The sequence below is a fragment of the Tachypleus tridentatus genome, chromosome 6 (genome assembly GCF_004210375.1).
Source record: "Tachypleus tridentatus isolate NWPU-2018 chromosome 6, ASM421037v1, whole genome shotgun sequence".
In the NCBI taxonomy this organism is placed as follows: Eukaryota; Metazoa; Arthropoda; class Merostomata; order Xiphosura; family Limulidae; genus Tachypleus; species Tachypleus tridentatus.
The window spans coordinates 16919488-17173814 of record NC_134830.1 but is presented as its reverse complement, the minus strand read 5'-3'; the positions used below and the strand labels follow the sequence as shown (position 1 = coordinate 17173814).

General features: G+C 31.8%; 4 protein-coding genes across 13 annotated transcripts; 1 reads left to right on the top strand and 3 right to left on the bottom strand.

Annotated features, from left to right (window-relative positions):
• The first annotated feature begins 4400 nt into the window (after window positions 1-4400).
• On the top strand, window positions 4401-58561 carry LOC143252004 (zinc finger FYVE domain-containing protein 1-like). The gene is made up of 13 exons (XM_076503504.1): window positions 4401-4680; window positions 17098-17938; window positions 22197-22478; window positions 32926-33148; window positions 39695-39906; window positions 42247-42344; window positions 42726-42834; window positions 46419-46516; window positions 48180-48297; window positions 48956-49126; window positions 51178-51349; window positions 52464-52583; window positions 56441-58561. Exons 2-13 carry the CDS (start codon window positions 17252-17254, stop codon window positions 56668-56670), a joined length of 2520 nt encoding a protein of 839 aa, XP_076359619.1. The 5' UTR covers window positions 4401-4680; window positions 17098-17251; the 3' UTR covers window positions 56671-58561.
• A 34683-nt stretch (window positions 58562-93244) lies between these two features.
• Window positions 93245-97326, bottom strand: LOC143252003 (methyltransferase-like 26). Of its 2 annotated transcripts, none has more exons than XM_076503502.1 (2): window positions 96893-97326; window positions 93245-95186 (listed from the first exon to the last, which is right to left on the bottom strand). In XM_076503502.1, exon 2 carries the CDS (start codon window positions 95143-95145, stop codon window positions 94438-94440), a length of 708 nt encoding a protein of 235 aa, XP_076359617.1. In that variant the 5' UTR covers window positions 95146-95186; window positions 96893-97326; the 3' UTR covers window positions 93245-94437. The 2 variants fall into 2 exon arrangements, with proteins under 2 accessions (XP_076359617.1, XP_076359618.1); XM_076503503.1 differs by having other exon boundaries at window positions 96676-97317.
• Window positions 97327-108587: 11261 nt separating this feature from the next.
• On the bottom strand, window positions 108588-217038 carry LOC143252002 (uncharacterized). 7 transcript variants are annotated; one of them, XM_076503494.1, is made up of 25 exons: window positions 216686-217038; window positions 212906-213000; window positions 199191-199262; window positions 198407-198595; window positions 195196-195267; window positions 191644-191715; window positions 188359-188458; window positions 179936-179993; window positions 179349-179450; window positions 178895-179008; window positions 175538-175608; window positions 170068-170207; window positions 166421-166520; window positions 163761-163873; window positions 155399-155554; window positions 153158-153274; window positions 147666-147788; window positions 143903-144031; window positions 133971-134139; window positions 133542-133718; window positions 126519-126557; window positions 116960-117046; window positions 113921-114072; window positions 109630-109726; window positions 108588-109379 (listed from the first exon to the last, which is right to left on the bottom strand). In XM_076503494.1, the coding sequence occupies exons 1-25, from the start codon at window positions 216837-216839 to the stop codon at window positions 109135-109137; spliced, it is 2943 nt and encodes a 980-aa protein (XP_076359609.1). In that variant the 5' UTR covers window positions 216840-217038; the 3' UTR covers window positions 108588-109134. The 7 variants fall into 7 exon arrangements, with proteins under 7 accessions (XP_076359609.1, XP_076359610.1, XP_076359614.1 ...); XM_076503495.1 differs by having other exon boundaries at window positions 179349-179444; window positions 216686-217008; XM_076503499.1 differs by lacking the exon at window positions 179349-179450 and having other exon boundaries at window positions 216686-217008.
• Window positions 217039-228328: 11290 nt separating this feature from the next.
• Window positions 228329-251855, bottom strand: LOC143252001 (dynein regulatory complex protein 8-like). Of its 3 annotated transcripts, none has more exons than XM_076503491.1 (6): window positions 249817-251855; window positions 248951-249041; window positions 246834-246906; window positions 235322-235401; window positions 229786-229895; window positions 228329-228670 (listed from the first exon to the last, which is right to left on the bottom strand). In XM_076503491.1, exons 1-6 carry the CDS (start codon window positions 249833-249835, stop codon window positions 228555-228557), a joined length of 489 nt encoding a protein of 162 aa, XP_076359606.1. In that variant the 5' UTR covers window positions 249836-251855; the 3' UTR covers window positions 228329-228554. The 3 variants fall into 3 exon arrangements, with proteins under 3 accessions (XP_076359606.1, XP_076359608.1, XP_076359607.1); XM_076503493.1 differs by having other exon boundaries at window positions 251615-251847; XM_076503492.1 differs by having other exon boundaries at window positions 251238-251520.
• Between the last annotated feature and the right edge of the window lie 2472 nt (window positions 251856-254327).

Below are 254327 nucleotides of genomic sequence, written 5' to 3'. Positions count from 1 at the left end.
GTTTAATATTATACAAAGAATCGACTCGATATTTACAACCAACAGTAATTTAGATAGCACATGCATGTACTCTGAGAAGAAAGGATTATTCTTCATGTAAGTAATTCTAAAACACATATAATTATTTAACTGAAATGATTAAAATACTTGGCTACATCGAGACTACCGAAAGTATTTTGTAAAATTTCGATGTTAAAATTGCTAAATAATTGTGTAAAAAATATAGTAATTTTAATTCATTTTACTCCCAAATACCCTAGCCAAATCTATTGTTATTAAGCTGATCTCTTTAATATTTAAGCAGACCAAGTACTTAAGTCAGTATATGCATATTTTATGTTATTCATATATTTATACTTCACCATATGCATTTTTTATTTCATTTAAGTATACATGTATTGTATTGTTAGTTGTTTATAATGATTGTTAATCACACTTTTTAGACACGATTCTCCAGGTCTCGTGCTGTACTATTTACAGGTGAAATGATTTCCATAGAGGAATCAAATTGTTACATCCACCAATAGCAACAGTTGAAAAACATTACTGGGGTTTCTTAAGTGTGAACTAATGAGGGTAGACAAGTTAATGAGAATGAATACATTATTTATTGCTGAAAAGCCAAAAGTAAATACAGTGTACATATTTTCCCAAAATGAAAACACAGTCACTATTGAATTATGATTAGATCTGCAGCTCTTTCCCTCAGGACAAAAACATGATAATCTTAAAGGATGGATTTTATCTAAGGACCTCCTAGTAGAACTAAAACAAGAAAGTACACTTCAAGTTAATTCGATTTTTTGTTCAGTGTTACATATTATGATTTATCCCCGATGATCCTCAAATTTATTATGTATTACAATTTTGAATAGCCTGAAACTGAGTTAAATGATAATTTAAATTTAAAAATTAATTAAATGTCGATATGTATCAAATTTATTATATTTGTCAGCAAGACTGTGGCACACAGTTTTCTTTCTTAAAACAAATAGATTTTAATATACAAATAACAATACAATTTATGATAATGGTTATTACAAATAATGATTTATATACAAAAAGTTTTACAAATAAAATAGCGAATCTTCTATCTTCTCCAAACTTTCTTGATATCCTATTAAAGGTTCACGACGAGCGAATTAATTTCGAGTCGATATAGATACAGTTCGCTTAACGTGGCGTTAGTTTTAGCACTTCGCTGATCAAACGTAAGTTTTTCGCAGCTGAAGTTATGTAATGTCTTTACAAACAATATTAATGTCCAATCTTAATCCACTGAAAATAAATTATTTGTAATGTTCGAAATCTATAAACGTTCCTGATAAAAAATCTGAAGTTCCCAATCAATAAGCGTTAATCACAGTTATAGCTTTCGAGCTTTATAGTGTATATATTAACTGTAGCAAACCAATGATTGGTTAATTTTATAAACGAGAAGCGAATTTATAGAAATTTCAGCTGGCACAACAATAGTGATAATACTCTAGAGCTTTCGTACACACGTACGTACACATGTATATTGTTGATCCTCACACTCGAGAATCTGCTTCCATTTCAGTGAACAACAGGAATTTTTGCAATATATGTATAAGCCACATGCATTTCTAAATATATATACTTGACACAAACAGCAATATTCAAACAGAAATATAACAGTAAATCCGTCATACCAATCAGTGGAATTACACTATGACCCTTATACTCTCAGATCTTTGGTCGACTGTAACATAACAACGTCGCTATTTCAGCAAGCAAAGAGTATTATAGCCACGGGTCTTTTCAACATGAATGCTATATTACTGCAATATTCACTCTGACAGAATAGACATTATATAGTATAGAGAACAAAAATAATGCGACCAGAACAAGGCAACTTCAGTGATTTTACGGACCATGTGCTTATGTTAAAACCGCATAGAAACTAAACAGATAAATATTTTAAAACATTCTTATATCATAAATAGATAGAAAAATATATAATATTCTTGCATATAAGACTATTATTTCAAAATTGCTTCCTTCTCGCCATTTGTGATCAATATTTCGTCCCGGCGTGACCAGGTGTTAGGGCGTTTGACTCGCAATCTGTGAGTTGCGGGTTCGAGTCCTCGTCACACCTAACATGCTCGCTCTTTTAGCCTTGGGGGCATTATACTGTTACCGTAAATTCCAAGAGTTGGCGGTGGGTGGTTATGACTAGCTGCCTTCCCTCTAGCGCAGATAGTCATCGTGTAGCTTTGCGCGAAATTCGAAAACAAACAAACAATGATTAATATTATGACATTCATTAGGTACATTTATTGACATTGCAATTTTATTCTAAAAACATTTTCTAAAAGAAAGTGATGTCATATTTTGACACAAACTCACTAATAAACATAATAATTAGGCTCCAAGGTTATATTTAAGTTAATTGAGTCAGCAAACAAAGCACAGTATTCTATTGCATTAACAGACTTTACAAGTATATGGTCGAATTAGATTGCTGTGGTTCCAGTTTTTTTTTTTCAGCCACATTTCTCAGGAAAATAAGTTTTAAGTACCGGTTAGAAGCTTTGACTTGAGTCTTTAATTATTTCAACATATTTATATTATCTTGTTAGTAGTACCAAGAATTATGACCAGTTACAACACCGAGAAAATTTTAAATTACTCACGTAAGAGTTTGTTTGTTTTGGAATTTCGCACAAAGCTACTCGAGGGCTATCTGTGCTAGCCGTCCCTAATTTAGTAGTGTAAGACTAGAGGGAAGGCAGCTAGTCATCACCACCCACCGCCAACTCTTGGGCTACTCTTTTACCAACGAATAGTGGGATTGACCGTCACTTTATAACGCCCCCACGGCTGGGAGGGCGAGCATGTTTGGCGCGACTAGGGCGCGAACCCGCGACCCTCAGATTACGAAGTGCACGCCTTAACGCGCTAGGCCATGCCGGGCCCTCACGTAAGAGAAAAATACTTTCTTCTCAGAGTACATACATCACTATCTACAGTACTGTTTGTTATTAATCGTTTGTTTATTTCGAATTTTGCACGAAGTTACATCAGGGTTATCTGCGATAATCATTCCTAATATAGCAGTGGAAGACTAGAGGGAAGGCAGCTATTCATCAACACCTACCGCCAACTTTTGGGCTACTCTTTTACCAATGAATAGTGGGATTGACCGTAAATCGTAACGCCACCAGGGATGAAAGAGTTAGCATGTTTGATGTGACAAGAATTCGAACCCGCGACCCTCACATTGCCAGTTAAGCGTTTTAACCACCTTGTCATGCTGGACCGAGTTATTGATATCACCAAATAATGAGGTTGTAACCTCAAGATTCCAGCTGTCTTGCCAGTGAAATTTTACGCTCTCATTTTTTGTAGTATGTTAAATTTTACAGAAATATTTTTTGGTTTGTTTGTTTTGGAATTTCGCACAAAGCTACTCGAGGGCTATCTGTGCTAGCCGTCCCTAATTTAGCAGTGTAAGACTAGAGGGAAGGCAGCTAGTCATCACCACCCACCGCCAACTCTTGGACTACTCTTTTACCAACGAATAGTGGGATTGACCGTCACATTATACGCCCCCACGGCTGGGAGGGCGAGCATGTTTAGCGCGACGCGGGCGCGAACCCGCGACCCTCGGATTACGAATCGCACGCCTTACGCGCTTGGCCATGCCAGGCCGATATATATATATATTTTTTTTTTTTGAGAAGGCGTACGTGATACCTTAGGGGAATGGCCCATAACAAAGAGTAAATTAGGGGAAATGGATCTTTGGTCAAATTTTCTTAATTAACCCTCTTCTTCAGTCTACAGTAGTTACAATTATGAGATTATCGAAAAAGTTGTAAGATTGTTTGTTTTGGTTTTTGAATTTCGCACAAAGCTACTCGAGAGCTATCTGTGCTAGCCGTCCCTAATTTAGCAGTGTAAGACTAGAGGGAAGACAGCTAGTCATCACCACTCACCGCCAATTCTTGGGCTACTCTTTTACCAACGAATAGTGGGATTGACCGTCACATTATAACGCCCACACGGCTGAAAGGGTGAGCATGTTTGGCGCGACGGGGATGTGAACCCGCGACCCTCAGATTACGAGTCGCACGCCTTAACACGCTTGGGAGTTGTAAGAACTCTTAGAGTAAAATATTAAATAATGATGTAAGAAAAGATCTAATATGTCTGCACATACACATACAACTGATCACATGCTGTTCAAAGTATATTATACTTTGTAACCTGTCAAGTTAATTTTGAACTATCTATTTATTACATGCTATTTTGTAATTTTCATGAATTTTTAATTAATCATTTTCGTTTTTGATTATATTAAAATAACCTGTCAAACAGAGAAAGTGGTCTAATTTTATATAAAAAGTGTCTTTAATAATTTGTTGTAGTTCAGCACTTTTATAATTATTAGCTGATTTTCCAGGATTATTATGGACAGCAGTAGGATTTAAAAACTCTTTAGTGGAAAAAATAAAAAAAAATCCATCCTCGTGACGAAAACCTCTATAATTAACCTGATTTGCCAAATAGCTTCTGTGTATATCACACTTATAAAACATAGCTTAAATTTAGAATGAAAATCTTTTCCTCTTAATTAGGGATGATAACAGCTTACGTGGAATTTGGTAGTAGTCAGTTATGTTAATTCATAACTGCATATTATAACAAAAGGTAATTACTCATTAATGTAATTGTTTAGATTTTCATTTAGACCTCTTTGGCACTGGATATGGCAGATATACACTTTTGTGTGATTCAAACGTTATTAATTTATTATAACACATTCTTCTTTTCTCTCTCATAACTACTCTTAGAATTATATAATGAATATAAGCTAGAGTTACATGTGAAATTAGTAATACAAATAATGTATATAAAATTTGTATTTTATAATATCTTTAATCAATTTAAAATTTATCTTGTAAGATGCACTAAGTTTTTACAAGTACAAGATGATGTAACTAGTTGTAACATATTTCTATTTAATATAATCAGTGTAGTAAAAGAGGAAAATGAAACATAATGTATATCACTTTTGAAAGTTGTTAAATGATCCACCAGCTAGTACTAATACTGTTATTAAACAGGAAAAATCTACATATTTTTTCCTTTTAATTTATCAAGTTCGTCATTAATAAAATTTAAAATTTCAGACAATTACCAACATAATTCTTATATTAGCTGTAAATGAGTATATTACCAGTGTAGCAGCAGTTTTGTTTTTTACCATGATAAAATGCACACTGTGGAACATGAAATGGTCATAATTTTTTATCTTTTTTAATAAATTTAAAAATTACACCAATTTGTTGACTCAAAATAATCATCTAAAGTTGAATTTTGTTTGAAAAGCTATCAAATTCTTTAAAAATTATGTAAAAGTAAACTATGAATCAACTTGCAAATTTCTATTCTAAATGCAATTTTTTTATTCATATGTACATTTTTATGAAGTAATCTACAGTGTGTTCCCACTTCTTTTCCCCCATAAATTTTAGTAGTGTCATCTCTGCTTCAAAAAACTGATGACATGATGAAAACTGTCATAATCATAGACGTTTAGACATTTTCTGATAACTGTTGGTCAGTTTGACAAAATATATACCATGAAATACTTGAAACTGCCACTTTATTTTAGAAAATTATAAAATCAGTGTGTATCAAATAAGTTGTGCATTCTTAAAAAAAATCTTTGTATTCATCTTTACTGACAGTTGACAGATAAATGTGCTAATGTTTGACAAAATGACATCAAATGGTAGTAAATCAAGGAATAATAAATTACCCCAGTATACAGCACTACTAATAGCAAAGCTACAAGTCTTGACTTAGCATTTTATTAATTTATGATTCAGATAAAAGTGAGCTACTTACAGTTTATATATGTTAGAAGTAAAAACCAGTCCAGTTATGAGTTTAGCTAATTCAATATATATATGTACTTGTCTTACTTCCAATGATTAACATGCATTGTTTGAATGCTCTTGCTGTTAGTGTTAGTGATATTTTTAGCTATAATTTTACATTATTTTTGGCATTACATCTGCTCCTTATTATATATGTAAAAATGGCTGGTGTGGGTAGAGAAAGCATTATGTAGAGGAACAAACAATGTTTCGACCTTCTTCAGTCATCGTCAGGTTCACAAAAACGATGACTGAAGAAGGTCGAAACGTTGTTTGCTCCTCTACATAATTCTTTCTCTACCCATACAAGCCGTTTTTACGAATATAATTTTCTCTACAAGTGGGTTTTCTCTTCATCACGGATTATCTGCTCCTTATGTGCTAACTGAGTCAAGGGGACATTCACTTGCCATGTTCATGGATTTTGACCGAAACTCAAGTGGAACATGGATGATTGGCTTCCACTTGCCCCTTCTTGGGGTACTCCTCTTAATCCTGCATTATTATATCTGGGTTGGCTTGTTAAGCTTTTCTAGACTTTTTTTTTCTTTTCACACTTACCCATTATAATGTACTTCTTATTGTGCCAATACCACAATGGGCACACTCCATTCCCCTCTCCAGATTAGATCTTCATCTCTTTTATACATGCTTCTCCACTGGGCTGGGAGGCATCTTTGTATGATGACGTGAGTTTGGGCACATGGACTTTAGAGGGGTGTCTTTTTGACCTCTTCTACTGGATCAGTTGGTTGTGGTCCACTCCAACAATAGCATGTTCATTTCTTACATTCTTTCCTGGGGGAGACCAATTCCAGAACATTTGGCTTCTGCACATTGGACAAGTAGTTCTGGGCTCTTTCTTATTGCATTTATATTGCTACTTTTTAGGTGCCTGAGGCTCTGAACTTGGTGGCAAATTGCCTCTCTTGTTCAGACAAGATTCTACCCATGGAGTGGTCTCTCAACCCTCAGGTTCTTCATTGGGTTTGCTGACAGTTTAGCATATCTGTAATGAATGCTTTCACCTCTCCTCTCAATACCAAACTCCACCCTCCTCTGGTATCCAGTACTTTATCCTGCATCCTTTGTGGTCAGTGCTCTTAGTCAGAATTATTCTCTTTTTGTGTATGCCTACCCTCCTCAGTAACACTGGCTGGTCTAATTCTGAAATTATCTGCTTCATCAATTGACAACCATCACCTTCTCTTACTTTGCCCTGTTCCTGCTCTCTCCTGATTCAACTATACACTTTCTTTTATTCAGAAGTGTTGTTCTTTCTTATTCATGTGTGAGATTTATTTGGTACATTGCTATCAGGGCTGCATTCTGTAACTGTGTAGCTTTTTTTCTTTTTACATTCCTCTTATCTTTTAACTCTGTCTATCTATTAGTGGAAGTGGCAGTATGGTTTGCAAAAGTACCATTGATACTCGGTTGTTGGTACTGGTTCTCAAGCATTTCCAATTATGTGACTTGAGCACTTAGAAATTATGTTATTCTTCCCAGTGTGTTCTCATGATATATTTTTTTCATATCAGATCAAACTGTAAATTACCTGTAAGTCCACATGGTATGATGTTGAAATTTAGATTTTCTATTGATAATCAGTTTAATGGAAATTTGCCTCAGAAAAATGTATTAGCAAATTGTAGATTAGAGCATGTCAGAGGTAGATGTAGAAAGTGGTTTCTGATTTTTTTATTGATTGCTCTTTAGACCCATTAGATTGAAGAACATAAAAATATAACTTTAAGATATCACTGACAAAATTATAGAGAATACTTTGTTACATTTTGTAGTTTTCTAAGGGGGCGAACATAAAATCCATGAGAGGAGATAACTTATGAAAATATATCCAAATTCTCACACAAAGGGAATTTAGGATTGTTTTTAAATACTTTCTTGTAAAATTAGGAACTTAGAACTTTTGTAATATTAAAATTTGAATGATTATCTCTGGTTGGATATGAAGACTGTATGATATAATAATTAAGTAGGGGCCCAGCATGGCCAGGTGATTAGGGCACTCAAATTGTAATCTGAGGGTTACAGGTTTAAATCCTTGTCATACTAAACATGCTTACCCTTTTAGCCAGGAGGGCATTATAATGTTATGATCAATCCCACTATTCACTGATTAAAAGAGTAGCCAAGAGTTAGCAGTGGGTGGTGATGAATAGCTGCCTTCCATCTAGTTGTAAACTGCTAAATTAGGATTAGCTAGTACTGTTAGAACTTGTGTAGCTTTGTGCAAAATTCAAAAACAAACAAACAATAATTAAGTAGTTTAATTTTTAATTCACTAAACTGTGACATGTGAAGTTTGACCTGCCTGAATGCTAAGGGTTAATTAAATATACACCTACCTAATGTGCAGTTAGTCACATAGGCATGTTCTTGTTCTTTCCCAGAGTGTTGGAGTCACCACTTTCTCATATTTTTTGCTGTTGTTGATTTTCTCAATGAGATTTAGTTATCAACTGATGTATGAACTCAAAACTACTGTATCACATTTATAACTCTGTGAAAAGCAAAGCTGAAATACCAGCAGAGTATTTGGTCAAAACTCCAAAGATGGGGTCTGTGAAAACATATTATTCTCAACATACAGAGTACTGTTAATGAGTACTGATACTGAAAGCCAGGTATTGCTGGTAATGGTACCAACTGCAAATCCTGAGTGGCAGGTTTCTTGATATTGGTTCATTTGCCACTTCTTTAGTGTGGAATGTTCTACTGTGTCCTACATTTTAGCCTGATTCATGTGGTTATTTGGCTGTGAATTGTCAGTTTCCACCATCTCTGTCTGTTATGTTGCTTTATCAACATTTTACTTTTTCAGTTACTGCCAGGTTTTTTCTTCCTATCTTTTTCTCATTGTTTAGATACTCCTTCACTGACCCTCTCATCCTATTCTCATGCCTGAATGAGACCTTAATGTGGTTTTATACATTCATGCACAAGCTCCATTCCAGCTATTGGCTTCGTGCTCCTTATACTGGTTGTTATAATTCAGATGTAGATGCCATTGATGATTCCCATACTATCTTTAGCTGCACTTATTTCTTTATCCCAAATAGACCTTTATTTTTGAGACTTTGGCTAATTGGTAAGGTGATTGTTCTTTTTCTCCTATCTTACTTAACTGTTTTACCTCTGTTCTCATTCAGACCTGGATCATCTCCTGTATTTAGTTCAAGCTGTTCAGTGCTACCTGACATGTATGTTTTTTTTTTTAAGAATCCTGTTATTGTTTGTCTCTGCCTTTGAATCCCTCTTCATACAGAACTCTCTTCCTCTACCCTTACACCTTGGATCTGACACTTCCTTCTGTTGATGTATTCTTCTCTGTAAATAGATTATTGCAGGCTTATTCAAATTTCTTTGCATTAATTTCATCACCTGTCTCACTTCCACCCACTATGGGTGGGCACGTGGATGGTTCTGCATGTTTCTCTCATTATTTTCTTCATCTGGATACTTCATCTTCTATGGGATTTTGACTCCATCTGGTCTATTGAGAAGAGTAAATACATTTAGTTTCCTTTATAGGATCCTGCCTGTGTTGTCCCTAGGTTAAGCTTATTTCCCAAAAGCAGCATTGGGTCATAAATAATGGAAAGAACTCATCCTATCTGCCCTGGCTATACCAATGCTCACTGCCAGGATTGGGTGTTCTGTAGGACCAGTAGAAGTATCCTTATGGTATTAAAATTAATCATCTGCCTGCTTCAAACTGTATTTTTCATGGATTATCATGGAAAAAGCCAGTATCAGGGAAGTAAGTGCCCATTATATCATAATATTAAACTAATTACTTGGTTGTTGCTTTTCAAAAAAGTAATAGGGATATACAGTATTTGATGAGTAAGCAGCTGTTACAGCTAGGCCCATTGACACTCTCAACACAGTCTCCATCAATTTGACCAACCATGTTACTTTTTTGTACTCATTTAAAGTCTTTATAAATTTAAAATTTCTAACTTTTAATATAAATGTGTACAAAATTTGGCAGTCTTTTAGTTAACATTACAACTCTTTCACTTACATAAAAAATATGTTTTAGTAAAGTATTTTAATAAAATAAAGATCTGTCCATGAATATATTGAGTACTTGTTTTGAATAGAATGTTCAAAGTAGTTTTCATATGATTAAAAATACCTTTCTTCATCTAAAAAGCTTGGATTTCCTTTGTGTAATCAACAAAACCTAAATATATTTCAAATGTCTTTTTTTTTCAGTTAAACTTTGTATTTTTTCTACCCTATCTCAAAATGGAATTGTTCATTTTTACCAATAAGTAACTGCCAAAAGAAAAAATTGAAGTAAATCTAAATTACCCTTTTTTCTTTCTAGAATGACTTCAAATTCTAATATAAAACCACATTCATTAAACCTAAGTATCTTCATGATCATAACAGTATAGATCTATTTATAATTGTATTTTATTGCCCATTGAAACTTTCCTAACTACTATTTCCACCATTATAAGTTGTAAATCACTTAGACACATCAGCTCATGTTATGCTGTCAAATTACATTATCCACATGCATGCCTCATGAAGCATTTTTATTATTTATTTTACCTAATCTAATCTCAACTAACCTAAAGAGATAATAATAAAAAGTAAACATGAAAAATGAAAAACAAGGAATAAGATACTTACTGAATCTTCCTTTTACTTGCCATTGATTGTTAAGGACATTTAAGCCTACTTTTTTATACTAATGATAGTAATGCACCAAAAAACATAGACTAATTACATGCAAAAACTAGTCAGTTATCCCTAACTCTCAACATTTTTCTGGCTTTCTAACTATGCAACATGAGCTGTTACAAATTTATCAAAGCTAGTCATTAAGTTTCTTACTGGAGTGTTGCCCATACTCTGAGTGAAATTGACTATTATCTGTAAAGAACACAATGTTTTACAACACTTCATTGGATAGATGAAAATGATATATAATTAAATGTAAGAGAGAACTCGGGAAGTAACTTGTGATGATGAGAAATCTACTTGAAGTAAAAATGTATTCTCAAGACGGCTAGTATGGCTATTAGCACTTTAATTAAAATAAAGTATAGAACAACATTTTGACCTTCTTAGGTCATCTTCAGGTTAACAGAGAGAGTTTGCAACTGACTATTGCCAGGCACATGTCTTAGGGATGAAAGTGCTATATATGTCTGTAATCTTCTGATATATATTGATATGTAGAAATATATTATTTGTAAGCTTCTTATGATATATCTTTATTTCTGGTAGGTTATTTAAAAATGTAAGTTTGTTAGTTTATATTCTTGTTTTTTCTTCAAATGTAACTATGTTGCATTTCTCAATCTGAAGACCACAAGAACCAATACACAGTTCAAAACAGAAATCCACAGAAAAATCACCCCTACTGGACTATACATTCCTTGAGACTCAGCACATGAAATAAAATGAAAACTCAACATATTAAGAAACCGAATAAACACAGCCACAAAAATATGTTCACTCGATAAAATTAATGATGAAATCAAAAAAATTATACTATACTTCATCAGCATCAACAAATTTTCTCCAAATAAACTTTAAAAACATTATATCCACATCCCTAGATCAACAACACAATCAACAACAATAAATCCTAAGATACAACAAACAACAAAACCTTACATTGTTGTATGCCATATATTCTCAACATCAGTGAAAAAATAACCAACATTTGGAAAAAACTTAAAACACAACATTCCAGTAAACACCAAATTTATTCAAAAAGCAGGTATAAAACTAAAGTCCATATTATGTAAAAATTACACTGACAAACATAACACCAACATTATTTATAAAATACAATGCAACAACTGCCACGACTTTTACATAGGAGAAACAAGCAGAAAAATGGAAACCAGATTCAAAGAATGCCTTTGCACGTTTTTGAACACTACAAATCAAACACAACAAAACCACTGAAAACACTTTGATACTAAGTAAGGAAACAAATATAAACAAGAGCAGAATCAAAGAAGCCCAACTTATACAGCAACTAAAACCAAAATTAAACCAATGTTAAGGAACATCTTTATACCCGTACTAATTAATAACTTAACATCTAACTGCAGTGCCCCCTACAATCCTATACCCATTTATACTCTTATCCCTAAGACATGCCTGACAACAGTCAGTCGTAAACTCTTTCTGTTAGCCTGAATGTGACCTACGAAGGTTGAAATGTTCTACACTTTATTTTTATTAAAGTGCTAATACCCATACCATTCGTCTTGAGAATACTTAAGAGAGAACTGCTAATATATCCTGAAAAAAGACGATGTGATAGGTGGGTATGGCAGAAGTGTGATTTTTTATTTGATAGTTCTGTAACCAAACAGAATTAAAGGTCATAAAAATTATGGTTTGTTTGAGTAATGATGACTGTATAGTGAGTAAGCTACATTTAATTTTTTTCTCTTTTAAGGGGTGGTGGAAGAAATAGAGAACACAATATATCTGGAGAAAATGTCACATATGTTACACTAGGGGAAATTCAGGATTTTTTTAATATTGCTTTTTAGAATTAGGAACTAAAAACTTGTATACTATTAAAATTAGCTAAGAATTTATGCTATACTTATTGGTATAATGTAAAGAAAAGTAGCTTAATAAAATTTTGAATGTAAGACACTAAAATTTTGTATCATACATAGTAAAGGATACCCTGGTTAAGAGGGTTAAGAGAACAGAACAAATTGCTTTACATTCCTGATTCCCTTTTAAAACTATGTCAGTTTTGCTTGTTTTCCCAGTATTGTGACTTCATGGCACACGGTGTGCATGATGTTTGTTTAAACTACATAATGGCCACTTGTGATTGCAAGGTCTCCCACTCTTTAATACTAGTCAAAATGCTACTATCATTATAAACTTCTTCTCAGAGCGAGCTAACCTCTAAAAATAAATACTAGTTATGGTCATTTCTGGACTTGTACCATCAGTATAAAAAATGAAGAGTTAACTTTCATCAGCAACCAACAATAAAAAAAACAAGAGATGAAACATAATTACTGTAGTTCTTGTACATTTTTATTTATTGTTATAAAAGTAATTAAAATGTAAAAATTATAAACTTACTAGGTTAGATTAGGTAATATAAGGAAAAAATCCTTCAAGATATTCTCACAAATAATTTTATATTTTACATGATTCAACATGGTAAAGTGAGCTACACTTTGGCTGAGAGATTTACAACTTGAGTGATGGTATTGTTTGTTAGACACAGTTCAAAGAGCAATAAAACAGTAGAATTAGTAGAAACAAATATAGAATGTTATGAGCTAGAAAGCATTTAGGTCAAAGATTTGTAGTTTTTATATACAAACTACATTCATTCTAGAAATAAAAAGGGGTAACTTGGATTTATTTTGTATTTTGTTATGATGGTTACATTAGCTGGGATCTTACAAAGTTAAGGTAGAGAAAATAACAGGTAAAATATAGTTTTACTGAAGAACATTTGATATTTATTTTAGAGGTTTCTAAAGATTGTTCAAATAAAGAAAATTATTCTTTATCTTAATTTGAAAATGACTTTGTACTCGTAGCATTCAACACTGACTCCACACATCTTTAATAAAAATAATTTAAACATTTTTTTTTTTGATGTTCAAAATATTTTTTTGCTGAAGGCTTGCCGAGTTTCATGAAGATTCACAAAACATATCAAAAGCTAGTCTAGGAACTGATGATTTTTTTTGGTGGTTACATTGATCAACTTCTTATGGAAATGGTTAAAATATGTAATTTGTAATTATATCTATTCTTATAAATGTTACAAGAAAAATTAGCACATACTCACAAGTGAAGTTGTATATAAATCAGAATTATCATTCTTTATACGTTTTGAATGGTGGTTTGCACACTCTGGCCAACAACTTCATCACATTTTGTGTATGTGTATATTACTGTACACATTTATTGTATCAGGACTAACAAGGAATGTTGAAACTTTCCATTTATATACATTTAGATGTTATGTTTTAGTCTGCAACATTCTAATAATAACTTTTTTTGTGTGTGTAATATATGTGAAATTGGGTGCAATACACAAAACAGCATTACTATTGAGGTACCAGTAAGTTGTTTCCTTTTTCTGACTTTCTGTAAAAAGCTTTCCATTGTTTGGTGAGATTATGTTTTGTTGTTGGTAGGATGATTTTAGTAAAGTGTCTCTGTAGGAACATAGAAGGTTTTGGGGATTATGAAAGCCAATCTATAGTAGTTACAAATCTTGTAGTATACTTTTTAATGGTACCCTCACCCAACTTTATAAGGAATATCAACTTAATTTTCTTTCCTTCAAGTTTTTGTGCAGATATTAGGAATTGAGGGCACAAATATCCATTAGATGGCAAACATATTTCACACATTATTTTTCAGTTGGTTCCTCACTATGTATAGTTATAAAGATAGTTGTCAACCAAATATACACCTTCCATCTCCTTGTTATAATCAAGGATACCTGCAAGCTTTTCAGCATTGCTTGTTCTTGTCTTGATTGTCTGCAGCTTGTCATTATGAATGCTACTAACTTCGGTAACATCCTTTTTCTTCCTTTTAATTGTAGATCATTTGCTTTCTTCTGAAATTGCTACTTTTTCCCCTTTCTTGAGCTTTGCAGCTATCACTTTCTTTGGCACACTTCTCTTATTGAGACACTATATCTTCACATGGTCAGTTGTATTCTGGCAAAGTTTGTTTACCAGTTATCCATATACAGTGTGTATCATTTGTCCAGAAGGTGGTTGTTTAGTTTCAGAACAGTTCTTGATGTAAAAATATGATCTCGGTATTTGTCTCCATATCCAATTGGTACTCCAGTATAAATAAGGAAGTACCACACATAGCCCAAAGCACTTCTGCACAGCTCAGTCATTTTTATTCCAAATTGTTTTCATTAGGAAGCAATGTAAAACTATCCTGTTAATAAGTGATTGATTCACAAAATTGTACTTATGTGGGATATAGAGAGAATTAACTTTATTTTTAAAATAGTCAAGAATAGGCTGGAGCTTGAAGAGCCTTCTTGGTAAGTTCTTATCAAAGGTCTTACTGTCAGTGAAATGTTGAAACTTCAACAGAAGATAATACTGCTTTCAGTTGTTATACTGTTATTGAAAATTGTGGCAATATTTTATGCCTTATAAGATTCATCTTATTTTAGACTTATGCACCTTAAACCTGAAGCACAAGAAGATTGAAAGGGGCCCTTATATAATTAATTTATTTATTTAATTTGCATCAGTGTCTTTCAGTTTGTGAACACATGAACTTCTATTCAGTATAGCTTTTTACCTCATGGTGAACTGCTGGGCATATCTGTTGGTTTCTTGTACAATTTGTTTAATGAGTTCTTGATCTACACACTCTTTGTAGAGTTGTGCTGGAGTGCCCTTTCACCTAAGTTCTTACATTCAAAGTTTAAGGAAAATGCAGGTGCTGTCCACCATGATCATTGCAAAGTACATCCAGTGTTGTGGTATCAGTCTTGCTATCTTAATTGGAAATGTTATCGGAATTACTGTTGCTGTCGGAAGTATTCACCCGCTCTTCAGCTGATAAAGAATTATCCACATCATGCACTGAATTATAACTGGTCGAAACTAATTCATTATTAATTTGCTTTCTGTATGACTACCTTTTTTTTTTTTTTCTTGATGCCACGTTGTTTAGTACCTAAATTACTTGTATAAAACTTCTGAAACTTAACTGACAGAAAATAATATTCACAAGATGGCTAGTACCATTTATGAGTACTTCAATGGACAAGTTCAATACTGAACATGTTACAGGCCTATTTGTTGTACCAATTTAAGTACAGGCAAATGGAAGGGTGTAGTAAAAGGTTTTATCATTTCCACTGTATGAGGTCGAGATGACAGTGTCATTATACACACTTGAAAGGTTAATATTTGAATATTATTTTATAATCTTTCAAATAATAAACACAGTAAAAATTCCAATCTGACTTAAACTGGATTATGTTGTAATATTGAGTTGAGTTTACATTTCACAATAAAAGTTTAATATAACTTAATATAACAGCATGTGTATATGAAAATTAATAATAAGATATGAAAATGATTTAGAAGAAATATGAAATCCTGTCATTGTTATAATGAGGCCATTAGTGATGTTTTCAATTAATTAATTAATTGATGATTCCATTAATTGATTGATACAGTGTTTTTCAAATCATGGTACATTTTAACAAAAAATGAGAAATTAAATGATAGCATTTCTTGCCATACAGTTGCCTTCCCTCTAGCCATCAAGTCAAAATTGTAATAGTGGCAGATGAGCATAGTATTTTTGGTATAACAAGCACAAGTTGAGCATATTTGGTGGTAGTAAAAATCAAGTTCACAGTCTCCAAATCATGAACTCTTCTTGCAAATCATCAAAGTTGAACAAACTTGAAGTTCACCATAGAATTATAGAAAATAACTATACACAATCAGTTCAAGCCTTATCCTTAACAATTGTTCTCGACATTTATTTTACTTCTCTCCAAGCCTGAGAATACTGGAAAGCTCCATTTTCTATTACTGATTCAGCTTATGGAACAACGTTTTTTGCAGCTACAGGATTTCGTGGTCTTCACGTAATCATTGGAACTTCCTTTTTACTCATCTGTCTAAAGAAACAACTTGTAAAGTTAATAATGAGTAGTGTACAGATAAGGCATTATCTAACTTTTCTCTTTACAACACATTTAATAGAAATATTCAGTTATTTAGATGGTTGTAATAATTTGAAGCCCTTATTTTGTTTTTTTGGTTATTTTCAAGGCACAGTTGATTTAATTAATTTCTTTGTTATTGAAATAATTAAAACTGGTAATGATTACAAATGCTGATTTCAGTTAGTTGATATAATCAGAATTTTGGTTAATCATTTCTTAGAGTAATCAGAAACCCTTATTTTGACTCATCAATTGTAATTTCACTTAATTGATTAGTTTTAATCACTGCTCAAATGTAATCAGTTGTAGTTGGTTAAATCACTCAGTTTTAGCAGTGATGTTATTTCTAAATGAAAATATTTATGAATAAGATATTTGGAGTTTGTTTTTAGGTTTACTATATGTTTATGAGAGAAAATTATTATTTTGAATCACAATTTTTTATTTAATTTTTAGAAAGACTGATGGATGAAAAATGCAAATCTTCAACTTAGTGTCAGCAGTTTTAAATACAATACATTTAAGCAACTTAAAGCATGCAATAGTTCTGTTTCTGCTGATATAAATATATGAAAGAGTAATTCTGATGTATTTTCACTGACAAGACCAAATGCGTTCACCATCAGCATGCTCTGGAATTGCATCTATCTCATCCCCTAGACCAGGTAGAATCATTACAAGAAAGTTACCCACTACTAGACCTTCGAGAAAAGTTTGTCAAGAACGTCTGGCATGCAAAGGAGCTAAACCTGAAGCATCTTATTTTTGTACAGAATGTGGGACTTATCAGTGTATTCCATGTGAAACGCTTTTACATGAAAATATAAAGTTTTTGCTGCATGAACGAGAGCAACTGAAACCTGTTGCTGCAGAATTACTGTGCCAGTTAAATTGTGAAGATCAAAATCTTGCTGATATTTGTTGTATTGACTGCAGCAAAAATTTGTGCTTTAAATGTGACAGGATTTGTCATTCTGATGGGTGTAAGAAGGTGCATCGAAGAAACCCATTTGAACCTGAAACAGAGGATTTTCTTTCTTGTACTGAGGGGCTGTTAGAAGAGGGTGAAAAATCAGAAATTGAAGAAGAAAATGTCTTAATCACTTTTACTGATACTTCTAACAATAAAATGATATCACTTGGTTCAGAGAATATGTATAGTATTCCTGATGTTGCTTGTGAAACACTTGCTGTGGAAAGAAAAGGACCTCCAACTCTTGAAAGCAATGCTGTAGATCTTGATGGTGATTCGAGTATTTCAAGTTTTCTTCTGGTTGATGAGAAAGAAAATATTAAGGTAAGTTTATTTGTAATTTTTTACACACATAATGAAATACATATGTCGTTGGGAATTATTTTTTCACATATACATGTGTGTCAATCATATGTATATATATAAATCTAATCTGGCATTTTTCATTATTGCAAAATAGCTGCATGTACATATACATATGAAGTGTATTGGAGTATTTGATAGACACTTGAGATGCTTAACAGTAAAACAAACAGGAACCTTCTCTTATCAGCCATCCCTCTATATTTCAATAAATCACTGGTATGGTAATTGAAATATTTAGAGCTAATTTTAACTTGTATGGCTTTATCTCAAACAGTATGTCTTGTTCCAGTTAAATGGCAATTTGCAGAAACATCAATGTTAAAATAATAAATAACACACAATGTTAAAAATAAAAAACATTTTAATTAATGTCAATATATGACCACTAAAAACTAATTCTAATGGTTTCAACATTGCAATGTCATCTTCAGGTGTGAGTTGCAAGACAAAGTTGTGATTTATTTATACTATTTTTTTGGTTAAATAGGTCATTGTAACATTAAAACATGTAGCCAACTTTTTTAGTGGTCATATATTGACCTTAATTAAAATGTTTTCATTTGTATACTTATTTTAACTCTGTTTGTTGTTTATTACTTTATCATTGTACAAAAGTTCCAAGAAATACTACTCATTGCATCAACGTATATTTTAAAAAAAAGCATCTTATGTGCTCTGTCTCCGATGTTGTCATTATGTTTGCTGAGATGGGTATGTTATTTTTATTAATCACTGTAGAGAATTCATGAAATGGAAGTGCATGTATATATTCAGCTAGGGACTCAAAAAACAACAAGCTTTTGCACAAATACTCCAGAAGATTTAGTGTTTGCATGCTAAATATTATAGACATTTGTTTACTGTAGTGTCAATAAACTCATTAAATATGGTTCTTGGCTATGAAATTGGAAATTTGCTATTAGCATATTTTTTGTATGAAGGCTAATCCCATACAAGTGCTATTGTAAGAACTTAAATTCTGTGCTGATTACCCAAGTTATTATCAGGAAACATTTACATGTCTATTAGAAAAATTTGTAATAAAGATTTAATGGAAAAATTTTATAACTGTCTTGAATAATTCTGTTGGATAGAAATTAAAATGTTACTTTGGTGTTTGAACTTGTAACATTAGACATTTGCAAATTTTAATATTTTTCTCTTTAAAATTTTGGGAGGAATTACCACTGAACTTAAAGAAAGCATTTACTATAGCCAACTTGCTTGTGCTAGAATACCTGTTTACAGAGTGTAAGTTTATAAAGAACAACAAAATTAATATTCTTATGATACTGAGTCAGGTCCTACAGTTTTTGTTTTAATTGGTATGCTGTGAATCAAACCATCAAAAGCTTATGATGTCCTTGACTGGTCTCTTAGCTTTTGTAAAGTGTTTATATGGAAAAATCTTCCTTCTTATTGTAGAATTGGAGATGTAAGAGATGATAGAGCTCAAAAACATTTTTTTATTTTTTACCCAAATACAACTTAGTTGCTGTGTTTGAGAAATTATAGTGGAATGCTGTATAATTAATATAGTATTTTATATATATGTAAAAATGGTTGGTATGGGTAGAGAAAGCACTATGCAGAAGAGTGAATGTTTCAACCTTTTTTGGTCATTGTCATTGCAACTTCTTTATTGCTAGTTAGACACAGCTGAAAGGCCACTAAGATAGAAACAGTAAGTATATATTGATGTACAATGTTGAGGTTTAAGCTATTTAAAATAAACATTTGTGGTTTCATGTTATAATTTGTAGTCATTCTAAAATGAAAAGCATAATTTATATATGTTACTTTCTGCTGTGGTAGCTGATCCTTTCTGCCAGGACTGGTCTCACCTTTTTCTGTATGCCTATCCATTTCTTCCTCTTTTTCCCTTGAATCCTGTTGACATAAACTTGATTTTGTATGCTTTTTCATAAGTGTCTGGGCTCCCTCTTTCTCTGCTCATTCTCACTTTTTCTTACTCCAGCCATGTCTCTTTCTCCCAGGATTGTTTTCCTTTCATCTTTATTAATGAGATTTGTTCAGTTCATTACCAACAGGGCTGGATTTTTTGCTGGATTTGTAGCATTTTCTTTTCCTTTTCCTGTTATCCTTGAACTCTTTCCATCTGTTAAAGAAGTAGCACATTTTTCAACATTGGTCTATGAGCTTCTCCCTTTGTTTTCACAATTCTATTGGGATCTAATTTTCAGCCTTTTTCATGTGGTTGTAGAATCATAAATTGTGAATTTTCATTTTTGCTGGTTCTCGAGCATATTTATCAACTAAATTTCACCTTTCTTGTTACTGTCAGGTTTTTCTTCTCCTATTCTCTCTAATTTCTTCCAATTTTTGTCACAGATTTCCTCGACCTACTCTTATGTTTGACTGGGACTTTGATGTGGACTTGCATGTGTTCCATGTAAACTGTTGGTTTCATGTTCATTACACTTTCTTTCTCTGAAAATGTTTTCTTCTTCTCATCTGTTGTCATCATCATTCAGATATATATGATATTGATGCTTCTTACATCCTTTTTCATTCTATTTACTTATTCTGCTATCTAGATTCATTAATTGTCTTGCTCTTGCATCTTATTTTCACTGACTCTTGGATGAGATCCTTCAGGCTGGCATGTGGATGAACACACATTTGTCTCCCACTATCTCCATCATCTGACTGTTTCATCACCTGTGGGATTTCAACTCCCTCCAGTTGCTGCTCTTCAATAAAGTCATTTTCCCTTATAGAATCTTACCAGGTAATTCATTGTGCCTTCTAAGGGTATGCTTATATCTCAAAACATGCACTGGGCCAGGGTTAATTTAAAATGTTTCACCCATCTATCCTGGTTCTGTCAATGCTCACTGTTGAGATGGGGTGTATTGCAAGTCCACTAGAGGTATCCTCATGGTATTAAAATTATTTAAATGTCTGATACAGGCCATATCATTCCATTGACTGTCATGGAAAGAGCTGGTGCTAGGGAAAGGACTGTCATGTTGTTTTTTTTTGGCTTGTGCTTGCTGGCTTTTAAAAATAGAGTTTTAATGGTCACCCATTGCATTGTCTCCAGTGAGACTTTTCTAGCAGGTGTTTGATGGGGATCCAAGCACTTGTATATGTTTCCCTATTGTAAATTTTTCTCCCCTCTTCAACTTGCTAGTTCCTAGTTACTGGGTTGGTAAGTCTTAGAGACTTCCTCACTGATTGTATGCAGCATAACAAAGTGAAAAGTAGGGTGGTTGTGGTACTGTCTGTGTGGTGGGGATTAATTCTCAAACTATTAGTGCATCTTTCTCTTGTAGCAGGTAAGGTTTGTCACCTGTTCTTGACTGTTCAGTTGAGTCTGGTAATTCACATGTTGTAGAGTCTGATCATGCCCTCACCATTCTACACTTTTCAGCTCACCAACCACTTGTTTGCAAGTGCTCAATTGATCATGATAAAATTGTGCATTTTTTTGTGACACTGGTATTTTGCCTTTCTTTCTATTTCCTTCTGGGTGAATAGTATACTCTGATCTTGATGAGATCCAGTCTTCCATGGGGCTATCCTAGGTTTTATGTTAGTGCCAACCTCTCCACCATTTCAGAGTGGGATTTTGGTAATTTTGTGTGGGAAGGCTAGGTACTGTCTCAGAAGCTAGCATTTTCCATATTTGAAAATGTATTTCCAACAACAACTCACCTCCACATCCTATCTGTCCTCCCCTCTTCTGTTGCAGTGTTTTTCATAAGAGTGAAAATATTTTAAACACAAGTGCTTAATGAGAGTTATTGCTCACAGTAGCTATGTTACTCTCCTATTGGTGGAAGACTTGTCACATGAGGATGTCATCTAGAGCAGTTTATGTTAAGCACATGAGTTTTAGGTTGTAGATGGCTCAAAGCTAGTGTAAATGTAAATGTACATGTAAATTTCATAGGCAGATACATGAGGGATCAAGATATTTTGTGTGAGAGGTATCTGTTGGAAATATATTTTCAGGTAAGGAAAAAATTTAACTTTTGGAATGTAACAATTTAGTGTTAATTTTCTCTCTTTTTTTTAGTAAATTAATTTGGTAATTCACAATGTGATTGTGTAAAATTTTGCTTATCAAACTCTTAGTTTTGTTTATGTACTAAAATTGTGTAAATATGTAAATTAGTTTTTATAAAATGTTGTTTAGCTAAAAGATCCCTGTTGTTTACATATATTTGTTTTATTTTCATAATTACAGGTCAATAGTGAAACTGATTTCATAGCAAAACTTGACTGCCCTTCTAATACTCCTGTGAAAGTTGTGTCCATTTTTGGAAACACAGGAGAAGGCAAATCTCATACATTGAACCATACTTTTTTTAGAGGAAAGGAGGTCTTTAAAACCTCTATTACCCAATCTTCATGCACTGTTGGTGTTTGGGCTGCATATGATCCACTGTCAAAAGTCATTATTCTTGACACAGAGGGACTCTTAGGTACAACAGCTAATCACAACCAGAGAACCAGATTGTTGCTGAAGGTAAAATATTTATCAAGTATCCTATCACTGTATGTAATATGCTAGTGGAAATGTTAAGTGATCAAAGCTACTTAGATATTGTTATGGACAAGACTCTTGATTCTCAAAAAAAAAAAAAAAAAACACCTAATGAATTACTGAAGATAAACTCTTGTGTGTAAGTCTCAAAATTTGACAGGAATTGAAGTGTAAAAGTTTCCCTTCTTTGAGCTGTTACAGTTTATAACCTACCTCAAAGTAATCACAGTTTCTACTTTGTCTAGCTTTTATCAATGGAACTTGTTTACATGAATTTATGTCATGAGTACTTGTAACTTGATTTCATGTGTGGATCATCAGCTTAACCTTTCTAAGCCTACTATATTTTAATTAATGCTAAATTAATTATTGTTGCATTATATGTGAAGTCTGTGTTCAGATCCTACTGTCACTTGTTTCTAAATTGCTTAATCACAAATATTTGTATATTATAACTTTTTAAATTCTCCTAGCATTTGTAAATCAACAAACATAATTTGCTTTTAAAACCTATTTCCCTAATTAAACACAAGTTCTTATTGTAACACAAAAGCACATAGAATGATCAGTTAATATTTACATCATAGAACAACAAGCATATATTTGAAGTAGCCACAAAGTCATAATAAAATACTACTAAATATATTTTAAAAACTTAAATTTCCTAATTAAAGTTGAAACTAACAATATTAGTGATATTGCTCTGTCTAAAGTAAAATATGATGTTTCTTATATTGATGTTTTATCTTTTGCTTATAGTATATTACTAGAGGGTGTTTAACTGTTTGTAGGAGGTATTATTTAAATGGTTAAGTAAGAAAATGAGTCATTGTTTTTAAAGATACGTAATTTTTGTAGTAAATTTTGTAAATATATTGTTCAATCACTTGGTTGTTAGGCATATAAATATTGTTTTTGGTGTTTATCAGTCATTTATCTTATTCTGTTAGATATTTGTTGATAGTGCACTTTTTCTCTATATACATTAGTTTGTACAAAATTCTGTTTAAGTTTGTAGAGTCTAGAGTACATTTAAGGGTACTTGTATGTGTATATTACATTATGTTTATAAATCCTTTGGCAGATTTTTATCAGTATACAGTGTTAACTGCTTGGTAAGTCCAATGCCTTAAAATGTTTATCATGTTGTTCTTTATAATTTCAACTTCTAGTCATGTGACTTCATTATATTATAAAAGTAAATTAACTTTTTTCTGGACAACTGAACACCGTTAGAGACAAGATTTTGAGTGCATTTCTTGTAAAATTTCAAATTTTAAGTAAAAATAACAATAACTAATTCAACAATATTTTTCCTTAAAAGTATATTCCATAACGTACCTCTGCTGACAATACAGCTATTTCTCAGTCTCTGGGGTTTTTACTGTGTGCACATCTAAATATTGGACACATTTGCTCCAGTCTTTTATACCTCACTATCTAGGTACTCTATATAAGCACCTTATTCAAAAAATATAGTCACTTTTGTTCCACAAAGCATTCAGCACAGGTTTCTGTCAACAGGAATGTTGTGATTATTCACTATTTATGTTGTAATTTTGAATGTGGATGACATTTCTATGATTATCTTTTCATTTGTATTTATAAATTATAAAGAAAAACAAAAACATACAATAAGTATGAATTCCCAAGTTAGTGTTTCTACTCCAGAAGTAAACCAGACCTCTTCTCTTCCATCTCTGCTATCTGGTATTTGTCAACAGTCAGGAGACGGATGTATCTCAGTTGAAGCTGTCTGTGATATGATCTGTTGTGAGGTGGATACATATTTGCAGAACAAGGATGTCTTTTCTTAAAGTTCTGAGGTAGCTGTTGTAAATGATCCAGGAATGACTGGCAAGAATTTAGGCTTTCTTTTTCCAGCTCCTTCTATTACTAGGTTAGCCTCAACAGAGGATCATTTAATTAACCACCTTCAGTTGGTCACTAGAGTTTGTGAAGTTTTAGTGATCTCTCCTATTGCATTTGACTCCTTTATTGGCAGAAAGATGGCAGGTGACTACTTGGTTTTCCTGCTTCTCCTGATATTACTGTTTATGCTGGGAGGTTTGCAACTCAGATATGCAATAGGATAGCTATGCCTTATCCACTATGTTTATCAGATCAGCACTTGCTGGCTTATCACCACCAGGAGGATGTCTATTTAGATTCTCAGTGGATGGTATCCCCCTTTTGGACCTGTAGGTATCTAGGTTGGAACCTGTGATCTCTTTAAACAAATCAGTTTTCTTGTATTCCTCTTACTCTTGAGACTGCCCTGTGGTATTTATTTTCAATCCAACTTTTATCTAAAGTCTCTCAACATTCCCTTCAGTAATTTGAGGACAAGTTGTGGATTTTGCTGACATCTACTTCAGTCATATTGTCTTATGCAATTCTTTTCATTGTTTCCTGGCTGATTTGTTGTTGAAACTAATTGGGTAGAGACACTTTGTTAGAAAGTGTTCATTTATCATTTTCTGCCCTCATGAAGTTATGGGAAGCTTCTTTTCTCTGTCTCATTTTATTTGCTGGAGATTCAGATATGTTAGAATCCTGAATTGATATAGCCCATTTACATTCTTCTTTTCAGTCATTGGCTTTTCACCTTTCTGGTGCTGATTTGGGAGTATCAGTTCATAGTTTTTCTCTACTCCCTCCTTTGTTTCTCAGATCTGTTAGTTCTCATAACAGGGTCCATCCATATATCTCAAGTATCTTCTGCTTGGGCATACTGTTGACAACAGCATTTGCACTATCCCTTGGGTAGGGTAGCAATTGAAGCATGACTACATCACTTCCTGGACAACTAAAGTTCTTTCACCAGGGTACTTCAGACTTGGGTACTTTATGTTCTTGGCTTCAAGGTTGGTCATTCAGTTTACATCACCTCCACCACTGTCTGCTTAACTTGTTGTCTGTTGACCTCCAACAGACCCACAGTGAGTGAAGCTTCATTCCCAGTCTATAAGAGAGTTGTTAGTCAAAAGGGCAGTAGAGAGTTGATCCTGTTCTTCCAGTTTATTTCCATTTAATTGTTGTACACAAGAAGACAGGAGATTGGTGTCCAATCATTGAGCTGTTTCAACTAACCAATTTTTAGAGTGGAATCTTTTCTCAACCCATGATAGCACCTTGCTCAAAGGCTCTGGATGACCAAATTCAGTGTTACTGGTACTCTACTTATCTCCATTTTCCAACAGCAAAATCTTCCCAGAGATTTCTCAGGATCATGCACAAGGGTCAGGTGCTTCAGTTCAGGGATCTGTCTTTTGATCTTGCATCAGCACCTTATGTCTTCTGCAGATTTGTTTGTCTTTTTTTGCCACCTAAGTTTGTTGGGCATGTTAAAACAGTATTATATGGATGATGAGATGGAACCAGAAGAGCCAGTCAATTAGTAAAACAAGTCTCAGATTTTCCTTTCGGAAGCCACAAAAGTAGGCTTCTTTATCAGACTAGAGAAATCTACATCGTCACCATCACAAAATTTTGTCCACCTGGGATTAAAGAGTCAGGATTAAAGCCATTGAAAGAGGTATCAGTCTTTTACTTGTGTCTCTTTCTCCTACTGCAGGGATGGGTACCTCTCTTTTGGGGATGTGTGAATTCTTCAAGCCACCTTTTCCTTTGGGACAAGCACATATGAGGCCTCTTCACTGGCCACTGCACTGTCAGTGGATCATGCATTCCAATCCTTTGAATCATCCTGTCTTGTTACTCAGGAGCAACATCATCAGTTGCAAATAGTGGTTGGATAGGAACAATACCACTATTGGGTACCCATCCCACCACCTTGTCCTGAGATCCATCTGTGAACAGATAGATTTCTTTGGAGCTTGGGAAGCTTATCTTAAAAGTCAGGAGTTCCAGAGTACTTGGACAGAAGATGAATCAGCCCTCCATATCAATGTTCTTGAGATTCTTTTAGTACACTGGGCAAGAGTTCAAGGTCTGTTGCTCTTGAATGAAAAAATTGCCATGATATATTCTGACCACTCCATGTTGGTATCTTGGACCTGCAAGGAGGCACACATTCTCAAGACCTTTCTTTTCACACCTTGGATCTTCCCTACTGGGCTCATTCCCATTGTATCAATGTTTTAGCTTGTCAGGTTCCAGGAGTGATGGATTTAATTACAGATCACTTGTCTCATCCCAGCCAGAGTCTTCTGAAGGAATGGATGCAACATCAGAGGTTTTTTAGTGGATTTGCTCTCAGTTTGTGTCTTCAGTTCTCAGCTGCAGTTATTTTTGTCTTCTATACCTCATCCTAAAGCATTAGAAGTAGATGTGTTCAGTCAGGACTAGACAGGTTTATATCTTATGCCTTTCCCTTGAAATAGCTGTTGCCATAAGTTCTGACTATGATTTGTCCTACTCCCTATTGGGTTCTCTTGGTTGTACTATATTGGCTAGTTCAAATGTTGTTATACACTTCTTCAATATCAGCAGGAATGTCCACTTCTACCTCTTGCATATTGGCAGTCTTTTTTGAGACAACCTCAATCAGACATTCTCTACCCAGATGTTTGGAAACTCAAGTCTTCCTGTTTAGAAGTTATGTGGTTGCTGACATAAGGGTTTCATTTATGTTTCTCTGTATTTAACTAAATCTCTTCATAGACCAACTATAACTGTTTATCAACAGAAATGGAATAGCTATCATCAGTGGTGAAAAATAAAAAAAGGAATTTAAACTCTCCTCATCCAAAAGTATATACCATGTCCCATTTTATGACTTAGGTATTTCAGAATGGTCTTGCTTCATCTATGATGTATTTATATGAAGCATCCTTATCCATTATTTTTAGGTATTCCAAATATCAGAAGGCTTTTGAATCCATAGTTCTATTAGGTCTACTAAAATCTTTTCATATTCTTTTTTCCAAAACTCTGGTAGCCAGTGAAGGCAAAATTTACAGTCCATTTGCCAGTGATTTCTTACCTTTTATAATGGCTCCAATCCTGATTGTTTGTTATGTCTTGTCAGTGCTCTCGAATGTTATGTGGCTTGTATCAACTCATTTTGAGGTAGTAGGAACTAATTGCTCATTCACTGGGATCCTTTGTTTTCTGGACTTAACTCCCATTGTTCTGATAAGATGACTTTGCAAAGTGATTCACATGGTCTATAATGGATTATTATTTCAGGAGAGGAATCTTTTGTGTGTCACATGTTATCAGATTTATCATATCTCTATGCCACTAGCCACCCTGTTGAATTGCCCTCTGGAAGATGCTGTGCAGACTGGTATGTGGACTACTACTAACATTTTTCAATCTCATTACTTACATGATCTGACAGCTTTTTTCTTCTGAGGGTTTTAACTACTCCTTGCAGCTATTTTGATTCTTTGCAGATTCTACTAGTGGAGCTTGGGAAGCCTTACCACTCCCAGTTTCAGATTGCTGAGGTGGTGGACAGAGGCTTTTCCTTCAGCATTTGAGTATGTTCCTGCACTCTTGAAGAAGAGGGTAAATTGGAGGCCCTCTTACTCAGATCCCTGGATGTTTTTCCTAGATGTCAGCAGAAGTGGCACCAGCCTTCACAGAGCCTGATTGCAATTCTGGTTCAGGTTTAATACAAAGCTTTCAGGCTAGAGAGTGCATGGCATGACCCTTCTTTTTGATCAATGTTGGTTTCATATATTGTTCATGGAAAGAGGCTCACTGTTACTTCATAATTTTAAAGTGGTCCCATCCTAGGTCCTTGGTTGAAAATAGATTCCACATCCTCTCCACAGTTCCAGGGACAAGCAAAATACTTCTTGTCCACTTGACTGGAGAGTGAAAATTTTGTTCATAATTCCAAACCAAATAAGTTCTGTTCATTTGGTTGAGTACATTATCCACAATCTTGTCATTTTGAGCCTGAAGCATTGCCTTTTGGACTTCTTCAGGTGGAGCAAAAAGTTTGTCTAAGATTCAGGTGAAGAAAATACCTGTTTTGGATGCTATATTGTTAGCAGAGGTTTGTTTTTTATAGTAACATTTTTCTAAACTGAAAATATATTTCTAATAATGCTTACCTCTGCTGACACTCTCCCATCCTACCTCTCTACTAAAATCCAGTTTGTGTCTCAAAAAGTAATTATATTATATTATATTAAATACAGTACCTAGATATAGGGTCTATTGAAGTTGTTGGAAAATTTTGCAAATGAGAATATACCTAGGGTGTTTGAGTGGGGTAAAAAAAAAACTGAAGCAAGCATTTTCAGTGCTTAGATGGGCAAAGAGTGGAAACCCTGGAGATCAAGAAATAGCTATATTTTCAGCAGAGGTGAGTATTATTGGTAAGCATTTTCAGTTTAGGCAAATGTAAACTTAGATTTTGTATTTTGTCATCTTGTAACACACATGTATTGCAACTTCCAAAGAAAAATTATAAAATGATTAGACTTGCATTTCTGCACAGCATTGAGGAATCTTGCCTAGAACAGTGCACTTACAGATCTTTCTTTTTTAAGAATTTTGTTGCACAAGCCAAAGCATAGACTTATATATGGTAAGAATGTTGTAATATTGATGTTATAATTCTCAAGGTTTTGTTAGTAAAGTGATTTTCTTTCTGTTTCTCTGATTTTATTAATATACACAATTGTTTACTTTTTTATGACTTCACAGTATGTCATCTAAAAAACTAATAATGAATCTCTGCTTTAAAAATATCTACATGCAAAGAGTAAATACTATTGAACAGAGGACACTATAATCTGTAGTGTGAACAAAGAAGTTTGAAAATAACATGAAATTTCATGGGAAAATTACTAGATATCTCCTACATGGAAGAACAATGAAATGTAGTGAAAAATTTAGAAGACTTATAAACAAATATCTGAGAAGTTTTTATAGTTTCTTTAAACATTCTTTTTATTTCTGAAAGTGTTTTCATGTTTAGTTATTTGTTTGAAAGCTACATAAAGTTTCTTCTATGACAAGACATCAGATAAGCACAGTTAGGTTTATCCAGGTCAGGTAAAAGGTCACTGGTAAAGCTTTGTTAGTTTTTGCCTTACTTTTTGTCACTTAGAACTGGAACTGGTAACTGCTGCAGTTGTCAAAGTGAAGTATCAAAAGAGATGTATTGTGGAGTATGAAACATGTTGAAAGTGTGTTATATGTAGATATCATTGTCAAAACTTTTTAACAGTATATATTGTAAGTTAAATATAGGTGTGTTGGGCTAACAGTTTTTCTAAAGTAGGTTTCTGTGACTTGTTGGTGATCAAGTTGATGACAAACAAACAGCACACTACTTGTTTTGAAATTGATATATTTATTTGAAAGAAGTTAAATGTATGTACACAAAATTATTTACCTTATCTATATCATAGTTGTATCTTAACTACATTTCTTTTCTTCTTGTCAAAAGTCCAAATTGTTAATCTCACTTTAACATATCAACTATTAGACTATTTACTTCTAAGATAGTTAACACTATATTTTCTTTTTTTCTGACTGAAATTATCTTTCACTTGTCTTTATGTTTAGCTCTGTTCCTGCTCTCTGGTCTTTTGTCTGGTAGCTGTTATTTATACATATTTCATTGAGGCATTCTAGAAAGTTCTATAGCTTCAACATGAATAACTTACAAATACAACTTCCTGTAATTGTCTGCTTTTAACTCTCTTATTATAAAAAGAACAATCATAAAACACCAACTCACAAAATAAAGTAAATAAATTAATAACTACCTACACTAAACAGTCTTTTATATTTGACAATCATGAAAATTTTTATTAACAAAAGAGAAAAATTTTAGGATGAATAGAAATATTGTGAATGATTTTTCAGAACAGAGTCTGAACAAAATTCCTCTAATTTAATAATGTAAAAAAATCACAAAAAAGTATATCAAATTAAGTGATTATTTTAAAGCTAGAAGTAGGTACTGTTTAATACATTTTTTCTGAGTTTTATGTAGTTTGGTGATATAATTGGTTTTAAAAACCTTGTGACACACATGCTTTAGGTGTGCACATTGTGGACTTTCAGGGTTCTCACTAGGGTTCCAGATTCTCAGTTTTTTTTTCTCTAGATTCCCGGTGAGATTTTCAAGGGTCTCATAGGTAGAGTTTAATAAATTCAATATAAAAAAAGAAAAAAGCTTCTTAGTGTAAACAACTTTATTTACAATATACACTTCATGTTATCTGTGTATACGAGTGCAGAGAAATTTTCAATATAAGATTAAAATACTTTTCTTCATTTGAAAATTTAGAAATATTATTTGCATAATCCCTAAAATCTTCTAAATAAATATCAAATGTTTTTTTTCTTTTGAAAACCTTAATATTTTATCTGTTAATATTTTATTCTAACTCTATATAAGGTCAATTAATTTGACCAACCTTTGTAACCACTATAAAAAGATCAGGAAAAAATTCTAAATTTCCCTTATTTTATTTCTGGAATGATTGCTTATTGTAACAGAAAACCACAGTTGTTTAGCCTAAGTTGCTTACAGCTTGTAACATTATACATCCATTTGTGCTTAAATTTTATTGTTTTATTGAGCTCTGAACCATTTCTAACTATTAATCATGCCATATAAATCTGAAATTAGATGGCAAACTTGCAGCTCACATCATGGTATCAAATAACGGTGCACAGATTGCTGACAAGCATACCTCATAGAAAATTATTAATATTATTACATATTTTACTATAACTAACCCAAAATGTTTTTAATTTTTACATTTAATTACTTTTGTAATAACAGATAAAAAATACATATGAAAAATGAGAAAAAAGTATTTTCCTGTTTTGTTTTTTCTCTAGACTGATGATGAAACATAACAGTACTTATACTAATTGAAATGGTTTCTATTTAATTAGATAAAGCATCAAATAATACTGAGTAATAACACACAAAAATAACCAATATCTCATAACTATCACAGTTTTTCTGGTATTCTGACTGCAACAAAAGCCATTAAAAATTCAACTAAGCTCATTGATATATTTTTCATGGGAATAAAGTTTGAACTAGAAGGAAAATGTACAATTAATTCTATGTACAGACAATGATGTAATAAAATACATTATTTGATAGAGAAAACTTTAGCTTTTAATTGGTGAAAAATAACACAGTTGTAAATGTCAGAGATAACTTTGCAAGTTCTGATATAGAGGATGTGATAGATGGGCATGGCAGTAAGGGTCTGATTTTCTGTTTTATTACTCTGTAGCTAAATAAGATTAAAGGCTATGTAAATTATGCTTTACCTGAGCAATGAAAACATCATAATGAGTAACTTACATTAAATTTCTTACTTCTTGGAAGAATGATAAAAAAAATTAGAGAAGAGGAAAGACAGATAAGAAATGTCACAATTCTCATACTAAGAAAAATTGAGAATTATTTTGAAATATTTTCTTATAAAATTAAGAACTTAAATAATACTAAACTTTGATGTATTATGTATACTCTGATGCCTAGTTTATTCACATACATTGATAATAAAATAGTTTAATTGAATTTTGAATGTAACTCTGTGAAAGGTTGTGATATGTGGATTTTGACCTACACAAGGTGAAAGGGTTAATTATATGATATTTTCACATGGTCTTGTTAAAAGTTTATTGTGGATAGCTGTGTGTGAACTGTATGCTCTTTAGTTTGTTATGGTACAGAGTTTGAAATAAAGTACTTGTGCTTGTCTTGCATATGAGGCATTTAGTTGTTCATATTTGGTACCTTAGTGGTCAAACCTTGTGTGTTCCAACAAATTCTCGTGGGTATGGGACCTGGGAGCTCAGGTGAACTAGATCCCTGGACTTTCTCAAATAAATTAAATATCTGTCAATAAACAAACATTCTAATAACATTTTATGCATTCCATGGTTCACATTAGCTTATGTCTCATATTTGCATATACTTTCCACTATTTAACCCCTTCATCAACTTACTGTACTGCCATTATAAATATCTGTATCCATTCTTCTACAAATGTTTCAAACCAGATACATTAACCAAAATGAATGTTTTCAAATTATTAAAAAAAAATGCATAATGACTTTAATGAAGGTTTATGTTGCAAAAGAAAACTACAAGACTTGGACAGAAAACAAAACAACTGATTGTACTTTATATATTTATGTGTTAAATTCCAGCATCAATAGCAAGTTTTTCTTCATAGTTGATTTCTTTAGGTAATATGTATCTGTTCATATGTAGTTTAATTTGGTACTATTACACTGTCAGTTTAACAGTGGTTTATGTAAAGATTTAGATTTTATTTTTTTTTAGTTTCTTGTTAGTTTTTCTGATTACTTGTTACTAGTTTGAATATCATTGTATAACTAAGATAATCATAAATCTGAATAATTTAGACACTTCTTACTATTGAAACCAAAATAAATATAGATTTTTATATTTCTTTGTTGTAGTTTCATAAGTGAATAATGATTTTTGTTTCAGGTGCTTGCAGTTTCTGACATTGTTATATATCGCACTAGAGCTGAGCGATTACATAATGATCTTTTCACTTTCCTGGGAGATGCTTCTAAAGCATACTGTCGACACTTTTCTAGGGAACTTAAAGCTGCCTCTGAGAGATGTAAATTTGAGGGCCCTCTGTCTTCACTTGGGCCTGCAGTGATAATATTTCATGAAACCTTACATACACAAATTCTTAAGGAAGGTGAGTTAGGTAGTTCTTAACAAAAATGTTTTGATTAGGGGATCTAAAATGTCTATATCTATATACATTTAAGAAGTAGCTTTGTTAGAGAAATACTACTTTGTCTTGACTTAGGTTTTAATATATTTTTAAAGTAAAGATTGTTTTTTTTATTACTTATAATATTTAATTTTTTGTAAAGTGCCATTGTAGATATTGTTCAGTATATTCATGTTAGAACTGTTGAATTTCAAAAGAACATGTATCATCATAGAAAAAAAAAACATTTCATGTAAAGTTCATGTATGTGTGCAGTTTCTGATTATTATGTTTTTGTTAAACTAGGCTTTTAATACTTTTGCTTTGGTCATTTCCACATACCACTGTCTTCGTGTGTGTGTGTATTTTTTATTTTGTTTTTTCAAATTGGAATATTACCCATTATAATTGAGCAAATGCATTTTTTTGCTACATCAAGATTAGCTGTATGACTACTGGGTCTTACAGTTTGTAGGTCATTTCTATCATATTTCATTCCAAAAATAAGACTAGTGGATGAAATAGAACAAGAATCTTCCTAAAAGTATATAGTTTCAGAAAATTAAAATATTTAAATCTGAGGGGGGCTTTGTTTCATTCTGAGTCATTGCCATCTTTTTTTCATGTTCCCTGTCTTGCATCTTTCCATTCTTTTCCTGTTATGCCTATGGGTTTGAGTGGACAGTTTCTGCAGGACTGAGAATGCTCATGGTACACTTTATTTTCATATCGTGGGACACTATCTTATGGTTTGTTTCTTTTTCAACATGTGATTTGGTACCATTTTCATGCCTTTTCTTTTGGACTAGGATAGTCATAGCATACTCATTTGCTTCTTACCCAAGCAGCTCAGGTGGTTGAATTTTCCAGTTGGATAAGTTTTACTTGTTCACACCCATTACATCAAGACCATCCATTCTTTTCTTCAAATGCTTTCAGTGAAGTTTTCTGTTCTCCACTCCATTACAATTAACTATCTTACTACTAGAAAATTTCTAACACTAGTGAATGAAGCTTCATTTTCAATCTTTTCAGAAGACACTGCATGACTCATGGTCTCCAGCTAAGGTTCCTTTGGATTTTCCTGTTGACTTTCCTTCTTTCTTTCTTCAACTATATATGCATTGGTGATTTAACATATTCCCCACATCATTGGGTTTACCACTTCCTTCATATTTGTTTCTCTTCCCTGATGCTCATCTCCAAAGTTGGAGAGTGTAGGTTGATATGCAGGATACTTGAAGATGATGGTCTGTGGATGAAAAGTCTTATCGTATTAACGCTCTGGCACTTTCAGCAGTCTAATGTGCTTCACTTCACTTTCTTCCTCTCATTTGGATTTGACTAATCAAGTTTCACATGAACTATTCAACAGTGATGGCTTATTTCATTCACCAAGGGGACACTCATTCTTGTTCCCTTTGTGGTATACAGTGGATCTTTTTTTTTAAAACTTACACATTTGAAATATGTCTCCTGGCATGCCATTTTTCAGGTACTTTCATCATCATTGCAGAATGCCTACTATGTAGCACTTCTCTGTGGGAAGCTTATAAATCCTTTCTCAATCCTGTGTTACCTCCTTATTTTTTTGTTCTCTGGTTCATCATCAACTCGCCATCAATGTCAATAAATCCAGACAGGATCAGATCCACTTTATAACTTTGGTTTTTCTTATTGTGTCAGTCTTCTCCCTAAGGTGATTTTGATCATCCATATAGCTTCAGGTCATGTTTTTCTAATTTATCTTTCCTGGCTGGTACATTATCTCATTTTCTCTGCTGTTTCAGCTCAGTAGGTTCTTTCTGTTCTTGATCGATTTTAATAACTTACACTTTGGGAGTTTATGTGGAATTTTCATAATTTTTATTTCTTGCCATTTCCCATCTTTATTCTTGGTCAGACCTAGATGTTTTTCTCTGTTCCATAGAAACTCCAGGCTGCTTTATTGCTTTCAGAGCTTTTTTCCATTGTCTCCATTTCCCACAGTTTCGTTTTTTTGTACCACACATCTGTTGTTGATTTGATTGACCTTGTCTCCTTCCCGTAGTCAATTCCTCGTGTCATCACTATTGTCAGGCACTTCCCTTTTACCTCCATCTCAATCGCATTGAGTAGCTGTTTCTTCCTCATTGGGATACCATCCTTCACTCTTCAGTGAGATTGTAAGTGGGTAAATTTTCTTTATTTCATTATATATACCTATGTATATTATTTTTTAGGAGCCTGTCCCATGTTTTGACCAAAATCCTGCTCTTTAGCAAGTGGTGCCTTTCCAGGTATACTTGAGTTACTTGAATTGTACTAAAACCTGCATTGTAAGGCCAGGTTGATTTCACTTTCATAATTTCCATGGCCACAAAATGCATATTGTTCAATCACATAAACTGGAGATGGGGTGTTCCATAAGATTGTTTATAGAATATTCCTTTTGTTATCTTTGCTTCATTAATATGTTCATTCTGGACTTCATGGGTAAAGCAGAAGGGGGAATTGCTGTCCATCACTGATATTCATTAGATTAAGTAAATCAGGTTTGGTCTTCCTTTCAAAATAATGTTTCATGATCACTCATTGCACTGTCTTCAGTGAGAAAGTTTGTCTATACTCTGTACCACATCCTCCCATTTTGTTTCTTCCAGTGGAGTAAGAAAGTCCTCATAATTTTCTGATTTCAAGATACTGGGGTGGTGAACCATGGAGGTATCCTCTTGAATGAAAGAGATACAATATAAACAAAATAGGCTCCATTCATTTGAGAGAAAATTGGTGGTGTTTTAGATGATGAGAGTTTCTCCAAATGGATACTCTATATCTGAACAGGTTTGTCTGAGGAGATTCTGTAGCTTTGGAGTGCATCATCATAGTGATTGGGATCCCTCATGCTACTCCCTCAAAGGTGTTGGTTACCAGCAGTTAAGTTTTTGATTTAGAGCTGAACCAAGAAAACAAGTTCTCACACGTGTGACCTTGGTCAACTCAATTTGCCTCGAATGCATTACTCTATGTTCACTTATACTAACTGTTGATGTTTTTATGCTGAGGATATTGATTCCAGCCTGTTTGATTTGATTAGGGTATATATGTACTTCATTCTTCTTGCACGTGTCCTATTCACTTACTCATTTATGGTGGGATTTTCTCTCTCTGGTTAGCTGAGCTTGAGGTAAAGATGGTATGATTCTTCATATCCTGCATGGATGTTGGTTCCTAACATTTGAGTTTTGGATTGTAGTAGACTTACTGACTGTATGATTCTCTTCCTCTAATCTCCCCTTCTGTGGTTTTCAGTTTGTGGCAGTTGATTTTTGAATGCTGCTGACTTCCTTTGAAAAGTCCATGATCCTTTAGTCATTCTACAACTTCTGGCACATCCCTCTTTTAGCTGCATTGTGATGGGTTTGCCCGAATCATTTTCACTTTTTCCAGATGTGGGTGAAGAGTATACCTGGTACAGAAATAGTGAAGTCCTCCACATTTTGTTCTCTTATCAGAGGGTTCCCTCTTGGGGGGTGTCCTTCAGACACTTGAATGATGCTTCTCTTCTCTCTTTTGCACCAGTCCCTCCACTAAACCACTGTGGGATTCTAGTTATGTATGTGAGCAGAAGTGAGATATCTTTCTAGAAGTTAAACTTTTCCTACACTGAAAATATATTTTAAACAGTTAAGTACTACCAGTCACACTTCCCACTCTTCCTCCCCACTGTCCACCACTTTTTATTTTTCTGCCTAAACTTGAAATGATAGCATAGAGTGAATCACAGGAATCATGTGTGGGGCACATCCACAGGTGGAGGTTTGTTGTATGATGATTTACTTGCGTGAATCAGTCAAACCATGTAGACTGAGGTGTTATGTAGGAGTAAAACAATTTTGTAACCAGAAAGCAACACCGAATGGGAATAGCTATGTATGTGAGCAGAAATAAGTGCCTGTCACTATATTTTTATTGTTAGAAAATTATAACTTTTGCCAGTGTGTGGGGGACTGACCCTGAGATTCTGATCTGTTTGTTTCAAGTCTAGTATATCTGACTTTGTCTTACCCTTACTTTTCTCCTATAGTACTTGTCTTGCATACACCTTTTAGAGTGACTCCACCAGTCTCCTGTGGGAATTCTGGAGGATACCCCTTCTTTTATTACCTCCATGTTGGCAAGATCGTCCTCCTCAGCCCTGCCCTTTTGCACATGGTTTCTTTGATGTTGGGACCTACTTAGGAAGGACTTGTTTCTTGACTCAAGTTTATCTTCCTTTTTCCTATCCTTGAGACTTGCAAATGGTTTCTCTTCTCCACTGGTCTGCCTTTGGAGATATTCCTGAATCATTAAAGTTGTGTGTGTTATCTGCAAAAACACACTAAACTCTTTTGTCTTTTGTTACTTGTTTGTCTCACTCTGCTACCATGTCCTCTCTCATACCTGTTTCTTGTCCTGCTCCCTTCTTTGAGTTACCAGTTCTTCAGTGTTTTATTGTATGTCTTGATGTCAGGTTAATCATTGCCATCAGTTATGGTGACTCCAAGGTGGTTTCTGGTCCTGTAGAGCACATTTGTTTAATTTTGTTCACCTGTGGCAAGAGTTCACTAATGATCTGTGGATGATCCAAGTTTTGTCAGATGAACTTTTTATCCATTTCTTTTCCTCTACTCCTCCTGGACCTATGTTTTTCCTGTTATTGTGGGATATTATTTACCAGTCAGCATGTATCTGATGCTGTACAGACACTTCTATCATAGAGAGCTATTGAGCTTGTCAACCAGCATTCCCTTGGCATTTACTTACATTTTTTGGTATCCCCCAGAAAACCAGGAACTGGGATCCTGTGATTGATCTGTTCAGTCTCAGCCAGTTTCTGGATCTTCCCTGCTTTACTATGGAATCCTTTCTTACATTTTGGGTGGGCTTTTACTCCAGTCCTGTGGATTGCCAAGATAGGTGTCATGAACACATATCTCCACATTCCTGTTTCTTATCCATTCCCACTATTTTCAGTTTCTCCAATATAATGATGTGTATTAGTTTTGTTTTTTACCTTTTGGGCTTACTTCAGCACTTTGTGTTTCATTGGATGGTCAAATCATTGACTGACTTATGCATACTCAAGGATTGAGCTCCAACCACTATGTGGGCAACTAACTCCTGTTAGTTCATTCCAAATATTCTTAACACACTCATTTGCTATTGACAGAAGCAGCTTGAGTTGGTTGAATTCTCAGTATCTTATCCATTTAAATATTTTTCAACATGTACCTCAGTCAGGCCCAACTGTTCTCTACTTCTTCTCCATTTGTTGGAGTTTTCAATTCTCCATGCTCTATGTGTAAGGTTCTAACAATTTTGTGGACTTGGTGTTCTATGGAAGCTCTTACCTTCTTGTGTTGTGTACATAATTGTTCTCTTCAGTGGACATTGTGCAACCTATGGAATCTTGCTCAAGACCCCTGAAACCCCTCATTACTCTTCCTCCTTCCCTTTCAGTCTTTATTGATGGTGGAACAAGCACAATATTACAACAAGGGTACTACTTCCTCTTCTCACCAGTACTCTTCTCCATGATTGGGGAGCATGGTCAATCAGCAGGTGGCTTCTGATGAATGGTTTGAGAACAGTGTTGTACTTTATCAATGTCTTGAAGCTTCTGTCAGTACAGTGTGCTATGGATCATTTTCTTCCAATTATACAGCACCAATGGATCATGATCCACTCAGACAAGTCCACAGCTGTCACCTATTTCAATAATCATGGGTGGCACATTAGAAGTACTTTATTGTATTCACACCATGGTACGGGAGTGGTGTGGTCTCTCATATGTTAGCTGTTTTAAAATGAAACTAAAGTTCAGACTTCTATCCTGTACTTTTAGAAACTCATATAGACTGTTGTAGAGGTACTAAGACAAAACTGGACAGAAACAGAAGTAATCAAATGTAAGATATTTCAACTGCATGTGTGTCATGTGATAAAAAACTTAAATTTTAACTTTGTTTTAGAGGTTTTTTTTCAAAATAAAGGAATAATACTGTGAATAATACAAAACATTTAATTATAATGTATTTGATAGTGCTGAGTTAATTAAAATACATTTACAGTAAATTAGTTTAAGTTTGGATGTAACTTGGTAACAGTTTGTAACATACAGAAAGTATTTAAATAGTGTAGCATTTATTCAAGTGGTTAGAACTGCTTCATAAATGCAATTAATTGTCTAAAAAAGGAAGTGTTTTGGGAGATTGCAGTTAGTTTTGAATACTAGGTTTATTCTTCATATGTTATTTTTAATGAAACTGTATGAGTTAATATATATGTATATGTTAATGTTTATGCAAATCAGAGAAAAAACAGTGAAAGTAATTTTCAACTGCTTTAGTGATAAAGATTATTATTGTAATTAGTTTGCATCAAAAATCTGAATTTTAATGTTAAAAATGTTTAGTGAGTTAGATTTTCTTTCTTTTTTTGTATTTGTATCTGGTGTTTTAGATTTTGGTTTATTTTTTATGACTTTTTTTTTACAATTTTTTTCAGAAAATGGACATAGTCCAGAAGAAATACTTAAACTGAGATTTCAAAAACTGTCTCAGTCTGTTGATGCATTCAGTGCCTTGGAGTATGTGGGAACACAAACATCCATGCTCCCAACCTCTTTTTTGGGGCTCCAGAGGGCTGTACAAAAGCAGCTTCAGAACTCCTCTGTGCGGTCAGCAAGGTCATCTAGTGTAGTTTATCAAGCACTTAAGGTCAGCAGATATAAATATGTCTATCATCTTATTTCATTTATTGTGTTGTATGGATAACATTTGATTGTGATTTACAAATTTTGATTGAAAGCTGTGATTATTAACAGATAGGAATTAATGTTGCTTTAGTTAGTTTTCAATATTTGAATATATATGTATATATAATGTGTTTTCATCCATTTTTATTTTAATACAAAGGTCTGTATTTTGTGTTTGTTTTCAGGACACTTATTATCCATCTACATAAACTGGAATAAATAAAATGGTTTCAAAAGCTAGGAAGACAGAAATCTTAACCATCTTGTACATATGGATATCAATATATTCTTAGATACAAGTGACATACATATATTATGGTTGTCCTGAGGAACTTAACATAGTATATATGGATATCTATATTTTTTAGGTACAAGAATCTCTTAACTTGGAGATGTTTGTACACTGATGATTAAACAAATAAGCAGAAAAAACATTTCCAGCAGTTCATATTAATTCTTTAAGGCTCATCAAAATAGTTTACTTTTGAAGTCAGAGTTGAAATAAGAAAATTTCTTGAAAAAGAGTAATTGTTTTATTTATAAGACTCAAATACACAAACTTAACTGAAAGTGTTTTGCTTTAGAAAATCAATTTCACACGTAGTTGAATGTACAATTAGGTGCTTGGTTCATTTTTGAAATGAAAAAGAAAGCAGAAATTTCAAATACTGATAGATTATAACAGCTCCTTCAGTTTTTGTTAACTTTTCTACTGAAACATTGTATTCCATACTGTTATGGCAATCTGCAATTTTTTTTTATGTTGAAGTACTGTATATATTTGCTTAATCTTTCCCCCACACACACTTTTTTGTTCATTTTATTAACAGTTATGAACTATTGTTTTGTGTGAATGCATTTTCAACTACAACTTTTATCCTTGTTAAGTTTACTCATATGTAGTGTATTATCTGTAATAGACTGAATAGGCATTTCACAACATGGCTTTGGTTAAATCAGCTGTTATAAACTTTTCGGTAGTGTTCTTGAATGGACCCTTTTATAATACTTTTTGGCCTTTGTCAGGTTGCAGACACTGAAAACTCATTCATCAACATTTACAGACAGTTAAAGTTTAATTCATGTATTAGTTTTATAGTCTTAGCTTTAAAACTGACAAATAAAAACTTTTCATAAAGATGTATATCCAATGTCACATTTCTTTGTTTGTGTGTTGAAGTTGAAGCATCCACAAATTTGTCACACCATTACCTATTACAAACTGTATGTTTGTGAAACGTGACACTTAAAATTTATACTATACATGAATTTTTTATGGTTTTATTTCTTTGACTCATTTCTTAACTAAAATTCCTCCTTTTTGACAAATAAATACATTCACTTAAATGCAGGATTCTAAAACATTTTCCATCCAAGAACAATTTTGAACAAACCAATAGTATAAATGGTGTAAATACAACTTAGTTCTTTTTAACATCAAAAGCCATAAATTGCAGGATAAAAAGGTGAGAACGGTTTCAGTTATTCAATTTGCAACACAAAAAAAAGATGTATCTAGCATCATTTTTGCTTCTTCATTGTCAGAGTATAATAGAGTAACATTGAAGCTTGTGCATTATCAAGTATTATAGATGTTTTTAGATTTTTTCTATATGGAAGCTTGAAGTTATTCTATTATTTTTCTATTTTTTTTATTTTAAATCATTTTCTGTATATTATATATTGTAACATTTTGTTAATTTACATTTTTCTAAATAAAAATTGCATTTTCTGTCCCTATCTCAGTTCCAGTGATTATTATTAGTAGAACTTGAATTTAGTTGACTTAAATTTAAATGAACTTGTAATGAGACAGTAACAACTATAGGAATTACAAAAAGGAGACACAAACTTTGTGTTTCTGAAATAGCCTTTGAGTGTAAACAAATTAATTTTTATGAAAGGTTTATAAGTGTGAATATATATACAGTTCCTGTTGCCAAGTTGTTGCTCAGTGGAATAGCAGCAAGTTTACAGATTTACAGTGCTGTAGTCTAGGGCTCAATTTCCTGTAGTGGATACAGCAGGTAGCCCAATGTGACTTTGCTTTATAAACAAACCTATGAACATGGCTGTATATACACAATGACTTGAGTTAAATTTCTCTCTGTTTAAGTTCTAAATATGATTGTATAAGTAAAAATAAAGAAATTATCCTCAATGCTAACATTCTAAAAGGGTCAGTATTTCTGAACTACATATAGACTGTGCATTTGAAAAACATTTGTATTTTTTTGTGTTCCTGTATACACATACAGCAAAACACACAACTGATGGTACTGTATTTTACTACATTCTTTAGGTCTTAAATGAAAAGTTTAATGGTGAGCTGGAAAAGACTGTACCTAGTTCCTTTCCCGACCAGTATTTTGCTTGTAATAACTACTGCCTGTCATGCAGGTACAAAAACTGTGTACTTTATATATCTTTTTTTTTCAGTGTGAATGTTGCTAATATTCAAATAATTTAACTATAAACTTCACAAAAATATTTTTAACTTGATTTTTGCTTGTTGACAAACACTTGTTTTACTTTATGTATATGTAAAACAAGTGTATCATTAAATCTATAAAATTATCCATAACACACAATATTTGGCACTGTTATTTTATAATGTATACTTTACAAAGAAATATTTCAGTAGATGCATATTTTATTGATTTGGTAACTGTACCTTGCATTAAAAAGATATATGTATTTATGTTCTGAATTTTTTTATTCATTATATTAGTCAAAATCCTTTTTTTTTCTTCTGTTTAACGCTTGCTGACTTTTCCACAGCGTACGTTGCAGCAACAGTATGAATCATATCAGAGATGGAACTCCTCATGTAGCCACAACTAAATGTAGATATCAACACCAATATGACAACAGAATTTTCATGTGCAAGGTATCTTTAACATCTGTAAGAGTTCTCTCTTAAAGGGTAAAATCTCAAAAAGAAAGGCTGACTGTGTATATATCCTTATTGTGTGTTACTACCTTTAAATATTTTAAATTTTTAATGTAACTACTGGTTTTTTTTTTAGTCTAATTGTGATTAATTTGTTATTTTGATTTTAAGTTAAAATATTTTTTATTGAATAACTCTTATAAATTTTATTATTTTTATTACGAACAAAATTAATGGTTATTTAAGTTCAGGCTTGGTTGGAATAGTTTAACATCAAAAAACTCCATCTACAGTGTTTCCTTGTTCACTTTATCTTCTGTTATCTTAACTCTTTTAAGGCAGCTCATGCTATTTGTAGAAATTGAGTCACAAATTTTTCTTGTACAACAATGCATGCAGTAACTCTGAGGTTTCTTAATGTATCCTTTCAAGAACTGGTAGGATTTTGCTAAAGATCATAAATATCTTGTACAGTAAGAATGACATTATTTTAAGTAAGTGTTTTTGCTAAAAATATACTATTTATTCATTGTAGTTACTTGTATTCAAATTCTTAATAAATTGACTGATGATTTTCATTTTAAGTGAAAAATACTATTTTTCATCTTAGAGTTTTCATATTTCATTTACATGATTTCCTAAAAAGGTATCAAAAGTTTTTAAAGTAAATTTACACACAGAGACACACACGCGTGTGTGTGTGTGTGTATTTTTCATTTTCTATACTATAACACTAGCTATTATCATCAATACATAATGCAACAAAATATATAAAAATTAGAAAATATAAAAAATATAGTTTATTTTATTTTTTATAGAATATCTTTAAAGAGTTTCCTTTTGTTAAATTCATAATTTAATCTCTTTTCATTTTAGCATGTAGTTAATTTCTAAATTTTTTTGTTTTTTCTTCTTTACAAATTATTCATTTCAACACAATCCAATGGTGCACTCAAGTCATATTTCGGTTTCTTTGGGAGACAACCTTTTGTCAAAAGTTTTGTTCAGAACATAATATTATAAGCTTTGAAAATGGATTTGAAGTATAATATATATTTATCAAATGTTTAAACCTTTGAATTATGCATTTTAAAACAAGTAATAATTAGTTAATAACAAGTATTTTTGAAAGGTTTATTTTGTAATAAATGACTTTAAAACATTATAACACAGAGATTGCATATAAAAATATTTAAAAGGACTCCCATTGTGAAGGTGTTTAATGTCTTGGTTTTCTACCAGCATCTTGCATATCTATGTATGTTGTTGGACAAAGAAAGGACTTGTCTCCTGTGTTGAGATGGTTACACTACTCTTTTCACATGGTTTTTCATACTGCTGCTTCATGAAATACTAATCTCCCTGCTAGACTTACAGCTATTAAAATTTCTGTTTCACAAAAAGGGAAGGTATGTCAGCAGGAGTTAGTTCAGGCTGCAACACATAATTGTCTATCTTTAAATCATACATCCTACTGATATCAGTATGGGTCTTATTGCTCTGTTACTCCATCAACCTTCTCTACTTCTTGGTCCTTTCATGGTAATCAAGTTGCCCAACATAGAAAGAAATTTAGTATCTCATTAATTTCTCAGGTTTTGCCATTTGGAGGTGGTTTACCAGTTTTAAGCCCTTCCCCTTTTGTCTAGCCTGAGTTTCATTCTTATTCTGTCAAGTGGTCAGAGCCTTTGCAGCTCTTCTACTCTCTTTCTATATCTGCATATATTTCCATTTTTTCATCTGTGGTGGGCTCATACAAGCTCTTTTGTCCTCATAGTGTCAGATAACACACAAATATGGCTGGCCACGTTATTTCAGAGATAAGTCCATCTTTTAAGCTCCTTCTAATTTTAAAATTATAAAAGTTACCAATTAAAATAAATTTCTGCTACAACAGATTGTACCGCATATGAAAAGTTTTCAGTGCTAGTACAATGTGTGATAAAATGCGTGCTACAAATTGATTGCATTTATAAGTTAAAACTATCTGATAAAGCAGTTAATGAAATTACTGTGTACTGATATTTCTTTAATAACAGTAGCTGTAAAAGTAACTCTTTAAAGTCCAAAGCTTAACTAGCATTAATGCATTTCCTAATCTAAGGCTACAAATGACAACTTGTCAGAAAATAATCCAGAAAATTATTTATAAAACCAACATCAGTGATAATGACTGTTAGAGTCTGCAGCTCAGCTGTAGATGATAGACCATATTTCTAAGTTTGATTAAAGATATCAAATGAAATTAATGTATTGCCAAAATCCACACTAAATGTTTAAATGTTCTTATTGCAAGGTTAATTTAAGCTCATCAACAGAATATGGTAATTGCCACACAATTTTGGAAGTGTAGAGAAATGAACAGGTTCAGTACCAGATAAAGTACAACAATGCATTCAAAGTTCAGAAACAGTTCAGTCAGTATATGTTATTAAACTAAGGATTAGCTTGTACAATATTCCACTCCCATTATTGACAGCTAAAAACAAGATTTTAAGAATACTAAAAATATGGTTTCTTCATTATGAAGTCTGATCTTGACTGTGGCAAGATTAAGATAATTTTTGTAGTTGAGGGACACACTTATACATGACCACAGTTTACTTTAATAATGATAAATAAATGAATAATCATAATGGGATTGTAAAGTGTAAAATTTAAAACATACCATATATTTAATTAGAGCTGGGACATAATGAAGTGTGTTTGTTATGTTGATGCAACTAATTGCAGGAAGTTAGTGATGGTTTTGAAAAAGATGTATAATGTAGTATGCTGTGTTTAAAAGACCTAGGGTGTCAAGTTAAGGCCATTTGTTATGACAGGTTGTGGAAATACAACAGTGGAAAACAGCGCATTGGTTTTAAATGGAAGTGCTAAATTAAAAAAAAAAATCTGTTTAATTCTGTATAAGGTTCCTCATTCTAGATCAAACTAAGAACCCTTTAGGACTTTTGTCTTGGGAGAAGAAACATAACAGTATTTCATGTTGCACAACAGACTTTCAGAGAAGGAATGCTCATGGTAATGTAATTAGTGTTGGTGGTGATCAGTTATAAAAGTTATCTGTTGTCAGTGACAAGTCCAATTCTTCATTATGAACAGCAACAGGGAATATCCTTTAAAGACATTTACCATTTATAGTGGAACATTCATATTTCAGTTGCATGTCATATATAAAATGGTTTACTACAACAAATTTCAAAATGTTTTATCCTGTAGTATTAAATAAGATTGTATATTATTGTTTGTTATATCTTAACCAATACACTTTTTTTTAGTGTTTTTTTAGCAATTTAAGTATTGTTAAGTCTCATGTATTTGTTATGAGAATATTTTAGTAACATTATCAAAACGAAGAGGGTTAGATTATACAAGTTAGCTTGGACTTTGATTATGATACAACTGGCTTTGTAAGGGGAGTTTCCAAGTTCTCTTTTAAATGTTACATGCACTTTTTTTTTTAACAGTTAGCCTTTTGTATGGCTTTTACCTTTCTCAGTGATGGTGAAAATATTTTAAACATCCAGTAATACAGTGTATACAACTCATCATAAAAACAATACATAATTGATTTTTAGGCCTGTTATGAAAGGGGTGAGGAAGTTCTGGTTTTTCCCAAAACATCAGCAGCTTCAGATTCAACTTGGATGGGCTTAGCAAAGTTTGCTTGGTCAGGGTAAGTGGAAATACTAACAAAGTACTTATTTAAGTATCCTTAAAACCTTATTTTTGGCTAGTTTATTTTATATGTTAGTTTTTACCTTTGTTATATCCTATTTAAAATGGGCAGCTACTCTATATTTTTAGGATTAAATCCAAATTTGAAAGGTTATTTATCAAAATTAGTTGTCAAAAAATTGTTCCATGATTAATATATATTCAAAACTGTATTAAATCTAACTTGATATTCTGTATGTTTTATGAAACTAAAATCCATAAAACCATTGTAATCTGTGACTTCCAGTTTTTTTTACTTCTGTTCAATCTGATTGTCAGTGGTCATGTAATTTTGAATTTGTTCTTCTTGGAAATAGTTACATGAACTATATGGTAAATATACTAATGATATAAAATATTATCACAGGAAATAAAAAAAAAAGTGAACAAATTGTGCAATGTACAGTTATTTCTGAGTGCTGTGCTTTACATAGAAAATTACACTTTTTTATGTAACCATACAGTTTAATATAAATTTGTTGTGGAATAAATATTTTATGCAGTTTCAAGGTAGCATAAAGAAAAGGTAGATTTTGACAGTTAGGGTAAAATGGAATATTAAAGTTCTTATTTTTACACAAATTATTTAAAATAGAATGAATGTTAAAACTTTATAGGTGAATGTAAAAATGCAACTAACTTTGTATTTTAAATAAAAATAAGTAACTCAGACTCTAACAATTTATTTCACTTTTCTCTTACTTTATCTGAAAGATTGAAATTTACAGACAATTCCAAATTTGATTGCCAGGATAGCAATACTATTTTCAAGTAGTGTTAGTGGTAATTTAGTTAATCTTTTCTGTTGCATGTGTGTCAAATTCATACTTCAATAATTTTGTGTAAGTATAAAACTGATATGTCAGTAAATTGTTGTTGGTTTGCAGTTGTTTCAAACAGATAAATGTACATAAAAGCATGAGAAATTAAAGTTTTCTTTAAAATATGTTACATGTGAGATAAAAAGGCTAATATTCTGTTGCACTATAAAAATACATACATATAGGTATGGTTAGAGCTGAGTGATTAGTGGTGTTTCTTAATAAATTAGTTGGCGGGACCATTAATTGATTACTACTCTATATGTAATGGAAGCAAAAATAAAGTAATTTTTTCTATTTTAATTCACATTATTTTATTGTTGGTTTTTTTTTTCCATATTTTCTGGATTACCCTTGACTTGTTATCAGAGACCTCTTCTGAAGGTCACATTTTGCTTAAAAAAATATTTCTTTATCTACAATTTACTTTCAGTGATAAGGGTAATAATGCTTTTGTTGACATAAAATAATGTAATGTATTGGAAAAACATAGAACTTGTTGGTCCATCTTGGCTTTTCCATCTGCTAAACTAAATGAATATACCTGTTAAGGTTTCTCTTAAACTTGCTTATATTTACTTTATTATTTTGTACTGGATGTATACACACACATCTAAATTAACAATTTTACTATTTACTGTAAAAGTATCAAGATATGTATATTGTGTGTATGAATTTGTTTCAGTGGGAAGTATTGAAGATTAGGGGATACAATGTTTTGTTATTGTATATTGCCAGTTGAAATCTTTGAAATTTTGTCTTATTTTTGAGGTGCTTAATTATTTTAATGTTATTTAACAGATATGTGATTGAATGTATCAATTGTGGTATTATCTATCGAAGTCGTGAGTACTGGTTTGGAAACAAGGACCCTTGGGAAACAGTTGTTCGTACTGATATAAAACATATTTGGCAAGGGGTAAGTTTCTTTATGAGACTACTTGAGGTAATTATAATGTTTAGAAGGCTAAGAAAAGATATATAAATTTGTTAGTATTTTGTTATTTCATGTTAATTTAATAATCAACAATATTGCACAGAAATGTTTCGTGTTACATGCATTTTAGTAACAGCATTTGTAGACTAAGTAAACATCTCTGTAGAGTTTCTTCAAATTTCTTTCATTTTGACCCTAATGACAGAGATTTAGTCTGGGCTCATGTGAGCAACAAAAAGAATCATTTACTCTTGAAACATTTTTAAGTTCCTATTCTTGGTTAAAAATGTCAACATTTGAGTGTCTTTTAATGATGGAACAATTTATGTGCAAGCAATCTTGAAAAACTACATTAATAGATATTGAGTATATTTTAGTGTTGGAATAGTGATGTTTGCTTTGTGTTCTAAGACTAAATCATTCTGCATGGTGTAAGTATAAACTTGATTGCTGAAAGTGAGATAATTAAAAAAACAAGGTAAAATTAAAATTCTATTTTAATATGAAAAACGTAAGGAATTGTTAATTTAATTAATAACCCTCCTTGTTTATTTAATTAATAACCCTCCTTTACTGAGGATGGATGCTTAAACCAATTGTTACAGACTACTGAAACTTTTTTTTATAATATTTTATTCAGGAACCAACTCATCTCCAGAGCACTCAAAATTATGCTCAGAGAGTTATAGACAGTGTTCAGTATCTTTCTGAAACTGTGAGTGCTATGAGTGTGAAGCCAACAAAAACTTTAAGTAGTTGGGTTGCTGATCAGTTGGCTCCAAGTTATTGGATTCCTAATTCTCAAGTAACAGTAAGTTGATGAAGGCACATCACTTGTGATTAGGTGTGTGTTAATTAGAAATAGAAAATAAAGATTTTAACATTTCAAGGTTTAATGTACTTCAAAGTGACTAGAGTTATAATAAAATATATGTATAATTTGCACATACTTTTTGTATAGGATGGATGCAGCAAAACCTAATTGTTAGTGTGCTAGACTATGAATTCAGGGTTTGTATCCTGTTACCACTGAATAAAAAAATGCATTTTGCCTTTAGGGCCATGGGTGTATTATACAAATGCGAATCAAATCCAAGTAATGAGTGATGTTGACTAGCTGCCTTCTTACTAGTTTTTCTCTTCAAAATTAGGGCCAAATAGCACAGGTTACCCTCAAATAAAATTTGTAAACTACAACACTGAATGAGATAGTACTTAGTTTCAGCTACAGTAGTTATATGTGAATTAGTGTATTAACCTTCTCACTCCATGGATAGATCAAAGCATATATATTTTTTATCTTTTTATATTCAAAATTTAATCAATTTATATGAATAAATTTGGCATAAAACCATATATAATAAATCAAGTTTCAATATTATATTACTCTTAAGCTCTTAATTTTACAAGAAATATTTTCAAAAGTTCTCAATGTCCCCTAATATTGGAATTGTGACATTTGTTCTTTAGGCCTTTTTTTTTCTTTAACTTACTCATTGTAATATAGGTATTAATAAGGAAAAATCCAATTTTTATAGCCTGCAATCTTATTTTTTTATGGAGACATAAATTAGAAAATCAAACCCACCTCTCACGTCCTGTCTTTCACAAATTGCCAATAATTCTCACTGATGTTTCATAATACCTTATTTGCAATCATTAGATAGGCAGAGTTTTAACTTATGAAGTGATGTATTGTATTACATTGTTTTCAGTACAGAGTATTGTCTGTTTTGTTTTCAGCTTCAGTGAAAGTTTTCATGGCACTGTTCATATTGAGAAGCTTTGAGAATTATTTTGGAGATGTTATGCCATAATTAGAAAGCCAGTTAAATTACAATAGTTATAAGTTATTGTATGATTTCTGTGTTGTTATTCTAAGTTCTTAGGTGCATCATTTAAGTAAGTAAAAGTTAGATAGTGTACTAGTACTCATTATAAAATGGTAGGCTTAAATTTCAAAGAATGAAAGATTCATTTTAGAAAACTAAACAGTTATCACTTTACTATATTGACACATTTAAAACCACTGTAATTTATCTGGCTTTCTGGCTGTATGTGGGTTAAAAAATTCTATTTTCTGTTCACAGCAGACTTCACCATTTCCAGTGAAATTAAAAATTTCTCATTTAAGTAAATTACAGACACTTATCCAGCATATATCATATGGAATATGTTCTTTCTGTTGGTTATTATGTACTTAAAAGAAGTAGGGAGAAGTAGGTAAGAGGTTTCAGAAGAAGGAAGTATGATGCAGGGCTATCCTGTTAGAGTTTTTCTAAATGTATTGATGTTTCTGGAAATCAAAAGGTAGGAGGTTTATAATTTTATATTCTAGCTTTTAAATATCTGAAATTTTAGTCTCTAGTTCATTAACCACTGTAAGCATTGTATGACAGGTGTGATAAAATATGAACTGAATAACAAGATGAAGATCTACAATATGACACACAGAAAAACATATTTAGTTGTTTTTTTTAATATTTCATTTTAAATTAAGAAATTGAAACATATATAATGTTGGTATTTGAATTGTAAACTTTGTCACTTTTTATGACATATAGTAATGACAACATTGTTAAATTAAATTTCCTGAATAACTCTCCAAAACATTGTGACATGCACTGTTTGACCTGTCCATAATAAGAAGGTTAAAGAGATATTAAGAATAAGTATTTTGAATGATTAACCTATTGTCTGTAGTTTTTTCTCACGGAATGGCTACTGATTTTTTGTGTGTGAACTTTCTCACATAATTATCTAGTTAATTTTCAAGTTCAATAATGATCAGTATTGTAACTATAAAATCAAGGGTTATTACCAATTCATAAATTATAATATAAGCCTTTTGTTATTTACTAGCATTGTGGTCAGTGTAAAAAAGAATTTGATGAATTGGACATGAAACACCACTGTCGAGCCTGTGGCTATGCCTTTTGTGAGGACTGCTCATCTAGAACAAGACCTGTACCAGAACGAGGCTGGGGTAATACTCCTGTTCGAGTTTGTGATGAGTGTTACAAATATAGTGAAGGTGAAGCAATATTTTTCTGTGATTTATGGAGATTTCTTACTTTGCAAAGTGTATTTACTTAATCACAAAACCATATGAGAAATAAAGTGGAGTTTTAACCAAAGACTTTTCAATTTATGTATGCCTGATACAGGTATGAAATATAGCTGAAAAAAAATAACAATATGAAATAATTTATTTTCCATATCAAAATAAATTTGTACTTGGATATGAAAAGAATGCAGGTTTTTCTTGTTCAAGGATTTTATCTTCCAGGAATTTCTCTGTATACACTTGTTTTCAGGTGGTTGGTTGGTTCACTGAGTATCAGTAATTAAGAAGTATGTACCTCATAATTTCTTTGAGTTTTTTGTGTTTGTCACTGTTTAGTATAATTTCCCTCTTTATTGTTTAACATTAATTGAACAGTTAAGTTTATGAAGAGAAATGGCCTGGAATGGACTGGTGGTTAAGGCACTTGGCTTGTAATCCGAAAGTCACAGGTTTGAATCCCCATCACACCAAACATGCTCACCCTTTCAGCCATGGGGACATTATAATGTGACAGTCAATCTCACTATTCGTTCATAAAAAAAGTAGCCCAAGAGTTGGCAGTAGGTGGTGATGACTAGTTGCCTTCCCTTTAGCCTTACACTGCTAAATTAGGGATGACTAGACAGATAGCTCTTGTGTAGCTTTGCACATAATTCAAAACAAACCAAACTAAATGAAGAGAAATAAGTAAAAGTAATGTCTGCTACCTTTAGAATTTTAACTACATGCCTCAGTTAGCAGTGTGCTAAACTGAAGCTGTGAAAATTAATTTACTCAAAATTAGTTTATATTTTTATTAATATATTATTATTTCTAAGCCACAAATGTAGTTGTATAAGAATTATACAAGAAATATTTGATCTAATACTCCACTAAATAAAAATGGTATTATTAATTTTATAACTCAAAGCTGACTCATGTTTTAAAAAAAACTCCTTCATTTATTGAATTATTTTGTGTTAAAATAATTTTTTTTCTCACAAAATGACTTTTTTTACTCCATTATTTACTGTGTCATATAGAAGCTAATACTAGCATGTTATTCAGTTTTGTTTATCGTAACATATACTTTTCTTTTCAGAACTTGAGCCTCCAACACCAAATCTTGACAAAGCCAACACAGAAGTTGCAGCTCGGAAAGTTGGAGAAGCTCTTCAGAATACTCTCGGAACAGTGATATCAGTGTTTGATTACCCAATTGGTGAGTAGTGTTTGTACTGTATCATCTTGTTAGAAAAATAAATTTGGAAAAGTTCTTAAGTGTTTCGTAGGTGTAATAGTTTTAACATTTGATTTCTATAGCTTGCACTTATGTAGATTAACCTGATATAAATTAAGATTGGAGAGTACTCAAAGACCAGTATGAGCTTTCAATCATGAAGTTGATTAGTTTTCATAGGATTATTCTATTATTAAGTAAAATTTTGTAGAGATCTGTTAGTTTCTTGAAATTGTAATGTCATGTATTAAAAATTGGTTTAAGTAAGTGAAGTTAGATTATTGAGAAAAATTATAATTAGGATGGTCTTTCATAGTTTCTTCATAAGAATGATAGTAGCACTCTCTACACAGTTTACTGGACTTTGTGGTAGTTTCAATATTTATTGAAGGCAGTCTTGTAGCAGTAATTAGCTTTTGGCATAATGTACTGGTATTAGATTCTTCTGTTATTAAATAGAATACCATAAAAACAGTGTTTAACTCCTGAATGTCCAGTTTTTAAATTAGAATTATTATTGATTTTCTTATTGGTAATAAAAATGAATGTGCTTCAGAAAACTTGGAGCACTGATATTTATCTTTTAAAATGTATTCTGTATTAAGTAAATTAGACACCATAATGTGTACTTTATTAATTTACTTGAAACATAAATAGTTTGGTAGAAGATTCATTTAGTAAGTTCTACAGAAAAAAAAGATTTCACTCTATATCATGATCAAGCTGGTATTTTTTTTGTATTTAATGTGATAAGTTGGAAGTGTCTTTTAGAGTGCTCTAGAAACATTAGTATGTAGTTTATACAAGTGCATAATTCAAGAAATGTACAATCTTGCACTTTTACATTTTTTAAAATTAGATTGCAGATGCACAGTTAAAAAAAATTATTATTATTTCTTCATCAACTGTCACTAGCTTCAGTGGCACATTTTTTATTTGAGTATAGAATTAGTATAACAGTTATAAAACCTAAGGCTATCAGTTGAATAAAAGAAGGCAGGATTAATATGAAAAGAAATATGTAGGATGAAATACACCATAAAAAATTATTAACCCACAAACTTACAGCTTTTTAAAACTCTTCATTAGATGGAATCAAGTACTAAATATATGTAAAAATGAAAAGTAAATCCTGAAAATGTCAAGGATGCATCAACATATTATATTGACCTAATTATTAATTATGTAAATTCTTCACTTTTGCATTTTGTATAATTTTGTTATAAAAAATATAAAATTGTCACTAAATATGATGTAGAAACATTTCTCAATACTTGATGAGTTAAAACTACTGAAATACATTAAATGAAGGACAGTAAAATATTTTGTAACCAATTCTACATATTTATCAATTATTAATCATTCAGATTTTAGAATTAAATATACTTAAGTATTCATAATACTATGTGGATAACTCTGGATACTAAAGTAATTTTACAAATGTCAGATAAAAAAAACACCTAATTAAATAATGAAAATAAATGTATCTTCAAAACCCTTTGATGCTTTTTAATTTTTACAAAGATTAAATATCTAGTTTCAGTTACAAACAAAATTAATATAATTTTATTCAGGATTTCCATCATTTTTTCATGCTATGAAATTTACAATACTCTGATGTAAGACTATTTTGAAAAAAACAACAATAAAACATTTCATTTTAGAATTGCAGATTTTTATGTTAATCATAGTTATATTATGTGTATACAGTTAAATTTAAACTTAACTCATTTTAATTAACTTCCCTACTTGGATATTTTATTTTGCTGATGGTAGTTGTCACCACTGAGAACAGTATGTATTAAAATCTCCTGACCTATCAAATTAATTTCAGGTCAAACTAAACAATTTGCAAAATCCATTTATATCAAATTAATGTACTTTCTTTTCAGTGAATAATAAACAAGTTATTTTATATTTGTGCACTGTTTGAATATGAAGAATAATATTTATGTCCAATCAGAACAATCCTTACTTAAAGTAAAACTAACAGAATCAACCTGGCAATCATTATAGCTAATTTAGTCCATCCTCTTCACATTTCTATTTATAAGGATTAAAATGCACTGTTTCATCAGTTGGGATGCTCTTGCTGTAAAGGAAATTTTGGACCATAATCCACATAACTTGTGGTTGTGTTCAGTCTAAATGTTTGATTTTATATGGTTTTAATAAATTTGTCAAGCCAAGATGATCTAAACCTGATTTTAAATTAGAAACTAGTGCAAAAATCATATGTCATGAGATTAGACCAGCTTAATAGACTTAGGTAGTCTTAACTAGATACACTAAATTAACAGTACAAAATAGTCTTTATAAGAAATGTGTATTAATAAAAAATAAATAAAATTTTTAAAATTCTGAAGTTTCATATATTAAATAGTATGGCCAGTATTGTTAATGAAAGTAACTAAATAAATAGTACAGTACACCATATTTAAGGAACATGAAACACTAGTTGTTGGTTTGAACTACTGTCATGGAAGCTTCTTTGAAAAAACATAACCTTAGTGTAATATTCTTGTTTAGTATTCAGTAAATGTTGGTTTGAGTCACATTTCATTCACCAGAAAATTCAGCCATTTTTCTACCATACTCTACATGCCTAATAAGGCCTGTTCAATGTCTTGTCATGAAAGAAAATTTCTTTAGATTTCAGACAAATGTATTTTAACCCAGAAACGTTTTCAGATATAAGAAGAACTTCTATAGCAACTATAATTTCCAGTTCTGTGATTTGTTCATAAGTCTTATCTTCCTACTCATTCCATTGCACAAAACCATACATTAGCTCTTACACCACTTAATTCATTTCACACAAATGTGTATTTTATATTGTGCTTTACCAAATGACTTGTAAGATTTGTGTACATCTATTTTCAAACCTGAGCTAGTAGTAGTAATAGTAGTACTCACCATATGCTGTAAGGTAACAAAAGGATGTAAATAAGAGACCATTCTAATAAAGTCAGAAAAAGAGAAAAGTCAAGTGAGAAACAAAACCTAAAAATTCCAATACTGTACTCTGCTTCATCTCCCAAAATTAGCTTTTCCTGTTTTATGCTGCCATCTTTTTGCAGACTTTTTTGAATGCATGCCATAAGCCTTGATATCACCTCTCTGTTGAAATTTCAAAATTTCTCTCATACCAATCATCATGCATCTCTTATCCACCAATAGGAGAGCACTACTATCACATGACAAGTGACTCCCTCGACATTCTACATGATAAAAAATATGAAATACCTACATTAGTACATAAAGCTACAATGAAAATGCATTTGTATTTGAGTTAGAAATAAAAGAAATAATAAACTTGGTGTAAAGTTTTTTGTATGCATATACACATACTCTTTCAAATAAAAAAATTGTGTGAAATTTGCTTTCTTTCTAGTTGAAATAATTGAAAATGTAAATAAAATTTTCACTAAGCTGTTTCACTCAGTTAAGATGCTTGAAATTCTTTTGCTAATGTTTTGTTATCATCAAATTAGCTCGACTGATGAGAACTTGAAATTGAAGTTCTCAGGTGGTTATGACATCAAACATTAGCAGATAATGTCAACTTTAAAGAATGTGTCTTAATTAGTGCACATTTAACATATTGAAAACTAAAATATTTTATTGTGTGCACTAGTAATTATTTGTCTATTCAGTTATTTCATTCAGTGGATTGATTGTTGACTTTTTCTCTTTTTTTTAATACAGACATTCAAACATGGAAAGACATTATATAACTTATGATGTATTTGTATTTATATTTAGTTACTTATAAAATTGCTAAACAATTAATAGTTCTTAACTCTAGAATTCATCTATTTATTCATTGCACACCATAGGTTTCATTAAAGACTCTGCTAGGCCAACATACTGGGTACCAGACCACTTAATTACTTGTTGCTGTGTTTGTAAAGAGCCTTTCACTTCTAAGACACCACTCCATCATTGTAGAGCCTGTGGACAGGGTGTTTGTGACCATTGTTCTCCAGGGCGACACCCTGTACCGACTCAAGGTTGGGATCACCCAGTCCGAGTTTGTACTACATGTGAGGGCATGAAAAATCTATGATTTGTCATGACAAATTTATTTGTTAAACAATAAGTACTTATTTCTTTTGAAACCTGAAAATGACTTTTGTTAAGAATTTTTACAGTATTTTTGTTAAAGTAGTTTTTAGTTTTGTACAATTTATATTCAGAAAAACCATTATGTACTAAAATTTGTGGTAATATACAGTGTACCAGTTTAGTGAAGTGTGTTGTTATAGCTTATAGTCGAATTTGATACCAGTTTAATAATATGTGAAATAATTATGTTGGGAATATTTTCTTTTAAAACTGTTAAGATTTAGTTTGGAAAATAAAATCACATTGGTTTAACATAGTAATGATAAGCTAATTCACAATATTTTATTTATTATGTGTATTTTTGGGGAATGAATTTTAGGTCAGCTTTCACTTTTCATGTAGTATAAGACAGAGAAGCTTTTTTCCAGTTGTCTGTGTAAAAATTAGTTTAGAGTTTCTGTTAAATTGCAATTATTTATATATGTACTTCTTTCTGTCTTCAGTTTTTATATAAAACAGAGAAACATCTTTCCTGTGTGTGTATATAATTTATATATATTAAAACTAAATTAGAATTTGTGTTAAAATCTTTTTTCAGCACAACCTGAAAGAATATAAATACTGTGCAATAGAGAAAAATCAGAGGTTGATTTGTGATTCTTTATTTTTAATTTTTGACAATCCAGTGTTGGTTTCATAGTTTGCTGTAGTCAAAAATGAAATAAAAGCATAGGTTAATGTGTTGATAAAAATTATCAAACATGATGACATCCAGTGCATTTAGATTAAATCTGTTTACTTGCTTTTCTACCCTTTATCTGAATGGAAATAAACCAAGTTACTCTTCATTCTGTATACAGAATTACTGAACCAGTAACAATATCACTTTGTAACAGGTTTAACTTGTAGCCATATGGTGATGTAAAATTTTAGTAGGAACTATGAATTACCAGTTCCTGTAGTTTTCCTTCCCCATAAGTGGACAGTGTTCTAGTATAACAAGGTCCTTATAACACCAACTAACCTCCATCCTTTTACTAATTCCATACATGAACTCACCATGTGCAACATAGAGACCAGAGCAGTGATCAGCACTAAAGTACTTGAGTCTAATTCTCCTTTCTCTTAGTAAAGTGTCATATATTTTTCCAGTTTTTGTTTGGTCAATCCATAGAAATTTGCAAGATGTTTGCAAAAATTAGTTTAGTAATACTAGCTTTGAATTTGCCAAGATCATTAGCTTTGTTTTTTTGTGGCCAAAGACAGTTAAGCAGAAGTATCACCTGATATCTTTCTTCTTGTTTTTATCTCAAAATGTTGAAACAAGTCCAGTCCATGTGCTTTTTATGAAGTATGTTATAATACAATAAGTTTGTCTTCTAAGTCTTTAGCCTTATTAAAGTTCTTTATGGTTAGGTCAAAGTACAGATGTCATGACGTTTAGAGAGTTACATTCAAAACTTAATTAATACTTTATCATCTGTGGAAGGCTATTTTTGTTTCTAAAACTATAATTGGGGTAAATATTTGAGTGGAATTGATGTCTACTCTTGGAGATGATAAAGAGTTAAACAACATTTTATCAATGTATATGAATAAACTTGGCATCAAAACATAGTTAATAAATCAACTTTAAATATGATATGTGTTTTAAGTTCTTAGTTTTGTAAGGAAATATTATAGCATATCTTGTAGTGTAGGAATAATAACATTTGTTTTTTTGGTCTTTTCTCTTCACATTTACCATCTTTGAGGTATGAAATTTAATGTAAATTATTCATTATAATATAGATATTATTAAAACAAATTTTGTAGCCTTCAATCTTATTTGTTTATAGAGTTATAAAAAATAAAATCAGACCCACTTCTCACATCCTTTTTTTTTCACAAGTCACCACTAGTTCATGCTGATTTTTTTATACAATATAATTTATAACCAATGGAAAGACAAAGGATGTAACTGTATGGTATTACAATTGATAACAATAAATTGTGACAGAATTATTACATAAAGGAAGGTTAGTAGGTAAGTTAGGAAGGAGAAGCAGGTGAATAAACTTTGCCAGATTTTGTTAATGTTCCAGGGACCATTGTCTCAGTTTAAAGATAAAAAAACTTGTTTTCCTAATTTCAATGGTTTCAAAAATATTTGTCTATTTCATGTTTTGATTGGCATAAGAAAGATTTTTTTTCCCCAAATAATCCTATGACCAGTTTCCAATTGATAATGTGTTAAGGCAGATTTTTCAAAATTCCTTTTATGCATATGGCTTTAGTGTTCTTTTCCTCTAACGTTGAGAGATCAGACAGTTTGTCCATTATAATTTTTACTGCATTCACATTCTGTATGTTATATACATCTTGTTCTTATTTGTTCATTAGTGCTTCTTTTTAAGGTGGGTAATAAAGCACTTACTTTATGTGAAAGGTTATATACAATTTTTAATTCTGGTTTTATCAACTTCTACACATGGACTTGATGGACTTAACTGACCATGTGATCTTTTTTTTTTACTCGTATAAAGTTTTGATACTACTAACTTTTAATATAGTATGTACATCTTAACAACATCTGGGAGTCTTTCAGCAAACATTACAAGTCATTCACATGCAAAAAATCATATTTTTCAGTGAAGTGTGTTAAATAAACTAAAAATGATTTCCCCATTAGTATATATTGAGTATTTGTTTTGAATAATCCATGTGCAAAGTAATTTAAAAAAAAATTGTTTTCATCCCAAAAATCACATGTTTGATTTGTATAATCTCTCAAACCTCATAAGTATATTTCAGATGTTAACCTGAAGATGGCTTAAGAAGGTTAAAACATTGTTCTGTACTTTATTTTAATTAAAGTTTTAATTCCCATACTAGCCATCTTGAAAATATAATTTTTACTTCAATTGGGTTTCTCATAATCACGAATTTCAGTTGTTTGTTTTCAGTAAAACTTTATATTTTACCTCATATTTCCTCTACTCTAACTTTATACAAGGTTGATCAATTTTACCAACCTCATAACCACACACACACACAATAAAATAAATTCAAATTACCATTTTTTTTCTTTCTATAATGACTTCACATAATAAAATTAAAATACTTTCATTTATCCTAAATAGCTTTTAAACTGGTAACAGTATACATCTATTTATAATTAAATTTTATTGTTTTATTACCCTTTAAACCATGTCTGACTACTGTTTGTGCCATTACAACCAGTAAATCACTTGAGGCATATGCATCTTGCATTACATTCTCAAATTACATTACCCACGAGCTACTATGAGCTGCTCGTATGTGTGCCTCGTGAAACATTTTTATTATTATTATTTGTTATACCTAATATATTTTGAACTAACTTAAAAATATTCCTTTGTTGCATTTTAGTTACTTTAATAATAATAAATAAAGAATAAACATGAAAAATAAGAAATACAACACTTATCTGGTTCAACACTTACCTGGCTCAACACTTGCCTGGTTCTTCTTACCTTTTTCTTTGCTGTTGACTGTAAATGCCACTTAACCCTACTTTATTTTTTATAATAATGTACTAAATTTTTATCTAATGAAATAATGCATCAAGAGTAATAGAATAATAACATGGAAAAAATAGACTATTTCCTCTAAGTATCACAATTTTTCTGGCTTCCTGACTATGCAACAAAAGCTGTTGCAAATTCATCCAAGCTAATAGTTATTGTTCCTGTGAAGAATGAAACTTGTACTAACAGAGAAATTGACAATTCTCCATTCGGAAAACAATGTAATATAATACATCATTCAATACATGAAAACCTTGGCTTTTTAATAATTATAGATAATATAGAATTAAACATAAAAGAGAACTGTTAAAACATTATGGAAGAGAGGACAGGTGAGTGTGGCAAGAATGTGCTGATTTTTTGTTTAGTGGTTCTCTAACCAAACAGAATTGAAAGTTATAAAAATTATGGTTTGTACGAGCAACGATGATTTTATGGTGAGTAATTTACATTGAATTTCATACTTATACATTAAATTTAACTACTTAAAAAAATGTTGCAGTATCTTGGGGTTTTACCCCTGATATCATATATTAAAAACTCTACACTAATTCCAGCATTTCCCTAATCATTAACAAAATCACAAGAAGTTTGCCTTATTCCCTTTTATTCCTGAAATAACCCACTTATTTAATAACTTAAAACCTGAATTAGAAATTATATGTAACCCCTCACATAAGATTACTGACCTTGAAACAAAAGTGAACAAAACAAGGCATACATAACATGAATGTGGTAAAACAAGTGTTTTATCTTTAAACTATAAGAATAGCTCTAATAGCATTAACAAAATCTGGCAAAGTTTATTTGCCTGATTTCTCTCCCTAATTGACCTGCTCTAACCTTCCTGTTATAATTTATTTTTGTCATATGATAACTGTTGTTATGTCATGTTTCTCACAGTCCATAGTCATTTTTGTTCTGCATATAAACCTGCTTGGATTTGTGTCGTACATGAAATGCATATAGTATGTACTAAAATATCTCATTATGCTTACAAATAATTGTGTGTTATATATACAAGTCATAAACAGATATAGCCTGGTATGTGCACAAAAGACTTGCAATGCTTACTGAAAGTGTGCCAGTTTTGTGAAAATACACAAAACATATTAAAAGTAATAGTGTATAAATAGTGTGATAGTCACTTTGTGGTAACAAGGTCAGTTGCATTGACTGATACAATATGGAAAGAGTTAATAGGAAACAAAGCAAGTTGGATAAGGTAAAAACATTTTGTAGACCCACTTACAAACCAAAGTAGCACTGCCTAGGAACAGGTCCTGAAATACATGATCAGTCTTTGCACACACAGAACAGAACCTAAATAATGTACAGTTTTGATGACTCATAGTATATCTGCTGTCATGAGTTGGTCATTATAGCTGATAATAATATCTTAATGATGATGTAACTTTTTGTGGGTGGATTAACTGTTGTCTACTTCATTGTGGCTGTGTTCATTGTAAAATATTTCAGAGATTGTGCAGTTGAACCAACTCCTGCAGCAGTTTTTCTTCCTTTCATAGTGGACTTTGTAAATTAGATTCCTTATCTTTCTCTATGGTTAAGTAAACATCGCAGCCCTTTTGTCACACAACCACCCAGAAGTTCAGAATAATTTTCTTTGTCCTTTTTACATAATGATTTTTTCTGAGGTATCTCAATGCACCTTTTACAGTTACACGCTGATGAAAATGGTGACCTTTTAAATTAGTAGATCTGCTATTGAGGGTAAATAGCCAATTTTGTTGTCACAAGTTGTTAGCTTATTCATCTCAACTCTATTGTGTCTTGCATGAGCTCATATTTGCAAGTGGAATGTCACTTTGCAGCTCTTCTAGACTTATCTTCTGGTATAAAAGCATGAGATGTGTTATATAATAGGAGTTCAGTTGTCAGAAATTATGATGAACTCTTGGTCACAAGAAAATAAAGTAAGCCTTCAAAGTCAGTATTGTCAGTCAGATATGACATTTCTTCCATTCTATTTAGACTATGTTGACTTGTTTTGTAGGAAACAAAGATGTTGTACATATAAAAATCACAGTAATCAGCCTTAGCACTAAACTTACCATATGTTGACATGATATGGATTTGACAAAACCTCAGAGCAATAATTTCACTTCAGTTGTTTGTAGAAGAATTCACTCATTCATTCCTCATAGAGTGACCAATTCATTTCAGTTGTCCAATTATCTTTAGGCTTAACTGAGGCCTCCCTACAACCTACAGGACAGCTCTTCTGCAAACCAATTCTTTTTATTGTAACCTGGAAGTCTTGGCCACTTCATAAGCATCCACTTGGTGGTATTACAACCACCAATATATCAAATTATAATCATTGGAATGACATGTACATGATATGCCAAATAACAGTTGTATATTGATCACATGTTATAAATTACACCACACACCTTGAAAAACAAACTTATTGTTTATTCTGTTTTCTTCAGTTCCTTTTTAACCTTTCTACTTTTTGGCTCTTAGAGCAATTGACTTTTTATGTGTTGCTTTTCAGCACCCAGAGAAGCTGATCAGCTTTACAAACCAGATTCTCTCAGCTTTCTCAGTGTCCTCTTTTTCTTTTTTTTACCATTCAGTTAAATATCTATATTTTTTTGATTGAGCAGCAGAGATTTCCTTTTCTATTTTTTTTATCATCAAAGTAAAATTATCTGTTTATTGCAATATGGCAGGACTGTAATTTCTCTTTGATGAATTCATTGTCTTTTACTTTGTCACCAAGGTCTTTTACACCATCATTTATCCTTGTGTAGGTGATAACCAATGTTTTCTCTTAATTTTTTCAATCAATATGTGGAATGAATATTTTCATGTGCAGCAGTATCAAGGCAATGTATTGATGTACCTTACCAGTTTTTTTAAGAGAGGAGGTATGCTAAGACTATCAACCTTATTGAAATAGTAGATCACTTTGCTGTGCTGCTGTTTGATTATTTTGGCTTTAGGACTTATCAACTGCCAGATTCATTAAGGCCTTTAATGTGTCGAGATTCACTGCCATTACTGAAAATGAGTGTGGCTGGAATAATGAAGTGTGTGGCACTTGATTGGTTGTGCTGCTTGTGCAGCCAAGCAGTTTAGAGGGAACACTGATGATAAGTGTCTTGTTGTTCATGTTAGATGTAATGGGTCCTTCATATGAAATAAACCTCACTCTATTGTGGCCTTATCATAGAGTAAAATAAGTAAAAATCTCATTATTTCTCAAACTTGTTTCACTTTGGTGTCACATCTGTTCATTTCTTGGATAAGTCATAACTAGTAAGAGTAACTCTATCATTCATCTTTATTGCATTTCACTAAACTTGGCAACAAAAGCTTGTATTATTTTGAGATCACATATTTCTGGGCTGAGTACAACTCACATGTGATTAGCTTCAGCAAAATGTTCTAAAAACTTATGTGTATTTTCCTTTAGAGAACCACATGCCAATAATCAAAGGCCACCATATTCTTTATAATGGGGTTCTGCTGAGGGCACCATTTAGTTCATTTTGAATTTCAAAACTGTAATAAGCTAGTCTTGGCCAAAGCTTGTCTAGCTACAGTTCACCTTCTTTACTGGAAACAGATTTTCTGTAATAAGCTAGTCTTGGCCAAAGCTTGTCTAGCTACAGTTCACCTTCTTTACTGGAAACAGATTTTCTGTAATAAGCTAGTCTTGGCCAAAGCTTGTCTAGCTACAGTTCACCTTCTTTACTGGAAACAGATTTTCTTTCTCATAAACATTACATTTAGCAAGATTTGATGAACATACTTTCAAGTTAAATTTGGCAAGGATGATTTGCAACAGGTTTTTTAAGATCCATCTGCTATAAAGTGCTTCATCTGTTTTCTGATATTTCTGCAAACTCCAAAAATGACAGAAGGGCTTAAACAACAGAAACAAAGATGCACAGCTTAGTATGTACAAAGAATTATAAATAAACTGAATGAACTACAGGTGGTTCCTTCAGACTTTTTGAATTTTTTTCACAAATTTCTACACATTTGACTACATTGTAAAGGCTTATTTATCAACAGGAACATTTTCTAGCTACCTAGTGGCACAGAATTGCATTTGTAATTTATGAGATCCAGTGATGGTTTTAAAGTTTCCTCTTAATAGTTTGAGGCTGGAGGATCACTGAGATAATATCACATGGAACATAAAAGACTATTTTCTAGCCAATACTTTGTGCCCCAGATTGAAATTCTCAATGAATGACATTCAGTCCACAACTATCAACTTTCAACAGTATTAGGAGATCAGGATCAAAATCTTATCTTTGGCACTGAAGTTTGTATTAGACCTTCAACTTTGTGTTGGTTCTGTCTATATCCTAGTGGAAATTAATATGAGACTTCCATTGCAATAGCTTCATGAATTCCTATAGATATAGGATTCTCTCACTTTCAGTTGGTTCTAATTTAACTGGAATTAGTTCTGTGGTAGGACTCAGTTGGTCTACGTATAGAAGTGGTGTTGTCAGCCATAATTTGTGCTGGAGGACAGGAAGTAAACATCGTGGGGAGTTGTAAGTAGCTTACTTGTATGTAGAACCTATGAAATTCAATGTTTAATTAGTATAATTATTCAGTTAAAAACTGAGGATAACAGTTGCAGTAGAAACAGTGTGAACATACTGATACCACTTTTTTTGCTGTGCCAGTAATGAGACTGAAACAACAAAATAATACTTCTTCCAACTATATAATGATTTACCATTTCAAAATAAGCCTTATAGAGACAGACCTTATTGATTGTGTTCAAAGGAAGACAACTGACAAAAATCAACAATGGTCTGCATAATATACTTCTGAATTACTGTTGGTGAAGTGGATGTGGAATGTGTACACTCAGTGAAGGATCTGGTGGTCTGAATGGATATAGGCTATAAATTGATATAACATGCTTTTGTTAAAGACTGTCAGAAATAAACAACCTTACTTAAACAATATTATCATGTCATTGGCAAAAGTATTCTGATTTTGTGGAAAATATAAAGTACTTACAACTTGTGAGGGTTGTATTAATATTTGTGTTCTTGTCTCTGAATTTCTGTCAGTTTGAAAAAAAAATAAGAGTATTGATAATAACATGAATTAATTTCAGCACTCTTATATGCCACCACTGACCTTGATGTCTGTCTGGTGTCATAAAAATGTGCCAATTCATGCAGTTGTTTTTTTGAAAATCCATGAACTTTTCATGCCTTTTTGTTTCCAGTAAATAAACCAACTATTCAATCAAGTATATCAAAAAGGTCTCTAAATTCATAGTCAGACTGGCAAGCTGAACTTATGGTCAGATTTAGGAGATGGCTATGACAATAAGTGGCATTTGGAAAGTTCTGTCTTAGAATGGCTTGCACTCCATTCTTAACACCAGAAATAACAGTGCCACCAGTGAATGAGAAACCAATGCACTTCTTTTTATCTAGTTAACAAATGACAGCACTTCCATTATATTTTTAAAATATAAAAAGCAATGAGATCATTTCTTTCAATGAAACCAACAACCAGTTACGTAACTATTCCCTAGTACTAATATTCCAAAGATACACTTATAATTTCTCACTTGGATTCACATTTACATTCATCTGCCATTACAGTGAAATAATTAGCAGCAGAGACCTCTTTGTGAATTTGCTTTAAAAGAATATTGACAGCAGGTTCTAGGAGGTCATTCTGGACACTTAGCTTATCATCTTAACATTGTTTAGCAGACTAAGATATTTTTCTTAAATGTCAGGTGAACATTTGGAAACAAGTCCCATTAGTTCCAGAAGGTTTTGTTTGTTTAAATATTCAAAGTTTTCTTCATGACTTCTAAAAGAAATGGCTTGTTTTGAGTTAAAAAGCACAAGATATAGTGAACCTTTTCAGTACTTTTCTGTTTTTCTAAACAAAATGAGAGTAGGAATTTGCTGGGTCAACTTGATTTAAAATGCTGCCTCATCCAGACTTAATATATGATTTTCTGCCCTTGAGCTGTGTTGCAGTAGTGTTATGTGTAGCAGAATCCTTGTTTTTCACATTGTTGCTGATTTTCTTCTAGTTTTAGAAACTATTTATCACAAAAGTAGGCTCACAACTTGAATGACTGAATATTTAGTAAAAATTGATAGAAAACATATTTCTCTTGTCTATATTCCAGCCAAATTATATTTATACTTAATGGAACTGAAACTCATTAATCTGTCAAATTGAAAACTTTGGAAACTTTGTAATTATGATTAGCATGGTGGCTCATCAACTGATTTTGAAATATCCAGAGGTTTGGGTTCTGTCTTGACTGATAAGTTTCTTAGACACATTACATGAATTACACTTATCTTCATTTCCTTTATTTAGCATTTACATTTTTATTATGAGATAATGAAGTAGGTAATTATTCATTTTTTTCCTGTGCATATCTATTGGTTAGTTCTCCAGAATTTTCAAATAATTTTGCAACAAAAAGTGGTTATGTTTGAATTAATTTCACTTCCTTTGATGGTAGACAGCTTCATTCCTTATAAAATAAATGTTGTAGTAAAGTTATTAATACTATAAACCAGCATATATCATTATTGAGAATAATTTATTTCTGCATAGTTCTTTTACTAGGCCACTGGTAGTGGAACTTAGATATAATATACAGCTCTGCACTTTTAAGAGTAGATCAATGCCTATTGCAGTGGAAACTACCTTTCCTTCTCCATAAGTTGAAGGCCACTGATTTCTCAGTCATTAAGGTACTCTGAATTTCTAGCATCAGTATTTGTGGAAGAATTCTTAGTCTCTATCACCTGATTTTGTTGATCTAGTGCAGTGGTGGACAAACGTTTTGAGTCAGGGGCCACAAACAGACTTCTCATAACTGTTGGGGGTCACAAAAAAGTGAAGTTTAAAATCGTCCTACAGTTGTTTCACACAAGATGGACATCACATTTAAGAACCCACAAATAATGATTACATCAAAGAGTCTGCACATTATTCTAAGAAATGTTATGATACATCAACTGTCACAAAGTCAGTGCGATGGATAGTGCTGCATGTCATCTATGAGCTTAGAAATGTCCAGCTTGATGTTTGACGTTGAAAGACTGCTTCCAGATGATCATCAGTCAGCTGATTGCGAGTATTGTATTTTGTTCAGTTTCATATGCAAGAAAGCCTGTTCGCAGCAGTATGTGTTGCTAAACATGCTGGTGTGGACAAATGCGTTTTCTTTCAGATTAGCAAATGTATCAGGCAACATTTTGTATAAGTCAAGCAAACTGTTTTCTTGGTAAATAGCACACAGTTCATCAGATGCCTGGAGATCAGTTAGTTCGAGCTGGTATTCTGCTGACAAGTCATTCACTGACACATTGAATGGATCAGCAAAAAGTTTCATCAACAATCTGCATTGGTCAAAGTCATGAAACCATGAGTTGAAGGATTAATCAAGGTATCTAGCTTCCCAACATAAACTTGTGTGTAATGTCCTGATTCTTCTGTAGCTGTGACTGAAAAGTGGGAAAGTGCAGGAAGTTGCCTGATGCTGCTTGCTGCTGGAACAACTGCAACTTTGTCCTGAAAGCTGAGACGTGATTTGCAAACTGACAGACAAGCTGATTTTTGCCTTGCAACTTCAAATTCAGATAATTCAAGTGTTGTGTCATGTCGACCAGAAAGGTCAAATCAACTTGCCATGCTGAATCAGTCATGGAAATCACTTCTGTGTCATTGTTCTTGCTTCTGAGGAATTCTATCACCTCATCAATCAACTCCTAGAATCTTCTGAGCATCTTCCCTCGACTCATCCAGCGTACTTCACAGTGATACACAAGGTCACCATAGTCTGAATCAATTTCTTCAAGAAGGCTTTGAAACTGATGGTGATTGAGCCTTCGTGATTTGATGAAATTAATGGTTTTCATTGCTAATGCCATCAGTGCCTGAAAACCAAGTTCTTAACTGCACAGCTTCTGTTGGTAAATAATACAGTGCAACTTCACCAACTGTTTGTTCTGCTTTCCTCGATGCTTCATCAACAGTGCTACCAGCCCGCTACTTTCTCTGGTCGTGGCTGGTGCTCCATCAGTTGTCACACTTACCAGCTTCATGAAATCCAATGAAACACTACTACACAGTCATACTGTCTCCTCGAACTCATGCTGATTAGTTCCTCTGTGATATCAAATGATGATGACACACCACGAACAAAAACTAGTAGCTGTGCTTTTGAACTTATTTCAGTCGACTAGTCTGCTATCAAAGAGAAGTAGACAAAGTTGACTGCTTTATTTGTAAGCTGCCTTGTCACGTCTGCTGCTGAGAGGTGTGAAATTCTTCGTTGAACTGTTATACAATTCAAACCCACCATCTGTAGCTTGCAAACTGCTTCAGGACACAACTTTTCCAATGCAGTAATCATACATTGCTTGACAAAATTACCATCAGTGAACGGTTGGCCAGATTTTGCTATCATCAATGAAATATTGTAAATGACCTTGCTGCACCTAAATCTGCTGACTGCTTTCAGAAAATATTCTGCTGGTGTTTCAGCGACCGCTGCAGAGATTCAATTCGAGCTGTTCGTTCATCACCAACAACGTTGTGGAAATCTTTATACTTAGACTCATAATGACGCTTTATGTTGGATACCTTCGCCACTGCTACTGTGGATTGATACAGCAGACAAATCACGTTCTTCTGTTGTTGAACAAAACAGTATTGTGCAGTCCAATCATCATAAAACTGCTGGTTTTCATTATCAACTTTTCTTTTACGATTAGCTGCCATTATTGTTACAAAATAATATCAAAATAGGGCTCGTAAGTAAATCTCAATGAACAATTGGAATGCATGAGATTTCATAATTACGGAAATATTATGTCATTGCTCCAATGATTAAATGCCTGTGCATTAATGAGATTTTCTTATTACATTTTCTTTGTTGCTCAACACAAATATGGAACCATCCAGTATCTAATCTAATGCATATTCTTCTATAGCACTTAATCTTCATGCAGGTGCAAACTCTCTATGTTTGACTTTCCCATTGGACATCGCGGGCCACTCTGCGACTCGTCGCAGGCTGGACTTTATGGACCACTGGTCTAGTGCATTGAAAACTTTAAACCAGAAGACTCCCATCAAAACACACTGGATAGATGACATAAGTGATAGCACTGTTCACTTCTATCTTGCCCTTAGCAGCAAAATTCTTTTGTTCCAAGATACCTTTGAGAGCAGGGAGAATGCCTGACAAATGAAGGGCAAAGGGCTGAACACTGATTACTCTGTCCATCCATAGGGTCACTGGTAAACAATGAAGAATTGTAACAATGTGGATCTTGAGGACCTCTGATCATTTTGAAATACAGGAATAGAAAATGTAGGCAGTATGCACCATCCTAAAACAAGTTACTACCTTTAAGCAACAAGAAGTAGAATCTGCATCTCAAAACTTATGGGAATAATAGCCATAAGACACAAAGATGATTCTTCCTTTTGATATGCCTCTGAACTTCATAACTCCACTGTAAGATCCAGTAAGTTAAATAATTCGAGATAAATATACTTTGCTCATAGTGTGATACATTTGGAGTGGATTCATCCATGAATAAAAAATACCCAGCTATTCAGATTAACTTAAGATAAAATATTTAACCTTTTTAGCACAGAGTTGAATAAATTAATTTTGTGAGGAATACGATAAATAGTGAACTTGAAGGTGCTTTCTCTGTTTCTGAGCTATTCTCAATCTTAGTTACATATTCATGAAAAACTAGATCATGACAAGACAAAAATTCAAGTAGCCCATGAAAAACATAGAATGCTTTCTCCCATAGTAATATTGACATTAAAGATTTTCTTGAGAAATATTCTTCACTTATTGGCTTCTGACTGAAAGTTTTGCATTAACTGATCATCAATGTCAGACTTCTGTGCCAAATGTACTTTCAACAAATGTCATTCATTATAACATATTTTATGAAAAGTGAGGTTTTCCTGCTCTGGAAGGCAATTTAAAAAAAAAAAAAATTCATCTGTACTCTTCATTAAATCCACAATGTGCTAAGAAAGAGGTTTTTGGTGTTTACTAATTTGTTCAGCTAACAAATGGCAAGGGAAGCAAAACAATGTATACATTATGAGGACTATAAACCAGCCACTTCCTGTTTCTTAACCTTACTTGGAAAATGGAAATGACTGGCCTCTACAATATGAAGAAATATAATAAGATGGTGAATTGAGAGCTGATTCTTACTCTGTTGGCATACTTTCAGGAAGCAAGCAGATGTTACACAGTTTTACAACTAATAATGTCTTTCTAAGTTTTGTTTCATTTTTGATATCCAAAGCACTATAATTAGATGGTAAACTTTCATATATAGATTCACCAACATTTTTTTGTCATCTTGATGCTAGTTTGAAACAATATTCTGGCACAATTTGACTTTTGGTCTTCTTTTGATTTTTTGCTCTTTCTGTGCACCTGATTTGAGATGGTAAAATACAGACATAGTTACTCTTGAAATGAAAAACAATATTTTGTTTAGATAGATAGCTAGTGAAAAGAAAAAAATACAGATTTGATTTGTTATGACATTGGTTGTTAAGTAATGTTGTCAATTATTTTAATAGAACATTTTTATGTTGGTTGGAAAATTGTGCTTTAGGTTATTACTAAAACCTAGATTTGTAAAAAATATGAAATAGTTCATTTTAATTTTTTTTTCAATGAGACCTTCTCTATTTAATCCACCAAGTTCACTGAGTACCTGATGAAATGAACGTCTGGAAAATACCATGTCTACACATATTGTATGTGACAGTGACTTTGAGGGAATTGTAGCAAAATTCAATCCATTTAGACTTCTTCAGTTTTCTGTGTTTATTAACCTGGCCCTACATTTTTGTAATACTGGTCTTTTGGCATCTTATGACTACACCTCTCACAGGCCCTAAACTTATCTAAAAGTTATAATAATGATGTTAATACAAATGGAATATTTACTGGAAAGTGTAAATGCATCATGTATAAACTTTACCATGCTGTTAACTATTTTCTACACAGGATCAGTTTCTTCAGCTATATTTGAGAGTTACTGGTTCTTTAAGTGAAAAAAATAAATAATAAATATTTCAATTAGGGGAAATTTTCCATTGTTTACTTGTTTCAAATCAATATAATGTATGTACCTCTTAAAATAAAACACAATATGTCTTAAATAAGTTCCCTTTCAAACTTTTGCAAAATATTTTCTAGCAGTATAATATTTAAAGTTTGTTTTTTTTCTGTTTCACAGTTCAAGTCTTTTGATGCTCATTTTTAATTTTTTTAATTGAAGTTCATTTATTTTTATGGTTTATTGTTTTGTTTGTATGTTTTTATTTCAGTTTTATATACATGTTTTTGGGAGACAACATTATTATATATAATTATTGTTGGGTCATTATTAGAAACCTTAGTTTCAAAACCAATGTATGCCCATTGATAATTTTCTTTCCCATAGTGCTTTTATGTCTCTCATTTTGTTCTATGTGTAAAACAAGAGGCAGTTTGGTTTTTCAAAGCTGCACTTTTCTTCACAAGTATCACTTTTAATTTTAACTTTTTTTTATAAACTGTAGAAAGTGTTGAGAATTTCCCATAAAATAAATGTCAGTCAAGTGTGTGAAAAATAACTCTTTTTAGCGATTTGTTTAGCATTCTACCAGAATTATTTTCATGATTTTATACTACTAAATATCATAATATGTTATAAAAAAAATTCTAGTTTTCTTAATTTGGTGAATAATAACATGGTTTAGATTAGTTTTGAGCCAAAGAGACATAAATATTATTTGATGATGTCACCACCAAATTGGGATATTTGACTGTACGTTGGCAGTGACTGTTTAGGCTTAAGGAGTTATTTATAACCTAGACTGCTTTTCCAAGCATTTAAACTTGTACTCTCTCTTTTTAATTTATTAAAAATACAGTATACATGTTCATATTTCTTAACCTATCAGTTCCCTAGATAATCATGTAAACTTATGTAATATTGTCTCTTTTTTTTTTTTTTGTGCTTTTAAAAAGTTATGTTAAATTAAAAAAAAAACAGCTATGGGTTTGTAGTCACAAATAATAATCCATGGAAAAAGCTTACATCATGAAAGGGAAACTATGAAATAATACTAAAATGTTTTATTCCTGTTCTTTAAAGCTAAACTATTACACAATATTCAATTATCTTAAATACTTGGTAATTTTCAGAATACAAATATTTAGAATCGAACCTGAAATTTTAATAATCTTTTTAAGAAAAATTGTATTTTGACACTAATTGCATATTTTGAATGAATATCACTATAAGAACTTGATAAAGTGTCACTATAATTAACTTTTAGAATTTGGATCCTGTTCTTCTGTAAATATATAACAATTTTTGTCCGATAATATTACAAAATTATTTGTCAAATTTAGTTTTCTTTGAATGAAACAGGTAATTATACTTTTAAAATAACTTTTTCAACATTTTTTTATTAAACAACAGTTATTTATCAAATAGTTCTAAATACAGGAATGAGGATAAACAAAAGTAATGAAGTGAGTAAATGTAGAAGTCAGCTATAACTTTGAAAATCACTACCAGTAACACTTCTATGTAGTTTTAAAATAGCCTGAATACCATGTTTAATTCATTTATTTGGTCATTTAGTAATCCCCCCCACTAGTACAGCGGTATGTTCACAGATTTACAAGGCTAGAATCATGGATTCGATTCCCCTCGGTGGGCTATCTGTTTTCTTATACACACACACACACACATTACTAATAATTTATCAACTAGTATGTTAGGTCAAAATGATAACTCCCAATAATTATTATAAACAGACCTAAACAAGTAATTATCATCACCCTTAATGATAATTACTTTTACATTTTTTTGCTTAACTTATTTTTATTCTACAAATTAATGGGTTTAATTAAAATAGTCCTGACAAGAATGTTTGCAGCAAGTCTACAGACTTGGTGAGGTCAAGGAATTGGTAATGGAAATATTTTGTCACCACAAATTCTTTCTTCATTTTATAAATTGCAATATCACGTTTTTCATCTGTATTCCCATTGTTCATGCTAAGGTACTGTATGTGGTGTATATGCTCAACTGGTTCAGTGGGTTATGTCTCTTCATACTGCTTTATCTAGTATCACCATTGGACTGGTTGATTCCACAAATAAGAGTTGCTACAACTTTAAGTTTTCAATTACACCTGAGTGTAATGACAGAAAATTCATACATAGTATAGTCATGGTAGTAATACAGGATTTGAATGAAAATATTTGGGAGCTTGTTTACATTTTCATTACAAGTAAACAAAACTTTTCATTAAGTTTGATCAAAATGAGAACCATCAAGAAAAACAAAAGCTTTCTAAGTTTACCTTACTGAAATACCCAAAACCCAAATACCCCTGTTTGAAACATTCAAACAACTGGTTGGTTCAAGTTCAAATGGGGGAAGACCTCAAAGTAAATAATGCACCACTTCCATGGAAAAGACCTAGGATTGGTTTCTGGCAGCTATAAAACAGAAAATAATCTTTTTGGGATTAGAGGACAAAAGCATAGTTGCAGTCAAGATGAAAACTAGTTAGTAACTAGTTTTCAGTTATAAAAGATAAAGTAACTAATTATTAATTAAATACATGTAACACTCTATAGGCCTGTGGTTCTTTCTTAGTGAGTGAAAACTGTTCATAATTTTAAATAGGAATGTTACAAACAAAAGTAATGTGGAGGCCAACAGTATAGGATTCATTCTAGGTTTAGAGTTATGTAATTTCTTTACGAAAAGAGAACAAATTAACTCTAAAGCTGATGGTAACAAGTCATACTTTCTGTTGCCTTAATAAATTCATATTACTTTGCTAAATTCAAAGTCCGATAGGCAAACCAGAATTGTGTGCCTTAGAAAGCCATATACTATACCAGGTCAGAATCACTGGGATAAATTCGATAAAATATAGCTTTAGAGTTAATGTTAAACTCTTTAAGTTCCAAAGAACAATTTGGATACATGTTGATTGGTCTAAATTTGATGGAATCAGTTTAAGATGGAACTCGTTTTGTTCATGTTATCTTTTATTTTTAAGGACAGCTTCACTACATGTGTCAGAATTGGTAACAGTAATGCCATTATTATTTATTATTCAATATAAATACAATCTAGTGAGTACTGTTCTCTGGTTCATCATTTAGTTTTTATTATCTGCATTTTACTGGTTTATCAGTACCATAGCACATCTGTGATCATTGACAACTTCTGACATGAAAGAGGTTAGGTCAGCCTTATTATCAGTTATATATACCTGTAGTAGGCATAATAAAGCATTTAGAAGGTTTAAAGAACATATTCCTAGTACTAAAAACCAAGAAGTTATATAGCCATTTGTATCATATATTACTACAAACCTCCTTCACGAATCATGCTTGTATCCACTTACTCAGTATCTTCTATGTTCCTTTTTTTTTTAAGGTTCTGTATAATACAATATCTGGTGGTTGAACTCAATGTATGAAATTCTTAGGAATACAAACAAATCTGATATTAAACTATCCTGCAATTTCAACTAACCTCTTATTCAGATGGTTGGACAAATTATCACCATTTAAAACCACTGCATCCAATATTAAGGGTGTTATTTGTAAGCTTCTTAATAACATGGCCATGTTTCCAAAAGTAGCTTTTTACTGTGGCCTATAAATCCAGAAAATTAAAGGAAAAGCCTCACTTATTCATTGTGATTATAAGTTGGTCAAAGCCTGCTTCTTTTACCTTAGAGAAAATAAACTGACCATTTCTTTGTTTTCCATTATACTTACCATGTACACAACATGATTGAATAGTGTTCCAATAAGAACACTACAGTGCTTACTGACTTCTTGTAGCCATAGCTAATGAGAGGGGAGGCAGCTTCCTTGGGGTTGAGGGTCTGGTGAGGAGTCCAGCAGTAGGATATTACAAAGCTCACTAGAAATACACTCCACTTAATGAGCTAAAATGGTTACTGCTTTTTCAAGGATTCATAGAGATATTTGTCACCTGCTCATAGCTGTGTCTCTTATCCTTCAGAACAAAAACTGCATTGTTTTGCCACTGGATGAAAACTCTTATAGTTCTTGCTCTTAAGGTTTCAGTTGTACACACATTACAATACTTAAAAGTTTAAACAACATACATATGTAGGTACAGTAAGGTATTTTAGGTACTTGCAGATCTCAATACTAGTACCATATGAAACAAGGCTCACCTCAAAATACCACATTAGTCTGTCCAAACTACAAATATCCAAGTTACTTTGTATCGTATAAATTCAATCAAAGGTTGAACATTTTCTATAATTTCTATTTCACTTTATCACTCTCAAGATGGTATATAAAATTATATGTTCCAAACAAGAAAGTTTACACACAGTTTAAAAACACGTTCAACTGTAGGCTGCCACCCACTTTCCATCAAGAATACACTTGAGAATTAAATTACAAATAAGTTATGCAAAATAGTGTTTTCCCAACTTTAAAGTACAAACAAATTTCAATGCTATAAGAATTGCAGTGTAATTATAGGTAGGTTAAAAAACTTTTTACTGTTTCCTGTAACACAAGAAATTGTTAAAATACATACTACAGATTTAAAAAAGAACTACAAAATAGCTTCAGTGAATATCAGTATGTCTTGTACTGTAATCCAGTCAAGTTAAATATATGTCAATAATTTTCTTACTTGCATGATCTCTCAACTTGATATAAATATATAAATAACATTGTTCATATTGTTGGATATGAAATGGACAAGCATCATGTATCTTAGTTAGGACTTGGGTATCAGAAGCAACCCATGGTACTCAGCTTCTGACAGTATGGATATGTAAAGTTTTATATCTTAACATTTTTAGTGTCTTTAACTAATATTACAACATCATTCTGCTGCAGATATGCAATAATTTATACTTCTTGTTTAAGAATCTTATCACCAAAACATGTCATCCTCTAGAGCAGTTTGAACATCAGGCTTTAAATACTTAATAGTTAATTTCTAAATGGTATAATTCCCTCTACCCACTCAAATCTCTTTATATCAAGTAATAGTCTCAATTATCTGAATTTGCTGACAGATTCTGAATCTGTTGGTTCCATCTACATGAATAAATTTACTAATAATTATCCATAATATTTTATTTCTAAATTAGTTTGGGTTTCTTAAGTAACTGTTTTAACATTCTAACAGTATCTTTCAACTTTTTTTTTGTAGTGGTAAGTAGTAATCTACAAATATTGTACATTTGTCATAACAAAGTGTTCTGCATTATTGATGTTGATTGTAGTGTGTTTCTGATAATTACATAACTTTCTTTGACAACATGGGAACTATTGGTCCATTTCAGCTGTTCCATCATCTAAAGATGAGAATTTTTTGAACACAGTAATTATCATTTCTTTGTTGTCACCAGACTGTCATATAAATCATTACTTGGTTTTGCCACAAGTGCTTCTGTTTTGTTCAGGTTATTAACAGTGTTTCATCTTGTTCCAATATTTTTATATTTTGTGGTACACAACATATTCATTTTTATAAATTTTAATCATTCAATAAAAGTGAAAAAGTTAGTGTCTTTTTCTCATCTATACATGTTGTATGCCTAAACTGTTTATATGTTCACAGTTTAAATGTAGGCAGTTTTTGATTAATGAGTACTTTAAGTGATGAAGTGTAAAGTAATAAATATTTTCTTCTATTATTCATTTTCGTTTCCTGTTAAAGACAACTCAATCAGTAGTTATTAGTTTTCAACTATATTACTGTATTTTTAATTAGTCAGTCTTAACAGTTACTCAATTTATCCCATCTTAGAAATGAAACTACTGTATTTTGAATCTAGACTATATACAAGTTATTTATCCCCAGTTTCACACTTGAATTTTTTGACATTTTAAATCACTTTTTATTTCTCTTTAGGCAGTTTATTTTCCAGATTCTCAAACTTAATAATTTCCCATAATATCACCTCAAAAGTTTGTATATTAAAAGTATTATTTAACATGATTTGCAGAATTTTTAGCTTTTAAAAATTAGTTTAGTCTTTTCCTTGAGAATCATTGATCTTGTGTTTGTGCTTCTTAAATTTTTTAGTTGTTATTATTCACTGACTGGGTTTTCTAACTTGAGTAATTCCAAATCCAGCTTTATCTCTAAGTAATTTTGTGTGTTTAGGATCAGTAGTTTCATATTTAGTTCTAGATTATTGTATTTAATTATACTTCTACACTTGAGGGCCAAACAATTTCTAGTGACTTGTAAATAAACACTTCCCTTGAGCTTTTATCATTTTAGCTGATAGCTATAAAAAATACTTCCACACACATAAAATTCAAAGTTTGTAAATTTAATAAGTTAAAATGTAAATTGTAGCGTCTTTCTGATAGTTACATAACTTTCTTATGTTATGAGTTTTCCTTTTATCAGTTGATAGCAACAAATTAACATGTACACTTAGTGAATTGGGATAAATTTTATGTAGATGTTAAACTAAATAAATAATCCTACATTCATTGTTATGTGACTCGTGTTGTCTCAGTTCCAGTGCAGTGACATTCAAAGAAGATGTATCAAATTATTTTGTTGCATAATAACAATTCAGTGGTATAAAAAACTATATTAATGTTCTACGTGAAAGATTAGTGTAAACTTAGAGTTAGAAGTATAGGTAATAACTTCACAGATGACTAGTCAGTATTAAGGCCTATGCCAAAAAAAGAAGGTAGATTTGATGGGTATTCCATGATGGGACAACAGTGTACTTAGACTCTTATGTCTCATGAATACAAGGTGACCAGATATCCCAGTTTTACCAGGACTGTACCATTTTTTGATAGTTTGTCCTCAGGATGCACAAGACTTCCAGGTTTATTATAAAAACATCAAACTGTCAGTCACATCAAATCACAAATGTAACAAGCCCATCAGTCTTGCTCATTTTTGTAATGTACTTTCCAACTAGCAGACTATCAGAAGTTTTGTCTGTGCATGGTGGTAAATTGAGGTCTAAGTGTGGAGACAGTCAAGATAGTACTCATCAAAACATATTTTGCACATGTACCGAGTTTTATGACTATTTTATGTAAAATAGAACTTCTATGTATAAAATGTTGTAAAGTAATGCAACAACCTAAAAGAGTATGTTTAGAAATGTCATGGACAACTAAATAAATCCAGGTATGAAGTAACCTATTTTATGACAAATTGGATAAAGTGAGTAATTAAATGTTTCTTGAATGTTTAATTTGACTATTTTTGCTCACTTGTTTTATGTTTATCACCAAAAAAGTAATAAATATTATTTCAAAAACAATGCCAGTGTTAATATATTGTGTAACAGTTCAATAAATTTAGAATAAATTAAACAAAAGATAAGTTATTTCAGATTTGCAATAACCATTTTGAAATTAGGGACAAAGGTTGTCCTGTCCTGGTTTTTTCACTTTGGAAATCTGGACACCACACATGAACAGAGCAAAAAAAATCATACCTAATATCCTTCAAATTTGATTCATATATCCACAAGAATATTTAATGTGAATTTTCCAATAAAGAAGAAGTCTAGAAATAATTTTACAACATGACATTAATAAGAAAGAGAAATGAAGGGTTTCTTTCTATGGAAGAAATGTTTAAAATATTAATATAGTAGCTGTTTTGTTTTTTCAGTCTTCACTCCCAGCTTCTATGTAAATGTCTATCACAAGCTCTTGCAGTCAAAATTTAAAACTTATTATCAAAAGAATGTACAACAGTTATTCCATTTTTGTTATCCTACTGTGAATTCCAGTAATGGAATACTGGTTTCCAGCTTGGAACTGCTGAGTTTCAGTTAGGTAATTTGATTGAATCACTGAGACTGCTGATTTTCAATTAGGTAATTGTATGTAATTACTGGTTTTGAAGTGAGGCTATTGGTTTGCAGTTATGAAATGTTGTTGGTGTTTAAGTGAGAAATCTAGATCATCCATGAACAGTTCTAGTAAATTATTAAACAGAATTTAGCACTGATTTTAAGAAAATGGAACTAGTGTGCAAGTAATTTTATATTGTTTTACATGGTTAAACTGAGACTGTCATATGTGGAAGTATATTTTGAAAAAATTAAATTCATTGTATTCAGTAATATACATTAAGATATAAAATAAATATTTAATTGAAAGTTCCATATTTTAATCAAATTATTTGCAGTGGTAATAGTGATAGAGCTACATAATTTAATAAAAAAAACATTTCAAGTTGAAGCATGTGATAATGCATTTGAAATATTTTATGTAGTCACACAACAAGTATACCTTTCCTTACACAAATATTTTATTTTCCAACATTAAAAGGTTTAAATAGGTATTGTTTAACCTTATACATGAAACACACGAGTGTACTGCAGTGTAATTTAAAAGAAAATAAATTTCTTTATTATTTATATGTCAAAATTACTATCAGATTAAAGTTCCACTTACACTTCTGCCATGCAAATTAACAATTACTTTTTCATAGCACAATTTTTAGAGAAAACTTATTTAATGATTATATAATGTATTTAATTATTTCAAGTTTTTTGTCAGGGTTTTAATAAGAGTGGGCTGGGTTTCTTATACAGTAAGTGTCTGTGACCTGTTGGCAATACATTTAAACATTAAATTGTCTAATAATCCTCTTATTTTAAAATAACATATATGCAAAATAAGTCAAATGAATGTACAAAAATTCGTTATACTACAGAAATCACAGTTTTATCTAAAACTCTAAATAATTATCTTTTCAAAAGTATACACAGACTGATTCAATTACTTTAGAATCCAACTGGCACAATAGTACCAATGTTTAATTCACTTATGTTACCCCGCGGATTACTGCAGTTGTATCCTAAACATTAAATGTTTTCTTTTTGTCAAAGTCTACACAGGTGGGTTTAATTACTTTAGAATACCCTTTTAGAAGGCAGATCATTCCCTAGACCTTAACTCTGTTAAACTACAAAACTCACTTTAAAATATTACCTGTTAAGTCTAATCACTAACGGTACAGATAACTTCACATTTTCTAACCATATTTTTTGACTGAACTTCATTTTTGTTGGTTACCACAGTTGTGTCTAAAGCTTTAAATAATTGTATTTTTTTCTTTATCAAAAGTCCACATAAGCCATTTCAGTTACTTTATAACCCAAACAACAATACAGGTTATTTTTTCTGTCTCTGTTATTACCATACAGCTGAAAAACACACTATAGAAATCCCCCATTAAGGCTAATCAATCATTGGCTAATTTCTAGTTCTCTTACACTAACTAACTTTATCTATCTCGACTTCTCTTGTGCTCACTTGGTTGTCAATATATATATGTATATGATGCCCAACAGAGGTGTATAAATTATAAACTATGAAATACTATAATGTAACAATACTCATATAGTGAGGAAAAATTAGAGGTTTCGTTAAAGGTGACATCAAGAATACTACAACAACTGAACTACAGACACAATGCAACTCTTACAGAGTTATGTAATGAAACTTGTCATAAGTATCACTTTTAATACTCTTGTTATTAAAACTAAATAATCATTAAATATTAGATCACTAAATGAACTAATAACTCTTATACTAAACAGTCTTATATATCCAACATTCTTACAGTACTGTAACAAGAGTAAATAAAAATATTCAGTTCCTGACATTTTTACAGTAATATGAATCTACAGATAGTATGCAGTGTGACTTAAAATAACACATTTAAACTTTATTAAATGTACGTTTGTTTTGGAATTTCGTACAAAGCTACACGAGGGCTATCTGTGCTAGCCGTCCCTAATTTAGCAGTGTAAGACTAGAGGGAAGGCAGCTAGTCATCACCACCCACCGCCAACTCTTGGGCTACTCTTTTACCAATGAATAGTGGGATTGACCGTCACATTATAACGCCCCCACGGCTGGGAGAATGAGCATGTTTAGCGCAACGCGGGTGCGAACCCACAATGCCTCGGAGTCGCACGCCTTACGCGCTTGGCCATGCCAGGCCGCATTAAATGTATGTATATAGTGCATCACATGCCTCTCTCAGTAATATTTGTGATATTTAATGCATAAAAGCAGTTTCGTAAGTCAGTTTGATGAAGTAACACAGCAATAAAACAGCTATCTCCACACCATCTTAGAAGAATAAAATGTTTTAGCTTCATTCCTGTCTGAAATTATACGTCTCCCTCTGTTTATATGATAAACTTTTAGCAAAATAGACATTCATCATGCAACACCTTCAACTCTTCAGTTGTTAAGTACTACCATCATATCATTAGATTTTATTCCTATTTTAGACAATTACTGTGTATAAAATCTCCATGGACAATAAAGTTCAAGTAACTGTATATTATATGGCAAGGTACTGATAAGGTTTGTTCTTCAGTGTTATTCAGGCATGAGTGTACATTTCCTTCTTGAGGTACTCTAACACCATTTTTTTTCTCAATAAAATATCTTTTCAGAGTTTTACTAAAATTTTATTATTTTTCACTTGCATGTTTTGTTTCTTATTATTTTTTCAATAATGAAATTAATTGCTAAAATAAACATTATTCCACAACCTCTTGATACAGAGTATAGGATCATTTTACTGCTTTATCAAATTTCAAATGCAAAAGCAAAATAAGCCCATAAAGGATCCCAATGTTTAACAGAGATAAATGGATGAATTGATGAATGTTATATGCCATGAGTGCTGGTTTGTATCAAGTCTGCATCCATTACACAACAATTATAAGTAACTAGTGTGCTCCAAAGAAAGATATGGATTTCTGTAACAAAATATACTGTTACAACACATGGCAAAATGATTTATATATTTCTGAGAAAGAATATTCTTCAAACAGGGAATACCGTACAAGAGCAGCCAAATTCTCCATTTCTGTTGTTTTACATGTTAAATATTTATAAGAAAATTCTATAAACAAGGAATACTAAAAAAGAGCAGCCAGACTCTCCATCCTGTATCTTTACATGTTGGTTATCTTTCATGGATAACTGTTTATATAATGTGATGGCTTCATCAGCTTCTACCTTGAATTAATAATCTCTTGAACTACCAATGTAATGTTCTGACTAAATGATTCAATCCAACATTCCAAGAGTTATGACTCTCAAGAGGCAGCAGTGCATACAGTCAGTAACAAACCCCTAAACAATGTTGAAATGGTTCAGACTGACTAACAGAGATGACCCTCCTAATGACAGTGCTTCTACCAAAGTTGTTTCCATGTCAAAGATCACTCACTCTTCTGTACATAGAGCATAATTTTTACCATAAAGTGCAGATACTTGGATACACACAAAATAACTATTAAAACTAGGGTAAACTTTGCATAACAGCATGATAACAATTCACTGTTAGTAATACTGTAATTATCTTTTGTTTTATAATTAACATCTACAGTTACAAATTATTAGTACATTTAACAAAGTGCATTAAAAAGACTTTTATAGGTACTTTTCTTCTGCTAAACCAATGGCACCATTGTTAATGCTGTTCCTTAACTCTGGAGTATATTGAGTACATTGATCCAAAACAACCGAGACTACATAAATAATTATTTGAGTCATGTCATATACTTCCTGGCTTACAAAGTTCTTTGTACATGCTATCATTGTAAATATTTTCCAGTAAATTGTCTTTACACTTTTATCTGTCATTTCTGTAGTGAAATAAAGAAGGAACAGTGATGTCCTCCTTAGTACTAACAAGATATATAATGTCCATAAACACCAAGTTTTCATTGACAATGTTAGTAAAAGTAGGTATGTTAATATTTTTAAAGTTTCATCTTCACTAAAATTCAAATTATAGTATATCTGTTTGCTTAGTGAAATACACTTTAAATGCATATTTGTGCCTAAAACATATATACATCTAAAAGATATGCTCCAAATATTTATTTTTGGACCAACAACTTGGATACAGTTTATTACTCATAACTACTCAATAATAGTTATGTCCTGTTTTAGGCATCTGTATCTTACATGTCTTCTTTATTTTATGCAAAAATAAATTAGATTACTAATTATATTTTAATGCCTCTTCAGTGGCTGAAGGCTGACAGTGCTAAAAACCAGGTTTTGATACTCTTGGTAGGCACTAGTACAGAGAACCTATTGTGTAGATTTGTACTTGAAAACAAATAATATTACATTTTAAATCTTGAAAACAGCTTGTACAGCTTTTTTAAAAGAATCTTTGGAAGAGAAAACTAACAGTAATAGTAAGGCGTTTTAAATATGAGGCAGGAACTTTGATAAAACACTAACTGCTAATGTATAAAACTAGCAAAAGAGACTACTCAGGACAGTAACAGATCCTTTTACTTAGTTTTATACAATTATTTTGTTACAAAAAAAATTATCTTTGCATTTGCTTCTATTATAATAAAAACATCATAACAATCAATGCTAGAAAATCACAACTGATGTAAAAAATTAGAATTTAATACACACTAACAAATGGTAGCATTCAAGTCATGTCAGGTTGTATGGTTTAACAATTTAAAAATAATTTACATAATATTTTATTAATTCTGTTCTTTGTATTGACTTTAAATTGTTGAATTCCTCTATACAATATACTAATAAAAATATCAGTTATATTATTAGTTTGATATATTTATATGTTTTCTCGCTCACTATGTTTCTCAAGAAAACTTCCTTTGCACCCTTTTCCAATGGTAAACTTTTATCATTCTAATTAAGTTTTTCATGTTTCAGGTTTTCTTGGTTTTAAGTTCATGAATTTTAATTAGTTAGCATATATTATTGTATTTTCTAATATTAATTTTATAAATATATATTTACCTTGAATTTTATTCCTACAGATATGTACACATTCATTCTTCAGGATAATATAATTTTCAGGTTTTTTGCTTCATAAAAGCAAATTATAAAACAGTAATTATAAAACTAAATATACTTTTGTTTCATTTACAGGATTATAAGAATTGATTGATTGATTTAGTGTTTTATGGCACAAAGCAGCGAGGCTATCTGCGCCAGACATTCAGTAAAAATGTAAAAAAATAAATAAATGTAGTAATAGACATAAATGGAACTGAAGGTAAAACAAAAAAGTATAAAACCAATGTTGACACCTAGTCTACAATGTTAAGATAAAAGGTAGAGTATTAGAAGTTGTAAGGTATTTACTCTAGCAAAAAGGTAATGATCATAACCCGCCAGGAAGATTAACAGGTAAGTTCAAGAACCACCGTCAATCACCTGAAGTTGGCCTTTCCAGTCCTGGTTCTGGGTTATGTGTCATAGCAGCTATTATCAAAATGTAAAAGAAAGTAAAAGTTTTAAAAGACACTCCACAAAATCGTAATAATGAGTAGCCAAATGTCCAGTAAAAGGATAAAGTCAAGTAAATGGAGTAAAATTTGTAGAAGTAATTGAAGATAAAAGCAAAACGGCAATTAAGACAGAAAATGGCATAAAAACCAATGTTGACATCCAGTCAACAAAGTTGTAAAGAACTACCTGTGGCAGAATGGTAATGATCGTAACCCGCCAGGAAGACTAACAGGTAAGTATAAAACCACCGTCAGTCACCTGAAGTTGGTCTTTCCAGTCCTGGTTCGGGTTAGAGTCAATATGGCCAGTACTAAAAAGTTAATTAGTAAAAGTGTGAAATGATATGCAGTAAAAGTATAATAACAACTCGCCAGGATGACTAACGAGTAGTTCAAACGGATAGTTCAAACAGGAGCGTTAGTCACCTGAACTTGGCCTTTCCAGTCCTTGTGTCGAGTTATTTAATGTTCTGGCCATTGTCCAATGTCAAATTGAATGACAGAGATTAAAACTGTAAAAAAGGAACCACAATTAAAAAGGTGTAATGAATAAACATGCAACACTTAAATGAGATTAAAAAGGTTAATGGCCATTAAAAAATTAAAAACATTATCAAGGTGGACAGAGTCACCATCACCAATAACTCTGTCCAATGTTACAGATTGACCCTGGGAAAAAATATGTTTAAAATATTGCCGTCGTTGAGAATTGTAACGATGGCAAGAAATAAAACGTGGCTGATAGTGATTTGAGTGTTACACAAATTACACATTGGTGCATCAGTTCCAGATAAAAGAAAATGATGAGTTAAAAACTGTGACCAATGCGTAGCCTAGTGAGAACAACTTCCTCCTTCGAACTTTACGGAAGCTAGATGGCCAAAGTCCAATTTTGGGTTTGATTTGAAAAGTTTGTTGTCACGTTGCTCACCCAAGTGGACTGCCAGCTGGCACGGAGCCGACCCTTGAAGATAACACCATAGTCCATGCACGGAATAGGCATAGGAGTGATGGTGCTGAAGCAGACATATTTAGCTGCCATGTCTGCAAGCTCGTTCCCATGAATACCAACATGGCCTGGTATCCAGAAAACTGGATTGAAGTAGCTGCTAATGAGAAATGGGCCAGTCGGTTACGAATATCAGCGAGAATAGGATGTGAGCTAACGTGTAGCGATTCCAAGGCAAGTATAGAACTAAGCGAATCAGTATAAATAGTGCAGTTGGAGTACTGCTCAGCTGCAATATGATCCAGGGCAAGAGATATGGCATACAGTTCAGCAGTGAACACAGAAGCTGTAGAAGGGATTCTGCGTGCAACTACTGACCCATAGCAAACCATAGCAGAGCCCACTGAATTACCTGATTTGGAACCATCTGTATAAATAGGAACTGAATGATTGTTTGAAAGATATTCATTGAATAAAAGACGGTACTTCCAATCTGGAGTATCTGCCTTTTAGGTGACTGAAAGAAAGGTCACATTTGGGGGCTGTAATAAGCCATGGTGGGATGGGCCGACCTGTGGAACATGCAATGTTATCCAAGGACAGACCCAATTCATCCAATTGCTTCCGGATGCGAAGGCCAAATGGAGCAATGACAGATCGTCTGTTCTGAAAAAGTACTGCCCACCGAGGAAGGAAAACACATTTCCAGGTGGGATGCTTTGGTAAGGAATGAAGTTTCAAGTATATTGTAAAGATAGTTGCAAACGGCGAAGGTGTAGAGAAGGTTCATGAGATTCAATGTATATACTTTGAACTGGAGAGGTATGGAAAGCCCCAGTGCAGAGTCAAGTCCTTGGTGATGAACGGGGTCCAGCATCTTTAAGGCGAGGTCTGGCAGAGCCATAGACCATTGATCCATAATCGAAGTTTCGATCTCATAAGAGCACGATATACCTTTAACATTGAACAGTGATCTGCCCCCAACTGGTAGAAGAGAGAACACGGAGGATGTTCAGTGCTCTTGTGCATTTGACCGAAGCTGCTTTAAGTGTGGTATAAAGGTCAGTTTACGATCAAAGATAAGCCCCAAGAACTTGGTCTCCGGGACAACTGGCAGCAAAACTCCACCGATATGAAGTTCAGGATCAGGGTGAATACCCGTCGACGGCAAAAGTGCATGCATACAGTTTTGGAGAGAGAGAAATTAAAGCCGTTCGCCATAGTCCACTTCCATTACACAATTGAGGGCGGTTTGTAGTTGCCGCTCAATATATCTCATGTTTGACGACTGACATGAGATGTGAAAGTCATCGACATACAGCCCATTCGCAACAGTGAGAGGGAGTTGTTCAGTGATGGCATTTATCTTTATACTGAAGAGTGTAACACTCAATACACAGCCTTGAGGGACTCCAAGTTCCTGTACAAAAGAACGGAAAGTGTTGAACCCACACGAACCTGGAATCTCCTGTCCATTAAAAATTTTTTAATAAACATGGGTAGATGGCCATGTAACCCATATGTATGGAGGTCTCAAAAACGCCATACCTCCATGTTGTGTCGTAAGCCTTCTCTATGTCAAAGAATATTGATACAAGATGTTGGCGGTTGAGAAAGGCTTCCTGATAGATGTTTCAAGACTAATTAGGTGGTCTGTGGTGGAGTGCTGTCGACGGAACCCACACTGGGTGGGCGAGAGGAGGTTGTTTGATTCAAGGAACCAAACAAGACGAGCATTAACCATCCTTTCTAATGTCTTACAGAGACAGCTCGTCAAAGCAATTGGACGGTAGTTTGAAGGAATCTTGGGATCTTTCCCTGGCTTAGAGAAAGGTAAAATAATAGCCTGGCGCCAAGCATCAGGAAAAACATTCTTCTGCCAGATCCGGTTGAAAACAATCAAAAGGACATTAAGAGAAGCAGGAGATAGATGGTGCAGCATGTCATAATGAATATCATCAGGTCCAACAGACGTACTGGCAGACCGATGAAGGGCCATTTTTAGTTCCACCAGGGTAAAGGGACGATTATAGTCAAAGAAACAGTTAGTTCGAAAGGAAAGAGGTGATCGCTCCGCCCGAGTCTTGATGGCCAGGAAGGTGGAAGAACAAGCAGAAGTGCTAGATACCCGGCAAAAGCTTTCACCTAGAGTGTTAGCGATGTTCCAAACATCAGTCACCTCCTGACCAGAGAGTAAGATCGAGAGGGGGATAGAATTGTAGTGTCCATTAACCTTTCAATCCTGTCCCATATGATCTTGGAACTGGTGGTAGAAGATATACTGGTTGTGAACTTAATCCAAGATTCCTTCTGGCTGTGACGTCTTACCCACCTAGCATGTGCACGGGCCCGTTGGAAAGCAACCGGTTTGAAAGTGTGGGATATCTACGAAAAGTATCCCAGGCCCGCTTTTGAGCCTTCCGTGCTAAGTGGCAAGCAGGATTCCACCACGGACGAGGATATCGTGGAAAACGTGTCGAGGTTTTAGGAATACACTGAGCAGCTGCATGTGTAATACAGTCAGTTACCGCTGCTACACAGTCATCTATTGATGGCTGATTTACGATGGCAGGATCAAGTTCTGCAAGAGCAGTGAAAGTGGACCAGTCTGCCTGATCCAGCTTCCACCGGGGGCACGCGGGTAGGATGGCATCGACCACGGCCAGTCTCTCTTATAAGGATTGGAAAATGATCACTGCCTAGTGGATTACTGTCAACCCTCCATGAAAAATGGGAGAATAATGAAGGGGAGCAAACTGAGAGATCAATAGCGGTAAAGGACTGACTAGGTGTATGAAAGTAAGTGGAAGAACCAGTATTGAAAAGAGAAAGATTGTGATCAGAGAGCATCTGCTCTACAGATCGGCCCCTCCCATCAATAATAGCACTTCCCCAGACGGGATGATGTCCATTAAAATCCCCTAGGATTAGAAACGGAGATGGCAATTGTTCAACGAGAGCATCCAGATCTGATTGATCATATGTCTTTCCAGGGGACAGGTACAGAGAACAAACAGTGATGGTATGACCCAAGGAAACACGGATGGCTACAGCCTCCAAGGGTGTGTTGAGTGACAAAGACAGGGTGGGCACGTGTTGATCAACCAACAGTGCCACCCCTCCATGTACTCGACCATCACACAACCTGTCATTTCTGTACAGAGAAAACTGCCGAATGGAGACAGTATCAGTAGTTTTGAGAAATGTTTCTTGTAAAGAAAGACAAACAGGATGGTAGGAAGCAATCAGTGTTTTAATATCATCCAGATTAGAACATAAACCTCGACAGTTCCATTGTATCAAGGTGGCCATTTTTAAGAACGGCTAGGTGAAGTGGCTGGAGAACCCTTCGGTTTACGACCACGTCTTTTTTCTTTACTGTCTTTAGTTGGAGGAGGTCTATCAACCTCCATGGATCCTGCTCTGTGTCGGGTGGGCAGGTTTTTGTTATTGGAAGGGGAATCTAGTGACTGAGGATGCGAACGAATAATTGTTTTGTCTATTGTGGTGGGAGAAAAAGATGTATCAGAAGAAATGCCTGTATTTGAAACTGAAGGACGTGGATCTTGAGGTGTGTTGGAAGGTATGGGAGGGACAGAGATAGGTGTGGTAGTTGATTCAACCTTTTTAACCACGGAGGCCAAAAGGCTTTTCATTTGTTTTGAAAACGATTCTTTTGGAGGCACAGAGAGATCTGTCTGCACTCCCACTGTAGTTGTGGAATGAAGTGCAGCAGCATATGTCCGAGATGGAGTTGTGGACAGCAATTTCCGAGCCTCAGGATAACTAATGTTATGTGTCGTTTTCAAACGCTGCACCTCTTTTCCTCCAACCATTTTGGGCAAGAATGAAAGTATGAGGGTGAGAACCATTGCAGTTTACGCAATGTGGGTTCATGTCACAGTCATAGGCATCGTGGTCCTTGCCTCCACAACGAGCACATGTCAGGGAACCACGACAAGATGTCTTTGAGTGGCGAATCTCTGACATTGGAAACATCGAAGAGGGTTTGGTATGTATGGCGAACCCTGCAATGAGATAACCTGCCTTGATGGTGGCAGGTGCACGTGGTGAAGTAAATGTTAAAACGAGGGTATTTGTTGGCAGTGTAATTCCATCTTTGCGAGTGGAGATGCACCTCACTGCAGAAACTCCTTGAGTGGAGAGACCAGCGAGAATCTCTGACTCGGGAACGTTCTTCAAATCCCTTTCAACAATAACTCCTCGTGAAGAATTCAAGGCAGCATGGGGTGTAACCTCAATAGGTATATCCCCAATTGCCTTTGATTTCAACAGGAGTTCACTGTGTTGGGATGTGGATGTTTCAACTAATATGTCACCAGATCGAAGTTTCTTTACTGATTTTGGAGAGCCAGCAAGTCCCTCTAGTCCCTTTTGAATAAAAAAAGGGGACATTTGCCCTAAAGGTTTTTCCGAAGAGAATGTAATATAAGAAAATGAGGTGCGTGTGTTACTGATGTTGAAGATTGCTGTTCTGAGTATTCAAGGCGTGGTCGCTACCCATTGACTGTTTTTTTACAATTTTATTTAAATTTTTTGAGGATCCATAGGAAAAGGAAAAATTTCGGTACCCACTGACCCCACCCACCATGGAGTCCTACAAGGGGACGCACTACAAAGTCACGCAAGGACAATGCAGCAACGCCAGGGTTTCGTGAGCACTATACCCAAACACCAGCATCAGGCACAATGTCCACAACACCCGTTGAGAACTTCCAACACTGGTACTTGGTTGACTCTAGCCCAAGTGGACCAGCCGATTGACCCAAGGGGCCACCCAAAGGCGCCCGTCTACAGGAATTCGAGGCCAAAGTGGTGTGTTAGGGTTGGACCCCTCAACCACCAGGATCTTCTCCTCCCCTTCACGGGTCGCCACACACGGCAAACACGTGGGTGGACATTTAGATCCCAGAGAAGGTAACCAGATAGAACAGAACCTTCCCTGGGAGGTCCCCTCACCACGTACAGGAATCCACACCGAGGGGGGATTATAAGAAAATCTTTTAACTTAAAACCTTTTTTTACTAAAACTTTTTCATAAAAAAAAAAAAAGCCTTTTCATAAATTTCTAAATTCTGTGTATAGTGAGTCTCACAGCTCAATTTTAACTTGTTTTTATACAGATTGTCTAGATTTTTTGTGTGCTAGTTGGATTTAGTGTTAAAACATTTAGAATAGCTTATTTTCATAATTCATGTTTTGGGGTTTTTGTTAAAAAATGTTAAATTATTTACAGCATAATGCTGGTTGGTTTTATATTTTGTGCAAAACTACACAAGGGCTAAACTTTACTATCCATCTCTAATTTAGTAATGATACTCTAGGGGCAAGGCAGCTAGTCATCATAACCTACGACCAACTCTTTTCAATGAATAATAAGATTGACCATTGGATTATAATGCCTCCATGACTAAAAGGGCAAGCATGTGTGGTAAGATGGGGATTCAAACCTGCAATCCTCAGAGTGCAAGTAAAGTGCCTTAATCACCTAGCAATCCCAGGCCTACAGCATAATGTCACCAAAAATATGAGCATGGAAACAATATAGATTGAAAATATATCTAGTACACAGTCTTTATTCAGATTTGACTTGGTTAATCAGCCAATCAGCTTTAACACTATCCACATCATTTATAATGTATCAAATACCAGAGTTCCTTAAAACTGAACCTGGTGAGCGAGATATACAAATTTGGAATATGTATTATTTCAGTACCTCAGTTCCTCAATTTTTAGGTGATATACAAGCTAGTGATTTATTTATAAATAGATGCAAAAGAATTATATCATAACTGATCAGATAAAATACTGGCTTAGCCTAGAATTTAGAGCTAATTTTGTATGTTTTTATCACTTAATATTAGCCTATCTGTATGACAAAGCCAAAATAAAATAGTTTGAGTTGCATAGAAAGTGAGTGATACCAAATCAGTTTTTACTGATGAAAGGCCAGTGTTGAGTAGTCAATCAGAAGGTGCAAGGTTAAACCCACTGAATATGCATACTACATTGTTACAAAAACAGGACATCTTTATGTAAAGATTTGATGATAAAACAAATATCAGCATACAAACTAATTTAAAAATATTACAACAAGATTGACACTTTAAATTTTGTAAGTGTTAAGTTATATATGTACATCAAACACATATCTACTGAAAAAAAAAACAACTGACTAACATCACAACAAAATATATTGAATTATTCAAGATTAGGCATTTTAGATCTCACCTAATATACATTGGCCTGGCATGGCCAAGCGCGTAAGGCGTGCGACTCATAATCCGAGGGTTGCAGGTTCGAGCCTGCGTTGCTCCAAACATGCTCGCCCTCTCAGCCGTGGGGGCATTATAATGTGACGGTCAATCCCACTATTCGTTGGTAAAAGAGTAGCCCAAGAGTTGGCGGTGATGACTAGCTGCCTTTCCTCTAGTCTTACACTGCTAAATTAGGGACAGCTCGGTGCAGTGGGCTAACAACCTACTCACTTAAATACTTGTTGAAGAATCCGGAAGCGATTGCGGCCCTATGTTCCTAGATGGAATCTAATGGTGATAACTAACTTACTAACATGATTATTTTAGAATGACAGAATTATTCTGATGTACTTTGTGTTTAAAGAATGATACTTTTGTTAGAAGTACTGATGAAATACTTTAAGTCACAGGAATGTGGCTCTAAAACTGAAACAGTTATTCAACTTTTCTTTTGTAAGTGCAGGCATATTTGTAATGGAAATTCTACTATTACTTTGAAATATAAATAACTGGTTAATGTTTCCGATTTATTCTCAACCATTATTTCGTACATGAAAACTAAGTTTAATTACACTGGTATAAAACTATGTAGAATTAGACATTGTCTAAATATGTAATAATATTTTTAAAAATAGTTACAAATCTAGAATATTTTTTAAAACATCCTAAGTTATAAAGAAGTAAGTCTCATGGTTACAACTTACATAAAAAAAATGAATGTGGATAAATATATTTTCAAAAATTATTTCAAAATGTTTAAATGAAGATAATATTAACTGATCAAAGTTCTTTCATACATTACTCCTAGAAAAGATGTAAGAATACAATGTGTTTGGAATGAGAATATATACAATTTTGATATTAGTGAATGTATGTCTGATAACTAACAGCAATCTTATATAAAGAAACACCAGTAAGTAAGAGAGAATCATCTCCTTTTCCAGATATTAGATTGTTTGGTAGATATAGGAAACAATACATATTTGGTTCAGGTTTGCTAAAATACAGTAATTATATTCTCCTGATAAAGATGTAATGACAAAACACTGAGAAAATAATTTTATTTTCTGAAGTACAGTTGTGTATGATTATTTAAGTATTATTTTGACTTTTGAAATGCAAAAAACAAAACAAAACAGAAAGGTCTCAGTAATAATTTCTTGAGGAATTTGCTTTACAAATGATGCACTAAACTGCAAAATAAGGGAATAAGGAGAAACTGATGTTAGGTACAACTTGATTACATGTCATAGATTGGGTTAGTTTAAAACCAGTTTATTTACAGTACTCATAATCTACGAGTTTAAACTAACCTACAATGTAACGAAGTTGTTTTCATTACTTTTTGGGCAAAAGTAATAGTATACAAGTTATTACTTTCAATACTACACAGAAAAGTAAAACTCGCATTGTGGTTTAATTTTGATTTTATATATGCTTTTTAATACATCAACTCCAAGTAAATTGTTCCAAATATGTTAGTACAGCAAATAGTAAAATGTTATACAAACAACCTTATAAACTAAATACATCTGCCAAAAGCCTTAAACAGTATTGCAATATCAAAAAACACTTTCATATTGACAAATATACTGTAGAATAGATAACCTTTTCCAAACAAACAAACTGAGGTATTACATTTAGTTTTATTTGGGCACCAACCAAAATTTGTATATACATTACTCAAAACATTCTGTTTATATATGTTCTGGCTGAGCATAACAGCAATTCTTGTACTCCATATAATACAAACACTATCACTTGAAGTTATTTTCTTTCCCTGTTATTTTATCTGGCAAATCTGATACTAGTGTACTTATACGGTCAGCTGTGTATTGCCAAGGCCAGTCATAACTGTGAACAGCATGAGTAAGCAGTCTGTGTATAAAGTTTTCATTATCTTGTCACAACTAACCAGAATAGACACGTATGTAAATGTTTAGTTAAACATGCATCTATAGCACACATTTTGCAAAACATAAATGCATTATTAGTCACTATTGCACTCATTAAAAGTAATAAAATAGCAGCTGTATTCCAAAAATAATTAATTCTTAACTGACATTTTTATTTCAAAAGTTTTGTTAGAACTCTAATTCCAAAAAAAACAACAACAAAAACAAAGATTATGAAGTCAGAATATTATGAAATTTTCAATATTTTTAGGGAAAATAATCAAAACATATGGCCTATAGAAACAGTCTATGCATATTAGGTCTATTAGTTTAGCTCGTAATGTCACTAATCAATAATTCAGAAACATTTTTTAAGTCCATACATCCTAAAAGACAGAACTTACTGTGAATAAATTTCCAATACAACTGACTAAATAATTCATAACTTAAAAAAACACTTATAAACATTAAAACATCAGATGCACACATTTCACAAGTATTAATATATAAACTCAAGCTGTTTTTAAGTTAACACCTATGTTAGGAATATCCAATTTAGCATCTATACTTTGGTTATTATTTCTACAATTAATTTTTTTTTTTTTGTTGTTAATACTTTATACAATGTTAACAGATGGTCCGAGTAAAAACATTACCTCTTTGTAAGTTTAACTACAGCAAAGGGTGAAATTAGAATCACTTCCTAAATACCAAAGTCTTATTATTACTTGGCATGTCATAAACTTTTTCTAATGCCATTTTATTATCTTTTGCAAGTTTTTCAAGATCCCTAATATCTCTTACACCATATTCAACATTTTCTTGACGGAGACTTCTGTCAAAATGGACATTACTTTCTGGTGTTAACTGACCATCAATAGCATATGGCCCATACATTATAAGAACACCACCAGATTTCAACAATACACCTGCACTATTGAAGAGACCAATAGTGCATTGCCAAGGGGTAATATGAATCATATTTACACAAAGCATCATATCCACTGAGCTGGTTATCAACGTATTATCCTTCCACTGGGAAACTGGAAGAGATACATCAATTTCCATTGGTGGCAGAACATTTTTTACACCCAGTGACTTAATGTATGCATTTATACTATGCAAACATCTTGATGAAATTTCAGATGGTTGCCACCTGCAGTTTGGGAACTTAGATGCAAAATAGCTCACATGTTGTCCACTACCAGAAGCCACTTCTAGAACAAAATACTTTGTTTCATTCTTAGAGTCAGGTAAATAATGTTTAAGAACATTTACAATTGCATCTTTATTTCTTTCTGAAGCTGGAAAAACAAGCATTTGTGTAACTTTATACTGTCTACTTCTAAATCCAAAGTAAAGAGTGTGGACAATGTTGAACCTCTTCTGCAGGACTTTCAGCATTCAACAAAATAACAGAGGAGTTAACCCACCAAACCTCATGCCTGGAGGATAAATACTGATTTTTAATAACATGTTCAACAGTTGTATTTGTTATAACAGTATTTTAAAATTTAAGTTACAAAAAAAAATAACTTTCAAACTATTCTTGATGTAAAAGTATCCATATTGTTTTTGAAGGACATAAAAAGGAACATTCAGTTGTTGAATTAAATAGTATAACTATAAAACCAAACCACTTTACAATGTTAAAAATAATTATTTTAGTTACTCTCAGTTATGGTAATTCAACTTGTTTTTAAAATATATGATGAAAATTATACTAATCCATCATTTTAACACGAGAGAAAAAAACTGAACAAAAAAAATAAGATCCAATAAAGTTTGTTAATATTTCTATAAATCAAGGTCATTAGAACATTTATATGCTGTGCATCAGAACTACAACAGTTACCAATGTCAACAGTAAATGAAACTGAACATTTTCCATTAAAATTTCTTTCATTTAAAGAAAAACCAATATTTCAAAATCTCTTTTTGGTTGTTTTTTTAAATCTAACTTTTCTTGGCAAGCACAAGTTAAATAGAAATTGGTTTTAAGTTAATATCAATTAACATATGTACAGTATACATTGATATATTTGATAAATGAGAATAAACAATAAAAAAAAAAACACTATTCTGGAAAAAAACATTTCAATCTTACAGGTATGAACACTACTAAAAAAGGATTAAAAGTATCCTTTTAAAGAAAATGTATTTTCATACATGTAGTAAGTGTGAATAATAATAAGAGAACTAAAACACCACTTTGAATAAAAAGTTAAAGAATTCACTACTGTTGTACTTGGACATTATTCCACCCCTAACTTTCCTTTCACATATTTGAGTGAGATCAAGCAAAGATAGACTTGTGTTTATATAGAATTCTAGGAACTTAGGAGTTAAAGCAAAGAAGAATAGGTAAGGATGTGCCAACTACATGATATCTGCCATATCTAGTATTTGAAAGACTTTTCAAAGTAATTTATTTCTTTGGAAAAAGTCAGTTTTAACAAGTTGTCTGAACTGAGAATTTTACAGTCTTCTTTTGTAATACTAATAATGTAGCTACATTTGTTTCTTACTCATATTATAATCGTAATAAACATATTACAAAGCCTGAAAAGAATAAGACATGATTAGAATAACCAAAATGTTGGAAAAGTATCAGAAAAGAGTTACGAAAATGATGTCTGGAATGGTAGGGTTGTCGTATAAGAAAATGCTAAAATCTTTCAAACCGTGGTGGGTATAAATCCCTGAGCAGAGCTTGTGAAAAAACAACGATTTGGTTTACAGCAATGATACAGGCATGTAAAGACGGTAAAACCATTAAAACTGACAAAAATAGACTTTAGGTTTAGTTATCAGATTAAGTAACAAAAATATAGCTAGTGACTCTCACAAAGCACACAAACATCATTTAAAGAAACTCATTAAAACTAAAAGGAAAAACAAAAATCCCCTGCTAACTATTAAATCAATACTTACTGAAAAACTAAGTAAAAATATCTATACTGAAAACATTTCAATTTGCATTTAAAAAAAAGGATATAACAAATGAAGTTTAACAAAGTAGAGGTAGAACTTTTAGCCTTCAAGTACATTAAATGTAAATCATATAATTTCATTGTAATATTATATATTTTTCATCGGCTAAGCCATAAATCAAAAACTTTCACTATAAATAATAGTAACTTCATCCTACCTCAACAGTCCTAAAATCTCTACTGGTACTAACTCCTGCAGAAAGACAGGTAATATTTAAACAAATACGCTAATTTTCGTTTATGTCATACGGGAGCGCTAGTAGCTATCTAGTTAGTTTATTTTAAAACATTGTTTGGTTTATTTTGTTTTTCATTTCGCGCAAAGGTACGTGAGGGATATCTCTACTAGCCGTCCCTAATTTAAAAGAGTAAGACTAGAAGGAAGGCAACTATTCATCACCACCCTCCGTCACTTCTTGGGCTAATCGTTTACCAAGGAATAATGGGATTGATCGTTACTTTATAACTCACACACGGTTGAAAGGAAGAGCATGTTTGATGGGACAAGGATTTAAACCCACGACTATCAGATTGCGATTCAAGATCCCTGACAAACTAGCCGTACAGAGCTATTAAAAAAAAAAAAAAGGCCTCGTTTTGCAAACGCATCAACTATATCAGTCACAGGCTGCACACCCGAAACATTTTTAAGAACAAATAAAACATTTGTACGCTCCTAATAGAATATGATTATTAGGTAACTTTATAAATGCTAGACAATAACCTTATAAAATAACAAAACAGAATAATAATATTAGCCATAAGAATTTCCAAAATTTACTCCCATAAAATATATAAATAATATCAGCAATCTCTTCACTTTAAAAAATACACTGAACTAGCTAAGAAATACTAAAATAAAGCAGACAAAACAGAAACGAATTTGCAAGCACCTCTATCAAACAGACATCACCATACAATCCGTTTTGCAAATAGAAAAACAAATAATAAACCACATTCTGAAAGGTTATCAAATCATGTCATGTTGTTTATAACCACTGTATTTTCTTTTCATTTTCAATCATGGCACAGGATAGTTAGATTATTCGGCGTTTGCCTTGTGAGTTTTCTCTAGGTACTACAATTTCCCTCCACAACAAAATTCGTCTCTGCATTGGACTAAGTTTCTCTTGAAAAGGGCTCCCAATCTAATTAGATATTTGGAAACCATGCAAGTCGCCATGTATAAATGTGTATTCGACGGAAGCCAAAGATGATGGTGTTAGCTGCCATGTTGAGACATGTCTCCTTCCAGTATAGTTGAAAATATGATAACCACTGCTCCTTTCATCACCAAAATATTCACAAGCATAAATGTCACAGGATCTACCTTGGCCAGTATGGTTTGCTTGACCACAGAAGACTTAAGGACCAGCCTGACAACAGATTTAGGAAGCTCCCTCGTGTTCAATGCACCGACGTGCAATATACACTTTTATTCATGGGCTCAGCTATAAAGAACACTGGGAGTCAGCACTGGGAGTCCAAACATCAATCGTGTGGTTCAATCCTTCACTAAAAAGGAAGTTCTGGACATATTAACTTTCACTGAAATGATGCCCATTTTGCAAAAGGCTGTATACTTCAGAAGTAGGTAACAAGAAGAATGGATCACCATTGGCAAGTTGAAAAACGAAAAATTCCAGAAAGGTTAAGAATTCGGCCTTAAATAACAAAAGTGTGTATTATTGAAAATTTAAATTTAGGTGAATTTCAGTTGTTCAGAGGTTCTTCCAGAAATATAGATTGAAAATTATTTTAACTATTCGACTACATCTACAGCTTGTTTTTAAAGACATGTTTAAAGACATAAAGAAAAGTATATCATTAACACTTTTGAGCTTTTTATTCCTTCAAGCTTCATTTGGCAATACCTATAACCGACTGCCTTCTGTTGTTCCAGCTGTACAACAGCCAACACAGCTTACCCCTCAGTTCAGTCATATTTCCTTCACTACAGTTTTACTATCACGTGTATAGAGACATGGTCAACTAGTTAAGGAAGTGGATTGAGTTTGTGACTGTTGATTCTCACACACATGAGCTGACTCGAGTTAATCAACTTCAACTTCTATTTTTGACTGTAAGAATCCATCAATGTTTAAACATTCTTTCCATCGAGACTGTCTTCCAGTTACAATTCAGTTCTATTGAGATCCAACTTACGAAGTTTCTTCTTACACTAGAAAAATGTCAATAAAATATTAAAAAGACCGTGTACTTACAAAAATTAATTCAATCACTTTAACTGAAAATATCTGACCATAACTAAATAATACACTGGGTACACCAAGTTTATATTTTTAATGATATCCATGCTTGATAATTTTATTTTGCTACTTATAATTTCGAGCACTAAAATATTCAAATTCTATTCAGCAGAAACATCTTGCAAAATGTTTCTAATTAAAAATACCAGGTAGAACGATTCTCCTCAGGTACTATATGGGTTTCTTTGTTGCTAATATTCTTCCATGAATAATCAATACCTGAAAAACAGATATATAGCAAAATTGAAACATTGTCATTAGTATCAATGAAAATAAAGGATGCATTGTATATTTAAATAATATCTTCTGTGTTATCAGATTGAAATTTCTTAAGATCTTGTCCACATTAATTCTTTCTTCGCATACCGCTTAGTCATTTTTTTTAATGTGTAACTAACTAGTTGGGTTTGTTTTGAATTTCACGCAAAGCTACACGAGGGCTATTTTTGTTAACAACGGCCCGGCATAGCTAGGTGGGTTAATGTGTTTGACTTGTAATCTGAGGGTCGCGGGTTCGAATCTTCGTCGCACTAAATATGCTTGCCCTTTCAGCCGTGGGGGCGTTATAATGTTACGGTTAATCCCACTCTTCATTGGTAAAAGAGTAGCCCAAGAGTTGGCGTTGAGTGGTAATGACTAGTTGCCTTCCCTCTAGTCTTACACTGCTAAATTAGGAACGGCTAACACAGATAACCCTCGTGTAGCTTTGCACGAAATTAAAACAAACAAAACAATAAAAAAAGCCTTAACCACCTGGCCATGTCGGGGCCAATGTGTACTTGACTCATTTATTTTACACGATACTCATGAATAATTACGTGTAATGTACATACATGCATACAAGACCACAGAAATATTTATTAATATATATATATTGTCATAAGAAAATATCACCATTACACATTATCTCATACACTAGTGACTTATTTAAAACACCTTTTGGACTATCCATAGTGTCATTTTGTCGCCAATTTTATTTTGTTTTCACACCCAAATACTTAAGTTAATTACAAGAAATTTGGTATATGCTATCTACATAATACGAAATTTGCATTTGAAGAACATACTTTGATTTAGATTATATTTGTATGATATTTTACGTTGTAAATTTTCGAAAGTTTTGTTGTAAAATATTGTTTGTAACAATCATTATGATATTTCCTTTTGTTTCAGAATTTTTGTTTTTTCGTTTGTATCTGAAATCATGTAAATTTATCTAATAGTTGTTTTTCGATAAATCTATAACTTTTGATCAGAAAGTCTTATTTTAAATATCCAGTGGGTTTTAAGTTGTTTTATTTTCGCAAATTATTTATATTTGTTATTTATCTTTACTTATTGAAGTAGTTACGTAGCCAGGAAAAGTCGCATTAAATACAATGATATTTTTGGTCTTGCAGATTTACCTCATAATAATTAATTAAGGACCACTAGCTGGAAGTTCAAGGTTACTGAATCGTGAAATGTATTTCTCCCCGAACACTAATGAAACTATTCTACAGAAAAGGATAGGACACAAATTCACAAATGTTTAATAAATCCATTATAAAACAGAAGGTAAGGGTATGTTTAGTGGATATACTAAACTGACAAAAGATACGTCAAAAACCTTTAGTACTTTATCCTACAATTCAATATGTGTCCCTTATAAATTACAGACCCAGCATGGCCAGGTAGGTTAAGGCGTTCGACCGTTAACCGAGGGTCGCGGGTTCTAATCCCGGTCAAACCAAACATGCTCGCCCTTTTAGCCGTGGGGGCGTTATAATCTGACGGTCAATTTCACTATTCGTTAGTAAAAGAGTAGCCCAAGAATTGGCGGTGAGTGGTGATGACTATCTGCCTTCCCTCTAGTCTTACACTGCTAAATTAAGGACGGCTAGCACAGATAGCCCTCGATTAACTTTGTGCGAAATTCAAAACAAACTTATAAATTACATTGAATTAAACGAAGTGAAAAATAAAGTGAAAGAAAAGAAAACGTCTCCACCAAGCTAATTCAAAATGATATTAAAACAAAATGAAACAATTCAAATCCTTCAACTACCTAATTCAAACGGTAAGGTCCATTATTATTGAAAATTACTAAAACAAATTTACTAGAGGCAAACGTTAAAATGAAATTGAAGTTATCTTGTATTTTGAAGTTAACGGAAATCCCAAAAGAGTATTAAGCACAACAGTTTGTTAAATAATTGCTTTTCGTTGGTGTAGTTAATATCGTGATTTTTGCGTTTGTGTTACTTCTCTTTCTTCATGGTGAACTTTGTTGGAACATTTCATAATCCAATATTTTCTGAACTTTTAATTGGGAGAATACTGTTGTCTACTTTGTATTAGCCATTGTTTTTATTTAGATTCATGGCTAAGATTTATGAGCAAATGTCCAATCCATTTGCTGTGACACCATAAAAAACTATTCACATATAATTCTTGAAATAAAAACACAGATTAAACAAAAGAAACTGAACATGGATAAACCTATTTCTAAGGGACTACAAAGTCTGAATAAATCTACAATTTTGGATGGGCAAAAATTCCTAAATATATATACGTATGTTTACAAGTGATGACCCTTGGAGCTAAACAGACATCGAAATTTTATTTTTTTTACCTTTTATTTCCATATTACACTAATTAAATTTATAAAACAACAATTACTAAATATTTTCAAATATATAAACTGTTAAAAGAGCGTGTGTTTTTCTTCCAACAAAGCCACATGGGGCTATCTGAAGAGTCTACCACGGAAAATCGAACCGCTGATTCTGGCGGTGTAAATCCTAAGACTTACCGCTGTACTAAACGGGAACATAGAAATAGAGTTAGAGTTGTCATCTTTACATAAACTGTGAAATTTCACATGAATGTGTATACTTGACATCACAAAATTAATCTCCACTCATAATATGATTAAAGCAAATAAGTTCTAGCTCATTCACAAATTAATAGAAGTAAGTCAAGTTAGTGAAATAAAAAGTGAAAATAAATGAAGTTAAACTGCATGCTTGTCTGTTAACCGTAGTGTAACAGCAATTTCTTATGTGAAAGTTTCACAGTTTGTATTGTAACAGTAGATATAGATAAGTATAATTTGTCTTGGTAATTGGGCTCTAAAGTAATTGAACCAAGTTGCGTGGACTTTTGACAAAAGAAAGAGAATTACTTAAAACTCTAGATTGAACTGTGATAACCAGTACTATAACAAGTTTTGTTTATACAGACGTTTGACTTGGGCCTGGCAGGCATGGCCAGGTGGTTAGGGCGCTCAACTCCTAATTTGAGAGTCACGGGAACGAGTCCTCGTCGCACCAAAATGCTCCCCCTTTCAGCCGTGGAGGCGTTATAATGTTACAATAAATCCCCCTATTCGTTGGTAAAAGAGTTGCTCAAGCGTTGGCGGTGGGTGGTGATGACTAGCTGCCTTTCCTCTAACCTTACACTGCTAAGCTAGGAATGGTTAGCACAAATAGCCCTCGTGTAGGTTTGCGCGAAATTCAGAAACAAACGTTTGACTTGTTTTGTTTATATTGTTTTAAAACAAGCAAATTGTGTGCTTTCTGTTTGTTGTTTGTTATCACCAACAAATCACAGATACTTATTTTAAAGAAATCGGTTCCTGTAAATCTTAACAACTGCCACAAGTTAAATCTCGATAATTTTTTGCTATATTCGAGTCATCAAACCCAACTTATATTTCATTTCAAGCATCATGAAATAAATATTCGCTGGCACAATTTAGCCACAATAATTTTTTCAAGTAAAATCAGCAGTCAGAATCAGTACTTGTGTTGTTACTACAGTATACCAGAAAAAGCTGAGAAAATACAACATATTCATTAATCGTCGAAAGATTATACAATCTCCTAGGCACAGGGATAATACCTATTTAGGTTTAAATAATATGCTTCATAGAGTTCTCAGATGTCAGTCATATTAGGTGATTGAATCTCTTAAAAGCGTCATAAGACGTTTTGCTTCAGAAAATATACTAAGTAACTTTGAAAACAAGAATTACAATACACTTTCATTTGTTTATTTTTCAATTCCTCAACAATTCTAGCTTATGAAGTAATGAAGTGGCAGTCACAGTGTAGCTCTTACATTATATTACGAAATACCATCTGATATCTCAGAAAACAAGAATCACAATGCATTTCAGCTGAATTTTCGAAATCCTAGTTATCATCCTTTGACGTACAAATGCTAAACCTTATTTGATAACATCAGCCATCCAAACTGAGCATATTTGCTTTGTAACTCAGAAAGTAAGGGATGATAAATCATTTCAGCACCATTAATCAACAAACTATCTTATTTTACTGATAGTCAGTTAATTTATGATATATCAATCAGCAGACTATAGCTAGAGGATTGGTTAGAGCTTTTTTGCCTCCATTTTAATTTTTTTCTTTACCTGAATCATCATGGAAATACGTGTTTGTACTTTCAACTCTTTTCTCCTCATTCGGTGAATTGATACAATATAAGATTGCATCCTTGTTTTCCTGCGACTCACAAATTGCACTATATATTTGTCTGTGATGTACAGATATAGGCTGTTGACATGTTCCATGTGCCTCGCATCTACTGTAACTATTATCATAATAGACCAATCTCCAAGAACAAAAAGTATGGAGCTGTACAATAGGATCCAAACTCCTTTTGTGCCAAAGCCAGAAGCAGTATCATTCTGGAACATGGATTCCTTTACTGTCTTGTGGAACTTTATCCAATGCACGGTGACTTTTCTTAGCTGTTGAAATGCAAACTCAGGTACATTAGGTAATGCATAACTTGTTCCTTTAAATTATAAATAAATTACTGTAAACAGATCAGTAAATCACGTAACGAGCAAAAGCCAACATAAATTTGTGATAGAACAGGTTGTATAAGAACTATATCGAGACACTGCAGTTTCTTAAGTTGTGTGATGCCATCGAGTTTTGAACGCTTTTGAATTGAGTATGTAGCAAACTTTGTAGCGTAAAGTATTCATGCACTAATATTATTGTTTACAAATCTCGGATTTATAATTTACAAGAGAGGGTTATCCCCTTTATTCAATGGCGTTGGAATATAAAATTAATTTGAATCAACTCGAAAAAAAATGTTCGTGACGAAGGCATAAAGTCCAAACATTGACAAAAAAAAAGTTTTGAAAGGGTTTCAAGTTCACAGTGGTTTTATTTAGCCACTATTAATTAATACAATAAAGATAACGAAACTAAGTTGAATGGATGGCAACTGCCTATTGTAGAAACACAAATACTCAGGATAAAGTTCCGAGTTTCCTGCCTTTCGTGTTCAGGTCAGTGCGTGTATGGTGCTGACTGTCTTTATATTTTTTGCGGATTGCGTGTTATGACTGCTTTGTTTATTCATGTTTCTGATTGGTGGAGAAACTTCATATAGATTCAAGCAATAGCAGCCACAAGTTACCTATAAACCGCAATATCTGTTAAGTGGTTCTATTGTGTCAATATAAAATTACATTTTTCGTCTTCCAAAATTAGTCAGTGTCGATTATCCTACTTACCCCTTGTTCATATCCAATTCACATGTGTTCTGCAATGGTTATATTTTATGCTTTCATGAATGTCGTACTGTCTCCATGTTATTTTATTCTTGTCATGAGTCTTCTTCCTGTTTTACCAATGTATATTTCATTGTAGGATCATCGAATTTCACAGCTGACTCCTTTATGTTTTTCATTAGTATGTTTCTGTTTGGTTTTAACTAGAATTAATCTTACTGTCAAGGTTTTCTCCAAATGTCTATTTTGAATTTCTTGGTTATGCGTTTGAGTGTCTTCACTAAAATTTTGCTTGCAGATAGAGAAGGTAAATGGTAATAAAGATAGTTTCCTTTTTTTTTTCTGTTGAGGTCCTCTTCAGGGACTTTGATGGAAGAGGTGTAACCATTCTTTTTAAAGCACACTACAGTCTTTTGGCATTCTATTGCAATAGATGTATCATCACGAATGTTTTCTGTTCTATTGCTTAGGCATTGTATTATACCACATTTTATTGAGGTTGGATAATAGGACTGGAATTGTAAGTATCTATTTGCATGGTTGATTTTTCTCTTTTGTCTGCTGATGAGTATGTCAAGAAATGGCAGATTGCTTTGTTCCTATACTTCCATGGTCAAGTGTATTCTTTTGTCTATAAAAATAAGATGTTGTAATAATGCTCGTAAGTTTCCATGTCTTTACAGCAAGATAATAAATGTTCAACCTTTACTCATATAGAAAATATTACTCTAGGATAACATAATGCAACAGATTTGAAGTAGGTAATGTGACAATGAATAACTGACTGGTTAGAAGAACAACAAATTATCTGTTGCTCGTAATCAACACTCAATAACTACTTTATTAGTTCTCTAAGCTGTTTTCAGCTTTACTAACATCCGATTAATTTGCTCCGACACACATTATTTTTCGCCCCCAGGTAAATCTTGTTTAATATTTTATTGAAGATTTTTATCTCAATTTAAGAGTCAATAACAAATCAGTAAGATTTAGAAGGTACTTAACAATCGTACCAATAAACATACAAAGCATGCACCTGTCTAACTTCGGCATAAAATTTCCTGAGAATGTTAGCAAACTTTCCGACTTTGTAAATTAGGGCTGAATGAATGAACGAAGTATCACTGTGATGCAAAGATTGTCGTTGTCAGTTATACTGCTTGAACAACTCTGCAGGTCTACTAAGTAAACGAAATTTTATGCCATATTTTCACATTTATTTCAGAGTTTGGGCAAACTGCAACTAGACAAATAAATTAGCACGTTTCTATTGCGCCGCAGAAAACTGTCGTCTTCAAACTTTATGCTGCGATGACACATGCATGGTAACAAATTTGACAAACAATAACACTGATGTCATTCGTTGTTCCATAATAGAACATTGAAAATATATCATATACGCTGTCAATCAATCATGGCAAGAATTCATTCTATGGGCAGAAGAAACTATGTCTTACCATTTTTACGCTAAAAATAAGACAGAATACATAATCGTTACTACTACCAGAGACCCGCAAAATATTTGCGGTCATTAGTATCTTTACTGTAACTGTTGACATAAATCATACGCCTACACCATAAACGATTATATTTCCAGTTAACTAAACAGAAAGTAAATGAATGCCAATTATTAGGTTGATGTATGGAAACTTTCAGTTTCACAAAAACATAAAGAATTGTAATCGCAAACAATAAAATTCAATAAACCAACACTGTAAATTGTGTACGTTTTCTACTTTAGTTTTGACAGGCCTAAACTTTACCGTACTAAACACTACCAATAAATAAACTTGTAATGTTATTCCACGACATAACCGAATATCTTTGTTAAAAATTAGATCAGCTTTTAATATTGTTGTACAAAATGTCTAATAGAGTATATATACATCCGTTGAAACGAAGTGTGCACACATTTTTGGAAAAGAAAGGAACTGATGACAATTATAAGACATTGTGAATCTCCTAGGTAAAGAAAAGCTTAAGTTACTTCTAAGAGCTTTAAAACTTCTGTTTAAATAAAATATTTTTTATAATTCAGGTGTTTTCCCAACGAATCATCACAGTATTCTTTAAACAAATTTTGAAGTCGACTGTTTGTATAGAACATATTAATACTGTATTTCCTATTTAAAGTACTCGTCTACAATATTTTATACTTGTATCTCAATGAATAACTGTTAAAATAATTGAAAGTGTTATCAGTGAATGTTTAATATTATATTTTTACATCTAAAATGATTACTTCTTCAGCCACAGAGTAACATTTTTATGACCAGTTTTACTGCTAAGTAAAGAAGCCATCTTTTCTATAAATTCAACATTACGTAACAACTGTACAACTCCATTTCTGTGAAAAAAATGAAAAACAGGTTATTACGGTGTTTCTATACGAATTGAACAGTGTATCTGTTTATTTACCCAAAATAGTCATCCAGTCTTAATTTAAATTTCATTTCCAGAAAATATCACTCACACTTTCAACTGAAGTAAGAAACACAACAGACCAGAATGGAAATTTTAATCAAAACCAGCTCTTAAATATAAATAAACAGTTAAATTTGATAAAACAATCATTCCTTCATAATGGTAATGTGCCTACATAAAGTTACCACATGAGGAAAATACTACACTAAAACACAGCATTTGAGACCAGCAGCACATGATAAAATTACTAAACGTTGAAACAGTTTAATTATCCACATATTTCGAATAATTTGTATTTTTTAACCCATGGAATGGATAAATACCAACAGAGGAGGAAAAACATTCCCTACTTTATATATAAACAAACACACAAACAAACAAAAAACACTTTTACTTCAGTGCTACTTAATGACTAGAGTTGTAAACTGATTGACTAAACTGGATATTAAGAAAATAAGATAAAACTATACTCTCAATAAAACTATAACTTCAAGGATGAGTGAATTAATTTAAAGTCTGACAAGTTGCTAGAGCCACTTTAAACTGTAAATATACTTCAAGGATCCTTTTAGTTTCCAAATTTGCTTCTAATCTTCACATTTTATTTCCTAATTTTTCTCATAAAATCTTACTTCAAGTCAAAGGGAATGTAAACTTTGACAGGTACCTGACGTGAACTTTCTAATATTGCATAAGTTTTATAGTGGATTCACTGGCATAAATTTAATATGGAAGACAAATTCTATAAATATTTACTTTCTGTTAAGTGTTGTTTCAGAACAGCTAGATATTTCATAATAAACATATTCCTCACTGGCACTGCAATAAGAGAATAATCACTACAAAAGAAGATAATGCAGAAGGAACCCTACATGAAGATATCTTCCCTTCACAGTACAATGTACAACTCAAGAACGAAACAAGTGTACGTGAATCTATGCAAAAAACCGAAACAGAAGCAAAACATTTATTTTGTGTTTTATGATTATTTTAAACTAATGCATGTCTGAAATCTCTGTCAATAATATATCACAATCCATTTACAACTTATAAATACAGGTTGCTTCTGTAACACTTCTTTAACAACGTAATAAGTGTTATTTTCCGATGTTTTTCCATTTAAAATAATAATTGAAATACAAAAGAAATTCTCTTTTCATTAAGAGGCTTCATGTCAGTGTTTATGAAAATAATTTTAGTGACAATTTAATGCACAGTTATAAACAATAATAAAACAGATAAACAATTCTGTACATTGAATAAACCATGTTATGTTGTTGCACAGTGCTTTACCCACATTTTTGAATGTTAACAAGCAACTACAAAATTAAAATTTGGCATCAAAAATACTTTCATATAACCCCACCCCAAAAATACTTTTTGTATATAAAATGTATTTAGAATCCAATATTACAATTCTAGATTTCTTTTCATTAAGATTGAAGACATATGACTAAAAACCCAATATGGGAAGTCCACATTTAAAATGGATCCATTTATTGATTTTCAACCACTACAAACCAAAAAAAAACTTGGAAATGTCACAGGTATGAATGTAAGGAGTTACAAACACCAGCACTTGTGTCAGAAATCTTGTGAAACATACACATAAAACACCACTTCTTGCAGAGTCAAAAATTACAGTTTAATCTTTCGAGTCATTACATCCTTGCTTCTACTAATGCATGGCATGACACCAATGAAACCATATGTGATTAAATACATTCTCATATACTAGCTAAAAATTGTGAAAGACAACCAAATGCATAAAATGTTTTTTCTGAGGCTTCTGCCAGTGATGCTGGCCAGAAGACACAAACATTGTATTTTATGATCTTGCATCTTTATGCTGAGGAACAGAAATTAATAAAGGAAACATAATCCTGAACAAGTTTGACAATCACATAGAACTATAAGTCATAACTGAAAAAGTACCCAAAATTATAACAAAATCTATCCATTATTTACTAAACATAACTGTCATTCCTACAAAAATTCAATGGACTGTAGTTTCTCATTAATTTTTAAGAATGATTTGAATGAAACATTTGTAGATAAACACACAATACAATAAAAAGGATGATTAACAATGTTTTATGATCAGGGTTTACTAGATAAAACTAATTCCATGTGTGGACATTTAAAGATGAAGTGTACAAAAAAAGAATATTTATCTTCGCTGTTGGCCCTGAGAGTGTCCATAACTTCCATAACTACCATATGATTGCTGCTGACCATAATATTGATTGCAGTACTGTTGGTATGATGAAGGGTTCTGTTGGTAATACTGATTCCACTGCTGATTCAACGACTGCTGCTGTTGAGGTTGCTGAGTTTGGTACGGGCTATATTGTGATGTCTGGCTGTATTGAGGAGTTTGACTATACCCTTGGTTATAGCTTTGATTACTACCTCCTAAACATTTAGGGAAAACAAACAACAGCTAAGTTCTGAGTTTAGCTAAAATAATTTAATTAATACACTATAAAAGGTCACATAATCTGGATTTTAAAATATGAAAACTACATTTTAATTTTCACAAAGTATCTTTTCAAAACATGGCTAAAAAGTCCCTTGCATTTCTTTACTTCCCAATGATTATTACTATTATATGTGGTTTAACACAAAATAAACTTAGACTGGTGATGTATTTAGGATAACATACCTTGTCCTTGTGGTGAAGAGCCTCCCCATCTTGTCTGGTTGTAGTTGTAATGCTGACCATAATTACTATTAGATCCATAGCTGCTGCTTTGGCTCGACTGAAAAATTTTAAAGGTTTCATACAACTTCTGCATAATTATACTTTAATCTTTTGTGGTATTTTTGAAGATAAAAAGCTAAATTTTCTCAGTATTGGCTCAATTTATTTGACTTAGTTCGTGACTCCAAACTGAACTTTAGTTTCCAGACTATAACTTTTAATACGTTTTGTAGCTCAAGAGAATTAAAGATATAAAACACTGACAAAATGGAAGTCTATGGCAGGATTGTACTTAAGCTTGACTGATATTATTTTGTAAAACACTTGCTTTAACAGATATTGCATTTTATTTTAGTTGTTTCTTTCCATGTAGAAGGATCAAAATACAAATGTTTAACTTTTTTATAGACTAGGCATCAAAATTAGTCTTATATTATACAAGTTTTAATTTCCTCATTTCAAAAGAAAACATTTGAAAAAATTCTCAGTCTTCACTTCATGTCACTTGATGTATTTGTGGTCTGAATTCACCTTTTAGATTTTATACATTAGAAACAAATTATATATAATTAGAAGCAAGAATTAAAAAGTTGTATATTGTATCCTCTATCTTTGCAGAAACAACACACAGGTCAAACCCAGGAGAGAAGCACTTCATGTCTATCCTGTCCTTCACGAAACAGTTTTAATATGTATATCATATTTACATGTCTGATGGGCATGTTTTTAACCAACAAAGACTTTTTCACTTCTCCAAATAAACCTTATTACAGTCATTTCTTTTTAAAGTATATGCAAACAATTTACACTAGATTCATTTTCCTGCAACCATCATTCTGTACTGTACATAGTTTTTTACATAATTCATTATTGTTACATATTTTTAGCAAAATTGAGTAAAATATAAAAACTTCTTAGGTTAGGCAATGAAACTTAACACTTTCTTATCAGGTATGATAAGTGGAATGACTACCCCAATATTCCAAAAAATTTTAAAGATCCACCATTTTCTGATTTTATTTTTTAAATAAACACTTGGCTTTGTTTTTCATTTATGTTTTTGTTCTTCCATTTTACAAGTTTGATTTTTGCAAATATCAGTTACTTAAATATTTTATGTACAAAAGGTCTTTTTTTTTCTGAAAAATAAAGATAAATTTCCTTCCACACAGTGTTAGCTATGACCATTTCACAGGTCTAGTTGATACACAAGGCATGTCTACATAGTGTTGACTGTAACCTGATCACTTGTGTACCATAATACCCTACTGCAAGTATCTAAGTAAGCTCCCATTATGGTTGAGTCAGAAAGTTCAAATATATATATAAAAAGAAAGGTTAAATGCTGAAACCATTAGGTTAAATATACGTTACAATATAAATACAATCCAAGAAAACAAAATTATATTATTAATTTTATTTCATACATACATCTCTATAAATCGATGATTTTTCTACTTTTTTGTATTAGGTAATGAAAATAAGAGATAAAATATAAAGTTTTTTAAAAAATATTTCTTATATTCATATAGCAGGGTCTAGAAGTTATGCTCTGAAATATTAAAACTAATATAAAAAGTATTCTTAGCATAAAATTCCCGTTTAATTCAGACTGACTTGGTAAATGCTTTGATAAATTCAAAGAAAGATTTTTAATAAAAACACTTAAACATCCAATTTTATGATGCTGAAAAGTGTATGATTTTTGCAGTTACAGAACACATTAGTTTTCACACTGTTCAATTTACTTCACTGAATAACATTATCAATAAATTATCATATATGTTCTGTCATTTCCCCTGCTTATTTCTGTTGTTGAAATTAATTTCCCCTGTAGTTACACCTCACTTTAAAAAACTGTGCTGATAATTTAAATCTTCTGGAGACCATAAATGTTTTAAAAAAAGAGTACAAGGCAAATTTTGTAATTAGAATAGAGTAGCATCAAATCCATTTATTTTTTCCATATATATATAAATTTGTAACCTTTGTTGTGACAGGCATACAAAACAAAACCATGATATAATTAGATTACTTGAAGGTGCATATTCAAGAAAAGCTTCTCACTTAAGTGGCTAAAAGCTTGAAGATAGTGAACTCTGAGGTAAACAGAAAATGAAAATCTCAACTTTTGGTTCCTACATACTTATGCTATTGTTAGCTTTGCAAGCTTGCACATTGTAGAATAAAAAGTGCAATTAGTAAAGCTTTAGGTTTTGAAAACACAGGCTTAAAAAATTAGTTTTCAAACCATTTGATAAAAACATAATCAACAAACATGTACATAAACTCAATAATTCCAACTGTTTAATGTATGTTTATAGATTCCATCATCACAAACGGAAATCTCAAGTTCCACAATTTGAAACATAAAAATTTGGGTTATCAATTTAGATTTTAATACAAGTATTTTATCCATAACAAATTATACAAAAAAAAAGTCCTTGATAAAGCAAAATTTTAGACCTAAACATTTCAGTTAGTTTCAATTAATGGATGATTTGAGAGGGGAAGATTAGAAAGAATTTTTGAAAATTTAATATTGTAGAAAGAAAAAAGATGGAAATTTCAAGTCAGAATACAACTGTGCAATCATTATACATAAAAAGATTAAGAGTTGAATATAAATTCAAGAAGTTTTTTCCTGTTTATTTGAAGTTTGTGTATTTAATTACTTTACATTCTCAAACACTTATTTAAGTAGAGCTTTGAAAGATGAAAATAACAAAAGGGAAAATAAAAATAAACTTTTTTAGCATTTAATAGGGAAAATGTGAACACTATGAAATTAGCCTAAATACTAGCAGGTCAAAAGTTTAAAACCATACTGAAACAAAGCATTAATAGGTAAACAACAAAATTTAGTCATTTGTGTTCAAGCATTTGCATTGTCCACATCTCCCATTGATATCTCCTGTGTTACATTGGGTAAAAACATGGCAAAGGCTAAAAAGTTGACAGAGTTTGAAAGTGGCAGAATTGTCGAGCTGCAAAACCAAGGTCTCTCTCAACGTGCCATTGCTGGTGAGATTGGGCATAGTAAAACTGCTGTTGCAAATTTCTTAAAAGACTTTGAGGGATACAGAATGAGAATTTCAAGTGGTCGGCTAAAGAAAATTTTGCCAGCATTGAGCAGGAGGATTCAATGGTTTGTCTGACAAGACACCAGCCGATCGTCGAACCAGATTAAAGCCCTTACGGATGCAGAATGCAGCTCAAGAACAATAAGATGGCATCTAGGAGAGAAAGGCTTTAAAACCGTAAACGTCTTCAAAGGCCACACCATAAAACAGCTCGGTTAAACTTTGCTGAGAAGCACCAAACATGGGACATAGAAAAGTGGACGAAAGTTTTGTTCTCTAATGAGAAAAAATTTAACCTGGATGGTCCAGATGACTTCCAATGTTACTGGCACGATAAGCATATCCCACCAGAGACATTTTCTTCACAGCACAGTGGAGGAGGTTCCATCATGATCTGGGGTGTTTTCTCCTTCCATGGAACAACAGAGCTTCAGGTTATACAGGGGCATCAAACAGCAGCTGGCTACATTGGCATGTTGGAGAGAGCATCCTTATTGACTGAAGGCCCTTGCTTGTGTGGAAATGACTGGATCTTTCAGCAGGACAATGCTGCAATCCACAATACCCACAGGACAAAGGACTTTTTTATAGCAAACAATGTTATTCTATTGGACCATCCAGCGTGTTTGCCTGAACTTAACCAACCCCAATGAAAATGTTTGGAGGTGAATGGCAATGGAAGTATATAGAAATGGACGTCAATTCCAAACAGTGCATGATCTTTGTGAAGCCATCTTCGCCACTTGGAATAACATTCCAGCCAGCCTTCTGCAAATGCTTATATCAACCATGCCAAAGCAAATGTTTGAAGCTATTCGCAATGACGGTCGTGCAACTCACTACTGAGACCTCTTGTTGGGCATTTCCTACCTTGTTTAGGACTTCTTTTTGGTATGGTCTTAAACTTTTGACCAGCTAGTATTTAGGTGAATTTCATAGTGTTCACATTTTCCTTATTAAATGCTGAGAATGTTTTTTATTTTTATTTTCCCTTTTCTTATTTTCATCTTTCAAAGCACTAGTCAAATAAATGGTTGAGTCTAACAATACAAAATACATATTTGTCTTTATGTTCATTAGCCTTAAGATTTTGGCCAGAAGTGTATGTGCATATTGTTTTAATGATTTTATTCTTAATATTAAATAAATGTCATAAATCTTAAAAATACCTGAGAGTAATGTCTGGCAGGTGGTGTTGACCCACCCCTACCATACGATCCACTTCTGTAATTAGATGACCCTCGATAAGAAACACGAGGTGAAGGCGTTACTCTGCTGGATGTAATATTCCTTGGAGGTCCCCGAGGAACTGGGCTACTATCTTAATATTGTGGAACAAAAATATTCTTTATATGTAATTATCTTTTCAAATACAAATTAATATACACCTAAATACTTTATTCTCTTTCAAATTTATTAGAAAAAAGATTTATCACTAAATTCTCAGTTAAACCAGAATTAATAAAATCATTTACATTCTCTTCCAAGTAACTGATACTCTTGGGAATTTCTTTTGACAATAAGCCTGTACAAAACCCACCCCTCTTCTCAGCAGTATTTCAAATTAAAAGTAACATAATATACAGTAATACAGTAACACACAAACAATGAGCAATGGTAACTTAAGTAGAAAAAACAAGCAAACATAATTTCACAATCTTCCAGTACTTTTTACATTGATAATGAAATCTAGTTTGCTGCTAAGTTTACATATGTATGTTAAAGAAATATAGTTACACAGTAATGTAATATACTTCACAATTGAGACAAAGTGTTTGGTTCTCTTTAACCTTCTCAATTTTTATAAGTCAATACAGCATCAAAAACGTACTTATTATGACCCCATTCTCACCAAACCACAGTTCATTCCTTTGACCATTCTACTAAGATACAGAACATATATCAGTGAGTTGTGTTCCACAGGAAATGGCATGATAACAGAATATGAAAGTATTTTGCAGCAGTTGGGACATCATCAGTTTTGTGCACATAAACATCTCTGACAGAAATCCACTTCCAAACATCTTCAATTTTGTTAATTTTGCTCATTCTGCTGTTTATCGTCCTATGCTCATTTCACTGATCATCTACACATCCGGTGAGACAACTTTACACTAACATGTATCTTACTGCTTAATGTAACTCACACCTGTATTTGCACCAATGTCACTGGTAAGATCTATCTGGTAAAAAAAAACTCTCTCTGATATACTTAGCATTAAGTTATTTTGGTTTGGTAACATATTTTTCCACAACTCAGCTACACAGATTTTTACAAGTCAGAAATTAAAAAGAATTTTTACTTAGGTCAAATTATGTTGTTCACCATAATGGACATTTTTTTATTTCCAAATGTATTTCTTACGTTTGGTTTCTAAAACAATCAGTAAGACTCTCACATCAGAATTGACCTAGAGAAATCTATAGTCAGTGGTTGTCAATATTTAAGCATAACAAAATGTGACCCAATTTCAATAAAAATGATTCACTTATGTAAAGCGTGAAAAAGAAAAATGTATATCATTTTTGGAAAGCATAAAAAATTACAATTTACAATGTAAATATTTCAAGACAATAAAACCACTGCAAGCCTGTGTAATTTCTGACTAGATGGATGATAACCAATCACAGCTACATATTAGCATTTGACTGTGCTCTGGTGTTCACTTTCACATAAAGGTTGGCATTCCAATGCTATTCATGCTCTATTTCTATATCATTTCAATAAATCAAACAAATACATTATACATGCTTAGTAACATCTTTTGAATTTTTGCAGTTCCTAGTTTTGTGACAAAATTTACAAGAAATTACAAACTAGATAAAAACGGTGTACTAGAATATGTTTTGCAAATTCTGTGATGGTTCATGGAAAGTTTAACAGTAAACAATAAAACAATGAAAAATACACATACTCATATAGACATAAAAAACTTATAACTGTTTTTATACTTGAATATCATATTAATTACAATAAGGGTGAAATATATTTTTATTTTAAAACATGAACAAAATTATATATATGGCTGTGGTTGCATGGGTTTGCAGTCGATACCAGATTGTCATTACCAAAGGTGTCAGTACTGGTTTATCATGTATCATATGTTGAGAACAATATCAGCTATCTCATGTCCCACCTTCAGAGTTTTGACTGAAAGCTTTATTTCTTATTCCAGCTTCACTTTTTTCAAAGAATTATAAATGTTTGATGCATTGGGTTTGAGTTAATACTTCAGTCAATAAGCAAATTTCTCACAAAAGATCAGCAACAGCATGAAATATGGGAAACTGGTGATTCCAACACTTTGGAGGAGAATATGAATGTACCTGCATGTTAGGTAGAGACACACACGATTAACCCTTAACAGGTGAGCAGGTTCAACTACACGTCACATTTTATTGAGTTAGATTCAAAATTTAATAAAACTATTTAGTTATCATCATATACTAACAAACGTGACATTAAACCATAGATTTAACCTAGTGTGACAATTTTTATATTTATTCTTAAGCCACCTTCTTTTATGGATTTCTTTGTCCAATCCTAAAAAAATGAAATGTAACAAAATATTCTATATAATTTCATCATTGATATTCTAAATCTATTCTTCTATACTCTTCAATCTTGTGGAGTTACAGACCAATCAATAAAAATTTAGAAACCACTTTCCATGCTCTAATTTATGAGTTAAATTGGCTAACATATTTTTCTAATGCTGACTGCCATTAAATTTATAACAAATAGAAAGCTAGCTTCCAACTAATACATTGCCATAATCATACCATGTGAGCTTAAATATAACTGGCAATTTGGTGAAAAACAAATTTTTCCACTATAACACACTAAGAAAATTAATTGAATTTCTAACTGCTAGGCCATGCCAGGCCCATATCTATACAAACAACAGAACTCACAATAAAATATTATACAAATTTCTTACAAAAAACATGATTGGTATCTTTCTTTAATGCTTTTATTACTCAGAAAGCTATTGTCTTAAATCACAAACAGCAAAATTGCCACTTTTGTATATTTACGATATCAGGTGTGACTATGTGCAGAAAGTAATTATTGGTAGAAAACTGTTCACAGCACCCAAACAGCTGTTGTTTCAATGTTTTTATTATTTTTTAAAAGAACTATATCCACTAAGCATTAATTTAAAATCTAAGCAACATTTAAATGAAGCTACTAACATAATACTTACTTCTGGGAGAAAAACCTCTTCCTACATAGCCAGGAGAGCGATTTCCTCTCATTTGACCACCAGGAGAAGATCCTTGCCAGCCTCGATCTGTTTCAACAAGAATGATAAAATATTTTGTAGTGTTAGATTTTCTCAACATGTGTTTGTTAGGGAAAAATTAGCACATTTAATACCCACCCTACTAATAATTGCTTTAAGTAATATGAAATATCAAACATGGCTTCATATCAATTTTGCAGTTAATTAAAAACAAACAATGGAAAAAAATAAACCTTAATGCAAACATAAGGAAAACATTTATGTTATTCAAAGCATGGTTAAGCACACTGACACTCAGCTTCTTTGATTTAATCCACCTATTCCATGGTTTGATTTACTGCCTTGAGAAGAAGAGGAAGGGAAATAAAGCAAAACACTATTGGATAAAGATATTTGAAATTTCAGTTGAACAGACTACGTATTTGCTGGAAAATAAAATATTTTTAATGTGCCACTTACACAAATTCACAGCTCTAAGAGTGTTTGACTAGCTCCAAAGGTATCATAAGAAGGACACTATATCACTACTACAAAAACCATTTACTTTAGACATAAACAGGAAAACAGAACTGGTACACAGACAACAAATAGCTTAATGTTGCTATCCAGTACCTTACCAAATTTACACCATACTAACTTGGTCTCCAACCAGATATTAGGTGGAGTTCTTAAGAAACTGAAACTGACCAGTCAGTGAGCACATATGCAATGCAGGTATGGGTCACAGTTGTAGGTTTCGAGACCACCCTTTGAAAAGTGGTGGTATAGGACAATTTGGGTCTTGATGTTTTACAAGTTTCAAACATGAAACTGGCTAAATTTGAAAGTTTTCCCAGTGTTTAAACACTGACACAATGAACAAAATAAAGGAATTCTTGATGACAAGAAACCCACTTGAAATAAAAATGTATCTCAGAATGGCTGATGGGGGTATTAAAACTTTTACTGACAAGGAGAGAACAACATTTTGACCTTCCTAAGTCCTCTTTAGGTTAAGAGAGTTTGCAAGTGACCATTGCCGGACACGTCTTGTGGATGAGAGTATAAACAGGTATAGGATTGTAGGGGGCATTGCAATTGGATGTTAGGTTATTAATTAGTAAAGGTACAAAGGTGTTCTTTTATGTTGGTTTAATTTTGGTTTTAGTTGCTGTACAAGTAGGGATTCTTTGATTTCATATTTGATTCCCCACTTAGTATCTGGGTGTTTTCTATGGTTATGTTTTGTTTATTTTATTTGCAGTGTTCAAAAACATGTGCCGGTGTTTTTTGTGCTCTATCAATCTAGTTTCCATTTTTCTGCTTGTTTCTCCAACACAGAAGTTGTGGCAGTTGTTGCATTGTATTTTATAAATTATATTGGTGTTGTGTTTGTCAGTGTCATTTTTACATAGTATGGACTTTAGTTTTATATCTGGTTTTTGAATAAATTTGGTGTTTTGGTTATTGTTTTGCTGATGTTGGGAACATGTTACGCAGCAGTATAAGGTTTTGTAGTTTGTTGTGTCTTGGAATTTATTGTTGTTTGTTTGGTGTGTGTGTGCGTATAATTTTTTCCATGGTTTCTTGAGGAAATTGGTTGATGTTGATGAAATGTTTTATTTTATTGATTTCATTGCTAATTTTATCAGGTGAGCATAGATTTGTGGCTGTCTATTTGGTTTGTTAATATGTTGCATTTTGTTTTGTTTCATGTGCTGAGTCCCAGGGAATGTATAATCCAGTATGGGTGATTTTTCTGTGGATTTCTGTTTTAAATGGTGTATCAGTTCTATTGCTCTTGAGGTAAAGAAATGCTATTTGGTTAGTTTCTTCCTGTTCACAAGGTGAACTTAATGTTGAGGTGTATCGAGTTAACATGACTGAAAAAACTAAGTGTGTGTTCTGTAGATGTGAATCCAGGAACTGTATCATTGACATACCCACCTGTAACCAGTATACGAGGTCTGTTCAAAAAATACGCGGACTGTTTGAATTGCGCAGCTCCAGTTGGTTCCAGGGGAATTCGCTTGGTGTCGCTAGGTTCGCACAGATCAGCTGATTACGACGCCATTTCCCGATTGCAGATATTTTCATTTATGTATTAGCTATGCGGTTTTAAGTGAAGTGCGATTTTTTTCGTTTGACGGATTTCAGAATGAATGACCTGAAGGAGCAACGACTTGCTGTGAAATTTTGTGTTAAACTTGGAAAATCTGCGACTGAAACTTTTGCTATGCTTAACATGGCTTACGGTGATGTTGCTATGAAGCGTACGGCATGTTTCAAGTGGCATGAACGTTTTAAGGATGGTCGACAGTCCATTGAAGATGATGAGCGTCCTGGGCGCCCTTCCACGTCAACCGACGACCCACACGTCGACAAAATCAACACCCTGGTGCGGGCAAATCGACGTCTGACTGTTAGGGAGCTTGCTGAAGAGTGTGGGATATCAGTTGGATCTTGTTACGAGATTTTGACCGAAAAATTGAAGATGCACCGCATTGCTGCGAAATTTGTGCCTCAGAACTCGTGAGTTTTTGGCCAAACACTCGATCACTGTTCTTCCCCACCCACCCCTACTCACCTGACCTTGCTCCTTGCGATTTTTTCTTGTTCCCCAAACTCAAAAGACCCTTGAAAGGAAGAAGATTTGAGACGATTCCTGAGATTAAGGCAAATGCGACGAAGGAGCAGGAGGACATTACAAAGAAGCGTACCAGGACTGTTTCAACAAGTGGAAACACCGTTGGGATAAGTGTGTGCGTTAGGGAGGAGAGTACTTTGAAGGGGTCCCAGACCTGTAACTTCTAAATAAAGTACATTTTGTTTTATGATGTCAGTTTGCGTATTTTTGAACAGCCCTCATAGTAGTGGGTGTAAGGCTGAACTGATCACTTGTGATTCAATCTGACATAAAACTGTTGATACAGTATTTCCCACACTTGATACAGGATTCCATTTATTTGTAGGTAGTTTTGATTATTGAACAAAGTTAGTTTTGGTGATAGTGAATTCTATACAGGTTGCTGGGGATGTGTACCAAATAGGCTGGGGTCTTGGATATTAAGTCCTAAAGCTATCTTGCAGGCTTTAGTTGTTGGGACTTCTGAGGAAAGAAATTACATCAAAACTGGCTATTAAGGCTTTATTATTTAGTTGATTAAGAATATATTTAAAGTTAAAAGTCTTTAAAAAAGGAGCCAATTGATGTTACATATTTATAAGATTGCCCATGCAATATAGTTACTTAGGTTGTAGTTAAATGATTCATCAGTTGACAGTTTGGGGTTGCCGTATAGTTATGGTGTATGAGAGTCGGTCGTTTGTAGGTAAGAATAAATGTTTTGTGAGATTGCGTTGGTTTTTTTTTTTTTTATTTGTAGCAGTATTTTATTTTATTGGTTTTCATGCATTTTTGTTTGATTTGTGTTTAGAAGTTTAAATTTGTCTGTATCTGATAACATGTTAATTTTTTTATTGTATTTACTTTTGTTCATAAAAACTATAGCATTGCCCTTATCTGCTTTTAGAATTTTGATGTTGTTGTCTTGTTTTAAGTTGTTTATAGAATTAATATCTTTTTGTATGAGATTGTTTTATAGTTTTCTGTGAAATTATGTTGATAGTTTCCTGTGAATTCTTTGAAAAGGTTATTTAAGATACTGTTTTGAAGTGTTTTGTGGAAACAGATGTTTTCAGTTCTACCTGGAAAGACAGGTTGTTGGTTGTCAGTGAAATTACTGTCAAAGTCGTCTTCTTTTTGGTGGTTGTTTTCAGTTTGTGTGGAGTGGATCACCAGTCTTCTAGATGGGTCTTCCAGGCAGGCTTTCATTTTGATGGATGGAATATTGCAAAGTTGAGTCCTTTGTTGAGTAGATGTATTTTTTCAATGCTTAATTTTTGATCAGAACTGTTAATTTTGAGGTTTGTTGGTGGTTCGTCATGTTTGCATCTTTTATGTTACTGGCAACTTAATTTATCTAATTTCTTGATGTGGCAGACCTTTTCCTTGTTGTTCTTACTACTGAGTTGATTGATGTTGCATTGTACGAGTCCATAAATGTATGGTTGAATGCAGTAGGCCAGTTGATAGTCTAGATTCATTTTTTGTTTCTGCAGTGATTTAGTTCTTTATATTTTGAGTTTAACATGGCTTTGAGTAGTTTTTCTCTGTAAATTATGGATAATGTTTGTACACTGGTTAAAATTCTTTTGTAGTTTTATCTTCACAAAATTAGGGATTAGCTTTTCCATCCTGCACTAATGAATGAAATAAATCTCATTTCTTCTATTGATGATTTTTTGATTTAAGTTCTTAGTTTCATTAGGATTGCACGAGAGCGTACAGTTAACAACGGAATAATGTAGGAAAGTTCAGGCATAAGGGAGTTTAAACAGATAACGCAGCACACAAAGAAACAAAATCTTACACTTCTCATATAATTGTATGGTGAAGTAATTCTTGATGACAAGAAACCCACTTGAAATAAAAATGCATCTCAGAATGGCTAGTATGGGTATTAACACTTTTACTGATAAAGAGAGAACAATGTTTCAACCTTCCTTGTTCATCTTCAGGTAAAGAAAGAGAGTTTGAAAGTGACCACTGCCGGACTAATCTTAGGGACGAGAGTATAAATGGGTACGGGACTGTAGGGGGCATTGCAGTTGGATATTAGGTTATTAATTGGTATAGGTATAAAGGTGTTCCTTTATATTAGTTTAATTTTCATTTTAGTTACTGTACAAGAAGAGCTTCTTTACTTTTGCTTCCCCACTTAATATCTGGGTGTTTTCTGTGGTTATGTTCTGTTTATTTGATTTGCAGTGTTCAAAACAATGGTGTTTATTTTTTCTTTCAATCTTGTTGCTCCAAATAAAGGAATGAAAAAGGTTTAACAATATATAACTGGTGACATACAAAAAATGTTCTCATAAATAAAATTAAACTTATAAAATCATAAAAATGGGACAACTTCCATGCTCACCTAAGCTAAAAAACAGATCCTAAACATTTCTGTTCCCATATAAAAAAAATGCTACAAATACAAACAAAACAACTATTCACACTGACCCAACACTTAAAACACAATAAGTTTGGTATCAAATTGTAGATATAATTGAAATTCTTGTATCATACATTAATTTCCTAATTTGAAAGTAAATATTTAAAAACAACAACAACATACCTAAAGATCACTCTGTACGTCACGATTTGTTGAATTCAGCATTGGTTCAAATTAGATATTTGTGATGTTCAAATACAGTCTATAGTTTCTTATGAATTAGATACTAAAATTATTGATATTGACAAACTATAACATAAATTAAGAATTTCCCATCATTTGCTGAGATTTCCTTACATTTACTGACTCACACCTACTTCTGTATATGATGCATTTCAGCATCAAACTCTTTCTTTTTATGCTAAATTCAAAGTGTTAAAGGAAGTATTTAGTGAGCTCAAAATTTCATATTTTTTTAAAGATTCCAATACAGATTAATTAATAAGATTGATTAATTACAGGGAAATTCTACAGTACTGATCTATTAATTTATGCCTTTTATTTGTTTCAAAATGTTTATATACATTAAAAACTTATTTAATTTCCCATCCTTCACAAGGAAAATTTGGTAAGGTTTAGCAATTTACAGCAAATGAGTACAAAGTTCATAACTACAAGAAAATTGTTTGCTATACCTCCTTATTTGCTGTTCTATGTTTTAAGAAAAATAACTTCAAGAACTTATTTGTAAATAGTAATAATGCACATACATAAAGTATTACAACTGAAATGTGACTACTTTACAAAATATTAGTCCACTAAAACAAAGTCAAATCAAAGTAACCAAACCCATACAGATTTGAAAGTGAAAATAACAAAATGGAAAGTTAAAGATTTTGCAAGTGAAATTTGAAACTTGTATGATGCATAAAACACCACTTAAAATAAATCTTAAAACTTAATAGAAATAATCTGATATTTTGTGTATGAAGCCTTGTTTACTGTAAACCTGCAAAATTTCATGAAGATATACTCACTAATTTAAAACCCATAAAAACTATAACAAGCACAATCTGATATAGAGGTTGATCTGTGGGATCAAACCAGTGCTGAAGTACCAATATTAAAAAAAATAATTATAAAAGAAAGTCATGTGCTTCCTTGATGTTGAAATAGTACTTGATAAGGTATGGCATAATGGATTTATATACAAGCTATGCAAACTTGGACTCCTCAAAAAACTATTTGCTGATTTTCTGGAAGGTAGTATTACAGTAAATTTTGTGAGTACCAACCCCAAGTGCTGTACTCTGGAGGCAAGTGTCCCTCAAAGAGGAGTACTTTGCCCTACACTGTTTACTAAGTGTGTGTGTATGCATGTGACATGCCTATCAAAGACCCAAACTACACCTTTTGCTCACAGTTTACAAATGGTGTTGCAAACTGGAATACTGTCCCTAACCCAGCAACATCACCATACAATATACAAATACTAACTACAGGAAACAGAACTGTACTGCAATAAATGAACATAAAACACAAGTCATATAATTAGAGAATCATATGAAACAAACAAAATAATACCACAGTAATCTCTTACAAGTAGAAACATCATCAAAATTCTTAGAAACTGTATACATTTGACTCAAAATCGAACTGGATACAACACATTAATAGCATAAAAACCAGTTGTTTTTCTTAAAGGTTACCTGAGGAGTTTGGCACCAACCAGAGAACTTTATCAGAAAAAAAAGTCATCAAAACTTTACAAAAAAATACATAAGATCAATCATAAAATGTGCCTGTATTACTTAGATAAATGTATCAAAAAATACATCTACAAACTAAAGCATATATAAAACTATGTTCATGAAAGCATTGAGAGTCTCAAGATAAAAAAACTCTATTTCTAAACTATTCAAACATTCCAATATTATAACACAGATGCTTGGATAACTCGCTCAATATTATTTAATTAAAAACAAAATTGATTAGAAAAACATAATATGTGATGAATAAAGTTCTATGTATCTCTCACCTCTAAACATTATAAATATGAAACTTACAGGTCTAGGCTAAAGTAATCCTAGACACAAACATAGCTATGTTGTAAATCCATATACTTACTGCTGTACTGGCAGGAGATATGTTTATAGTGAATCCCTCATTTTTGCTTATAGTCACTAACTGCCAAATTACTTGTACATCAATTCACAGTTATATCACAAGCTATTAAAAAATTTAATTTGGTGTCATACATTATGCATAGGTTTACTAATTTGTATTACCTTCATCTAGTGCATGTGTTTACAAAACACATTAGCGAGTAATCCTGATACTTAACATGTCTAGTAGATCCTGCTGTGATTCTGTTTTGTTTCAAATATCATAAAAAATTCACTAATACCATAAACCTTTGGAAAATGAGTTTTTTTTATTTGCTGATCTATTTTTTTTTTAACCATCAATTTTTTTTATTATATGAGAAAACTTTAAAAAGAAAGACTGCAGCACTAATGTGTAAAAGAATTGCAGATAAGATGTCAATAGTTAAAGTTTATTGAATGCATATGATTTTTATACTAAATACTTAATTTTTGATAGGTAATTATCAGAAGATTTCAGTCTCAGGCACTAATGTCTTCTCAGTTACAACACTGGTATGTATTTTAATATCCTTCTCAGCTATTTCTTACACTTATCTCTGCAATTAAATATGTATAACAGCAAACTGTAAAAAAATAAAAAAATTACACTAATGTCTCAGGGCTGTCACAGCTCAACTAAATTTTGTAAACGAGACCATCTAGTAATTTAATTGTCACAAATGTAAGATGCCCAAAGGGTCATAATAACAGAGAAACATAAATGTTAAGATCTACTAACTTCCTATTAAAAGAGACAGAGGAAGGAAATATCAAAAGCACTAACAATTGCACTTTCTCAATAAAAGACCTCACATTGTGTGTGTGTGTGTGTGTGTGTGTATATACAATATATACACTCACTTTTTCTCAAAAAAGTCTTGTTTCATTTTTATTATTCATGTAATTCAAGGTTCATCTGTAAACTACATTTATTTAACTGTGAAAATCATAATGAATCAATTAACTGCAGGTGTCTGTAAAGAATACACTAGTAAACAATAATGCTAACACTTCATGTCATTTGAGTATATATAACTGTTATATATACACACATATATACATTTTAAGCATTGCTAGTTTGTAATTCAGTTACAAATACTAAAAATAAATATTCTACCTTAAACTAATTAATTAACTCTGTCAGTATTGGCTTGGTCCTATAGACCAACCTCGTAACCATTTTTTGCTTCCTACAGTTTTCAAGCTATAACTTTTAAATTACTAAGTGTATCTTTACAGAATTTTGCACAATAATTTATCAAGCTAAGTAACAAAGATGTATTTGGGTCACAAAAAATATGAATTCCTGAGTTAACTAAAGTCTTACCTTTCCATTTTAACTCTAGCATGAGAAGGAGGAGTTTGTTGCCCAAATACTTCAAAAATGCTCAAAACTACTAGAAGGATAATACAAGCTTTTGATTGGTTATTCACATTATAGACAGAAGGAGGTGTACATATGCATTTCAAAAATTGAAAGAAGTAGGATAGGCCCCACAGAGTATAAGCTAGTAAATGTAATGACATCTAAGCAAAGAGAAAAGATAACTTTGCATTTGTACATCAAAAAACACCTAATCTGAACCAATACTGCATTCACCATAACACAAGACACACACAAATCAATATTTAGGTGTGTTTTTAACATTTACTTTTAAATTAATGTATAATAAAATTTGAATTATAATCTACAATTTGATACCAAACTCATTAATAAATTAGTAATTCAATAAAATTTCATGCAACTCAAACATAATGACATAACCTTAAACTATGCTGATAAGGTTAAACATTCTTACATTCATACAGAAACACTGCACACTGACCGGGGCATAACTAACTTCATAACAGAAAACTATCTCAGTGATTTATCAAAACACACAAAAATGTTCAAATATGTAACAAAGAAAAACAAGTTATTCATTTTGTTTTGGGATGTACACATATCTAACACATTCACTTAAAACACAATTTAATAATCTCTAGGAATAATTTCTTTTAATGACTTAATTTGCAAGAAACATCAATATACACAAAGAAACAACCAGTTGAATTTCCACTTTTGTCATGTTAAAAAATAACAGTTTATTCTCACATATTCACAGTGTGAAATATACTACTTTCTCATAGGTAGGCATCAGGATGTCAAAGAAAAAATTGACTCCTTAAATACCAGTCAAAGACTGGAGCATTTATTGTAAACAATACTGAAGGATTGTTACAATGACTGTTATTAAATCAGTCAATCTCTTTCCTCAGATTGTAAAATATCTTATTCAATCAGAAGATGAAAAATTAGATTAGACAATTCTTGACAACTGGCATAGAAAAGAAATGTCATTAAGTAACTGTACTCGAGCTTGAAAATAAATAAAGCTAACTCACTTGGTTGACTTGGACCTCCTCGGAAACCACCTCTCCCTACTAAATATAAAGATAAAAAAAAGGGAAATATGAATATTGGTAAATAACTATAAACTAAAAAAATGGCTTTGTGAAAAAGTATTAAATTACAATGTACTATAGTTTTAACATTAATTTCAGGTAAATAGCAAAAAGATAAAGTCTTGTTTCATTTTTATTATTCATGTAATTCAAGGTTCATCTGTAAACTACATTTATTTAACTGTGAAAATCATAATGAATCAATTAACTGCAGGTGTCTGTAAAGAATACACTAGTAAACAATAATGCTAACACTTCATGTCATTTGGAATAGACATCTCAAACTGAGAGCTAAGATAATTATTTTCTGTAAGTCAGCCATTATGAACAGCTTATTACTACTACTTCTTTCTTTAACATTATTCTAAGATTTACTGAAAGTTTAGCAGAAGATATACGTTCACTAAACCAAATGCTCAACTCCAGAAAACACGTTTAACATTTATGTTTATAAAAAAGGGAAACAAATTTCAGCTACTAATGATAAAATAAATCAAAGAAATATCCTTTAAAATAACAAACACATAGTTTAACTATTATTTCATAAAATTCCTTTCAACATCATAAACAATAAGGAAATATGCACATCCATATTATCATCAAGACCACTATCACAAACACATTAAAAATGTTGTACACCTTGTGGTTTTACCACACATTTACATTCTATTATTTTACATCTTTTTCTTAGTTGAGAGTTGTAGTTACACCAAACAATTAACTTTTTAAAGAACTGGAGACATAGTGCATCAATACAACCTTTACATTTCATGCATGGTGGAAACAGGTTTATAATTTTCCTCATTATACTGTTAAAATTTGTATTTACATTTGTCTTCTTACCTATGTATTCAATATAATAATTGATGAAGTTTTTAGGTTGGAAACACAAATCATTTTTGAAATATTAATTTTGAAGTTAAAGTAATAATATTCTGATATATCCATCCTCTTTACCCCATCAAAACTTTTCTTATTTTAGTCTTAAGCTTATTTTATGCTAACTATATAGTCTGCAGGTGGAGACGCACAGTTCAAAACCTGTTACTGACTCGTATTGTCACGTAAGCAAACTTCCAGTTTCATAAGCCACATCTCCTAGTTCCTTTAGAGAAATACCTAATGTAATCATCTGTTTTATTGCATTACCATTCAACTCAATTGAAATGATAAATTACAATTACTGGGAATGTTGGAAATAAAGACTAACCTAACTATGTAAGCAAAGGGAAAGAAGTTACTAAAACCTCAACAGTCAACTACCAAAATAATGTTTACTGTGCCTCTAAACATCTTAAATTCCAAGATAAGTTTTTTCCTTTCCTTTCTGTGTTTTGAACAACAACAAAAATAAGATTACAAATGGTATAGGTCCCACAAACACAATTTTAAACGAACTATTGAAATTCATGATTTCTTTGAGGGAATGTAGACAGGTGAAAGTATATACTATAAAATGTGGGAGTTTTCAAGGGCTTTCCAGGACAGAATTATCTGTTATCAAGTTAAATGACTTATTCAAAAACCCCACCTTACTAAATGGTTGGCCAGAATTCACTGAAACCTATTCAATATGCTTAATAATTTCTATGCAAAAGCATATTCATAAGTTAGTTATTTTAAATGGCTACTGAAAATACTCAAACCAATGAGCATTTAGTCTTCTATAGAGAACAATGTTAATGAATAACATAAACATGGTATTAACCATTGTGCAAATAAAATGTGAATCTTTATCTTTAAAGTTTCCACAACATCTGTTAAAAGCAAAACTGCCTTTTTAAACCTTTTTTTTTTTTTACTTTCACCTGCTGAAGTCAACCTTACATTAAGTCATCTATTTCATTTGTGTATGATGCTGAAATACAAACTAAGCTGTACAGCTAGCTGATATATAGAGTACATATCTACTTTATTCATTTGATTTCGTAAATTTTCCACACTTTCAAAATAAGACTCAAGATAGTAAATATTACATCTCATAAAAGTAAAAAGAGGATTTTAATTTAATTTGTCAATAAGCATTTTACACACAAATTTAATAATTCATTGCTTCAGTATGGACCATAGTATTTTCTTTTCTGGTCTCAGCACTGACTTGAGCCACAACTACTTTAATTTAAACCATAATCCTATGCCAGTAAATCTCGTATTTTCTCTTTTATTTGTTTTTATTATTGTTGAGTATTATTTCACTAGTCTGTACACAACTGATAAAGCTGAAATGCTAATAAAATATCATATCTTAGCAATATGAGTGTCACTTTTCAACATCTGAAGTAATATGACAATCAAATTTTCTAACAAGTTCACAACCCAAGCATTGATAGTATGACTGGTACAAAAGAACAACATAACAAGCATTTTGGTATCTCATTATTTTTACCAATTGTTTGCTGAGAATATAGATCCAAAACTTTTATAATGGACAAAGCTCTAATGTATAAATTAAAAAAAACTTAAATAGCATTAAAAAGGTTAATGGCCTTTAAAAAACTAAAAACATTTGTAAGGTGGACAGTGTCACCATTGCCAATAACACTGTCTAACGTTACAGTTAAACCTAGAGACAGAACATGTTTAAAATGTTGCTGTCATTGAGAGTTATAATGATGGCAAGAGAGTAAAATGTGGCTTACTGTGACCTAAGTGTCAACACAGACAACACACTGGTGCATCAGTCCTAGATAAAAGAAAACGATGAGTTACAAAACTGTGACCAATGAGTAGTCTATTCAGAACAACTTTCTCTTTCTGATCCTTATGAAAGTGAGATGGCCCAAGTCCAATAAAGGGTTTTATATGGAAAAGTTTATTTTCACGTTACTCACTCCAAGTTGGTTGCCAACTGGCATGGAATTCAGTCTTGAATACAGGACCATAGTCCATGTATGGTAAAGGCACAGCAGTGATAGTGCCAGAGCAGACAGATTTAGCTGAAGCATTTGCAACCTCGTTCCTGTGAATACCAAGATGGCCTGGCATCCAGAAAAACTGGATAGAAGTAGATTGAAGTTTCAAGTCAAATCAGGTGGTCCATGGTGAAGCACTATCGTCAGAATCCACATTGTGTGAGTGAGAGGAGGTTGTTTGATTCAAGGAACCAAACAAGATGAGCATTAAGCATACTCTTTAAGTCTTACAGAGACAGCTCATCAAAGCAACTGGACAATAGTTTGAAGGAATCTTGGGATCCTTCCCAAGCTTGGAGAAAGGTAGGGCAATAGCCTGGTGTCAAGCATCAAGAAAAATTTTCCTGCCAGATCCAGTTAAATACAATCAGAAGAATAGCAAAAGAAGCAGGAGATAGATGGCACAGCACTTTGTAGTGTACATCCATCAAGAATGACTGAGGTACTGCCAGACTGATGAAGGGCCAGTTTGAGTTCCACCAGTGTAAAGGAATGATTACAGTCATAGAGACAACCAGCTCAAAAGGAAAGAGGTGATCACTCTGCCTGAGTCTTGATGGCTCAGAAGGTGGAGGAAGAAGCAGAAGTGCTAGATACCTGGCAAAAGCTTTCACCTAGAGTATTGGCAATGCTCCAGGTATCAGCTACTTCCTGGCCATAAGAGAGCAAGACTGAAAGGGGGACAGAATTATACTGCCAACTGACACTTCCAATCTTGTCCCATATAACTTTGGAACTGGTGGTAGAAGATATGCAGCTTGTAAACTTAATCCAACAGTCCTTCTGATTTTGGCATCTTACCCACCTAGCATGTGCATGGACCTACTGGAAAGCGATGAGGTGCAAGTGTGTGGGATACCTACGAAAAGTTATTGAGCCTTCCGTGCTATGTGGCAGGAAGGATTCCACCACAGATGAGAATATCATGGAAAACATGTCGAGGTTTTAGGAATACACTGAGCCTGTATAATACAGTCAGTTACTGCTGCCACACAGTCATCTATTGATGGCTAACAGAATATTGCAGGATCAAGTTCTGCAATAGTAGTAAAAGCGGGTCACTTTGTTTGTTCCAGCTTCCACCAGGGCATGCAGGTCAGGTGGCATCGACCATGGCCAATCTCTCTCAAAATTATAGGAAAATGTTCACTGCTGCCTTGTGGATTATTGTCAACTTTCCATGAAAAGTTGGAGAATAGTGAAGGGGAGTCAATTGAGAAGTCAATAGCAGTAAAGGACTGACTAGGTGCATGAAAATGAATATAAGAACCACTTTTGAAAAGAAAAAGATTGTGATCAGAGAGCATATGCTCTACAGAGCGACCCCTCCTATCAATATCAGCACTTCTCCAGAGGGGATAATGTCCTTTAGAGTTCCTCATGGAGACAGCAACTGTTCAATGAGAGCATCAAGGTCTGATTGATCACAGGTCTCTCCAGGTGACAGGTAGAGAAAACAAACAGCGATGGCATGACCCAAAGAAACACGGATGGCAACAGCCTCCAAGGGTGTGTCTAGTGGCAAAGACAGGATGGGCACATGCTGATCAATCAACAATGCCACCCCTCCATGCACTCGTCCACCACACAGCTTGTCAGTTCTGTATAAAGAAAACTGCTGAAAGGTGACTGTATCAGCAGGTTTCATAAATGTTTTCTGTAAGGAAAGACATGCAGGATGGTAGGAAGCAATCAGTACTTTGAAGTCATCTAGATTAGAACGTAAACCTCAACAGTTCCATTGAATCAAGGTGGCCATTTTTATTTATGTGTAGGCAATAGACCTCCCTCGAATAAAGACAATAAAGAAAAAAGATGTGGTCATAAACAAAAGGGATCTCTGTTGAGACCTCCATGGATCCTGCCCTGGGTAGACTGGACAGGTCTTTGTTGTTGAAAAAGGATTCCAGTGACTGAGGACATGAACAAATGATCATTTTGCATCTTGGGGTGGAAGAAGATGTACCCAAGGAAATGCCCGTACTAAGAACCAAAGGAAGTGAATCTTGGGGTTTGCTGGAACGGATATTAGGGACAGAGATGGGCGTTGAAGTTGATTTATCAACTTTTTTAACCATGGAGGTCAAAAAACTTTTCATATGGTTTGAGAACAATTACTTTGGAAGCACATAGAGATCTGTCTGCACTCCCACTGTAGTAGTAAAACGAAGTGCAGTAGCATACATGAGATGAAGTGGTGGACAGCAACTTTCGAGCCTCAGGGTAAGTAATGTTTTGAATCGTTTTCAACTGCTGCACCTCTTTTTCTTCCAACTATTTAGGGCAAGAAAGAAAGTAGGACAGGTAAGATCCATTGCAACTGACTCAATGAGGTTCTGTTTCACACTCATAGGCATTGAGGTTCTTGCCACCATAACATGCACACCTCAGGGACCACATCTTTGAATGACCAAACCGCTGACATAGGAAACATTTAAAAGGGTTTGGAATGTATGGCCATACCCTGCAATTAAGGTAACCTGCCTTAATGGTGGCAGGTGGACACGGTGATGTAAATGTTAAAATGAGGAAATTTGGTTGGCTTCATAATTTCATCTTTGTGAGTGGATACACACCTCACTGCAGAAACTCCTTGAGTGGAGAAATCAGCGAGAATCTCTGACTCTGGGATATTCTTCAAATCCTTCTGAACAATAACTTCTTATGACGAATCCAAAGTAGCATGAGATGTAACCTCAATAGGCAAATCCCCAATTGCCTTTGAATGCAAGAGGAGTTCACTGTGTTGAGATGAGGATGTTTCCACCAATATGTCACCAGATCAAAGCTTCTTTACTGACTTTGGAGAGCCAGCAAGTCCCTCTCATCTCCTCTGAATGAAAAAGGGAGTCATATGCCCTATGGGTTAGTCTGAAAGAGAATGTAGCATAAAAAAATGAGGTACAGGTGTTACAGATGTTGAAAATTGCTGCTCAAAATATTCAAGATGTGGTCATTTACCTATGGACTGTTTTTTGCACTATTTAAGTTTTTATCTGGAAGATCCATAATCAAAAAATATTTCAATGCCCACTGACCCCACCCACCATGAAGCCCCAAGAGGGGATGCACTACAATGCTAAAGGACATTGGAGCAACACCAGGGTTTCATGAGCACTATACCCAAACAACAGCATCACATACAATGTCCACAACACTTGTTGAGAACATCCAACACTGGTACTTTGTTGATCCTAGCCCAAGTGGACCAGCTGACTGACCCTAGGGGGACCACCCCTCAATCACCAGGATCCTATCCTTCATGTGTCACCATGCACAGCAAACATGTGGGTGGATGTCTAGAACCCAGAGGAGGTAAACTGAAAGAACAGAACCTTTCCTGGGAGGCCCCCCTCACCATGTACAGGAATCACCACCGAGAGGGATCAGCCCTTGATGGACAGGTATTCAAGTAGCTCTCACCATGCTAAGCATATTGCAGTTTTGAAACAAAATATACACTTTGTTCTGTTGTAAGTACACTTCCATTGACAAAATTTTGGATGGAAAACGTATGAGTTCAATAAATTTGTTCATTTTTTAATGTACATAACTGTACATTAACAATATTTCACAGAGTTCCAAACAAAGGCATCTGTAAAACTGAGGCTGACTCCTTTCTCTAATGACACAACAATTTAAGCAGTCTAGATGAAATAATAAGCTTCAGAAAATAACAGAAAGAATGAATTTGCCTTATCACAAAGAATTAAACCCATTTTAAGAGAAAAAGCAAATTCATAAGCTTAGGATCTTTGTAACACTTGAAAAGCAAGCTTTGCTCAATTAGAAAGAATACCAGTATTGAATGCTATGTTAATTATAATATATATAAACAGGTCAATGAATATACAATCTTAATTCACTAAGCAAGATCAATAAAAAGTTCAACTTACATTGAAAATCAACCCTTTAATTTCAGCATTTGTAACAAGTGCAAGGTTGTTACATCATTAATTATACTAAATATTGCACTTTATCATTAAGTTTTCAAAAAAGAAAAAGGCAGGTAATTATGTACTGTTTAAAGGGTACTTAATTTATCACTAACCTGGTGATCCTCGTGATGGAGACTGATCATTTGGACGGAAGCGTTTCTGAGGAGGACCTACTGCAGCTCGGCCTTCATTATTGTACTTCCTCACAAGTTTCTCAGCCTCTTCCCTTGGAAGTTCAGTGAAAATCACCTCATCAAATAATGGCCCAACATTAGGAAGTTCAAAGTTTGCTGTCATAAGATATCAGTAAATATTTAATGCTTGAACAGAAACAAAGCTTCTTCTCATCCCTAGCTGCCTAATTTTACCTAAATACCCTGGGTAGTTGTGTTTTGACATCCACAAGTAGAGCAAGGAAACTCTTTAAGATAAAATTTGGCACTGACCTAGGGACAAGATATTCACATCACTTTCAATGTAAAACAGTAAAGTCACTATCATCCACTCATTTTACAGCAATGTACTTTACCAGGACAGCCTACCTTTCATTTCCAAAACAGCAGAGTCAGGAACATCTTTGCCCTCCTTTTTTTCTTGTTTCTCACGTCTCCTTTTGAACTCTTCATCAGTGGGTACTATCACAACAGCTTTACGCCTGAACCCTTCAAAAGGACGCATTTTCCTTCTCTGAGCCGAGGGGTACACATTGGTCTGCCGTAGTGGAATAGATAATATCAGGTTTTGATCAAGCTCAAAGTTGGCTCCTATAGGAGCAGGGTAATAAGTCCCCTGAAGCTCATTTTTCTGTAATAACTGATACTGAAAACTGAATTAATTTTGATTTTTTCTTCCCCCTTTAGTACTTACCATTGGTTGTTGTAGGTAACTGAAAGGTGTGCTACTGTTCCAAATTATGTTTATATATATATATATATATATATGCATTAAACTTTTCCTTTTTTTTAATGCAATTTTTCACTTATTTTCTATTTTAAATCCTTTACTAGTTTACTGCATCAATGAAAATAAATTTCTCTTTACTATTTTTCCCCTTTTATTTTTAAAGTTTATAAAACATACTATGTTTTCAATAAATATAGTTACTACAGCACTATGGTATTTCTTAACTCTACTTCACATGTTGAAGCAGAGAGCAACTTATATGAAACTTGTACTTATCTATAAAGCTTTAATAAAAGTATAATTTTAGATAAATAATTATTTTACAAAATACTTAAATTTCTACATAACTATTATTATCCACTTTTCTTGCATTAAACCTTAAAAATAACTTTTTTTTTTTTTAAACTGCAACTCTGGCAGGATGCTTTATCCCAAATATTAAAAGGTAAATACTAAACTATTACTAAGTATGTAAAAGTTATATATTTATCTGAATTTCTGGAAAATTATTTCAAGTAACAATTAAATATTCATAACAGCATTCCAACTAATCCCAGTGTCCAGTTTTTTCATGTTTATCTTATTTCTGATAGATCCTACGTAACTGTAACTTAATACAAATTAAATGGATAAAGTGTAGCAGAAGCCTTATCTGGAAGTTGCCAGCTGCAATTGGCCAAAAGGAGATTCAGTTTAACAACAGAATCCTACTGTAAATCTCTGGACAGGAAATACAAATTTCTACCTTCACATAGAATGGAATTTGCACTGTTCTAATAAACTAAGAGTTAGTTATTCTGTGCCTGGCATTTGCTTAAAAACTAACTGGTAGTTATAACTTTAATAAACTAGATACAGTAGTGTGGAAACAAAATTCATATGTCGTAAAATATGAGCCTATAGAACAATATAATTAGCTTTGATTACACATAGTAATTTCTGAAGTTTCAATCTACCACATTTCCCACTACTTTGTAAACATGCAATTCTTTTTTTGTTTTGGTTTTTGCACTGTTGCTACAATGCTACTGATTTTTTTCTGTTATGTATGTATGATATTTAGGGTTTTGAGCTGAAACCTTTAGAGCCAATTAAAACAAAAACTACTTCATTAAATTTTAAAATGTTACATTGCATACAAACAGATCTTGGAATTGTTCAGTTTGCTTACTTGCAGTACTAAAATCTGGGGTTTTGATTCCCTCCACAAGACAAGGTGTAAACAACTCACTGTGTAGCTATATGTTAAAAACAAGCACACAAATATCTCTCTCATTTTCTTAGTTACATTCCTAAATTTAGTCTTGTAGGTCAAGTTGACACAATCTTTGAGTGTTTGAGAGATAAACAATATTACACTTTTTTTTGTACACTTTCAAAGTTAACGTTGAAATTGCTTATTTTTTACAGCTGCTATGTTTGCTTTAAAGATCAAATATCATCACTAAGGTTCCAATTTTACTTTCAAAATGAAAGACTAATGTTCAGTACATGAACAAACATACCAACTGAATTATTAAAACTCTGATAACATCTGATTGATTTGCTCTCTTTTGGTTTTGTATAGTTTTAAAAAATCACTATGGGACCCATAAAACCATCTGTCTGTCTATACATATAGTGCATAGCTGAGTTAATAAACTACTGCTGACAGGAACGATAAATTAACAAGTATTTGTTGTTATGCAAAGTATAACAATATAATAACTATATAAAGTATAACAAAACAAGATATTACTACTTTTCTTATTTAAATGTCCAGAGAGAGAGAGAAGAGAGAAACCAGAGGCAACTCAGTCATGTTCAAAACCAGGTACTACAAACTACTTTAAAATGGCACATTGTGTATAATTTTTATGCATACCTTTTTTTTTCATCACAGTTATCTCTTATTTCAATTATCTTAACTTTTTCAGTTTTCTTATGAACAACTTTTGGTTTAGGTCAGTTTGCCTTTAAAATATCCTTAAAGAATGACTTTTCCACATAGTTCCAGTTTAAGATATGAAACAATGAACTTTCTATTTTGCCTTTCTTAGAATCAATTTAAAATGATAATCTTTAAATGTAAAGGCTTTATTAATTTTACACATTATTTCTGAAGAAACTAAATCCATAATATGAAGTCTTAAAACTACTTATTAGTTTGCTGGTTCGTACCTACAAGAATAAAGAAAAGAGTTATGGCCTAGACTAAAGTGTATTACCTCATATATATTCCTGCTCATTTTAGAGCTAAGGCATAGTTTTAACTATATACCAATAACATTCTAGGCCAGTAAACCTTCGTTTCTTATAATTTTTTTTCTGCATCCTCCAAAAGACATTATTTTATTCAATATAAAATATTTGCATATTCCCATATTTCATTCTTAAATAGTTTAATATTTCCTTTGAATATACAAGTATTGAACTGGAAAATTTCATTGCTACAGTTTTTTTTTCTTGTTGCACATTAAAAAAATCAATGACACATACAACTTATATAGTTTTTTTTTGTGTGCACACAACTGTATATTTATCAAGAGTATGGGATCTTTATCCTTTTTTTTTAACCTTTAGTAGTTCTCACTGCATGATCAAACTATAGTTTATTGTTTAACTTAATTCATTTTCTGTGAAAGATGCTACTGTCAAGTTCATTGACAATGTAAAAAACAAACATTCTCATGATGATAAAACTTCTTATTATGATGTTAAACTTAACATTACATAAAAATACCAATAAAATTGATTTAACTCATCAATGAAAAATGTATTAAAGTTTTCATTACCATATCATATTATTTATCCATTTTACAGTTCTTTCTTCATTAATTAGGTATATTTTACTGGCATGCATAGGCTGCTGCAAGAGACTCTCCAGTACAAGTTCTATTATGAAACACCACACAAAATTTAAATGCTTAAAACTTCGTTATTGTTTGTGAATGCAAAGATAACACATAGCTAAGTCACTCTGGTATCTTACTCAACACTCATAATGCTCATAGCATCTGACATTATAAATAACACAACACTTTGTACTTAAATAAACAGATTCATTTAAAAATCATCAACATGTATAAATAAAAACACTCTTTCAGTACATAACCACTGGCTCTGACTAGCAGTTTGTTTTAATACATTAAAAAACCAAAGTCCTTGATCTACTTCCCACTTGTAGTTTTCTCTTCATTCTTTCTTGCAACACTACTTTCTTATTTGAGAAAACACCACATTCTTAAGCATGTTAAACCGATATAAATATACTACGTAATATGCCATATCTTGTAAATCAAACTAAATCAATTTGTACTAACTGACTTTAACAACGACTGATGACATTTACTTCCCTGAAACTTTCTGGCAGAGAAGATGACCGGAAATCAATAATACCCAATACCTTTAAATAAACTGCCAGTAATTAAACTGTATTGCATATCCTTTCTTTTTTTTTTTTGTCTGAGTTTTTTTTTTATTATTATTATTACTCAATATATCTCTGAACTGCAGGTTTGTATGAATTTGCCACACTTTGGAACAGAGAAGTTTTTATGATAAAACAATGAATACTTATATAATATTCATATTTCTACACTGTTTCATTTCACATCTTTATAGAATGAAAAGCAAAGTAATTAAAGAATATTCCCAATTCAACTTCAGATGATGACATAAGATTAGTATGGCCTCCTCAATTCATTATGAACTCCATCCATGACAGCAAACTTTCAACCATAATTGGTACATCACATTTCAATGAATGTTAGTAGTACTTGAATTACTATTAACCACGTTCTGTGCATATTAGTTTTATATTAGCATCTAGGAGACTCTTAATACTCCCCATGAACCTCAACTGGAATGACACATTTATACTGATATAGCATGTGGTATTTGTAATACCAGAACTCACTGTTTACAATTAGTTTTATTTTGTCTCAACTATCATTTCAACATTGTTCACAATTTAACTGCAGGTTAATAAAATCTCAGCTGTCTTCTGATCTCATGAATGTACATTCAAATGTGTGATAAAACAACCAACAGTTAGTGATGTTTTAAAATCATCAATTCCGTTAATCTAGTAGAATATGCATTTAGCCTGACAACCTTCTTACAAATTCAGTGTTCAGGCTGAAAAGTACAATATACAGATATATGTATCACTATCGTATTCATCATCCCACCTGTCTCTGAAGCAGTCTTATAATGTTAGTGGTATAACTTACCAAGCATACCAATGATCATTATGATACTAGCTGCCATCACACACAATCCTATATTCAAAAAAGGTTCAGATAAAAACAATTTCAAGCCATTCATGAAGGCCCTCCCTACAAGTCAATCCCTTTAAAGAAAGTGTTACCAAGAAAGGGAAATCTTGAAGAAGTAGATGATACTGAAAATAACCTTTTGTTTCTTTAGAATTAAGTATAAAGCTACACACAATGAGCTATCTGTGCTCTCTGCCCACCACAGATACTGAAACCCTGTTTCTAGCGATGTTAGCCCAGACATACTGCTGTGCTACTGGAGGGGGGGGGGTTTGACAAACTTCTTATGTCTCTACAATTATAAAAGAACAATTCAAAATTATAAGAGTAATTTCAAAGTGTATTTGTATTTATACAGGTATGTATATCATTCAATACAAGATGGTTTGTATAATACAAGCTTTAACTGAATTAACTGTTCTGGTGAGCTATATATGTGTCCAAAAAAGGTAACTAAACCCTGTAGAAAGAAACATGGATATACAATAAAGGTTAACCATCCAAATGAAAATATTATTGTGTCACTGCTCATGATGGCTGTCTACTTCAGGACATGTGAAACAGCTACAACTAAGTTTCATATTTTAAATAAGTGCCAGAATATTATTTTTTGCAAATTTAGATTTTTTACATGTTGAAGCATTTAAGGGCTACTTGAGGCTCTTTCATCAGTTATACAGATTTCAAGGGATAAACTCCTGACATTGTAAGGTAAAAATCTGTGCAGAATTTCCAACTTGCTTTCTAATAATTTATTTATTTATAAACTTAATGTATTTGTATATATTTGGAAATATTACATGTTTGCATCTAAGAATATTCATGCAAAAACAAATATTCAATGAAACTTTTAAATCTCAAACTCTCTCTCTCTTGATAAACAAAGCAATTTTTAATATAACCTTATAATTCTGAAAATGCAATTATTTCATTATACTCTATTAACAAAAGTTAATATTTTATTATCACCATCATCACCAGTTATACATAAACACTAATTTTATAGGTTTTCTACACATACAAGCTGAAGACTTAATTAAAGAATGAGTTTCTAGTAAAGTTATAACTACTTAAGGTCATAAATCCACAGAACATGATGGTTAATTTAACTAATAGATATTTAAAAAGTAATTTAAATTTGTATTACTCTGCTTAAAAATAAAAAGTAGTTATTTTTCTGAAGTACTTATAGCTGTGTATATCTTAGTCATTACTTTCAACAATTTCAAAAAGTAAAGAACCTACTGTACATCCCACAAAATTGTTTAACTGTACACTTGAAGAAATCATTTTTCAGCAGCAAATATTATTTGCACAATATTACAATTATACTTCAACTATCACTACCTAACAAAAGCATGCTATAAACCTTTATAATAATATTTTAATACTAGCTTATTAATCACATATTTCTTTAACATAGTAATGAGAAAAGCACTTTGCAGTTGCAACTTTAAACTTACACATTCCTTTCAAGTTTCCAAATTAATTAAATAAACAGATGCTTTTATCTAAAACCCCACCTTGACAAGACTTTTCCAAACTCACATAAGCTTCTCAGTTCATTGCTAATAGATTTGTTTTGTGTCACTAATCAGTTTTCAAAGACGTTATAATTGTTTCTATAAACTGTGCAGCACACTTACCTTACTTAAATTCCAGTAAAGGCCAATTTTCTTTCATAAACATATACAAAAAAGTATTCCTTACCTTCTTGACACCTTAGCCAGTTGGACTTCTATGTACTAGCTTAAACTCTCACCTTTCATTTACTATAATTAAATGTGTCACTAAATCAACATACATTACTATGCCCTTTCCTGCTTGGCAAAAAGAAGCTACAAGGATATTTGATTCTGATTAAAGTCACCTTACAACAATGCTTCACATGGTTTTCAAAAACAGAGTGAATATTCTTTATCATCACAAGTATTTATCTAGTAGAACCTAATTAACTAGTAGAATTTCAGCTTGTAAAAAGCAGTTTTCTTGATTTAATACTACACACACTCAGGTGTATGAACAAAACAAAAAATTTTGTTTGAGCAACTTTAAACACCTCTGTGCAAATAGCAAAATACATAAAATGAAAAACGTTAAAGATTTATTTTTTACTCAGAAACTGTCTTCATCCAGAATGGGCTAGAAAACACCACTTAAAGCAGGATACAAAGACAATTTCATTCTTTGCAAAAATTAGTTAAAATTTCAAAATAGCTGAATAATGTTATTTCTGCTTTATGTATTTTGTTTTACCAACTCCCCCACAATAAACATTTTATAAATCCTCTATCTTGTTTTGTTCTCTAGAAGATATAAGTGAGCAAAGCAGGAAAGGGTTACAAAAGTTGACACGAATTATACTTTAATAACTTATTGAACACAAATAACAAATACAATACAAAATTTTAATGTAGTGATGAAAAAAAAAAAAAAAGCCTGAGATGGAAATGCAACAAGGCTTTTTTTTCTTGTAAAAATAGCAATTCAGATTTTGGCTGCCATAGAATACAGTGCAACTAATGAGTTTAGTATTAAATTAAAGGAAAACAATGACACATGGCATACCAAAAGTAGCTATTAATTTGAAATGCTATTTTCTGTACACAAATGACAGAAAAAACAATAAAGAACTAATCAAGTGGAATAAGGGAAAAAATAAATCTGCAAACAGTAAAAATCTATTTGACCCATAAAACTAGTGAGTAAAAAGAACTATGAATATAACTCAAAATTCAACAAAAGTACAAAACTAATTAAAATGTTTCATTTTTAACTGTATGTTTAGAAAAAACAATGTCACACTACATTTCACAGGCATGCCAGCTTCAATAACAACTAACTAGATTTTGCACCATAAGAGTTCTTATTTTTCAAGTCTACCATGCCAACCTAATTTCCTGAACACCAGTGATTGAAATGTTACTGTTACTTTTCACATACAAGTTTAATATATTTGTCATAATAACATGTTTTGAAACTGAACAATCTCAGTTCTGTTTCAATTCCAAATATTCCTACTGGAAATAAAACCCACAGTAATGATAACTTTTTTATTTAAATTTTTGTGTTAACAACTGATACTATACCTTCCCACATGTAGTATTTGACTTAATTCATTTAGTAATTCCTTTTCTGAAAAGTCTACTGAAATGTATGGCTTAACTCACCTATGTAAGAATATAGCAGTTAATTTTTTTTTCAGTTAAAATTCTAATAAGTTATCCATTATTTAGTTTGTTTGTTTGTTTTGAATTTTGCACAAAGCTACACAAAGGCTATCTGCATTATATGTCCCTAATTTAGCAGCGTAAGAGTAAAGGGAAGGCAGCTAATCACCACCACTCCAAGCCAACTCTTGGGTTACTCTTTTACCAACGAATAATGGGATTGACTGTCACATTATAATGCTCCATGGCTGAAAGGCTGAGCATATTTGGTGTGATGGGATTCAAACTTGCAAACCTCAGATTACGAGTCAGATGCCTTAATCCACTTGTCCATGCCAGGCCCAATCACTTTATTCAATATTCTAATCCCCTTCAAATACTCTTTACAGGCCTCAAGTACAAATAAAAATTAATAGCTCGTATGTTATTTTTATTTCACTGTTCTTCATTTAAGTACCAGATATAAATATATTTAAAATGTATTAGATATTTTGTATAACCCATCACCCTCAGATTGTATTTTAGTGGCTAACACTAATTCAAAATTTTGTAAGCATATGCAAAGTTGGTAATACTGATGATATAGGAAACTATCTCTGTAGTCAGTTTATAAAAAGTGTACACTTTTTGTTGGGAGCATAAAAAGTTCAAATTAGCATATAAAAAATGTACTTCCTCAAGCATTACTTTCAAGTCATATTGTTACAATTTTCATATTATTACTTTCTTGATACTGGTACTTATGATGCCAAAACTGGTCATATTTAATAATAATTCTTCCTTTTCTTTTCTTTCTTTCTTCATGATACTGGGTTTTGTTTCCAAATAGCCTTTAAAAATGATGCTGAAATTCAGTCTTTGCAAGACTCACTTAAGGAATAATCATCTCACAAGTTTATGAGAAATATATGATTAAGAGTTTCAGTTACATATATTCTAATATCAAGAGTAAATGTTATATATATTCCACTTTCAATACTAGGAGATACAGAAATCTCTGCTGTGTTTCAGCTCTGAAACACGAAAATTTAAACTGATTCCATTCCAGACAACATTAGTAACACATTATGTTCACGTGCAATGAGTATAAAATGTAGAATGCCATGAAAGAATTCCCAGTGTTTTTAAGGTTCAGAATACTGATAAAATAACAAGTTAACAGAGATACCAAAGCTTACTTGTGTGATTTATACAATGAAGAAAAGTAAAATTAAACTCAACTGAAAAGTCATATGATTTATTCATCCTCATTGGTAAAAACAGGTTAAGGACATTACGCTAAAATCACAATATTCAGCATCTGTTAAAACATCCGTGCAGTTTTCTGACATGTTATCAATGGAGTGATGTGCACCAAAATAACTTAGTTCCATGGAAGAATAAAACATTCTACCTAGTTTACAAAAAACTTTACAGATAGAAAAAGTAAAAATATACAACTGCTCTACTCTCCCTCAGAGAAAACTGAGGTAAGATTTGATGTAGAACATTAGCAAAAATTAGACTGCAATAATAGTGCGCACAGATACTAATGCAAAAGACGATATCAGTCAAATATGTTTCAACCATTTCAGTTTTAACATTTTAATAACATCACACAGATAAGAAATCTACATTTTCCTATTTCAATGTTAAAAGCTAGCATGCCAAAGAATAAAAGTGTAACATGTTCTACTTATTTAATTACTTGAATTCTAGATTAGCATAAAACTCACTTATCACATTTCTTTCTAAATATACCAAATAAATATCTATGTAGAATGAGCATTACTTCATAAAAACACATTTCCAAACTATACAGTTCTCAGGTTTTTTCACATTTAGACATTACAAGTTTCTAGTTACTTGTAAACTTTTGAGACTAATAATTACAATTTTGATTGCATGATGATAACAAAGCTGAAGGACTTTTTAGAAGCAGATAAAAGTTTTGAACGTAAAATTCAGTCTAACTGTAGTCCTTTAACTCTTTGATAATGATTAAATAATTTGTAACAGTAAAATTGTATAAGAAAGAGCAAATAAAATTGCTATTGTAAAATATTAACAACAGTGATATTCATGCCATCCCTGTCTTATTACTTTTGTGTAACAACCAAGTAGCTAATATAATAAATGACAAAGAAATAAAAAAACGTTTACCTGATCTAAAATGTAATTGCGTCTCTGTTGAGAACCTATCTGCATCATCTTGTTTAAGCATTTTGTTGACATCTGAATAAGAACATCCCATCTTCCTGCATAGTTACGTTTACGGGGAAGTCCCATCACCTATAAGGTTGAACTTAGAATTATATCACATTCTTTACTTAAAACAAATCTTAAAGTTAAGTACAATACAAAATATTTATATCCTCAAGAAGAACAACACTGAAATGCTTTATAAAATATAAAAAATATAACAGTAACATACAAACACATTACCTTCTTAACTTTTTTTTTCCATTAGAATTTTAATTATGATGCATTTAAAAATCTTATGTATGATTGAGTACTAGGAAAATTACTTTATTTTAGTTTATCCTTTAAAGTAAAAAACTGCCCAGTCAAACAACGAAGTTATAATTACACAAACGTTCCAGTAGACAATGTTTTTATCTAGTAGACATTAAGCCTCAGCAAAACTCCATGCATATAATTCTAATTATTACAAGTGCAAAAGTTAAAGAAAAGAAAAAGTGATATATTTTTTTCTATATAAGAGTTAAAACTAATTTTAAGCTCTAAAAATTTCCAAATCATATAATCCATTCTTTTTTTTAAATGTATTTCCAACTGATAACATTTCAGCACAAACAGCTGTTACTGTTGGCCAAACTTCTTTTATATTCAGTGAATACTTTCTATATTAAAGTAACAGCATTATCTTTCAGTTTTAGCCAACAGTCAATGCAACAACTAAAAATTCTTACACTCACAAAACCCTTACAATTAAACAAACTCAGGAGAATATTATATAAAACTCTAAACAGGAAAAAAAATCCTGAAGAATAAATATCTGACTAATGAGTTCAGAACAGAAGAATGATTGGGACTGTTCATATATTAACCTTTGAATACTGTCTTTATAACTTATAAAGATTGTAAAGGAAAATGTAATTCCAATGTCGGGAAAGATCAAACATGCTTGAAATTAATAATCTTTTGTGGGACAACTGAAGAGTTAAACCTAGTTTTAAACAGGAAAAGATACCACACACATTTAACAAGCTTAAAAATATTTTTTCTCAGGAAATTAGTCTGACCTTCCACACATGAAAACATAACATATTTGATACTCTACAGAGAAGTACAAAAGATAGCTATGTTATATGGTGTTGATGGTTAACATGAGAAATATTACATACACATTTCTTAAATGGCCTGCACATATAAAACTAAGACTTGTATTTATTAAATGAAGAAGAAACTGATAATGCACTAAGACTCGCATGTAAAAATCAAGAACAGTTGCTATAATTATCCAGTTTTCTGAGATAACAGAAAAATGAAAAATTCCATATACATAAGACTTGGAGTAAATATTTAATTAAAATCTTGCAAACTGTTAAAAATGCCATTACAAATCTGTTTTTAGGCACTAGATCATATTGCAAATCATAGGTTCAATTTTTTTAATAATTTTTTTTAATTTTTTCAAATTTCAGACTGGAAAGCCAGAAAAACTGAAAAATATCTCAAGTTACCAGAAAGAAGTATAAAAAAATCTAACAAAAATGTATTCATATAAAGACTGTTGCTGTTGTTTGAAGTCATGCACAAAGCTACACAATGGGTCTCTCCATGCTCTGGCTCAACAAAAGTATTGAAACCTAGTATCTAGCATAGTATCTGCAGACATACTATGCCATGGGAGGGTACAAAGACGGAACTAGTAAGTATGCAAATATAATACTCTGAATTCCATTTAAAAGGACATTATTAAAAATTCTCTCACTCTTGATATTTTACACCTTAAAAAAATGGTTCACATGGTCATATTAAACTCATTTCCATGTTTTTGTTTATGGTGCTTGCATTATCAAAATAAAATGTGAGAGGCTGATAAAACTACCAATTATGACATGTCATTATTATCACTGTTTTCAACTGCAACAAAAATTCAATTACAAAATTTTGCAGTTCAGATTAATTTGATAATCTTTTGGTAAATCTAACATTCATGATTAATATGTTTAATTGCAAGCAATCCTTACATTTTATTACATGAGTGACCTATTAATAAAGTCTTAAAAAATAAAATTACTAGGTATGTAGTTAATAATAACATAAATTTATTGTAGGCTAATACTGTGATCACTGATCATGACACTATGCAAGTTAGAATTATTTGAGTATACAAATAAACAAATTAATTATGAATATAAGTGACTATACTTTTTCACACACTGTATAAGTGTACCATAAATACAAGACAGATGTTTAGAAAAGAGAGAGAGAGAATAATAAAGGAGGAAGCTGTTTTCAAATGTTATAGGGAAATGTAAACACAAAAAAGGTATCACTTGAGTACAATTTATTAACACCATGATATGAAAATTAGTACATAAGCCAGTGAGAATATAGAAAAAAATTGAATTTACAAATTTTTGAAAATATGCACCAACAACAATAGTAACAAATCAAAATGAGTAAATACAGAGATGCCAACTATTTCAAATGACTGAGCGTAATGATTGTAGACAGAGCCCTTTATCATTTGCGGCTACTAGGCCTGACCAATGTCTCTGAGCTGTTTACTATTATATTATTATTATAACTATTATTATTTATTACTGCTATAGATTGCTCATTTATGACTGTGTTTTGTGTATTTAATAAATAAATTTTAAAAAATTCTTTTGAAATTCTTTTTCATATTCTGAATTCTTACTCATAAATGTCATTATCTCCATCTTTTGTCTTTGCCTCAGCCTTTTGTTGGTGAGATGCCAATTTTGCATGTCTAGAACAATTGTTTATCCCGCCATGCGCCACAGAAAAATCGATGTGACAAACTGTACAAAATGCATGACTGTCACTGACATTTGATGCAATGACCGGATATTTTGCACTATACTCCTTCCTAAATTTTTGATTCACAGTTTTAGTCCTTTTAGATTTGCCAGAAACAAGACAATCTGGTGAACAAGGCCTCTTTTTTTCCATCTTGTGAACGATTGCATTGGTGTTTCTATGCAGCTTAAAAAATGAGAAATACGTATCTATGCGAGCGCTGATTGGCTGACAAGCACTGACGACGTAACTATTGATTCCACCATATACACAGTATGGAAAAGCACCACACTCAAACTATTGGTAGACATAGGAGATACAAATATTTTTTATTATTTCAAGCACAAACACGATTATCACAAGTAGCCATTTGGACTGTCTTTTATTTATTATCAAAATTTATTTGTATCTCACTAGAAATTTTCTTTTTACCCCTTTCAAGCCCTGAGGGAACAATTTATCACTTTATTGTATAGGCCTATATAATATATAATAATTTGGGAGTTGCAACAAGTCGTAATATTTGTCTGTAGGAGCATATAGTCGTAATGTATACACCAAAATCGTTAGCATCTCTGTAAATATGTGTATGGTTTAACTTCAATATTTTCATTAAAACAAAAACTCAAAATAAAGTTCAACCATAATAATTTTGCACCTTTTGCGACCATACAGGGGTATTTTATAATCTGTATGGCTATTATGAGGTGCTTTTCTAGACAGTTAAAATAACTGTGAAGTCATTAATTAAACAGGAATATTGTTTTGAACAAAATGTATCTTATAATGTTCCCAAAGATGCTTTCATTATAAATAATTACAAGAAAATATGGAACATGTTCAATTTAACATACTACACGTTTAAAAAGACATGCAACACACCCAGTATACATTTTTACACGAAACTTACCCTCATTTTGTCAATAATGTTGTTTGTCCCAAGTACATTGTATTTCTTCTCTGGATGCCTAATACAGTACTCCAAGGCCCAAGTTGTTTTACCACAAGCAGGAAGACCACACATCATGATCATCTGGTGAGCAAAACAAAAATTACTGATTTCTCATTCTCAGTACTACATGATTTTAATTCAAGTGCCATATTATCACATTCTATAACAGGCAACAGAACAGCAACTTAATAACATATTAAGTTTCACATTTATCTTACTTTCAATACAATGTTAAAAAAATAATTTTCTTGCAGGTTTTGAAGTATTTATTGTTTACCCTTACAACAAATGAATTGTTTGAACTGTAGCAGCTTTAAAGAACCTACAATGATTAAACAAACATGTTAAACATCAACATAATTTCATTATTCATCTGTTCTAACATGCAACCAATTTGCCTGGTAAAAATAACACACAAAGTGTAACTGTTTATTATGTGTTCACATTACAAATACAAGATGTTTGTGTTAAAGGCCAACAACATGTAGAAAATAATAAGTAATCAACTGACCTGTTTTAAATTATTATACATCACATTTAGCAAATATGGGCAATTTTTGTATAAAAATTTGTCAAACAGGAAATAACTAATCAACTGCACATGATCCTGCACTTACTTATGTCTTAATATTAAGTCATAATTTTCAAACTAAGAGGTTCAGGTTTTTGTAATAGCCAAAAAAACAGTAAAGGATGCTTACTCTACAACCAGAAAGAGTTGGGCAATTAGATGTATTTGCTAATCAAATTCACTGATTACACCATTAACTTTCACTGCTCATGACACAAGAGTTTAGTGCTTTACATTCAAAATTTTATTAAATGTACATTACTCACTTTAAAATTGTCACTGCTCAAACAAATCGTAATAGTTATAGCCTTCAAATCTGCTGGGTTAGAGAGCTATCAAATACAAAATCCAACCCTTCCCATAGCCTTCAAATCTGCTGGGTTAGAGAGCTATCAAATACAAAATCCAACCCTTCCCACCAGATCTTCTCTTTCAGGATTCGTTAGTAGTTCTCTCATACGTTTAATTAATGCCATAGTTTTTAAATGAGTTATTATACTACATTGTGTTCTGAATACATAACTGTTAATTTCACTTACAATACAAGCTCTGTTCCTGATTTGGGAAAGCCAATGATGAGCTTGAATGAATTCGTAATGGGTCCTGTTGTATTGTAATAAACAAAACGAGAGAGAGACTTATGGGAACTAATTACACTGTGAATGTTATTACTCTATGTAATAAACAAAACGAGAGAGAGACTTATGGGAACTAATTACAGTGTGAATGTTATTACTCTATGTAATAAACAAAACGAGAGAGAGACTTATGGGAACTAATTACACTGTGAATGTTATTACTCTATGTTCTTTGATGAATTATTTAAATTAACTAAAAATTATTTCATGCACTACTACCATTGGTATAAAAACGTAGGGTTAACTTTCTCGTAATGGGCTCATCATAAAATGTGTGTGTTTATATACACTTTTGCACATTTTAAGTATTTAAACAGTAAATGTTAATTCAGTATGTCCATCTTTACAAAATTTGGTATATCTTTAGTAAGCATTACACATTTTTAGCATCTTTAAAAAATCAAATTTTTTAATGAAGTATTTTTATTACATATTTGTTTGTGAATATATGAGACTGTTTCATTACTAGTCTGAGTAGAAGTGATTTTCTTGTTATGATAAAAAAATACCATTCTTCAACCCAAATATCTCAAATTTCTTTTGTGTAATCTTTAATATCTCCTAAATACAGTTCAAGCATTTATTTTAACTAAAACCATATCATATCTGTTATATCATTAAATACTTTAGTTTTTCAGCCCATAAACTAATCCAAGAAGTATAACGAGAAGACAAATTGTAAAATTAAAAACACAAGAAGCTATCCCTTTTTTCATTATTATTTTGTCACAGTTTTGAAGTACTTCTTTTGTGAATTTGAACTGCAAAACGTTTCACACTTACTTTCTGTGTTTATTTTACTGTCACTAACTAAAGTCACAAACAAAAGGCCCATGCAAAAAGATAGTCAGATCAGCCCATGATTTGAGAACAGATGTATCAGATTACAGCTACACTAAAATTTTTCTTGGAAAATTCAGAGTAACTGCAGTGTACTTGAAATCAGTGAAAACATTTATGTTGACAACAGGATGGGTTATTTATTGGCTTGTGTATGTATCCTACAGTGTTCGTGACAAGACTTTTCCAGAGTAATAACTTTGAACTTGTGAAAATTTTTTATGTTGTTTAGTACTGATACAATAAACAATGCAATATTTTGAACACTGGTGATTGTATTGGGGATGTTCTGAATTTAGTGGTATAGGTGTATAAAAATGTACAAAAATTACTCTACTAGTACAACTAAAACATCTGTAACTTGCTTGAGTTTATAAAAAATATGTATGTGTTAAAAATTAATATACCTTTGGAGTTACAACTTTATCATCACCATTCAACAGTCTTGATAAATTATTTTTCTCTTCCAACCTCTTTACAAACAAATACACCTTTAAGAAGATGGAACTAAACAAGAGGTTTGGAAAGAATGAAGTAGAAGGAGACACTACTCCAGTTCCTTTGCTAGAAACATTAATTTCTCAGCAAATTAAAGTGGTAGGAGGTTCTAAGATTATATTCTAGATAGCCAGTATTTAACATTCATGTTCCTTATTCATTAATCAATTGCAGTTGTAAAAAAAATATGAACAAAATGTTAGGATGTGCTATGTGACACACTCATATCAGTATTTAGTTTTTTTTTTTTTTTTTTAAATATGTTTCCCCTCTATATCAAGAAATTGAAACATAAGCTAAGTTTTGATACCAATTCCACTGATATGTATAGTAATAATAAAATTACTTTTTGAACTTTAAAAAAAAAATTGCTAAAAGATTATGACACACACAGTCTTGCCCATCCACTGGAAAAGAGTTAAGTGACATCAAGAACTAACAGCAAGAAAAAAGATTGGGTCAGAGCTTTATTCTTGTTTTTTCATTTGTTTTTATTTATACAAGTAACTAAAATGTAAAAATAGGAATATATTTAGGTAAAACAAACAATATAATAAAATTGTTTCACAAGTCATGCATAGGAGTGGCTTTTGGGTGATAAGTAATTATAATTAGATAGAATAACCAGACCAACTTGTTTTCCAAGTCGTTTACAACTTATAATGGTGTAGATATTACTTACACATAGTTCAAAGGGCAATAACACATAAAATTGAATTATAAATACATGTATACTGTTATGAGCTCAAAGTTACTTTAAGATAAATTAATTTAGTTTCATGTTATAATTTGATGTCATTCTAGACAGAAAAAAAATGGATGATTTAGATTTCTTTCTTTTTGGTAGCTATGATGTTGATCAAATGGACCCATCCCATATAGAGATAGGGTAAAGAAAATATAGTGTTACTGAAAGCAAATGTTTGAAATGTATTAAGGAGGTTTTAGGGAATACTACAGCAGAAATTAGAGATTTTTGAGATGAGGAAAAGTATTTTTCATTTTAACAAGAAAAATTACTTTGCAGATGGATTATTCAAAACAAATACTCAATTCATTCATGGACAAATATTTTAGTTTATTAAAAATACTTCACTAAAAAAAATATAATTTATTGTAAATTAAATAAATTGTAATTTATTGTGAAAGACTTGTAACGTTAACTGACAGACTAAAATTTTGTGAAGATATACACACTATACTGAAAGTTAGAAGTATTAAAAAATCTAAATCGCCCTTTATATCTTTCTAGATTTACTTTTAGTTCCAACGTGAAACTACATTAGTTTATCCTAAGTAGCTTTACGTTTGTAACAATATACATCTACCTATAATTAAATTTTGTTTTATTGCCCCCTGAACTTTGTCTAACTACTATTCGTGCCATTAGAAGTTTGAAATCACTTAGGAGGCATGCAGTTCATGTCATCCCCACAAATTACATTACCCATGAACTTCTACAAGCTACCTGTGTGTGTCTCACAAAACATTTGCATTATAATATTACTATCATTCACTTTACCTAATCTCTTATTAACTAACCTAAAAGAATCCCTATTTTTACATTTTAGTTACTTTTATAATTATACATTGAGAGTAAACATGGATAACAAATATAAAATATTTAACCAATCATCTTTTTTCTTGGTTTTCATTGTTAAAGAGAGTTAACCCTAATGTTATTAATTTAATAACAATAATGTAACTAATTTTCTAAAATTAAAAAATGCACCAAACAACATATCCCTTAACTCTCAAATCTTTTCTGGCTATCTAACTATGTAACAAGAGCTATTACAAATTCAAAGTTATATATTAACTTTTTCAAGGGAAAGATGGTACTCTGGGTGAAACTGGCAATTATCTATTTAGAGCACAACATAATATAAAATATCATTTGATAGATGAAAACCTTGATTTTCTGTTAGTTACAGGTAATATATAATTTTATGTAAAATAGAACTAAGAAATTATGAAAGAGGAAATGATAGGTAGGTGTGGCAAGAGGGGTCCGATTTTTTATTCCACAGCTCCATAACCAAACAAAGTTGAAGACTACAAAATACATGGTTTGTCTGAGCAATGATGACATTACAGAGAGTAATTTACATTTAAATTCATACTTTTTTGAGGGATAGTGGGTAAAACATGCTAAGAGAAATTGTGTCACATGCATCAGGATTTTTAAAAATATTTCCTCATAGAATTACGAAGTTAACTCTTATATACAGGGTGTTTGGAAAATCACTGTGTAGTTTTGTAATCATATATTTATATACATGCACAGTGACTTTCCGAACACCCTCTACTATTAAAATGTGGATTATTAGCTAAGATTTTATGCTATTCTAATTGGTATAAAATTTTGAAGGTAGGACACTAAAACCTTGTGTCATGTACAGTAAAGGATACCTGGGTTAACAGGGTTAATAACTTAACTACTAAAACAGAACACATAAGCAACATGTGAAACTTAATATTTAATTTTAAAGAAAATTCTTGGGGAACAAAGGGTTAACTAATTAAATATTTTCTGTTTAATGCTACAAAAATATTTTTGGGTTTTAAAGGTATCTGTATCCCTCATAACTCTATAAAAAACAATAAAATAACTATTATTAAAAAGGTATGAAACATTTACAAAATTCTAACCAGCACAAATATGATTTTATTCTTCAGAGAACAAAAAACATTCCTGTACACATAATAACCAACTGAACCTGCTACATGAATGTCTTTTTTTCAAAATTATGTTGAATGCACAGCAGTCAAAATGTTCATATCCTTTAAATACATAATAAAAGTCATTTCCATATTTTGTAAATTTTAACACAACAAAATGAAGTATAGTACCTTTAACATACATATACAATTAACATAATGTGTATTTATTAAAGCCTTACCTCACAGTCTTGTAATCTTTCTGGTCTTTTGGATCCTCTGACTCGGTTTTCTATAGGTACACGGCTGATAAATGTGTAATCTTCATAACCATTAGGAAGTGGGAAAAATTGTGATTCCTTTCAGAAATAAATTTGCTAAGTTTATTCTGTGCCAAATTTCACCTTTTGAAATAATTAAAAATTATTTAAATTACTTTTTATGACAAACTGTTGTTGCTGACTTTGTAAAAATAATTAATTACCCCTACTGCTAGAATTCTGAGAATGATTACTTCTCACTGAAAAAATTATAGGTAGCACTGTTTTATGATTTTCCACTTACAGTAAGACTGGTTGAAGACTCACTCATATGAACCAATGAAAGAAATGTTTTTCCAAAGGCAGAATAACAAATATAATTTAGAAAAAAGAGACTTTTGCAATAAACAAATTTTATTTTCCATAAAATTAAATATTTTTAATGTATCTGGGAAGCATTAGCTAAGTAGATTTACAACAAGTATCCATTTGGTTTAGCATGGCTTCATTATATAATTATTTGAATGACCCATAGAAGTTTTTTATCCTGCATTTGAAAGTGACAAATATCATCATGAAAAGCTTGTTTTTTTAATACAATTCAGAAGGTAATGAAGCTTTACTTATTAAAGTAGCAAGCAACACTCAGAAACAAAGTATTCAAATTTTGAAATTTTGTAGTTTATTTTATACTACAGAATGTAATGTAGAAGTGAATGACACCAGCATGATAATTTAACTTTGTATTAGCACAAAATTTCTGCAAAAGTTTTGAATGAGGGGAAAATGACAAAGGCAAAATAAAATGTGAAATTTTTAATAACATAGATATATTGTCCTTAAAAGGTAATATACATACAACCAAGACTTATACAAGTATATTTATTCACATTTTTCTTTGGAGTAAATATGAATCTGAAATGGAATTTAACCTTTTCATTCACACAATGATAATACTCTACTAAATTTCAGGAAACTTGCAGTGCAAACTTATAAAACTGTACCTAATTTTCGCTTTAAAAATTATTTAATTTGATTTAGTATTTCTATCATTTTAAAGGCCATGAAATTTCTAAACTTTTGTTGTGGAACACTGTTTAGAAACAAGATTAAAAATGATTTATTTAACTCTAGAATGTGTTTCTTTTCTTTATTATTGTTGATATCTGAAAATTGCACTTTATATTTCTAGCCAGGTTCAACTTAATTGATGTTCTCAACATACTTCTCTGAACACTTTATTTCTGCCTACTTGAGTAGTCATCACTTCTGGTTATTAATTATAATAAAAAAAATGGTATAAATTGACAAGATGTATCAAAGTTCAAGGGCTAAAAACAGCAACAGATCAGACTAGGTAAAAGTAATTTTACTAACTGTATTCTTGGTTGAAATCAATCTACATCTAATAAGTATGCTTTATTTCAAATAAAATGTTCTTTTATGTGTATCCATTGTTCGAATATGGTAAAAAATATCAATAAAATAGGATTTTAATTACCAGATTATCTTAACATTACTTACTGTATTTCTAAACCTTACAGGCTTATGTGATGTCTTGTTCAAAGAAAAAAATTTCAGTAGCATTCAAACAATCATAATTTACCAAGAAAATATTTTCTGAAGTGAAAAAACAATTATGTGACATTATACAAAATTACAAGATTTCTAGTTTGTTCCAAGTATTATAAATTTCCTGTTAGATTCTGTTGTTCATCCTTGCAAAAGCTAGGTCTTGTCAATTTCCTAAAAAACCACAAAATACTGCTCACACCAATTTATTCACTATCTTGTATTGTCCATAATCTACTCTATTTAAATTTTGATTATAACTAATTTTAAAGCTGACCTACATCAGCAATTGTTAATACTACAAGCTGTGAGATCACAAAAGAGCATAAATGAGGCTGTACTTTTTAAACAAGATATTATCTCAAAGCATTTGCACTTCTGTGATGCAAATTGCAATAAGTACTTTGAGCATTCAATAAATATTCTTCTAATGATCAAACTTAATGCAGTAACATTTACAAATTAAATACAAACAATTTGTCTATTGCATACCAATATACACTTTTTTGTAAATTATTCCTCCTCTAAAAGTTTGAAACCTTAATTTAAAAAATTGTCAGTCTACACGCTACAATATAGTACTTCGAAGACATGAATTACAAGGTAGCTTGAATATATTTTAGTAATTTAGGAAAAAAAATTAAAACCTACCATTTGTCCAAAGTTGACTTCAAAAGAACAATTCTTTGTCAAAATATGGGGGAAAAGAGCTATATCACCAAGGTCTTCTTTTGAAACCATATAGGCCATTCCCTGATACACTCCATTTTTGGCAAAAGATATCTCTACTTTATTGGAATCAATGTTCTAGCCATAAGAAAAGGAATCATATTACAAATTTATATATATCATAAATAAGTGTAAACAAATAAAGGAGCATATTTTTTCACTCCCTTATTCTAAACAACACTATATATCATTTGAAAAGATAAATGTGTTGAAAATACTTTAAGTTTTTACACCACTCTTGCAGCTATTCACATGACCATAGAAAAATCAATGCACATATCTTATGTCACTAGTCAATTTATTTGGCTATGTTTCAAAATATGCAAACTTGTGATGCTGTGAATGGGTGTGTATTTTTCCTAACAATATAATACTCTAGTGGCTGAAGTTTTTAATTATTTGTGACAGTATTTTGTAACTAACACTTTCTTTATGAAGTCATTCCAAGTAGTCTCTGGTGCTCACAAATTAGAAGAAATACACTTCCTAAGATACAATTCTGACTCATGAAGCATAATATATTTTTAATCTGTGTCATTTGCAGGCAGTTTTTAAAGGAGTATCTAATGTATCAACACAACCCCACTTAGATATCCATAAATTGACAAGAATTAACTAGCCTCTTCTGATGCTTGTGCTACAGCCAATGCTCATGATACCTCAATCCTCATTATTTTGCTAAATGTCGCCTTGTATAATGCACAAATTTTCATTCTTTAATCTTGTTTCAAATAACTGAAAAATATGAAAACTTTATGTACTGAAACAAATTACACTTTCACAACCATTTTACGTTTCAAGTGTATAACCTACAGTAACTCTATCACAATGGATCACAGATCAAACACCATGTCATCATATTTGTTGACTTTACTCAAAAATTATTGAACTTTTGTTTGATGACTTTATGTCAATAAGTTTGGTATCAAATTGTAGATTATAATTCAAACCTTAATATTATACATCAATTAATTCATTAATTTAAAATTAAATATCAAGAAAACACTTAAATATTGATTTATGTGAAACACGTGGTACGTTAAATGCAGCACTGGTTCAAATTAGATGTCTATAATGTCAAAATATTAAGTCCATAGCTTCGTACAAATTAGAAACTCAAATTACCAATAATGAAACAATGGAATATAAAATAAGAATCTAATATCTCTATTTTGCTGAGATATGACTCATAAAATGAATAAAACACAGCAACTCCATTCACCTCTTTCCATTTTTGAAAATGGTCAGTTATACGTACACACTTCAATATATGACTTGTGAATGATCAACTTAAAGCTCATAATGTCCTCACCTCCTCACTTGGTTTTCTCAGCCACTTTAAAGTGCTAAGAAGCCACCAAGTTTTTTGAGCCAAGATTTAAAAGAGGTAGGTTGCATCTTTAGTCTGCTCAATATTAAATATTTTTTTAAAGAAAGTAGTTTTGTCACTGAGCTTAATAAATTCAAGTAGAATTATAAAGTACTGATATAGTAATTTATTATTTTTGGGTTAACTGTATAAACAAAACCTCAACAAAAAACAAATTTGTATCATATCCTCCATGTGCAAAATTTTAAACCCAAGTCCAGCAGCAACCAAGTCCAAAGGATGTAGTTAGAAGAAATAATTGTTTACTTCTTTATTTATTGTACTATATTTTAAGAAAAACAAGTTTAATAACTTATTTCTAAATAGTAATAATCTATATACATATATATTTTATAATAATTGAAATGTGACTTTACAAAATAATACTAGTCCAGTAAAACACAGTCAAGACAAGATCACTTTCTAAAGGCTAAAGGTTAATTTTATATTACTGAATATGATAACACGAGTACACGAACTCCACGTCAATATAAGTTATGTAGTGTTAGTCAGGCACCACTGAAAGGTCACTAAAATAAACAAAATATCTATATATGCAAATATACAATGTTCTAACACTTAAGCTAATTAAAATAAACATTTTTGCATTATAATCTGTAGACATTCTACAACGAAAAAAGCATAATTTATATTTATTTCCTACTTTTTATGGTGGTTATGAGGTTGGTCAAATCAACAGATACCACATAGTCAGAATAGAGGAAATAACAGAATAAGTATAATCTTACTGAAAACAGATGTTTCAAGCATGTTTATGATATTTGAGAGATTACACAAATACTATTTGAAATTTTAGGGACAAAGACTAGTTTTTCAATCAAAAGAAGAAAATATCTTTGGACTCACATTAGTAATAAAATAGACTCAATATTTTCACAAATGAATCCCTAATAAAAAATACTTCATTAAAAATCTCATTTTTTGTGTACAAGACACTTGCAACCTTTACTAAAATTCTACCAAATGTTGTGAAGATACAAACAATGCATCCCAAGTTACTGTGTAAATGCTTAACGTATGCAAATGTGTATACAAAGTTGTATATATTATATTGAGCCTATTGCAAAAGAGTTATTATATTACCATATCTTGGGGAAAAAACACGTTTTAGAATAAAATTATTCACCATGTTAGCTTGAATGCAAAGACTGAGTACTTCCCAATAACTGCCATATCACAGCACATACTGCATTAATCCAGGTAAAAGTTAATTCCATATAATACCGTATAACTGAAAGAGTTAGTTTGAAATCCATAACGAAGAATTTGGACATTCCTGACAGACAAAATATTTGTTTGGACAAACACTGATACATGTTCAATGAAAAATAAACATATTACGTAATAATAATCCTTAGTAATTTGGCATCATTTGCAACCATGTAGGTAGATGTAAACCTTACATGGCTATCAGTTGATGCATTTTCAACACAAATTAATTTTATACACACAAATAATTTATGCTGCTATTCACTTTGTTTTAAATGGCTCTTCATGGGATTACATAATTCAAAACATGTTATTCAAGTCAAAGCATAATGCTGATTATATTTACCAAGTGTCTCTTTACTCAGAATTAGTCTGAATACATAACCAGTTCTTTCAAAATGGGGTTGGACTATGCGACCAACCACACAACCTCTTTGTACTCATTTAAAGTCCATTTATAATTAATACTCGTAACTTTCAATATAATGTTATAGCTTCACAAAATTCAGGAGTATTTAACTTCATATTACAAGTCTTTAACATACATAAAAATCATTTTTTGGTGAAGTATTTCTAATAAAATTAAATAAAGATTTGTGTACAAATATACCATTTGTTTTGGATAGTCCATGTGGAAAATAATTTATGTTAAAATTAAAAATACTTTGACCTTATACCTATCTTCTTTTGTGTAATCCATAAGACCTAAATACATTTCAAACTTTTTTTTTCAGTAAAACACTAGAGTTTACATTATTTTCTCTAACCAAATTCAAAATAGCTGGTCAATCTGACCAGCCTTGTAATCACCAATATAAATTAAAATAAATCCAAAATACCTTTTTTTTCTATAATGACTTCATATTGTACTACAAAACCACATATTTAGCTCTAAGTTCATAACAGTGTACATCTATTTATAATTCAATTTTATTGTTTTATTGGCTTCTGAGCCATGACTAATTACTACTCATGTGCTTACAAGTTCCAAATCACTTGAGGAACATGCACCTCACATTAAACTATCTGATTATATTATTCACATGCTACTACAACTTGTACAAACAACTCGCACGTATGCCATGTGAAACATTATTATTTATTTTACTTAATCTAATCTCAACTAACCTAAAAATATCCTTATATTTACATTTTAGTTGCTTTTATAATTATACATAAAGAATAAACATGAAAAACAAGAAGTAAAATACTTTTCTTTTTTATTGCTTTTGGTTGTCGAAGCGAGATAACCCTAATTTTTTTATATACTACTCATGATAGTGCAATTAATAATTTTAATGTAATTAAATAATGCTCCAAACAATACAAACTAATAACATGTAAAAAACAAAATTTCCTTTACATGACTTCCTAACTATTCAACAATAGTCGTTACAAATTCATCCAACCTAGTCTAACTTTCTCACAAGAATGATATTCATACTATATCTGAAATTGACATTTAACTATTCAGAACATAATGTTATACAACACCTATTTTATAGATAAAAACCTTTATTATGAAAGAGAAGAGGTGTAACAGGAGGGGTTTGATTTTCTCTTCAATAGCTCTGGGAAAACTACTTGCACTTTTACACTAGACATGTAAAGTATAATGGTGAGTAATGTAATTTCTATGCAACCTTTTTGCTGTAGAAAAACTAAGAGGTTGTAATTTAAAGTTTATTAAGTTAAAAGTCATCTTGAATATGCCAGCTTCGTCTGCTGAAATTCCTACATTTTCTACAATAACAATCATAACTATCCATCATTTCCATTTTTAACTTTATAGTGAATAACTTTATCAACGATTTTGAAATTCACTTAACGCAGTACAATTTTCAAATATTTCAAAAATTAATAATGAAGTTCATTTAAAAGAGTTAAGAAATATATATAAAATCAAATTCTCAGATCTAGGGAGAAACCATAAATCCTAAATAATATACCTTCAGTTAAATTGAAAATCATAAAATGAAATGCCACAAAATATTTATTCTGGTCAAACAGGTAACTTTAAAAAACCAAATGTTTTGGCCAGACAATCAAATCCCAAATACAACCACCTTGTATTGGAGAATGGATATAATGCTTTAACTTTATTTGCCTTATATTTCAGATCTCTATTTAACAACCCTTTCACTACAGGCTCAGTATAATATAAAAGTTCACTTACACATTTCTGCATGCTAAGTAGTTGAGCTATAACTTTTCATACATCATGTGTACCTTCACAAAATATGGTATCTCTGAATAGAGATTATAATGTTTTTTACACAAAAAATAGGACTTTTAAATAAAGTATTTTATCAGAAAGTTGTTTGTAAAAATATCGAGTATGTTTCGTTATTAGTCTGAGTTTGAAGTGAGTTTCATGTTATGATTAAAAAAAACTATTCTTTGTCCCAAAAATGTCATGTAGCATTTCTGTAAACTCTAAACCATCTTAAATACATTTGAAATATTGGTTTTGAATAAGACATTATATTTTGTTATTTTCTATATTTTATGCTGGATCTTTTGACTAATCCTGTAACCATTAAAATATATATATATATTTTACTTTTTTGTGCTAGAATGACTACATATTATAACATGAAAATACAAATGTTTAGCCTTGAGTAGCTTAATTCTCATAATGTTATAAAATATAAATTTATTACTATAGTGACATTCCAGTCATACCTAGCTCACATTACATAACTTGCAGTGATGCAATGCACATGCACTCATGTTACATATCCGATAATATAATACTGACCTTTAGTCCTTCTTGTATTTGCTGTATTTTAGTGTACTACTATTTTATAATATACAGTCACATTTTAATTATTATACATCATAAATAAGTATATACATTATTATTTAGAAATTATTAAACTTTTTCTTCTTCAAATCTAGAGCAATAAATGAAGAAGTAGGGAAAACAATTATCTCTTCTCACTATGACATCTGTAATTAGTTGCTGTTGGACATATGTTATTAAGCCTTTTAAGATCTTGCAAGTGCAGGATATCAAACAAAAATTTTTAAACTTTATATATAGAGTTGAACAATCAGAAAATTATAAATAACTATACTGATATTAAAGTATTTCACTATAATTTATTAAGCTTAGTAACTAATACTTATTTATATTTTTAAACATTTGAGTAGACTGAAAACACAACCTACTTTCTTGAAATCTTGGTTCCAAAGAACGTGGTAGTCTTTTCACAAATTAAACTGGCTGAGGAAACCACAAAAGGAACATTCTTACCTGTCGATTGGTTATTCACATCATTTATTGTAGTAAGACTATATAAGGGGCCATTTCAAGAAATGGAATGAGTTTAACGAGGCCACTGCGTTCGATTCATCACAAAAGCCATATCTCAGCAAAATAATAAGATATGAGGTTCTTATTATATATTCTAGCTTGTCAATATTAGTAACTTGAGTTCCTAATTTGTATGAAACTATAGATTCAGTATTTGGAGATTACAAACGTATAATTTTAAACAGTACTGCATTCAATGTATCATGTAACTCACTAAAATCTATACTCAGTGTGTTCTTTTGATATTCACTTTCAAATTAAGATATTAAGTAATGTATAATATCAAAATTTAAATTATATTCTACAATTTGATACCAAATTTATTGACAAATATTCATAAAATAGACGTTCCACAATTGTTTGAACAAAGTTAACAAATGTGATGACATGGCCTTTGACCTGTGATCCAATGCAAAAGGGTTAAAAAACACAGTAAGAATTTCTCTACTCCAGTTGTCAACAAATACTTAGTAAATGCTGTAGAAGTTAATCATTCTTACCACATTTATTTTGAAAATACACATGAATTTATATGTGCCTAATATGAACCATACCAAAAACAGAAAATTTAAACTGGACATAAACAACAACCTTAATTGAACTTTCTCATTGAAAAAATAATACACGATAAGCTATTAAGTCACACAATTTTACGTTTCAAATGTTTTGGCATTTAACTGAAATGATCTTTGAAAGCTTTTTTAAAAATATAATAACTGGAGGCTAAACCATAATAAATTAATTTAAAGCACAGGAGTGATTAATTTAAGAAACGTTTGTAGAACTAAAATAGTATTAGTGAAACTCAGCATGACAGTTAAGCAGAAATCAGTATTTATATTAGTTAAAATTGGTAGCACCTTAATCATTTTTATTTTGATAGAACTAAATAAAACTTCAGTAATCATTTTTTATTTCTCTTTTTGAAGATTTTTCACAAATATAATCTTCTAAAGAAACTTTACAACATGTTTGTAATTCTACATGAGAAACACTATCAGTAGAATTATAAAAGGCAAATCACCAAGTACATTAAAGACTGGAAACAAATTGAGAAACGTGTACAAGTATGGACAGACATAAAGCAAAACAAGCACAACTTCACCAACACTATCATTACATGAATTTTAACAGATACAATTTTTTCATTTCAATCACATTGTCAGGAACATTAGGCCTCTGTGGAAGCAGTACAACGGCACCAACTGTTTTTGTTGCAAGTTGAGATTTGTTACAAGCTCAAATGAATTTCATATTTGACATCTGATTATAGTTATAAACTTTTAACTGGAGAAAATTACATGTATATGACAAAATATGATTCAAAAACTAAACTTATTATAAATAAGCCAACCAGGAAGAACCAAAAAATGGAATATATGCTTTGATGACTAGCCACATCTGCATGGATAATAAGGGAAAAAGTCCAAAATATTTTGAGTACAACTAAAGATATTTTTTGAAAATACAAAGTTATCTTATGCATTATCCTGTGTTTTAGATACATTTTGATAGGTATATCCTTGTATTTTACAGCAAATTAACCAAATCTGGTTAGTCATTTGACAGTCCATGGTAGAGTAATTCTATGTATAAAAATACAAGAGCAGCCCTTATTTACTAGTTTCTTGGATTTTATAAAAAGATTTTCCTGGTATTAAAATCAACCTTTTTAAAAAGTATCCCACTTTTAAATTCATAACTTGTAACTTACTCCTACAATAAATATAATTTCTAGTTTCTCCTTCCAGTCCCACAAAACTATCAATTTATCTAGCCCTCACTTCATCATACAGCAAAATTATCTATATCATGTTTAAAATTTATTTCATCTTGAAATAAATTACTGAGCATGTTTTCAATTAATTTTGTGTATGAAAAATCCAAGCTATAACATCATTTTGAAGATCAGGCAAATGTAATAATTAAGTTCTTATTAATGAAAAATGCAAAATATTGAAATGTAGAGAATATACTGGTATTTTTGAATGAAAGCTCAACTTTATTTATTGTTTTATTTTTGAGTATATTACTGAAGCTGTAAAAAGAAATAAAAATTAACTACCAAAAATATTTTCCCCCATGTTATTGTACATATTAGTGTAGGCACTTATAGTAATGAAAACCATCCACTGTGATGACCCAATTCTTATAATACATTTGTATCAATGCAAATGCCTTCAAAACTTTAATTTTCAAGTGCTCAGGCTTTGGAAATTTTGCTCAAGCAATACTTTAAAAAATGCTGTATTTCAGCTGTATGAAAATTTTAAAAAATATACATATGGATTTTTTTTTTGGTGTGATGCACTTTGTTCTTAAACACACTTGAAACACTATAAGCATAATTTTAAATGCTATCTTACAAGAAAGCCAGTGATAACATCCCCTTCACCAAATGGAGTTCCATAGTTCACAAAATTGCAATTTGTTGAAGCTTTAGCAGTTCCACCATACCCATATGATTTAGGCTCCTCACCTGTTGATAAAACATTGAATTTGTATCAAGCATAAACTATGTTAGGTGACAAATACAAACATTTAAAACAAGTGTACAGAAATAATATAAAAAACAATTAAAACTGTTGGTTTTGTTAATTAGCAGGTTAGATAATATTTTTCACAAATAAACATACTTGCTTTCCCTGTTAGATATAAAATACTGTAACAATGATGCTCAATGTATGTTCACTGATTTTCCTTGATCTATGTTTAAAATTTTCTTTTTTTGCATTTTTAGAATCATTCTAATTTAACCGAACTATAAACTTTAAGAAAGTGGATTTGCTCTGTCAAACCATCTACAAAACTTAAATATTATAAATTTATATTCAGTACAATCACAATCAAAGGGTAGATTAGTAAGGAGGTTGCTAATTTTCCTAATTTAATTTAAACTTTTCTACATGATCCATACAAGCACTTCAATTTATTTAGCTCAATGATCTTTGGCTCTATTTTTAATTAGATTTAGTTAATGATATATTATTCTCCCCATGCATGCAGTTTATGTTTGACTGTATTATAGTGTTGGGTTGATATTTCCTGTAAACATAGACACTAAGAGTAGCATTCTACCCTGAAGTTTTCTCCAAACCCTACAAATACCTTAAAAATTAAAGATAATGCAATGAAGACACAAGCAAATACATCTGTCAAATAAAATTCTACAAGATACAGCAGATTTTCTTATATAAGTATATATTTCTCGCTACTTTTACTTTACGAATAAGTGTAGAGTGACAATGAAATATAAATGTGAGTAGGTTCATGGCCATATGGTAATGTGTGCATGTCTAACTTTCAGAGTTTGGAAAAAATAGTAAATAATATTCTGGTAGCAAACCATGAATACACTTTGATTGTACTATCAAGAAGGGGATTTCATCTGCTTCAAATTGTGTATGCATGCATATATATCAGTAGTTCCCAACCAGGGGTGCAAGATAGCATTCCAGGGGATGCGAGATAACATTTCAGTTGTTTTTTTTTTTTGTTGTTGTTTATATTAAGGGTACTGTCCTATATATTAAAAAATTAGATTTGATTTTCATTTCTTATTTTTCTTTGTTTTGGCCACCTTCATCTTTATTCTTAAATAAATAATTACTGTGAGGGGTGCAAGAACATATTAAACTTTTTTATGGGTGTGGGGCATAAAAAAGGTTAGGAACCACTGATATATATGAAACTACAACTGATGTTCTAAAGGTAAAGACTGACATCAAGTATATCACAGAGAAAAGTTACCACTAGTTATACTTAAGTAGCCTTGTGCTGGCTGTACAAATAGCATTTCTAATATTTTTCCAGTTCCTCACAGACTGAGATAAAAAATTGTTTTCCAGCGAACCACTAGAATACATCAAGTTTAAAGTTTGATATCAGTTCTGAACACCTTTGGCTTACTTAGCTTTAAAAAGTTGAGAATCCTTTATCATCATACTGAAAAGTTTACTGATAAAAGAAACATGGTTTGAAAAGGTCAAATATCTATCTGCTTTATTATATTTTAAGTGAAATTGATGTTAACTTTTCCATGTACGAAAAAAGCATGGAAAATTCCCATAAAATTACAAAATACAAATCTGCATGTTCACAAGGAGCCTTCATGCCACATTTGGTGAAGTAGTGGTAAAAATGCCATAAAATCTGCAAAACACAAAACTGAAAATCTGTACTTCTCTTCCCATGAAATCAATGAATATCCATACCAAATATGATCCACCCACAGGAGTTACGGTAGTGATACAAAATAAAACACCCATAAAAGATGAAAATTTGTACTTTTCAATGGATATAGTGAATCTCCATACCAATATTGGTGAAAATTCATGTACAAGAGAAAAAGTAGTGGTTAAAACCACAAAAATCAGCCATAAGAACTGCAAAATTTGTAAGTTCCCCCACATGGACATGGTCAAACTCCTTATCAATTTTGTTGAATATCCAACAACACATTGCAAAGTATTTACATGGGTATATATACAGTACCATTATGTTTATTTTGATTCTAATAGTGACAAATATCCACTAATCTACATAGGAAGATCGAAAAAAAGCATGTTCTACTCTCAAAGACCAGTAATTAGTCTAAACAGAATTATGAAGTTCAACTTGTTGTTGTTTAAGCAGATTTTTTTTGTATTTCAGAATTCAAGACTATTAATTTGTTGTACTGAGTTTTCTGAAAAAGTTAAACAAAAATTTTACTCTTGGACAAATGGAGCAGAGAAACCCAATAAAAGTACTTTTGTTAGTGAAATACTCATTTGCAAAATAAAGGGGAAATAAAAATTATTACGCTTGTCAGTAAATACTTTTTGTCATTTTACCCTTCATGCACATAGTATTTTTGTTGTTAATCGCAAAGGATTATTTGTGCTGTGTCACCACTCCAAATCCGACACACCAGGAGTGTATTCTTCTTGCTATCTGCTTTATATTATATAATTACAGTGGTTTTATACACTAAACCACTTCTCTTAAGCAATTAAGATTGAAGAAATAAAGGGCTAGTACTTACCCAATTGTAGAGATTGTAAGTTACCAGAAAACCCTACACGAACCACATGAGGTGTGACTTCATCTGAGGGTAGATGACTAACTTCAAGATGTTTTTTAACCTATCAGCAAAACCAAAAATTTCTCTTAAATTTTCTTAGCAATTTTTTTCCCTAAAATGATAAATTGAAAAAAAAACAAAGGGTGACTTTCAAATGAAACAAGCACTTACTTTTAATAAAAGAAAAAGTTATGTGAATCATTACTAGTCAATCAGCTACATAGTTCAAAAACCCAACAGAAAATTTTAAAGGCAGTAAATAATTCAAGAGTCATAATCTAATTCTGTTTAGATGTTTTTGTGCCTAAACTGTTGGATAACAACATCCACATTCTATTCAGCTGTGTTGAGTAGTTACTGAGATAGTGGTCACCTGAATGATAAAGTCTGTTTATAGCTTTATCTTTGGATTTATTTACTGTATATCTGGGAAAAATCAGAAACATGAAAATTCTTGTATGTATCATTTGAAGAAATAATATCTTAAATAAGTTAAACTAAAGTAATAAGATCTAGCTCCTTTACCAACACACAAGAGTATATGTTCATCAGAATTATAAAATAATCACTTTACTACATAACCTAAAATATCCACTTGTTTAAAATCTTTCTCAAAATCCAATGTCATTTTTACCTTTAATGTACAGAAAATACTTTTTTTACATGGATAATTTTGTTGTTTTGGTTAAACGATATGTTTTGATGCAAAACAAGGAAACAGAGATGCACTACACAAAAAAGTGAATGTCCAAGTTAGTATTAGCCTGATTTAGCTTTTATTAACAAGTTCAACATTATAGCAATGAATATGCACAGGCATCTCTGAAACAGCAAGATTTTATCTTACATCATATCAACAAACAAAATGATAAAAGAATAGCAAAATAAAACAATGATCCAGCTAAAAAAACAAAACCAAACATAATTGAAATATTTCACACAACTTAAAAAGCTACATATCAGCACCAAAGAGGTTCTTGTCCATTTGGATATCACAAACCAATTTACCAATGTACCAACCTAACAAACCCTTCATGTTGCCATACAATAATGCTGAATGGCAATTCTTTACCACACAGAACTGACACAAAGATAGATGGCAACATGGAAAAACAACTACTTCCCTAAAGTTAAATTACTTCAAACACAATGAGGAGTTCTACAAACAAATGAACAGTCTAGCCATGAGATCCCTACTTTCTCCCATCTTAATAGACATTTTTATAAAAGACTTTGAAGCTAGAACCTTCTCATAAATCCAAGCTTCTACATTTACTACACCTTTGTTGTCTGGCTCCAAAGTCATGAAAACACTGAATGACATCAACAAAGATGCCAACTATTTCAAATGACCGAGTGAAGAGCCCTTTCACAGTTTTAGTTCTTTTAGATTTGCCAGAAACAAGACAATCTGGTGAACGAGGTCTCTTTTTTTCCATCTTGTGAACGATCGCATTGGTGTTTCTATGCCACTTGATTGGCTAACAAGCACTGATGATGTAACTATGGATTCCCCCACATACCCAGTATGGAGAAGCACTGCACTCAAAATATTGATAGACAGAGATACAAATATTTATTATTTCAAGCATAAACATGATTATTGCAAGTAGCCATTTGGACTGTCTTTTATTTATTGTCAAAATTTATTTGTATCTCACTAGAAATTTTCTTTTCACCCCTCTCAAGCCCTGGGGGAACAAGTTATCACTTTATTGTATAGGCCTATATAATATATAATAATTTGGGAGTTGCAACAAGTCGTAATATTTGTCTGTATGAGCGGATAGTTGTAATGTATACACCAAAATCGTAATGGTTGGCATCTCTGCATCAATGTTGTTGTTTATCAAGTTTGTTGCCATGCATGTGGCGTCGCACTATAAGTATGAAGACAACAGTTTCCTGCAGCACAGTAAAAACATGCTAATTCATTCATGTCTAGTTACATATTGCCCAAACCCTGAAATAAATGTGAAAATATGGCATAAAGTTTATTTACTTAAATAGACCTGCAGAATCATTCAAGAAGAACTTTGGAAACAACATTTTTTTGCATCACAGTGATACCTCGTTGAATGATTCATTCAGCCTTAATTTACAAAGTAGGTAAGTTTGCTAACATTCTCAGGAAATTTTATGCTAAAGTTAGACAGGTGCATGCTTTGTATGTTTATTGGTACAATAGTTAAGTATCTTCTAAATCTTACTGATTTATTATTGACTTTTAAATTGAGATAAAAAATCTTCAATAAAATATTAAACAAGATTTACCTGGGGGCAAAAAATACTGTGTGTCAGAGCTAATTAATCAGATGTTAGTAAAGCTGAAAACAGTTTAGAGAACTAATAAAGTAGTTATTGAGTGGTGATTGCAAGCAACAGATAATTTGCTGTCCTTCTAACCAGTCAGTTATTCATTGTCACATTACCTACTTCAAATCTGTTGCATTATGTTATCCTAGGGTAATATTTTCTATATACGAGTAAAGGTTGAACATTTGTTTTCTTACTGCAAAGTCATAAAAAGTTTCAAGCCTTCCTAGAATATCTTATTTCTATAGACAAAAGAATACACTTCACTATGGAAGTACAGGAACAAAACAATCTGCCATTTCTTGACATATTCATCAGCAGACAAAAGAGAAAAATTGCCACAACCATATGCAGAAAACCCACCCCCACAAACAGATACTTACAATTCCAGTCCTATTATCCAACCTTAATAAAATGTGGTGCAATCCAATTCCTAAACAAGAGAGCAGAAAACATTTGTGATAAGACATCTATTGCAACAGAATGCCAAAAAACTGAAGAGTGCTTTAAACAGAATGGTTACACCTCCTTCAGAGTTCCTGAAGAGGACCACAACAAAAAAAACAACAAAAAAACCACTTACCATTTACCTTCTTTACCTGCAAGCAAAATTTCAGTGAAAAACGCATAACCAAGAAGATCAAAATAGACATTTGGTGGTAACTTTGACAATAAAATTAATTCTAGTTAAAACCAAATAGAAACACACTAATGAAAAACAAGAATCATCTGTGAAATTCCACAATCCTGCAATAAAACATACATTGGAGAAACAGGAAGAAGACTCATGATACGAATAAAAGAACAAAAACAGTACAAGACTTGTGAAAACAAAAAATACAGCCATTGCCAAACACATGTCAATTGGACACAAAATAAACTGGGAGGAAAAACTAGAATCACTGACATGGACAAATTTGGGAAGACAAGAAAAATTAAAGAATCTTTCTATGTTAACACAACAGAGCTTCAACATGCAGATATTCAGGACTAGAGTTGACTAGACCTTTGGTCGAAACCACACGTAATCTTTCCATCAATCACAAAGTCTTCCACAATCCATCAAGATATTATAAAAGATTTGCAACAACTTACATACATTGACTTGAAGATGAAAAATGTTCAAAATGTTGTTCTCTACATTTATGTTTTTTTTTTAACAACAAGCAGTTGCTGCCCATTCTAGTATACTAACCATGAACACTTTGAGTAAACAATCTAGCAGTGGATATTTTTGTTTAAAAAGCATAAAAAAATCAAAAATTATAAAATTAAGTACTAATAGTACCAACCTTCACTTCAAAGCATATTTTTCCAAATGTTATACCATATGTGGCTCTAACACCAGACCACATGAAAGCAAAACCTTCTTCTGTAAAAGGAATAGCAGAGTAACGAGATTTGTCGAACACCAGTGTCAGGTCAGAATTATCTAAAAATCAAAGAAAACCTTTTAACACCCCTTTGGGATCAGAATGTGCATTTCACAACCACCTATGATATTACACTGAAAATTTTGTTAACTAGTTGCATAACGGTTTAGACATTTTCACTAACCACCAAATAATCATGAGCATCCATACCATAACGTTTAATGTAGTATATGTATCTTCATAAAAGTTGGCAGTTTTCTTTTTTTAAATAACATGACAAATTTTCTGTACACAAAAAAAGAAAAAAAATTGAAATCAAGTATTTTTACTAAAGATTTGTCCGTGTACTCACTGTTCAGGGTGTAAGGTGAATTTCATTTTAAGGTTAAAAATATTTTTATTCATTTTAATATTTCAAATTTTATATCTTACCCCTAAAGCCACCTAAAAAAAAATCAAACTTTTTCAGTAAAATGTTATTTAATATTACGTTATTTATATTAACTTGATACAAGCTTCATTTATTTAGCAAACGTTATAACCACAACAACATATTTTCATAATAAATCTACATTACCCATTTTTATTGCTAGAATGTAACAGGAAAATAAATTTTTTATCTAAAATAGCTTAAGACTTACAGGATTTTTTATGTTTTTACTTAATTTTACTGTTTTATTTACTTTGAACCATGCCTGAATCATAACCTGTGATTCAAGCTGTAAATCACTTGGTGAATGCATAGCTCTTATTGCCATGTTCAATAGTGTAATACACAAACTACTTACAAGCATATCTCATGAAGAATCCTTCTTATTTTTTCTATTATCCTACATAACCTAACCTTATCAAACCTAATAAGTTAAATCAATAAATAAAAAATACATATGAAAAACAAATTCAGTACTTACATTTTATCTCACTTTTTTATTCTCAGCTATTAGTGAAATTGAAGACTATTTTTTATAATAATGATAGTATATTAAATACTTCTTATTTTTTAAAGTATGGTCATAAAAAATGAATAACACACTCAAAGCAAACATGTCCTATACCTATTATAATTTAACTGTCTTTCTAATTAAGGCATAAGCGTCTTAAAATATACTTCCCTTAGCTAATCAACCTGATATCAGTAAAGCTTTCAATCTAAAGATGAAATAGTTATAACTCTGTACTAAGAACAACTGAGCATTATGTCATTCAGTAAGTAAAAGTTTGTCTTTAGTATAATTGATATAATATCTATTATCAAAGAAAATTACTAGCAATTTGTGAAAGAGATGTGACAAGTAGGTCTGACTTTGTAACCTGTGTTAGAAAGTTATAAAAGTTAACATCTTGCCTTGGTAATATCTATAGTGCAGTGAATGATTTCCATGAAATGCAGTACATTTACAGCTGGGTGTTGAAACACTTAGATGAAAGGCAAAATGCAGTAAACAAATGTCACCATTTTCCTACCAGGGGAGTTTGAGAATTTATTTAAATACTTATCTTCAAAATTAAAAAACTGAAAATTTTATAATATTAAAAGTTCATTTATCAACTACATTTTGATGTCAAGTTTATTCTTATACATTAATAATTAAGTAGTTGAGTTTTACATGTTATTTTGTAAAGGCTGCGATACGCACTTTGATGAACCTACAACAAAAGGGGTAAACAAATCTATTATCAATTTATGTCGATAAACTTCGCATCAAAACAAATTTTAACTATCATTTTTACACTTCAAGAAGAAATATTTAAAAAATTCTCTATCTTCACTTTATTTTGTACCAAGATGTCTTGACTTTGATTTTTTCAATTCAGAATACTGTAATGTGCAAAACAGGCTGCTGGCACTTATAATCAAATAGGAACAAAAAAAAAATCCACTAACAAGACAAATTAATAAAGTGTTAGCCTTCTACCTTCTCCAGTTACTGAGATGTAAAGTGAAGTTCCTCCCATCTTAACACAACTTTGAATGACTTTAGGTATGCCATATTCTTATCTGATATTAATGTTTATAACCAACACAAAAATTTATTTTCTCATTAATAGAATATGATTACAGCTATTTCTTTTTGTCAGGTGGATACAGCTGGTTGCATCAAACAGCTCATGAGTGATTGTTTGTTTGTCAGCTTGAACCCTTTTGTAATAGGTCAATTGTCAAAGGCCATGTCATTGCAACTGTTGATTTGCATTAAATTTTATCAAACTATTGTTTTATGAATTAATGGCAATACATTTTGTATCAAATTGTAGATTATAATTCAACCTTTAATATTATATACAAGTTAATTTCTTAATTTAAAAGTAAATATTAAAAAAACACATCTAAATATTGATTTTTGTAAGTCATGTGGTATGTTGAATGCAGCACTGGTTAAAATTAATGTTTGTGATGTAAAAAAACTAAGTATAGTTTTGTGTAAATTAAGAACTCAAATTACCAATATTGACAAGGTGGAATATAAAATAAGAACCTAACATCTTTTTATTTTGCCAAGATATGGCTAACATATTAAATCATACACAGTGGCCCCATTCACATCTGTAGATTTTTGGAAATGGTCCCTTATATGTACTTCCTTCAACATGACATGTTAATAACCAATCAACAACTTAGAATGTTCTCCTAATGATTTTCTCAACCAATATAATCTGTTAACAGGCTACCACTTCCTTTCAAACCAAGATTGAGGAGGAAGGTTGTGGCTTTAATCTGCTCAAAGTTTCGTATTTTTTTAAGACCTAAATGTAGCTTAGTTATTAGACTTGACAAATTATAGTGGAATTCTATGATATATCAATATAGTAATTTATGATTTGTTGCTTGTTCAATTGTAGATATAAAATCTTTACAAAAATTCATTTCATATCCTCCATGTGTGAAATTTTAAAAGGCTTAGCAACCTACATCCAGTGGCAAGAGTTCAAAGTTTGTATCTAAAAGAAATAATTTTTTGCTTTATTTCTTTATTGTTCTGTATTTTAAAAAAAAGTTTAATAATTTATTTATATATAGTAATAATCTATAAAGTTGCAGAAAAACATTTTAAAAAGTTTTGAATGTTAAGCAAATAAAATATGAAACTCTAATTAGATATTTTATTCTTAACACAAACTCATTTTGCATTTCCTTAAAAAAGTCAAAGTATACACCATACAAACTTCATGAATTCATATACAAATCATTATTAAAAATACATAATTACAAAAATCTTACTTTTACGTAAAACAGGTTTCTGTTGTTTACTAAGAGATTGCAAACTTTTGTAAAGACAGCTGTGGTAAATTCTCAACCATAATAAATGATGTGTATATCTTGACAGAAACAAGGTTTGTCTAATAAACCAATGTCATGCAATTATAGAATCAAAACAAATGTGTATGTGTATGTAAAAATGAAAACAATGATGTTACAAATATTTTCTTTACTCATACGTCGTACTTGCCAACATCTCAAATTTCCCATGTGAAGGATGTATATATATATATATATATATATATATATATATATAAAAATCCTAGCTTTTATACATGCATTTTGAAATTTAAAAAAATTTAAATTACTATACTAACATGACAAAATTCCAATGTAACTTATTAAGCTTCCTAACATAAACTAATTTCTATCCAAGTTCCAAATAATTTCATTTTAAATTAGAATATTGAATTGATCACTTCTCTTCAAAAACTGGAATGGTAATGACACCTTTACCCGTCTGAATACTTTTAGTAAGACTGACTAACTTAGAAAGTTCAAAAGGAGTGCTTTCAACTGGTTATAAACATGTAACTGAGAGAAATGAGCATAGGTAAACAAGTATGAATAATAATGGTTCAATGTTTTCAGTGCAGAGCATAGTCAGTTTATCTTACAGTTGATTGAGCAGTTAATAGATTAAGTTTCTGTTGTACAAATTAGAAAGCTGGTTAAGTTATATGTTATTGTTGGTATCATATATGTTATTAATCTATGTTCCTATGTATATTATTTAAGTAAATAAAAAGTGTGCAAGTTTTATCATTATGAAAAAACTTAAATTTCATCTGTAACCAACTGCAAAAGGGAAGGTTTCAGAGGTGATATATTTCTTGTTTTTAATGATATTTTGTTTGTTATTATAAAATTAAGTAAGATGTAAAAATTAAGAAACTTAAAAGTTTAGATTAGGTAAGATGATGTAAAATAATAATAAACATGCTTCATGAGGTATGTTCTTGAGCAACTTGTGTTCTACACCATTCAATATTCTAACATGAATTGTGCCTTTACCATTCATGTGGCAGAATTATTATTTAGACATGGATTGAAGAGCAACAACAAAATAAAACAAGTAGAAACAGATGGAGACTGGTATGAGCCTTAAGCTATTTAGGATAAACAACTGTTATTTTAGAAAGAAGAAAAGGATAACTCAGATTTACATTGTATCCATTTATTATGTTTACATGATCAGTCTAATTTAGCAAGTCCATATAAAGAAAATATAAAATTCTACTGGATAAAAAAAACTAATCAGAACAGTCAACATTCTGCCTTCATATATGCATAGACAAATCTTTGGTAAAAACACTTAACTGAAAAGTCTGACTTTTTGTGCACAATAGGTTTGTAATGATAACAAATTTCATAAAGATACATTAAATATTTTCATAACTGTAATATGTATACCTTCATGGTGGTTACAAGGTCTTGTAAAATAGATTAAACCACTTTCACAGGATAAAAGAAAACCAATTCTTAACCAGAAGATAAGCTCAATATCACCCCATCTTAAGCGTAAAAGAAAGTGTAGAGAAAAGAACAGAGCACAAATTTGACTGGTGCATTATATATATCTGAACTATTCCAAGTGGGTTCTTTAGTTGTTTTTTTAAACTATTTTGGTAAAAATTACTTTATTAATTCTCTGCACTTAAGTATATCAAAAATATGACATACCTTTTGTGCAACTAGCATCATATAAAGAAATGGATACACAAACATTTTACCCACTGAGCAAAGTTTGAATCATGGATTAAATAACAATTTCAACTTATGTTAATTGGCATGAAACTCAAACACTGTTTTACATTTCTACGAAGTTTAGCAAAAAACTCAATGAGAAATACGATGAGAATAGCAGTATCTGTCAATAACAATGGAGCTCACGTACACAAAAACTATACAGAATATTTATCTTGGGGAATATTGAAAGGAATTAAACTTAAAAGTTGTGCAGAACTTTTTATAATTACATTGCTATTTTAACAATACTTTCAACTCAATAGTTGGAAAATAAAAATGAAACAAAACACAAAGCTTAACAACTAAATATAAAACTGTGAGGTGTTGATGTTCCTCGAAATACAAATGACTGGTAATAAAAAAAAAATTCTGTCCACTTACAAGTGTCAAGTGCTACAAGAGAGTCATCAAAATTATCTTCTTGGTCTTCTCTTTTTATAGTTGTTGGCGAGCTTTGTAAAGAAGTTAAATTTGTTATAAGTACCTTCTTAGTATATATTTGGATACCTTATGAGAAGCAACAATTATAAACACATAACTAAAAGCTTTTACTAAAAGTGAATTAGATTTTGGTAAAATCACTGTTTACACACACATACACACAAATCTTAAGTTCAATAATTAAAATAACTTGTGCTTTACTTATTTTAAAAATAATGCAACACATATTGCTAAGTCAAGGCTTCATCTATAGAAACAGTGAAGGGTGAGATGAAAAAAAGAAATCTTGAATGTTTATCAAACATTTTCAGCTAACCAGAATAATTCATTGCTAATTATAATTATACATAATATAGCACAATTATTACAATTTCAAATTTCAATAAATGTCTATATTTTAAGGTAGAATAAAATATTTAGTTTTTACTGTCAACAGAAGTGATTAAGAATAAAAACAATGAAAAATGGACAGGGTGAACTGTATATACTGAGGGGTGGAGGAGATATTTCACTGGCTTTTACGCTAAAGGTAAAAAATGAAGTTACCAGTATACAAATTACAGAAAAGTAACAGGAGAAAAAAATTACCAAATATTAACAACTGAATAATGACATATAAAAATTCTTAAAATGAAAGGCAAAAACACCTGGATCTAAGTGATAATGCACTAAATCCTGTACAAGCCAGAAACTGCATAGGGCAGAAACCTGTACAAGCCAGAAATATCAAAATTTTGTAGCATTATCTAAGATTTCTCTTATAAAAGGCCCTCCATGTGGCAGAACCTACGTAATGTGGATGTAAAAGTATCTTTCACCTACCTCATCTATCAACAAGTAGGATTAAAGCCCGAGTAACGTGGAAAATATGTTTCTGATTAAATATCATTAAATTCTCAGACATTTTGTTGCAGTAAATATTGGTTAAATATATTCTGTTCCTTTTTTCTGCTTTCATTATTTTTGCAGTTAAATTAGATTCATGATTTGGAGAACTATATTTGTCTTTTAAGTGCAAAATTCTACAATTTAAATAATTCTTAAGAAAAAATAAATTTATCTTCCCTAATTGTAAAATTTAGGGAAAATTTACTTAATACCCTCAATTTTAAAAAAAAGCTACTAAATACCCTCATTTTTTTTAAAAGAGCTATTAAATATGTATGTAATCTTTTAATGAATTTAGGATTAGTGAAGTCCAAACTCTGATTGAGAAGATTGATGCATATGATTCTGTGAATGCAGAAAGTTTTGTGAACGTTAACAAAAATGTTTTAACAGAAACTGATGAAACTGTTTTAAAATCTATAATAGAATCACAAGATGGTACAGTGTGAGAGATTCAGAAGACAAACGAAATGGAAAAGATAGTGAGGAAATAGAAATTCCTACTTCATTGCAAGTGTTAAGTTATATTAACGCTATCACATTGTATGCAAAAAATGAAGGGGGAAAATTAACTTCATGAAAAGGCCACAGAATTGATGTTCTCTTTTAACTGCATGAAAAATCCCATTAAAAAAAAACAAACAGTTGAAATTGGACACTTTCTTCAAATAAATTTAATTACGATTTTGTGTACTCGTGTATATTTTGAATGACTACTTTCGTTCTTATTCTAATAAATATTGCATAAACAGTATAATAACTTTATTCACAAACATCTTACTTCCTTTGAGTCAAGCAAGTATAACATTCTGCTCAATAATTATATAAACTTAGGGAAATGCATGTTCACTATGGCTTCTGTGTTTTACTTGTCTTAAAGATAAAAGACATACAAATACACACATAATGAACAACATTACAAGACAGAAATGGCAATCTTCATAGCCAGTGGCCAATAAAGGTGAAACAAATACCTTCAGCATGCTGCATAAAGCAACAGGCTACTGGCTAAGGTTTAGCCAACACCTGAATACAAGTTTTAATTGCAGTAGTGTGAATAGAAATTACTGATAAATAATCCAGATAGAAATATATGGTAAAGTTAACTTCCTTGAGGTGATGTAGCACAACAAAAGAACCAAAACTTTAAGTTACAGTTAATCTGGATATAGCAAGATGAATTTAACTCAATATCAGTAAGAGGTACAACTTTGTTATAGTTAACCGAGACATACAAGTTAAAAAATACATAGACAAAGCTAAGTTTTGTTTAAATCCTGATTCATTTTCATCACAACCTCTAGTCAGTAGCTTACACACTGAAGAAATCATTCATCATTAAAGTGGTTGATCGATTTTGACATTCATTTGGTTACAAAAGCAGTAACAAATACCTTCATTCTAACCATATTTATTTTCCCCTGAACCACCTATGCCACACTTTATAAAAATGTTTCTTTGCCTTGCCTAACTCTGTTCAGGACAAGTTGGAAAAGGTTCTCCCCCCTTTTGGCTTTAAGCACTATTCATAGTTACGATGACATAAAGGAAAAAGCTAAATACAGTAAAGCACAAAGGACATACCAGTTCAATACATTTAATTCATGTGTTAAACAGTGATTCCAGAAAACATGTAACTTTTAACAATATCTATTCAATAACATACTACTTTTAACAGGGAAAAATACCATTGTTTGAACATTTATGTATTTTACTGATAAAGTGTAGTTCAGTTAGTAGAATAGACAGTGCACACTCATGAAAGATACAATTCAGAATCATGATACATGGCATTTGTTGACTTGCATTTTTATGTTGGTTGTTATTCTTCTATTTTGAAATTTATTTAAAACTGATTGACATACCCGTGAAAAAAAAACAAAAGAACAGTTAATACACATTATGTTTCTATCTTTCATTTAGATGTATTTATAATCAATTTATCAATTTTCATATACATTCACATATAAATATTTAACCAATCTTTTTTTTACTAGCTATAAAACTAGACATTTTTTCTAGATACAATCGCAAAAAAGTGAAGCAAGATTAAATATGACATTTTAACCATCTTAAGTTCAGATTTTGTTTCTTTCTAGATACACCAATGATGTAAAATGCTAGTCAAATGTTTTCCTTTTTTTTCACTGAAAGTAAATGGAATAAACACAAAAAGTATCAATGCTTATACATAGAAATGCAAAAAAGACATCTAGTTTCAAAAACAAAATATAATAAAACTTTGGAAGCCCTTAGAAAATTGTTTTAAACTCAGTAACAGGGTATAAAACAGTTACATTTACAATAGCTTTTTAACGAAGTGATCAGCATATGCATTCCCTCCTTTCATCTGAAGAAATATAAAATAAATAAATTAGTTTGATACAGGCCTACCATTATGGCCCATACCTGCGATGGCTGCGCTCATGGGAATGTCTGCGATGCCTATCACGTGAATGAGATCTTGAGCGTGATCGAAAACGTTGATGGTGAGAACGTGGAGATCTGGATCGACTTCTATTCCTTCATCATAATAAAGAACATATAACAAAAATCACAAGAGTAGGTGTCTATTAATATAAACTGTGGCAAGATAGCATACGATATGAACAGGGTGGTCTTCTCTAAAATAAACTGTATACTCAACTGAAATTAAACTTCTAGGAAATTTATGTGCATTTCAATGTATAATAAATTACTCCATTTTTAAATAAAGCTTTTTAATGAAATGATTAAAAAGTTGTTTTTCTTTAATAATTAGTAAACTACATAAATCATTCTGACAAATTGTGCTAAAACAAACCAACATGTCTAGAAAATTTGGACATCACTGCACCTCACATTTCTTCATGTTTAGACCCACCTTCTAGCACGGGAATGCTTCTTATGACGTTCAGAGGAACGTGATCTTGAGCGAGAATGCCTTCGTTGTCGAGGTGATCGTGATCTTGATCTGTCTCTGTATCTTCAGTAAGACATGTTACACACTACAGATGACTTATTATAATCAGTTTTATATTTTGCATTAAAAGAAACTGTCTTTTGATTTAAGTAATAACAAACTGTTAGTTGTCTCCAAGATAAAACCATATTTTAAATCTTTCAAATTCTGTCAGTTTTAGAAACTATACTGTTTGTATGCAGATGACGAACACCACTGCTAAATGCCTTTCCCAATCATTAGTTTCTTTCACTCAAGCAATATCAATAAAAAAAGTATAATATTACACTGATGTTTTTAAAAACTTGAAAATAAGTACTTATTCCTATACTGTTACATCCACTCAAGTTTTAAATAGAATCCCATGATGCAGCCAACGCATGAAGTTGAGTTTCATGATACTGAGCTGTAATTTTTTTTAAAAAACTTAACACAGGAGGGAATACACTGACTGACATTGAAAATAAACAACAATTTACTTTTAATTAAAATTACCATTACCACCTCACCTATGTGAAGCTTCTGGTGATCCAGACCTTTTCCGTTTCTCCCCATGTTTCTGTTCACCTAAAACGTATTATCAACATCAGCAGTAAACCTCAGTTCCATAACTTTTAAACTAACAAATACTATATATATACAGCTGGTTATGTAGAAAGGGTAATTTTTCAGACAAAATACTTTTACAAATTTGCCATTTTGTAGTTGATGTACAAAAAAATCAAACCTTAAGCAGAAATTTCACACAATTATAATTATTTTCCAACATAACTCTTTTTTATATACACCCTTGTGCAAATTATTTGAAACAAATGGTCATTTTACAATATTTTCAACATGGCGACCTGTGTAGGCTCGCTGGACCCGCCGATTTCCTTCAATAGTCATTTTTTCACACAGACATTGTCATTAGCTGTGTTTTGCAGTACGGTCAATCTATTTTTGGTTTATATGACAAATTGTTTAGGAATATTACATCATTTGAAATTGCATTAAAAGGGTAAGGAGACTAGTCAAAAAACAACTTCTTACCAACTCAGTGAAGAAAAAAACGGTATCAATGGGGTCTTAAATACAAGAACTGAACGCAAGAATAATGGAGGAAGGTGTTATTCAGTGACGAGACATTTCTTCGTACAGGGTGAAAGAGTCTGCATATTCGCAGATCTCCAGGTGAGAAACTTCAAGAATCTCACATCAATCAGTTCATAAAACATTCCTTAAAGATGATGTTTGGGGGCTTTTACAGCTACTATGGCATTGGAGGTTTACATATTGTAGAAGGTATGATGCAAGGACCACAGTACATTGAAGTTTAGCAGAGAAGAGTCATTCCACAATTTAAAAAGAGATTTCCAGATGGATCTGGCATTTTTCAGCAAGATCTGGCTCCATGCCACACATCGAAACTTGTGAAGAATTTTATGACTAACATGTGAATAAAGGTGCCGGATAGCCTGGAAACTCTCCGGACTTAAATCCTATTGAAAATCTTTGGGCGATTTGTAAAGAAAGACTTCAAGGAAAAGACTGTATTACGAAAGATAAGCTAATTGAGGCCATAATTGAGGTGTGGTACTACGATCCAAAAATTAGTAAATATTACAGTCAACTCGTGAACTCGATGCCAAAGCGAATAAATGATCTTCCGAAAAATAAAGGTGGTCATATCATGTATTAATTTGTGAGTAATTTTTGGATTCTCAGAAATAAAATGCAAAAAACTGAAAAAAATCAATTTTCTGTCTTGTTTCAATTAATTTGCACAAGGGTGTACAAGTGAAAAACAGTTATAAAAATTAATTTTTTCTTATCTGTTACTAATAAGTATATACTATTATTTATTGTCTGGTCCATTAAAAGTATTGCTGAGACATTAACTCTTTATCAAAGTACAGTAGTCTATATTTCTGAAAGGTATAATGCAAGAGATTAAACAAGATTCTGGGTATGACATAGCATATACTGTGTGCAGGAACTAAAATTGTGTATACTCTGCTGGCCAAAATCTTAAGGCCAAATGAACATAAAGAACAAATATGCATTTTGTGTTGTTAGACTCAACCACTTATTTGAGTGAAGCTTCAAAAGAAGAAAATAAGAAAAGAGAAAATAAAAATAAAAACTTTCTCGGCATTTAATAGGGAAAATGTGAACACTATGAAATTCACCTAAATACTACCTGGGCAAAAGTTTAAGACCATACCAAAAAGAAGTCCTAAACAAGGTAGGAAATGCCCAACAAGAGGTCTCAGTAGTGAGTTGCACGACCGTCATTGCGAATAGCTTCAAACATTTGCTTTGGCATGGTTGATATAAGCATTTGCAGAAGGCTGGCTGGAATGTTATTCCAAGTGGCGAAGATGGCTTCACAAAGATCATGCACTGTTTGGAATTGACGTCCATTTCTATAGACTTCCATTGCCATTCACCTCCAAACATTTTCATTGGGGTTGGTTAAGTTCAGGCAAACACGCTGGATGGTCCAATAGAATAACATTGTTTGTTATAAAAAAAGTCCTTTGTCCTGTGGGTATTGTGGATTGCAGCGTTGTCCTGCTGAAAGATCCAGTCATTTCCACACAAGCAAGGGCCTTCAGTCAATAAGGATGCTCTCTCCAACATGCCAATGTAGCCAGCTGCTGTTTGACGCCCCTGTATAACCTGAAGCTCTATTGTTCCATGGAAGGAGAAAGCACCCCAGATCATGATGGAACCTCCTCCACTGTGCTGTGAAGAAAATGTCTCTGGTGGGATATCCTTATTGTGCCAGTAACGTTGGAATTCATCTGTACCATCCAGGTCAAATTTTTTCTCAGAGAACAAAACCTTCGTCCACTTTTCTACGTCCCATGTTTGGTGCTTCTCAGCAAAGTTTAACCGAGCTGTTTTATGGTGTGGCCTTTGAAGACGTTTATAGTTTTTAAAGCCTTTCTCTTGTAGATGCCATCTTATCGTTCTTGAGCTGCATTCTGTGTTCGTAAGGGGCTTAATCTGGTTCGATGATTGGCTGGTGTCTTGCTGGACAACCCTCCAAATCTTCCTGCTCAATGCCGGTTAAATTTTCTTGGTTCAACCACTTGAAATTCTTGTTCTGAATTCCTCAGGGTCTTTTAAGAAATTTGCAACAGCAGTTTTGCTACACCCAGTATCACCAGCGATGGCACGTTGAGAGAGACCTTGCTTTTGCAGCTCTACAATTCTGCCACATTCGAAATCTCTGTCAACTTCTTAGCCTTTGTCATATTTTTACCCAATGCAACACAAGAAATGTCAGTGGAAGATGTTGACAATGCTAATGCTTGAACACAAATGACTAAATTTAGTTACGTGTTTACCGATTAACGCTTCATTTCAGTATGGTCTTAAACTTTTGACCAGCTAGTATTTAGGCTAATTCATAGTGTTCATATTTTCCCTATTAAATACTAAAAAAGTCCCCTCCTTTCTTATATTCATCTTTCGAAGCTCTACTCAAACAAGTGGTTGAGTCTAACAACGCAAAATGCATATTTTTTCTTTACGTTCATTGGCCTTAAGATTTTGACAAAAGAATCAATTTATATTTTTAAATCCAAAATGTTGAATATGAAAATAATGATGTAAGATTAGCATCGCTCTGTTCTGTGATTTCACTAGTGTAATTGCAAATGCCATGCTAAAATCAAAGTTCAAAACCTTAAAAGCCTCTGTCTTACTATTCCTTTTTAGCTTCAAAATAAACCAAAATATAAATGATCTTTCTTTTGTACTTTACAGGAGAGCAGTTCATGCACTTTAATTTTACTTTCACATTTGAAATTTAAATACTTAAATTTAGGTTAAGTTTTAACTATTTTTAATATCAAACCACAAAACTACAAACCATGGGATAAATATAATGAATGCATTTATAATAGTTCATATCTTCAGTATCTACAAATACATTGAACATTGATAACTGTCATAGAAATATCAAGAACAGTTTACCTGGATTGCAAGCCTATCAGTTTATAAAACATAACAGTAATTTGTCCAATGCTAAAACTGCTGCCTTGAATAATCTAAAACATTTATATGATGTAGTGCTTTTAAATTCAGATAAAAGAAATGATACTGTTAATCCCCTACAAACAAGCTGTTGATTTGTTTTAGCATTTGTATACATTACAAGTTTTGATAAAGTCATTATGCACTGACATTCTACTTAATGAAGTAGTCACTATCAGACAAACCTACTGAGTGCATTTCTAATAGTTCTAACTTGAGTATCTACAATTAATACAAATTTTATAACTTACTTTTATCTCTGAAGAAAAAAAAATAAAGTTCAGAAAGAATCATGGCTCTTACAAATACAAGTATAGCTCAGTAATGATTACAGGATATAAACATTCATGCTATAAACAATAGGTTTCTAAAAATTAACCATATTTTCATGAGGTCACATAGCTATTGATGGGATGATAGTTGTCCTTAGAGCATAGAAATGTATCACCTCTTAGTTATTTTCATGATGAACTCAAATATTAAAAAAATATTTGTTTAAATGCACCTTCCCTCTAACACTCATCAAAAAAATTATTTTTGAATATATCAATAAGGTTTACAACATCAAAGTTCCTAAATGTCCTATCTGTTAGGAGTGGGGTGCAAAATCACAGATCATAATTTCAGATTTTATAAATATGACATGTAATTCTGCCTCTGATTCAACTATTAGAACAAGTATATCTACAAAATATTATTAAAAAGTTTGCATTCTTTAATTAATGCTTGTTCATTATTTAATAAAAAAATTCATTCTTTCTGGAGTGGGATAGCTATTTACTTAATAGTAAGCTATGTATATTATCCCACAAGTCTAAAGTCATTGCAGAACCTTAGTGTTTCTTTGTTGGATGACCAAGCACTTCAAAATTTGTATCATTCTGTCCTTCATCAACTGCTCTACCTTGTAACTAACAATGTCCTTCTACACAAAAGTAGCCTGAATGGCAGTTGTTTTATTGGACTCGCATCACTTCTGTCTATTAAATTATGTTACTCTTACACAAATGACTATTTAGTCCAAAATATACAAAAGTGAATAATGTGAAAAATGCAAACTGGGTTTTTGTCCTTTTTAAATTTCTGTTCAATAGCACAGTTTCAATAAAGTTGGATATTTTCCTTGTACACAGTGAAGTTGCAGTAATGCCAGCTACTTGAATGGCATGTTACAATTCCACTTGAAGGGAAACAGCCAAATGTCAATAATTATAATCAGCACTGCCATACTATCATTACTTGGACAGAAAACTGTGTTTCGAAGATTAGTTCTGCCACCACAGCAGACGGAAACAACATATTACACTACACATTAACACAATACTCTTTTCATATATGGAAAGCATGTGTCTGGTCAGTGCTAGATAATCTTCACAATAAACTGCAATTCACTTGCAATACAAGCAATTCTAAAAGCTTAAAAGTGAAAGTAAAGAATAAGATATGTTAACCACAAGGCCTTATATGCCTAATACTACAGCTCATTAGGCTGGTTGAAACAGAGATATTGTAGTGGTGTAGGCATTATTTACATCATCAACTTTCATTACTGCTGCTGTTATGGTATGAACTACTTTATTTAAGTCACCAAGAAATCAGACTTTTAGAGTAAGTTCATCCCAACATTCCTAATGCCTAAACCAAAACAAAGACAGCTACATTTGTTCAATTACCACCAGTGCTAGAACAAAGTTTTGGAAGTCTCTCTCCAATCACATTTGCTTTTTCAGTCATTTCAAAAAATGATAAAACACTGGCTTCAACTGGCATGCCTGATTCTTAGTAAGAATAACTAAGATACTATTTGCTTCAATGCAACCAGAAATTCAGTGCCATGCCCTTCACCACTAGCACAGAGTGATGCCAAGCCAATGAAAGCCCAAATCAGCCAAAATACTTCTAAATAAAGATGTCATATCCAATTCAAGCTCCACTGATTTAAACCAGAAAGAGCTGCTGTAGTCACTGCTTGCCATTAATCATTTTGCTTAAGCAGCAATGTCAGCCTGTCCTGCCTAATTATAGAATACAAATAATTCCTAGACCACTAGAAGTCACATTTACAATAGAAAATCCACCAATTATGCTACAGGTTTCTTTATAACATCAGAAAGCATTTCAGACCCTCTTTCATTATCCCTTTGAAAACCCAGTGGGTTAGCATTTCACCTAATCATTCTTGCAAAACAGTGTTGCAGACTTGATATTTCCTGCCAGCATCTCTATAACTGTGCACCTGAGACACCATCAGTTCTCAACAGTGATCCTCCTCTTCCTATAGGAGAGTCTGGGGACAAAAGCATTCTTACAATTTCAGTGATTAGGCAGAAGCAGAAATGTACAATATACAGATACACGCATTGCTGTTGTGTTCATCATCCTCATCTGTCTCTCAGGCAATCTTATAATGTTAGTGGTATAACTTACCAATCATACCAATGGTCGATGATACTAGCTGCCATCACTACAATCCTATACTCAAAAGATGCAGGTAAAAAACAATTTCAAGCCATTCATGAAGGCTCTTCACAACAAGTCAATTCCTTTAAAGAAAGTGTTACCAAGAAAGAGAAATCTTGAAGTAGATGATACTGAAAATAACCTTTTGTTTGTTTGTTTAGAATTAAGCATAAAGCTACACAATGGGGTATTTGTGCTGTGCTCACCATAGGTATCAAAACCTGGTTTCTAGCAGTGCGAGTCCTTAGACAAACAGCAGTACCACTGGGGAATAAATACTGTTTTAAAGAAAACTGGAGGATGACAGTGATCAAAAGAAACTTCAGTATAGGAGTTTTCACAGCAAGCTCAATGTAATGTTGTCTTATTCTAATTCCAATGTAAAGAGCTGAATAATAAACTTATTATTATATGTCAACATGTATCAAAGATGTTATTTAAAAACTAATCTACTTGCAAACAACAGAATGACTACTTAAAAGTTGTACAATGCAAATTCTTAACTGTTTGGTCTATATTCATTACATTTATAAACAATATTGCATGAACTGTTATTGTTAATTATATTTTCAAAAGGGATCTTTTAAGGACATGTCAAACTTTTGTACAATTACATTAAAAATGTAATTATGAACAATGAACAATGTATATAAATAAACTTAACACTACCATGTAAATAATAATCCTGACTATAATGTTTTAATTTTAAAAGAAAATATTTTAAGTAATATGTCATTACATAAACTTTCTCTGTGAAAGCTCTTCATGTGATGTAATCCAAAACTCTGTTCCCTATACCTGGCAGTAAGCTCTCATCAGATGACATTGTTTTAATAGGAGTTCATTAGAGCAATAAAACAATAAAATCAAATGAGAGCAGTTGTATAATGATTAGGGGTCTAGAGATGTTAGAATTAATATCTTTAATTGTCTGTAACAATATGCACTCATTCTGGAAGGAAACATAGGATAATTTTAGTTTATTTCAACCAATAACACTATTATATATTTATATTTAACTGTGTTCTGATTAAGGGTTGAATTCCCACATTATAATTCACTCTCTTTTTCATTATAATTTCAGTAAATCAAACAGATAAATTATATAAGCTTTGAAACTTTTGAGTTTGTACTGTTCCTAGTTTCTGTGACAAACATTGAAACAAGCTATAAAGAATGATGTACTAGAATGTGTTTTGCTAATCTTGGGATGATTAATGGGAAGATTAATGGTAAGCAACAAAACAGGAAAAATACAAACACACTCGTATGAACATGAGAAACTTCCTATAAACTGTTTGCAAATCATGTTGATTATCTCAATAACCTAAAATATACTTCTGTTTTGAAATATAAATGAAGCACGCATGTATGTGATTGTGCTTGAACAGAATTTTCTAATCGGTAACAGTACCAGCAGTACTTAGCATCCAGTTCTGATACCAGAAGTGGTTAATAGTATATCATATTTTAGTTATAATATCTGCTATCACACATTCTATCTTCAGAGTTTTGACTGAAACATCCTCTCATATTTCAGCTTCACTTTTCACACAGTTATAAATGTTTGATGCAGTTTTGAGTTCATATTTCAGTCGATAAGAAAATCTCACCGTAAAAATCAGCAATAGAATAAAAATGGGAAATTGGTGACTCCCATTCTCTGAAAGAGAACCTGAATGTGCCTACATGACTGACTGCATTTTAGGCAGGTTCATGCATAAGTAATTTTTAACATGTCAGCAGGTCAAACTTAAATTATCATAGTATATAAGGAAATATTACATCAAACAATAAATAATAAATCAACAAATGTTAATATAAGTTTAAAGTTTTTAACTGCATAAAGAACTATTTAAAAACAACCCCAAACTCCCCATGTGTGAAGATTTGGTCATTTATTTCTGGGCCATATCTTCTTCTGGATTTTTTTTGTCCACCCCTAGAAAACTGTGAAATGTCATGCAAATATTACCAAATAATGTTATATACAAAAAAAGCTATTTCAGGCCAAAATAGAGAGATAAAGTTTTCAAAATATTAGGATAAAAAGATAATATATGGGCCTGTGAGAAAATCTCTGCATACATCTTAGTGCACCAAAGGGTACCTTCAGTATTACAACATTTTTTCAGGCTGTTATATTAATTCATTATTTAGCTTGCACACAAATAAAATACTAAATTACAGCATTTTATTTATACAATTGTTAGAGTAAACAATATGTTCTAATAATTCCACATTTTGACAAGCTAGTTGTTTCTTTTGGAAAAAGCTACCACATATTATACAAGTGATTTCTCTTTCCTCAAAAACAAAGTATTTGAAAAAATAATCATCACACTGTCAAGAACAAAACACAGTTTTGTGAAAGTTTATCATATATTCAGAATCTTTCAAAAATATTAATACAAGTAGAAATAAAATACGTTTTTGATTTTACCTTCTTCCATGGGTTCTTGTTTGATATCCTTACATCCTGCATCACCTTTCTCATTATCTTCTATGGTTTCTTCTTTAATTTCCATATCATCTTGTTCTACCTATGAGATAATGTCATAACAAAAACATTTTCAATGAATTAATAACAGGGGGAAAAAAGGGGTGTATATACAGTACAAACTCGTACTTAGAATCAAAGCATAACTACAAAATCACAAAACATATTAGAATTCATTGCATTAAGTACAAATAGGAATTCAGTCTTGCACTTTTTTGTTGTCTTCTTCATCAGAGAATGACACAAAAGCATACATTTTATATATATATCTGTAATTCAAGACAGCAAATTGTATTCAGGATTCAAAAAAGAAAAAAAAGATTAACTCCTTGAATTAATACAAGATTCCACAGGTTAGTGTAAATGTCATGAAGATATTCTCACTAAAAATTAGTAACTGAAAAAAAAATACTTCAAATTATAAAAGCTAAAATTATTACTAACACATTTAAGGCTATCTTCGGACTAATTCTTACAAAGGATTTTTTTTCATTTTAGTTTTTATAATTAAAGCTGCCTCTATCTTGAAAACTCTCACAACTTAAATAGCCTTGGAAACAAAACAATCTAGTGGTTTTTAAAGTATTATGTTTTTATATATGTAAAATATATATGCAAACCAGCTGTTTTTACATATATATTTTTCTCTACAAGTGGGTTTTCTTGTCATCACTGACTTATGTTTTTAACATTTCCCACATTAAGAACTACATACACACTCAACAAAAATAATAAAGTAATGGTTATTTTACTTTCATCAAAATAATAAGATTAAATCAATTTTATATTATATATTAATTCTCCTTTATTTTGTTTTATTGGTGGGAGAGAATGAAGAATAAATAGATATAATATTTTTGTTACTTTATCCAATGTTCATGCACTTTAAACTAAACCAATCCCATACTCCTGTTTCAAGAACATAAATTACCAAAACTTGCTACATGTTGTAAAACTACTCATTGAAATATATCTATTCGTAATGGAAAATAATTATTTATTTTTCCAATGCTGTAAACAAACAATAACTGCAATTCTAGGATATTAGTTTTTATAATATGTATTATATCACTGTATTAGTAAACCAAATCACAAAATCAATGAAACTGAGTTAACTGGAATCGCTAAATATAGCTCATAAGCTAGAAAATTACAGATAGATGAACTATTTTATTTGTTGATACTTTTCACACCAAAATATGATTTATAGTTTGTTTTTAGATAACACTTATCTTAGCAGCACAGAGAACCATCTCTATTAACCAAGCCTAATATAGCATCAAGCTATGCTATATTTTCCACTACATTAAAAAAAAAAAAAAAATCACACCTTTTTCTCCCTCTATAATTCCCAAGATTGAGGCATAGCAATGCTCACGTGAGCTTGAAATTTTATCTTTTTTCCACAGGGTTTATCTGGGTTAAGTAAAAATTAGGTGTCTTCTCATCTCATTCTGTCAAAGGAATAACAACAAGCTTTTTAGTCAGTATGCTGAATTATTCTTGTTGTCAAATAAGACACCAACCGTGGAAAGACTTGTCTATGACAGTCACTGACCATTGGCTAATAGATCTAAAAGATACTACTCACTGTTTTCTTGTGTCAAAAATTCAACTTCATTGCCATATTTAAAACAGTGATGAGACCTTGAATAGCAACTTGTACTTAAAAGTCCAGTAAATTTCCCACAAATTTCAAACATAATATACCACAAAGTTGACAAACTTTTCACCTTCATAAATTTTAAAGGGGTTGAAGTAGATTTTTATTTACAAAAACAAAATTAGTGTCACTGAACTTAAACAGTGTTTATGTAGACTTCTAATAATTTTAATAAGAGACTTTTCAAAGTTCTCACTTTTGAATGCTGGTAGTTGTGTATTTTTATGTAGTTTTCCTTTCTGACAACAAGTTCTTTAAAACTTACACGTTAACTTTAAATTTCATTTTTAAATGTACTGTTTGGCCGTAATTTATTTAAGAAGTTGTTTAAGTTCAATAGTGAGCAAATTGTGTAAAAGGACAGTGGAGCATAGGTTTATATTTAAAGTATCTATTTTGAAAAGGTTAAAATGAGAGTTAACTTGTGCTACAATTTTGCTCTTAAACACACTCTTTCTGTGATTCTCTTATGTGCTTACTTAAATTACAGGTAAAAAGAACATATACTAGCAATAGCATATTACCAAATGAAATCTTCATCACCCTTGCTAGTCACACATACAAATATATGATCACTTGCCTACCATACTCTGTATTTTACTGTATGAGAAAGCATTGTCATTCACATTATAAACTATGAACACTTTCTTTAAATATTTGATACTTCGAAAAATCTATCTCCTATCTCTCTGATAGACTGTTTAGGCAGAGTATTCATGAAGAAACTTTGTAGAATGGATGGCAACTGCCTGTTGTGGAGACACAAGTATAGAGAATGGCGTTTCGAAATTCTTCTGCCTTTTGTTCGCACAGAATATCTACAAACCTCCACTTTTGGCTTTGCTAGAAATTCTCAATATTCCAAAATAATCTACACTGTCCTATATTTAAAAAAAAATTATCAAATTTTCTTTTAGTTTCTACTATCCTCTGTTACTTTGTATTAAATTCTAACATTAATTTTTCTCCTGAAACAAACATTCTTTGGAACATTTATATTTTTATTTATGTATGCATATTTTTTTAACCTGAAATGTACCCAGAGAGAAAAAAAACAAAAAACAACCATATTTGATACACTAGCACTCAACAACAAAAAGCTATTTTGGAAATAGAGAACACATCTGAAATATAATTCTTTAAAAAATCATTTATTTTAAATTATGTAGCTGTTAATATCTTTTCTGGAATACTGTACCACTAGATAATGAGTAAAAACATGATAACAAACAGGTAAATACTTTATTATTAGTTACAGTCAACTATTAGGATTCATTGATGGTAACTGCATTACCAAAACTATTCAGCTGTACTTAAAACTTGTGATTTTACCTTTCACTGTACCAAAAAAAAATAGTTCTCTTAATCCAGTTCATAATTTAAAATTTAACAAAAACATCTGAGATCAACTGTGATGTTTTATCATATTTCGACTATTTAGTGATTTGAATACTTTAAAATACTTTTGAAGACAGCTACATAACTTTTGCAATCATTGCTTCAAGATAAGCAATCTAAAAAAAAGTCATTAAAACAATATATTTATTCAAATTAAAAATTCTTACCTTGATAACAATTTGTTCACTTTCAAGTTGGGGGGTATTTTGGTTATCTAATTGTTCTGATTCTTGTTTTTCCTAACCATGCAACAAGATGAATAACTATCACATCATGCATTATTTTTTTTCTTGCCAATTATTAAATTATAAAGCAAAATAAAACAGTAAAACTGTAAAATAAATCAAACAGCTACAACGCAATAATTCATATAATATTCCTCTAACATTATAAAGTAAGCTAATAAAATATTGCAACAAATGAACAAGATCAAATAAAATATGAAGCAAATTTCCAAATTAAAGTGAAGCTACTTTTGCCATAATACTACAGTGATAAAAATAAAATTATAATGAATATAAAAAAGCAAAACACAAAAGTTATTTTTCTACACTGAAAATATATTTTCCATTCATACCTCCTCACATATGTAGCTATTCTCATTTAGTGCCATCCTCAATGTGCAGAAGCTTTTCATATACCACAAGCCTTGGAATCCAACATACCACACATTCAACAAGATTCACTGCATCTCAAATATAAGGTGTCACTGTATACCCTCCTGACATGTTACTCCCTCCATCCAATTCAACTGAACTATCACTTTAAGATTAGACAAAAAATGAAACAGGTTTAAAGTGAGAAGTGCAATAGGAATGAAGCAAACATTGCAATATATATTTTTAATACAGCAAGAATCCCACATTGAATAGGAAGAAAACCAGTTCAAAGAATAAAAAGAAGTATCCTTCAAAAGCATCCAAAGAATGCTCACAAAGCATGATCTCTATTGGGAGAGGAACACATATAGGAGACTGCACCACTTTTTTACTAGGTATATTCTGCAATCAGTGTGGAAACAGGTGTCACATCACAAGCAGAAAGCGAGAGGAACACAACCACAAGTGTGATAAAAACTGGGTGGGTTTGAATCTGAACTACAGTACACCCGAATCTCACTCCCAATGAAGAAAAACTGAAACAACTATCTCCAGACAAGAATGTGGGGATAGCTAAGATGGATGTGCATCAAAGCGTAGAGAGGCTAGGTTACAACGAACCACATGTGGCTATTCAACTACAGCCAAAAACCATGTACCATCAAAAATACAACCTCTGAAGTGTGGAAGGTTGAGGGTGCACACTATCTTCACCTTATGTTGAGCAGAATGAATTTATGATCTAAGAAACATGCAAATGCACAACTACCCATTCATCAAAGAATTCAATGTCCAAATGACAGAATGCATGGACATGCCAATACGACAGGTCACATCATTCTCAACTCAATCAAATAGTGACCTCACTGTACACCATCAGCCTTAGGTAGTGAAACTCTCTTACATTGAGTATGAAGAGGAGAACCTTTTCCCAAAATAATATCATCCTCAGGATAAGATAGCACAAAAGCCAGAGTACAGATGTGTTTAACATCAACTCCCAGTACCCACACGAAGTTGGATATGATGAGGCAAAAACTACAAAATGGAACCATGATGAGGAAGCAACCAACACAATGGACTATTCTCCAGTTCTAATCCAAAACCACTCATTGGGATGTGATGGTAAAATGAAGGAACCCAATCGGAGGGGTAAACTGCAGTATGATGGATTTTTTCCAAATCATTGTTCTTCTGTAAAAAAATCTGGAGAACAACATCAACTTTGTACTCCACTAAAGAATCCCAAGTATAATTCTGTTGGTTGGACAGAGTCCACTAAAACTAATGTTTATGTGCTTAACCCAAAGGTATAAGGGCTTCTATAGAAGCCTAAGCCCCCAAAAGGGACAGGATATAATGTGCAGAAAGAGAGGTGAAGTGGAGATGGTTAGGCCTGACTAAGGCAGCTGTTGAGATATACATGCAAGTAGATAAGATTTTGATATACATGAGGAAATACTTCAACTTTTGAATCTAAACAACATGAGTTGCTTCTGACAGCAGCAAATGTGTGTGTTGAGAAGCCAGATGACAAAGTAGTGGTGTAAGTGCAACCCTTAAGCATGCAGAAGCTGGGCAAAGGCTTAACTCACCTAACAAAATACACACTTGGCAAATCAAGCCTGAAAGGCAAAGCAGAAAACTGATACACAACACCACTGTGAACAAATTGAAGGTGGCATCTGGACTGATGAGAAAAAAAGAATATGGAGACAAGCATTCAAAACATCTACCTTGGTCATCCACAGTCCTGAAGAAAAAAAAAACAAACCTTTATGTAAGAAAGGATTTCACTGTAAATTAGATAATGAAGGATACAAAAACTAGTTGAGGAAGAACACAGTGATCACATGACACTAGTTCCTGGTATTTTCAGGAATAACAAACAGTTTGTGGTAAAAACATGGTGAAGGCTAGCTGACAGGCTCAACAGCTCTCTGTGATAGAAGAATCTACAAAAGCTCTGATTGATGGCAGGATATTAAGGTATTGGGAATAATATTAGTACAGAAGACAATGTGGACAGGGAAAAGAAACAGATGAAAAGTTCTTCATAGTTAGATGAAGATAAAAAGCTGTAAAAATCTTTGTCATCATGATTGGGATTGTGCAATCCCAACACTATCAGAAAAAGGAAAAAAAAAAAAAGAGAGTAATATCTTATAATGATGAATCACCTTTAAAAGACAGCTAAAAATCTGCAGCCAAGATATCTCTCAACCTGAAGCCTGGATAATAGATAGAACTTGAAGCAATTGTAAGAATATCAGAAGTTGTAACACAAAGTTTAGACTTCATATGAAACTGAAAGAAAAAATGTTAACGAAGGTAAATTATTAAGGCAAAATACTACAATAAACCAACTGTAGTTACAGAATAGGTTAAATCACTACTTTAGATAAAAATGAATGAACATATAAGGAGAGCCCAAATGAAAAATGTCTGCACTAAATCACTATCTAACCAGAAATGATAGTTCAGTTCAAATAGAGGGAATTACATGCATCAGGAAGGTGTGTCATTCTTCTATTTGTGAAGAGCTGTTATATGATGATTTACATGCAAAACGCAGAGAACCACGTTGATGGGGTAAATGGAAGTTCAAGAGCTGTGGAATATGAAAACATTTTTGAAAGAAAATAGCAGTAGTAAACAACAATAGCTATGCATGTGAGGGAAGTTAATGTACAATATCATAATTTTCTGGCATACTGTTCCACTAGATTACAAGTAAAAACAGGATAACAGACAGTTTTTGGCATAAAGACAGGTAAAAACTTTATTATTAGTTACAATAAACTATTGTAACTAATATCAGCATATGGACTGATTGATGATAATTGCATTACCAAAACTACTCAGCTGTACCTGAAAATAAGGATTTTACCTTTCATTGTACAAAAAAGAAAAAAAAATCTCTTTATCTAGTTCCTAATTTAAAATTTAATTGAGATCAACTGTGATGTTTCATCACATTTTAACTCTTTGTTGCTTTGAATAATTTAAAATAAATTATTTTTGAAGACAGCTACATTAACTTTTTCAATCATTGTTTCAAGATAAGCAATCTAAAAAAGTCATTAAAACAATGTATTTACTGAAATTAAAACTTCTTACCTCAATAACAGGTTGTTCACTTTCAAGTTGGGGGGTATTTTGGTTATCTAATTGTTCCGATTCTTGTTCTTCCTAACCGTGCAACAAGATGAATAACTATCACATCATGCATTATTTCTTTCCTTGCCAATTATTAAATTATAAAGCAAAATAAAATTACCTTAACAGTGAAATAAATCAAACAGCTATAATGCAATACTTCATACAATCTTCCCCTCAACATTATAAAGTAAGCTAATAAAATATTGCAACAAATGAACAAGATCAAATACAATATGAAGCAAATTTCCAAATTAAAGTGAAGCTACTTTTGCCCTCATACTATAGTGATAAAAATAAAATAATTATGACTATACAAAAAAGCCAACGAGAAAGCACAAAATTATCTTCCTATACTGAAAATATATTTTTCATTCATACCTTATCACACATGTACCTATTCTCATTCAGTGCTACCCTCAATGTGCAGAATCTTTTCATACACCATAAGCCTTAAAATGGTCAGTCTGTCTCAGCCCACTTTTTAACATGAAAAGGCATACAAGTATATGTAGGCATGATATCAGAAGATGTCATGGTCTATGAATGGTTAAAAATGTTTTTGAAGAAATTATGAACTTAGAGGAAAATTTAACAAAAATTCAAAAAAGTCAGACCAACATTTCAACATGTCGACAGACAATTCTCAGAAATACAGAGAGAGAAAAGGCATACATTTTAGAAGTACAGGATACAACTGTTGTAACTTGGAAATAAAGTAAATAAAGTATACCCAGACAGTTTAATGACATTACTAGAGAAAATCAATTTTACTTGTCAACTGAAATTCTAAAGCTACTGAATAAGCCTAAGTAGACTTCTGACAAAAAGAAAACCATAGTGTTAATGATACTCCTATGATCTCTATAAAATAAAGAAGTTGCTGTACAGATGTTTAACTAGTTCCTAATTTATATATATTATTTTGAAAACAAGTAGAGTGAATACTGTTTCATCGATTTCTCACTTTATTGCCAACAAGTCACAGACACCTACTGTAGAAGAGTCCTCATTAGCCCAGTGCATCCATACACAGATATATATATATATATATATATGCATTATATACATAGGTGATGAATCACGTTGACTAGTTCAGATCTATATCCAAGACAACTGCTGAGAACAAACATCCTTGCAGGGATAAGATCAAATTCCAAATGAAGTGGTGAGCAACATTTCTGCCAGTATGTAACATATTAGGATATGATGTTGATTGGTTAGGCTCTATATCTAAAACTCAACAGCTGGGTATTTACATGAATGATTAAGCTCCAGCAGTGTTTACAGTCATATAGAATGTTTTTAAGCATGTTGTCAAGGTTTCTTCTGTTATAAAGGTAAGGATGTATACAGTTTGTTGGTCTGCATACGTTACTTAAAGCTTCAGTCTACTCTATCTTGCTGGAAATATCTGTTTTATTTTTTACAAACCTGTTGATTCTCATTTTGTTTTTACTATAGCAGTTTTGTCCCCCAGAGCTTTCTCTATTGTCATGATCTTATACCCTAATTTTTAAACAATTATTGCTCATAAAAAGAGCATCAACATATTTCTTTTATTCTTCTGACAAAACATACATGAGCAAAGTAGATAAAGTTATGAGAAGTGATAAAGATCCTAGTTATAAAATCATGCATAATAGAAAATGGGCAATTAGCTCCTTAGCTATGTATATCAATCAGTTTCATTTAAAACAACCTACTAATCAAAATTACTGCTTCCATACATTTTAACTATCCAAGTAATCCAAATATTGATGTTATGATTCCTCAATATTACTTTTGGTTACTTTGTTCAGCTTAATCAGTTTCAGGACTCGTGAAAATAATCAACTAATCAAATTTTGTGTTTCTGATTATTACTATTTTCAGTTATTCCAACTATCCAAATCTCATGTAAGAATAACTAATAATATAAAAGTAACCAATTAATGTGTGTAAGAATTGATTAATTAGCAAGTTCTACTAATTGCCCATTTTTATGTATAACTGTATTTGAGTAACCTATTTGCAAAATCTCACATGTGAACTTCAAACAAATATTTATAAATACAGTAGTGGCAAAAAATAAATAAGATACCAGTTTTAATCATATTCCCTTAACTCAGACAGAGGCCATGACAGCTTCCAAAAAACTATTTACTGAAGATGTGAACTAAGCATCTCCTTCGGGCAAAGAAATAAAAGGACTACATGATGGACTACTGGAAAAAAATTAAATTTAAAATTTTTGCAAAGTTAAAATTAAACACAATGCATTTAAATAATATAAAGTAAATTTTTCAAGTAGGACAAATTGATCTTGTCAACTGGAACTTAAATATGGAGCACCATCATTTATTTATTGTTTATATGATCCACATCTCATATTTTGTCTTGGAACAAAACAGAAGCACACAATACTTCAAAGTGTATTCATTTATCAACACTCTCAAAGTCATGTAAATGTTTCTTTAACTGCACATTCTTTCAACTGATTTTTTCATGCAACATTCAATGATGAGTCCCAATATTACGTTTGTAGAGCTTGATCAGCATATGTAAAAGAAAAAAAAGTGTGTCGGGGGGAGTAGTATTATTTACCTTTCTACAGAAGAAAAGAGCTTTGCTTCACATGTCATAAAGACCTAACACTGAAAAAAAAAAAAATGTTCACCTCTGCTTCTAAGTGGCATAGGAGTAAATTGGTATTTCAAAAAAGCTTGAGACCTTATTACACCTCAAAAGCCGTGAAAGGATTTTTGTAACAAAAATGGATAGGTATGCCACATTACCCTGGTAATCCATTAGATAATAAATCCAACATAAAAAATATGAGCCATACTGAAAGCTCAAATCACATATCATGCAAGAAAAATGTTTTCAAGTGAATTACTGAATATTGTAAACAACATAAAATTTTGGAAATATACAAATTCCTTGGAGAAGCAATGCCCAATCATATTATTTCTGCATTAAAAGGCAAAAAAAGACATACAAAACAGTACAATCAATGTTTTTAAATTATTAAAGTTATTACAATCCTAAGTATCCTAAATACTTCAATATCAATACTGTAAACTTAACAGTTTCCCATTTATTTTGACCACTACTGCTGATATACTAAAAAGGACAATCAACCTTTCAAGCTTATGTATTATAGCATTAAAAAAGTTTCACATAACACTACCTTTTCTTCATGTCTTTCTGTGTCCACCTGTAAAGATGACTTGCATTTCTCTTGTTCACTATTTGATTGCAAAACTAACTCACTTTTTGTTAGTTCATTATCTAACTGCAAAGTTAGCTCATTATTTGTGTTTTCAAGATCTGGTTGTAAAGACGACTGGTTATTTGTGAGTTCTGACTGCTGTTCCACCTACATGTAAATTATGCAAGAAAACTTTGTCACTCAAATAAAAAATGTTGCTGTATTTGCTGCAGTTGTCCAAATTGCACACATACAAAAAATATTACTCTAAGTTTTAGTAACTTTAGCATAAAACAAAACTGTACAAATATTTAATGACAATCATTCATTTTGCAATTAAAGTTATTACCTGCTCAATCATTGGATGAACAAAAAAACTAACAATCACATGCTTCTTTATAAAAACAAGCACTAAAAAACAAAATAACAGCAATCACAATCCTTCTTTTGAATTAATTAATGTTTAAAAATGATTTATAGTGGATGGATGACAAGTTTTTGTCATAATTTAATATACGAATAAGGCAAAACTAAAGATACTTAAAGAACTAGCTTAGTGAAAGCAAGCACCACAACGTTAAACTGTTGTGCCTTGCCAAAATGCATTTAATTTATTGTTAAAATTCCTCAGAAACAAAAAACATTTTTGAGTTAGCAAATAAGGTACTTGGAACTTATCAAGATGCCAATTTGGCATCAGCTTTAAGTATTTCAGTAACAAGCACAAATATATACTCAGCATTCAAATTTACAGAATTCTTACATTCTGTGGAGTTGTCTCTTTCTCTGTTTCTAGTGTGGTTTCTGTTGATGTCTGCTGAGTAACTTCCTCTACCTGAAATTTTCCAAACAAGTCAACTAGTTCATCAATCAAAACACGACACGTCTAGCTGTTATTTTAAAATATTAACACTTTAATATATGTATACAAACTGGAATACCCATCAACTGATGGAGAACGTTTAAACTTAATTACAACGATGAAAGTTTCATTGCAATCATACATTTCAAGGTAATAACTTGAACAAACTCAAAATTTTGTAACTATAACAAAGCTTCTTCTTAAACAGTTTGCTTCCATCTACAAAAGAAATAATGATTTTGACATAATCCCACCAATAAGAACACTACATCTCACTGACCATGAGAAAAGCATGGTTGTTTGAGAAACAATCCAACACTTTCATATTTTGACCTTCAATACCTTTAGAAAATTCAACATTGTCTAAAGCAACAACCTGCCAAGACTGATATTAACTCAATAGGCTATAATTAACCAACAAGCTTTATAAATCACAAATAGGGTAAAGTTCAGTTGTGACCCTTTTAAGATATTCCTCGTAGTTCATGGTATTTACATAAAAATTTTGGTTCAGGTTGGCTCAATAGGCTCAGAGGAGTTAAGGTACAAACAAACATACATTTCATCCTGATATATATATATATAAAAGGAAGGTTATGTCTAGATTCTTTTGACTAAACATGCACATTTTTTCTAGCTAAAATTCCAGATGTTAATAATTATGCATTAAACACACAGAAAATTATAAAAATCTATATTTCAAAACTGCAAACAATATAAAAAAACGTGCATGCTTCATTTCCTGATAATATATCAATTTTTACTTCTCTCAACATTTGCTGTAGGTTACCAAATTTATTTTGCTATTGAAAATGAGCAACATACAGAATGTCTAATTGGTGATTAAACTAACAGGATTCCATACTCTGTGCAAGTTAACTTGATATTTATTCAAAATGAGTTAATACTATAATATATATACTAGGGGATAAACTTGAGCTTTGGATAGAACATATGTAGTAAAATTATTTGACAGATGAACAGTTTCATCAAAAAAAGGAAAGTAGATAGAGACAGGATTGAATCTTCAATTTCCCACATATGAAGTGCATGCCCAAAGGTTTTCACATACGTAGCATTAAGTGAAATTCTATATGCACAAAAATGGTATGTTTCCAACAGACAAATCCATTATATACTGCTAGGTTTATTTAAATGTGTACGAACAAAAAACATACTACCCAGAATATGGAATTTTTGAAATTAGATTTAAAGCAGTGTAAAACATGGAATGATTATAAATGAAATATATATCCATGAACAACATTTTTTCTTGAATAAACACCTTGTCTTTCTGGATCAAACTCCAGATAAATAGACATAAAATAGTGAGTTTGTGTTAAAATTGCATTTACAATTCACCTAAAACGAGAAATTATTTTATTTCATACAACGTCTTAAATATAAAGCATTAAAAATTAATGTTGTTGCAGTGACTAGCAATGTTATGAAGAGTCCAGAGGAACACCAACAATTTAAACAGTACAGCATGAAACTACAAAAGCCCTATTTTGAAAAACAAGCCCCACCTGATTTATTCAATCTAAGGTATGATAGGGATGAGCAGCTATATCCTTCTGTTTTACCCATAAAGTTCATGGGTCAGTAAGGTCTAGAGACAGGCATATGAATGAAGAATATATATCACGAAGAAACATGCAAGTAATCTTGTGGAACACCCCATTTAATTGTCAGAGAAATTAGAATTGTCAAGTCATCCTGGCCATATAGTGCAGATTTGACTATTTCAAGTGGCACATTGACAGGAGCCACTTGTCACAGAGTGGGATCCATAAAGGAAAAAGAAACATATCCCTGAAAAATAAGAAATACATATACAAAAAAAGTAACTTCCACAATCACAGTCTCAGTGAAGAATAAAGGATGGTACCAGGTGGAAGTTGTTACCCTGACAAAAAAGAAAGTTACCCAAAGCAGATGATGGGAAATAAACACGAGCTGTAGTCCTTCCTAGTGTTCATTGGAAGAAGTATCTCCAACATACAATGGGGATACAATGCAGGTAAAAGGAAAGGTATCTGATCAAAGTAAAGATACCAGAAATTGATTACAGGAAAAAGGAGACTACAATGCATAGTCTAGTTAGAACAACTTATGACAACTGAATCACAAACCTAACTAAAAGGTTAAGGGAGGTTGAAGAAAGTCACAAACAGGAAATGTTTGTGATCCCAGATGATCCCAAAAATAAAAAATTGTAGGACACGACCAAAGGTGGCAACTGCCTCAATTTAGAGCTAGGGAGGAGGAAGGTATCCAACAAATTGGTTGGTTGGTTAATTTAGTGTTTTATGGCACAAAGCAGCTAGGCTATCTGCGCCAAACATCCAGTAAAAAAGTAAAAGTAAATTCAGTAAAATACATAAAAGGAAATTAAGGTAAAACAAAACAAAGTTAAAAAATAAATAAACACATAAATAGCATAAAACCAATGTTTACATCTAGTCTACAACGTCAAGAGAAAAACTAGAGTAATTCAAGTTATAAAGGACTTTCTATAGCATGACTGTAATAATCATAACTCACCAGGAAGATTAACAGGTAAGTAAAAAAACGACTGTCGGTCACCTGAAGTTGGCCTTTCCAGTCCTGGTTTCGAGTTATTTAATGTTATAGTCAGTTTCTAATTTCAAACTGAATGAGATGAACTGTGATTTTTAAAAGGGAGCAACATTAAAAAGGTGTAAGGTATAAATTTAAAAACTTAAGTGGCATTAAAAATATTAATGGCCTTTAAAAAACTAAAAACATTACCAAGGTGGACAGTGTCACCATTACCAATAACACTGTCTAACGTTATGGACAAACCTTAGGAGAAAATATGCTTAAAATGGTGCCATTGTTGTGAATCAAAATGATGACAAGAAAGTAAAATGTAGCTTATTGTGAACTAGGTGTTACGCAACACACTGGTGCATCAGTTCCAGATAAAAGAAAACGATGAGTTAAAAAACTGTGACCAATGCGTAGTCTAGTTAGAACAACTTAATCTTTCCGAACCTTACAGTAACAAGATGGCCAAAGTCCAAGATAGGGATTTATTTCGAAAAGCTTGTTTCCACATTAACCAGTGATGTCGAGAAAACCCACTTGTAGAGAAATGTATATGCAAAAACGGCTCGTTCACAAAGAACCTGACGATGACCGAAGAAGGTCGAAACGTTGTTCGCTCTTCTATGTAAAATATTTTCTCAACCCAATGCATATACATTGTTTCCACATTGCTTACTCCAAGTTGACTGCTAGCTGGCACGGAACTGAGCCTTGAATATATAGCTTCTATGTGATCCAGGGCAAGAGAAATAGCATACAGTTCAACAGTGAACACAGAAGCTGTAGAGGGGATTCTGTGTATAACCACTGAACAAAAGAAACCATGGCAAAGCCCACACATTCACCTGATTTCAAACCATCTGTATAAATAGGAATGGAAGGATAGTTCAAAAGATGTTCAGCAAATAGCAGACAGTATTTCCAATCAGGAGTGTCTACTTTTCTCAGATGACTTAAAGAAATGTCACATTTGGGGACTGCAATAAGCCATGGTGGGATGTGCTGACCAATAGATTCTGCAATGTTATCCAAGGAGAGACCCAATTCATTCAACTGCGCCTGAACGTGAAGGCCAAAAGGAGCAATGGCAGACAGTCTTGTCTGAAAAAGTATGACCCATCGAGGAAGGAAAACACAACCACAGCTGGGATGCTTTGGTAAGGAGCAAAGTTTTGAAGCATATAGTAGAGACAGCTGCAAACTGCAGAGGTGCAAAGAAGGTTCATGAGACTCTATGTATAAGATCTGAACTGGGGAAGTGCGGAAAGCCCCAGTGCAGAGCCAAAGTCCTTGATGATTAATAGTGTCTAGCATCATTAAGGCCGATGGTCTGGCAGAGCCATAGAACAGTGATCCATAGTCGAGTTTCGATTGAATAAGAGCACAATATATCTGGGGGTCAGGTGGAATTTACCACGGCCAGTCTATCCCAAGATTATAGGAAAATGATCACTATCTTGTGGATTATTGTTAACCCTCCATGAAAAATTGGAAAATAATGAAAAGGAGCAAAATGAGAGACCAACAGTAGTAAAGGACTGACTAGGCACATGGCAATAAGTAGAAGAACCAGTATTGATAAGAAAAAGGTTGTGATAAGAGAGCATATGCTCTACAGAGCAACCCCTCCTATCAATATCAGCACTTCCCCAGAGGGGACAATGTCCATTAAAGTCCCCCAGGATGAAAAAGGGAGATGGCAACTGTTCAATGAGAGCATCAAGGTCTGATTAATCATATGTCTCTTCAGGTGACAGATAGAGAGTACAAACAGAGATGGTATAAACCAAGGAAACATGGATGGCTACTGCCTCCAAGGGTGTGTCGAATGGCAAAGACAGGATGGGCACATTCTGATCAACCAACAGTGCCACCCCTCCATGCACTCGTCCATCACACAGCCTGTCATTTCTATGTAAAGAAAACCACTGAATGGTGACTACATCTGCAGGTTTCAGAAATGTTTCCTGTAAGGAGAAACAAACAGGATGGTAGGAAGCAATCAGTGTTTTGATGTCATCCAGGTTAGACCGCAAACCTCGACAGTTCCATTGCATCAGGGTGGCCATTTTTATTTATGTGTAGGCGAATTCAGCAAAGAACCCTTCTGTTTATGACCATGTCTTTTTTTCCATTCTGTCCTTAATTGGGGGAGGTCTATTGACCTCCATGGATCCTGCCCTGGGTCAATTGGGCAGGTCTTTGTTGTTGGAAGGGGATACCAGAGACTGAGAACAAATGATTGTTTTGCATCTTGGGGTGAGAGAGGAAGATGGATCTGAGGAAATACCTGTACCTGGAACCAAAGGATGTGGATCTTGGAGTTTGGTATAATGTATATTAGGGACAGAGATAGGTGTCGAAGTTGATTCATCAACTTTTTTAACTATGAAGGTCAAAAGACTTTTCATTTGTTTGGAAAATGATTCTTTAGGAGGCACAGGGAGCTCCGTCTGCACTCCCACAGTAGCTGTGGAATGAAGAGCAGCAGCATACGTCCGAGATGAGGTGGTGAACAGCAATTTTCAAACCTCAGGATAGGCAGTGTTATGAATCATTTTCAAATGATACACCTCTTTTTCTTCCAACCATTTAGGGCAAGAACAAAAGTAAAATGGGTGAGAGTCATTGCAATTGATGCAATGAGAGTCCATTTCACACTCATAGGCATCATGGTCCTTGCCACTGCAACAAGCACATGTCAATGAACCACAACATGACGACTTCGAGTGACCAAACCATTGCCCTGGAAACATCGGAGAGGGTTTGGAATGTATGGCCATACTCTGCAATTAAGATAACCTGCCTTGATGGTGGCAAGCGGATGTGATGACAAATGTCAGAAAGAGGGCATTGGTCGGCACCATAATTCCATCTTTGAGAGTGGAGATACGCTTCACTGCAGAAACTCCTCGGGTGGAGAAACCAACGAGAATCTCCATCTCTGGGATGTTCTTCAAATACCTCTCAACAATAATTTCTTGTGATGAATTCAAAGTAGCATGAGGTGTAACCTCTATAGGTATATCCCCAATTGCTTTTGAACGCAACGGGAGTTCACTGTGTTGAGAAGTGGATGTTTCCACCAATATGTCACCAGATTGAAGATTCCTTACTGACTTTAAAGAGCCAGCAAGTCCTTCTAGTCCCTTCTTAATGAAAAAGGGAAACATTTGCCCTAAAGGTTTGTCTGCAAGTGAGTGCAATATAAGAAAATGAAGTACAACAGGTGGTACGGATGGTGAGGATTGCTGCTCAGAATCTTCAAGACGTGGTCATTTACCTATAGGCTGTTTTTTCACTATTTTATTAAGATTTTTAATTGGAGTATCCATAATAAAGAAAGGGAAACTTCTGTGCCAACTGACCCCACCCACCTTGAAGCCCTACGAGAGGATGCACTACAATGTCAAACAAAGACACTGCAGCAATGCCAGGGTTTCGTGAGCACTATACCCAAACACCAGCATCAAATATAATGTCCACAACACCTGTTGAGAACATCCAACACTGGTACTTCGTTGACCCTCGCCTGAGTGGACCAGCTGATCGACCCAAGAGGGGCCACACCACACCCCAAAGCCGCCCATCTACAGGAATTCAAGGCCAAAGTGGTGTGTTAGGATTGGACTCCTCAACCACCAGGAACCTCTCCTCCCCTTCACTGGTTGCCACGCACAACAAACACGTGAGTGGATGTTTAGATCCCAGAGGAGGTAAACTGAAAGAACAGAACCTTCCCTGGGATGTCCCCTCACCATATACAGGAATCCACACTGAGGGAGTATCCAACAAAAACATCAAACTTGATACCCAAAGAAGATCAACTCATATAACAATCAATCTCTCAGTGTATTAAAGTTAACAATTCCTCAGTGAAGTACAGCCACCTAAAGCTTGGTTAATTGTGCTTGGAGTAAATGATAATATTTTTGAAGTGGAAACAAAGAGTTTGAAGAAAAATTAAATTATTTAAATCTGGTAAAGTAGGAAAAATATATCAGCTTTGTATGAAATGTTAAAAAAACAAAACATACACAGGAAAAGAGTACAGCCAAATGAGAAGTGATGGTCCAGTATAATCTAGTTTGATAGGAGGGTGTCATGCTCCTATTGGTGAAGAGTTGTCACAGGACGACTTGATTGTGATATACAGTTCAACCACGTTGATCAAGGATGGTGTCATGCGAAGTGTTTCTGCATGCAGAGTACAGCACTGAAAGAAAATAGTTATTTACATGAAAAGAGGTAATGCACCTCAATGGAAAAAAAGGCATTCTATTCAGCCCAAAAAACCCTTTAACTATTATGAATGGATATACTCCTCAGATAGTAGCTCCTATTTATCTATACTGAAAACAACCAAGGAGTCAAATAACCAGTACAACTGGCCAAGTAAGTAGGTGCTCAAAAACAGCCAAAAAAGACCCAAGCAGTCCCCTAGGATGGGCTCAATAACCTGAAAGAAATGCAATGGGAGCATCAAAATATAAATAAATAATAATAAAAACAGATGTTCCCTATCCTTGTTGGTTTTGAGACGTGACACTAAAGGTTGTTCCTTCACCGATATCTATAATACTACACAAGGGCTTACACAAGAAAATAAGAAAGGTATATGCTGTTTTATCATCAATCACCAGATAACAATTGCTGTCAAATTCCAAGGAGCTCAAGGGCAGAGTTTTGCTTATGAAAAACACTGATGAATATGCGACATTTAAGTCCAGACTAGAAAAATTCACATGCAATGAGTCACAAGAGAAACTATGTTGTTGTTATTGTTTTTATGTTAATAATAATAATCAAATAATTTGCCAGTCTCTAACACAAATCTGTGAACCATATAAACCATTCTGCAAGGTTGAAAACAAAGGTATGAGTAAGAATGTGGATGAATCAAAATGTGCATGTCAATGTCTATGAAATCATTTGTCATCCAACAACACTGATAACAAATGAAACAGAAAATACCAAAGACCAGTCCAAACATTCTGTTGTCTCTGGCACCAAACAAATTAGAGCAAAAAATCCCTAAAAATATGAAATATATCAATATTTATTTATGTGAAAAAGGTTTTAAACTTCCAGTTCAAAATTGAATATGTACTGGAAGAGACAAAATTGGATAATAAATACAAAATCAAATTGATGAACCTTGGCCAGATGAAGTCACGGGTTTAAAAATGAACAAATATCTGAGATGAGCATCAAAATGTCAGAGAGAAGAGTCACCCAGAACAGATAATAAATGGCTTAATCATTAAAACAAACATCTTGCATCAGAGCTACGCCACATGAAAAGTATGTGCAGATGTAACAAGTATCTGAGGGTATGATGACCAGAAGCAAAACAAGATGCTAAAACCCTAATCAACTGTTTCTGGAAATAAACTGAGCCGAGTGTAACAAATTTACTGTTATACATTTTATTTTAATATCTATGTTTGTTTCAGTTTAAGACATGTAATATACATTGTTAAATGTGTACTGTACAAAACCTGCCTGTTCTCTAAATCTGTAGAAGATTCTTGAGTGAAAGAATCAACAATGTACGATATATGTAAAATTCTTGTGATTACCAGTATTGTTTGGCTGAGTGAACTTTCAAGAATTTCACCTAAACATTATAAATCAACTAGCAAAAATACTTTAAAATTTTGTTGAATTGCTGCGGTCCATATATTATAAGCTTTGGAAGTTATAATTGTGATAAATGCTTATTAATTAGAAAACTACAGATAATTGACCAGGAACATTTATTGATTTCAAACATTACGAATTGTTACACTTCACAGAATTAACTTTAGATGTTAATATTTCTACAAAGACATTCTCTGTGAAAAGTAAGCTTGTAAACCTTGTAAGGCCAAACAAGAATAGAGCTAGATGGCATTCCCATCAAGCAAAGTGTATCTCTGTGTCAACATAAACTTAATTTACTTGTCTTGAACCTGAATCATTGATTAAATGTTCAGTTCCAGAACAGATAGAATACTGAACATTGTTGGTAAAATGTTTTATATATAAATCATCATTTGTAATAACCTTTAATACAAATTATATTGTTTGTGTATTAAAATATATTTATTATGAAAGAAAATTGTGCATATCAATCTTGTTAGCAACTATCATAAATTTAAAGTCATCATTTAACTAAATTCTAAAATAACATTTTCAACTATTTAGCATTGTATTACGTAGTGTACATTACGTAATAAATAAGAGACTTGTCCAAGATAAATTATAATACATAATGTGCAAGTCTGAAAAGTGATTTTCACATAAGAAATAAAAACAGCTATTTTTATATTTCACTTACATAACTTTTAGAACCTCCTAAATGATGATCAAGTTGTTTTTCCAGTAAAACATTATACTGTATCAATTCCATTGTCTTGAAAGTTTCAAATTTAATCATTTCAAATTTCATCTGAATTTTGTATATTTTATAAAAACCTTGCCAAATTTAATCATTTAATGTTCTTTTAATTTTATTATCTCATTCACTATCTATGTTTCAAGAAAGATGATTTTTACTACACTAAAAAGAAATGTCAAGCAAGAATTCATATTCATACACACAGAAACAAAAGACTAAGCTTGTAACCTTTAGTTTTTAAAACTGTAATTATTCATTTTTGTCACCCAACTTCACAAGATTATTTATATTTTAATTATTTTTGTTGAAAAATATACATTAAACATGAGAAATTTAGCACTCACTAAGCATTTAGACCCATTTGCTTACATAATCATACTTTTTTCTTATTAAGTTCATGAAAAAATCACAAAGCTTTAAAATAAATTTTAGAACTCAAAATATATATCAGGCACTGAAACAGAATGTTCAAAACTATTAATTCATCTGACTTTCCAAGTAAGGTTTATAACTCTGTTCCTGCAAAATGCAATGACTATTCAACATGCTTTTTCTTGTAAGCAAACTGCCTTAAGATTCCTGTATATTATAATACAGGATGGCCCATAAGTCCCTACCCATCCATATCTTATGTATCCAGTGTATTGTCCCTCATTCTCTCTGCATAATATTATGCAACGCCATGCTCTGTGAGACATTTTCCTCAACATAACAGGGGTTATTGTTCCAAATGCCACAGTAACAGCTGCCTTCAACTCATCATTAGTATTATTGAATATAACATAACATATGGATGGGTAGGGACTTACGGGCCACCCTGTATAATAGTTACAAACATGTCTGCCACTCAAATACACATAATGTAGATAATTTGTATTAAGTGAAATTTACAAATTGAATATGTTAGTGAACTAAGATAGGAGGTTCAAATTTTATATATATTTAATATTATTGTTATTATATGCTCTTTATGTGTTTCTACTTAATTGTAAACCACAGAAGCATACTTTTTTTTACATAATTCTGAAAGGGAGATATCAAAGCCAGAGACCTCATGTGACATAAAGGAGTTAAGGTTGATCACTGAAATTAAGAAATTAAAAGGTAGATAATTTTATAACTTAAATGAATAAACTATTCATTAACCTGTTTAGTGCCATAGACGAGATAACTCGTCCAAGCTGATCGGTAACACAGTGCCACGGACGAGTTAATTCATTCTCAGTAATATCTAACTTCAATGCTATATGTCAGCACCATACATGTATTTGACCTACTTGCAAATTGTTTAACTTTCGATCCAAAATGGCATCATGAAAAGTTACAAAATGAAGAAGCATTAGAGTTGTATTGCAGCAGCTGAAATACTTGGCAGTCAACGAATAATGCTACTTCTACTGACATTTACTCGTATAAAAGCTAAGTAAATTATGATAAAACTTTAAAAGATCATGACTTGTGCACTTTAACCCATCATACTGAAAAAGTTATCTGACCAATAAAATGAATTTTGCAATAAGACTTCTTTAAACAACAGTATTTTAACTGTCTTCGATTTACAAATCAGGCTTTTAAAATATATGTGAAGATCAGCTCATTAAAAGGTAAGGACTTTGATACACAACCAAACAGGCAACACTGACAAAAGGATGTAAGAGCAATGTGGTAGTAGACACAATATCAATGAGATCACAGGGGTAACAGGCTATTGGGCCTACCTTGTAACCATTCTGTGCTTTTTATGATTTTCATTCTATTAGTTCTAAATTAGAAAACGAAAGTTAACACAATTTGACAGATTATTAGTAAACATTACAATACTTTCATACGCAAGATATCAGATTTTTAAAAATTAACAGGTTTTTTTAAGTAATGTTTTTCTTCTACCTTTTGCATTTTTGAATGTTGCCTATCCAATAAGAAAAATAATTTTCATTTTAAGATTAAAAATACTTTTATTCATCACAAAATTTTAAAATTTCACCTGCAAAACCCTTATGTCCAGTAGTTTTATCAAACATTCCTGAAGAAAAACTATTTTTTTCACAATTTTCACAAACAAATATCTGAATGTGTTCAGTTGATATGACTGATCTCGTAACCATCACATAAAATTAAGAAATTACTATAAATTATGCTTTTCTGTTATAGCATGACTACAGATTATAAAATGAAAAATAAATGTTTAGACTAAATAGCTTAAATTTCGTAACATTATACATTTATATAAATTTATTATTATTATACCAACCTTTCAGGCATGCCTAACTAACAATACAGAAATTACAATGACGCCCACAGAGAATGACCTATCTTGGCTGTATTTTGGTGGACTGGTATTTCATAAATACAGTCACATTTCAATTATTATAAATTGTATACACATGCATATTATTGTTATTTACAAACAAGTTCCTAAGCTTGTTTTTCTTAAAACACAGAACAGTAAATAAAGAAATAAAGTAAACAATTCTCTCTTCTTGTTACAACCTTTGCTGCTTGTTGCAGGGAGCTAAGTCTTAAGAAATTTTTTTTCAGGTTTTATACACACACGCACACACTCACATTTGAACAATCAAAAAACACAAATTGATTGATTAAAACTGCAAAATGCCATCATAATTTATCACGTTTAATAACTAAGTTGTACTTGAATTTAAAAATAAATGAAATCTCTAACGGGTTAAAGACCTGACTTACCAGTACACAGATTTGTCTCAAAAGAAAGAGATGACACTTATATTTGAAAACGGCTGAGAAAATCATTAAGGCTCCAATCTAGATCCCCCAAAGGTACATAAGGTATCAATCTATTGAGAATCAAAATAAACTTCCTACTAGCAGTGATAAGCCAAAGTATGCTGATATAACAAACACTGGAGAACGAGGCAAAGCTCCCAGCATGAAAAGCAATATCAGGAGGAGAATGAATTAACCAAATAGTCACTTATTGTCGAATGCAACAGGAGAGACTTTCAAAGCCTCACAAACCCAAGTAACCAACTAAAGAAATATGGCTGGGGGTGGTTGATCAAAATGTTTCTCTATTGATGCTGACCTAACAAAAGGAGCTGAAAAAAATTAGTCTAAATTATTACTAGTAATTCCAAACTCATTCACAAAAGTCACCTCAGAACCCCTAGATGACACCCTCAGTCCTCACATACATCTCCATCTCCAAAAGATCATACTACAAACAGCTTCAAATGAGAGTGACCCCTTACATGACTGTTGACAAACACTAGATAGCAGAGACGGAAGAGATCTGTTGACCTCTGTAGTAGAAACATTAATTTAGGAATTCATACCTGTCAGTACATTTTTATTAGTTTTTAAAATAATGCATAAACATACATTAAAAGATAACCACAGAAATGCCAATTACATTCAAAGTCACATCATAAATAGCGTGTAAGTATAACTCTCCTGCTGATGGAAAAATGGGCCAATTACATTGTTGAGAAAAAAAGTGATTGCTTAACCTGAATGAGGTACTTATATACAGTACCTAGTTAGTAGGATATAAAAGATGTTCAATGTTTAGATAGTCAAATAATGGAAATCCAATAAAAATGGAGGTCAAGAAAACAACATATGGCCAGTGAATACATTTTGTAATTTGAATTTTGATTCCAACTATTTTGTATCATTCAAACTATCCAAGAAATCAAAATACTGCTTTTACATTTCTTTTCAAGTGTAAGTTCACATAATAAGCTATCTATGCTGCGCCCAATTTAAAATTTTGTTTTAACTTCAACTTTGTTCTGCTTTGGATGAGATCATGATTCAAGAGTATAGGGTTTAATTACCACTGTCACCAAATATACTTGCCCAGTCTTTCTTATGGAAATGCTGTTGAAACTATCTGCCATTGTCACTAATTTTACACAACTGGTTCAGAAAAAGGCAACTATCTAGCAGCCTCTACCACCACTTTTTATGGAGGGAGGGGTTTTTAATTAGAGGGAAGGCAATTGTGTCACAGCATCCATCATGTTTCAGGGGAATGCTGTACTAGTTAAATAATGAAAATATTAACTGATTAACAAATGTACATTCTCTTTTATAATGAACAGAAACAAACTGCTGTTTTATTTAGTAGGATATTTGTGATATTCTTCACATCAATCAAGCAGATCTTTTTAAATATTTGAGTACAAAATTTTTTGGGGTATTATGCACTTAGTACTACATATTAACTTCACATACTGAACATTCAGGAGCAAAATTACCCAACAATATTAATAGCTTTCTTAAAATATTGCTGCACATTTTAATAAATTACTACATTAATCTAATTATTAATAATTACTATGATTTTTTAAACAACAAAAAGAGAGCTAAAAGCTAACAACTGCAAGTGTTCATGTATAAAAGTAAAGCACTTTTTTAGAAAAGCTTGAATGCTTTACGTTGAATGACAAATAAAAATAAAAAATAAAATTACAGTTATCACTTGTCAGAGTTCAGTTCATCTCTTTTGCTAAAATAATTTGGTCTTAGAAATATTTTTGGCAGAAAGCCTATTCACAGGAAAATATACAACACTTTCTGAATTCTTTTTCAACTGGTCTTAATATTACAATAATGTGAGACTACAATAAATATGAAAAGATGTATTATTAGGTGGGCTAATTTACATGTTACATTTACATACTTGTCCCTTAGTTTCACTTTCATTCAACTCCTCCCCTGCATTCTCAGCTGTCAAATTGTCAAGTGATGTATCTCCATCTGTTGAAATCTCATCACCTAGAAATAAAATACAAAAGCAAAAAACATGAAACTTTGTTTTAAATTGTAAAGAAATAAAAAAAATAGTTTATAATCCAAATCATGCAACATACACTTTAATTTTGCTTTCAAATGTAAACTCACCTGAAAAATTACATTCATCTCAAAAATTTATGATAATCAAAAAATTACTGCTTAATTGTCAGTAAAACTTCAAACTTAAACCAGTAAATGAATAATACATGCTTTCTATACTCTTTTTCCCAATTTTTGAAAGGTATAACTGGAAACAAACTGCATATAGTTCTGTGCTATACACGTGACAGTTTCATGAACTATAACAGCCACATTAGATAGGGCTAAGCGCACCACAGTCAAACTGTAGCTGTATCTCATGGCATGCTCATGCTACGATAAAGAGTATCATAATGTGCTTTTCATTCAAGTATTCTTATCTGACCTGATAAGTGTCATAAGTTTCTAATATTTACATTTCAGTTATTTTTACAACAATAAATAAAAAACATGGAAAAAGGAAATTTTAGTATTTACACCTTTATTCTTTTTACCATCAGCAGAATAATCATTGTAGGCCTGCTTTTCCATAACAATGTTTGTAGTCCAAAACATTAATTCTTATTTCAACCATGTCATTTAGAACAAAAATATCATCACACACACAAAAAGGATTCATATATCGAGACAGAAATGAAACTGACTTTTCAGTGACCATTCTTAAAAACTCAAAACCTATTTCATACAGATTACTTATGAAACTGCACCTGGGTGTATGTTTTAAATATATAAGTGTTATACATATATTGGCAAGTATGCTTTATCTGGTGAAAAGGACGTTATAATGTTCATACACTGAAAATGTATTCTCTCCCCTCACAACATTAACTATTCTCATTTACTGGTGCTCTCTTATGCAAACATTCTTATTATACATGCCACAACCCTATTGGAACAAAATGATTTCAATTACTGATGACAAGAAACCCATTTGAAATAAAAAATGCATCTCAGAATGGCTGGTATGGGTATTAACACTTTTTATTGATAAGAAGAGAACGTTTCAACCTTCCAAGGCCATTTCAGGTTAACGTGTAAATGACCTAGGAAGGTCAAAATGTTGGTTTCTCTCTTGTTATCAGTAAAAAGTGTTAATACCCATACCAGCCATTCTGAGTTACAAAATGATTTCAACATGTTTTTTGTGCATCACTTCTCTACCAATAGAAGCATAGTACACTTACATGACAGATGTGACTCTATGTGCCTCTACTGAACTATTACTTCTCATTTGGATCATCTTTTTTAAACTGTTGACAAAACTAAACCCTACTTTTGTTATACTAATGATGTTACTTCCTAATGTTTTTATTTAATTAACTCTATTGCCAGACAGAAGGTTTTTACTGTCTCACATTAAAACTTATTAAATTTGTTTTGTTATACCAACTAGTACAGCACAAAATCTGTTAATAACCTATATTTTAATAGTACACAAGCCTTAAATTATAAATTTTTAAGACAATATAACAAAAATTAAAGTTTACCTCACAAATGAGTTGATAGCTCTTGCATAATACATTTACTCCTTACACACTTAAGTACTGCTAATCCATTCCATAAAGCTTATTTCCATTAAACTGATCACACAAACTCATCCAACTTTCCCATTTTTCAGCAGTTCAAAATCTGTGTCCACTGCATATACCCCTAGTAGTTTCATCATAATAAAAACAAGGCAACTATTCCAGAAAATTTCAGCCATTTTTTTTCATGACACTATATCCTTTTTCATCCCTCATATACACTTCATAAAAATACATTTTCAACTTTTTAGTTTTACTTAACTAAGCTCATTGTAACTTAGTTGTTCAATAAAATGATTAACTGTTGCTAAATTAAACAATGTGTTTCATAAAGTCAGTTTTCCATGACTTTTCCAAGACAATTATATTTTCTCTATTTCTGCATGACTATTTCAAGGCCTAGATATTAACTTAAAAAAACAGGCTATTCAAAAAGTGTGTGAATCCTATTACCAGCTCATTTCTATGTGATTTAGACATAGTATTCAGCCCTAAAGACAGCTTAGAATCTTGCCTCCATAGTTATTGCATGATAATAACCCTGAAAATATTTTGTACCCTTTTTCTTTAAAATGCCTTCATTTAGTCTTCTGTACTTCTAAGTTTTTGACTAACCTTTCCCTACAACATTAGTCCATATATTAACCTCTAATGTTGCATTACTGCCAAAACCCTTAGTTACCTCATTTATTCTGTCAATTACATCCTCCACTCTGCCCCCATTTTGTTCTTTTCTTCAAGTTTAATAGACCATCCTATCCCAATCCCCTATCAAAGATTTAAAAAATATCTATAACCTGAACTACCACCCCTATATCTTCCATTGGTTTTCCTTTACTCCTCTAATTCTTCATTAGTGAATATTAGACAGAAATTTGTTACTTAACCTGCTCATTACAACTGAATTCACTATGCTTGTTGTAATATTAACTTTTTGAAACACTTTTCAACAACTTAATCCACTGCACATAAAAACTTAAGTTCCTCTAATTTTTGCTGCCATTTCAAACAACTTACCTTTCTTGATTCTATTTAAAATAACATCCAGTTTATCCACTAAACTGCAAAAAATATATATATGAACTGCACATCTTCTTTACAGATTCCTTAAAAAAACATTCAATTCTTGATTTTTCAAATAAAATCCAGTTTTTACACTTATCATACAAGTTTTTAATCACTGTAGTTTGGAAATGAATAATCAACTCTAAAAAAATAATTACTGATAACACCGTTAAGGTTAACACTAAAAAGTTAAAACTTTTGTGTTATAACTTTTCTTACTTCACAATAAATTAAAAGTTCATCTATCAAATACAGAAGAAAGTTTCTTCAATGAGTTTCAAATAATAAAAGTAACAAAAATGCACACCACTGGATTTCACATACTCAAATCAGTAGATTTACACTTCAAGTTCAATTATATAGTTCATAATCAATGAAAAACAATTAAAATCAGACCCGAAAATAGATTTTTCAATCTATGCTAACTTTCAAATGGTACAATGTTAAAATGGTGACCTGATAACACTGTCACATTATAATGCATTCACGTTTTTTGGTGCGATGGGAATTTAAACCTGCAACATTCAGACTGCAAGTCAAACACCCTAATCACCAGCCCTTGCAAACAAGAAATTTCATTTGAAGTTGCCTGATATTAGATGTAAGTAAGATATTATAAAAGCATTGTACTTTTTCGTGCTATGATACAAGATTTTAAAATTGGAAAAAGGAATGCCTACCTCAATATTTGGACTACATGGGGCTGTAGATCTCTCAGTCTATCCTACTTAACATTGTAACAACTTTAAGCTTTAGGAGCATACTGGTATAACTTTTTTTTTTTTACTAATGACAACAATAAACAGATAAAATAAAAATTGAAATACACCTGTAATTTATCCTATTCTAGTGTTTAACTACTATTGTTAATTCATTATTTATTGCAAGTTACATTGTATTTCCATGTCATTGTCAGTTAACAATTTGGATTTTATTAATATTTTATATTATATGGTTGACACTTCCAGTTCTACCCGAATACAGAACTTTGGTGTGAAACTGAAAGTTGGTACCATAATTTGAAGTTCAAAACTCACCAGCATCAATACTGTCATCCTTTTCTTCGTGGTTCAGAGCAGATTTAAGACGCTTAACGAGTACTGCTTTGTTTCCTTTGGTATCGAGCCCGCGAGCTTGAAGTTCTGCCCTAAGCTCTACGACTTTTAATTTTGAAGGATCAATGTCACTCATAATCTAATATGAAATGCACCAGAAAGAATTATCAAAATTTATAAAAGTATTTTTAATACCGTTACTGTATTTTGACAAATTACACCGTCAGTAAATGTTAAAACAAATGTATAACGCTTAAGCCTACCAACTGCTAACATTAACTTCTCCCAAGATGGCGCCTAAATTTGAGGACACGTGATCGAAAGATTGCCATATCAAACAAAAGTTTCCATTGGCTTTGCTTGCCACGAAATAGATAAAGAGGCCAATGAGAATTACAGATACAATAGTTAATAATCCCTGTTATGATACACAACTTCTTGTGCAGCCGGTGAACCAAATATGAGCAAAGGATAAAAAATAATAATAAATTTTAGTTTGTGTACTGGCTTATATAATTAAATTAAATAGAGTATGTGGAAATTATAGGGATCAGGAGAACTACATAACGTTTTGTGATCAATGCACAAAATATAAATCACTGCAAAAACATAATGTTGAAAGAGAAACAAATTTATCTTATAATTTTATTTGGGGCACTCTGCTGTGTTCACCGAGGATAATCGAACCACAAGTTTTAGTATTGTAAGTCCAACTTCATTTCGTGTATCGACGTTTCGAGCAGTTTCATTCTTTTAGTTCTAATGTGAATTTGGTTTGTTTGGAAGTTCACGGAGAGTTACATGATAGAAGGCAATTAGTTTTCACCATAAACGTTTAGGCAACTATTTTACCAACAAAAATTGGTTTCTCTTCTCAAGACTGCTGGTATGAGTATTAAAACTTTAATTAAAATATAGTACAGAACAACATTTCGACCTTCTCAAGTCATTTTCAGATTAACAAACTTAGTTGCAAACTCTCTTTGTTAACCTGTACTTCATTTTAATTAAAGTGCTAATACCCAAACCAGCCATCTTGAAAAAAAATTGGTTTGATCGTTACAGCCGTTCCGCCTGGCATGGCCAAGCGTGTTAAGGCGTGCGACTCGTAATCTGAGGGTCGCGGGTTCACATCCCGTCGCGCCAAACATGCTCGCCCTTTCAGCCGTGGGGGCGTTATAATGTTACAGTCAATCCCACTATTCATTGGTAAAAGAGTAGCCCAAGAGTTGGCGGTAGGTGGTGATGACTAGCTGCCTTCCCTCAAGCCTTACACTGCTAAATTAGGGACGACTAGCACAGATAGCCCTCGAGTAGCTTTGTGCGAAATTCAAAAAAACAAACAAACAAACAAACGTTACAGCCGAACATGACGAAGAGCCGAACAAACGAATCCAGTAAAAAAGTCACAACTTTGGCTAGGATTTGTTTATTTATTTGTTTTAGAATTAAACACGAAGTACACAATGGGTTATCTGTGCTCTGTCCACCACGGGTATTGAAACCCGGTTTTTCAGTGGTATGAGTTCATTGACATGCCGCTGTGCCACTGGCTGGGAAAAAAGGTCACATTTTATTTTAATATAATAAATAATTAAAGTAATAAAAAACATTTTAAATCGGTTATACACCATTATACAGCAAGATGCAATTGGCAACCCACCTCAACAAAGAGTTCATTGATGTTATTCGCAACTACAATAACGTCTTCGCAACTTGTGTGTTGCTCAACGGTAGAACTGCAAGACTGTGGCAAACATTCTTTGTGGTGTCAGTTGGAATATTCGTATTAATCATCAACATTAAAAATGCTGAATATAGATATATTTTTTGTTTGTTTTGAATTTCGCGCAAAGCTACTCAAGGGCTATTTACGTTGACCGTCTCTAATTTAGCAGTGTAAGACTAGAGAGAAAGCAACTAGTCATAACCATCCACCGCCAACTCTTAGACTACTCTTTTGCCAACGAATAGTGGGATTGACACTACATTATAACGTCCCCACGGCAGATAGGACGAGCATGTTTGGTGCGACGAGGATTTGAACCCGTGACTTTCGAATTACGAAGCGAACGTCTTAATCCTCCTGGCTATATACGTGTAATGCCACAATATTATATGAAGTGTTTTCAATCTGTACATGTCATGTATTGTCTCAATAAATGACTGAAATAAATGTTTTGTTTCATTACTTTATTATTTGTCCCCCCAATGGCTCAGCGGTATGTTTGCGGACTTACAACGCTAAAAACCGGGTTTCAATACCCGTGGTGGGCAGAGCACAGATAGCCCATTTTGTAGCTTTGTGCTTAATTCAAAATAACAATAACTACCTTATTATTTATTGTTAAAAAATACGTTTTCAAATGCTCCATTTTTTTCGCACACTAGTGTATGTGTCATGCCATCACATATAATTTGTGTTATAAATGTGTAAAAGTCATATATTGCCAGTTAATAACTGATTTTAACTTTTTTGTTTTATTACTTTTATTATTATTTATAGTATTTAAATGAAATGTGAGTTTTTTAAAAAACTGTGGCTTCATTTCCTTTCACCAAACCAGTGACACTCCGATTGTCAGTCGAGCGACGTAACTCTTTGTGCAGTTAAGTGTAAAGTTGTTGTGTAGTTATGGGTTTTAGAGGCCATTTTAATTCAACATGTTGTAACATAAATTAATTTTTGAGTATCAATAATTTTAATTTTTTAATTCTAAAAAATCCCAAAGGAGTTGAAAGAAAAAAGCAGTTTTAAAAGTATTATGTGCCCAACACTAATATCTTATGACAAGCATAATTAATCAGCAATGGGTTTATGATATTGAAGATCGAAGTTCAATGACGAAGATGACGACGATTGACAAAACATATATTTTATTTACAAGTTCGGACGTTTCAGAATAACATTCCATCATAAGCGAAATCTGAAAATTATTTTACTAAAATTGTAATATCATTATTAGCTTATTTAGTTATTAAGAAAAGCAGTTAAAGGATGGATAAAACAACCTTCATGTGTATATTACAAGCAGGTGAGTTGCGTGTGAAAATTTAGGACAATTTTATGTCTAAACAGCTTTGTGAATCATTAAGGGTCGGAGGATCTTTAGCTACAAGTCGATAGACCTTCTTTTAATATAGAGTTCAAGGCCTGAAAAACCTGTGGCGATGATAGAGAAATCGTTAAATGAGATACAGTTACCTGTGGTTTCAGAATGTGCACGAGGCTTGGTTTAAGTAGTGGAAGTCTGGTTCTGTTATATGTTCACAGGCTTTAGTTTCAAAGCGGCGTTTTGTTTTGCCAGTGTACGTGATCTTACACTCACTACATGTATATTTGTGCAAGAGCCATGAATGTAAATGTAAAAGTTCAAGTAGTTGATTTTTATACTGAAATAGATGTTCAATACAGAAACTAGGTCTATGTTATAAGCTGAATAATAGGGTAGAAGGTTTTTATTTGGGAGGAGAGTTTTTTATTGGTAGGGATTGCAAACCCATGAAAGGAAGGGAAATTATGAGGGTAAATTTTTGAACCGTGTGTATGTTGACTGGTGTTTGAAATTTATTGTTTCTGAAATTGCGTGTCATCTTCGTTAGAAAATTAGTCGGATATCTATTATTTAACATGTTTACATAGAAGGACAATTTCTTTGACTAAAGCCCACCAGTGGTACAGCTGTATATCTGTGGACTCGCACCACTAGAAACTGTGTTTTGATGCCCATGGTGGGCAGATCCTATTGTGTATCTTTGTACTTAAAACAAACAAGCTGGTTTTTTTTTTTTGCCCCCTGGTAGCACAGCTGTATGTCTGTGGAATTACAATGCTAGAAACTGGGTTTTGATACCCGTAGTAGGTAGAGCACAGATAGCCCATTGTGTAACTTTGTGCTTAACTTTAAACAAATAAAATAAAATAATTAGAACAAATATTAAAAATTCTTTTTAACAATTATATAACCAGGTTACGTTTGAAGAAGCTGGAGATAAAACTATTGAAATTGGTGTAGAGGCCAGTAAAAGTCCTTTTATGATACACAGAGATAGAAAAAATATTCCAGGATTACCAAAAATTTTGTTGCTGTTGGTTGCATTTGGTTTGAATTTTGCACTAAGCTACATGAGGTATATCTGCACTAGCCAACTCTAATTTAGCAGTGTAAGACTAGAGGGAAGGCAGCTAGTCATCACCATCCACTGCCAACTCTTTGGCTGCTGGTTTACCAATGAATGGCACAGCTGTATATCTGTCCAAATATTGACCATCATATTATAATGCTATCATGGTTGAAGGAATGAGCATGTTTAGTATAATGGGGATTTGAACCCACGACCCTCAGATTGTGTGCTGAGCACTCTAATCACCTGGCTAGCCCTTAGGAAGACTGAGTAAGAGATGGCACATTAATGTTGATATAAAAGATGAAGAATAGTTATAAACTGTACAGGACAGGGACGGATAGACTTGATGAGAAAAAGTACCGGTCAGTAGGCCTGAGTGCTATAAGAGGAGTACCACTAGTGTACTTTGGTTTATTTCTTAATGTTATATAATTTAATTTGAATTTATTTCCTTTCAGATATTTCGCCGAGTGATTTATTCCATTTTTTAGAAGTATTGTTAATTGTTACTATCGCTATGCTATTTCAATTGAGAGTGGTGACAAAGTTTGACATTAATTTTTTAATTATTCAGTATCTGTATGTATATTTTAATATGGTAACCATTGTAGAGAGGTAGCTCACTGGTGGTAATAAGCTGTTTAATTTAATGTACCCACCCCCTGGGAAACATTCTGCTGCCACTGATGTTGTACAACTTGCACAGTATATGAGTGAAGGCGTGTAATGTCATGAAATAATCTGTTTATAACGTTTTGTTCATTGGTGCACAATTTTACAATGTCTGTGGAACAGTGCACAAGCTATGTAATGGTGAAGATCTTCTACATATGGGACCTTTAACAGAAATATTAAAGATATGTAATAACATTTTCAGTCCTGAAGTGTATAAAATTGTATATTTCTTTGGTTTAATGTTCCAAAGCATAAACCTTATAATAAAGGATAGATCTTTGTTGACTATCATTTGCATATCCTCTCTGATCATGAAGATATCTGTAAATAAAAACTAAACTAAAAACCACTTTACTGAAATGACAATTAGTCCTGCATACTTATATTTGTGTTGTATTACAACCACTTCCTAAAGCTGGTTTATATTTTAAAATATTTTTATCAGGTAAATTATCTTCTTAGCTACTATTTTGATAACTTTAATCTGGGTATTTCTTAATGAATTCAATGTCAGAGATTCAATAAAACATAATTTCTTAACAGATTGATGTATTATTTAATCCCTGAGAAGATCACTAGGAATAGTAAAACAAGGTTTATAAATATTTTTATAAACATGAAAGAACTAGAAACTGTTGAAAGTTTGATTTCTTGACTGCGTATTACTAACGTGAGTAAAATGATATTCATAATACATGGCAGATTAAATGTTGGTATATTAAAGTAATGAATATGTATCAGAAATCATATGCAACCAAAATGTAACTCTGTCCAACAGAGAATTTATGGATCAAGTGTTTTCAACGCTTGACTTTAAGAGTATGTCAGTTCCTAACTGTTCAAAGTTTATGCTAGGCAACATAATCCAGATAGTAGCAGTCATATAGTTGACAAATAGCCTAAATATGTGAAACACATAGCTTCAGTTCAGTCTACCTATCGTATTTCTGTTATAACACAATTTTACATTATCTATGAAACAGTACAGAAGATAGTAAACAGTGAAACTTCTCTAGATAAGTTACCTTATACAGAAAACAAACAAACATTCAATATTGTTATGTATTGGTAAGAACTAGTAACTGCTGTAATTTTGATTTTGTAATCATACATGACAAAGAAAAATAAAGCATTTATAATACATAGCAGATTAAGATGTGACAGGTGGATGACTAGTCTCCAGTCATGTCTTTTTGGGAACTACAAATATGTGTGAATAAAATCCCTCAAACCAAGTGAAACAGGTTCAATAGCTTGTTTTATGAAGAGGTCTTGCACTGCCTGTGATAGATGCCAGTGTGACAAGGGATCCTGAGGAGGAAGAAAGGAAACAGGCATTTCAAACAAGGACAGACAGGTGAGAAAATGTGTGATGAATTCTTCTGACCAAACTTCGTGAACCCAAACATTTGAGGTGAAAGTTCTCCCCCAATGAACAAAGGCCACCAGTCAAGCTCCCTTCGAGTAGTCACAGAAACCATTGTTGGCATACCGTGCATCATCATAAAAAAACAACAAATTGTGGCACCATGGGAAGGAGGAACAGGCAAGAGTTGTGAAGAGAAAAGTCACGAGACAGGAATTAGTACCATGCTCAGCTCTGATTGGGACAAATTGATAAGCAGATGAAAAAGGGTAGATTGTTGTTGGATGAAAACTACCTTTGGCTCCAAAGACTACACGACTGAGTCAAACATTAAACATCTAAAAAATGGCCATCTGAAGGTTTCGTAGTTAAGTAGCCAGGAGATGAGCCTATAACAGTACAGCATCATGATACAAAAGGTCTCAATAACAACTAAACCACATTTGTAAGTCCAGAGCTGAAGATGACATGGGCCAGTGTGGATGTGAGGAGAGATAGGATGCCTCCATAAAAACCCCTCAGGGTTCCTGTTATGAACCTCAGACAGAAGGTGAATTCAGGAGAAATATCAAGATATCAAAAGAGTTGTTACAGTAAGATGAAGACATGAATACTAAGTATTGGGTAGAATGAAAGGATGATTCAGGTCCCACTCCCTAAATAGGTAAATAAGGATGAGAGGCAGAATCATGTAAGAGGGAAAGATGTGGGTCACAAGAAATAGAAGTGAAGACAAAACATACCTGAAAAATGAAATCTAAGAAAGCTGACAAGGGCCTAAAAGAACCCTCAAGTAGGGTTTGGGAAGACACTGTGAACTCGGAGGGGGGGGCAAATGATCAAAATCTTTATCGGCTTTGTGCCAGGCTCAGGAGGATGAGATGTATCTAAAGTGGTGACATTTATTTTGGAATTCATGCTTGATACCGAACAAACCAGCTAAATTTCACATACAAAGGCAGCAAAGACAGGAGAAGCTGTTCTTGTGATAACAGGGAAGTACTGCATTGAAATACAATACTTTCATTTTGATTCAAATTGTTTCTGTATTTTTTGAGATTCCTATTCCCCCCTTTTTAAATAAACAGCTTTTATTAATCTTGCATAATCTACAGTGTAAAATATTTGTTTGTTGTTCATTACATTCTCAAATAATATATATTTTCATACTTTCTTGGATACTATAAAACTGCTCAGAAATAAATTGCAGTATATAGTGCAATAGAAAAATAATGGGAGGATAGACATGATAAGTAACAATCTGCCAAGAAAGTTATAATGGCAGTCGTATAATGTAAAATGTCACTGATTACATCCTTAATGATAATATTAAATAAAAATGAAACAATATTCACATGTGAAATTAAAAAAAAAAACTTGAAAAAGAGAATGCGATGGAAACCAAGGTCATCATATCTAGTTGTTTACTCAAGCCCATTGAAATTAAACTTAAAAATATATATAAAAAGTGATTGAAAATAATTAAAATCTAAAAGTGTCAATTCCCAAAACAGGTGATTTTAACTTAACAAAACTAGGTTTGATGTTATAAATCAAATCTTTCAAAATGGCAATAACACAGCATCATGTAAAGAGGCCTAATGATTCTTTACAGTATCCAACCAGAACAAGTTAGCCTGAATGTTGTGGTATTCAGGGATTATCCAAACATCAAGTTACCCAATTTTCACAATAACTGGTGATTTGTGGACCTGGGAAGTAGGAGGCCATGATTTAATAATTGGTAGTAGATCAAAATAAAAAGATGATGTAATGTTGGATAAAAATTAAATACATTGTTCACTTAAAAAATATGGATTGAGAGCTGGCTGACAATCTGAATGAAAGACTACTATATTGTAAATTGATTGTATGTAAACTGTACTTTCCAAATTATTCAAATAAAATAAACTTGTGAATAAACCAAAAGACAGTTGGTACTAAATCATTTTTTAAGGAAGATAAGTACACAATCAAGAGAAGCAACTACTTCACAAACAAATGCATTAGTACAGAATGAGCTAGAATATGTTTTGTAAAGCAAAATCAAAAGTTGGCTGGTTATTTCAGTTAACTGCAGTGTATTTTTTGCATTAAGTGCAGTTAATAAACTAATATAAAATCTACAAACAGATCCCCCATCACACCAAACATGCTCCCCCTTTCAGCCATAGGGGCATTATAATGTGATAGTCAATCCCACTATTTGTCGGTAAAAGAGTTGGCAGTGGATGGTGATGACTAGCTGCTTTCCCTCTGGTCTTACACTGCTAAATTAGGGATGGCTAACACAGACAGCTTTGTGTGAAATTAAAAAAAAACAAACAAACAATATAAGCAGATTAGCATCAAGGGTTATCTAGATAAAATTACCAAATTCATGCAAGAACATCCAAAGTTAGTTAAACAGTGATCAAGTATATCTGATATTTTGTGGTTTGATGTGCAGGGATAAATATTTTAGAGAAATATTCAAAATACATGTTGCAACACTGAATGTAGTAAATTATATTTCAAAAGTTTAGAATCACTATTGTTTAATGTAGCTCACAACAGTTCAAACAAAATTTGAAAACAATGCAAGACATAAACACAAACATAGTGCATTTGGAGAACTTTAACTTGAATAATTATCAGAATATAAAAGGCATATTATCCAAAATCTGTTTCCCTCCTTATGTTTTTTATTAATATTGTTATGTAATTCCACATCCTCTTAACAACTCAGATTATGGAAAAGGCATTTGATTTAAAATATAAGACAAGTTTAAACATTGATATAGGAAAAGAAAGTAACTCAAGGTTAAGACATTTCACTTGATAGAGTTACCAATGTTCTAACTATTAAAAAACCAATAATGCATGTCTATAACCTGGCTAAAAAAACAGGAAAAAATAGTATTTGATAACTTCAAGAAAACAAATCTGTGTTTTTTTTAGTTGTGTTGAAACAAATACATTTAAGTACAGAGTATTTTATTTCTTTAGACCAAATTACATATTAAAACCTAAGACTATTTCAAATCTCATTGTTACATAGCCATACCTCTTGAAATTATTTAACTATCTGAAGAAGTACTTATGTCAGAAATTAACTTAATACATAATAAAAAAATGTGATTTTTAGTTGTTTTGTTATGTAGGGCTTATGATGCAAAATAAAAATATGAATATATAATAAATAAGAAAGGCATAGTTTTTGCAAGAAAACTGTTAATAACATAAATATTTTGGTTTATTGTACATAAATACACAGAAATTCAGTAGTATTGAGGAGAAAATAAGAATGGACTATAGATGACTGGAAAAGCATTGTACATTCATATTTACATGTTTAACACAGCTAGGAGATATGAGGCATGGAGAAAATCTCACAAAACATTGCAAAACACAACTAAAACAGTATGTAATGGTGTGAACTGGTTAATATTAGTAGGATAAGCTTGATTGTTGGATTCACTGCTAACACATCCATCTAATGCCAGAAAGTCAAATGTAGGGTGCTTTCACAGATACCTGGTCATCCACTATTCCAGATACATAACATCTTGTTGAATCTATGCCATCCAGAATCATTGCCAAAGGAAAGATGTTGCAAATAATATTGTCAAGTAGTACATAAATTCACCACTCCTTTTAATTTTGAAACATCACATAAGAAAAATACAGTGGAGCGCCATTAAGCCACGGACCAGTAAACCGCAAAATCACTTAAGCCGCTGTAGCAAGTCTTGTCCCAAAATGTTTGATGTATTAAATCTACCACCTGGCTTTTTAAAGTTTCTCACACTCTCCTTGTCTTTATAACTTCAAGGAGATATTTAAAAAGGATTTGCTTTAATTTGGGAAATAAATAAAATATATTACAATAGAAATCGACCGTTAATCTACCTTATCCGCTCTCTATGTCAACTTTATGGAGGCCGCCATTGTTTCCGAATCACACCTCTCCATACATTAAAGTTAATCTGTGATAAATCCGTGAAAAAAGTGATCAATAATCAAAGTATTATTTTTAATTCGATAATCCGACATAATGATCACACAATGGCCTGGATGAGGCTCCTCGGCAGAGCTGTTGGCGACTTCAGCTTTTCAGTCACAAAGGTTTAAGCTGGGGTTAAGCAGGTTGATCCCCCAAATACCGCGGCATAACAGGTTCCACTGTACTTTACATTGTTAGGAGTTCATAACAATGAATATTTTTTATGAGGTTTTACATGCTGCTATTTCATGCTCTTTGTAGCTCTAAAATAAGGAAATTTACAAGCACAAAGTTTTCACATGGAAAACTGCATTGTAGGGCTACCTTAGATCACAACTACCACCTGAAAAAGACATTATTTATAATTATAGGTAATGGTAAAAGTTTTACTTAGTTTACATGGACAGATTAAATCAACCATCACCTTAACAACAAAAACTTATAGCTATTGTGTGAGACTGAAAAAGGTTAAAGGCATAAATATCTAAATATCTAAATCAAATATCTAAATAAAATTTATTTACTTTTTTTCATTTAATTTTCTTCTTCTTCTTTACTTTGGAGAGCTGTGACCTTCCCACATCTGTCTGCAGAAAGTGAAGGGTGATATAGTTGTGGAACATTCGTGATGATGAGAAAACCCACTTGTAGAAAAAATTATATATGCAAAAAATGGCTTTCTCTACCCATACCAGCTGTTTTTTACATATACAAGTTGTGGGGCATTGTGGGTTTGAACACCTACATCTTGCTTTCCTAATTTCTAATTCTGTTATTTTAACTTTAATTGCTATTGCTCTTCCTTTATTTTATTCTGTTATTTCTTTATGTGAAACCAGTGAAAGGGGTTAAGACTGATAGATGGTGTATCCCCACTGCAATGTTGGTCCTACTTCTTCAGTCACCTTCAAAACCTAGGGTACATTGTATATCCCACATTGTAGCCTGTACCCTGGGGATCCTTTCAATTGGTGCAGCATTTTTTATTTTCAACTTGTTTTTGTGTATAATGAACTAACATTAGTCAGAGGTTTAGATTAACTATATCTGTCCTTTTGATTTGATTTTACTTAAATCTAGAGTGTATGTGTACATATATAATGTAGGTTGCTGGTAGAATGTTCCTTTAATTATTGATCATAATTTCACCGTTCAGAAGAAATAGCAATTAGTGTGTGACAGAATTAAGCCATATGATCAAAGTTTGCCCTAATTACTTCCTTACATGCAAGCAAATAAATAATAAAAAAAAATCTGGTAACTTGATGGTTTAAGTTCTTTCACCTGTAAAACCATTTCCATTTTGTTTTGCATAATCAATTGTGTTAGAATTATGTGCTTGATTCTAGTTTTATATTTTATAAATTTTTAAACCTTAAAATATTTTTCAAAATTTTTTTTAACAGTGGGGAATCAGAATAAGAAAAAAACTGGTATAAAGTGTTTATTTTAAACAAAATAACAAAGTATATAAAAAATCCAAAAGTCTCTTGCATTTATAAAAACAAACTGTATCTAAAATACATAAATACATCAGGCTTAAGTGCTATTTAATTAACCGATCCTGAACATTATTTTTAAATTGTGAATTTTATTGCTATTTTAAGAAAGCATTTTTAGAAGACAATTTTATACTTGTTTTTATTCTAAAAAATGAACTAAAGAGTGAGTGAGGCTTATAAGCTGCTTTGCAAGTGTCACAGATTCTCAGAGACTAAATGAGAGATATATTCCTTGTAGTTGATGTGACCTGATTGAGGATCCACAGCAGCAGAAAGCATTTCTTCCATTTCATCTTGTGTAAAACATTCACCTTTAAATTTAAATGCATTGATTAAACACATTTAGGCTTTCATTCTCATCATAATAAAATGTTATCAAAGACATGGTTAGACACACCTGTAGTTCTTGTAAAAGTGAATCCTTAATAAATTTGTAAATATTATTAATAACATTTTTCAAGTTAACTTGAATAAAAAGTTTATTTTTATATTGCACTGTGTGCACTAAAAGTAATATTAGCAAAAACTCTTTTATATACGTAAATAACAAGAATAAAGAAAAGAACAGTCTAAGAATAATTCATTTTTGTTTTCCAATAACATAAAAATATTAATGTATAGCAATGAACCACCAAAAACAAAACTGATAATAAACTTAATAATTCTGTTTTTCTCATAAAAGTACTTACATTCCTTGGAGTCAAACTAACTAGTTAATAATAATGGTATACAAAAATAATAATAATATGGAGTTAAAAATGTAAAAAGGTTTTAAATACACAATCCAAATCCTCTTTTACAAAATGTTAATTTCTTAATATTTTTCTCAATGATATATAAATACTAAGATTACTAAATACTAGCACAAACGGCCTCCCCTGTGGCAGCATCTCTGCTAGTATATATAACTATTCAATTAGAACTGATTTTGATTCATTCTGTTTTTGTCTGTAACCATTCTACTCCACTGTGTGCCTTTGCTATTATGTAGGAATGATGCAAATTCCATTCCCACTATCCTGTATGCATTATTTTTGAATGATTGAGATTAGCCATTCCTACATTTACTTCCTGTTTTAAAAAACGTTTTTCTTTTCCTGTATGCATAGAGAGAGAGAAAAATTACTAAACCTTGTTCCTACTGATTCTCTTAAAGACATTCCAATCTGTTAAAATTGAGTTATAATAACCTCAAAATTTATTATTTTAGTAATATATGTTATTTCTCATCCTGAATTTACATTTTTATTATTATAAAAACAACAAGATTATTACAATTGATTTTAACAAATTTCACAACACAAATATTATCACTTTCTTTCTTTAATTTTATGTTGTATGAACACAAGTTTTATTATGTCATAAAGAAAATAAGTTTAAAACATTATGAGAAACATATGAATGTATCTTTTACTATACAACTTACCTTCTTGTGTAAGTAAATGAGTTAATTCTGCTTGTGTCAAATATCCTTTTTTATCAACATCAAACATTTGGAAAGCCTGCAAAAGTTTGTTACTCGATGCTGGGTGGAACCTGAAAATAATATAATTATTATATTATAATAAGCATATTGACAAATTTATTATTTTATTTCACTCTTCTCTCTCTCACACACACACACAATACACACATTTTAAGTTCACATCAGTGGAGCAGAATTGAGTTAGAAAGTATGCATGAATCAGTATTCAAAGTATTACAAGCTAAATAGAAAACGTAAAACAACACGGTAGGTTTCAGGTATTTTGAAACAATAAGTTTCTCCAATGGGTCCAAAACCAATTTGGTAATTCTTTGATAAACAAAGCACATGGATTCTCAGTATCTGCAACAACTAGTCAAGTATATTGTACACTGAAGAGCGTATGCAGTGATTTGTTTTTGGTAGAATAGACAAGATGAAATATGGTAAGAAGTTGAAATCAAAATAAAGAATTTTATTGATAGAAAAAGACCAAGACTAAAGGCTGATCAAGTGGTTGCAGGACTACCATATCATTGTGAAGTTGAAACTTAAAACAAACTATTGAACTAAACTGTATCTTAATTACTTGGTGTTATTCATGATGCTACACAAGTTGTTATCTGTGTTCTGGGAACCATTGATTTCAAACTCTTAATATTTAGCATCATAACCCTTCAGTCTGACTGTTAAGCTTCCAGGGTCTAAATATGATGAATATGTGAAAAATAACTGTGCTTAATAAAATACAGATTAAAAACAAATTTTGTTTAAAAAATGTTGAACCACACATACACAAACAGAAGGTGCTGGAAGAATTGACTGATCAAAGAATGGAGTTAATTTAAAAGTCTTTACTTTTTCAAGATCATAATGAATCTGTCTAAAATTGGAAAACTGCATTAACAGTTTATTTTCTTTGGAAACTGAATCACAGGAATTCAGGTATACCTTTGTTCATTGTGACATCAAGGATAGTTTCTATAGTCATATCTTGCTATAAAAATGCAAAACTTAAGACTAAATTTAGGCTTCCATTTTCAGATCAGAAGGTGTATATAAAGGATGGTAAGGATGTTTCAAGGAATCATGACTGGTTGCTGGTAATGAAAGTGTAACAGTTGATGAGGTGATTTTGGTTTGAGTGACAGTTGCATGTGTGTATCCCTGTGTGTTAATCAGTGCTAACCACAGTCTGTACAAACTTATATTGAGAAGTATTTTGTGCTTTCATTTTTAGGAGTTGCAGCTGTGACATGTCAAAGTTTTTCAGACTTGTGATTATCATATTTGCACACAAATATTTTGGTTACAACTTAATCTCACTAATTTCAACTGAAATTAATTATTGTTTTACATAATGATGTATTATGTGAAATGCACATTTATAAATTTTAACAAAAGAATCATTATCTTAAAACACATTCACACCTTATTCAGAAAACAATTTTCTGCAAATGAAATTTCAATATTTAAATGTTCAATATTATTTGACTAAACATGTATACATACAATAACTTTTAAACCAAGTCACACAAAATCAACATACCTATTTTTGTTACAGTGATTTCTGTGTTGACAATTCTTTGTGAAAAAATCTTTACAAGCATAAAACCCTCTTACAAATTCAATCTAGAACTTCCTGAATAAATTTCAATATATACTTTACCAATATCCTACATAATGTACAATAAAGTGAATCAATATAATGATCAAAAACAGTGATGAAAGTTAGTATATGTCAGTGAAAATATTTTATAAGAATAATATTACAAAATCTGTAAAGCTACTGAGCAATTCATATAATACTGAACAGTTCAATAACAAAAACTATAAATCTCTTAACATAGACAACAGGGGATGCTTTTCTGATGCAATAAATTCAGTGCACTTTGTACCTCTAAATGGGAATAATGTAATTAATTACACTACACAACAATTTTTTTGAAAAGTTTTGCTTCCTAAAAAGTTCTTGCTGATTGTGACAGGTACCTGGTGGGTATGCACAAATATAGTTTTGGTTTTGCTTCATCACATAAGAACTCTGAGAAATAGTTAACTGTTTACCGGCAATAACATATTTAATTGCATTTATGTTACTAATACGCCATTAAGTTCAACATAATTAAAAGTGTTTTGCTCCTGATTTTCATTTGTATTCAATGTCCGGTGCATCATGTTGCAGTGTCCAACAGTAGTCAGCAAATGTTGACGGATTCCAGTTGCCCCGATATCATTTTTCCATTGTCCTGATGAAACTGAAGATTTCGATGAAACAGTATGTGATGGGCAAATTTGGATGTGATTTTCATGATCAGCAGCCAAAAATCTATAAGGAACACCCAACAGTGTTCAAGAAGCAAAAACTTTGTTGTGCAGCGTTATTGAAGAATAAGAACTGAAATCAACAATAAAAGTAATCAAAAACCAAGATTTAAATATAATGAGTGGAAATTTGACATGGTAAGAGGGTATCAGTCAATTAGGTGACTAAAACCTGCATCACTAATAGTGATCAACATGAAAGTAACCAACAAAAAATGTAATTAAAGACTCCAGTTTGTAGTTGGTAAAGCAGAAATACCTAACAGACATTGTTGAGAAAAATAAAACTGGTCTAGGCTGACAAGTCGCCCAGTGTTTTTCAAAAAAAAAAAATCAAAGCAAGGAACAAAAACTAATAAATAAGACTGGACTTTGAAAATAATCATAAACTCTTTCAAATGATTGATCTTCAAAATGTGAAAAAAAACATCTAAAGTTATGTTAAAATAAAATCTAACTGATAATAACTCCTGAAACAAGACAGCCACTGATGGACTCACTTCAACAGTATAAATAAAATAGTAACCACAACAAAGTACCATCCAGGTTGTTGATATGCAAGATGGCAGCATTTATCACAATGGAACAAAACACCTATGCATTGTGTACAGCTTATAACTCTGAAAGTCTGATTAACAGACGATATCAAAACAGCCTATTAACAAATAATTCATATGCCCAGAAGAGCAGCCAGATCCAACTAAGGTGAAGAGGAACACATAGGAACAGCACCCCAACAAAGCTCAAGCTACATCTTTCAATTGCACTCTATACATCTAACCACAGATATCAGCAGGTCCACTTATGTCTAGTAATCATTCCATGATTCTTGTGGCAGATTATATTATTATAGCTGCTTATAATTTCTTTAACTAACCAATAATCTCAAACAGAGTCTAATACATTTATCATGCAACATTCCTATAATACATACAGCTCCTTATGAGATAAATATAATTTTATAGTATCTCATTAACATCTGAAATCAAAAAGACTATCTCTACAAGTATTCTAAGAACACAACTAAAGTGTTATTAACTTAGTGGTTTCTCAGAATATTTTCTGTATTATCTCTCACATTGCAGCTTTCAGAGTATGTTTACTTTTAAAGCTCAGTAAGTCTTGATATCTTTTGTAATACACTCAAAAAGGAACAAATTCCATTATTATTTAAATACAAGATAATTAAAAAATGCTACACTATGCCAATGTTAGTTAGCAGCCAAATTTATAAAAAGAAGTTAGAAATATTCATATTAAGAATACTACAGATTTTTTAAAATTATCCTTTTTTTCAAATAACAAATCAATATCATTCTGCATATTAGTATCAGTAACTGATAAATACCAAAATATGTATGTAAGATTTGGTCTAAGTACTAAATCTTTTAAAAATGACACACTGTGATATAAATGTTTCATGTTTCATCACTATTGTATCAGCATTACAGTTGTTATCACTGCATAAAGACCTGAATAAAATATTTTGTGTTAATAGTTAATATTTTTAATTAATGTTTAACTAGCTTTAAATAATATATCCAAGTACATGAAAGTTAACTATGCAACAAATGTCACAACTGTTAAAACAAATTTTAATGTGCAATATTTGGATATTACTCATATCAAGTTCTGTTATAACATAGAGTTAGTTAGGCATTCTACACCTAATCACATAAACTGCCCTCACTCCTTGCTAGTGCACTAAACTCTGTGGATACCAGACCATGTAGATGGAAAGAATTAAAACATTATTAAACTTCATGTAGAATTTGATAAAACAAGGGTCAAGTCAAAATCTTTAGGAAAGTTCTAATGAAGCATGAACATTTTAAACACCATTTATCATTAAACTTCATTTTTCCATCAAATTACATTTGAAACCATGCTAAATAGATGCCTAAGTACGCAACTTTGCTGGACTTATGATGCCCTATATTATATTTATTATGTTTATTTTGGACTAATCCTTCCAACCATGCTGTTCGTTGCTGCACAAAACATTCTTCACAAAGTACTTGAAAAGCACGTATACAAAGCATGAATAGACTCAATGATCTTAATTTCTGTATTATGATTTCCTCACGTACCTGTTCATGTTTTGTAACAGCATGTACACCACTTGAGATCTGTTTAATTCTACAGTGCACGTGTAAAGTGAATGGAAAGAATAAACTTAGCATATTCAATGAAAGCTTGATAAACTTTCTGTGTAAAAAAAAATTGGTATGGTTCATTCAAAGAGTAGAAAGCTACAAAAATTTAATTTTTTGTTAAAAAGTAGGAAGAATTTGTGGGATCCTTCCAATACACAATACTTGTCAATTAATATGAAAAACTTAGAATACTTGTATCTTCCAGATACTGAAGATGCATTTTAATGCCCATGTCTTTCTTTGCAAAGCAAAGATTCTTTTTCTTTGTTTTGCTAAACCCAATTTAGATGTTTGTTTGTTTGTGTTTTAAATTTTGCACAAAGCTACTCAAGGGCTATCTGTGCTAGCCATCCCTAATTTTGCAGTGTAAGACTAAATGAAAGGCAGCTAGTCATCACCACCCACCACCAACTCTTGGGCTACTCTTTTATCAATAGTGGGATTGACCATCACATAATAACGCCCTCATGGCTGGAAGGGCGAACATGTTTGGTCCGACAAGGATTCGAATCCGCAAACATTGAATTACGGGTCCAACACCTTAACCCACCTGGCCATGCCGGCCCTTATTTAGACATTTATACAAATGTAACGCAGAAAAAATAAATGTTTGAAAACACAGAAAACAAACATGTTTTAACCACTTTATGCAGTAAATGAAGAGTCTCTAATTTTATTGGATCAAAACGTTCTGCAACACTGATGAGAAAGAAACTAAATGATTGTTTTACAATGATTAACTGGGTTACTTTTTCATTTGATCCCACTTTCATATGACAAGAAAATATCTTCATCATAAAAACTTCATACAAATATATTAATACATGTAAATCACAAGTTAATATAGAACTCCATTTTTTTTTATTGCTATACATTAACAAAAATCAAAGTTTCAAAAATGTAAAACTCTTTGTAAAAGTTACAATCATCAGGCATCATATGTAGGTAATTGTAATTTAAAACAACATTCATAACAAAAATTCATAAACCATACTGTGTAGACATTTTCAACATACCTTTGGTCTAACAAAAATTTCATCATCATAGGCAAAAAAGTATCTAAATTTACATATCCTGGTGAGTCCTCATCTTCAAGCTGAAACAACAAATATATAAGTTACATGCATTATTATTTGAAATATTTCTTCAATAAGATATCAAAAATCCTTACTGTACATGTATTTTTTTTGTCTTAGATAAAACAACACAGTCAGTCACAAATTTTGCACATCAATGCTAATCATCATATAACTAATTTATAAAATTATATATCAGTTACAACTATAGTTGTATATTACCTTATTTGATCTTTTACCAGCTTCTACCTAAGTGTTTTTTTCTCTCTTATGGTTAGAACATAATAACAATCTAGTTAAGTTCTGAATTAAATTTCAATTGGGACATAATACTTAAATATTAGATAAATAAGCATTATCATGTAAAGTAGTCTAAAATAAAGTTTGTATCTACTATTATGAAATAAAAATTTTACATGGAAAAAGTTTCAACACTTTTACATATCCTCTTTAGTCCATCTTTTGTGTCCATATAAACTTTTTGTTTTATAACAGTGGATCTAAACTTTATTATGATATTAATAGCTTGTGTGTTCATAACTTAAAAGCTAAACAATCTATTTTGAGTGTTTTACCTTGGTAGTCTTATACATACTTATTGATACACAAAATTGTTTGCATGTGGAAATATTTATTTTAATAAAATATTCACTTCACCTCTGAATTATAATTTAAACACTACACGATGTAAGTCATGCATGATATTAAACTTTACAATATGTAATTATGTTATTAAAAATGTGGAACTTTATTCTTAGAAAGATATTTACTTTTTGTGAGAAACGGTAAAAGGACTGTTTCACAAACATATCAAGTTCATTGTTTTGTAAAAGTAATAACATAATTGTTAGGAAAATAAATTAAAACTATCAAATGAACAAAATTTCATACTTATTCTGTTTTCTGAAACATAGTTGTTTATTAATTATTAACTTTTAAATAGAATATATATATATATATCACATCAAATTGTCAGTAAAAATGATTTTATGTATCAATGTTTATTTTGATTTTAAAATTTGCAAAACAAAAAAAAGACCCATGTACTTCTCATTTCTAAAATGTTAATAAGATTTATAAGTAATAATTAATAAGCAATAATCAGACTAGAAGTTTCCACCTTGCCACATGGGACTGAAGTACAATATCACAGTAATATTTTACCAAATTATGAAAAAAACATCTATTCTCCAGGACATATTTTTCAAGTGATTTACAATGAAGTAGTGATTTATGATTAAACTGAGATCTTTGCATCAACACAAAATAAATTTGTACACAATAAAAAACATTAACTGAAATAGTTTTCACTGTTACTGTTTTAAACCTTTAATGTGTTAATTAATGCAATAATAAAGAGGTTTAGCAGTTATTCCCTGTAAAAATATTAATAATGATTGAACAACTGAGTTCATCCTTATGCTTTTCACATTGGTAACATTTTGTTGGGGGGACAGAAATGTGACTGTCTAATAATAAGTTCAATTAACAAAGGTTTCTCAAGAAATGAAGAATATAAATGGTATGCTAGTACATTCAGATAACACATGTAGCTTTCCTACTAGAAGGTCATCTGATATCTATTCACAGTTAATAAACTGACAAACATGTCTTCATAGAGAAACAAATAATACTAGAATAACATTTCTTAACCTAGCAGAGCTATTTTTATCTAATCACCTGTTTACAAGTTCCTGAACCTCATACTCTTGTGTTCCAAATAATCATATCTGTACCCTTATTAACATTAGAGAAATTGTCTACCCTGCATGTTGCTTGTTTGTATCTGCATGATTTTTTTCTTCCTGTTATCTTTAATTAAAAACACAATATTCAATTTTATATTATGATCTCAATCTGTACAATCATTAAACTTGAAGTCTAAAATTTTTCACCCTGCACTGTTATTAAATTGTTCATATTTTTACACCCTGCATTATTATTTGAAACATGAGAGTATATATGAAGCTATATATACTAATGTTTACTATAATTCTGTGTGTGTCTTCACAGTGTTTGCAAAGTTTCAGTGAACATTACAGACCTGTTGTAGACATAAAATATTATGTTTTAATAAGGTATATGTATGAAAATATGTACTAAATGTTTGTTTGTGAATATCCAAAGATTTTACTGAGTTAGTATGAGTATTTCAGTTTTAATATTCCATTAGCATAATCTGTCTCTAGAACTTTTTAAATGAATATTAAAAGTTTTCTTTCACATCTGTTTCCTTTCCATTTAATTTTATGGTTTGGTTGCTAAAATCCTCACATCAAAAGCAACAAATTAGAGCAAGAGCCCAATGACTATTTCCTATAAAGCTAATGTAAATACAGTGTGACTGTTGAGTGTAATATTTGACAAAATGCTCAAGCTCATGAACTTTTATGGATTTTACTGTATTGAAGTTTTGTTAGGCTAAACTAAGAAGTCTAATTTTTACACTTTAGTTACTTTTGTTAACACATGTATAATAAGAAATAAAATATATACATAAAAACAATGATCTGTGGTAATTACTGTGTACTCAAGGTTTTTACACATTTTGCAAATGCTAAACATTCTTTCATAAACTTAACTGAGTCTCACAAATTTGGATATCCATTTTTGCCAATCAACTAGCTTTTGAAATATTTTCTAATTGGTATTTACCAGTTGACACAATTGAAGATATGCTTTGTTTCTTATTGGTCAAAGTTTTTAAAACTAAAATGTACATCATCTTACATTAATCACTGAAAATGTGTATAAATAAAAAAATTATCAGTTAACTTTACTCTAATAAGCCTGCAGTTATTGTCATACAACATGTGAACAGTTATTGTGGTACTATTTACCACAGGAAATCAACAAAATAATATCCACATCAGGTAAATCTTTGAATATGAAACAGCACTGATCTCTAACAATATTAAAAAAAAATAAAAGAAGTTCACAATAATTATTTAGAATTATATGATTTCTCTATTGGTTATCTACTATTAAAAATTTAATTCAAACATCAAATAAAATTCATTTATATACAGTTACAACATAAAGTGTTCATACTCTTATGTCCGGAGTGGTTTTTTGCTCATAACTTAAAAAGTGTCATGATTAGGCTAACAGAAGTATAATATATATTATAAATATTATACTAACACATCTACATAAATTTTTATGTAAATTAAATGACAAATAAACTTCAGAAAGTGTTCATACAGTTCAGAACGTGTGAAAAAACTGATATTCCCATAAAAATTTTGTTTAGTTTGGCGAATAAACTACATTATACCATTACAGAACTAGACACTGGGTTCATAATTATTGGAATTTAGCCAGCAAAAAATGTACTTCTGGCAATTTAGCGCCATCTCCATCATTATCTGCTTGGTCATCATGGTGAACAGAAAACTGTCCAGTGATTTAAAAAAAACGAATTATTGTAAAATACAAGTATCGTGTGTCTCTTTCCAGTATTGCTACACAACGTAATGTGCCAAAATCTACTGTTCAAAGCATAATTGCCAAGTTTAAGCTTACAGGATCAACTGCTAACTTCCCTCATTCTGGACACCCCACCAAAATTCCAGAGAGAACCAAGAAGAAGGTTCTCAGAGAAGTTAGTAGGAACCCTCGTTTAACATGTAATGACATACAGAAACTGGGGTTGAAGTAAGCACCTCTACAGTTACGAACATGTTACGCTCTTTTGGGTTCAAAGCATGCCATCCTCGTAAAACTCCATATTTAAAGCCTGTTCATTTAGAAGCACGATTGAGGTATGCAAGAAAGCATGTAAATGAACCCTTTACCTATTGGAAAAGTATTCTTTGGTTAGACGAGACGAAAATCGAGCTTTTTCGGCCACAATGATGTTTGCTATACTTTCTGTAAGAAGGGAGAACGAAATCTTCCAAAGAACACCGTCCCTACAGTTAAACACGGAGGTGTCTCGATGAAAAAAGAAGAGTACATTGATATATTAGGAACTTATATCAAGAATTATGCACGGAACTTGCGGCTTGGGCATCATTGGATCTTCCAGCATGACAATGACCCTAAGCACACATCAAAATATGTGCAATCCTGGTTGCAGAGGAACCATATAAGCATTTTGGAGTGGCCATCACAATCACCCGATCTCAACCTAACTGAAAACGTTTGGCATTAGTTGAAGACCAGGGATCATCAGTGTCATCCAAAAAACTTGCAAGAGTTGGAGGCCTTCTGTGAAGAAGAATGGAAGAAAATACCAGTCGAGTACTGTCAAACGATCATGGAGAGCTATGAGGAGAGACTGCACCATGTAATTCACCTGAAAGGCTCCAAAACTGACCATTAAAGTAGATGCACGAACACTTTCTGACCTTCCTATGTTTGCTTATTTGTTTATAAACAGTTTATTTGTTGTTGAATTTACATAAAACTTTATGTAGATGTATGTTAGAATAATATTTATAATATACTATACTTTCATTATCCTAACTATGATACTTTTTAACTTATGAGGAAAAAACTACTCACGAAGCAGGGGTACGAACACTTTCTGTCGTAACTGTACTTATATTGTTAGCTTTAAAGGCCAACTGACAAATTTCAAGAATCCTACTAGTATTATCACAATAAGTGAAAATTAAGATTGATAGAATTTGAACTGATACCTCAGTTAGATATAGATTTTACATCATAAATAATAATCTATGCTTGAAAACTCCTTGATCTCATGTAGTTTTCCCTTCAGAAAATTGAAAACAAATATATTCTACTTAACACTTCCTATTAATTTAATTTTAGCACATCTAATAAAAAAAGTGAATCCAAGAATTTTTAGCTTTAAATGCCTAATAATGTAGCTTAATGATTTTGACCATTTTCCATCCTAATAAACCATGAAGCTGTAACATTTCAGACTATATCATAAGCTGGTTGGAACTCTGCCTTAGCAAGCAGGAATGTGAGTTCAAACCTTGCTTATGTCAGTTTACAGTTCAAAAAATTTCTAATGTTATCTGTCAAAACTCAACTTCCTACACTTGCATAAGTGCTGTCACTAAAACCTGAAGAACTTACCTCACAAGTAAAACACAGAAAACAAGCTAATATTAAAGTAAGCAAAGACAGAAAAAAACGATCAAGTTCATGAATTTTTTAACTAAAACATTAATCATTTTGGCACATCAAAAGTGGAACAGCTCAAAATTTATTAACATAACAACTTAACAATACAAGTTTACTTATGGTTCTCTAGAGCTGGGCAATTAGCTTGTTTAACTTATGTAAGTGATTACTTCAAATTACAGTTAACTCAACTGATATCACAAGAACTTTAAACACATTGATCAAAATTTCTCACCATTCTTTCAACTAATTCAAGTTTGTTCAGTTTACATGGTTTGACACTAACTCTTTTTGACCACTTGCCCTGAGGGTAACCTTTGTGAATTATTTGCTTGCCCACATTTAGCAGTTACTGTCCCAAATAAAAACTGCAACAGATACCATGGGAAGGGTTTCTGTTCACAAAAATCCCTGGTCCTGAAATCCCGTGACCCAAAGGTGATGTCATTGGCACACGCAAACTACCGAACAAGGCTCTTCAATTTAGTTTACACACGGACCCTGTAATCTGTATGTAACAACATGTGCCGCCAGTGTGGCAGGGGGAGGATGTCTAATGAAAGAAATTGCAGCTTGTTTGCCTTACTTTTAGTTTCATTACAGGCTGTTATCACCCATTATTAGCACAAATCTATTAAAACTGACCAATAAAACAGTTATCTATATATAAAATATCACTTGCCCACTCGGGAAATGGAAATAGCAAGGATTGTTGCCCGCAGGTAACATTTACATGCCCCAGGACATCAAACAGTCATTAATTTTGAGCCTTGGTTTATCTATCTAATCAAAAACACCTTATATGTGAAAAAAAAGGTGCAGCCAAAAAAAAGGATTAAGTAACTTAAAGAAATGAAATAACTATTGGCAGCCAAACTGGTAGCTGTGCTTGAAGCTTTGATAAGAATTTTATGGCAAACATTTATTTATTAGTTAACTTGACCTCAGTTTTGTTCAACTTTGAATATGATGGTGGGTAAAACAAAATACACAGCTTAGTTGACTAACAAACAAATGTTTGTTGTCAAATTCTTATCAGTAGTATAAATGTACCTACCAGTTTGGCTGTAAATTTTTGTTTCATTCCTATGAGTCACACACTCAATTCTTTGCTGGCCACATCTTTTTTTCACACCTAAGGTGGATTTAATTACTTATGACTTTTTGTTAACACACACCAACATACTTCAGCAAGTAAGAAAATGACACTCAACAGTAACAAACATTAGCTTCAGGACTGTAACCATTTTACTTGGAACAAAACTATGCTTTACAGAACCAACCAGATCCTTTAAAATATATGGTGGTATTTTTCCCTTCTAAGACATTGTTAATAACTTCCTTTATAGTAACACCATGGACTAGATTAACAGTTTCTTGTCATCACCTGCATGCACTTGGTACAACAGTATCAAGTATCATTATTTACATTAATTCCTTAAGTTAATATCACTTTATGTCAAATGCTCCTTAACTAGGAGAATTTGACAAAATTTAGCAAATGTGTGCTTAAAAGTTTGTAATGAATAATAACTGTACACCTGTATGATTCTTTTGGAAACTTAAGCTAGAAACTGATAATTTAGTTTGCTTGGCCTAACCAATACTTGTGTGTTTGTATGCCTTTCATCCTATAGTTTTGCTGCTCTAAGTCAGCTATCTTTAATCCAAATGATAAAAACTAATAATGGTTAACTTTTACTATTAGGCAAAGCTGTTATAAAAATTTCAAACTGATAGATAATGCAACTTGTTGCATTGGCATGCACAAATACTTTGGTCAAATTTAAGCAGTTTTTATAGGTTGTAAAGATTAATCAGTGTGTCAAATTTTATAAAAATTCATAAAAGTATGTTTTTTTACAAGATAAATTTTCTACACTTTTGGTGCAAAGAAAAAGGAAAAAATTTCAGTCAAAATTGGAGATTTTATATATCATGTATTTCTTATTGGACTGCCTTGAAATTTGATATTTGAAGTAATGATCCAATAAAGCACCTCAACTGAAAATATATAATAGTTTGGGCAACCACAGTAGAGGCTATAGAAAAAGCAAAATATTACTAAACTGTCACTCTTATTAATAACAAAGAGTATCCTGCAAATTGTTTTTGGTCACATAACACATTACCATCTATCTTGATTAGTGCCATATCTCAAGCAACTAATCAGTTAATCAAAATTAGTGTTTCCAATTATTCCAACTATTAAAGTAAACAAAATATTCACATTATAATTTCTCATTATTCTTTTTCAATTTAATAAAGTATGTTTCTCAACTTTGGTCTAAAATGGTACAGTGATCAGAGCACTTGCCCCATGATTCAAAGGACATGGGTTCATTTATAGAAAAGTGGATGTATGGAAGAAAACAGAGAATTGTTATAAACAGAGTTCAGTAAAACGGGTTTAATGGCACAAGTGAGATACCTTAGGGGTTGTGACTTTTGATTATTATGATTTACACCAAAGACAGATATAGGAATGATCAGTAAGTTACTTAAATTTGATGATGATATGATTCTGGATACAACTAACTGTGAGTAAGATACTATTGCTCTATAAACGAATTTAGATCATTTCGTGAGTTGGGTGAATAAATGGTAGGTGACTTAGGCTCCATACCTTAGAAAGGTCAATGAACTGTTGTAAAAGGTTCAGAGGAAGGCTGCTAAGATTATCCTTTGGATGGAAAGGTTAAAGTGCAAGAACAGGTAAAGATATTTGAAATTGTTTTCTCTGGAAAAAGTAAAAAAATACAGGGAATCTGATTTAGGTATTTAAGATTGTTAAAGTACTGACAGTGTTGATGCATCAACTTTCCATAAATGCATATAAGCAAATGTTTTGTACTTTGGATGCTATAATCAGATTTATCCAACTTGACTTTTATAACCATTTGGTGTGGTAAGCAGATTTATTATATACAGTCACAAAAACTTTTCTTTATAATGTGACAATCAAGATACTCACACATCCTTGAATTGTTTACTTTAGTAATGTGTGTGTCTACATCACTGAGCAAAAATGCAACTAGTGATGATGAAAAATAACTAAAAGAGGTCAAATTCTAAATTTTATTTTATAGTGAATAGCTGACACTCTTGAAGAACTCACCCAAAATTTAATTATACACTCAAAGAGTTAATACTAAATAACATTTTCTTTGTCTAATTGTAAAGACAAACCATAAGACAGTTTATTATGCTGTAGTTCGAACCACTGAAGGCAAGTAAAGCCCTCATCGACCTAATAATAAAATCAAGATCAGTGGAATGCAAGTTGCCAACTAGTATTTGTTCAAAGGCAGGCTACCTTCAAGAATTCTTGAAGAACACTAAGCAGTTTGTCTTATCACCAAAAACAGATACTCATGAAATAGCTAAGCTGGCAGGATGTTTACAAAAAAATAAAATGATATAAGCCTAAGAGAGTGTAAGAGTAATTGTATCACATACCCAAAACAGTGAGAGGTCATTAGCAAAGAAATAAGCAGAAGAATGAATGAAAATCAGAGCTGGATGTGCTTCTAAAAAAAAATGTTTGATAACAAAGGTTAGATGGGCCTAGAGGAGCCTATGAATTCTAATGAATATTTAGAATTTGTTGACCAAGCTATACACTGATTTGTGCTACATACACAATAAAAGTGTGGAAGGTAAAAATCATGTTTTAATACTGGTTTTAAAATCTTGGCTTGATTCAGATTTACAAAAGCTGGAGGATGAATCAGCATGAGAACAAACTAGGTGCAAAAAAAAAAAAAAGAGTTGCCAGAGAAGGTCCAGAAAGTTGTTGAGAGTGAGTCAGTCCAACATCATACACAAGCCTGATAATATTAAAGAAGCTTGTACATTTCTACCTCCATGAAAGCTCACTGCCATCTGACACTATAGCTACTAATGTCCATACTGATATGTTAACTAAGCCCTGATTAAGGTTTTTAAATTATTTGTAGGTCAAAATAACTAAGCTGTGTTAAGAATTTCAGAACTTTCCAAAAGTATACTACTGACACAGTGAATTTGTGTATTGCATGTTTAATAAAAGTATATGCTTTATTATAAAAAAATTCTGCTTGATTCTTTGTTACTAATGTAAGCTTCCTTTACATTTAAATAAATATTATTTCTAGGAGGTATTATCAGGAGGTCATATCTCCTAATCAGCATATTGAAGTACTCAATGATAGAATGGTAGGACTAAAAGGACACAAATATAAACTTTGGCAAGGTAGGTGTTATTTTCAGTTAAGACAGCTTTATTTTTCATTAGAATCATTAACATTTACAAATTAACATAAAATATAAAAAAGAAATCATGCAAAAAATAAATGTACAGTAGCAAAATAATGTATTTTGATTAATGTTTCAAGAATACTACAGCTGAACAATTTAACGAATTACCTGTGAGAAGTGATTACCATGACAAGTGTCATGCAAAAAATAAATGTACAGTAGCAAAATAAAAGATTTTGATTCATGTTTCAAGAATACTACAGCTGAACAATTTAAGGAATTACCTGTGAGATGTGATTACCATGACAAGTGTCATACAAAAATAAATGTACAGTAGCAAAATAAAAGATTTTGATTCATGTGACAAGAATACTACAGCTGAACAATTTAATGAATTACCTGTGAGAAGAGATTACCTTGACAAATGTCATGTAAACTAACTAATTGTTCCCCAGTGGCACAGAAGTATGTCTGCAGATTTATACTGCTAGAAACTGGCTTTCCATATCCATGGTGGGCAGAGCACAGATAGCCCTTTGTCCTTGATGATAACAAATAACAACAACTAACTAATTAATCAAAATTACAAACAAATAAATCAGTTAATAAAAATGAGTGTTTTAATTATTCCAACAATCAATTAACCCTTTTGCGACAGGCTCAATATAAAATACATGAGTTCACCTACATCTGCATGTTAAGTATCTGCATCATAACCTTTGATACAGCGTATCTTCGCAAAATTCGGTAGACTTTTAGTAAAGATTACAAGTATTTTGGATACCAAAAATCAGATGTTTTAACAAAACATTTTTACTAAAATTAGTTTGTGAAAATATTGACACTGTTTCCTTACTAGTCTGAGTACAAAGTGATTTCAATGTTATGATTAAAAAATGATCCTTCATTCCAGAAATCTCAAATATTATTTGCATAATCTCTAAAACCTCCTAATTACATTTCATACGTTTGTTTTCAGTAAGACTTTCTATTTTATGTTGTTTTCTATACTATAATTATGTGGGGTCTGTTACTTGACTAATCTTGTAACCATCATAAAAAAATTAGGAAATAAATATAAATTATATTGTAGCTTATTAATATTAGTAAATTGAGTATCAAACTTTTACAAAATTATAGACTTATTATCTTGACAACAGAAACATCTAATTTTTAACAGTGCTGCATTCAACATACCACATGACTCACTAAAAACCTATATTTAGGTGTTCTTTTAATAATTACTTTTAAAATAAGAAATTAACTCATATAATATCAAAGTTTGAATTATAATCTACAAATTGACTCCAAACTCACTGAATATAAATTCACAAAATATCAGTTCAATAAACTTTTGAATACAACTCAACAAATGTGATGACATGGCCTATGACCCATCGCAAAAGGGTTAATCAAAGTTATGATTTAATTGACTGTCACAAAAATAATCAAGAAACTAGTTTCTAATTATTATTATATTTTATTATTCCAGCCATCCAAGTAATCAATTACTGATTTTATGTTTGGTGTAAAGCTCAAATTTACACAATGTGGTATCTATGCTCTGCTCAATTTTAGCCTTTATGATTATTTCTACTTCAAATTAGTTTAGCTTTATTGAAAAGGTTTACAGTCTGATTAGTGCTACCACCAAACTTGGTCATCTTGTCTTTGTTATGGCAAAGTTATTACATTTATCTGCCATTATCACAAATTTTACACTTCTGACAAGAAGGAAGTCAGCTGGCTGGTAGTTACCTTCACCAGATTTTATTTTTATTTTTAAGTGTGAACTAGAGGGAAAGCAATTGTATTGTAACACCTGCCATAAACTTTTTAAATGTGTCATTTTCAGCTAATACAGTTTTATTTTTGTTGCACCTGAAGATCACTGTCATATTAAAAATTGAGTATTCTGATAATGTATTTAAAAAACCCAAAACAAGTTGTAGGTGAAAAAAATTAATCTCATGCAATATCAGTTGATTAGCTGAATATAAATGATTAATGTGCCAAATGATTAATCAATTATAAATTCTATTAATCATCCAACTGTATTACTTATTTTGAGATGGACAGTTGAAAACATTCAAAAGCATTTTCATCTTACCTCAACTAATATGTCTTGCAGATCAGCTTCTGAAAGACAACATCCCAAAGATCTCATTATTGTTCCTATTTCTCTGCAGGTTAAAAAATATTTTAAGTTAATATTTATAGCTCTGAGTTAGGTAGTTGTAATAACTAAACATTTATAACATAAATATAGTACAAAAAATTACACATTTATTATACAAACTTTAAAATTAAGCAACTAATATGGTTAAAATTTATGTAAATATCTATATCAAATATTGTTTTAATTCTGTACATCCCATTAAATATTGTCAAAATATTTAATTAAGTTCAAGTTTCCTGGGATCATGTTCTTCTACACAAGTAGACAGCCACTTGAAGCAGTGTCAATACATTCCTTTATAGAACCAAGATGCATAAGTTTGTAGATGACAACTTTTTAATTCTTCAGCTGTAATATCCTTGAAACTAAACAATAACATTATGGTATTCCAAGTTTATAAAAATAACACAAAAGTAAAGATTCAGAGATCTGGTTTAGTGGAATATTAGTGTATGAACAGGTACAGAAGAAATAAAACAAACAAGTTTGACACACGTCACAAAGTAATATTTACTTGAAATTCTGCAACAACAACTTTACAGGTCTTCCAGGTTAAAACAATAAAATTAAAGTAAAATAAAACTGATGAACAGAATTATGAAACTGATATATACTTAAAAGAACTGAAATTAAAATGACTGTGCATGGTCAGCAAGTACAATAAAAAAAGGGACCAACACAAAAATAATAGTTTTAGGTTTTTCACCTAGAAAGAGACAAAATAACTCATAATGTATATTATTTCTATAACTGACCAATCAAATAAGACTTCTGGTATCTGAAAATATCTCTGATTCATGTGACAGAAATAAAGCAATTCCACATATAAAAATTTATGTAGGAAACAATAAAGCTATATTGTAAAGCAGTAAATAACCTTCTTGATCATATCAGAGTCTAGAAAGTAACAGCTACATTCGAGCTGGCACATGACTACAATCAGATTTATTCTATTTCAAACTAAAACTCTAAAAACGTTTATAGTATAAACTGTAGGTATAAGAATACCCTGTGAATAATTCTTTAACAACATTTTAATCTTCATGTCACTGTTTCATAAAAATGTAGGGTCTTTAAGTAACTGAGAAACGTTCTGGCATTATAAAGTACACCTATGACCCCTGTAATGGTCCTGAATAAAAGTTATGTTTCGTAATGTTAAGATTTTGTGAAAAATAGGTTTCACAAGTTTCTAATTTATTTTGAGAGTGAAATTTTGTTTTGTGTGGCTTCTTCAATTTTGAACATGTTCAATTTCCAGCTGAAACTTGTCTATTTTTGTGTTATATTGTTGTATAGGAATGTTAGGCATCATGAAACTTTGTAGAATGGTATAGAATTACTTATAGTAAAAAGATATCTTGTATGTAAACTAAGCATTTTTTTCTTAACATGTTGAACAATTAATTATTTAATATTTATAAATAAGTACATAAATCAATGTCTAGTTTAAAGATGACATGAACTGGAATTTCTAGTGGATTAGTTGGAGGATGTATGGTATAATGATTGTTATTGTTGTAACCAAAGCTCTAAAATAAGCAAAACATTCATGATTGCCAAAAGCACTTACAAAACTTAACACACTAAATATTAGAAGGTATGAAGGACATAATAAAATTATTTGATTTCTTTTTATATAAATGTAACAGCAATATTGCTAAACACATAATACAGAAACGAAATATGCTGAGCCTACATTAAATGATGCACATATTTTCCATTTTTAATGAATTTTCCTTAGCTTAATTAATGATGAAATGATTATCTGTGGAATTTAAATGTCATAAACAAAAAAATTATTTGTTGTTATTGTGAACAAACAGTTTTAAAATGTTTTTCTGCAAACATAGAATCTTATACATGTAGTGTATGAAATGAGAACAAATTAATCACTTATCCACTTGATAAGTAAAAGACAACACTAATTATTACATTACAGACTTATAAAGATATATTTATAATTTATATAACCAGCTTTATTAAAACTAAAAATAGACTTTAAAAATATAATCATACTATTTACAAAAATTAGTGTTTATTATTACCTTATATCTACAATTCTTGTACCATCCTGATCAAAGATCTCAAAGGCATTAACAATCTTTTTCTGAAGGTCTGACTCAAAAGATGATTGAACTGAAAGCATATATATATACATATATATCTTAATTATACTTTGCTCAGTTTTCTTTATACAAAATAAAATTCAAACTTATAAAGACAGTATCTGAGTCTGAGGTATGAGAATTTCAGTTTATATGTACATGTAAGGTAAAGCAGCTGATACACAAAAAGAATTAGTCTTACCTTTTTTCCTTTGTTGTATGATAAGTTTTTATGTTATAGAAGAAAAAAACTCAACTCTCTCTTTGATACATTCTTCTTGTGATATACACAGCATTCATACTGAAGTTCATAAAAATTTTACATTTTTTATTTTTCAACTCCTTGAAAAAGTAATAAAAACAGTCTCTAAAAACCATTTACTACAAGAAACAAGTCAAAAATAGTCCATAAAAATTCCAATGCTATACAACCACTCTAACTAGTTTGTTTTGTTTTTCACATTTAAAATTCTTGGCAGTTCTTTATCTAGATCTTGTAATACCTATATTAATTCATCTTCCATACTTTTAGTAAAGGTAAGATTTCAAATATTTAAATATTGCTCAATTTGCACATTTCATTGAGATGATTTATTTTTCGTTGAATATCATCAAGTATGAAAGTGATTCTCATAACTGGTAAAGTGAATAAAAAATATGGTGTTATCATAGTTTTGATTAGAATGTATAAACCTACATTGTCTCAAACTAATATTGGTGATAAAAACACAAAATATAATAATACTTAACTTTCAATACTGAAGTTAATTAAGTGTATGATACTAGTCATTCAGAGTGACACAAACCTTTAGAGGGGGGAGGCATATCCTAAGTGGAGAGTTGATTGCTTGAAGTCTGACTCTTATAATCTGAATGTTTCTTAAATCATTTTTGAAACTACTAGACAGAATGGTTAGTCTTGCACTTTGTGTGTGCAAAAGTTTCCAGTTTGGTGGTGCCAAGCTGTATGGTAAATTGTGTTTTGTAGTGGTAGCTCATTATTCCAGATTGGTTGTGATAGTCTACTCAGATTAGCTTGTCTGAGATGAAGGGGCAAAAATTACATAATAGACAAAATAGAGTTTGAACCTTCATTGCTTAGTTGGTAAAGCAGTCTTAGAACACTGGTGAAAGCCAAGTTAACTCCTCAAAAAAAGTTCAGCTGTACTGGAATCCCCCCCTTAGGTTCTCTAATGATTTTACAATATATAAAAGGTATATTTGGCATAGTATGATTTTGTGGTGCTGAGTACTATTTAAATTCCTGATTTCTTTTAACTGTTGTTAAAGGCATGTTGATTAACATTTCACTATTCCTTGATGTAGAGAAGTTGAAGTAATTCTGTTAAATGCAAAAGTTTGAGAAGAACTGTTACACATGTGCCACTGCAGCGCAGTTTACCCAACTTATGATTGAACCATAGGTGAAATACCTATATACTTGCCAAATTTAAAGTCCAAATCTTTGGTATGCATTTTTAAGCTTTCTACATCATTACTCCTGGGCTACTACTATATTTGTAATGACTGGCCTTCAAACAGTACCTATTACCTCTTATGAGCAGATACAATATAAACTGAAGTAATGTGATAAATATTTTCTCAAACCCAACACCCACATCTCATGCTAGACAACTTGTACAAAAGAAACAAAAAACACTACACCTGTACACTACAACGATTTACTCCAAAATATGTAAAAACATAATTTCAAAAGCTTTTTATATCTGACACTACTGTGATTTCATTAGGAGAAGGGGCTCTATAAAACAAACTTACATTATAAAACTGCACTGGAAACGATATTAATTTTACACCTATATATACATGCAGGAAAAGCTTAACCCGTCAAAAGCTTCATTGCAAATTGAAACATAAAGATCACTGCTGGGCCACCAGCTCAGCAGTTACAAACAGTAAACATAGACCTATGAAAATAAGTATGATCAAGGTCAAGAATCTTAATTTCCTTCAAAGTAATAAAAAGCATAAACAACTTCACATTTATCTAAAAATGATAGTACAATTTTCATATGTACATATATATATAGTTTTGAAGCTTATTATATTATCAGTTATATCTACTGACCATTATCACTACGCACCAGTTAAATTGTTACAAGCTTTGCTTTCTGAAAGGTTTGTATACTCTTAGTCAAGGGCATATAAAATTATAAAACCTTCCCTATTTTATAGTTACTGATACAGAAATTGTATATTTCCCCACCTTTTATCATAGTATATTCTTCACCGTTTATACTTAACGCGTTTTAATATGTTGAACCTAAGTTGGTTCTATTTGCCAATTTTTAATTACTTAAAATTGTTTGAAACGCAAAGCCCATTATTATATAAACATGTGTCAATGAACAATGATGATAGATACAATAATTAATTAGTAGTTGTTCCGTACGACGTGTCCAGAATTAGTTTGGATATGAATTAAAAACGGATTAATTAATGTATTTTCATGACTTTTTTTATTTTGTAAAACGTTTTGACATGCGTACTTGATCAGGTATCAAACAAGGTGATAATCGATATAACTTACATAAGGTCAAAACACTGCTACCCTTGTATGCAGTAAAAAAAAAAAAAAGTTACCCATATCAACCGTTTGTCCAATTTATGATGATTGGTGTGTTGCTCAAACCAACAACTCAACCAGTAATATTAAAATAATAATTTATATATTTTGCTCAAGCCTCATCATGCCATATAGAAATACTATGGTTACGACTTAAGTAATATAAACATTCAATGTAGTTAAAGTTGTATAACACTTCATTATCTGGTAATGCCGAAACACGAAAGATATCATATAACTTTCTCTACACGTATAGAATGTACACTGTATACTGAACAAACACATCGTATTCAATGAAACATAGGTAATATACAGTGATGTTGTAATATAATATGAAATAAATAATTAATAATGATCAATGTGATTTTATAAGTTTCGAACTTATGTATGTAATGTTTCAGAATTTTTAGATCACCTTTTAATTAATATACGACACGTCTTTTTTTATTTTTTCTGCCTGAAAAGTTGACAATCGTATTTATAAAAAGTTGAAATCGTAGTTCTCCAGTACTGATAAAGATATATTAGGTTTAGTACCATCCGTTTGTGTCAGACGAAACAAATATACAAATAATTACGAAATGTTTTGCCACATACACACACAAATATAAAACATTTTACAATATTAGTGTTTTTATTCTTCCTTTTCCAATCTTAAAAATAATATAGTTAAAAGTAATCTACAATTTATCAAATTAATTCTAAATTTCTATAACTGTTTTGCAATTTATAGCACTTCCAAGTTCTATAGTTGCAAAATCCGTTTTACTTTTAACACCGCCATCATCTGCGAATTGAGTTTTTCCAGTTTCATATCAATTTTCTAAGGTCCCCAGTAGGACAAGGACAAGTTTCTAGACTTACAAAACTAAAAATTAAAACTCGTTTTTCGGCTGTAAACACAACTGTGCTCTGATAAACAAATTTTTTAAACAGTATTATTGGCCAAAATACAACAATTTAGCCTATTTTCTGCTTCAATGGATTATTGTTGCTCCAAATCGACAGATTAAAATTGATGACGACTGCTTCAACCGCCGTCGACAAAACCCCCTGTTTTTGTTTCGGGTGTTTCCCTAATAAACCAATGCTGTAAAGAAAACAACAAACTAACTTTATAGAATTAACGTGAATAATTATTTACATCATATCTTCAAGCACAGCGGTAATATTGCAAACAAATCTAATGTTATTGTTAGTATGACATGAGTTAGTGAACGACAAATCCAACGTGCATGTGCAGAATACAGTTTCTTTAAGAAAACAGTAACCATTCCTTTTCTTGACCATATTATCAATAGTCTTTCCTTCAGATTTAATGCACATGCAAAGCAACCATCATCAGTTTAGAAAATTCACACAAGTGTTTTATATCTCTGATATCAGACAGGCTATAGATATTTCTGATAAAGAACTTCACTGATGGAAAACAAAATGACTGTATATACCTATCAATGACAGGCCTTAGATACTGGTTGATTGCTTAAAAGTGTTCTTCAGTGTACCAATTACCTTTGTGTTACTGAAAGTCTTTGCCACACTGCCACTACGTTCACATTCATGTTAATGTTCAGCTTAAGTAATTTTTAGAGTGTACATAATGTTACAAACAAATGAAAAACTGAGTACTCCTGCCTTAATATATATATATATATATATAATCGATATGACACTGGAATCAACATTCATACTGTAAGTTATTCAGAAGAATGAAGAATTCTATCATGTTATTTCAGTAGTGCATGTACGAGGTCTGTTAAAAAAATACGCGGACTGACGTCATAAAACAAAATGTACTTTATTTAGAAGTTACAGGTCTGGGACCCCTTCAAAGTACTCTCCTCCCCAACGCACACACTTATCCCAACGGTGTTTCCACTTGTTGAAACAGTCCTGGCAACGCTTCTTTTGTAATGTCCTCCAGCTCCTTCGTCGCATTTGCCTTAATCTCGGGAATCGTCTCAAATCTTCTTCCTTTCAAGGGTCTTTTGAGATTGGGGAACAAGAAAAAATCGCAAGGAGCAAGGTCAGGTGAGTAGGGGAGTGGGTGGGGAAGAACAGTGATCTAGTGTTTGGCCAAAAACTCACGAGTTCTGAGGCGCAAATTTTGCAGCAACGTGGTGCATCTTTAATTTTTCGGTCAAAATCTCGTAACAAGATCCAACTGATATCCCACACTCTTCAGCAAGCTCCCTGACAGTCAGACGTCGATTTGCCCGAACCAGGGTGTTGATTTTGTCGACGTGTGGGTCGTCAGTTGACGTGGAAGGACGTCCAGGACGCTCATCATCTTCAATGGACTGTCGACCATCCTTAAAACGTTCATGCCACTTGAAACATGCCGTACGCTTCATAGCAACATCACCGTAAGCCGTGTTAAGCATAGCAAAAGTTTCAGTTGCAGATTTTCCAAGTTTAAAATAATATTTCACAGCAAATCTTTGCTCCTTTAGGTCATTCATTCTGAAATCCGCCAAACGAAAAAATCGCACTTCACTTAAAACCGCGTAGCTAATACACAAATAAAGATATCTGCAATCGGGAAATGGCGTCGTAATCAGCTGATCTGTGCCCACCTAGCGACACCAAGCGAATTCCCCTGGAACCAACTGGAGCCGCGCAATTCAAACAGCCCTCGTATGTACGTATATGATAATCAACGAGTGAAATAACTAATATTCTTTGATAGATTGTTTAGGCAGAGAATTCATGATAAAACTTTGTAGAATG

What these genes read in the sequence shown, in the direction of transcription:
- LOC143252004 (XM_076503504.1), top strand. Translation starts at nt 17,252, where the DNA reads ATGCGTTCACCATCAGCATGCTCTGGAATTGCATCTATCTCATCCCCT. An exon ending in GAACCAGATTGTTGCTGAAG is followed by an intron (nt 22,479 to 32,925) that starts GTAAAATATTTA and finishes TTTTTGTTTCAG; the next exon opens with GTGCTTGCAGTTTCTGACAT. An exon ending in TACACAAATTCTTAAGGAAG is followed by an intron (nt 33,149 to 39,694) that starts GTGAGTTAGGTA and finishes AATTTTTTTCAG; the next exon opens with AAAATGGACATAGTCCAGAA.
- LOC143252003 (XM_076503502.1), bottom strand. Translation starts at nt 95,145, where the DNA reads ATGCTGAAAGTCCTGCAGAAGAGGTTCAACATTGTCCACACTCTTTAC.
- LOC143252002 (XM_076503494.1), bottom strand. Translation starts at nt 216,839, where the DNA reads ATGAGTGACATTGATCCTTCAAAATTAAAAGTCGTAGAGCTTAGGGCA. An exon ending in AAGAGACAACTCCACAGAAT is followed by an intron (nt 198,596 to 199,190) that starts GTAAGAATTCTG and finishes ATTTACATGTAG; the next exon opens with GTGGAACAGCAGTCAGAACT. An exon ending in CAGAAAGACATGAAGAAAAG is followed by an intron (nt 195,268 to 198,406) that starts GTAGTGTTATGT and finishes TTGCACGGTTAG; the next exon opens with GAAGAACAAGAATCGGAACA.
- LOC143252001 (XM_076503491.1), bottom strand. An exon ending in AAATTTTTGTTAGACCAAAG is followed by an intron (nt 229,896 to 235,321) that starts GTATGTTGAAAA and finishes TATTATTTTCAG; the next exon opens with GTTCCACCCAGCATCGAGTA. An exon ending in TCATTTACTTACACAAGAAG is followed by an intron (nt 228,671 to 229,785) that starts GTAAGTTGTATA and finishes TTAAATTTAAAG; the next exon opens with GTGAATGTTTTACACAAGAT.